Consider the following 288,358-nt stretch of genomic DNA (forward strand, 5'->3'; position numbering starts at 1 on the left):
TACATATGGTTGACCCAAGTGGTTCTTGTTACGAATTTTCCAAAAAAATTCAGCTTCAGGCAAAAATTTAATTTTACTAACTACTATTATATTCTATGTAAAAATAGTACAGTGCACTAAGCTGATCTAAACCTAGGGTAGTCTTTACCACTAGGGGTAACTGGTTCTATGGAGCAGCAGTTATTCTAAGTTCCCCCAATGAGGGGGAGCGAACAATAGAAAGGAACAACCAATTGGATGGACCCAAGGGTACATCCAAAAATAGACAACTGCGCTGAACCTATGACAAGTTAACTCAAATGTTTTATTAACGACACTTAATAATAAGCCGAGAGCTTTGAAACGTTGTAATCTACTATTATTATTCGTAGCCATTAAAAACGGTATCAACTACTGAAGACTCTCAAGTTTTTGTTTTTTTTTTTTTAATATTTCCTACCCACTGTCTAACACGGTACAAAACAAACATTTTCCTTGGATAAATAGAGAGATAGACAGATGGATATATAGATAAATACGCAGATGGATGGAGGGATAGATAGAGGATGGATGGATGGATAGATAGATAGCAGATAGATAGATAGATAGATTAGATAGATAGACTGTAAGATAAGTGATGAATAGAAAGATAGATGAGTGATGGATAGTTAGATAGAGGGATGGATAAGGGATGGATGGATAGATAGATAGATAGATAGATAGATAGATAGATAGATAGATAATGGATGGATGGATAGATAGAAATTTAGATAGATCAGTAGGTGAGAGATGGATGAATGGATAGATAGATAGATAGATAGATAGATAGATAGATAGATAGATAGACTGTAAGATAAGCAATGGATAGATAGGTAGCTATTGGACTGATGGATAGAAAGATAGATTGCAAGATAAGTGATAGATAGATAGATAGATAGATAGATAGATAGATAGATAGATAGATAGATGATAGATGATTGATGGCTATTTAGATATAAAGATAGATAAATATATATACCCTTGTATTGGATATGTTCTATTTTACTGACCAGCACAGACATCTATATGACACAAGTATTTAAGTAAATTTAACTCAATTTTCGTTTTCCTTCAAGAAGAATTATTTTCTGTGCCCGGGAACTGCATGGTGCCATATCAGTCCCAGCTTAGAGGAATAGTCTGCTCCAAGCCCTTAATCTGGTGTGTGGTGGCTGGCACTGAAGTGTTAAGATGTTCCAATTTCTTCCTTTCATGTTTTTCCCTTCTCTGCTCCAAGGGGAAATCTTTGCCTAATAAGTTAAAATCTCCCAGCATGTGCTGAGATTGTTGTGAATAGTCGCCAGAGCCCAGAGGTGGAAACAGAAATGCTACATGACAAGCGACACTTTGTATCACAAAACCACTTGCGTTCCTGACACTTCTAATGTTCCCTTCTTTGTTATTAGAATAGGCATGCACTTCATGAACAATGTATAGGGATCAAATACGCCGGTACTTCTGCCAGATCTGACAGCTCTACATTGAACAGAACCATTACAAAATGGTGACACGGGCTCTTTGTAGTCGGCTGTCATTGCCCAATATTTTCATTAAATGTGATCGGTGTGGCATAAAAAAATACAAAAAAATTTCCCAATCCCTTGTTACACTATCCATGTCCTTGCTGCTCTTTGCTTCCTGGGCACACAAGAAGTGTCCTCACTTTTCATTCCATATCTTCAGAAGCAGAATGACTGTATATACCGCTGTACATCCACGGTGGTGATCTAGGACAACCCCTGGGACTTAGTCCTCCTTCCCAAATACTCATGAGAAATTGCAGGGCACATTTTAGGACAGCAGAGGTCAGTGGCATAACTAATGTCTTGTGGGTCCCGATGCAATCTTTTGTCCGGGGCCCCCTACCTCATCCCTACAGCGAATTCTTGATTGTGATGGTTACGGATGCTAAAGAGTTTAATCCACCTTAGTGTGGTTCGGGTAATCTGAGGGTCTCCTTGGCTTATGGACCAGATGGAAGCTGCAATCTCAATACTGATGCCAGTGCTTATGGGCCCCCTAAGGCCCCGGTACGACTGCACCTCCTCAAGTTACGTCCCTGGCAGTGGTTCTGTAAGGACTGCCATTTAGTGCCTACCTGCTACTAGTTACCTGATGGAGCTCTTCTACAATCTCGCCTTCTCTTCTACAGGTATATAGACTAGACTGAAGTAACCCACTGTCCGGGGGCACCTAAACAATCCTAAACTCTTCCCGCCTTCTACAAACTCAGAGCAGAAGCCGTTCCAGCAACACAGAAATGGCTGATTAACTCCTGAGTTTCCAGCATAAAACTGGAAAGTGCAAACAGCAAGAAACAAATGGTATAAAACAATACAACATGTACAAATATGTTACACCCTAATACAGACGTAACATCCTTAGCAGAGAACCCTGGAACGCCTTGTATGGGCAGCCATCAGAGCAGAGAGCTCCCAAGTTGTATGAAAATGTGCCCCATTATAGGGAACCTGTCAGGTAGATTTGGGACACTAACCCACACACAGGTCCTTATGGACAGGGGGTTTAGTGTCTCAAATCACCAAGTTGTAAAGCCATCTATGATCGCAAAGAAATCCCCAACCTTTATACTTACCTAAAGATTAGGTCTACCATCTAGGACCTTGTGGTTAGATCTGGTGCGCCCTCCTTGGGTTGCCCCCATAAGAAGATTGAGGAGTGCTAGGTGGGTATAACCGGTGGGTTGGAGACAATGGACTATACGCATTGTTCTGCCTGTTATACTATGTTATGTTAATATATTCGATTATTTGTGATCCCATTAATGTGTCACCCCTTGGGTATTTTGCCCCATGGTCTCATTGGTCTTGAAGGCCACTACAAGTCATAGACCATGTATAGTATGGAGTAGGTAATTAATTTTAAAGTTAGCTAGGCGGGAAAACACGTCCAGTTCGGACATCAAGACAGGGAGAGAGGTAGCCGGGTCACGCAAAAAGAACAGAAGGTTGTCCGCGTAAGCCGCTATCTTCAGATGCCGTCTCCCCATCTCAATGCCCAGCAAGGCAGTGTTGGCCCTAAGCTTCCTGAGAAGGGGCTCCAAGGTGAGGACAAAAATCAAGGGGGAGAGGGGGCAGCCCTGACAAGTGCCATTACCTATCGGGAAGGGGGAGGACAAAACCCCATTGACCCTAGTGGATGCCAAAGGGCTGGAGTACAAGGATGAGATCCAAGACTTCAAAGAGGGGCCCAGGCCAATATGGTCCAAAAAATGTTTGTTTTTTTTTAATGTAGATTGTGAGCCCCACATACATTTTTCCCTATCAGTATGTCTTTGGAATATGGGATGGAAATCCATGCAAACACAGGGAGAACAAGTGATTATGAAGATAATCTTGTTTCCCTTAGTCCTAACAGCGGCACAATGTGGGGTATTTCTGCCCCTGTATGCTGGTAGGACAGGCGGATTTTTAATTAGCCAATCAAAATCCGTGGCTGGCCCTATAAGAGGGCACAAGGACCTCCCCTCTGCGTGTAAATACAAAAGTACCTCCATACACTACATACAATTTCGTACAAAGGATCTGATTCCCAGGGTGGGAAATCTTGTGCCGCTGTTAGGACTAAGGGAAACAAGATTATCTTCATAATCACTTGTTCCCTATCGTCCGTACCAGTGGCACAATGTGGGGATATAGCAAGTAGGCCCCAAGATGGGTGGGATTATTCCATGACAGAGCTTAAAATGGTCTGGGCAAAGGCAGTAGAATCTGCCACCCGGTCCTTCAGGCGGTAATGTCGAATGAAAGTTGACTCCGATGCCCAGGAGGCAGCTGCACAAATTTGGTCCAAAGACAACGCACTTTTCTCGGCCCGAGAGGTGGACACTGCCCTGGTCGAATGGGCATGAAGAAAAGATGGAGCCGATAGCCCCCGGGCGGTGTAAGCGGCCTTAATCGTTTCCGAAACCCACCGGGATATTGTAGCTTTGGCGGCCTTGGCGCCCTTGTTTTTCCCTGTGTAACTAATTAAAAGGTTTTCAGCTTGCCTGAAAGGGCGAGTACGCTGCAGGTAGATTTGCAAGCATCTGACCACATCCAGCCTGTGCCATCTTTCCTCTTCAGGTGAAGAAGGGGAAGGACAAAATACTGGAAGGGAAATTGTCTGGTTCCTGTTTGCAGCAGATGGTATCTTGGGACGAAAACCTGGGAGGAACCTAAGCTGCACATGGTCCGAAAAGAAAATAGTATATGGCTCTTCAGCAGATAAAGCCTGTAGTTCACTAACTCTTTTGGCAGTTGTGACTGCCAATAGCAGCGCCATTTTGCCAGTTAGTAACTTAAGGGAGACTTCCTCCAGGGGTTCGAATGGTTGTTCACAAAGAGCGTTCAGGACCGGAATAAGGTCCCATTGGTGGACAGGGGTGTTCACCACCGGTCTCAACCTAGTTGCCCCTTTAATAAAGGTGCTCACTAAAGGATCCTGAGACAAACGCCTCCCCAGATAGGCGGACAGGGCCGCTACGTGTACTTTGAGTGTGGCCGCAGCAAGACCTCTGTCTAGTCCGTCTTGAAGGAAGTCCAGGATCGCCACCGTCGGGGGATCAGTGGAGTCCACTTGATGCTGCAGACACCAGGCATTAAAGATGTTACCAATTCGACGGTAATTCCTATTAGTCGAATCCGCTCTGGCACTGGATAGGGTCTTCAAGACGGCTTGTGACAGTCCTCTATTCCTCAATAGGGACTGGTCAACCTCCAGGCTGTCAGGTTGAGTCTCCTCAGATCCTGGCATCTCAGCTCTCCTTGGGTTACCAGGTCTGGGAGTGGGGGAAGCCTCCAATATATGCCCTGACTCATTTGTATGAGCTGAGCAAACCAAGCCCTTTTTGGCCAGAACGGGATTATGGCTATTCCCGAGGCTTGGTCCTGTCTTATTTTGATCAATACCTTCGGTATGATTGGAATTGGAGGGAAAATGTAAAACAGCCTGAACCTCCATGGGATGGACAGGGCATCCACTGCCAAGGGATTGTCCTCCTGGTATAGGGAGCAGAAGGTCCCTACCTTGGCATCGAGTCGGGTAGCCATAAGATCGACCTCCGGGAGACCCCATCTCTGGACGATCTGTTGGAATACGTCTGGATTGAGAGACCATTCTCCTGATACGGTAATACCCCGACTCAGATGATCCGCTACTATGTTCAGGGAGCCCTTTATGTGAACAGCGGATAACTGGACCAGATTCTTCTCTGCCCAGGTGAATATGAGATTCGTCTCTCTCAGCAAGGTTGGTGACCTGGTGCCCCCCTGTTTGTTTATGTAGACTACCACCGTCATGTTGTCTGACCTGATCTTGACAGACTTGCCTTTCAATTCCGGGGCAAAGTGTACTAGGGCCAGGTACACAGCTCTGAGTTCCTTGAGATTGGAAGACCCCAGCTCCGGACATCTCCATCGTCCTTGTACAGTCTTGTCCTGGCAATGGGCTCCCCATCCCCACTGGGATGCATCTGTTGTCAACAGGGTCCACACTGTCGGGACCGTGGACCTTCCGTCTTTTAGGTGTATCCACCATCTGAGGGAAAGACGGGTAGCAGGAGAAAGGCAGATCTTCTTGTGCAGTCCCCGTGGAGACCTGTTCCAGGTTCTCAACACTTCCATCTGCAGGGGACGCAAATGCCATAAAGCCCAAGGGACTGCTCTGGCCGAGGATGACATTAGGCCGAGGACTCTCATGGCGGTGCGGATAGTTACCCGCCGGGTGTGCAATAGAAAACGTGCACTGGCCTGGATCCTTTCCTTCCTTGGGCTGGAGAGGAAGATCTGCATCGCTTCTGAATCCACTATGAACCCGAGGAATTTCCTCCGAGTGGATGGAACGATTTCGGACTTCTCCCAGTTGATGATCCATCCTAACTCTTGTAGGAAGCTGATGGCAAGGTTGAGCTGCTGGAGGAGAGCAGCAGGAGACTGAGCTTTCAGTAGCCAGTCGTCTAGGTAAGGAACGATGAAGAGGCCCTGCAGTCTGAGGGCCGCAGCGACCGGAGCGATCACCTTGGTAAACACCAGTGGGGCGGATGTGATGCCGAACGGCAGAGCTGTAAATTGAAAGTGCTCCCTGTGGCCGGCCATAGAAACGGCAATCCTGAGGAATTTCCTGTGGGAGTGAGCAATAGGAACATGAAGGTAGGCGTCCTTCAGGTCGAGGGTAACCATCACGTCTCCTGGCTGGAGAAAAGCAGTCACGGAATCCACGGTTTCCATAAAGCGATTGAGGTACCTTAGGTCTATTATCATTCTCCAGCCCCCGCTGACTTTGGGGACCAGAAAGACGGGAGAGTAAACTCCCCGACCGAGGTCTGAGGCTGGGACCTTCTCTAGGGCGCCCTTGATAACATACTCGGCGACCGAGGCCTCTAGACTGGCCTGTTGAGAAGGTGGAAGGGTTCTGGTGGCAACAAACCGATCTGGAGGTGGAAACTGAAAATCGATGAGATACCTGTGCTGTATAATTTTTAACACCCATGGATCTTGAATATGGGTGACCCATGCTCCGAAGAAAGCAGAAAGACGTCCTCCCACAGGAAGGGGGGCCACTGGGAGCTGCCCCGCGTCAAAATTCCGGCTTCCTCTTGGTGTCTTCCCTGGAAGCGCCTCGTCCAGATCCCCTAGGACGATATCTGGAACGCCTTTGCAGAGCCGGGCGTCTATAATTAGAGGAAGAACCTCTGCCTCTAGAGGGGGCAAGTCTGCCCCTGGATGCTTGAGGTAAGGACTTCCCCTTACCTTCTGCTAATCCCTCCATGATGGTATCCAAGCCTTGGCCGAACACTCTTCCTGGCTCAAAGGGGAGAGCGCAGAGAGCAGCTTTGGATGCGAAGTCTGCACGCCAAGGCTTTAGCCACAGGGGTCTACGGGCCGCAGTGGACAACGCCATCGATTTGGCTGAAATTTTCAATTGATGGCGGGAAGACTCTGCCAAAAAATCTGCAGCCCTGTGAATATTCTTCATGGAAGCCAAGATGTCATCCCTGTCCACGCCGGAATCAATATCTCGCTCCAAAGTGGCTAAGCGATTACGTAAAAAATCGCCCACAGTGGTAGAGGCTATGGCTACCGAAGCCTGGGCAGAGGAAGCTGAGTAGACCTTCTTCAATGTGGCGTCAGCCCTACGATCCAGAGGATCCTGAAGATTTGATCCATCTTCAAGGGGCACCAGGGTTCTACGGGACAACTTCGCCACGGCTAGATCCACCTTCGGGGGAGGCCCCCAGGAGTCCCATTGAGCCGAATCCATAGGGAACAAGGCCTTAAAGATTCTGGACAGTGAATATCCCTTTTCTGGCTGCTTCCACTGCTGCCCCATGAGGTCGGTCAGCGTGGCGTCCGCATGGAAGGCAATATGTCCCCCAGAGGCAGATGTGGAGGCTTCCCCGTCAACATCTCGGCCCACTGTAGACCGGATGGACTTCAGCAGCCTGCCTGTCTGTTCATAGTGGAACACAGGTCTGCTGGAAACTACTGAGTCGTCCTCGGAGGAATCATCCTCTGCCACCCGTAGATGTTCCAAGGGGGGAAGGGACGAGGAACGATGCTCAGTGCATGGTCTCTTGGTGAGCTGAGACAGGGTAGACCGAATACCTTTAAGGGACTCATCCTGCAAAAACAATAAAGGGAGAGTACAAGCAAGGGAATTATATTTACCCGAGCGATGCCCAAACTCACCATCTCCTTGACCCAGGCCATCATATCCCTGGGAGAGGGCTCCTCAGGTGGAGAGCCTCTGCAACCGCGACAACGGGCCCATTCGTAGCCTAAAAATAATAGGCAGGTTATAGGACCACATGCACCCCGGAGGGGATAACCTTTTAAGCCGCTACCTACCATCAGGGAGCGGCATGTCGCAGTCAAAACAAGAGATGTTTTCTTTTAGTAGTAGCTTTCCTCCTGAAATCCCCAGGAGGGGTAGTAGAGGATGACATATCCTAAGAGAAAGACAAATGACCATGCAACCCTGTCAATACATCATACCAAGTATAAGGGTAGATCTTACCGGGTCCAGAAGACCGGAAGCAGGGTGACAAGAGAGGAAATAGTACTTGGTTTAAGCAAAGCAGTGAGCTTTTAGGCAACCAATTCCATACACAACCTTCACCTTAGGAAAGGGAGAGGTAATCAATAACCGGCCGGCCTGACCTTTAACCCGGCCGGCCGGAAACGGGAGGAGCTATGGCCATACACAGCCATCACAAGCTCCATCCTAAACAAAAAGAAGGTTCTGAAACAGAACAAAATTCCCCCCTCCACGCAAGCCCCGATAGAAGGCACCTCCCCTTACCTCCCTGTGGCCAAACCTTGGCCCGAGAGCACAAAAGCGCAATGCCGGAGGTGAATGACGCCGGCGCCAGGAATAACAATGGCGCCGGCATACTTCCGGTCACGGCCGGAAGTGCGCGCCCGCAAATGCGGACGCTTGCCAACCAATGCGGCGAAACTTGGTCCCGGCCGCAGCCTGGAGAGGAGAAGCTCGTTAAGGGGGAAAAGCCGAGGAGCGGTGCGCTGACCGGCCAAACACACTCACCGGCAGGTAAGTAAGAGGAAAGGAGGGGAGGGAGGGAGGGAGAGAGGGGAAAGCCAAAGGCTAATTTTTTTTTTTTTTCCCTAACAGGAGAGGAACTTCAGCACTGAAGTTTAAAAGCAAGAAGAAGAAAGAATCATGCTCAGAAGGTAAGCAACCTAACTGAGCCCAATAAGAGGACACAAGTCCTCCCACCTGTCCACTGTCCACACAGGACAGAAAAAAACACGCAGAGGGGAGGTCCTTGTGCCCTCTTATAGGGCCAGCCACGGATTTTGATTGGCTAATTAAAAATCCGCCTGTCCTACCAGCACACAGGGGCAGAAATACCCCACATTGTGCCGCTGGTACGGACGATAGGGAACATACAAACTCCTTGTGGATGGTTTTAAGCCCTTGGTGGAAATTTGAACACCAGGACTCCAGCGCTGCAAGGCTACAGTGCTAACCACTGAGCCACCGTGTGGCCCCCGAGTTATTCTGTATAATGTACTGGGAAGCTGGAAAAAAAATTCAGAATGGGGTGGATTTGAAGAAAAAATGCATTTCTGCGACTTTCTTCCAGGCTTTGATTTTACGGCGTTCACTGTGCAGCCAAAATGACCTGTCCCCTGTATTCTGTGTTTCAGTACGATTCCGGGGATACCAAATTTATATGGTTTTATTTCATTTTAACCCCTTAAAAAAATCCAAAACTGTGTTACTGCGTTAAATTTTTTTTTCTCTAAAAGTCACCATATTCTGACAGCCGTAACTTTTTTATACGTCAGTGTATAGGGATGAATAGGGCGTTTTGTACTTTTTAGTTCTACCATTTTCGGGGAAATGCTATTGCTTTGATCACTTTTTATTCTAATTCTTATCAGAATCAAAACAGTGAAAAAATGGCGGTTTGGCACTTTTGACTATTTTTCCCGCTACGGCGTTTACCGTACAGGAAAAATATTTTTTATAGATTTGTAGAGCGGGCGATTTTGGACACGGGGATACCTAACATGTATGTGTTTCACAGAATTTAACTACTTTTATATGTGTTCTAGGGAAAGGGGGGTGATTTGAATTTTCAATACTTTTTAAAAAATTTTATATTTTTTTATAATTTTTTTTTTTAAATTTTTTTTGCATATATTAGACTCCCGAGGGGTCTTGAACCTCAGGGGGTCTGATCACTAATGCAATGCATCGCAATGCATAATGCTAATGCATTGCGATGCATTGCAAAAAAATCATCATTTCTTTTGCAGGCTGCATAGACCAGCCTGCAACAAAAAGAGACTGCAGACCGGCCGGGGAGTCCCGGCTGTCATGGAAATGTGATGTCGGCCCTGGAGCTTGCTCCAGGCGCTGGCGATCACTGGCAAAGTGGCAGCTCCCATGCGCCACTGGGAAAATGGCACCTCCTTTAACCAAGACGTCGGAGGGGTTAATGCCTCCGATTGGTCTGGGGACCGATCGGAGGCATTAGCGCTAGGTATCTACTGTGTAACATAGTAGACACCCGGCGGCTATGGCGGCCACCCGACTCCCGGGCGGCTGCCATAGTTAAACACCTGACATGCGCCATACTGTCGGGAAAGGGTTAAAACTCTGCACGGCACTGTTCCTCTTTAGCTGTGCGTGAAGACTTATAAATAAATTGACTACTGGGTATTAATGCATTCTCTTTGTCAAAGGTACTTTTCAGAAACTTAAAAAGTTTTGTCATCCTAGTCATCTAGAGTTTTCCATTTTTAGTGAAATAGATAGTCTTGTTGTATACGCAGTTTGTGCCTCCATGGAGGATGCTGTGATAACTTGATGGACTTTAAGTGAACCTTTAACCACCTCCAGCAATTCAAGTTCTTTTCACCTTTTAATACGCAAGACTCCATTGATTTCAGCACAGTTGGAATTTTCTTTCTAGCCTCCACCGTTCCCGAGCAACAAGTTCAGGTAGTTTTGATGCCTGATGTGCTATGTAAGCTCAGTAATGTCAGGTGCCCCTAGAGGGCGGCATACAGAGGCACTGTTCTCCTAATTACATCCCGGAGAATAGATTTGCATATTTTTTACCCAGAATCCCTAGCGGAGCAGGAATGACTTGTAAGTCTCCGTACGCGCTCCCTAATGTCAGGTGGGCAGTGTCAGGCAGGGGGCGGTGTCAGGCAGGGGATGTGATTCAGAGCTCCAAACAGAGGCAGCCAGTGTCAGAGCTCAGAATCACACCCCTCGTCTGCTCCTGCCTGACACCGCCCTCCTGACAGTACAGAGACTAAATAGTATATCAGGCACCAAAACTAACACTATAGGTTGCTCAGGAATGATGGGGACTAGAGAAAAAAATCCCAACTGTGCCGGAATCAGTGGAGCAGCGACTATTAATTGATGTAAAGAGCTGGACTTGTTGGAGGTGGTCCTCTCTGAACTGTCTGTCAAACATGTGTGAACACCTATAAAAGTCATAAGTGTCACCTTAGTGTCACCTAAGTACACAAAAAAAACCCTTCTTTGTACCATCAATACAATTGCAATAAGATAACTGAATATACATCATAACTTTGTAAAGTATTGTTATTATAGATAAAGTTTCCTCACCAAATTATCACAATTATCTGCTTTTTAATAGCACCACCTGGTGTTCAAAACGCATAACTCTGTGAATGCCAAACTAATGAGGCTCTGTGCATTCACATATATAAGTAGCATCAGTATATTTTTTGTCCCTTATATTATTCTGATATACTGATGCAAAAATGCAAACATTTTCACAAATTATTATTTATTTTTAGAGCACAATTAATTCCATGGTGCTGTACATTATTATATTAATTCCATGGTGCTGTACATTATTATATTAATTCCATGGTACTGTACATTATTATATTAATTCCATGGTGCTTTACATTATTATATTAATTCCATGTGCTGTACATTATTATATTAATTCCATGGTTCTGTACATTATTATATTAATTCCATGGTACTGTACATTATTATATTAATTCCATGGTGCTTTACATTATTATATTAATTCCATGGTGATGTACATTATATTAATTCCATGGTACTGTACATTATTATATTAATTCCATGGTGCTTTACATTATTATATTAATTCCATGGTGCTGTACATTATTATATTAATTCCATGGTTCTGTACATTATTATATTAATCCCATGGTGCTGTACATTATATTAATTCCATGGTGCTGTACATTATTATATTAATTCCATGGTGCTGTACATTATTATATTAATTCCATGGTGCTTTACATTATTATATTAATTCCATGGTGCTGTACATTATTATATTAATTCCATGGTGCTTTACATTATTATATTAATTCCATGGTGCTGTACATTATTATATTAATTCCATGGTTCTGTACATTATTATATTAATCCCATGGTGCTGTACATTATTATATTAATTCCATGGTGCTGTACATTATTATATTAATTCCATGGTGCTGTACATTATCATATTAATTCCATGGTGCTGTACATTATTATATTACGTCCATGATGTTGTACATTACTATGTTAAAGGGGTTGTCCCATCACAAGGATCCTATCTATACTGCTAGTTTATGTGGATTTAAGACTTTTCCTAAATGCACTGCTTTATCAAAACTGCTTTGTTTGGCCGCTATCTTAATTTATTCACTTCACTAGCTGGTACCCGCGACTTCGTCTGCGGTGATTGTAGCAGTGGGTATATACAGGCGCGGGTAAGGTTTTAGTCGTGTGTAAAAGGTATGGGATATGAAATGTAACTTTGTATCTTGTTTTTGCTGTAATTCATAGAATACATGAGACTTTTGTGTTGAAGTTAATTTGTATTTCAGCTGCTATACAGTGTTGTTATAAACTGTACATAGTGACTTTGGGACAGAGGTATTTCAAGTTCGGCCCCTAGGATATCGCCACGCAGGAGCAAGCCTGCAACTTTACAGGTATGGGGCCGGTGGGGCTTGGCCGCGGGGGGGAGGTAGTTTACACTTTGGGGGCAAGGGGCCGCCAATACAGACCCGGAATCCGCTGTAATAGAAAGGCGGATGGCGGGGAGGGTTAGATGGCGGCACAGGTACCGGGGCCTGCAACATGGCTACGCTCCTGCCCTTCATCTAACCCTCCCCGGCATCTGCCTTTCTATTACAGCGGATACGGGGTCTGTATTGGCAGCCACATTTGGACTATAACACGCACCCTTCTTTTCCCCCAAATATAGGGGGAAAAAAGGGCGTGTTATAGTCCGAAAAAAACGGTAAGTACTTTTTAATGTCTTCTAGAGAAAGGGGGGTGAGTTGAATTGCAAAATAGCAGCAGTGGTATTGCAGGCTAGGTGGCGGAGCGTGCAGAAGGCTGACAGGGAGGCGTGTGAGACCTGCCGGCTGCTATAGCAACCAGACGCCGGCAGGGTAGCAGAGTGCAGGTGTCGTACATGAAGAGGAGGAGAGGTATGCGCAGCGGGGGACAGACTGGAAGCGCCATAGAGGTATGTGGTAGGACAGGGTAATGTCCACAGGGCTTCCCCTCTGCTGTTCGATGACACGCCGCCGGGCGGAGCTTCCCTGGCGGGCGTCATCGCGGCGGCCGGATGTGACAAGCCGGAAGGGGTGGGGCTTCACGACGTGCCCGCCGGAGCTGCCGAGGACGCGGCTCCGGCTGTTTTTCCTCCTCCCCCTGCGGCTGCTGGCTCCCTGAGCTATGGAGCGGTGAATATTTCGGCTGAATCCCTTTCAGCCGCGCGGGTCCAAGTAAGTGATGTGGGCAGAGCGGGGCAAAGGGGCGTGGCTTCCGGGTCTGGTGGGGGGGCGGGCCCCAGTGCGGTTGCGGCGGTTAATGTGGACGGGGTAGGATGTCAGGTGGCGTCCGGGGGTCCCACAGGTCACAGGGGTCGGAAGGTCACCCGAGGGTTGCGTTCCGCCCCTCACCTTTCTTCGGAGCATTTGCGGGGGGGGGGGGGGGGACTGGGGGCAGGGTTTTCGGGGCTCGCGGCATCCCTCTTACGTTTCCTCTTTTTCTTAGTCTTCTTCATCAGAAGACGACAGGTACTGCCGCGGAAGTGGGCGGCACTTGGATTCTTCAAGGAGACACAGCAGCCGGAGAAGTTCTCGCAGTCGCAGGAGTCGGACAAGGCATCGCACCCCGCGCAGTCGTTCGTCCTCCAGGTCCAGGCGGAGCTACAGTCGTTCAGACCGAAGGCTGCGGGACGGGTCGCATCGGACCTCTTCGCATCGGGAGAGTCGTCGTCGATCTCCAGTGGAAGGCCGTCCGGAGAGGGCTACATCATCTTCGGCTAGACTGCAACATCAGGACGCACAGCCTCTACCGACCGCTCCCATTCCGGCTGCTCCTCTTCCGGCCCATCCGGGGCCGCAACCCGGTGAGTACGCCTGCCGTTCGGCTTGGGCACCTCACGCCGCACCTACACAGACACTTACACCTGGACAGGATCTTTCTTCTTTTCTTAGACAGTTGTTAGAGGTTTCGGGTAGTTCTCAGGGTAGGGCGGACGCGGTGTCCGCTGCCGCACCCGGAGGGGGTTCCCCCGCTCCGGCCGTGGATTTGGTTTCAAGTTGTATGCTCCGGGACACTATGTTCTGCGGAGTTGCTCCGCTAGGGACGCACGTCCCAGCGGACGTTAGGGACAAGATAGTCAAGGGTGAGTTCGTAGATATCTGGTCCTTATTGTCGGCAGACCACATTGCCGTCGATAAGGAGCGGACGTTTGAGAAAGGGTCAGAGCGTAAGCAGAGAGTGGCGAAGACATTTGGGAACTGGTTGCAGGCCTTCGCTACTCTTGCTTATATCACATGCCAGGCTTCCCCGATGAAAGGCTCCGAGCTTTTTGTTTATATGGACACGGTTTACAGTGCGTATAAGTTGCACGGGGGTTCAGCCTGGTGGCGGTACGACGAGGAGTATCGTCGCCGCCTGGCTTTGACCCCTGCCGTCGGTTGGGCCTCTAAGGCTACCGACGTTTGGATCCAACTGATCCTTTCCCAACGCCCTCAGCGGCCCTTTCAGCCCAGTGCCGCCGGTGCGGGGCAGCAGCCCGCAGCGACGGCACAGCGCCAGAGTGGAACCTGCTGGCTCTATAATGAGGGCCATTGCCGATTCCACTCTTCCTGCCGCTTCAAACACGAGTGCTCGATCTGTGGGGGGTCGCACTCAGCTTTGCGCTGCTTCCGCCGTAACCGGCAGGGCGGGAAGCTGGGTGCTGCCGGCACCGCAGAGAACGCTGGTGAACGTACGGCTGTTGGAGCAGTGGCTCGCCCTCTACCCCAGGAGGCGGGAGGCAAGCCTGCTTCTTGAGGGTTTCTCCTGCGGTTTTTACATTCCCCACGCCCCTTCTTCCGTTATGTTTCTTTCCCCTAATTTAAAATCTGTTAGAGAAAATGAGGAGATGGCGTGGGAAAAGGTTATGAAGGAGGTGATGTTGGGCCGGATGGCCGGCCCCTTTTCCGATCCCCCGCTGTCAAATTTGAGGGTCCCCCCTCTGGGTTTGGTACCTAAAAAGGAGGCGGGCAAATTTCGGCTCATACATCATCTCTCATACCCTCCCGGGTCATCGGTTAATGACGGCATCTCAAAGGAGGATGCGGCTGTGTCGTACACCTCTTTTGACAGGGCTGTTTTTCTGGTTGGCAGGGCTGGTCCGGGGGCGTTGTTGGCTAAGTCCGACATTGAGTCGGCTTTCCGGCTGCTTCCGGTACACCCAGACTGTTTCCACTTGTTAGGTTGTAGGGTTAGGGATAGTTTTTTCGTCGACATGTGCCTGCCCATGGGATGCTCTATTTCCTGTTATTATTTTGAGCTGTTTAGCTCCTTTTTGGAGTGGTCTTTGAGGTATGAATCGGGCATCCCATCGGTGTTGCACTATCTCGACGATTTCTTGTTTGTTGGTCCGGGAGGGTCGCCTGTTTGCGCGTACTTGTTAGCTACATTTCGGTCCTTGATGGCCCGGCTGGGCGTTCCCCTTTCAGCCGAGAAAACGGAGGGCCCGTCTACGCGGCTGTCCTTTCTCGGCATTGAGATAGACTCGGTTGAGATGGTTTTCAGGCTTCCGCCTGACAAGCTTGACCGTCTTCGGGGTACGGTTGAGGACTTCCTTCTCGCCAAAAAGGTCACGTTGCATCAGATGCAGTGTCTCCTCGGCCTGCTGACATTCGCGTGTCGGGTGCTGCCCACGGGGCGCGCCTTTTGTCGCCGGTTGTCGCTGGCTACAAAGGGCGTGCTCCACCTCGACCATTTTATCCGCATGACGCGTGCGCTGAAGGAAGATCTGCGTGTTTGGAGCGTTTTTCTTTCTCAGTTTAATGGTCGTGCGATCTGTCAGCAGGGGGAGGTTACCAACGCTGAGCTTTCCTTATTTACAGATGCTGCAGGTGGTGATGGCTTTGTGTCTGTTTTCGGGGATGATTGGTGCAGGGGGTCTTGGCCACTACTGTGGTTCGAGACGGGCCTGGTTAGGAACATGGCCTTGTTGGAATTTTTCCCGATTGTAGCCGCCATAGAGCTTTGGGGTGATAGGATGTCCAACCGTAGGATAGTGTTCTGGTGTGATAACCTTTCTGTGGTGCAGGTCATAAACAGCCAATCTTCTTCCTCGCCTCCGGTACTGGCGCTGCTTCGGCATTTAGTCTTGGTTTGCTTGCAGCGTAACATTTGGTTCAAAGCTCGCCATGTGCCTGGTGTGCGGAATAAGATTGCTGACGCTCTGTCTCGCTCACGTTTTCAGGTCTTCCGTGCCCTGCATCTGTCGGCGAGACTGGAGGGATGGAGTTGCCCCGATTCCTTGTGGAGCCTGGTAGGGAACAGCTGCTAGAGCTTATTCGGGGGTCTGTTTCTGCTACTACTTGGAAGAGTCATTACAGTGCTTGGGTCCTTTGGTTGTCCGTGTCTGGCGGTTCAGTACCCGCGGACGCTCCGAAGCTTCTAGATGTCTCTTTGGAGTTTCTAGCCAGATTGAGGAGTCAGGGGTCGTCCTATTGCGCGGTTGTTAAAAAGTTAGCTGGGGTTGCTTTTATGCTTAAGCTTTTTGGTTGTTTTGACATTACCAAACATTTTGCTATTAAACAAGTTTTGAAGGGGTGGAAGAAGGAGAAGCGGGGAGGGGATCGGGATCGGTATCCTTTAGTTTGTTGACGCGTTTGTTTGGGGTTTTGGAGGTAGTATGTCAGGATAGCTTTGAATTGGTTTTGCTGAGGGCCGCTTTCGCCTTAGCCTTTTTTGCGGCCCTCCGTATTGGGGAGTTAGTCAGTCCAAGTAAATTTAAGCCCGGGGGTTTGGGTGTGGGCGATGTGGTGGCGTCTGATAGCGAGATTAAAATCTGTCTTCGTCGCTCGAAAACGGATGTTTTCGGGCGGGGAACATGGATTACGATTGGCTGCACGGGGTCTGAGTTTTGCCCCGTGTTTTTGATACGGGAGTATATTGCTAGGCGTCCCGCAGGGGACGTCTTTTTGTTGCATGAGGCTGGTGCGCCCCTCACTCGCTTTCAATTCCTATCTGTTTTTCGTGCTTGTTTAGTTGCAGTGGGACTGGAGCCTCGGGACTTTGGCACCCATTCTTTTCGCATCGGAGCCGCTACAACGGCGGACGCTTGCGGCTTGGGAGATGAGGCGGTGAAACGCTTGAGGCGCTGGAGTTCCGACTGCTTTCGGTCTTACATTCGGCCCGACCTGATGACTCCCTGAGCCTTGGCGTCCGCTGAGTGCGATGGGGTGCTGATTTGGGCCTTTACATTGTTGTCTGGTGCATGCTATGTTTTCTGTTTTTCTCTTTGTGTTTTGTTTTTTCTATAGTTAACGTTCCAGTGGTGGTGTGGCTCATTGGCCACTCTTTCCTTTATTGGGCGGAGAGGAGAGCGGCGGTTCGGCCTGGGGGTCTGCACTTCGGCCTAGACGGAGTGGAGGTTCGTTGGAGAGGTTGCCGAGGGTTACAATGGAGGCAGGTCCTGCCGGATATAGTGGCCGCGAGCCGCTTGACAGCGGGTCCTGCAGTCGTTATCGTCCACGCTGGAGGTAATGATTTGGGCCATGTGAAGCTAGCGGAACTTATAACGATGATAAAACAGGACCTCCGCCGAGTTTATGATTTCTTCGGGACGGTTGTGCTGGTTTGGTCGGAGATCGTGCCTCGCCTTTGTTGGAGGGGCACGCGAGACGTTGCCGCGATTGATAGGGCTCGGCGTGTCTTGAATATCCGGGTTTCTAAATTCGTTAGATCTTTGGGGGGGATTGCGGTGCGGCATGTGGACTTGGAGGGTAATAACGAAAGGTTGTTGATGAGAGACGGGGTGCACCTCAATCCCATAGGTTCTGACATTTTTCTTTCTGGGTTGCAAGATGGCCTGGAGAGGGCCTTGATTCTTTTGGGTGGGGGGGCCAACAGGCAGATGTAGGGAGGTATCAGTACACTGCCTGTTGTGTGGCGGGGGTGTCCATGCCCGTTTGTTGAAGTTACGTTAACCTACATGCTCGCTGGGTCACAGCGGAGCATTCAGGGCAAGATAAGAAGAAAGGAAAGGAAGAGCCGGAAGCGGGGCATGGACGGTTCACAAGTTTGTTTACTTAACCTTTGCTATCATTTTTCTAAATAAAGCTGTGGCCTACCCCACTAATACCACACGTAAGGTTCCTGCTGGTCTTTACTGATAGCACACACATCTGAGTATAGTCACCAAGGGGTTTTATAGCATTTAGATGGGTCCAATGAGTCTAGATAGCCCTGGACTGTATAAGGAAAGGGCTTTGGACTCATTGGCTGATTTCAGTGTTTATTTTGAAAATATTGGTGACGTTCTGGCAATAGTCCATAAAAAGGGGGCACGTAGGTGGGTTACTCACCTTCTACCAGGACGTGGTGAGAGGAACACCCGCCCACCCTGCCCTTCTGTTTTTTGGTATCTATGGACTGGTTTTTTCTCTTTGTTGTCTTCGTCTCTTTTCTTTCAGGTTTCGTTGTCACAGCTGGCGGGGGTGTCCATGCCCGTTTGTTGAAGTTACGTTAACCTACATGCTCACTGGGTCGCAGCGGAGCATTCAGGGCAAGATAAGAAGAAAGGAAAGGAAGAGCCGGAAGCGGGGCATGGACGGTTCACAAGTTTGTTTACTTAACCTTTGCTATCATTTTTCTAAATAAAGCTGTGGCCTACCCCACTAATACCACACGTAAGGTTCCTGCTGGTCTTTACTGATAGCACACACATCTGAGTATAGTCACCAAGGGGTTTTATAGCATTTAGATGGGTCCAATGAGTCTAGATAGCCCTGGACTGTATAAGGAAAGGGCTTTGGACTCATTGGCTGATTTCAGTGTTTATTTTGAAAATATTGGTGACGTTCTGGCAATAGTCCATAAAAAGGGGGCACGTAGGTGGGTTACTCACCTTCTACCAGGACGTGGTGAGAGGAACACCCGCCCACCCTGCCCTTCTGTTTTTTGGTATCTATGGACTGGTTTTTTCTCTTTGTTGTCTTCGTCTCTTTTCTTTCAGGTTTCGTTGTCACAGCTGGCGGGGGTGTCCATGCCCGTTTGTTGAAGTTACGTTAACCTACATGCTCACTGGGTCGCAGCGGAGCATTCAGGGCAAGATAAGAAGAAAGGAAAGGAAGAGCCGGAAGCGGGGCATGGACGGTTCACAAGTTTGTTTACTTAACCTTTGCTATCATTTTTCTAAATAAAGCTGTGGCCTACCCCACTAATACCACACGTAAGGTTCCTGCTGGTCTTTATTGATAGCACACACATCTGAGTATAGTCACCAAGGGGTTTTATAGCATTTAGATGGGTCCAATGAGTCCTGGTGACTTCTTACCAGTGCGAATCTGATGCCAGGACTGAACCCATGGTTTACTATGCGATTGTCTCTGGCATCTGGCACATTAGTTGTAATGTCATCTGGTGTTAGACAGGAAAGAAGTTGCATGCGGAGCAACACGGTGGCTCAGTGGTTAGCAGTGCAGACTTGCAACGCTGGAGTCCTGGGTACGAATCAGACTTGAATGACCTTGTATAACATATTTCATACTAACCATCTCCATTACAGGGTCTGTGAGAAATATTGGACAAAATCCTTCAGTGCGCTATATACTACAGTGTAATAAATGATGGAACCTAAAACAAGCCTAGGATGGTCACGTGTGCCTTAAATTAAACATTGGAGAAGAAATTTCAGTCAGCGTGGTGTTATCCTATATGTACAGTGGTATCCCATATGTATAGTGGTGTCCTATAGGTACAGTGGTATGCTATATGTATAGTGGTATCCTATAGGTATAGTGGTATTCTATATGTATAGTGGTATCCCATATGTATAGTGGTATCCTATAGGTAGTGGTAGATTTCTTGCAGACATTTATGTGACTGCCCTATTGATGTTTATAAGGTTGGAGAAATCTTAGAACTGACCTCTGGCAAAGGAACCCTTGGAAGGTAAATATACTATTCCTTATCACAGCTCCATAGGTTACGTTACCAACGTTCTCAGGACCCCAAATGGCAAATCTGGCAAACTGTGGTATAGATTTAGTATCCATCATAGTGCCATTGTAGTTTCACAGCAGTTCATACCCAGCTCCTAGAGAGCAAAGACGACTAGTTATTCTACCATGTAATAGTTGGGGAATTTCTGACTACATAATTAGGTAGATCTGATGTTCTGCAGTCTGGGAAAGCTGGGTAATATCTATGACAGGGATGTGGTCACATTGCAGTTACTCATTGTGCTCATCCAATTTTGCCAGGTCTCAGACCAGGAGTCTGTATGGAGATCTATCACTACATTACTAGGGAAGTTTGGATTTCAAAAGCCTGGAAGAGCAAGGTGATAACGCTTTGGTGAAATAATGGATGCTTAGCACACACATTCTGTACACAATATTCCCCATACTGTTTAATACATACACATCTACACAGTCCAGTCATATTAATGTGACCACTGCCTATTTTTGACATCACCGTTAAATAACCAATCGCAGAAGGCACGTGTCATCAGCCATCTGGGTGCACTCATCATTGTGGAAGGCATGATGGATCAGCACAAGATTGCATCTATCCTTGCAGACCATGTTCACCCCTACATGCGAATTGTTTTTCCTCAGGATGGCGGCATCTACCAGCAGGACAATGCGACGTGTCATAAAGCTCACAGTGTAGGTGTGTGGTTCGAGGAGCAGCAGGATGAGTTTACCGTACTCCCTTGGCCAGCAAATTTCCTAGACCAATTGAGAATCTGTGGCACCACCTCGATCGGGTTGTTCGTGCCATAGATGCTTAACCACGTAACCTAGCGCAACTGACCATGGCACTGGAGTTGGCATGGCTCCATATCTTAGTGAACATCCCCTCTCTTCCTGCACGTCTCGCAGCGGTCCGCTCTGCCAAAGGTGGTTATTCTGGATTTTGACAGGTGGTCACAATGTCACTGATGTGTTGAGTATCAGCACAATATCAAGGATACTACATAACCAGTTTGGGATTGAGAATACCCAACTTTTCAATCTTCTTGAACAATAAATCTGCCTTATATTGTCATATGTGAGGTACTGTATGGAATAAATATACAGAGTCTAAACCCAACACTCCTCCTAAACTCAATGGCTACGAGTGAAGGAGAGGGTGAGGGAATTCATCACTGGCTTATAAAAGGAGTTGGGAGCAAGCTGTGGCAAAATATTGGAGTTGGTTCTACTAACCCCACAGCTCTGGTGATGAGAAAACCCCACTGACTCTTTTACTTACCAGCTTACCTGCACAGGTATGATCCGTCCATCACTACTGCTGATGATGATGACGACGACGACGACGACGTACACAATGCACAGAACGGAGGGAAAAAACAATGCTCAAATATTTATTCTGATACCATCCTGGACACAGGTTATTCCTTGACCTCTGCAATGAGAGACTCCGTTTTAGGCCAGGGCCCCATGGGACGTAAACGCCGCGATTTGACCTCAGCGGAGACGCTGCGGGAAAAATCGTGGCGTTTTACAGTGCAAGTAAAGGGGATGGGATTCATGCGATTACGGCCCGTGGGGCCTTAGCCTTAGGGGTTTTGTACTGACACGACAATAAGGCACAGTCTCTGGAATGTACATTATTCTCTGTGCCCCTAGCAGCTCACATTGTGAAATTCATAATTTAATTTAATTTCTGAGAACATAAAAATATTGTCCTTTAAAAACATCATTTACATTTTACTCAAATCCCCCCCCCGTAAACAATATAGGAAATTTGAGATCAGAAACGGCAGCACCGTAATATCAGGCTATCACAAAAAGATGCGATCTTTGCATGGGGTAACCCAATAATAACAGGCAGAGTAAATGAAAGTGACCGGCGGGTTACAGATCGCATATAAATTCGGATGATGGAAGTCTGTAGTCTGTGGATAACAATCGGTTCTTCTGAGAAAGAGGAAAGAATCTGAAAGTTTCAGGCAATTCAGTTATTATGGGGTCACAATGGAAAATATAGGGAGTGATTCTAATAATAAGATGTTATTATGAGATTACTATAGAAGCAATTCTCTAATATCATGTGAAAGTTTCACCAAAGGATAAAGGGGCTGTACAAAAAACACAACCTCCTCCCTATACAGTTAATAAAGGAAGAAATATCTGATTGTTTTTTGGCTGAAGCCGCCAGCAGGGGTCCCAAATCCTCTCCTATCTAAGAGAAGCGGATGTCGCCCAGGCGCTGCTGTTCTGGTCACATCTATGGGACTTCCAATGATGGCCGAGTACTGGATTAGGTTTTTCTCCAGCAGTCCCATACAGATCAATGGAGCAGGAATATGTATTGAATGGGGGAACTCAGATTCTCCACTCCCGTAATTGGTGAGGTCTCGGCCATCAGACCCCACTGATACAATAGCTATTCACCATCTTGTGTGTAAGTTATGCTCAAGGTACAACTCTCTTAAAGGGACCATTGCTCCTAAACCACTTGTATGCTGTACAACCAGTTAGTGACATACTGAACATTTCTTTCAGGTAAGTGCACACTTGCTGTTGAGAAATTCCATTTTTATTCCATATGCAAATAAGCTGTTTGGTGCACTCAGGGCGAGGTCACACCTGTCGGAGCACCATTCTTTGTTGCTGCATATCATCGTTCTTTAGATATATAAGCCTTCCTGCTTTAGGGCTAGTTCACACGGGGGCAAGGAGGCGGATTTTGACAGCGGATTTCACCTCAAAATCCGCCTCCATACAATGGTGGTCTATGGAGACCACTAGCGTTCTTTTTTCTGCTATCAGCATGTTGCCTTGGAAAAATGAGGCGAGCTGCCCTTTCTTCAGGCGGCAGCAACCTCCTGTGTCGGCCCATTCATTTGAGCCAACTCAGGAGGGGGAAGCTGCGACGGTCGTGACAGACGGGTTTTGACCCGAGAGTGACGCAGCTCCCCGTGTCACTCCCAGTGCCAAAATCCGCCCCACCTGCCCCCGTGTGAACTGGCCCTTAGGGAGCCACTCAGAGATAATCTCAAAAGAAAATGGCTTCTACAGCAGATCTGTCACTGCCCTGAGTACACCGAACAGCTCATAAAAGGTATGTTCACTATACCAATATACTATAAAAAATATGGCAGCACTGTAGCCTTGTAGTGCTGGAGTCCTGGGTTCGAATCCTGCCAAGGACAACATTTGCAAGGAGTTTGTATGTTCTCCCCATGTTTGCGCAGGTTTCCTCCCATACTCCAAAGACATACTGATAGGAGAAAAAAACTATAAACAGCATATACATGGTTTAAAAGATTTTGGTGTGGTAGATTCCCTTTAAAGAAACCCCATTTTCATGTACTCTGTTATACAATTCTGAATTATTACAGGAGATCCCATGTTCTGCACTCTCATCTCTTGGCAGAGTACAGACAAGGAGTGTAGCTTGTACTAGAGCACCTGTCCTGTCCTGTATAACACAGAAAAGCCATTGATTTCAATGGACACCGTGTAATGCTTAGTTTCCCCTGTGATGGCGCTGCAGGGAAACTAAACACTTATTAGGTCAGCTGATCACAGGAGATTCTAGCAGGGACCTGTCTAACAAATAGGGATTGTCTAGAACGGACTACCCCCTTGAAAAGGGAGCCTGTTGCCAGGTTTGGGTCCCCTAAACGACCAAGATATCCCTATGCTGCTGGGGTTTAGAATCCAAAACCTGTCACTGTTCTCAATTGCTGAGTGTAATAAATGTAACTTTACCAGGGATAAGTGGTCCTCCATGTTCTCTGGTAGCTCCAGACATGACTGCATTGTGTTGTTGATGTCAAGGACAGTACACATTGTTATATTGCATATGAGAAGAAACATGTGCACTCTTCGGCTTCGACAGCACAATAAACATGTGCCCAAAGCAGCCATAAATACATCTGGGGCTCATTTACGGCAAAATTAAAGTTGCACTCAAATACCGAGCAGAACAGAGACTGCCAAGTAAGGAACGCTAAACCCCACCAGCATAAGGTCATACTCGCGCTTTAGGGGCCCTAGCCCTGGCATCAGGTTCCCCGTGACCTACTAAATAGTCAACTGCAAGTCTCTGAACTATATAAAACACACAAGGAAAAAAGCCAAGTCTTCACGGCATTTGTCTTATCCTATAATGTGACATGTTATAAGAAATACACATAAGCCAAAGATCAGATATAAAATTCTTCCTCTTCGAAGGTCTCGGCCTCTGCTGGATGCTCGGTGACCTCATTGTTATTTTGGTATTGGCTTTCGATATCCTTCTGGGATTCTGTCATGGAATTACAGCCTGAACCGCAAGGAAACACTGAAGATACCAAAGAACTGGAAGATCTTTCAGACACAGAAGTGAATGACTGACATGAAAGCTCACAGAGCTTATTCCTTGAAGACGACTTCTCAGGATTAGAGTCTCCGGGTGAAGGGAGGGAAGCTTCTAAGTCACTAGAGAGTCCATCGAGGGGTGAATAAGCCGACACAACGGAAAGGTCAGAGCTGGAAAGTTTCATTCCCGTGTCCACGTCGGTCTCTTGTGCTCCTTCCAGATCATCGATGTTTATTCTTGGGCTGCTCCTCCATACAGAGGAGTGAGGATCCTGCTGAGAAGAACGAGGCGGCTCGCTGAAAGGGAAAGACTCGCACGACGGGAAAGAGTTCATGGTTGGAAGACACACCAAGGACTTGCTTCTCTGAAACCACTGCGGGATGCCCTTAGGACTCAGGGTAATGTCAGCCGGGTCTTTAGGCAGGTTCTGATCAGAGGTTTTCAGCCCTAGGAGTCTTCCGTTGCTCAGGTGCGTCGGGTTTTTGTCATATTTGCTTCTATGATTGCGAGGAATCATACTTATAAATGGCGTCGTCCCAGTTGAGTTTCTGGATAAATACCTTTGATGTTTCCAAATGGACTTCCGGGTCAAGCGATGAACCTGCTACAAGAAGAGAATACATTTTTTAGTCATTCATTCTATACAGACAACTTGCTCATAAAGCGTGCCGATCGGCGATAAAGCAAATTCACTCAATTTATAAGCTGCAATTATTGTGAGATTTCTGGTATAAAGGACTGGTCACATGCTCGCTGTTTCCATCCTATCTCATACCACTTCCATTATTATCCTCTATTTCCATGCTGGCGAGGATTATTGTTTTTCGGTCACACATTTGGGATGGGATGTACCAAATGGTAATAAATGATAACTGGGGTGACAACAATATCCAGACATTAACTAGCGGGTGTACATGTAGTACATTTCAGAAAACCACATACTTCCCTGTCCCAGTGTTTTGGTGTCCTCCCAGTGCGGTTCGGTCTTACAGCTCAGTTGTCTTCTCTTGTGGAAGTCCTCAACGGCTGTGGCGCCCGAGGTCCCTTCTGTCATGTGACCGTTGAGGCCAATCAGCAACCTAAGGAAGGGACCCGAGGACGTCACAGGAAGGGTCCCTTCCTTTAGGCCGCTGACTGGCCTCAGTGGTCACACATGGCGAGGACTTCTGCTGGAAGAAAACATTGGAACTGCAGGAATGGACTGTACTGGGAGGTATGTGGTTGGTTTTTTTTTTTCACCTCCCGTTGCATAATTAAAAATAAAATTTTGGCTTGGAAAACCCTTTTAAAAAGGTGGTCATGGTACAGTGGGGATCCATTATAAGATGTGTTATGGGGACCAAAAGGAGCAGGAGCCACATTGTGGAAAAGTAGAGCCATCGATCAGATTCAGAAGATAAACTCCAGAACCATGCTTATAAATAAATAAATAAATAAATAAATAAATAATAATAAAAAATTATTATTATGACTAGTCAAAAACATACAAAAAAAATTAAACAAAAGTCCCATCGTACACACAATGTAGTCTATGCACTAAGAGGATACCAAATACATGATAAATAAGCTTCACTCTATTTGCAGGGTGTCATTGCACCTATTTCTCAGCAGGTGGAGCTGTGCATCAAAATCAGAGCGGTTATAATAGGCCATCTATGTACTCTGTCCTCATTGTATATCCATACCTCCCAACCGTCCCGATTTCCGCGGGACAGTCACGATTTGGGTGACATGTCCCGCGGTCCCGGTTGGAGGGAGGTATGTCCCGATTTCAACTCAGATCGGCGTCCAGAGGACGCCGATCTGAGTTGAACACATACACGGCTGAAGCAAGGAGCTGACACAGGTCAGCTCCTCGCTTCGCCGCTGCCCGCCTCTCTCCCTGACACATGCGGCTGAAGCTGCTCGCTTCGCCGCTGCGTCTCTCTCTCGCTGACACATGCGGCTGAAGCGAGGAGCTGACCTGTGTCAGCTCCTCGCTTCGCCGCTGCCGCCGGCTCCTGGCTTGTAGACGCTTGTGTCAGGGAGAGAGGCGGGCAGAGAGCGGCGAGGGAGCGGAGGAGAAGGTAAGTTTAATGTGGAGGTGGAACGTGAATCTGGGGACAGATGAAGGAGAGGACGGCATGACACTGTGGGCAGAGATGGAGGGACATGAATCTGGGGGCAGAGATGGAGTGGACATGAAACTGGGGGCAGAGATGGAGGGACATGAATCTGGGGGCAGAGATGTGGGGACATGAATCTGGGGGCAGAGATGTGGGGACATGAATCTGGGGGCAGAGATGTGGGGACATGAATCTGGGGGCAGAGATGTGGGGACATGAATCTGCGGGCAGAGATGTGGGGACATGAATCTGGGGGCAGAGATGGGGGACATGAATCTGGGGGCAGAGATGGAGGGACATGAATCTGGGGGCAGAGATGTGGGGACATGAATCTGGGGGCAGAGATGTGGGGACATGAATCTGGGGGCAGAGATGGAGAGGACATGAATCTAGGGGCAGAGATGGAGAGGACATGAATCTGGGGGCAGAGATGGAGGGACATGAATCTGGGGGCAGAGATGGAAGAGGGACATGAAACTGGGGGCAGATGAAGGGTGTATATGAAACTGGGGGAGAGATAGAAGGGGGACATATAATTTACGGATGACTGTAGGAGGATTATACTGTGTGCGGGCACATTAAAAATTAACGAGTGGGCGGAGTCAACACAAAAGTGGGTGGGGCTAAATTTGCCACGGCGCGCTACGCGCACCGCACATTTTGTCCCTCTTTCAGTTCTTCAAAAGTTGGGAGGTATGGTATATCTGTAAGGGAGCGTTCACACTACCATCAGTGTCCGACAGCTAGTGTCCGATTCTAACGTCCACGCAAAATCTTGCACGGACATTAGCTGTGTTTGTGACATTTTGCATTGATTTAAATGAACGGGTATGTTCTTTTACTGTCCGTGGGTGTCCTTAACTGTCCGTTCACAAAGATGTTCTACATATCGGGTTTTGCTGTCCGCTTGAAAAATCGGACATCTTTGTGAACGGACAGTTAAGGACAGGCACTGACTGTAAAAACGCACCCGATGTCCATTTCAATCAATGCAAAATGTAACAAACACAGCTAGTATCCGATGCTAATGTCCATGCAAGATTTTGCACGGACACTAGCTGTTGGACACCGACGGTAGTGTCAACGCTCCCTAAGTCATGTAAAATCTAAGAATTAGAGCCCAAGACAGGATACAGCAGCCTCATATGCCGTCTGCGCATACCCACAGCCATAAGAAAGCTGGTGTAAGCGGCCATTTTCTTGTGACCGTTGGCATGCGCAGTTGGCTCTGCCTGAGGCCCGATGGCAGAGCCGACTGCGCAAGCCTAAAAGATTGAAACCCAGGACAGAAGAAGACACAGGGAGAGGACGTTCCAGAGGAAGATAGAGGTGTCCCTGGAGAGTTCTCTTGCAGCATTGGGGACACCCTCAGTGCTGCGAGAGAACTCATTTGCATACTGAAGAAAACCGGGATTTCTACCAAACAGAGGCGTGGAGAAGACATCTAAAGGTAGGAGAAGAGTAGCCTTTCTTATGGCTATTCCTACATGTTAGAAAAAAAGGGTATCGAATGATAGGATCCCTTTAAGGAAATGGTGCACCTATTGGACTATCTAATGGTAGGATGGCGTCAGAATGATGTCACTTTCTTTAAAGAGAATGCAAAAATAACCAAAAACATGCCTCCTGACATAGAGATTCTGCTGAGAACTGTGTAAGTGGATGCCTGGAAGAGCCCCTCGGACCACAGGGGTGAAAGAGATAAGTTAACCAAAAAACTGGAATCCATCACCGAAAAAATATATGTAATATCTCGATCTATCTATGTCATATGAGGAGCGCTCAGTGGACTCTGCTTAAGCGTTTCATATGTTTTTAATATGAAGTTTAAAGGTTCATTTTCATTACATATATTTTTTCGGTGCTGGATTCCAGTTTTTTGGTTCACTTATCTCTTTAAAGAGAACTTGTCAGTAGGAAAATGAACATGAAGCTATTGGCAGTCCCTTGTAGGGATGCCTGGACGGTTTCCAATACGCTTTTCTCATTGTGGATCACAAATCTGTTGTAGAGAAATTTGGGCTTTTGTTATTATGCAAATGACCTGAAAAAGTGTTTTTCGGGAATTTGCTTTGCGGCTCTGATTGACAACACTGCTGATTACTGACCCCCAACTGCGGCATTGCTATACTTACCCCCCCCCCCCCCCCCAATCTGACTCCCTCAGAACGGGGAAGACAATCTGTGACACCTCCAACTATAGAGTCGGGCACTTGCAGAGGATGGGGAGGGCCATGATATACTGGCCACTGGGGATTGCAGAATATATAATGTATACTACATTTAGCATTGTATCTGCAGAGGGGCTAGGGATAGCATTATACTGTAGGGATTCCACTGGATACCATTATAGTATGTATGGGGTCATTAGGGAGAACATTACACTGGGTGAGGGGGAAGAAACCATAGGAGAAAACATTATACTGTGTGTGCGGGGCCACTGGGGAGAGTATTATACTGTGTGTGTGGGGCCACTGGGGAAAGCATTATACTGTGTGTGCAGGGCCACTGGGAAGAGAGTTATACTGTGTGTGTGGGTCCACTGGGGAGAGCATTATACTGTGTGTGGGTCCACTGGGGAGAGAATTATACTATGTGTGCGCGGCCACTGGGGAGAGCATTATACTGTGTGTGCGGGGCCACTGGGGAGAGCATTATACTGTGTGTGCGGGGCCACTGGGGAGAGCATTATACTGTGTGTGCGGGGCCACTGGGGAGAGCATTATACTGTGTGTGCGGGGCCACTGGGGAGAGCATTATACTGTGTGTGCGGGGCCACTGGGGAGAGCATTATACTGTGTGTGCGGGGCCACTGGGGAGAGCATTATACCGTGTGTGGGTCCACTGGGGAGAGAGTTATACTGTGTGTGCGGGGCCACTGGGGAGAGAGTTATACTGTGTGTGCGGGGCCACTGGGGAGAGAGTTATACTGTGTGTGCGGGGCCACTGGGGAGAGAGTTATACTGTGTGTGTGGGGCCACTGGGGAGAGAGTTATACTGTGTGTGGGGCCACTGTGGAGAGCATTATACTGTGTGTGCGGGGCCACTGGGGAGAGCATTATACTGTGTGGGAATCTATATAAGGTTTCCTAAAAATCTGTTTTAGCTCCCAATTGTTTCTGTTTGTGAACCAATGGCTCCTTGGTATTTTTAATAATGATATCTGCTGTGGCACTGTAGCCTCACACCAGGCCGGGGCTGTCAGAGTTTTCACATTGGTTACCTATAGGCTTTTCCTCATTACCAGTTGTCCATTTTCGATGTTCAGTGCAAGCAGTATGGAGATCTAGCCCATAATCCATCAGTGTTTTACTTGCACGACATCACCTGGCCTGCAGTACAGCTAGTCGGTTACGGTGCCGCAGCAGACATCGTCATCTCAGCCGAATTGTGTAATTCTGTAAGCAGGCCCCACAAGGTACAAAGTCTCCCCCCAGCTCCACAAAACTACAATTTTAGGATTTGGGTGGATATATCCTTTAGCAGTCTATAAAACCTTACAAAACCCGCTCACTTACAGGATATGACTTACACGCTTACTAGGAAAAATCCTTCTTTTTCCAGGCAGTGGGCTGTCAATATATTTAGCACATTCTAGAAATCCTCAGAACCCGGAGGGTAATCTTTATACCAGGTCTCCTATAAATGTGTTCAATGGTTAACCTAGTTTCCGAATAATATTTTCAGCAGGTGGAACTATCGTATTTTTATAAAGTGGCTGGTAAGCAAGATTTACTTTCCAAAGACCCTGCACAGACTGTAGGGGTGAAAGGGATCAGAGGGAGGACTAATCTGATTGTTAGGACCATGTAATAGACATAACAGAATTACACAAACTCATCTGACTCTCAGTTGCAAGTCCGTATTGAGTTATGAAAATATAAATACACTTGTCAGAGATTTTAATTTTATGGCCGATTGATGTACTGTATATACTATATACAACATGGCCAAAAATACCTTTATCTGGTACATGTCAATACAATATGACAAGACATAGATTTAGTTATAGATAGTTCTAAATCCTATAGAGCAGGGGTGCCCAATACGTCGATCGCGATCTACCAGTCGATCACAATGGACGTATGGGTCGATCGCGGGATGCAGGGATCCCCGGTGTCTGCTTGTTCACAGTGCAGGCTGAGAGTCGACTCTCAGCCTGCACTGTGAACAAGCACTCCGGACACTTGCAGGCCAGGCAGCAGCAGCTCCTGGGGATGACGCGTTCCCCGCTCTTAGGGATGGAGGGAGGCGGGGTGCTGCTTGTTCACAGCGCAGGCTGAGAGTCATCTACTGTACGGACACTGGCAGGCGGGGCTGCTGCAACCCCAGCCTGCCAGTGTCCAGAGATAACTCTCAGCCTGCGCTGTGAACAAGCAGACAGTGGGGATCCCTGGGCGGCCACAGAATGCCGCTGTCTCCTGCTCTCACGCTCCGCCCACATGTCCGTCCCTACCCACAGACATGCCCCGCCCCACCCACAGGCCCAACCCAGCCCCGCCCACAAGAAGTGGGTAGTAAATCTTTCGACTTGGTCATATTATAAAGTAGATCACATGCTGACAAAGTGTGAGCACCCCTACTATAGAGACTTTGATAGATGGACTCTAAGCCAGCACCATGACCCCACTAACCTGTAAGAGTATCTTGTTGCCATCATGGTCTTCCGTCTGCCATCGGCCTTCGCTGATGGGACTGCACTGGTTGGGTAAGAGAGGAACGAGCTGTCCGAAATCTTTCACTCTAAACTCCAGTAAAGAGGAGTCTAGGGGCACGGGAGTCTGACCCTTAAGAAGTCTCTTTAAAGAAAACTCTATATCTATGTCCATATTGGAGTAAATTGGAAATACACAAAAATCGGCTTTTTTCTTCCACACAGATTTTTTCAGTATGAGTTCATACATTTTCATCATGTCCGTAAAGTTCTCGTAACTGCAATATATAGTAAAGCGGATGATTTCCTTCCCATAATGCACCTGCCGGATGGCCCAGAGTGGAGTTCCATTCGCCAAAGTAAAAAAGTCTTGGTTGCACGGCATATAAGGGAGGAATTTACCGTGTACACGCTCCGTGTGATGGAACTGCCAAGGAGGTTTTTGGAGGCACTCATGAACATGTAAGATCTGATCTTCCCCATATTCCTCTTGCAAGAACAAGATGACCGCCAGCGCCGGCTGAGAGGTAAAACTTTGTTTCTGCTTCTTTTTCTTGGAAGCCCTTCTTTCAGAGACGCGGAACAACTGCAGGTCGGGATGGATCCAGGCTAGGATTTTGTCAATGGCTCCTTGGAGAGACTGCGATTCTCCAGGGTCTGTGATAATATGGATGCTGACAAGGAACGGGTCCTGGACTTCATCAACGGAGAGCTCGCCTGGTGACAAAAACAACACGGATATTATTCCAGATCTGTGAAACGTATAGCCATTTATTACATAGGGGACGCTTTGATATCTTAACCCGATATCACAGGGACAATGTATAGATATATCACGTGATAAGGATTTGTGTTCCGGTATAAGATGGTGAGAGGATAGAAAACTGTCACATTACATGTTCATGGAAGGTTCGGTCCTGAATTATAGGTCATCGTGTTTACCCGTTTTCATATGAGATCAGAATGTTAATCTAGTAAAATTTCATTCTTTTAGGGTATGTTCACGTGGCGGAAAATGGATTCCGCGTGTGAACATTCAGTCTCGGCTAGTGCACCATCATTCCGCTCCAGATTAGACCCGAATGAATGGGCCTAATGGGGAGGGAGTCTCGTGCCGCGGAATTCGCGGTAAGATAGGGCATGCCGATTCTTTTTTCCGCTACTAGCTAGTGGAAAAAAAGAAGCGAGCGGCTCCCAATGAAGTCAATGGGAGCCGTTTTTGGCAGCGGACTTTGAGGCGGATTCCGCGTCAAGATCCGCTGCCAAAAAACTCTTCATTTCCCTATGCACCTTCATGGAGAAAAGTTCCCATACATACACAGTCTGTGTAATGCTGCACTCACACAACAGGGGTATGTAATGTACAGCTGAGGGTAACCCGTGAAATGTACAACCAAGGGTAAATCAGTTTTCATGGATCCTTCAAAGACCTGAGTCTACTGAGACATCCGTGAAAATGGCCTAAGAAATAGCAAGTTCTATACAGTCTCAGATTGTTCACGTGGACTGTTAAGAAGGTCTTGTGACCATTAACCCCCCCAAAAGTCACAATAAAATTCTAAATTCCCTCCTGTAAAGGTCACTTGTTTTTTTTAATGTAGATTGTGAGCCCTATATAGGGATCACAATGTATACTTTTCTTTTTTTTTTTTTTCCTATCCGTATGTCTTTGTAGAATGGGAGGAAATCTACGCAAACACGGGGAGAACATACAAACTCCTTGCAGATGTTGTTCCTAGCAGGATTCAAACCCAGGACTCCAGTGCTGTTTTGCCGGAACTATCACTTGCACAGCATGAGGAACGAGTTCAGCGGTAGGCCAGCTTGACAGGTGCCAAAACGCCGGAGCAGGTGGATCATCAACACAAACAACACGCTCATTATATGATGTTCCAGCGAGGTGCTGAGATGCCGGAACAATCACAGGCACATTGCAAGAAAAAAGTTCAGCGGCAGTCCAGCTTGAAAGCTGCCAAAACGCCGGAGCATGTGTATCATCTGTGCCAACAACACACTCATTATGCAGATCATCAGCGCCAACAACACGCTCATTATATGGCTTCCCAGCAAGCTGCTGAGATGCCGGAACAATCATGGGCACGATGCGAGGAGCAAGTTCAACGGCAGGCCAGCTTCACAGCTGTTGAAACGCCGGAGCAGGCAGATCATCAACACCAACAACACGCTCATTATATGGCATCCCAGCAAGCTGCTGACATGCCAGAACAATCACCGGCACGGTGTGAGGAACAAGTTCAGCAGCAGGATAGCTTGAGAGCTGTCGAAATGCCGGAGCAGGCAATTTGCTGAATATAGGTGGATCATCGACGCCAACAACTCGCAGACGAAGTCGTGGGCAGAGGCTAGTTTTAACTATAGACCTTACTTCCTCTCACCATGGTGAACACTTCTTTGTAGTCTCACAGCTATCTATGACTATGGTCCAAGGTCCAAGCAGTAATGTTGGCAATGTTTGCACAATACTCTCCCATTGTGTTACAGTGTATATGTGAGATCTCGGGTCACACATGCTAGACCATGCGCAGTAGTTCCCAGAAGTGCCTAGGAAGTGGCATAGTCATGTACAGTGCCCTTATTCATTGCACTAAGCGCTCTCTTCTGTCTAAGCGCCCAATCAGGAGATCTCAAGAGCCATCATTCAGAAAAATGGACAAGGGCTGGGGGTCCCAGAGCACTGCATATAACATATTGACATAGGTAAAGGCTGCGCCCACTGTCTTTCATTGAATAGAATTGGAGCACAGACAGAACCTCAAATAATGGGATGTCTGTAAAGCAGATGAAGTGACGGTCCTTCTCTTCTGGGTATAACAAAAGGGAGGTGCGCATGCGCAATACATTACACCTCTAACTTCGGAGCTCACAGACTCGGGGGAAGGCCAGGGTGTTGTCATTGTTCCTGGGAGGGGAATGAGGCAAGGGGAGGAATAGTGCCAACGCTCTAGCCAACCCCCCCTCCCCAAAAAAACAAACACCCATCCAATGCAAAATTACCTAATTTGCATTCGTATCAGAAGCGGGTTCTAGCAACTAACTACAACACTAAGCCACAAGCACTGCCAGACTCTGTGGTTTGTTTAGTAATGTTTGTGCTACTGACAGACTCCCTTTAATGTCAGGTCAGTCTGGTGTCTTCAGATGATGGAGACATCATAAGTTCATAAGACAAGGTCTGTATTTGGAGGTGGGGTATTCCCAGTTCACCATTGCACTCGCTTGTCTCTGGCTATGATCTGAGATGAACTAATTCAAAGTCAGAAGGGGGAGAGAATCAGGAGCTTTGTCAGATCTGTCACCAGCATTAGTATTCAGAGGGAACATCTGATGGTGTCATCGGGACTAGATGGTAAGACAAATAGCTTCTTAAGACCACCGGAGAACTGTACAAAGCCATCATTAGGAGCTAGAGTTACATAGACAGCAGAGAAAATCTGCTTTTGTTAAGCGGTGGAAGAGCCGAAACTTGTGCCAAGAAAAAGCGTCGGCATAGCTAATCGGCTTGTTAAGTAGAGTCCTGTACTTCACAACATCACAGAAGAGCCTCTTAGGTTTTATTTTCCCACCTGCAATTAAGTGACTTCTCTGCTTTTTGGAAGAGACGTGACAGAGGCGCAGAGCCGGGGTTGTCACGTCATAGACACGACATGCTCACAGATTCATTGTTGGGAGGAAATCTTTGAAATCTGTTCACACGTCGCTTTGGGTTGACTTCTCAACACATCTGCAGAACAAGATTAAAGACAACCGTAGACCTATAAAAGAAGACGAGGGAAATCTACCGCAATGTGATGGTGGGAGCAATAATTTTTGTGCCTATGGGTTGACATGTTTATTTCCAAGCAGCAGAAATTTTTGGACATACTTGAAAGGTTCTGCGTCTTATCTGCAACTGTAACACTTACCCGAGATCAACAAGAATTAGCTCTATAGAACGGTGACAGTTTTTGCTACATTTGGAATTACTTTCTAGGAGATGCTTTAACTATTGTGCAAAACAAATCTTGTTTTATTTTCAGGGGCCAAGTCATCTCACGTAGTATCTTTCGTCTAGGTCTATCCTCTTGGTAGAAGGCTTCAGATGAGGAGTCGATCCTGAGTTTTTGATCCCCAGCAATCACCTCCAATCTAGAAAAACTGAGTAACAAGTGTTTCATTCCTGTGTAGCACCCCCACAGGGAATATGAGGCATTACACAGTTATCAGTTCAAACTGGTAGCCTGCATGTGTCATACACACAAGTGTTGGTTCCTGCACTCTCTTTTCTTACCAAGAAGGGGTTGTGCCAAAACTAAAAATAAAAAAATGGATGGCTGCTTTCTCCCAGAAATAGAATATACCAGAATTACTTCAAACGCAGGTTAACTGCAGTACCAGACACAACCTATGGATAGGAGTGGCACTGTTCCTGGAAAACATGTCTGTCTTAACAATGTACAACCCCTTAAGGTATGAGTCCTTTAAAGGGAGTGTCACCAGCATGGTCCTTATTGACCTATAGGCAGTGTCAGTCTGGGGTCATGGGAATAATTAATGATTTCCCGATATGCTAATGAACTGTTAGGTGCCATGAGAAAGCTGCCATTGCTCTCATTGCACCAAAGAGCTAGGCTTTCAATCTCACAGCCCCGCCATTCATTCCTCTATGACTGACATGAAAGCTGCTGAACCTGACAAGTATAGTAGGGACGTCGCTCTTTAGTGCAATTGGAATGGCGATGCCCTTTCGTTGCATCAAATGGCTCATTGGCATAGGAAAAAGAGGTAATCTCAGAAACGTAAGCTGGAAAAAGACTAATGTATTCATATTATTCATATGAACCCTGGACTGTGCTTATAGTTTAATATAGGGAGAGACTCAGAGTTCCATACAATATATTTACCCTAATCAATAAACGCCAACCTCATTAATGAAATACATGATATCTATTAATCATAATTAACAATACCATTAAACAACCTCAGGATGACTCCATGAAAAACCAACACATAAGAAGATGAACAAAAATTGGTCCCACTGTGTCATCAGTTGAGGTCGATTATATCACAGTGTACGCAGCAAAAGGTCACTAACACCATTGTCAATGGTTCCATTAACCAGGGCTATGGAGTCAGTAGGTCAAACTCAGACACGTTAAAATAATCATTTTAGGAGTTGGTGATGTCTCTCCCCCACACACAGGGCAATACAATTTTACCAAGTATCCATAGTTATTCTAAGTGTTCAACCCAATTCTGTTTTTTTTTTTAATATCCATTGAGACCTATGTATGGACTAAGGAACAAATACAACATCCCAGTACACTGCTTAGAGAATGTGTTGGTATGAAGGCGACCAGTAGATTTACTTTGTCCATCTTCTAATAAGTTGGTTTTCAATAGATTGAGCCAAAGTCCATGAAATGGTATGTTTAATGATGGTTAATAAACATCATATACCGTATATACTATAAGCCGAGGCCCCTAATTTTACCACAAAAAACTGGGAAAACTTATTGACTCGAGTATAAGCCGAGGGGGAAATGCAGCAGCTACTGGAAAATTTCAAAAATTAAAATGGTCGGAGTTTTTGGGTGCAGTAGTTGCTGGGGAAGGGGAGGGGGTGTTTTGGTGTCTGTCTGTCCCTTCGCTGAGCTTGAGGACTGGGGATTTTTTTCCCCCCACTTGGAATTCAGCCTGGCTGAATATAGGGGATCTGCAGTGCTCCTATTAACCCCTTCCCGACGGAACAGGAGCACTGCAGATCCCCTATATTCAGTAGACCGGGCACTGTCAGACAGAGGGATACCTAATGTGTATGTGTTTCACAATCATTTTCTTTTGTTTGTATTCTAGGGAAAGGAGGGATCTAGAACTTTTATTTTCTAAAGCTTCTTTTTTTTCCCCACTATTTTATGGGAGACTCTATACATTGATAGTGACTGGTCATAGAACCCCCCCCCCCCCCCCTAAAAAAAAAAAAATTAGACTCGAGTATAAGCCGAGGGGGCTTTTTCAGCACAAAAACGGTGCTGAAAAATTCACCTTATACTCGAGTATACAGTACTTTTATTAAAGATCTAAAGCTCCTTGGGGTTTGGTATATTAATGTAAGATTTTCTGTGATATTGCTACATACAATAGCCAGCTGTAGACACATACAGAGACTTGTCAGATCTGGGGTACCGAATAGGAGATATAACCTAAACTTTCTCTATACTTTTTAAAGAAGGCTAACCAGACACACTGATTTAGGAAATGAAGTAGAGGACAAGAAAGCAGCAACGAGTAGCGTTTCCGTCCCTTTGATTAATACTATAGATGGGAACCGGTAAAAAGATTGATGGACGATGTCTAAGTAACATCAAAGGGTAAAGCCGCCCTCCGCTTCCTGAGGATACATTCATCCATTGCCACAGCCTTAAATGGCTTTTCAATAACGTTTCCCTAACGCCCCGACCAAAAGTATATGTCAAGTATGGGCTCTGCTGAATCCTATAGACTATAAACATCTGTTTTACAACTCCAGATCTCCGCTAGATTTTCTATGTAACACAAAAGCTGCCAAGCAGCCCGCTGGGGAATGATTTAGTGCTTCAATAGGATTTGCATGATGTAGAATGAAATAGGATTTGGTATCGATGGATCGCAGTGATGAAAGGTCTATCAGTCTAGCAGTTTATTTGGCAGCAGAGAGATTTGGTCTAATAGACATAAATGCAAACAGGGGAAAAGAAAGAAGACGCTTATGACCTTTATTAAGAGCAAATGTCAAATTGCCTTTCACCTGCAACACCCCACGTGCATCATGCGAAATACTCAAAGATATTTCAAGTATTTGTTCTTGCAGAAATTTGCCTTGGGGTAAGCCAGGAAATGTCAGTTATTAAAATAAATGGTAAAACAGCGTGTATTCCTAGCTCCAAGCGTGAATATGGACTGTCGTGTGGCCAGAACGCACATCCCCGATCAGCCATAACACTAAATCAATGGGAGAGATCTATTAAGCAAAGCGCGGCAGAATTCTGGCAGAATTTGCACAGAACTGTCGAATGTGATTTGCGCAATACTTTACAGGTGTTTGGGACTAACTTGTGCAAAAAGGGGCAGGGTATGTTGGGAAATGGGAATGGCTTCACTTACACCCGCTTCCAACTGAGCCGAGTATCAGGTGACATCACTAGTACCTGAAGGGTACTGCCAGAATATAGCATTTCTGCAGTATCCCGATACCCAGAAGAATACGCTCTCTTTTGTTTATAGACTTCAGTTATGTACTGTAAAGGGTCTGTGCACATGGAGTTTTTTGGCGCTGATTTTGACGCTGAATCCACATTAAAAAAAAAAAAAAAAAAAAAAAAATCAGCCTTCAAAAAAAGCCTCCCAATAAAGTTCTGTTGGGCACTGACCCTAAGAGGGTCAGCTTTGCTACACCAGTAATCCAACCCTGCTATACTTCTATTACTGCTCTGCTACTTTAGTGACTCAGCTCTGCTATGCCAAGTGGACCTAGCTTTGTTAAAGAGGACCTTTCACCGATTTGGGCACAGGCAGTTCTATATACTGCTGGAAAGTCGACAGTGCACTGAATTCAGCACACTGTCGGCTTTCCCGATCTGTACCCCGGGTAAAGAGCTATCGGTCCCAGTACCGTAGCGCTTTACAGTCAGAAGGGCGTTCCAGACAGTCAGTCAGGTACGTCCTTCTCCAACGCAGCAGCCTATCGCGCTGTACAGTGTGAGCGGGGAGGTACGCCCCCTCCCCTCCTGATAATACTCGTCTATGGACGAGCACTGTGAGCAGAGGAATTCAGCGCACTGTCATCTTTCCAGAAGTATATAGAACTGCCTGTGCCCAAATCGGTGAAAGGTCCTATTTAAATTAATATTAACGCAGTTCTTCTCTATCATATCAAAACCACAGTCCTGCTTTACAACCACAGCTCTGCTTTAATGGATTCTACCTAGCCAGCTCAGCTATATTGAACTTGGCAAACCAGCCCTGCTATACGGATACTGTCTGACGTTGTCCCCTCAGGCTTCAATATTATTTATCATACAGCAGCTTGGAGGATCCACCATACCACCAAGAAGGTAGTCATCCAAGTAGATTCCAAATATACTATTGTTGATGCGTTTGCCCATGTCTGGTGCCCGTACCTATGTCTAGTATCTGTAACTGCTCAACACTGCAGAGTCTACATACATTCCAGGATCTTCAACTATAAGGATGCTGTCAAGGGTCGTGAAGGATGCGCCAACTGCTGCTGCTAACTCTAGGCATGGCGACCTGCCTGTGGGGTACTAAGGGTTGTACAGGGTTAGGCAGGGAGGCATGGATGATTTTTATTTTTTTTTAAAATGTAGATTGTGAGCCCCACATAGAGCTCACAATGTACATTTTTCCCTATCGGTATGTCTTTGGAATATGGGATGGAAATCCATGCAAACACGGGGAGAACATACAAACTCCTTGCAGATGGTTTTATGCCCTTGGCGGGATTTGAACACCAGGACTCCAGCGCTGCAAGGCTGCAGTGCTAACCACTGAGCCACCGTGTGGCCCCGGAGGCATGGATGATTTGAAGTAACAGTTACGCACTCATTTTTCAACGAAACTCAAACTATTATTTTTTCAATGTGGGCCAAATATCGAGGGCTGGCTTTAACTGCTTGACGCACCCTTTCAATGTTTTCCAGGGTTCGTACCAGTCACCTCCTTGTGCAGTTCCGGGTCTCAAAGAACCTGTTCATTGAAAGTGATTCACCCACTTCATTACTGTGTCAAACTTCGGAACACGACCATGGCAGCCAAAGTTGAAATGATTCTGGAAACGTCTCTGTGTTTGAATGACAAAACGGTCCATTTCAATAAAGGTGTTGTACACGAACACACGATGCTCTATCGACCATGTTTCCATTGCTACTAAAATGGCGGCTCCTGATGAGCAGATACCCCCACTCTTTATCCATCAAGGTTATCCCCAACTTGCGTGGCGCATCATTCAAATCATCCATACCTCCCTGCCTAAGTCTGTATATGAGATACTGGGGGTTATAGAGAGGAGCATATGTGAGAGGCAGATGAGGCATTGTAACAGAGCAGGCAGGACAGAAGAGCTTGAAGGATCTGAGGTCACGTGGTAGTTCTCTATAGTATATGCTGCAGCACAGCAACCCATGCTAGAAAGAAAAGTCACACCGTGATCATGTAACATACTGAAGCAGATGAAAGCCTGACAAGGAAGACAATGTGAGTAGACAAATATAACTATTGGAGGGGCAGTGTAATGAGATACAAAAAAAGAAGAAAATCACTGGAGTGCCCCTTTAATTTTGGCTGTAATAGAAAGCTGTCAAGTCACACAGTACATCATGCTTGTGATAAAGCTGGCGTTCTTTAATATCCTAATAAGAGACATCTTTTATTTATTCAGATCAATGGTGAATAGATCTAGTAGTAATGAGAAGAGTAGTAGGAAAAAGAGCAATTGTCCCGTCTGCTACCAGTGAGAATACGCTGCCAAATGATGAAGGGAAAACATGAGCCGTTCCAGCTCTGTGGGAAAGTGACTAATTTCCTGAGGCGACAGAACAGTGTCTCTTATCTGTGCAATGTACGGCCGTTTTATAGACAAATCCATGATGAATGCCATGCTACACCCGCTGGCAAAGGGAATGCGCCTATTTACAGAACATGCCATTGTTGAAAGTCTTCGTTCAACTCACTGAAAGCCCATTCTCTTGTCTTTTTCCCATTGTGTCAGACCTGAGGAAGATCTATCTACTGCTCACCAGTCCACAATGTGGTAATTTAATGTCACATGTGACCCCTTACAGTCCTCAATTCACTTTATTTGCACAGCTAATTGAATGGGTATTGTGCGTTCCTTTGGCTGCATCTTCACAGAGTCCTTGAGCAATTCTGGAGGCAGTTGCAAAACTTTATCTTGTACAGATTTGCAGAGGAGCTTTTGTTATTAAAAAAAACAAAACAAAACAAAAAAAAAACACAACCCAAAAACTAAATCTTGAGGTACCTTCAAAAAATTGGGGAGATCTAAACTGGGTATTACTGATGCCCACTTAGAGCATGTCCACATGGACCTGAAACCCAATGTACAATAGCAGCTGCGGAATCTGACCTCCTTCAAAATCAACACCAAATTCCTCCATGCGAATTTACCCCTAGGACTAGTTCACACGGAGACAAATGGGCCGGATTTTGACGCGGAATTCACATCAGAATCCGGCTAAAATAAAACGCCTGCCATTGAAATGAACGGGAGGCGGTCATTTCCTTTTCCCGCGAGCTGTTTGTTCCCACTCACGGGAAAAAAAAATGCGCGAGCTGCCCTTTCTTCAGGCAGATTCTGCTTCTGATTCAGCCGCGGACATCTGTCTCGCGACACTCCTTCCTGACTAGGCCAATAAAGAAGACAGAGACGGCACTGTAGAGTCCCCTCGCAGCATTGAGGACGCCCCCAGTGCTGTTTGAGTGCTGAGGACCGCCCCCAGTGCTGCGAGAGAACACATCTGCATACCGATGAAAATCGGTATTTCTACCGAATGTTGGCGTGGAGAAGACATCTAAAGGTGGGAGAAGAATAGCCTTTCTTAAGGCTATTCCTACGTGTTAAAGGACTTAGGAACCGTGTTTTCTTTGCTTCCACCTTAATCAAAGTAAGCAAACTTCTCTCCTGTTCCCCGTAATAGTCATGTCTTGTGAGAGGTTATCACATTAATGGCTGCCCTGTAATACGATGAGGACTGGAGTCTGCCAACACAAGAGGGTCTTCTAAGATGTTCACGTATCAGAGGTTGTGCTCACGAGTCAAACTCCTATGAACTTCAAGAGTAGTAACGGAATATAGCATATGACCGTTGTCTAGAAGAAATTACACCTACTCCATGACTACTACAAGTCTCCACCGCTCCATCTTCTGTATACAATGCAAGGACCACAACGTGGAAACAAAATACTGTTCCGGAGGAAAAAGCAAATTCTGCTGAACTCTTTCCTCTCTTTTGAGCAAAATCTTCCACAACAGCCCAAAACAAGAAGTCCTCATATCTCCTGAGGAAGCTCTGCACGCATTTCTAAGCAAGTAAGGGTGGTGGGGAGAGGTCTAACCCAAATTTCATCATGTATCAATAATGTTCTACTGCCGCATTTGTTCTTACTTTCTACTGACATATCAACTATCATTGCTATGGGGCCTTGGTTGATCTCACTCATTTGCTACTTGGTGGTAGGAACAAACATAGGACTCCCTTTTCGTCATTTTTGGCAAACTAGGAGGCCTAGATTTACCCAAGGATTAATGCATTGGTGTGGAAGGAGGAAATAAAATCTAGAAATCATAATGTTAATGGTTATAGAAGTAGTAACATGTCTGTGTATCCTATTTTATATAGCTGTAGTCAAATTCCTAAAATTACTTTACCATGTAGAAAACCTTGAACTGCAACATATTGGCCTTAAATTTGATTATGTAGTTCTGAGACTTCATGGCTGACCCGAGACCTGAGATTTCTGCTGGAGATCAGCCATGAATAAGAAGCGCTGAAATCCTTGGCTTTTTCAAGAGTCGTGTTACTAGCATGCTACTTACTGCCATAGCACTTCTGGTGTAGTGCAAACAAAAAATAATGCACTTTTTTTTTTTTTTAATTTATTTATGTACCCAGCACCCCCACTGATCAGCTGTTCACTGAGGTATCAGTCCTTGAGTGAAGGTTGCTTCTGCTTCTTAAGCTATGTGATTATTTTTCGGACAGGTCATCAAAATTAGATTGCTGTGGATCCAATACCCAGCACCCCCACCGATCAGCTGTTCAAAAAGACAGCAGGGCTCAAGCGAGCGCCACTTCTGCGCCACAGGCTATGTGACATCACATTTATCATTCACATGGCCTGTTTGCAACTCAGTCTCATTCACATGGAGCGGACTCAGCTTCAACACCAAGCATACCTACTATGCAATGTATTGTGCTGTGTTTGGTAAGAAGTGAAAACGGACTTTGGCCAGGGCACCACGTGGCGTAAACGCTGTGATTTGCCCGCGGCGGAAATCGCAACTTTTACAGTCAGAGCAAAGTGGATGGCATTCTAGCGAATCCCATGTTCATATTGCGGTAAAAACTATGGTGTGGACACATGGCAATTTCCACGGTTTTGGAAATCGCAGCATGCCAATTATACTTGCGGAAGTGGTTTCTCCATAGGTATAATTGAAAGAAAAGGTTCACAGGGGAAACCGCTGTGAACTTTCTGTCTAAAGCCCTGCCGGAAGAACCGCAATGCAAAATAAAAACACAGGGACTGGTTCGTTATACATGCGTGTTGCAATAGGACCCCTTATTTCATGGGCACGTTGCAGTGACGGCTACTGTGCCAACATGAAGATACAGACATGGTGTTTGGCCACATAGCAGTCTTGCCTCACCTCATCTACGCTCCTGTAGATCACAATACCATGTATCACAGGCCTAATAACTCTACCAGTGTAATGGAAGGCAGCGTGTGGTGACCATATTGAGTATCCTTTTTTGGCAATTATAGTTTTATTGCACACATGCTGGAAAATCGAAAAACAGTTGAAAGGGAAAAATTACAGCATGTGCATTGTGATCCTGCTCAGAAAGCGAACATCCATTAGTGGGAAACATGTGCCAGCAGCAATAAAGGACTTGTCCAGGACTAGGAACACACTTCATCATAGACAGTACATAAACCCAGAAATGTACTCTGCCAGCTCCTTACACACTGCTGTATGGCGGCCTGTCCTCCGGTCTATGGGGCATAGTAACCAACACAGTGCAATAAGACGACTTTACAACATAAGGTTTGATGTAGCTCGGGATCTCAATGTGAATATTGTTGAGTATTATTAATATTGGATGAATTAAACCCATAGGGGTATATTTACTACTACAGATTCAGTATATGAAGGGTAGTCTATAAAGGTACTAGCAATGGAGAGCGATTGTGAGGCCAACTCTCTGCTAAAAATGGCACCCCTACGTCTTATGAGCAGTAATATTTATCTGTGAATTACATTCCTAAGTGTGTCTTAATGCCCGCATTTGGCTCCATCTCTCTAAGAAGGCTCTAAGTCTACATCTAGAGCCATGATAGCGAACCTATGGCAAGTGTGCCAGAGGGCGCCCATCTGTGGAACAGATTATACTGTGTATGGGCCACTGTGGAGCAGATTGTACTGTGTGGGGTCAATGTGGAGCAGACTGTACTGTGTATGGCCCACTGTGGAGCAAATTGTACTGTGTATGGGCCACTGTGGAGCAGATTGTACTGTGTATGGCCCACTGTGGAGCAAATTGTACTGTGTATGGGCCACTGTGGAGCAGATTGTACTGTGTATGGCCCACTGTGGAGCAAATTGTATTGTGTAGAGGTTTTTCCACTATTTTTATCACACAGTATCTGTTTTCTAGCAGACAAGTGATATTATTATAGACCGTTTATAATTGTCTACAAGTGTGTATCCGCACAGTATTAAGGTTAAGTTGTTGAGTTGTCACTTTGTGATAAAATAGTGGGCTTCAGGTTGAGGTTTGGGTACTCTGACTCTAAATGGTTCGCCATCACTGATCTAGAGTATGTCCACACAGGACTGAGAGGTTGCAGATTTTTCAATGGTAAAAATGGCAATAAATAGGGAGCACGGAGAAGGGTAACATGCTATGGATTTAGAAGCTGTAAGACTACGTTCTTCATTGGAGACCCTGTCGCAGTGACCGATTGGAAAACAATGGAAGAAAAAAATCTGCCAGTTCCAGTATGAAAAAGACAGATACTTCATGGACTCAATAATAGTCAATGTGGTCCGTCAGACTCCTGTGTAACATTTATTTTAGGGATGCGCCTCTCCGTTGTTCTGGTCCTCCAACCTCAGTCTGGCTGAACCCCTTGGTGAACTGAGACATGCCCCCTGCTCCTATTCACTTCAATGGAGATAGTCGAATGTTATACTTGGCTATCTTTGGCACTCCCATGGGATAGAGTATAAAGATGTTTGATGGCAGAACCCCATTAAAGAAGACCTTTAAGCTTTTGTGACATGAATTTTTGGAAATGTCTGTATTGTATTCAGGAAACCAATGCTGGAGAATTTTCTTGGCATGCTGTCACTATACACCCTGTCAAAGTCTGGCACTGGATGCAGTGATTGGACAGTGTTAGGCTGCACAGGGACATACCCCAACAGGCAACACCCATCTGTCAATTTATTCACAAACGTATAGCAGGAATACCAGGGAAACGGCACAACGCACAGTTCTACCTTATGTTAAGGATCCCGAATCACTACAGTAGCACAAGAGGACAACCGGTCAGCTTATCATATACAGAATGGTCAATAGATGGAGAAACAGGATTCACCATTCCAAAGGTTTTCACTGCTCCAAAATCCAGTAGTAACGCGCTTTACACCACTCCCGCCTGGCATTGTGCATGGTGATCATTGGCTTCTATGCAGCTGCTCATCCATGGAAATCCATATCATGAAGCTCCTGACGGACAGATCTTGGCCTGATGTCACTTCCAGATGTATCACAAGATAGGTGAGGTGTGTTCTGTAAGACTGCATGGTCTACTGAGCACTTGTTCCTCCTAGACACCTACTTTTCACACTGGGTCCAATGAACATGTCAGTAAGCATAGCCCACCAGTCTCCTGACAGTCTTCGTTCTGTTTCCACCGCGGCCAGTGTAGATGCGATGCAAGGATTAGTTAGTAACCTGCCTGGATAAAACTTCTTTTGTCTTGTGCTAGCAAAGCTTTTGTAGCAAAACTGCAGAGCTCTTCAGTCCTGATGAATGACTTAATGCGGAAGCCCCAAGATAATTCCTACTGTATAAAACCGAGCTGTCAGCAAGGCAGCCCACTTGCTGAATGAAGCCCGTCTGCCGTAAGCGTCATGTCCCATAATTACCCCTATTGAAGTCAAACCAGGCATAAACCATACTGCAATATATCATGATCAATGTCATCTGCTCCTCTTTCCAGTTTGCATTTCCTAATGTCATATTCAATGGATCTCACAATAGCATAAATCTGTTGTAGAGAATAGAACTGCTGCTGTGTATATACGTGAGGAATATTCGGATCAGGAGGTTCACCTCCATTACAAATCCCAGTCTCTGACAAGACCATTTGCAGACACTTAGCTGAAAGTAATTTGGTGTTGCAACACTTATTATGTGTCTTTCCATGGACAGCCACCTTTGAGGTTGTCCAGGATAATTATTTTTTTTTTTTTTTTTTTTAATTAGCCCGGGAGGTGAAAAAAAAAAAATCCCAAAAAACACACACACTCACCTATGTCCAGTGTTTCGATGTTCTCCTAGAATGTCCCCGGTCTGCGGCTCGAATGTCTTCCTATGGTAGAAGTCCTCGCCAGCTGTGACATCCCGGGTCCCTTCCTTAGGCTGCTGATTGGCCTCAGCAGTCATATGTTGTAGGCACTACCGCCAGACTAAAACAGAGCTGCAAGACCGGACAATGCTTGGAGGGCACCAGCTCACTCGGGACAGATCAGTAGTTTATTTTTTTGTTTGTTTTTTTCCTCCAGCCTAATTAAATAAAATTTTAGTCAGGGCAACCCCTTTAAGGTGCGGTTCATAAATCTGGACTACTACAGCCTGGAAACATATTATCTTTACAAACTATCCCTGGTTATGTTTGGGGTCAGACAACAGTTTGGCCTCGTTGTGACTTCTTCAATTCTGCCTTTACCCCAAGTGCCGATGTGAATCTGGGGATCCATTGCATACGATTGGTCACCTCTAGTAGTTATATCAGAGACACTAACAGGTCAGTGATATGTGCAGGACAACATGTCCGTGGTCATGTGAGATACAGTCCGTGGTCATGTGAGATACAGTTCGTGGTCATGTGAGATACAGTCCGTGGTCAGGGGGCAGACAGTCCGTGGTCATGGGGCAGATAGTCCGTGGTCATGGGGCAGACAGTCCGTGGTCATGGGGCAGACAGTCCGTGGTCATGGGGCAGACAGTCCGTGGTCATGGGGCAGACAGTCCGTGGTCATGGGACAGACATCTGCCTGGTAACGAACTGTGCACCTGTGTGTATGATTACAATGCTGTGACTATAATGAGCTGTGCACCTGTCTGTCCATCACATGACCATGGACTGATTGTTATCCATGGAATAAACAGAATGACTGACAGCAAGCAGAGATCTACAAAAGTCGTGAGGAATTGGTACGGAAAGTATATTGGAAAACTATACAACGTTTATTATACAAACTAACATTTATCTGCTAGAACTTGACAACCCCTTTAAAGGGGCTTCATCTATATTATACGGGCATACGTGAATTCCTTTTTCTTCTTCTTCCCTTGTGCTTAGTGTGTGAATGGAGATTGGTAAAAGGTGGCTGTAGGATTGGATGGTTTCTTATTAGGAAATGAGGGTGTAGATTATAATACATGTAGTTCAGGACATTAATGTGATCCCAGTGATGCTAAGTGAAGGGTAGCTGCTTGCCTTTAAGTATTGCCAAAAAGTGAGATCAACAAACAGGGATCCCCAGTACAGCTGGTTACAGAGATAGCTCATCTCTGCAAGGACATAAACCAGTCTCCCCATAAAATACATATAAAAAAACAAGTTTGAGGACAATGAGGTTAGGTGTAGCCTATCCTACTGTAAGAGCTCATGAAAGAGATAATCCCGAGAGAAGCAGGAAAAGAGCAAAGGCCGAGATAAGCGGGGTTATTTCTAACAATGCTCCTTACAGAAGATTCCCCGATCCGCTCTCAGAGACTCTTCAGGAATGAGTAAGTGAAAACAGCAAAACCTGCTTTACTACTTATAGAAAATAAGGATTATTATGTATCCTCTCCAGAATAACATCATGGAGGAGCGAGACACAGCTATCGGCCATCCAGAGGCGAGACTTCAGCTGTTACCTTGGGATTATCCATAACCCACTGGTCCATGATATCCTATTACAGCAGAAATACAGTGCAAACAGGAATTATATGCTGAAGGTGTGCTTACCAATGTGGCGACCGCGCTCCTTTATACGCTATAGAACAGGCGGGTCAATTTATACTGTGACATTTCATTATTTGGGAAGTTTGCATATACATACATGAAAAACTCTATTACAGATCTATGTTGTATGGACTCATGAACTGCTATGTGCCCATGCTAGGAGGGTTTATGCACACAATCTCAAAAATCGGACATATTACGGCCATTATAGCAACGTCCGTTTTGGCAACACATTAAATTCGATGGGTCTATTCATATGGGTGTTTTTTTAACAGACACATACTGCTGTTTTCCTTGCTGATAGACTCCCTTTAAATAAATACAGTATATAGTAACGTAATTTCCAATATGATGTATAAACAGGTCCTTTCCTTCACCACAGACCTTGACGCAGAGAGAGATTGAGAAGTATGTACCATTATACTTACTACTTGTAGAGGACATACGGCTGTAGTCTGACCTGCAAAGCAAACACAGAAGACGGTCACAATCCTACAAGCTTATGGGGGTTGTATACAGTGTTTATAACTGGTGCAGTGTGTTTAGCCAAATTTTTAAATTTGGATCAAAATACGGTACTTTCCAAAACTCACCATACAGTGTATAAATGGAGCTCAGTGTTGGCTGGTGACAAGGAGTTGAGAAATCAGGGAAAGAAAGGGAAAGGGAAAGAAAAGCTCCAGTTTAATTTTTGCTATGAGAGAAGCGTTCACCAAAGATCACAGTAAAAGGGGTTGTCACGATTTATAATAAACTAATTAGACAAAATGTTGATAAAGTTTAAAAAAAAAAAAAAAAAAAAAAAAAAAAACCTTATTCGATCCCTGCCATTCGCTATCAAAGATGTTTTCTGGGATTTGATATTGATGACCTGTGATTAGGATAGGTCATCAATATCAGAGCGGTGAGGGTTTGACACCTGGGACCCCTACCGATCAGCTGCTTTTTTAAAACTGGCATTCAGGTAAGGCCGGGTTCACATCTTCGACCCGCTCTCCACTTTTAGGTTTCCGTCTTCTGCCGCTGCGGACCCGATCGCGGGCACCCTCAGTGATCAGAACAACGGTGGACTGAAAGTCCCCCTAAGGCCTCCTGGTGAATGGAGTGCCAGTGCGCTTGTGTTTGTAGGGCTCCTTTTACTTATATGGGGCTGCGGGCACTTCTGGAGATTACAATTGTGTGGAGACATGATTATTGAATGCAACATCACTGGCTTGTGATGCATAAGCACTGCTCAAGTGCTTTGACCAGCTCATTCAGGGGAAGGACGGGGTCCTATGTATCGGGCCTGCACTGATCAGACATTGGTGACCGATCCTTAGGACAGGTCTCTAATATTTAAAATGAACAAAGAAGGGGAGAACACCCAGCATGCTTATAATGTAGAAGAGTTTGCAATGGATGTACAGAGAAATTGGACCAATTGGTCCCTCACCTTCAGGTGTTGTGATTGAGTCACAACACCAATGGAAGCATAGTGGTTGAGGTGGCTAGAGAATCTACAGACTGGTCACCGAGGACCAGATGGTAATGGAAGGAAGGAGGCCATCGGCTGGAGATGGACGTCTGCGCTCTCTGGTCCACAGATTGGAGTGTCGACAAAGTGAATAAAATATATGACCTTTATTGGACAAAAATATACTGCACAACTGACCTCACCTGGAAAGTAACTGTGCACCTGAAGAAGAGCTTGTGGAGCTCAAAACGCGTTGTAAAGTAAGTTTTTGTCCAATAAAGGTCATATATTTACTCACCTTGTTGACACTCCAATCTGTGGACCAGAGAGCACAGACGCCCTAATATTTAAAGCGAGACACAGGAAAGATTAAGTCCAATTTATAGGCAGCATGTTATAGAGGAGGAGGAGCTGAGCAGACATATATAGGTTTGTGAGAAATGATTTAGTATAACTTGTCATTTCTCCATTATAACCTCTGCTCCTTCTATAGTGAGAAGTCCAGTTATTGACAGCTATCCCTGTATGTCAGTCACTCATAGAACTACCTCATGGACTTCATAACACAGAAAGAGCAGAAAGTCAATGACCGGTTATACTCTACCCTTTACCACAAACCTATATAGGAGTCTGCTCAGTTCCTCCGTTATCCATGTGTCAGCTTCGCTTTAACTCCGGGTAAACCCCTTTGACTAGACCAATGCAAATTTCATAAGATAAATTTAATCTATATCCACATGACCACTGCAGCGATTAGTGGCCTCAGCGGTCACGTGTCATCCATGCCAGAAACACAGCCAAGCGTGTCCGGTGACCGACTGCACTGGTCATGTGCGTGTGCAAGATGTTATTGTCTTATGTAAGTAACAATGGCTGGTGGAGACCACTTTGGTGGTACATTTTTGTCTTAAATAACTTTCTTCCCCTTTGCTATTTTTTTTAAAAAAAAACAAACCCTTTAATATTTTCATAAGATTTAAGGCAAAGGTGAAAAGTTTAGTTAAATAATGGTATTCGCTACGTTTTATGTGAAGCCATCTGACCTTTCTGGACCCTGGACTGCCCTGTGGATACATAAGGGGGGATATATAAACTTGCAGATGGTGTCTTAGTTACAATCAGACCCATCCCTTTAAGATAGTAAGGCTAACTGGTGCCACCCAAAAAGGTATTATTAGTTCCCCTATTCAGAGTGGTAAACCCTGGCAGTGACGGGGCTCTCTGTGCACACAGCAGCTCTAGATACAGAATATCTAGCTTTGTTGTTGGGGCCGGACTAGTAAGCCTTAATGTATTCAGTGCGGGACCCGCCGAGCAATAATCCGGGTTTTGTACTGCTTAGCAATGACTGTACTTCACCTCGCTGGAATGTAACTTTGGTGAATGTACTTCACTCTCAATAGGAGTCTGTTGGCACATCAGTTTTAGGTTTACAATATGAACAATGGCTTGTGTGAAGAGACTTTCGAGCCTCAGTCATCTCTAGTTGAATTGTACATCATGTCCTCATGTGATAAAGCTGAGATTTCACAGAACAATGGCCGCCATTACTTACACCGCAGCCCTTCACGTATCAATAGGTTAGTCAGGTACTTTTGTATCTATAAAATAATACGTGTTGTGCGCTGCCCTTGAAAGCTGCACTGAAACCGAAGGGACCTTGATGCTGAAGTGCTGTGCTTTCAGAGGGGAATGGCTCGAAACGCTGCGTGGGCTCATATTGCGGTGTATAGATCAGTCCTAAACAGCACTATAGCCAATTGTATATGGATATATATATATTATATATATATATATATATGTCAGGGTCTGGGGTTACTAGCTGGGGTGGCATAGACACACAAGGCCAGTTTCTTTAGTCCAAAACAAAGGTAGAGTTTTATTTTCACTCAAAAAGGTAGTGTAGAAATAAAAGGAAACAATACAAAAATAAATCCCTGCCCGGCTAGGCTCTAACTAAACATAGAATAGGTTACCTCACCTAGAATAACAGAAATCCAAAAGCCAGTAGAATCATTCAGGACACAGCTCCAAAAATATGACCTCTCTGTTTGCTCTCCAGCCAAGCTCTCCCACAGTCTGTGTTAAATGTTATATATTTACAATATTCTCTAGCAGACATGGGGTTAACACTCTACTGACATCATATCTGTTGTATTTTGGGTACATGGGTGCGGTTAGAGTACACCATTTTAGAAATCTCCCTACATAGCTGTAACATGGAAGGTAACACCCACTCTCATGAATATAAATGAGTGACAGACACACACGTCGTGGTCGTCATCCATGAGGGGGATCCATGGGGAATCTATGGCAGGTCTGTCTGCCATCCCTCTCTGTCATCCTGGACAAGATGTCGTGAATATCCCAAGTCCACCAACCAGATGACAAGCATGAACCAAGCTGTAACTACAAGATATCCAGATGATTTAACTTCTCTGAAGATGTAAGCTATTGACAATTGACTGATATTTGTGTTATTTGGACATTTTCCCTGTTCCTGTGTTTTCCTTCAAGATATTAATAAACCTCTACACTGTTTTATAACAAGCTGACTTCTTCCTATCGTGGATAAGGCCTTCAACACGTGACACAAGTCTATCCCACAATTTCAAGGCTAGGTACGGATATTTAACAGTGGATACAAGTCTCACCGGCAAATACAAGATATTTAACAGTGGCGAGCCAGCCTTCCTCCGTTACTTCATGGCTATTTAACAGTGGCGAGCCAAGCACGGTCGTTTTTTTTCCTGTTTTTCTCGTTCCGTTCACTTGCAATTAAGGGGGAAGAGAGGAGTATTTTGCAAGTTGTATGAATTGCAAGATTCAGGAAGACTTCGAAAAAGAACTTATATTGGTGAGATACAGATGACTGTTGTACGTGTTATATGATACTGAAGCCTGTGTGAGGAAAGCCTGTGAGGAAATACAGAAGGACCACAAGTGCCAGACGTACTGAGACGTTCTGATGACAGGGACCAACTGTTCCAAGGACAAGCTAAAGGTGAAGCTTTCTACAGTGGTGAGTAAAGATTTTACTTTTAAAGTATGGAAAAATTAGAGTCATTGTCTAAAAAGTGTAACGTTGAGTTTAAAATTGTGTCTAGTGACAATTTAGCGAGTATATGGCAAGATTTGTATACACAATGTGAGCAGGCAAATTCTAAGATTGAAAATAGAATTTGTTCTACAAAAGAGAAGCAGGTATTTAGGAATATAGCTTCTTTGGTAAAGATTTTTAATGACATGGTAACAGAAAAGAAATTAAGTAATAGTATGCATAAATCTGTTCAGACAGATGAGAAATCTCAATATGTTGATAAAGAGCACCATGTGGCAGTAATGGCCATAGATGGTGAGGAACAAATGATACAAGAAACTAAATTGAAATTAAAATCTCAGGAATATTTGATCAATCTGAGTAAAGCCATTCCCACATATGATGTAAAGATCCATGTGTGTAGAAACTCAGAAATTTTTGAAAGCCATGCAGAGAAATTTGATCTAAATATTGAACAGAGAAATAAACTGTTTAAATTATGGCTTCCTATTGATTTTACAGAACGTTTGTCTGCAAAAATGTCTTATGATAATGAGTCAAATGAATGGTTAAAAGACAGTGATGTGGAGAGATTAAAGAAACTAATCTGGTGCACTAGAGGTGACAGCATGCCAACATCTGACATACTGAATGAGATAAAGATTGGCAGAAAAGAATGTACTTTTGCATTCATGTCTAAATTTGAAAGGACATACAAAACTGTCATTCAAAAGGTGAACTCTTCATCTATGGTGAAAAGTTTTGTTAAAAAGTTCAAATTCTTGGATGCAGTCACCCTTGCCAGTGCCTCAGATAAGAAGACTTTATTTGAAGCTGCTAGTTTATTGGACATGGCCAGAAGACATCAGAAACATATGTCAAATGCAAACCGAGTATGTCCAAAGCAAAAAGCAAAGCCTATTAAAAGGCATCTGTCAAATCCAGTTAAAGTGTCCCCTATTTATAGGAGGGAAAGTGACAAAATCTATGAGAAACGTAGGAAATTACATGTTGCATATAAACCATATGCCATGCAGGAAAGTCCACAAATTGAAATTCCAGTATTAACTGAAATTAAAGAATTGCAGCCAACCAAATCTATTGATAGTCAAAAGATTGTATCTGGGAATGTACCAGTTGTCTCCAAAATGTCAGATCTTTTCAGTAACCCAATGGCATCTGACCTGTCTTATATTCTTAGGAAAAGGGCAAGCTTGGCATTCTCTCATGACCTGGCGAGGCTATTATGGATGGACGTGTTGACAGGAAGTTCATGGGTTTAACTTAAAAATATATATCTGAAAGGAGGTCAGGGGTCGAATTTAAAAGTATCTCTGAAGGAATGACTGTCTATTGAGGTTTACTTATGTACTATTTGGCTATGTAAAGAGAAATCCCTTTTATATGAGGAGAAGTCCAATGATCAGGTATAATCCACATTATTATGTGATGATGTTCATAAATAATCCTAATTATGCTATTGTGAATAATACTATGGATCATATCATTATATATATATTTACACACAGGAGGAGAGCCTGATGTGTGGTGAAGACTTTTTGTCATAGCCCACTCTCTGGAAGCAGGGAGAGGAGGAACATGTTATGTACAATATATGAATATATGACATGTATATGAATATATGTACAATATATGAATATGATCAAATAGTATTAGGAATCCATAAAGTTATTAAACTGTCCATTGGTTAAAATCATTATTGTATTAATTAGTTTTTTTGCTAAAGTTTATCTATTTTTTTCTCTTCAGATATAGATATATGGAAAAATGGATCAGTTCAATCAGTGATGTCCATTCATTCATCATTCATTCCTTCTAGCCAAAAGAATGCATGGAGTGTCTAACTATTAATGAGTAAACAAATTAACATGATGTGACTGATAATGCATGATAAAGTGATATAAGTCCTAACTTACCTTAAGCATGTTTGTCAATAGTTTCATGTAAAGTCCATGTTTTTAGGATTTTCAAGTTATAATCCATTTTGTTTAAAGGCATGCAACTAGGCATGGAGTTCTTACAGTGAATCAATGTCCGTTCATGTGGTCAGTTGATTGACAGCAACACATTGTGACCTGTGACCCTGATGGGCTGGTCAGTATAAGTGTTAAGTGTTATGTGTCGAGTCGACTGGTGTATACAACAGATCTGTGACATCACAAATAGGCCTAAGAAAATCAGGATGCATCCAACAAGGAAAAAAGGAAAATATATCCAACAAAGAGACGTCTATTTTCTTTCTACTGTCTATTTTCTTTTTCTACTATTTTCTATTTCTTTCTATTTTTTATCTTATATGATCCTCTATATTAAATTGGGAAATCAGCAAATATATTTGAAATCCATCAAAAGGAACCTCATATGTTTATACCTACAGGAAAACCAAGTGTTTAAGTCACATGAGCTGAGGAAAGGTGACAGATGCAGTAGGGTGAAGGTTATTTTAGTTTGTGAATATTTTGTAGCAAAAGAAGAAGCTTTTGACTAAGATATAGGTAGCTCTTCAATATATTTGTTCAAACCTGACAAACAATAAAGGTTTATTGGGGTAATTGGATCATGGGATAATAAATATATTAGTTATGGTAGAAAATCTAGTTAGTTATAGCCAGTATTGATTTATTGTATTATTATTGATTATGTATTCTTACATGTACACACACACTTGCATACACTTACACACATCAACATCTACAAACATTGGGAAAACAAACATTGGGAAAACATAAGTGTCTTATATGCAAATGAGATAAGCTAATCATCTTCATGAAGGGAGAGGTATCACAATCTCATCAAAGGATGGGATATCAAGAGAGATAGTCTCTGGTTTATTCTTTACACTTCTGATTATAGGATGTGACATATTTTGAAAAGTTTATGTTTATATACTTATTTCATATATATGGTATTCACATACAGCCAGTACACAAGAATATATACAGTTAAGTTAAAGACAGTCAAGTATGTTAAGTCTTGTCTCTATTCTTGGTATTGGAGGTATCTGAAAGGTTAAAAAAGGACACAGGAGTCTGTGAAGAGACGAGGTGTTAAGAGGAAACTTTAGTCACATAAGTTTTTATGAATAAAGGGTTAATATTGTGTCTCAGATAAGGAACACAATGATAATTAATAAAGTAATGTTCAAAATAAAATTATTTCTTATTAAAAAGGATAATAAAGTGATTAAACTTTAGAAAATGTATGATAAGTATGATAACACACTCATATAGGAATATATGTTTAGTATAATTGGTGAAAAGTTCTAACTAAAGAATAAATATAGTGATTGTCTATAGAATGGTAATTAATAATCACATTATATTTCAGAGTTATGTTGCAATTTGTCATCACAAGTAAAGTACACATACATATTCATACATATAGATATAAAGATATATATATGTTGATATATGATGTTTATATAGATTATTGTATCCAAAGTACTATTATCAGATAGTTTGATAAATGTATTGAATATCAATATTTTATAAGTCAAATATAAATATTGATACAATATAAAGAGAAGTATGATATATAAATGAATGGTATGGTACACTGTGATATTATAGTTTAGTTAATTGCCTAGTTTGGCTTAGTTATTAGGGAAAGAAAACTTTTCTTCAATCAAGTCCAAGATTATGAGAAAGTTTGATATCAAATGTTAATAAAAAGACTTTGACAGTTACAAGAAGAAGATGTGCGGGAAAAGACAAAATCTGAAGGTATGATGCTATATGCTTAAGCTTATGCCAAGGACTGTGTTTAAAAATTATTACTGGAGGTTGGAACCTTTGATCAGCTGATGATTGGACAGATATAAAGACGTCCTCATCAATGTTTGGTGGAATCCTCTCTATTTCAAGACTTCAAGTTGTTTGGTGAGCAAAAGGGTTGTGAATGATAGAACCCGAACACAGAAATTGTGTATCCAAGAGACTGAGATTCCAGGACTGAACCTTACTGACAAGCAGCAGGGATGATGTCAGAATTCACACTTGCCTTGCTTTTGCAGTATTGCTCCAGAAGTGTCACATGATTGTACAGTGACAGGTGGTCAAGGGAATTACCAAAGGAAACTCCTCTACAGTCTATGTCTTGGTGAAGTGAAACATATGGACTTTGTTGTTATATCAATATCTTCTCAATATGAACTTTAATGGACAATGTTATAATATCTGCACAACACGGAGGAAATCTAAAGGACTTTAAGTCAAGAACTACATTTGTGGTAATAAGCCTTCTATTATGACGGAAGAAGAGATGACCAGAAGACCAGACGATGAAAGAAGAGCCTTCATCAGGTGTAGGTTAGATAGTGGATCAAATTGTTTCCATCTTTGATCACAGTTTACCATAACATAACATTTATTAATGTCAAAATGTATTGCAAATTGATGAAATTATTGTTACATGGACAATCAATGAAAATTAAGTTCCAGCAAAGAAGAAAGAAGATATAATCTAATTGTATGAATATTGTCGTATGGTATATCTTGAGAGTTCAAACAGATATTTCACTCTCAAAAGGGGGAAATGTTAAATATTATATATTTACAATATTCTCTAGCAGACATGGGGTTAACACTCTACTGACATCATATCTGTTGTATTTTGGGTACATGGGTGCGGTTAGAGTACACCATTTTAGAAATCTCCCTACATAGCTGTAACATGGAAGGTAACACCCACTCTCATGAATATAAATGAGTGACAGACACACACGTCGTGGTCGTCATCCATGAGGGGGATCCATGGGGAATCTATGGCAGGTCTGTCTGCCATCCCTCTCTGTCATCCTGGACAAGATGTCGTGAATATCCCAAGTCCACCAACCAGATGACAAGCATGAACCAAGCTGTAACTACAAGATATCCAGATGATTTAACTTCTCTGAAGATGTAAGCTATTGACAATTGACTGATATTTGTGTTATTTGGACATTTTCCCTGTTCCTGTGTTTTCCTTCAAGATATTAATAAACCTCTACACTGTTTTATAACAAGCTGACTTCTTCCTATCGTGGATAAGGCCTTCAACACGTGACACAAGTCTATCCCACAATTTCAAGGCTAGGTACGGATATTTAACAGTGGATACAAGTCTCACCGGCAAATACAAGATATTTAACAGTCTGCTGCTGGAGCTGACTTCTTAAGCCTCCTTGATGAGGAGACTCTCTGCAGCTGAGTCGCTGCCGGAACATCCCCAAAGTGTGGACTGGAGGGGGAGGGGGGTGGAATGACAGGTCCCACTGCCAACCTACCTGCCATTCCTAAAAATACAGCCCAGTAACTGGAACTTTGAAATAACCCTCAGCAGACAATAGTCATCTGCTGGGAAATGTTCTTTCTGGACTTTTCTCATCTCACCCACCTTAGTAGTCTGGGTGGGATGTACACCCCCTCCATTACCTGACCAGCCATCGGCTTACTCTCTCTCTCTCTCTCTCTCTCTCTATACACTCACCGGCCACTTTATTAGGTACACCTGTCCAACTACTCGTTAACACTTAATTTCTAATCAGCCAATCACATGGCGGCAACTCAGTGCATTTAGGCATGTAGACATGGTCAAGACAATCTCCTGCAGTTCAAACCGAGCATCAGTATGGGGAAGAAAGGTGATTTGAGTGCCTTTGAACGTGGCTTGGTTGTTGGTGCCAGAAGGGCTGGTCTGAGTATTTCAGAAACTGCTGATCTACTGGGATTTTCACGCACAACCATCTCTAGGGTTTGCAGAGAATGGTCCGAAAAAGAAAAAACATCCAGTGAGCGGCAGTTCTGTGGGCGGAAATGCGTTGTTGATGCCAGAGGTCAGAGGAGAATGGCCAGACTGGTTCGAGCTGATAGAAAGGCAACAGTGACTCAAATAGCCACCCGTTACAACCAAGGTAGCCAGAAGAGCATCTCTGAACGCAAGTACGTCGAACTTTGAGGCAGATGGGCTACAGCAGCAGAAGACCACACCGGGTGCCACTCCTTTCAGCTAAGAACAGGAAACTGAGGCTACAATTTGCACAAGCTCATTGAAATTGGACAATTGAAGATTGGAAAAACGTTGCCTGGTCTGATGAGTCTCGATTTCTGCTGCGACATTCGGATGGTAGGGTCAGAATTTGGCGTCAACAACATGAAAGCATGGATCCATCCTGCCTTGTATCAACGGTTCAGGCTGGTGGTGGTGGTGTCATGGTGTGGGGAATATTTTCTTGGCACTCTTTGGGCCCCTTGGTACCAATTGAGCATCGTTGCAAAGCCTACCTGAGTATTGTTGCTGACCATGTCCATCCCTTTATGACCACAATGTACCCAACATCTGATGGCTACTTTCAGCAGGATAATGCAATGCCATGTCATAAAGCTGGAATCATCTCAGACTGGTCTCTTGAACATGACAATGAGTTCACTGTACTCCAATGGCCTCCACAGTCACCAGATCTCAATCTAATAGAGTATCTTTGGGATGTGGTGGAACGGGAGATTCGCATCATGGATGTGCAGCCGACAAATCTGCGGCAACTGTGTGATGCCATCATGTCAATATGGACCAAAATCTCTGAGGAATGCTTCCAGCACCTTGTTGAATCTATGCCACGAAGAATTGAGGCAGTTCTGAAGGCAAAAGGGGGTCCAACCCGTTACTAGCATGGTGTACCTAATAAAGTGGCCGGTGAGTGTATATATAACAATTAATATACCATTGCAAAGTATTGGGAGATCTCCCCTTACCAAAGTCAGATATATTCTTTGCAGGCACTCCCTTGCCGCAAGCCAGTCAGTAATGGTTTTGTATGGGACAGAAAACTGCATCCACTGATCTAACTTCTTACTCAATTTTTTTTTTTTTTTAGGCCTCACGCACACGACTTTTGTTTTCTTCCACAATTGCAGATGAAAACACAGGCCCATTTATTTGTATCGGCCCATACATAGGGCCATAGTTTTTGCAGTCATGTGTCCATGCCACATGGCCCTGAAATCAAGCAGGTCCCCAGTATAATAATAGTGTTTGTGGGGCCGTGGCCTCACTTATCAATCCCACCTCCTGCTCACAGTGACGGCGGCTGTGAGCAGGAGCCAGGATTGGTAAGTAAACGGGGCCCGTAACGTCCACTAATGTCCCGGCCCTGTGGCAGCCGCTACAGTGGCTACCCTGGCAGTTACGCCCCTGGGTGCAAGTGTTTTAGAAATCTCATTCTCAGATTGGCATAAAAAAAACATTACTAACCTTATTCATCTGATTTTTCTCTGGCATACGTTTAGGCTAAAGCCCCACACATAAAACCCAGCAAAACACAATAAAATACGCATTATATTTCTCATTGGGCTTATGCTGTGTTTAGCTCTGCTATTTCCCTTCCCCTATTAAATCTATAGATATAACACCTTCAATTCCACAGCTAAAATTGACATGCTGCATTTTTCAAAAATGCTGATTTTATTTATTAATAATAATAATAATAATAATAATAATAATAATGATAATGTAGCTTTTCTGCGGTTCTTTTCCCCACAATGTGTGGACGCAATTAACCAGAAACTCACTGACTTTTCTGCTGCTGTGTTTTTTCTCAACGTGGGGCCTTACACAAAAAAACCAAAAAACCCTACAAGACAAAAAAGTGAATGTACTTACCCTGTTTCCCCGAAAATAAGACCCCCCCTTCACCTTCTGGATCACATACAACCAGCAATCATGCCGGCGCTCCGCTAAGGAAGCATCAGCATGACTGCCGATTGTTCCCCACTCCAGCCGCTGCATAAGACATCCCCCAAAAATAAGAAAGGTCATATATTTCGTTAGATAATTAATTATAAGAGACTGTCTTATTTTCGGGGAAACAGGGTATTACTATTGCTGCAGCTCCTATATCTGCAGCTCCAGCATTTCTGCATCTTTGTAACCTGACATAACACCATGTGATTCCGGCCACGTCATGATGGATTTAACAGGTGGTTTTTGCTTTTTTTGCAGTTTTCTGTTGTACTAGTTGCTTGGCTTTTTGCTAGGACACGACACCACATATAAGTATATATTAATAGCACACCGTACATACACTGCGTAGCGCCAAGTATACATACGAGTAATCTCGTAGCTGTCCGAAGTAAAGGAAGAAAATAAGCTGACGTCCTGGACAATAAGCAGCTCTGTCTATTTCAGAGCGGAGTGAGATCACTGGCTAGTGAATAATAAATCTAGCATGTGTTTTCCTAGAAGCTCTATGCGCTGCGCCCAGAGATGTAAACTAATTGGCTTATTTGTTCTTCTTTGTCGCCGGTCTTAGAGCGTTCCCTCATTATTCGGACACTATTTTGGTCTGGTAATCTGCCTTAGGGTTTCACCAGCTGAAGACATGTGGCAGCTTGAGAGTATTTCCTAATGAAAGCGGACGGAGGGGTTCCGCATGTAAATGAAGTATTGTCGCCAAATAATGGCTAGATTAAAAATGGCCGGTCGCATAAGATGAATGCGGTAGTGTCCGAGAAAACCAGAAACGAAGGGTCTGCTGCGATGTAAATACGAGGCCCGTAAAAAAACGCAGAATTTATGTCTATAAGATGGTGTCAATGAACGTGAAGCAGCTGGAAAACATTTAACCCCTATGCACGGCAATCCATTTATCATCCCCTGCGCATTACAGACTGGGGTATATTGTGCTAGCCAAATGTCGCAGTCCATCCATAGGAGCGGATTCGGTCTCACAAGTGAGAGGGGCTTTCTGTCCACTTTTCCAATAATTAGCAGCAGATGGCTGGGAGGTCAATGCCTCGGTAATGGCCTAAAATAACAGACGTGTAGAACAAAGAGCAGATCTGCGCTGCGTGAAATTAAGGAAAATCATCTGCGGGCTCAAGAAGTCACTCGGGAGTGAAATAATATTGTGTGTACGGGCTCGGAAACCGTCATCTGGAAACTAGTTATCCAATTAGTGTGTAAATCAGAAAGCGAAAGAAGTAAATCAGACATCTTTTTCCGATATGATGTCATATATACAGCAAAGAGATTCCAACTACAATGAAAAGCCTTGCCAAAGCATTTAAAGGGAACTCACGGCCAGCACCGGTGCTCTAAGAATAGGCTCGTCTTAGGGAACGGATAATGTTTCTGCAATTATAGAAATATAGAACATGCTTTATATACATGAATAGTAGAGGCAAATTATATATATATATATATATATATATATATATATATATATATATATATATATATCCCAGCTTCTGATAAGACCAGGTCTGTTATCTCTCTATGTAAACACTCAGCTAACCCCCAGTCCATTCTTGTACATGCATTTGCATATTATCTGATCTGCGCAAGGCAGTGCTGACACACTGGATGGGAAAACCCCTTTAATCCAAATTGGCAGTTTGCTACTATTAAACATGCTGGGGAAAAAGAAAATCTAATTTGTTGCAAAATTCTAAAACAATGACAGCTATGAACAGAGTTCTCCTCAAGCGGACCTGAGGGGGATCATCGACGCTAACAACACACTCATTATATGGTGTCACAGAGAACTGCTGAGATGCCGAAACAATCACGGGCACAGTGCGAGGAATGAGTTCAGCGGCAGGCCAGTTTGACAGCTGCCGAAACGCCGGAGCAGGCGGATCATCAACGCCAACAACACGCTCATTATATGGCGTCCCAGCGAGCTGCTGAAACAATCACAGGCACGGCGTGAGGAACAAGTTCAGCAGAAGGACAGCTTAAGAGCTGCCGAAAGGCCGGAGCAGGCAAACCATTGACGGCAGCAATTTGCGGAATATAGGCGGATCATTGACACCAACAACCCGCAGACAAAGTCACAGGCAGAGGCTAGTAAGAAGTGTATATTCCCTCCAAATTTCCAGGAGTCATCTATATCCTATAAGAACACACAAACACCCATCACCAGAAACTGCTGCCCAAAAATCATGTGTTTACCTGTCTCAGTGGTGAGGACAATTGTGATACAGTCAGTTCTCAGCTAAAAATATATACAATTTGTTGCCAATGAAATGTAAAGTAGTGACTATACATCATATATAAGACATGTGGCGAGGGGTTATTTAGGTGCTGGAGAACAGCAAGTCCCAGCAAATAGCTAATTCCCAGCAGCTGGAGGCCCCAGGGATGCTTCCCCTCTGCTCTTATATAAACACTGTCATCTACACAGAGGAATAGCAGGGTCCGCACTCTTTGAAGGAAGCAAAACAAACACTTCATGTTAATCCACAGTTGCAAAAGTAAATGGAGAGCGCAGCTGTATTAAGTGTAATATCTAAAGGGGTTGTCCAAGTACAGACAGACCTAGCGAAAATATCAGGCAAAGCGTGCGCCGGGCCAGGGTGCCATGCTGCAGTGCTCAGTTTTTATCATTTAACTTTTTCTTAATTTTGTCTTTTCTGTTGCAGAAATATTACATGACAAGGTCTTACTTTTTTTGCTATTTTTCTATATTATTATTTTTGTCTTCCCTTGGCAGTGGCAATTTGTAGGTTTATGCACAGTACTATTTTGGTATTACACAGCTAGAGATGAGCGAGTAGTGGAATATTCGATACTGGTTTTGAGTAGCCGCTAAATATTTGACCGAATATCGAATCCCATTATACTCTATGGGGGAAAAAATGCTCGTTTCAGGGGAAACCACAATTCGACTCAGGAGGGTCACCAAGTCCACAATGACACCCCAGCAAATGATGCCAACACCTCTGGAATACAACTGGGACAGCAGGGGAAGCATGTCTGGGGGCATCTAACATGCCCAAGTCCCAGGATTACCTCACTATCACACCCTATCAACTACACACTCCAAACTCAATATGGAAAATGGAAAAATACTTAGAAACCTTGGTACTATTCCGTTATCGGGCCAGCAGCAGCGCAGTTCAGCAGCAGCTTTCGGGACAGCAGTTCAGCAGCGGGAATTACAATGACATCCGAGGACTGCTGGCCCGATGCTTGTGCCCAGTAACCAGTACATCGATGACCCCCCTCCCCCATCCTTCTCCTCCTGCCAGTGCTGCCCCCCAGCTCTCCTTACATCTTCCCCGTACCCTCTCCCCGCCACACGACTAGGCCTCACCTCAGCGCTAGTACCGAGACCGAAAGGAAAGACACCGGGGCTCAATCCAGGCCCTGACAAGAAACACGCCGACTATAGGAACGGTGAGCTACAGCGAGCCGGAGGGACAAACTTTCTGCAGCGTCCGGCGGCTATCTAGTAGCATTCATTGCTCAAGATTTACGGTGAGGCCTATTACAGGGAGAGGGTACGGGGCAGATGTAAGAAGAGCTGGGGGGCAGCACTGGAAGGAAGAGGAGGATGAGGGCATCGATCGATGTACTGCCTACTACACACAAGCACGGCCTCTATCATCGGGCCAGCATCGGCTTAGTCATGTGGCGGGGAGAGGGTACGGGGTAGATGTAAGGAGAGCTGGGGGGCAGCACTGGAAGGAGGAGGAGATGGAGGGGGGGTCATTGATGTACTGGCTACTGGGCACAAGCATCGGGCCAGCAGTCCTCGGATGTCATTGTAATTCCCGCTGCTGAACTGAACTGCTGTCCCGAAAGCTGGTGCTGAAATGCGCTGCTGCTGGCCCGATAACGGAATAGTACCGAAACCTTCTTTCCTCTACATTAGTATGGACAGAAAGCAAATTTTAAGCTAAAGAAACATTAGCATGCACCCCTTTAAATCACGCTGCCAATGACAACCACAGATGGCATAGGCAATGGGAAATCCAACAGTACCCACCCTTAACTGTCATTGTGTGTGTGTGTGTGTGTGTGTGTGTGTGTGAGATGTGGTGAGACCTTCCAAAAATTACTTTTCTGGTCCTTAACGTGAGCCCTTCCAGATCAAGTTAGAGTCCCTTAAAGAGGACCTTTCACCATTTTGCCCACAGGCAGTTCTATATACTGCCAGAAAGCTGACAGTGCGCTGAGTTCAGCGCACTGTCGGCTTTCCCGATCTGGGCCCGGTGTGAAGAGCTTACGGCCCGGTACCGTAGCTCTTCTATGGTCAGAAGGGAGTTTCTGACAGTTAGCCATAGACGTCCTTCTTCACAGAACAGCCAATCGCGCTGTGCTGTGAGAGCCGGGAGGAACGCCCCCTCCCTCTGCTCGCAGTACTCGTCCATAGACGAGCATTATCAGGGAGGGAGGGGGCGTTCCTCCCGGCTCTCACAGCACAGCGCGATTGGCTGTTCTGTGAAGAAGGACGTCTCTGGCTAAACAAGGACAAGAAAGGTCATCTTTAAACATGGAATCGGGAACAATAAACTCTATTAGATCTACTCTATTAGACACCCTAGCAGGCCAAATATAAAAAATACTGCATGCCATCAATCAATATAAGGGTCATGGCCGCAAAATAACGCGGCATATACGATCCAGGCTCCCATTGAAATCAATGGGAGCATTTACGGCGTGCAAAGTCTCACACACCGTATATGTGCCACATCGCGCGGCACATTACTCCGTGTGAATGGACCCTAAATCTGAGCAGCAATCACATGACTGGCTATTATTCCATTGTATAATTATTCAACCTAAAAATGACTGCTGGCCGGCCACTCGCCCCCTTATGTAAACCGGAATCAGTAGCGGTTAGCAATGGAAACTGCAAAAGAGAAGAAACGATAAGCGAATTATAAAAAAAAAAAAAAATAACGTACAATTATTGCAACATATTAATTCCTGTATGATCAATAAAGACTTTGTGAATGGTCGGACAGCGCTTGCGTTACCAGTCCATCTGCCCACTCTTTCCGTCCTTTTAAAAGAAAACAGAATATGGCGTGTAATCCTCATCATTTAGTCAGACTTGTGCTACAACATCTGTCCTGAGAGTGTAACGCACATTATCACTCTACAATCCCCATCATGGGAATCCCCAAACACTGTCATCAGCAAGCAGGGTGGTCCTGAGCCCCTCTATATACAGTGTGTGATAGAAGAAGAATGTAACAGTGTTTATCCTCAGCACGTCCTGGAGTTTTATGTCTGATGGTCGCCTGCTATTGGGTGCCGGCAGGGCATGCTATCAATCACTGTCGCCCTGTGGTCCCTTACTAGCAATTGAGTACATTTCACTCCAATAAATAAACCATCCACTAAGTAGTATTTATGGGCTATACGCCATCCCTCAACCAGATACACATGATATATGTCACCTCCAAGCTGTATACAACAAACCACACAAAGTATTTCTAGAGTCGGCAGTGGTCACCGGCTCGGATTTATTATTGTGATTATGGCTAGACGCTGGCGTGCACATGGTGCATCTTTGGCTCATCTTGTTTGAGCTAAAATTTTTTACTTTCTCGATGTATGGGTGTGGCTTCTCTGAGAAGGGGTGTGGCTGAAAAGCACCAAAATTATGCCGTAAAATTCTGCCAAAAAATTAAAGGCAACTAAAAAGTTGTATAAACATAGTCTAAAGATACACAAGATTTATCATCCGGTATCAGTCACTGTGATAAACCTGGTGTAGTTTAGTTTGCCTTGTTTTGCTTTGTGGTGACTAACGCTATCTGATTACAGACGGATCTCTGGAGATGCCTACTACACTAGTGGTGGATACCGCTAACAACAGATGAAATTGAGGTAGGGTTCACACTACCATTGGTGCCGCTCAGAAGGTGTCCGTTTAAAAAAAACCAAAAAACGGACACCTATCATAACGGACACAAACGGACAGTAACTGATGGATCGGTTAGTCCTGCGCTACTCACCGTTTACTGCTGGATCGTACAGACTTTTAGACCATAACCCCTGTGTCCATAGGGCCATAGAAGATTATTCAGCCAAAATGTTCATACGTATGATCAGAATGCTTGAATTCTTCAATATTACATGGACAACGGGTAGGGACCCGATCCAGGCACCTGCATAACAATAGGACCGAGTGCCGCATACAAATTGTAATACTGTAATACTGTCTGACAATACACTGTGATTTTGCTGAGTGAGACGATTATCCAGGATTCACACTAACAAAAGACTACATTTCTCCCATTAGATTCAAGTGAATTTCCAGTGTTCTATACAGTACATTCACGTCACAAGTCAGGTCAGACGGTGAGATCAGGAAAAGGAGAAAAAGACACCGCAGAAGGCGGCTCAGTGGTAGCACTGTCCCCTCGCAGCCCTGGAGTCGTAGGTCAGAGCATTTTCTCCACTACCTGCTTCTCCACTGTTATATATGAAAAACTTACCACACTACTCACCATATTACACCTCGCCACATCATCCGTAATCTTACTACTATCCTGCCCCTATCCCACCGCCTCAACCCAACTCTAACCAGAGGTTTCTTCCTTTACAGCATCTTGAAGAAGTCATCTCTTGACAATTTCTTACTCCTGTACATCGATTCCCCAATCTCTAAACCTATATATCACAGAGCTCAGCTCCTCTCCCTCTATCATATAACCCTATATATCACTGAGCTCAGCTTCTCTCCTCTATCATATAACCCTATATATCACTGAGCTCAGCTTCTCTCCTCTATCATATAACCCTATATACCACAGAGCTCAGCTCCTCTCCCTCTATCATATAACCCTATATATCACTGAGCTCAGCTTCTCTCCTCTATCATATAACCCTATATATCACAGAGCTCAGCTTCTCTCCTCTATCATATAACCCTATATATCACAGAGCTCAGCTTCTCTCCTCTACCATATACCCCTATATATCACAGAGCTCAGCTTCTCTCCTCTATCATATAACCCTATATATCACAGAGCTCAGCTTCTCTCCTCTATCATATAACCCTATATATCACAGGGCTCAGCTTCTCTCCTCTATCATATAACCCTATATATCACAGAGCTCAACTTCTCTCCTCTATCATATAACCCTATATATCACTGAGCTCAGCTTCTCTCCTCTATCATATAACCCTATATACCACAGAGCTCAGCTCCTCTCCCTCTATCATATAACCCCATATACCACAGAGCTCAGCTTCTCTCCTCTACCATATACCCCTATATATCACAAAGCTCAGCTTCTCTCCTCTATCATATAACTCTATATATCACAGAGCTCAGCTTCTCTCCCTCTATCATATAACTCTATATATCACAGAGCTCAGCTTCTCTCCCTCTATCATATAACTCTATATATCACAGAGCTCAGCTTCTCTCCCTCTATCATATCCTATTAATATTATAAATGTGAAAGTTTGTGAGTTTGTGGGTTTGTATGTTTGGATGTTTGCATGTTCGGATGTTTGTTCCTCAATCACGGAAAAACCGCTCCACCGATTTGGCTGAAATTTTCCACAAACATAGTTAATACACCCGATTAAACAATAGGCTACTTTTCGTCACAATAGCGCACATACGTTTGTGCCAGGACCCCCACAAAACCCAAACTCACACCACCATCTCTTCAATCTCACACACTTTGGACCATAGCAAGTCACAAAATTCATATTGCCCTCTACAGCTTAGCCCCTAACCCCACACAATCACATTTACATATACTTTACCACTTTGCCCCTCACCTTAACGATACTCCAGGAGGCGCTCTTTAACGCTCCGGAGCAGCCATGTTTGCCGACCCCCACCGCTCTGACAATCCCCGACACCCCCCACCCATGTCAATACCCCTAGGCGGTCTAATAAATGCAAAAAAAAAAAGTTTAAAAAACAGTAAAAAAAATATAAAAAAAGAAATAAAAAGGATTAAAAATTCAAATCACCCCCCTTTCCCTAGAACACATATAAAAGTAGTTAAAAACTGTGAAACACATACATGTTAGGTATCCCTGTGTCTGAAATCGCCCGCTCTACAAAGCTATACAAATATTTTTCCTGTTCGGTAAACGCCGTAGCGGGAAAAATGGTCAAAAGTGCCAAACCGCCATTTTTTCACTGTTTTGATTCTGATAAAAATTTGAATAAAAAGTGATCAAAGCAATAACATTTCCCGAAAATGGTAGAACTACAAAGTACACCCGGTCCCGCAAAAAAAGACGCCCTATACATCCCCGTACACACACGTATAAAAAAGTTACGGCTGTCGGAATATGGCGACTTTTCAAAAAATAATTTTTTAACACAGTTTTGGATTTTTTTTTTTAAGGGGTCAAAATGTAAATAAAACCATATAAATTTGGTATCCCTGGAACTGTACCAAAACACAGAATACAGGAGACATGTCATTTTGGTTGTACAGTGCACGCCGTAAAACCAAAGCCCGTAAGAAAGTCGCAGAAATGCATTTTTTCTTCAAATCCGCCCCATTCTGAATTTTTTCCCTGCTTCCCAGTACATTATATAGAATAATTAATGGTGGCATCATGAAGAAAAATTGGTCCCAGGAAAAATTAAGACCTCATATGGCTCTGGGAGCGGAGAAATAAAAAAGTTATGGGGTTTAGAAGGAGGGGAGTCAAAAACGAAAATCAAAAAATGCCATCGGCGGGAAAGGGTTAACTTCAAATACTTCTGTCCCAAAGTCACTATGTAAAGTTTCTCACAACACCGTATATATAGCAGCTCAAATACAAAGTAACTTCAACACAAAAGTCTCACGTATTGTCTGAATTACAGCAAAAACAAGATAGAAAGTTACATTTCATATCCCATACCTTATACACAGTACGAAAACCTTACCCATGCCTACAATCACCGCAGACGAAGTCGCGGGTACCAGCTAGTAACCTATATATCACAGAGCTCAGCTTCTCTCCTCTATCATATAACCCTATATACGGTATCACAGAGCTCAGCTCCTCTCCCTCTATCATATAACCCTATATATTACAGAGCTCAGCTTCTCTCCTCTATCATATAACCCTATATATCACAGAGCTCAGCTTCTCTCCTCTATCATATAACCCTATATATCACAGAGATCAGCTCCTCTCCCTCTATCATATAACCCTATATATCACAGAGCTCAGCTCCTCTCCCTCTATCATATAAGGGTGCATGCACACTACGTAACGCCGGGCGTGTATGAGAGCCGTACACGCCGGCGTTACAGCAGGGCTGCCGAACACTTCCCATTCACTTCAATGGGAGCGCTCGTAACAGCGGCGTTTACGAGCGCTCCCATTGAAGTGAATGGGAAGTGTTCGGCAGCCCTGCTGTAACGCCGGCGTGTACGGCTCTCATACACGCCCGGCGTTACGTAGTGTGCATGCACCCTAACCCTATATATCACAGAGCTCAGCTTCTCTCCCTCTATCATATAACCCTATATATTACAGAGCTCAGCTTCTCTCCCTCTATCATATAACCTATATATCACAGAGCTCAGCTCCTCTCCCTCTATCATATAACCCTATATATCACAGAGCTCAGCTTCTCTCCTCTATCATATAACCCTATATATCACAGAGCTCAGCTTCTCTCCCTCTATCATATAACCCTATATATTACAGAGCTCAGCTTCTCTCCCTCTATCATATAACCTATATATCACAGAGCTCAGCTCCTCTCCCTCTATCATATAACCCTATATATCACAGAGCTCAGCTTCTCTCCTCTATCATATAACCCTATATATCACAGAGCTCAGCTCCTCTCCCTCTATCATATAACCCTATATATCACAGAGCTCAGCTTCTCTCCTCTATCATATAACCCTATATATTACAGAGCTCAGCTTCTCTCCTCTATCATATAACCCTATATATCACAGAGCTCAGCTCCTCTCCCGCTATCATATAACCCTATATATCACAGAGCTCAGCTTCTCTCCTCTATCATATAACCCTATATATTACAGAGCTCAGCTTCTCTCCTCTATCATATAACCCTATATATCACAGAGCTCAGCTTCTCTCCTCTATCATATAACCCTATATATCACAGAGCTCAGCTTCTCTACTCTATCATACTTTGCTCTCAGGGGAGCAGAAATCACCTGACAGGTTCATTTAAACACCTATACGCTGAGGCCCCACATCGCAAAAATTTTTGTTGTTGCAGATTTTGCTTTGTGGATTGAGCAGAAGGAAGAAGTATAAGAAATTTCTATATTTTTCCGATTCCTTTTGCAGCCACTTTTGACTGTGGGTCTAAAAACTGCAGAAAAATCTGCAATAAAAAAAAATGCTTTTCTGCAATGTGGGTCCTTAGCCTTACAGCTTGACCACACACCTATTTTGAGAAAGACAAATAAACAAAAAACTACACAGGTGCAGGTCTGTGTGTTGGCAGCGTAAAGTCCAAGAAAATCTTGCATAGCACAGTGGCATGTAGAAAGTTATCATGATCAAATAAAATGGACACCCCCTCCCCTTTCCCAGCACCTACTGCACCCAAAAACTCCGACCATTTTCATTTTTGAAATTTTCCAGTAGCTGCTGCATTCCCCCCCCCCCCCCCGGCTTATACTCGAGTCAATAAGTTTTCCCAGTTTTTTTGTGGTAAAATTAGAGGCCTCGGCTTATATTCGGGTTGGCTTATACTTGAGTATATATGGTAAATGGAAAGGCTATTCATCCCTTTAGTATATTTAGCAGGGTTCCTTAGGCTGGACGACCCTCTGACAACCCAATACAGGGGCATTAGCGTGTATTATTGCTCCCAAAGCCTCACAATGTGTATATATTATATTTAATATTAGACTAGAGATCTATATACGTAATACAGCAATGTACACTGATCCACATGGGAATATAACAATATGAGCACAATCCTCAGCCTGGTGTCAGCAGTGGTAATACCTTCCAGTTTCCCTAGTGATGCTGCACAATACAGGTGCCGAGGGATTAACATTACTGAGTTATGTTAATCTGGAAGAAAACACCACTCACCAGCACTATGTAAGAACTGTGATATAATCTCCATATTATCCGCTATCCCCTGACATACACTAAAGGCCACTCCAACAGTGGGTTCCTGCACTATAACACTATGGCGACAACTTTCCCACACTTGCCCAATTTGGATTCTGCCTCCACAAAAGGATCCGACATCATAGAGGGTTACACAGAGCCACATTCTTCTCTGCTGGCACACGGGGGCCGCACATGTCTCTGAGGATGACCCAACGTGACGGCTGACACAAATCCTACCTGACTGGTGACAGAGAAGACGCCAAAGAGCGGAATAAAAAAAATCCAAAGATCAGAGGATCATGGATTGTATGAGCAGCAGGAGCTATGTGACATGTCAGTGGTGCACGGGGTACTGCACAGTGTGCACTGGAGGGTAACACGTGAAGGAGAAACACAGAAGGTCCACATGGAAAAGGTCCCTGCAAGATACAAGAGCTATATGGCAGAGCCTCAGTATAGAGGGAGCTCTCTGTGTGATGGGGAACAGGATTTAGGAGCTGCACATCACCGAGCCCATATGTGCCAATATATTATGTGCTATATTCAATATTATTAAATAGCCTGAATATAGATGTATATATATATATATATATATTTATCGCACAGCAAACCCATATTCAATACATAGATTTTTTGCTAAACAGAGAAGTGCATCATTCCTATACCTATAACCTATTACATGTCACTATCTAGTCCATACACCTAAATAACCCTTATATGGATCTCTAGTCGATTCATTGCAGGTTTGTACACATCTATCCATCTCTAGCCACACCTACCCATATCTATCTACACTTATCTCCATCCATCCATCTTTCCAGAAATAAGATTTGTTTATTTATTTTTTTTAAAGGGGGTTTAATAGTGATTGTAAAATAAGAGTAAATAAAGAAACATCTATTTTCCCCATTACTGAACTGCTGACAACATTTCTGCATCTGGATATTTAGCTATTTCCGGCAGACATGCACCCCTGGCTGATTCCAGTGACAACCCCTTACAGAAACCTGAAGCGAACCTTTTAGAATAATATTATACTTTGTTACTGACATCAAAAAAATGAAATAAAACAAGTAACATCTACAGCTGTCTGTGCGTCATATCAGCGGGGAGGGAGACTCCGGCCGTGTACTCAGTCTTCTGTCCACAGTGCAAATGCACAACATGTACCAGCAACAATATAGATACAGAGCAAAAGATCATAATATAATACACAGCATGCCATACACCGGGATATGTTACATAGCAGCAAATCCATGTAACCATGTGTGATACATGTAAGCATGGGCATGTAGTGATGGTGTGATACATGTAAGCGTGTACATATTGCCATGTATGATGCACTTGTGATACATGGAAGCATGGGCATGTAGTGATGGTGTGATACATGGAAGCATGTACATATACTCATGTATTACAAGTGTATCAGACATGTAAGACTAGACATGTAGTTATATCTGCTGCATGTGTGATGTTACCTGTAATAGTTTGATACATGTCTAACTTCACATACTTGCTCCATGTGTTACACGATGCAGTCACATGTATGACATATGACAAAGTGTAATACAAGTCCTGCCTGTGAAGTGATACAGCCATGCAGATACTGCCATACACTCCATGTAGGTGACATGTGTCAGGTACATGTGGGTGCAGCACATCCTTGGGGACCCCGGACTATGTGCAGAGTTGCGGGCTGTCACTTTGCACCTACCCCCCGGTCTCAGCTCCCGAGTCCTCGCAGTCATCCTCTCCGGTCTTCTCCATGTCAGGAGTCAGGGAGCCATAGCCCTCCGTGCCGTGTGCCTGCACTCAGTAACCGGAGCCCTCCAGCCCCGGCTCTCCCTCCTTCCCTGCCCAGGCTATCTCCGCCTTCTGACCTCTCCTTTCTTCTCCCTTCAGGTCTCTGCTTCTCCTGGATGAAGCCGCCCCTAGCAGCCCCCAGCCCCGCCTCCCCCCATCCTTTGTATCGGCCAGTGAATGAGCTCGCTCGTCTCCATCCTCTGTCACCAGCGGCAGCTACCACTCTATGGCTGACAGGGGGGTTCTAGGGGCGGGACGGCAACCGAGGTGTTTGTGGAGAAGTGACCCTGTGAACTTCTGAGGAACTTGTGGGCTCTAGGCAGGCCCGGGGCTAGACAAGGAGGCCCCTGATAAGAGGGAAGGTGTTAGTGACTGTAGGCTGGATGTCCTGCCTTACTGCCAGGTGTCTGCAGAGCCCATCTGGGTAGTGATATAGATGTCTGCAGAATTAGGCTAGGGCTACGCGGTGACCTTGTGTCATGTGACCTAAAATTTTTGTACGATATGTCTGGGACTTACCGTATTTTAGAGTTGTGATTTACGCCAAGTTCACGTTAGTCACGGACAGAGGAAAAGAACAACGATTAGGCGGACCACTAAGACCGCCATTACACACGGTGACACCCGCACGCACCCCATTGCAAAACTGAATCCGGTAAACAAAAAAGCCATGAGTGCAGGAGTTTTTTATCCACCGATTTCAGGCGGACATGGCAACAGAGACTCCGGCCCTTAGGCTCGGTTCACATTTGCGCCTTGCTCACCTTCATTCATATCCGCCGGGGGACCCAAATGACGGAGAGCCCGTCCGCTAAAACAGTGAACCTCACAGACTACCGGCGCCCGGTCTCCGCCTTGCAGATGTCCGTTTCCTGCCCGAGAAACTGGACTTCAGCTTTCAAACCCATTCATTTGAATGGGTTTGCAAAGTGTCCGCCCGTGAGCATCTTCTGCCTCTCTGCGGCAAAACCGTTTTTTTTAACCGGACACAAAGTCGGACATGCAGGACTTTCGCTGCGGAGACCAGAAGACGCTCACCGGTGGACACTGAATGTCAGGTTTCCGTCTCCTGTCGGCAGAAGACGGAAACCCTTAAAGTGGAGATCTGGTGTGAACCCACCCTAAAACCAGCAGAGAGAAATGTCCTCTGCTGATTTTCGGCGGAATCTACCAAGGAGTCTCTGAGGGAGACTCCAACACAGATGTGAACGAAGCTCTAGCTGTAAAAAAAGTGACAATCCCAAGCCAGCAGGTTTGGTTATTTACTGACAGTCGTGTTCGGTCATATTTAGCAACATTTCAGATTATTTTTGTACAGTAGAAATTCCTGGTGAAAGGCAAAACCCAATCTGCAAATTCACCTTACATTCTGCAATGTAAAATGACCCCTTTTGATCAGGTCGCTGGCCATGACTCTTTTTTGCGGCATGACCAGAGAGTCCAGTGGTCCAGGAGGTCGCCCCTGTTTATGGGAGCCTCCGAGAAGTTGCGGGAGAGTTGGCAAGAATGTGTTAGGTCAGCCACATTAACAATAATCAGATGTGATGTCACAATGTAACACTGCAGCACAACGAAAAAGTCACTGCGCAGATTTAACCTTGAGGCTGTGGACCCATGTGGCGTGAACAGTCCCTGCAAAGTAGATTCTAGCAAATTCCATCCATACATTGGCAGAATGCGGACACACTGCGATGTCCAAAACTGTTGCAGATTTGGAAATCACAGCATGTCAATTATACCTAAGGAAATGTCAGCGGTTTCCCTATAGGTATAATTGAAGCAGAAAGTTCGCAGAGGAAAGTGCTGCGGGAAAAACCACAATGCGATTCAGCAACAGTTTTTCCCATAGTGTTTTGGGTCTTTTTTGCTGCGGCCCGTTACGTGGGGCTATAGCCTAAATGTGTAATCCAGGAGCTGAACCAGCATCCTATCCCCAGGGCTGCAGATTCAGAACCTCTGGCTTCTGGAGTGGTTTACATGTCTAGTAGGCAGCTCGGTCCTCTTTCCCTGATGCTTGGCATGACATTTACTACAGGAACTGGCAGATTCACTCATCGTAATAGCAATATCAGCCCCCTACGCTGTCACTCCCACAAGGGGCTTTGTGATTACAATGAGCAAGTCTCTCAGCCCCTGTAATATTAGGCCAAGGCCCAACATAGCAAAAAGCAACCCAAACAAATTGCCTTTTTTTGGAAATCGCAGCGAGTCCCCACTGCGGTGTTTACCGCATAGTGGGCATGGGTTTCGCATAAACATAAGTAGTTTTCCCTCAATGGGTGTATCTAATGTGAGCCACTGAATAGGCGTAAACCGAGCGTGCACGTGTATGCCTAAATCAGGAGGAATTGCTGTCACAGCTATATGAAGTGTATGGGTGATTTTAGATTGGTCCTAATAGGGAAGTTCTGATAATATAATACTATTTTAATAAATATTTTTCAGGGTGATATATTTGGGGGTATTTTTCTTTTCCGTACGCAGGATACAATATCGTCCTATATGAGTAGCAAGTACTGCGCTGAATGCGGGAAATTGGATTGTGACTGAACACAAGACCGTTCGGATTGTCCCTAGATTAGGACGCATTATTCAATTAGCTTTACCATGACACATGGACGTTCACATGAGCGGCAGGTAATCCAAAGCTTTCACCAAAGATCAGCCTGCTGCAAATACAGAAATAAGAATACAAACAAGCCAATACAATCCATATACAATCCGTATCAGGAAAGGTTCTGCTATATCCTAATAGACAGTAAGGTAACAAAGCCACAGATGAAAGCATTGTGTTTGTACCCAGAGGATCAAAATGTGGATTACTAATTTACCAAAATGTCAGAACAAGAGGTAGTAAGAGAGGATTGTCTGTCTGGATACTGTTATGTATAATCTTACATTATGTAACAAATAAAGTTTATGTTCCTAAAACCTGGAATCCTTTATACCCCCTAAGGACCCGGATTCGGAAGGCCAAGGCTCTTCCAAAGGTGGGTCCATATAGAACAGGGCCTATCCTCGGTCGTGTACATGAGGCCTAAAGGACTGGTCTTTTTTGGACCATAAAGGGACTGTACTAGGTTACGCAGTTGAGCATCCATGGCGCGAACTACCCTATCCAGATGGTCCCACAAATTCTCGATTGGGTTCAAGTCCGGGGAATTTTCTGGCCAAGGGAGTACGGTAAACTCCTCCTGGTGATCCTCGAACCACGCACGTACACTGCGAACTTTATGACACATAGCATTGTCCTGCTGGTAGACGCCATTATCCTGAGGAAAAACAATCTGCATGTAGGGGTGAACATGGTCTGCAAGGATAGAGGCATACTTGTGTTGATTCATCGTTCCTTTCACAATGATGAGTGCACCCAGATGGCTGATGACACGTGCCTTCTGCCATTGGTTATTTAACGTTGACGTCAAAAGTAGGCGGTGGTGACATTAATAGGACTGGACTGTGTATAAGGGTGATGTTAGCAGCTGTCATACAATGGCACACATCAGGGTTATATATTCAGCAGATACGTTGAGAGATTTTCCAGATGTATCACTTAAAGTTAAGTTAAAATACTGTGTGAACAGAGCCTTATTTCTTCGTTATGAAATGAGCAGACTGTGTGATGTTCAATACAGCTTCATTTTCCACTTTATTTAATGTCTGTCCCCTACATTAGCCATCTGTTGTGCTCATGAGTCTTCAAGCAAAATCCCTAAAGAGGACCTTGTAATGCATTATTTAGCAGGTAAGTTCCTAGAGGAAAGCTCCTTTATTCTTTCTCTTTTTGTCTCATTAACTTTGGTTTTCATTATTCGCCATTCGCTATTTGTATTTCTTCCCTTGATATTAAAGGAAATAGTTTTATTGGTTTTCTGTTCTTTCCTACATGGCACCATTGTATTAGAAAACCCCTGACACTTTTTCCAACTACTATGACATTTTTTCATTTGCATTGCTTCTGACTTATTTCCAAAAGGCTCTATACTATTTTTCTATTCAGTAAAGTGGTGGAGAACCGTGTCAAATTCAGTCTGGTTCACCCGCCCTGTATTCACCATGCATCACTGACCTCTGTACCTGAAGCCTTCATATCACTACTGTGCAATGGCTGAACACTTGTGCGCAAAGTTTAATGCTATATTCACTACGCCTGATTTTTTTTTTTTTTTTTTTTTTTTTTCTAAATGTAGATTGTGAGCCCCACATAGAGCTCACAATGTACATTTTTCCCTATCAGTATGTCTTTTTTGGAATATGGGATGGAAATCCATGCAAACATGGGGAGAACATACAAACTCCTTGCAGATGGTTTTTTGCCCTTGGTGGGATTTGAACACCAGGACTCCAGCGCTGCAAGGCTGCAGTGCTAACCACTGAGCCACCGTGTGGCCCCTACTACGCCTGATTTTTTAACATGGTTGCATTAATTTCACATGATCGATATTTTGATGTTACGTTATCACGGACCATAAAAAGATAGGTCATGCACTATTTTTGTCCATTTTCATGGATCCTAATGTATGAGGGATCCATGAAAATGGCTGCCCCTCGGGTGCAAAACGGATATGAAAAATTTTCTATATTTTTTTTCTTGCTTTTATTTTTAGACTCCCTAGAGGGTCTTGAACCTCATAGGGTCTGATCACTAGTACAATATACTGCATTGCATTGCAGTATACTGGAAATTCTATAGAGTTCTATTACATACAGTTTATATAACAGTAGAATTATACTAAAGACAGACCCTTCAAGGTGCTCCAGGTTGTCATAATAAGAGATCACAGTTTCCCCAATTCTTGTTCTGTCACGAATATGGTCACCGCCGGTAAATAGTTACCTCGGTTATCTTTGACCAAAGCATCTAAGGATTTAATGCCCGTGATCAGAGCGGTCATTGATGACGGCATTGTTGCCAGGTCTCCAGCTTGTAATACAGCGGAGACCCAGTGATGTTGGGAAAGGGTTGAAAGAGTGGGCTTGGAGAACGTATGGTTTATTAGGTCATGTCTCTGTATTTTAACTCTACTACCAAAGATCTTGTTGGACTCTCAAGTTTTTTGTTATTATATAACTTGATGCAGGAATTTTTGATCTTTTCACAAGTGCCTTCTACTGTAGCACTATATAGCTTCAAATAGAAGCTTAGGTCTTGGAGTCAATCTTCACGTTAAGTTACCACTCCTTCCATACAGATTTCTCTAGATCAGTGGGTCTTAACCAGAGTTTGATCGAACCCTAGACCCTATGCACGGTTCATATTGTGTACCAGTAAAAAAAACATATACCTATGTCTTGAATTTTGAAGAAAAATCATATTTGATTTATCACTAAAGAAGGGTTCAGTGAATGTGCATATGGAACTGGTGGGTTCGGTACCTCAAACAAGGTGAAGAACCACTGCTCTAGATAGATGAAGGGCATGTTTTTCTGGATGGGACATTGTACTCTGTTTAAAATGAATATATAGCCTCGTGCATTATAGCTATTTCAACTCTTCCAGCTCATGTTCCTACCTCCTTCTTCAAGATGGTTAATTCACTCCAGCTTTCCTTTGTTTGAGCAGGAAAATCAGCGAGGCTAATGCAAACTTTACTCTGTTGCTCAAAGGAAACTGGAGGACTTGCTCTTCATGAACTCAAATCTTATTATGTAGTGCTCACCTATCTTGTGTTGCCCAGTGTAGACATTATACAGTTAAGGCTGGTCTTACACAACCGTATTGAATGTATGGTCCGCAATTTGCTGATCAAGATCATAGACTCCGCAGACATCCATGTCCTGCCGCACTTGCCCATAGAGTTCTATGGGCGAGTCCGTGTAGTGCCGCAATTCACCGCCATTACGGACATGTTCTATAAATTGCGGACCACGGTTGCGGCCCGGCCACACCACGGATAAAATATCCGGTGGTGTAAGAGGCCGCATTGAATATAACGTGTCCACAATTGAAAACCCTCAATTCCGGACCATTTGCAGACTTACATTACGGCCGTGTAAGACCAGCCTTAATCCTGGTCCCAAACAGAGCAGGATTTCTCTCTTATTCCATTGGGGGGTATCCATTGGTTGGAATCTATACACTTGTGACACTTGTGTTTCTATCCCACAATAGTACCCATTCTTAAGGTTACTTGAGTTTTCATGAAAAGTTGAAATATGTGCAGGATCTTGCTGGTCAACCTGTTCTAGGACTGTATAAGCCTTCATACACTGTGTACTACCAGTTTTTCTGAGCTAATAATCACATTATGGCTGAAACACATTTTATATTTGTCTCTGAGCCAGGGGGTATGTACAATGAGTAGCAGTCCGGCCCCCTCTCCCATCCATTGCTGTTCTGCCATTGTGTCAAAAGACCCTGACCCTGGTCCATTGGGTCTTTGGAGGAAACACTAGTTACGGCACTTTTTTGCCTTACATGCTGGAGATGTGGTAGAGGTAAAGGTGCTGTTCATCGATACCTTTGGTCATGCCCGCTTCTCATGTAGATAAAGCAGCCAATGCAGATTTGAGCTTAGCCTTAATCTGCCTCTCAGTTTCTTACTTTTCAAGGTATCTTCTTGCTGTTCTTGATCAGGACATCATTGTAGAGATCAAGAGGCTCAAGTCCCATACAGACGTAAGAGGATAATGGTCTGTATGGATAATGTTTAGTTTCTATGTAATGCAGATCTCACTTTAACATGCCCTGGTAATAAGAACCCTCACTGGTGCTCTGCCAGGTCAGTACTCACTACACCGGGCTGAAGAGATGCAAACACAGCGAAACGGCCGTCCTCGGTTGAGATACTGAACCTGGTAAAATCCCAGCATCATTGCGAACACAAGGCCTCTGGAAGGTCAGGCATGATGTTAAAGGGAGCGCCCCCTATAGGGGTGCATGGCTGAGGTTCTGTCTTCCTAATTACATAATGGAGGACAGACTTGCACATCCTCAGCTAGCGCCCTCTATTGGTGTGCACACACTGAGGCTCTGTCTTCCTAATTACATCATGGAAGACAGATTTGCATATTCTTCCCATGATCCCTTGCACAGTGGAGAGCTAATGGCTTAATAAGACTCCACACACCTATATGGTGGTCTCCCCCTATGGAGTGACGATATCCCCCCGGACCTGGTGCTCTGTAGTAAATGTATTGTGGACTCTCACTTGCAATGATGAAATCAATTCCAGGATCCTTGTAGAAATATCTAAGCATATTATATTTATATTAACTTTCTCTAGTAAGTGTTCACTCATAAAACTACACAAAAAGAATCCATTCTAAAAACTGCATTTAGGGCTAAAATATTTTTCAGTTATCCAGTAGGGAAAAATAATGACTTTTCCAGAGGCAAAGAATTCCCGGAATCTAGAAAACTGGAATCTAGAGACAGTGTAAGTATATTGAGAACCAATTACATAGGAATCCACTATGGGGGAGGGGGGGGGATACAGGAAAATCTGGGCTACTGAAGAAATACCTGCAGGATGGGGACTACATCATAGGCTGAGGGCTGAGAAATGGGATAAGATGAAATTTTTTGTGCTTTTTAGTGGTGAATGTCTCATACATATAGGAAATCTATAAAGGTGACAAAAGCAACGCTGTGTGACAGATGAAAGTCACTGCTGTGAAAATGCAATGGGCAACATAAGGCGACTTTGTAGCAGTGACAGATCAAAAGCCAGCGCAATGAACAATATTATTTTCATTCAGTGTGTACCTCCAACACATAAAACACCTGTACAGCCATAAAATACACAAAAATTATAGCACAGTGACACAGTTTCACCTCCTGTCAGGTCAAAAACACTGTAGCCCCAGTCTTTATGGTGCTCATAAGATTTCAAGGCTCCTGTGAGCCGTTATATAATAGTCAACCTGTCATCGCTACCAATACTTCAATGTTCAAGTTAGACCTGGTTCATATCTGCGTTCGGGCCATTCCGTTCCCCTATCTGCATGATGTATGTGGAGAGTTCAGTCCTGCAAGTAGAACTTTTCTCTCTGCATTTTTTTGTGCAGAAATCACATGGACCCCATTAGGGGTGTTTGGAGTTTACTCTCCGCGTATTCTGTGTACACTCCGCTCATTTTGTTCATTATACACGTGTAAAAATACATGTGTAAAATGTAGTTAGCCATTGAGTATAATGCGCGTCTTTTTGCAGGGAGAACATACAAACTCCTTGCATCCGTTGTACCTGGCAAGATTCGAACCCAGGACTCCAGCGCTGCAAGGCTTCAGTGCTAACCACTGAGCCACCATGTTGCCTCCCCAAATGTGGATTTTGACCCCAGCAGAGCAGCAGTGGACTAAGGTTCTTTGGCTCCAGAAAACATGGATCTGAGGACCAATCCCCTATCTATACAGAACTCATACAGGCTCATCCTCCATCTACACAAACATACTGTATGCACATCATAATATATGACATAAAATTTCATATAACATAACATCAAAATTTGGAAATAGTGGGGAAAATTCAGCGTTCCCTTTCCTGGCATGGAGGGATGATATTGAGGCACCTTTTCTTCTGCCTTGTCCATTGCATTGTGCAAATCAAGGAGAGCCAAGACGTTCACACCTTGGCCCGACAGATTTAATATAACTCACTGGGGCTATAAATGGATCCCGAGCTTGAATATTTTGCAGAAAGTACAGGTCCTTTTTAAGAGGGGCAAAATCTTTTCCTTGGCCAAATATTGCAATCCGAATAAATACCTGGATCAATGACACATTTCCAAAAGCCAGGCACGTATATTATCACTTTCAAGAAAGACATTGCAATCCTTATTGAACTTTCTCTGAATTTCATATTCTCACTGTTCTTACAGTAAAGATCCCCCTCCATGTTGGTGCAGGAACCATCTTTCACATAGAAGTAGTGTCTTACCTCACAATCGGAACGCTTTCTCTCCCCATTCTCATGATGATTCACTTCCTATGATAATAGTTAGAACAATTCTTTGTATATTGAATAAATCCAATTCATAAATGAATATTTCATGGTAACATCTCTTTGAACCTTTGAGGAATATAACGTTTGTAGAAAGGTGTGAGGATATATACAGGGCACATGTACGATCACCTAATCCAAATCCTATTCATTAAGTTATAAGATTGAATTTAATGGGGATTAAATAGAATTAGAAAAAGACGCTTTCTCCAGAATAAATGCTAAGCAGGTCAGTCTGTATACCTGAGTTCACAAGACCCCATCACACTTTACTATTAGCCTTATATATAAATCACCCCTGTAAGTGAACGCATGGTGCGTTGTGATTGTCACTGCCACCTAATATGTCACCTATTTAAGGGTAAAGGAAGGTTAATGAGGTTCTCTTATTTCTAAGCATAATGTCGCTCAGTACTATCGTATTACGCAAATTATGACCTTGGGGTTTAGATCTTGTCTGCAGGGGTGGGCGGTGTATTTTGTCTTATATAATAATCATTAATAGAGACACATACAGGAATCATTCAATATGGATCATCATTGTAGTGCTACCTGCGCCGCAACCCAATGGAGGGAACTGGTGGATGGGAATAGTGGTCATAGTTGCCAACAGTAGTCCAGTGACACTCAACTGGCTCCTCTGACAACCTGCCAAGTTGGGTAATGTTGTGAGGGTCTGCAGTGTAGCCAATGGTGGTGGCAGTTCCTTGGGGTGCTTCCAGTTAGAGGAGGGTCCTCCCCTGAGCCAGTGATGGTGTTTGGAAGGGTCCTGATGGTAAGTGCAGGAATGACTCAGAAGGCAGTAGCGTAGTTGAACCAATGATGTAACTTTACTTAGGTAACAAGGAACCAATTCAGCTTCCTGGGTGGGAGTAATATTTCAGAGTTCCACTGGTGGTTACTGGTACTGGACTTGGTCAGAGCGATGCCTAGGAATATTTGTATGGAGGCTGAGTGTGAATAAGTCCGTCTGCACCCTGTCTACCTCCATGCTGTGAGGTTCTGGGAAACCTCCACTTCTCTTCCAAACTTGGCACTTCTCTCCCTTCAGGGATCTTGACTGCAAATATTCCTTGTCTTAGGTCTGTAACGATGAAACATAGACAGGTGACTTCAAGAGCCCAACACATCTCTCTGGGCCTACACGGTCTCTCAGCAAGGTCCACTCCACTGCCAGGACTAATCTCTACTATCTGTCTTCTGGAGACTTCCAATCCTCCTGCAATGAAGGGGATACCAGGCCACAGTGGGAAGCGCCATAAAATAGGAAAAAAAACAAAAGAGAAGCTGAAAAATATAAATATAGATAAATTGGGATGCTGCACCTATATCTGTATTACTGGATTCTAAGGGCTGGTAGACTGGCCTAACACCTAAGGGCTAGTTCACACGTGGGCAAAGGGGAGGTTTTTGACAGCGGAATTCGCTTCAAAAACCTCTCCTTTAACATGGTGGTCTATGTAGACCACTAGCTTTTTTTTTCCTCCTAGCGTTTTCCGCCTGAAGAAGCGACATGACCTTTCTTCAGGCGGAAAACGCCTGAAGAATTGCATAGAAGTGAATGGGAGGCGAAAACCGCGCGGTAAAAAACCGCGCGGTTTTTTGCACACAAAACCGCGCGGTTTTCGCCTGCAGTTTCTATAGCACATATAGGAAAAAAAAAACTAGCGAAAACCGCTAGCGAAAACCGCGTCAAAAACCTCGTCAAAAACCGCGTGGAATGCAAAAAACAGCGTCAAAAAAACTCCTCGAGGTTTTTTACCTCGCACAAATAAGCTAGGCGGTTTTCATGTGTGAACTGACCCTAAGACACCTAACTGGGGGGCAGATTATTTATACTCTGTGTGCAAGTTTTCGGGTGTAGAAGGCATGCAAAAGTTGCACAAGGAGGGTTTTTGTGCAAAAATGTATGATTTTTTTTCTTTTTATGCCGCCCTCGCCACTTTCCTCACCACAAACCCCTCCAGGTTTATGATTACTTACTGGCAAAAATGATGGCTCAAAATATGTCAGCTAGATTTCAGTACGGGCACACAGCCCCCTGGAGGGTGCACCTGATTTATGAGGAGGTCAGTCTGCATGAATCTCCCCTATTATGTGTCTACTATATATATTGCTCCTGTTGCCAAACAGCAGCACATTATTTTTTGTGCCCTTTGGCTAATAGGAGAATGCACCTTTTGGGGTACTCTGCTGTTCCTTACATATCTCAGTATATTTAGCTGACATATTCACGTTAATGGACAGAGGTCCCAATTGTACAGAGTGGTAATGTGTGTTAGCATGCTAAAGACTGTTACAAGCCACACAAAGATATATATTATAGCTCATTGTATCGGAGCAGCGTGTACCATTCTCTGAGCTGACATCAGGACTGGAATACTTAGATACAAAGCTATACTGTGTAATGTAAGTGAGACAATGCACTGCTACATAACTGGCAATGATCTACAATGTGATTGTGATGTCATTGTACTAATGTGAATTAATCAAACACATAGATGTATTGTATCAATATTCAAGCCTGTACCTCAAGGGCCAACAATACATTACTGCATTGTGGATTCAGAGCTGTGAGCGGAGCAGCTATCATGGTCATATGGATTATTTGTACTCAATTCATCATTGTATCATTTCATCATTGTGTCTTGAGCCAGTCATGAGCATTGTTGGGTTTTAAAATCTTACCACTAAAATTAGGGGCATACACCATTTTTACAAACAGGTTTTTGCTGAGCAGGAGTTCCCCTATATAGTATATTCCTCCATCAGTTGACTCCACACAGCATAATGCCCCATTATACCTCCATACAGTATAATAATGCCCCATTATGCCTCCATACAGTATAATGTCTATAGCTCCCACATAGTATAATGCACCGAGCATCAGCACAATATAATGCCCCAAGCTCCCACACAGTACTGGGCCCAGGAAGTGAGCGGTGAGTATGTTTCTCAGTACTCACCTCTCTTAAGGTCAGTTCACATGGAGTTTTTTGCAGGCGGATTTTGACGTGGAATACGCCTCAAAATCCGCGTGCAAAAAAAGGCTCCCATTCACTTCAATGGGAGCGCTCGCTTTTTTTTTCCACTAGTGAGTGCCCTATCTTGCCACAGATTCCGCTGCTGACTCAGCCCCGGCGTTCGCGGCGCAAGACTCACTCCCGATTAGACCATTCAGTCAGCCTAATCAGGAGCGGGAAGCCACAACCGATTGCCGATGCACTGCATTGACATCCCGTCGCAACTTACCAAGCTAAAAAGTCACACGGCAGGAAAGGTTTTCGCCGTGTGAACGTACCCTTAGGACTCCCCACTCCCTTCTCTGCTCCTGGCACCAATGCAGTCTACGTCAGAGCATAGCTGGCGCAGAGAAGGAGCGGGAATCCTAGAAGTGGTGGGCAATAAGAAATGTTCTCACCGCTGACTCCCCGAGTCCAGTTTGTAAACAGGAAACACTTCCAACAATACTGATAGTCGTGCTCATTGGTTAGCAGGGCCCTATAACCATCATCTTTTTTTTATGATGATGAAGATGAGCGTCATCATCATTCAGAGGGCAGTGGCTGGCTAAGATCAGCAAGGGGACACCTTTATCTGTGAAAGCAACCACTTATGTATGTGCACAGCCGAAAAGAGTCAAACACACTCACCAGGGCTTAATTCAGAAGAAGCTAGATAGCCTAGAGCTCCAATCCAATTAATGCAAAGTCTCATCAAAAGATACATTTGCAAGCAATTTGCAACAATTGCAAAGATTCTGACTATTATATTAATAGATACATTGAAAGTGCTGTCATCAGATCTGTGCAATTCAGAAATTCCATAATAGATTATCCATAACAATTTGGCTGAATATTATTTTCCATCTTTACGCAATGTTTGTAACTATCTATTCACAGCATTAGAAAATAATGGCCACTACTGTTGCTTATACCTTTTTTATCAGACCACACGCATGAAATATCATAAATCCACAATGTATGGCTGCTGGGAGAAAGGTCCTGAGACAATTCTATATGAGCGGTGTCCGCAGGGTCCCATTAGTTTGGATTCAGTGAAAGTCTTCTTTCTTATGTAAGTGGCGGCAATGACCTGTGCTGGTGAATGGTATTTGTGCTGATAAATGTCCTCTTGTAAAATAATGACCAAGCCGTGTTGCTTAGTTTATGGAGAAATAAACAGAACAGACGTAAGGAATGTTACAGCATAAGGAATTTATTGTATTAGGTGAAGAATGTAAATGAGAGGACGTGATGGTCTGGTCGGGTCTTCTTCCATGTTGTGTTCTCTACATGCTCCTTTCCTGCTACAGACACATTCCCCAGCATCAATTTGAGTTCTCTCTGACAGGGACCATTGGAAAACAGCAGGCGCCTTGTTTATTGGGCTACCTAAAGCTTGTCCATAAATGAATGAGGGTCAGGACTGTCAGTGATCTTTTTTGTGCGCCCTTTTCGAAACCTTAACAATTTTTTCCACTTTCATTGCGGTTTTCATTCCTTTACTTTCTTGCACTGGACCCCATAATAAGATAATAATAACATTTGTTCTACAAGCCTTATGAGATTCAGTATAGAAATCTGAGTTATATCAGTGAAAACACAGCAGTCACACCTAGCCCTGGTGTCTGGAAGGTCCCCCGAGACCCCTCTCCTTCATAATCGTAGGTCCGTGTCCTATTAAGTTTTTTCATTGGAGCTAAAGAATTTCTTGTAGCCATTTTATGTTTTTACCCTGTTTGGACTTTAAGGCCGGGGTCCCACATGGCGTAAAAACCACAGTCTGGCCACAGCGGAAATGCTGCAAAAAAACCTGCAGCGTTTTACAGTCACTGCAGAAAAATACGTGCGGTGGAAATGCTGAGATTTTCAATACTGTCCCGGTTTGGGAACTTGTACCATGTCAATTATACTTACCGAAACACTGGCAGGTTCCCTATAGGTAGAATGGAAGCAGAAAGTCCGCAGAGGAAAACTCAGCAAACTTCTGTAAAAAGCGCAGCTGGAAAAACAGGTGAGTTGCATATTGACACGACCCTACGAATGACTGCAACTAAAAACTGCTTGCAGTTTTTCAGCACAAAAACTCTCACAAAGCTGGAGACTTCACAGGTAAAAAAGTGGATCAGTGGTTAGCACTGCAGTGCTGGACTCCTGGGTTCAAATCCTGCCCAGGACAAAACATCTGCAAGGAGTTTGTATGTTCTCCCTGTGTTTGTGTGGATTTCCTCCCATACTCCAAAGACAAACTAATAGACAAACTAAAATGTACGGGCTCACAATCTACAACAAAAAAAGCTGGAGATTTCTGTTAAAAGTTTCCTTTTCCACATTATTGCCTTGGATTTGCGTGTTGGATGTCATGTATCTAGTAAACAGAATCCTGCGTAGAATATTTAATTTCTCTTATACTATATTTTACCTGATAAATGCCACCATAAAGCGCCGCAGCCGGAAAATGACAACGCAACATGTCTCTCTCCTTAAAGAAACACACACCTGCACTGCTTCTCCAGATGCACAGCTGCCTGATGTCATGACATCCACCACAAGTTCACACAGAAGTGCACAGACAAAGGCTGCCATAACTGCAAGGACAGATGGGCTCTATATCCCAAGTAAGCACATAGCTGCCGGAGGCAAAGGATTCTCAGTAAAGCTGACCATACACATGAGAAACTGTCAGCTAAATGCTTGGTCAGTCAACAGCTATTCCTTTCCACTAAACTTATACATATGCATGCTCAGCCACGAGACAGTCAGGCGGCTACTTATCTCCCCATGATCAAAAGGGCTGGGTAGTTGCAATTCACCTTACTGATTATGTCCCCTGATATCTGCCACTGGAGAAGAATCTGGAACCCCATACACAGAGGGTGTACCTACCATCATAGCCGCCTTAGCAACTGCAACTTTGGGGTGCCAGCAGGGGTGAACCATAGCTTTCTGCCACCTGAAGCGGACGTCAGAAAGCCGCCGGAGCGGAGGGGGCGGGGCCTAGTGGAAGGAGGTGGAGCGGGGCCGAGTGAAGGGGGGGCCGAGCGGAGCAAGCGTCTTTAGCAGGCAGAGAGCAGGCAGGGAGAAGACCTGCTCTCTGCCTGAGCGTGAGGAGCGCCAGTGGCCTCCCCAATCCACCGCTCGGTGATGGTGACCCTAAGCCAGTCCATGACAGCTTGTCCTGGACTGGCTTAGGTCAGCAAAAATGCCGCCCTCCCCGTGGCCCTGGCATAGTGCCGCCTGAAGCGCTCGCTTCAGGTCGCCTCATGGGAGGTGCGGCACCGTGCCAGTCAGCTGTTTTTTTCCCCCAATGTTCCTGCCCTCAACATACCTCCTCTGCTTCCCCTTCAGTCTCCAGTGGACCCTGTGTGTCGCACATCACTTCTCCATATAAACAGGGTCAGCAACATAATATGTGGCACCCTGGGCCCCTAAAGGCTGAAGAGAAAGCGGAAGCAGAGAAGGCCGTGTACAGGGGCCGGGATCAGTAAGTGAATAATGGCTGTTATATGCTGGAACAGGTAGCTGCCAAAATTGATTGTATGGGGCCACTAAAGGGGCCACTTACTGCATGGGGGCCAATAAATGTATACTTTTTTGGGGGGGCAATAAAGTGGTCAATTACTATGTTGAAGGCAGTAAAGGAGGCAGCATAATAAATGGGACAGTATACCATTATGGGGCAATAAGGGGGGCATCATACTATGTAGAGGCCAGGAAAGGGGATGGTATATCATGTGGTGACCAGGAAAAGGGGGCAATATACCAGGTGATAGCCAGGTAAGAGAGAGATATATTATATGGAGGCACAGAAAGGGGACATTATACAGCATTAGGGCCAGGATAGGGAGTTTATACCATATGGGGGCTAGGAAAGGAAGCTTTATACAACGTGAGGACCATTAAAGGGGTTGTTATATAGTGGAGGTGGCAGTAAAAGGGAGCCTGAGAAGCCCAGTCAAAAGTTTTGTATAGGGTCTCATCTTTCCTAGTGACGCTCCTTCCCATGCACATTAGTTGGGTGGCCACACTTGGTTTTGGCCAAGATACCTCTAATGTGTGTGACCTGTTTTAGAGGAGAGCCTGGAATGATTTTTAGCTCATAGGATTGTCCATAGATTTGCATAAGATTACTATAAGACCACCTAACTTGGATTCAACTTTGTCCGAAAGCTGCTTGAAATTCATAGGCGGATCTGCATTTAGATACTCTTGTAAATATGGTGCTCGTGACTATAGACATTTCCCATCATCGTACAGCAGAGTGTTTGCTGCCATATACATTGTACCCCTGTAAAGATTCATTGTGGATGAACCATGTCTTTATATCATGGTCCATAAGAATCACCAGTGGTGACTGCTAAGTCCGCCCTTTGTCTACACCACAATGGCACAGTAGAGGATTATGGATGAGCTCCTATACTTGTTTGGTCCCCAAGGTGCTGTAATCCTCTGAGATTACAGAGTAAGTATAGTCGTATAGTCACAACCCTCCAGAAAACAAGATCACTCCATGAATGACACTCTGTATCTGTGTGCATGAATGCATCTGTGCTCACATACTGGAGAATTTTCACTTTCCATTTTCAGTGAATGGTATGACAATGTAACTTATTGAGTAAGGGTATATGTACTATAGGAGCAGACTATACGGCTACTGTGGGGCCCTTGAAGAGTTTGCGCCAGCCCCTATTGGTTCTTATTTGAAAACTGGATGTAATAGAGGGAGAAAAGCTAAGCTTTTTGATATATAGGTTTATATGATTTAGAGCAAGATTTTTGAGTAAAGGTTTTATCCCGGAGTGCACACTGACCCATTCATTTGTATGGGCCCATGCACACGACTATGATTTCCAGAAATCCATGTTCGAGCCGATAGCCTGTGCCGCAAAATTCAGAACCGGTCCTATTTCTGTCCGGTTTAACAATCGTGCTCACTGGCCCCAATGAATGGGCCCACGGAAGCACAGGCGACGCATGGATGTAATCCATGTGCTGCCCATGCCATTCATCCACAACCAGCGGCTCGCACATGGTTATGTGCATGCCACCTAAGTCACAGGACTCCTGATAGATAATGAGAGTCCGGCTCTGTCCACTTTTCCACCTGTCTTGTGTGTGTGGGGTAATTAAGACTCTCACTTTCACTCCATACCAGAGGTGTAACTAAAGTCTTGTGGGCCCGGTGCAATCTTTTGTCCGGGGCCCACTACCTCATTCTTACAGTGAATTCTTGATAGTGACGGTTGCGGGTGCTAAGGAGTTTAATCCACCTTAGTGTGGTTCGGGTAATCTGTGGGTCTCCTTGGCTTATGGGCCAGATGGAAGCTGCAATCTCAGTACTGATGCCAGTGCTTATGGGCCCCCTAAGGCTCCTGGGCCCCGATGCGTGCTCTGCACCCCCTCGAGTTACGCCTCTGCTCCATACTAATACGGCACAGATTATGGGGCTGGCAGAAGAGCTGACACTCTGCTCTAATGGCTGGGATCGAAGATAACTCTGATGCCTAGGATCTAACAATGGTCTACAAGTGAAACACAGGACATGATACACTGCAATAATATTTATAGCCATGTATTATATGAATGAGTAAAAATGCAATTAAAGAAATGTCTATAATTGCTGGGGAGTGATAGGAGTTGGGTCCCCACTGATATGATATATTGGACTATCAATTTTGACCAAAACGGGGGAAAACAACTTTCTGCGACTCAACAGCAAAAGCTAGTTTCACAGGAATGTATTATGGTAATATCACAGTGAAAGCAGTATAGACATGTACAATGTCATCCATTTAGATCATTACACATGTGGTCAGACTGGGACGCTCCTCCATAATACAGGCATAAATATATGACATACACTCACCGGCCACTTTATTAGGTACACCATGCTAGTAACGGGTTGGACCCCCTTTTGCCTTCAGAACTGCCTTAATTCTTCGTGGCATAGATTCAACAAGGTGCTGGAAGCTTTCCTCAGAGATTTTGGTCCATATTGACATGATGGCATCACACAGTTGCCGCAGATTTGTCGGCTGCACATCCATGATGCGAATCTCCCGTTCCACCACATCCCAAAGATGCTCTATTGGATTGAGATCTGGTGACTGTGGAGGCCATTGGAGTACAGTGAACTCATTGTCATGTTCAAGAAACCAGTCTGAGATGATTCCAGCTTTATGACATGGCATTGCATTATCCTGCTGAAAGTAGCCATCAGATGTTGGGTACATTGTGGTCATAAAGGGATGGACATGGTCAGCAACAATACTCAGGTAGGCTTCGGCGTTGCAACGATGCTCAATTGGTACCAAGGGGCCCAAAGAGTGCCAAGAAAATATTCCCCACACCATGACACCACCACCACCAGCCTGAACCGTTGATACAAGGCAGGATGGATCCATGCTTTCATGTTGTTGACGCCAAATTCTGACCCTACCATCCGAATGTCGCAGCAGAAATCGAGACTCATCAGACCAGGCAACGTTTTTCCAATCTTCAATTGTCCAATTTCGATGAGCTTGTGCAAATTGTAGCCTCAGTTTCCTGTTCTTAGCTGAAAGGAGTGGCACCTGGTGTGGTCTTCTGCTGCTGTAGCCCATCTGCCTCAAAGTTCGACGTACTGTGCGTTCAGAGATGCTCTTCTGGCTACCTTGGTTGTAACGGGTGGCTACTTGAGTCACTGTTGCCTTTCTATCAGCTCGAACCAGTCTGGCTATTCTCCTCTGACCTCTGGCATCAACAACGCATTTCCGCCCACAGAACTGCCGCTCACTGGATGTTTTTTCTTTTTTGGACCATTCTCTGTAAACCCTAGAGATGGTTGTACGTGAAAATCCCAGTAGATCAGCAGTTTCTGAAATACTCAAACCAGCCCTTCTGGCACCAACAACCATGCCACGTTCAAAGGCACTCAAATCACCTTTCTTCCCCATACTGATGCTCGGTTTGAACTGCAGGAGATTGTCTTGACCATGTCTACATGCCTAAATGCACTGAGTTGCCGCCATGTGATTGGCTGATTAGAAATTAAGTGTTAACGAGCAGTTGGACAGGTGTACCTAATAAAGTGGCCGGTGAGTGTAGATACGCCAGTGAGGGAAACTTCTATTTCTGTCATCTCTCATCATTCTCTTGTGAGAACCTGTTTGTGATGATGAATTAATATCATACAGATTATATCACCATCTAGTGGAAATCCCCATGAAATTCAGGAACAACATTTAGAAGAATCTGTCATTATTTTATGACATGCAGAAATATCTAAGGCCTCGTTCACATCTGCGTCGATAATCCACTTGGGGAGTCCGCATGGAGACCCCCAAACGGACTACTGAACGCACTGGCAAGCCATATACAGTGAAAGCACACGGACCCCATAGACTATAATGGGGTCCGTGTGCTTTCCGTATGGTCTCTGCACGAGTCATGCAGACAGGAAAGTAGATCGTGAACTGCTTTCCTGTCCACATGTTCCAAGTGGAACCAGACTCTAGATTGATCAAAAGAAATTGGAGACATAAAGGAAAAACTTTTTCCACCTGCAGGATCCACTTTTGGCTTTGATTCATATGGGACTGCTATGGGTGTCATCATTAACCCCTTATTCGTCCTTTATAGCCATGAATGTTATTACATATTAATTTCACGCACCCTTAATATTTGATCCATGGGGGGGCTTAAGCGTAGGACTCATTCCCATGTTGTACAGTACAGCATTTATTGTACCCACCCATATATCTAAGAGGGTCTTTAACTCAAGGACTTAAAGGGGTTCTCCCATCTCAGCCTTTCAGCCAGGCTGCCTGCAGTGTTTGCTTCTCGCTTCATGTATTTCTCTCCCTCCCCTCCCTCCTGCTGAACAGAAAACACAACACTATTGCAGATCAGATAATATGTAGATTATAGGACAGAATGGACTCAGTGTTATCTGTATGTTTACAAAGAGAGATAACAGACCAGGCTTTATCAGTAAACTGCAATTAGCTGAAGCCGGCAAGAGCCAGTGAATGACGTCACTTGTCCTATAGGTCCTATAGCAACGCTGTTTAAACAATGGGAGTCATAAATTCACATACATGGCAAACAAAGCAGAATTTCTAAAGCAATATACAGTATTTAGGAAGAGTCTTCAATTTACATAAGCTATCAGTATAGATAGGATCCTTGAGATGGGTCAACCCCTTTAATCTATCACAGAACAAATAGGGGTGTTACATGAAGCATCTGGGCCCCAAAGCAAAATCTGTACCAGGCATCTCAAGTATCCTATCCTACTAATATTATAAATGTGAAAGTTTGGATTTTGGATGTTTGTTAGTCAATCACGCAAAAAACGCTGAACGGATTTGAATGAAATTTGGCACATAGATAGATTATAACCATCGATTAAAACATAGGCTACTTTTTATTCTGGTAAATGACATAGCATCGCGATTGTTATGAATTTATGTTCACATACTATATTACACTGCTCTTGGCTGCAGCTTATCTCAGAGAGATAACAGACCTGGCTTTATCATAAGTATATGTAAACACTCATCTAATCCTCAGTGGATTCTGTACATGCATTTCCATATTATCTGATCAGCTCCAGGAAACATGTTGACACACTGAATGGGAAAACGCCTTTAATCCAAATTGCCAGTTTGCTACTTATAAACATGTTGGGAAAAAGAAAATCTAATTTGTTGCAAAATTCTAAAACAACAACAGCTATGAATGTAGCCAGAAGTCAACAGAGTTCTCCTCAAGCGGAGCTGACGGGGATCATCGGCGCCAAAAACACGCTCATTATATGGTGTCCCACCGAGCTGCTGAGATGCTGGAATAATCACAGGCACAGCGCGAGGAATGAGTTCAGCGGCAGGACAGCTTGACAGCTGCTGAAACACCGGAGCATGCGGATCATCAATGCCAACAACACGCTCATTATATGGCGTATCAGCGAGCTACTGAGATGCTAGAACAATCACAGGCACGGTGTGAGGAACAGGAAAGCTTAAGAGTTGCCAAAACATTGGAGCAGGCAAACTATTGACGGCAGCATTTTTGCTGCATATTGGCAGATCATCGACACAGATGAAGTCACGGGCAGAGACACACACACAAACGACATACAAAATACACGTGTGCAAAACTGGGCAATACTTATAGGGCCACTACACAAACAAAAAATGAAATATACCCATGTGATCCTCCTGTTAGTAATGTATACTTTATAGTACAGGTCTCTTCATGTTAGATAGTGACACCTAATGAGCCCCTAAGACTCCATGCATACGTCCGGGTGTGCGCATATGTCCACAGATTTCCTATGGTAACTACTTTTTTATGCGGATTAGGTTACCGTTTGGGGGGACCCCAAGCGGACTCCCCAAATGGAAACCCACGCACACATGTGAATCGGGCTTTAGCTGTAAATAGAAGTTAGTTTAGCAGAAAGGATCATGACTTAAGGCTAAAGCCCCACGTTGCGAAAACACAGCATTTTACATGACCTGCAAAGTGAATGGGATTCTGGCAAATCCCATCCACACATTGCTGAAAAAATTTGGCAGCCTATACCTGTATAGAATAGCATGGTAGAATACACAATTCCTTGCACAGATAAATTTTTCTGAAGATAAGACTTTTGATACAATTGCAACCTGAAGACTTATTTCTTACAAGTGATCCTGGTATATATGTATAATAAGTTAACTGTTGCAGGTCAGGCTCCTTCATACAGTATACATTGCATCTGGTTATCCGACTCTTCCCTTTCCAAACAATAAGCAGACACCAGATACCCCTGTGCTTTCCTGTTACCATGGAGAAAACACATGAGATCCTCTGCTACAGACTGTATCAGTGATGAGGCTTTGTGTCTGTACCCGCGGCGGTGCCTCGAGGATGAGGATGAAGCCTGGTTGTAAAACACTTTTACCTTGAGACATTTACAGGTTTGGTTTAAAAAAAAACATTCCTTCCGAGAGAAGAAGAAATCCACAACCCAAGGTCAACCTGATCTGCAAAAGTCACAAGCCAAACCCAAGTTCCTAAGTTTTTGTCTACAAGGATTTTGGTCTTTGGAGACGACGGTTCACATGTATATTGATATTGTTACACATATTTCTACAACAGAAAAAATCATGTTAAGAAAAATCCAGACGGCTCTTCACCCGAATTCTTGCAGTCGCGACCTGACAGAAGACAGCACCGCTTACAATGGCACCCTGTCCCCCGTTCGCCTTGTGCGCAGTACCTCTATGTATGTGGTCGGAGAAGGGAAACAAATTTCTGGTGAGTCTTTAAAAAAGTATAAAAGCACCACAAATATTGAGATGTCCGGATGCTGCTACTACAAAGATGAGGACTCTGCGTGGTTGTTTGCCAAGACTCAAGATTTCCTCCAGTACCTTCAGGATCTGTTAGCACTCAGGAAAAAATATTTGGCAAGTCTTCATAACTTAAGGTGCATGACCGGTGCATCGGACTATTCACCAATATCAACCAAGTCTTCCAAAGCTGGAAAGAAGTCATCACCACAAGAGACTGGTCATGTGAAGGTAAGGGGACGCTTAGATGAGCCCTAGTGATGCCCAATTCTAACGCCATAGACTATAATGGGGCCTGTTGTATTTCCGTCCGAAAAGTGCTGCATTTTTCAAGTGCAATGGAGGTATTCCCAAACCAGGGGTGACCATAGTCTTAGTTATATCATTTCCAAAGCTATATGCACACAACCATATCGACATAGATGATAGGCAAAAATAGATTCATATTCTTCAAAAAACATGTCCGTATTGTATGTTATCTGTCATTAAAAAACTACAAATGACTTGCATGATCCCATACACTTGTATGGGCAAGTTCGTACCGCAAATAAGGGCAGGAATATGGCCCAGACACTGATTAGTAAAAAAAAATATGGAGTGTGTATGGGGACATAGACATGAATGGGTCTGTACACTATCTGGAATCACATATCCGTAATCGTAGATGATAGACTGAAAACAACTATGGTTGTGTGTATGGGGTCTGAGCTGAGTGACTATTACTAAAACTAAATCTGACGGGGGTTGACGGCCCTGTCCACACCATGCCCAAGCTATGTCCTCTTTTCAGAAAGTATCAAGAGCAGTGTAAAAATACCATTTGAGCTAAATTTTACGGGGTTTTAGACTTTTTATTGCAGTTTTTCTTCCCATTCATTATGCTATCTTTCCATTACAATGAACACAACTGTGGTTATCTAACTTTTCAAGGCTTCTAAGGCCCAGTTCACATCTGTGTTTGGTAGTCCACTTGGGGACCCCCTGAACAGAATACCGAACGCATTAAAAAACGGTTATGTAAGGAACCACATGGACCCCATAGACTATAATGGGTTCCGAGTGTTTCCCGCGCGCTGTCTGCAAGAATCATGTGAAAAGAATAGGGCTGCTTGCAGGCAGGCAATTGTGAACCGGGCCTAAATGGCAACTCTACCTTATTACATATCACTATCCCAAGAGGATATTTCAGTGGAGATCCCTGCAGAGATCTCACCCCCTACTAATACACCTATTAACCTAGGCCTCTGTCTTTAGAAGGCCCATAATAGTTGCGGGGTATGCCTCTATAATGTGCACAGTTTTATGTATAAGTAGTAACCCCATACATTGCCCTGCTGGACCCCATTATTATTGGTGACGTTGCACATGCATTTTTGGTATGAGGGTTAGGTTACTTAAAACCTGGTTCTTCCACTTGTATATTAGTACCATTACATGTACACGCCATACTATATACAGCCGAAACATGCGATAAATAAAATGTACATTCCATATGTCCAGACTCATTGACTCAAGGTATATTACCAGTAATAGAAAGATTATGGCGGCAGAAAGGAAGTATGAAGTGACGATACTGGGGAGACTTCTGGTCTTCTGGCTTCTTGTTGCTACCTGGAAATCTCATTACAAGCGTTTGTGACTGTGCTCATTGTGTATATACAGGTTTCGAAGACTAATGAAAAGCAGAATCCCAACTCGGATATCATGGATGCTATAGCTTACTTTGATTCCGTCATTGCAGAACTGGACACGGAGAAGAGAATAAGGACGGCGCCAAGTGATTTCAAGCACGCGGACGTGGACTTTGATGGTTTGTGTATAAACAATATTCATTCAATCAAAGTGAAATATTCACATCATAGTTATTAGAAGGAACTGTCTATACTTATGTATTGCCTACTGTTTTATGTCTGCAGCTTTCATGGTTCTAGGGTGACGGATCCTGTGTGTAGTCAGATTCTCCAGGGTTACAGATGTAGCAGAGTTATCCTGAACTTCTGCCATTGGTTAAACTGGGATCTTATCACAGAACACCACAAAAACCAAGATGAGGTTTCATTGGACTTCTGTGATAAGATATCATGCTCCAGAAGATTAACTAATGGCAATGCTTCTTTTCTGATCCAATGTTGTCCAATCTCGATGTTGAGATTCTGTCCGATCTCAGGTCGCACCTTGGCCAGCCATTAGCCGCAGGGGACACTTGTCCAAGTTGGGCGTCATCACTATAGCAGTAAGTACTGAGGTTGGCAGGGGGCCAGAAGGCATGGGAACAGGATCAATGGGGATCAATAAGGTATGATTTCTTTTATTATCTTGTAGCATATTATTTAGATAAGTACCTATCTGTGAATCGTGCGGGTCCTGTAAGAATTTGACAATAGTACAAAAAGTACAGATTGAAATTTTGGGCTCGTAAGGTTGTAAGACAAAGAGATGACTATCTAGCCCCGTACGATCCATGTGTAATTCTATTTCATGTTATTGAGATCATCTGATCCAAACTTCATAATTTATGTATACTACAACCTTACCCTACTTGTTTCTTATCATATACGCAGATCTGTACCCATTACTCACTACGTCCCTCAGTATTATTCATGTTCTCCTTCCCTCCAGTGGCCACCAGTAGCCGAGAACATAGTTTACATTCAAACTGGATTCTACGGGCACCAAGAAGGACCACGGAGGAAGTCTTAAGAACCTCCATATACAGCCAGTCTTTGAGAAGCAGCATGGGGAATACAAGTATTAAAAGGATAGAACGATACCCAATCTACCTGCCGAAAGCTGTAGAAGGAGCATTTAACACACTGAAATTTAAACCTCGGCCAAAAGTAAAGTAATGGAGAACACCACTGGTTGTGGACGACGTATCTTGGTGCTAATGGCCTACATACAATGTGGAGAGCAGGGCTCCAGTCATAGAGTTGGACAAATAGACGGACAAATATGAGGACAACTGAAGAACTGAATCCAGTTTCAGACCCATTCTATGGAGGCAATGCTCTGCAGATGTTTTCTAAACAATCCACTGTATATGAAGATCTAGAAGACAAGCTATTAAAAAGCCAAAATTCTGAGACCGGATACTACAGATATGGAATATAAAAGTCCTGGTGGAGTAATATTCTATGCAGAAAGAAAAGTGGTGTCCATATCTGACACAAAGAGCGGAAGATGACGCATTATCCAGATTATCAGCACAAAACCACTTTGGTGAACCATCCCAGGCTGGATGACAATGAAATAGTATCTAACCCTATTATTTCCTTTCATAAAATTGCTTATGAAGACAAGGTGAACAGAGAGTGATCTGGGCCCTCAGCAGGCCCATTACAACTAGTATGGCCATGATAGACTTGGTCTGGGTAAATCAATGGCTTTTGAGGAGCTCTTGACCTTAAAGGGATTCTATCATTAATAAAAGCATGTAAGAATAGCCTTTATAAAGGCTATTCATCTCTTATCTTTATCTTGAAGGTCCATACCGCTTTTTTTGAATTTTTCATTATTCTTCATTGTGGTCAGAGAGCACAGGAGGCATTCCAGCCTATGCTCTGAGCACAGCATTGTCATCCATTCCAGCGTCGCCATTCTTCTTCTTCTCTTCTTGCAGGAGACTACCACAAAATGGCTGATGGACATGCACAGTTGGCTGTTCTATCGGCCCTTTTGTGGTAGTCTCCTGTAAGAAGAGTAGGAGCATGGCCAACAGAGCAGTAGAAAGGCAGCACTGAAACACCTGTGCTCTGAGCACAGCATTGTCATCCATTCCAGCATCGCCATTCTTCTTCTTCTCTTCTTACAGGAGACTACCACAAAATGGCTGATGGACATGCACAGTTGGCTGTTCTATCGGCCCTTTTGTGGTAGTCTCCTGTAAGAAGAGTAGGAGCATGGCCAACAGAGCAGAAGAAAGGCAGCACTGAAACACCTGTGCTCTGAGCACAGCATTGTCATCCATTCCAGCACCACCTTTCTTCAGCTCTGTTGGCCAGTCTCCTCCTTGACACAGGTGTCGCTGCCTTTCTTCTTCTCTGTTAGCCATTCTCCTTCTCTTCTTACAGGAGACTACCACAAAATGGCCGACAGAACAGCCAACTGCGCATGTCCATCAACCATTTTGTGGTAGTCTCCTGTAAGAAGAGAAGAAGAAGAATGGTGATGCAGGCATGGATGACATCGCTGTGCTCAGAGCATAGGCTGGAATGGATGACAACGCTGTGCTCAGAGTAAAGGTAAGAGATGTATAGACTTTATAAAAGCTATTCCTATGCGCTTTTAGTTTAATGATATTAGTTTGAATGATAGAATCTCTTTAAAAGGTTAGTCCCTTATGTAGATAATTAGAAGTTGTTGCCAATATAAATAATTAAAAATTTTCCAGAGTTTTAAAGATTTTCACTTTCTATAAACTGACACTTGTGAGAAACCCAGTCATGATTTCCTTATGTGGAATATACTACCTATATGAGAAAATAATCCGGCTACAATAAGAAAATCATATCCCATAGAAAGTTTCTGCAGTGATTGAGACAACAGATTGTCACTACTGAGAGGAATAGACAAAATGTTTAAAATTCTACAAAATTTAATTATTTATATTTCCAAAAATTATTACGTTGTAATTGTCTACATATTTAACTATGGATATGTTTTTGGGAATATCCCTATAAACCTTAATCTGTTGTAACTAACCAAGGGCTGAGGACGATGGGCCCTCGTGTACGGTTGGTGGGCCCTCGTGTATTGTGCTCAATGGGAGACGTTAGACCACCCTTGTGGGGATGCTACTGTCTTATATATACTTATATATATATCTTATGTGCCACGTTAATGTACGGACATGACTGATGATGACATTTATACATCTATAACTTGGTGTATACTACTGAAGAAGAGGAGGAAATGGAACCGTATATAATGTTTATCAGAATGAATATTCTTAGAAATTTGGTCTTCCAAACAGCCTTCTTAATGTAAAATAATACGTTAATAAAATATGTTTTTTATTAAAAGTATACAGATTCTGCTTTGTGTTTATATCTTTTGGACTTAACATGGTTATATCAAAGAATCCATCTCCAAATACCTTATTAAATAGAACCTGTCAAGTACATTGAAGATATTAAACCACCAGCAGGTCCGTATGGAGCCGTGGTAAAGTGTCCCAAATATCAAAGTTTATCCAATGTTATAGGTGATACTTACGTCTCGATGCCGGTTCCCAGAGCATGTACAGTACATGGCTTCAGAGCATGTACATGGGGCTTCATTGTGCATGCGCATCCTTTCGTGTACGGCTTGTGCAAGTTGAAGTTTTACTGGATTACTCTCAAGCCAGGACTTTTTGTATGAGAGGCAGGAACCCTAAGGACCCCATACACAAAACTGAGTGTGAATCCAATGTGGGGCTGCAAATCGGTTATATATTCATGTCTTTGGGGGCTTCGAGTTCATTCCATTCTGATCCTGCTTTGTGTCATCGGGTTGATCCAAATCCACCTTAGACGTGAATACATAACAGAATGCACTCAGATGTCACTCCAGGCCTACATTGGATGCACACTCGGTCATGTACACGGGGCCTATGAGCTGAGTCTCAAACTCAACTCTTCTCAATGAGATGATTTTTCCGACCAAAGCCTTCAATAGCATTTTTCTTTACATGGATAATGTATTGGTATATAAAGATACATCTATATCTCAGGTCAGTTTTTACAATATTTCAGAAGTTCTACGTGCAATTTCATTCGGACGTGTTTGGCTGAACTGAAACTGCTATTATTAAGTATAATTCTATATGATTATTATAAGTATAATAACACGGTGTTACTCACCTCTCCTGGGCTCTGACAAGACTTCGGATCTTCTGCCTGCAGCATGACCCAGCTACACCGGAGCCCAGGAGAGGTGAGTAAGACAGTTTTTAATGTTTGGTTATCTGCACCACCGCTTATTATAAACTGGGGCAGTTTTGGTTCTGCTGTGTTCAGTCCGGATGAAACCACAAGGTGCTGAATCATGAGCTGAATCTCGTGAGGTTCGCCGTCACATACTGTAAAAGGGATTTTTGAAGGTGGGAAAAGAAGCCTATTAGTTAGCCTGCGCTTCATATAATTGCCTTAAATGGCAACCACTGATAGGACCAAACATAAAACATCTTAAACTTACCCTCTTGGGGTCCTTTCCCAAGACCATGTTTGGGTCAAGAGATATGGTCTGTCATAGTGATTTATGAGCTTGAGAACTACTGCACGTCTACTGCCCTGTATTCACAGCATATGGATTATATAATACATTTCTGGGAAAGGACCCTACAGAGATTTGTCTGGTAAATAAATGTAGCATGTGAGATTGTATATTCTCCAGCAGATGGCAGTATAGCCACACAACTGCCACCAAACCCTCATCTCTGAGCTATATACAGGGCTATAAGAAGCCTTTGTATAGAATGACACATACCTGTCATTATAAGATGCTCAGGAATATTGAGCGTATATTACAATAACACATGCACAGCTGCAGCCTTCACTTCTATGGGACGGCTTAAGATGGCGAGTGCAGCGGATAAGGAACAACTTGAAATGTCTGGAATAACGCTTAACTAGTAGACAGAGACTAGCTGAATTCTGTGGGCGCACAAACAGATCAGTAAGTGTTTCATTCTCCTACAGCGCCACCACAGGTTAAACGAAGCATTACTTAGCACCCATTAAAAACAATGGACATGCTGGGTCCTCCAGGGACAGAGATGCTCTTTGTAGGTAGTCCCAGATCTGGCTATTGGAGGTGATAAATGAGGGCACCCATAGAAGAGCTCCTAAAGACGACCCCACTGTTAATAGCAGAATACTGTTAAATGAACGGCTGTTCGCTGCAGGTCTGTCTTCTTAAAGGAATCATGTCACTCTGAACATGTCTGATCTCCCAGGATTGTGCAATGATGAAGTAATATATAGCGTTGCGGTAGAGCTTGTAATTTGATTACTCTGGGTTTAGGCATCAAGTCGGTGGTCTTATCCACAGCTGTGAATGCACACTTCATAGGATTTACTGTCGATCACTGATAAATCAGACCACTGGGCTCCTCGTGGGCGGGACTTAAATGGATAACTTACAAGTTATACAGAATCCTTTTCACCAATACTATACACCAATCTGCTCGGCACCTCCTGTTGCTTGCTTGACAGATTCGTCATGGCAGGTTCACACTAAACCCCAATCTATCAGCTATTATTGCTGAGGGAAATTATATTTTCCAGTGCAGCAGCTGCAGCTCCCCCCTCCCCCTATGACATCCATATACCATAATCGTAGTTTATCGTAGTGTCTCTTTCTAGAATATTACTATTTTAATTCAGGTATTGCCAGGTCTCCATCCTCCCTGCTACATGTAGGTGTGTTCTCTGGGTAGGTGTCTACATATAATCTGTTGTCTTGTCATTGTAAGACTAATACCACCAGAGACGACTGTAACAGGAACCTCTAACAAGCTATCCAGAGAGTGGTCATTATACTAAGAACCATGGTAGGTACTACAATTACTCAGTGCTGCCTTATATCATGTGTGCTATCAATATTATCTTGCTATTACTATTACTGACTCTATACTTTATATTTTTATTGTTATTTTTTAAACAATTATTTTTCATTGTCTTTTAATTATATTATTTACAGTACTATTAAGCTCTCACTCTCTCTCTCTATATATATATACTGTATATATACATAATATAGTATTATTAGTATATATATATATATATATATATATATATATATATATATATGTTATGATATTATTAAACATTAAAGTAACCTATAAATTATTATTATAATATAAATGATCACAACTCATGCTACCAGTCAGCACAACTTTGCCATCAGTATATAATTCTATGTTTTCTGCAGTATGGATTCATTAATACCTGTTTAAAATCACTTGTGGTAGAAAATTTTGGGGATGACACCTGGCAAAAATTAAAGTAAGTGCCAAAATATTTGTGCACGTTTCTTAGTCACATTATATTATGATACAATTTGATTTATTAATATATGCACTGTATATATCTATTTATCTATTGTAGTTAAGGGTTGGGGAGGTTTCTGTTGGGAGGAACTGGAATCTTTTTTGTGAACCTGTTTTATATGCGATACAAGTGGTTGTCTTAGGTATCTATCTCCTATCTATCTATCTATCTATCTATCTATCTATCAATCAATCATCTATCTATCTATCTATCTATCTATCTCCTATCTATCTATCTATCTATCTATCTATCTATCTATCAATCAATCATCTATCTATCTATCTATCATCTGTCCATCTATCTATCAATCAATCAATCATCTGTCTATCTATCATCTGTCCGTCTGTCTATCTATCTGCCTATCATCTATCTATCTATCTATCTATCTATCTATCTATCTATCTATCTCCTATCTATCTATCTAATCTATCTATCATCTATCTATCTATCTACTATATCTATCATCTGTCCGTCTATCTATCTATCTATCTATCTATCTATCTATCTATCTATCTATCCAACTACCCAACTATCATCTGTCCATCTATCTGTCTGTCCATCCATCCATCTCCGTATCTATCTGTGCAGTGAGTTTAAGCTATTATCTTTACTTTCCAGAGACTTCGCTGAGGTCCAGGATACCTTTATGACTTATGAAGTCTATGATGATATTATTACAATGAGAATGGTCCAGGAAGCGTGCAGGATGCTCAGTAAGTGTCACCAGACAAAAAGCTGTAAAGGAATATATTAACAATTTTTTTTAATTAAAGCCAGATGTGAAATCTATCACTTTTTCTATTCTGTTCTTATTTTCTGACTGTAGCTTTTGTTATACTATTATCTGTGTATAATTATAGGAGCGGCCATGTGGCCAGGGCTTCACCTCTGCTCTGAGCTTCACTTTTGCGCTATGTAGTGATTTGCTTTACAGTATAGTTACATCCATAGGCAGAAATAGTATGTAATATAAAGAGATAGCAGAACATTCACAAGTATGAAGCTTTTACTACACTCCTGAGTGCTGTGGGATCTCTTTACATTAAATTTGGGGTACAACCTGACCACGAGAACCAACAAAACCAGAGTGTGGTACCATTTATCTAACCTCATCTATTGTCATTAGTGAATGCAATGATGGGTGTTATGTGGTGTTATTTATAGAAGTGTTATCAACTATTGTAATACTTACCATGGGCGACAGTGTCTCAGTGGTCCTTCCGTTATTCATGGTAAGAATAGAATAAATCCAGTGAATGCTGGGATTCATAACATCTTATTTGCTGCAGTATTTTGAGCCAAAGACAGGAATGGATTGGATATTTCCCATTCCTTTTGTAGCCATTCTTGGCTTTGGCTCAAGAAACTGCAGCAAAATCTGCAACAAAAAAAACTGCGTTTCTACAACGTGGGGCCTCAGCCTAAGGCCATTCTGTTAATGAAGCTGATATTTTCAGTGCTAAGCTGTGCAATGTGTCCCCTTGAGCCCAGTAGACCCACACTGCCCCTGATGCTTATACAAATGGTATCTTCTGATGTAATGCTGTCTTGCTTTTCTGTGATGTAAATGAGGTGCTGCTGCTGCAAAGAAAATCACTACCGAATTGGCAAATATCTGTCTAGTATTAGGCTTAGTGGCTAGAATGAAATCTGAAAGATATAATGCTTTAATACTTTTTCAAATTATATAATAAAAAAAAAGATTATATATATATATATATATATATATATATATATATATATATATATATATATATATATATTAACCCAGATCACCATGGCCCCCAAGCCCAGTGAACCCCGACATCTGCCTAGGTTCTTACTGCATCACAAAAAGGTAGAATGCTGCACTCATCTAGTCATATTTATGAGCATACAGATAATCGGAAGAGCTCTCTATATAGATGTTAGGTAAATATTAATCCCATGGTGATATACATTATTATATTAATTCCATGGTACTGTACATTATTATATTAATTCCATAGTGCTGTACATTATTATATTAATTCCATGGTGCTGTACATTATTATATTAATCCCATGGTGCTGTACATTATTATGTTAATTCCATAGTGCTGTATATTATCATATTAAACCCATGGTACTGTACATTATTATATTAATTCCATGGTGCTGTACATTATTATATTAATCCCATGGTAATCTACATTATTATGTTAATTCCATGGTGCTGTACATTATTATATTAATTCCATGGTTCTGTGCATTATTATATTAAAACAATGGTACTATACATTATCATATTAATTCCATGGTGCTGTACATTATTATATTAAACTAATGGTTCTGTACATTATCATATTAATTCCATGGTTCTGTACATTATTATATTAAACCAATGGTACTGTACATTATTATATTAATTCCATGGTGCTGTACATTATTATATTAATTCCATGGTGCTGTGCATTATTATATTAATTCCATGGTGCTGTGCATTATTATATTAATTCCATGGTGCTGTACATTATTATATTAATTCCATGGTACTGTGCATTATTATATTAATTCCATGGTGCTGTACATTATTATATTAATTCCATGGTACTGTGCATTATTATATTAATTCCATGGTGCTGTACATTATTATATTAAACCAATGGTTCTGTACATTATCATATTAATTCCATGGTTCTGTACATTTTTATATTAAACCAATGGTACTGTACATTATTATATTAATTCCATGGTGCTGTGCATTATTATATTAATTCCATGGTACTGTACATTATTATATTAATTCCATGGTGCTGTACATTATTATGTTAATTCCATGGTGCTGTACATTATTATATTAATTCCATGGATCTGTGCATCATTATTTTAATTCCATGATGTTCTACATTATTTTATTAATTCCATGGTGTTCTACATTGTGCATAGAAAATGCTGAGAAAACAAGAGAACATGCTGCTTTTTTTGTAGTGTTTTTATTGAATTTTTCCTGCTTTTTTCTCTACGTTTTTTGCAAACTCAGCTTTTTTCCACTGTGTTTCAGCATCAGCCAGAATTGCATTGTTTCCACACCGTTGGGCCTTAGCCTACACAGTTTTTCCTATATTTAATAACATGTAGAGTAAAATCAGATATGACAATAAATTGGTGAGAGCCCCATTATTTACCTGATACATCTCCGCCATTCCACGCCATCACTTTAGGGCTCGGGGGTTTGTTTTCTTGTCTGCAGCCATAACATGTCCATCTATAATCACTGGCCTCGGCCGTCTTATGCCATATATCACTGGTTAGGTTTTGTCCGGTCTTAGAAGACCCATGTAATTGTCCTGTATCCCAATCCTCCTGTGTGTCCTTTTCCAGGCATTTACATGTAATACTCATATTTGGTTCACAGATGTATCAGAAGAAGAAGTTCTGAAGCTATTTGGGGCTTATTTCTTTTCCTTCTGTAAGCAGTCTGGGTACGATAGGATGTTACGGACTTTAGGAGGTAACCTGACCGAATTTATTGAGAACCTGGATGCTCTTCACAGCTATCTGACGCTTTCCTATAAGGTGATTCCTTAATATCTTTATTTATATAGCACCAATATATTCCGCAGCACCATACAAATCAGAGGGGACAAGAACAGACAGTATTTTATATTACAATGTGACAAAAATTAACAAATCAAACAATAGGATTGGGGGCCCTGGCCACAAGAGCTTACAATCTATGAGGAAATAGGGGGCACAAGAGGTAAGAGGGCTCATTCAGTACAATGGTCCAGCCATCTTTTAATAAATAAGGACAAGTAACTGAAGCTGTATGAGCCGTCACCAGCCGGTATCTGTAAGTGTAAGTGTACGGCGTGCAGGGTGACTTCTAGATGGAGGGATCTGATTCTGAGCAATAAAGTAGGAAGGATAACGTAAGAGAAGAAATGGAAGCTTACTGTCAGGAGATGTAGGACAAGGTGATCACACCATGTGATAAGCCAGCCTAAACAGATGTGATTTTAGGGCAGTTTTGAAGCTGCGTAGATGGGTATTAACCTGATTGTCCAGGGTAAAGCATTCTACAGCACTGGTGTAGCTCAAGAAAAGTCTTGGAGAAATGATTGGGATGTTCGGATAATTGAGAATACAGAACATAGAGGACAGATAGGGCGGTAGCCAGTGAGATATAGAGGAGATATAGGAGGAGATCAGCGCTATGGATGGATTTGTGGGTCAGAGTGATAATTTTATATTGTATTCTATGATGGATGGGCAACCAATACATCGACTGACACAAGGTAGATGTGTCTGTGTACCGGTTTGGCAGAAAGATGAGTCTGGAGGCTGCATTCAGGACAGATTGTAGAGGGGAGAGTTTAGTAAAAGGAAGCCCAAGTAAAAGTGAATTGCAATAGTGAAGACAGGAATGAGATCAACAATGGGAGGTTTCTAAATGTCCAGGTGACAAGAATGTGCAAGTGTCTGAATATGTGGGGGGAAGGTGACTTCCAGATCACATACAATCCCAAGACAATGGACATACTGCCTCCGTGTAACAGGAAGACCACAGACAGAAATGGAGATATCAGGGTTTAGGCCGGTTAGAAGATGGAGGGAACACAAGAAGTTCAGTTTTAGAAAGATTTAATTTCAGAAAAAGAGAAGACATGATGTTAGAGACAGTCACTGGTGTTCTGTATTAGTGCAGGGGTGATGTCACGGGATGAGGTTGCTGATGGTTTATAGAGAGAGGAGAGGATGGGGCCCAAGTCTCAGCCCTGAGTAACCCCGAAGGCAAGGGAAAGAGGGGAAGAAATAGCATTAGTGAATGACACACTTAGGGTGCATGCACACTACGTAACGCCGGGCGTGTATGAGAGCCGTACACGCCGGCATTACAGCAGACTGCCGAACACTTCCCATTCACTTCAATGGGAGCGCTCGTAACAGCGGCGTTTACGAGCGCTCCCATTGAAGTGAATGGGAAGTGTTCGGCAGCCCTGCTGTAACGCCGGCGTGTACGGCTCTCATACACGCCCGGCGTTACGTAGTGTGCATGCACCCTTACATGATATTCTCCTTTGTTAAATGACAACATTGTATATATTGTTCATCTTTTAATGAACTTAAAGAATCCTCCTTCCATAACTAGCGCAGTATGACTTATCTTATCAATCACACAAAGGTTGGCTTATAGAACAAGTATAAGAGGGAGCTGCATGACTTTATCCATGTACTTTACTGCCTACAGGAAATGAATGCTCCTTCCTTTCGAGTGGAAAAGACAAGTGATGGGTCCATGCTTCTTCATTACTACTCAGACAGGACAGGCTTTTGTCACATAGTCCCAGGTAGGGGCTCAGTTGGAATACCCTGACATATCTGACACCAACATAGATTTGGTTTGCATCACTATTCTTCCACAATGGCACCATCCCCCCATGGCAAATGCTCAGTATTAAGGCTGGGTTCACACTACCACCACTGTTTGCCCCGGGGTTTCTGTCCTAAACCCCAGGGAAACTGGACAGGGGATGGCTTACCGGCAGTCAGTTTAAAAAGATTTTTCCAGTAGCGGCTGCATTTCCCCCCCCCCCCCTCGACTTATACTCGAGTCAATAAGTTTTCCCAGTTTTTTGTGGTAAAATTAGGGGCCTCGGCTTATATACGGGTCGGCTTATACTCGAGTATATACGGTATGTCTCCATGCATAGCCCCTTACATGAGACTATTTATTTAACCAATATTGAATATGCCATAATGTCTCCAATTTAAATATCATTGAATATAATAGTCGGATGGGGTCACAGTGTAAAGGGCATCCGAATATTAACTTCTCGCTTGTTTATACAGGGATTATAGAATCTGTGGCAAAAGATTTCTTCAACAGTGAGGTAACCATGAGAATCGTCTATCAAACGGAGGAGAGGGAACGCACCGGGAAGAGAGAGCATGTCATATTTGAAGTTCTCCAAAAGATGGAAGGTCAAAAAAAATCAATCAAACCAAAAGAAAATATAGAAGATAAAGATCAGCTCTACAAAGATCAGGTAGAGGCGGCAAGGGCAGGCAATAGATATGCATAGTTGGATCCAAAAGAGTATTATTGGTGGTGATATTATATGACGATAGTGGGAAGAGTAGAATGGCTTCCACTCAGTTGTGATTGCAGCTCTGACGTATAATACCGGTAGTAAGTTCTTCTGTGTCCGGATCTCACGAATCACATAAAATGATATATGTAGGGCTGGATTCAGACTGCGGGTGGTGAGTTTGGCACGTGGCTCTAGTGTTTCACCACCAGTCCATATATATCGTTCCCTATTCCTTACTTAAGAATTGACCTCAGCAAAAAATAAAATCTGATTAAAGTTTCATGTTTTTTCTTCCCATCCTTAAGTAAATTACATTGCAACATTTTGTTAAGAAAATAGCAAATTAAAAAAAAAATTCAGATTTTTTTTTTCAAGAAAATTGCATTGCAACATGTACGGCCTTTTTCTACTCAAGAACAAATACTATTCCTTTGGTGTGAAGAAGGCCCGGAGTGGCCGAAACGTTGCAGTGCATTTACTGTATTTTTGAAATTAATTAACACAACTTTTTTGGAATCTTTGTTGCCTTGGATTTAGCTTTGGGTTTGCTTGAAGGCAGGTGGAAGACCATACTGACAAGCACAAGGGACTGGGGGCCATGGCATTGAACTGTATTGGCTGCAGTGGTCGGGGTGTACAGTATGTGACCACTGTAGCTTGGGATTAAGATAGACCCACACACCATCAATGATCATGACAATGTAGGCGAGAATGTAAATGCTGAATATGGACTTTTTGGTCTTCTGTTTTTGGCTTTTTTTTCAGTTGTAATCTGTAATATTGACTTATTTTTTTGCTATTAAACCAGGCTCAGAATCAGAGAGAAGCAAAGAAACCAGATGGTATAAGTTGTACATCCTCAAAGAAATCTCGCTGGGATATTATCAGGAATGTTGTCCTGTTTGGAAGAGGTGACGTGCAAATACAAACTTTAGTCCGATCCTGAAACGCGTTATTTTATTACTTCTGTTATCAGGTCCGCAGTGGCACCAGTATGGGTGGGAGAGCTGATAGGGCCAACAAGACACTCAGGGGTAGGACAGCTACAGTAGAGGCCTAGTTCTGACTTTCATGAAAGACCTCATGCAAAGGTATAGCTACAGAGGGTACATGCTTAGGTAGCAGTGATACCTGAACCCTGGTACTCGAAACAGCTCAAAGGCCTGTCCGCCACCACTATTATAAATAGGACCCAGAAGATTAAAGTGACATCTCTGCCCTTAGGTATAACAAGCATTACAGTGAAAAAGAGGAAGAGTTAGGCTGGCCATGCCGATGAGATATCTATTGGCTCTCCTAATGCTGCACATACTTATGTGTATATATAATAAATGAAAGACACAGGCCTATCTCCCCCAAGAACAAAAACATTGGCTTTGCTGGGATCCCACGTATTCGACTATTCTCTGTCCTGACAGGGTGTTGGAAGTCCAGCGGCTCGGGTCACACTTTATTATCTTTGGTAAGCAAATACCATTACAATTGCAATAATAAAAATGTCTTTGCTATTCTATTATCTGTGTTCCAGGGAGTTTGCTCAATACCTTCCAGCCAGTTTATCCCGGCAGACTGTGGATGGATGAAAAGGCGTTCTGCAATGAGTTCCCCTTCCATATTGTGTTCGACAAACAAGTAAGAACGCCACTATGATACTATTACAGGGGATGTAACGTGGGCTCCATCTTAGGCTGAGGCTCCACGTTATGGAAACGCAGCTTTCTTTGTTGCAGATTATGCTGTGGGTTTTTTGAGCCAAAGCCAAGAATGGCTACAGAGGGAATGTGAAATATAGAGGAACTTCTTATACTTCTATCTTCTGCTCAATCTACTCCTGGCTTTGGCTCAAAAAATGCAACAAAATCTGCAACAAAAAAAAAGCTGCGTTTTCACAACATGGGGCCTCAGCCTTGAATGGGTTTTCTGGCCTAACCTTGGCATATTCCTCAGATGGAGCAGATGACAAATCGAAATGCCTAAAGAGTCAGCTCCTCTCGTAAACTATATTTATTACTTTTATTTAATTCATATTTTTTATGTTTTTTTTCTCTCTTTTCTACTGTGACCAGCTAAAGGTTATGCAGGCGGGAGTGAATATACAGAAATATGTACCTGGCATCCAAACTATGGACATCAGATTAGATGACTATTTCACTATAGTCCATCCTCAAGTTACCTTCACCATTTCCAACATTCAGATGTTCACGAATAGTCAATTTGTGCTGAAGACGAAGCGAGACATGATGCCAGAGTCCTGGAAGAAGCAGCCCATGCTAAAGCTCAGAGGTGACCCTGCATTTTACTATCCCTGTCTATACTTGTATGGATCTCCATTGTTCTCCATTCACACACCAGTGGTACAGATTGATATTGTATCCACCATAGTGACTCTGCAAATTCTAAGAAACACATGTCAATCTGAGCACACTCATTGTGTATGTGGCTTGTACATGAAATTGTGCTATTCGTGTCTATGAAAACACTCAAGTGTGTATTCGGTTCAGTGCAGACTAGGACATATGCAATCCGGCTTATGTCACATTGATTATTTAATGCATTTCTGTAGCTTTATGTACTATTTATTTCTAGGACATATGATATGGATGGATTCCATACAATGCATGCTGTACATGTGTTCTCCCAAGCTGCGCAGTTTGCAGGAACTAGAAGAGAGGAACATGCATATATCTGATATCGCCAAACACGATGTAACAAGAGACCTGATTCTACTGAACCATCAGAGACTGGCTGAAATCGAGCTGTCCAACCAGCTGGAGCGGAAGAAGGAGGAGCTGCGTATATTGTCTAAAAACCTGGAGATAGAGAAGAAAAAAACGGAGACTTTGCTGTACGCTATGCTCCCTCAGCACGTGGCCAATCAGCTAAAGGAAGGCAAAAAAGTCCAAGCAGGTACCAATTTTTTTTTTATATTTTTTTTTAAGGAAAAGTGTTGCCAGGAAATCACATTTTTGAATTAAACATATTTTTAAAGAATTTTTGTTAATGTTTTTAATTTTCCACATTATCTATGAAAAATCCTAAGAATCTTTCAGTTCCAACTCTTGCCACTAAACCTAAAATAGTTTGTGACTTCCTGTCTCCTGGAGATGGACTAATAGCAATAAACACAATAGTCTGGAGACTTCTTGACTTCTAATGGGAGAGTTTTGTAGGTATGCTATGTGCAGGGAGGAGAGTAGATCAGAGCAATCAGTAGCAGAATAGTATATAGAAATATAGAGCGATCAATAACAGAATAGTATATAGAAATATAAAGCGATCAATAACAGAATAGTATACAGAAATACAGAGCGATCAGTAACAGAATAGTATACAGAAATACAGAGCGATCAGTAACAGAATAGTATACAGAAATACAGGGCGATCAGTAACAGAATAGTATACAGAAATACAGAGCGATCAATAACAGAATAGTATACAGAAATACAGTGATCAATAACAGAATAGTATACAGGAATACAGAGCGATCAGTAACAGAATAGTATATAGAAATACAGAGCGATCAGTGACAGAATAGTATACAGAAATACAGAGCGATCAGTAACAGAATAGTATACAGGAATATAGAGCGATCAGTAACAGAATAGTATACAGAAATACAGAGCGATCAATGACAGAATAGTATACAGAAATACAGAGCGATCAGTAACAGAATAGTATATAGAAATACAGAGTGATCAGTAACAGAATAGTATATAGAAATACAGAGTGATCAGTAACAGAATAGTATACAGAAATACAGAGTGATCAGTAACAGAATAGTATACAGAAATACAGAGCGATCAATAACAGAATAGTATACAGAAATACAGTGATCAGTACCAGAATAGTATACAGTAATACAGAGCGATCGATGACAGAATAGTATACCGAAATACAGAGTGGTCAGTAACAGAATAGTATACAGAAATACAGAGCGATCAGTGACAGAATAGTATACAGAAATACAGAGCGATCAGTAACAGAATAGTATACAGAAATACAGTGATCAATAACAGAATAGTATACAGAAATACAGAGCGATCAGTGACAGAATAGTATACAGAAATACAGAGCGATCAGTAACAGAATAGTATACAGAAATACAGAGCGATCAGTGACAGAATAGTATACAGAAATACAGAGCGATCAGTGACAGAATAGTATACAGAAATACAGAGAGATCAGTAACAGAATAGTATACAGAAATAGAGCAATCAGTAACAGAATAGTATACAGAAATACAGAGCGATCAATAACAGAATAGTATACAGAAATACAGAGCGATCAATAACAGAATAGTATACAGAAATACAGAGCGATCAGTAACAGAATAGTATACAGAAATAGAGCAATCAGTAACAGAATAGTATACAGAAATACAGAGAGATCAGTAACAGAATAGTATACAGAAATACAGAGAGATCAGTAACAGAATAGTATACAGAAATACAGTGATCAATAACAGAATAGTATACAGAAATATATAGTGATCAATAACAGAATAGTATACAGGAATACAGAGTAATCAGTTATAGAATAGTATACAGAAATACAGTGATCAATAACAGAATAGTATACAGAAATACAGAGCGATCAATAACAGAATAGTATACAGAAATACAGAGCGATCAGTAACAGAATAGTATACAGAAATACAGAGTGATCAGTAACAGAATAGTATACAGAAATACAGAGCGATCAGTAACAGAATAGTATACAGAAATACAGAGCGATCAGTAACAGAATAGTATACAGAAATACAGAGCGATCAGTAACAGAATAGTATACAGAAATACAGAGCGATCAATAACAGAATAGTATACAGAAATACAGAGGGATCAGTAACAGAATAGTATACAGAATACAGAGCGATCAGTAACAGAATAGTATACAGGAATATAGAGCGATCAATAACAGAATAGTATACAGAAATACAGAGCGATCAATAACAGAATAGTATACAGAAATATATAGTGCTCAATAACAGAATAGTATACAGAAATACAGAGTGATCAATAACATCCTATAGATGTAGAACAAGCAATGCACATAGACTGATCAGCACATCACATCATTGAGACACTATGATTTTGTGGGAAATGAACATGTCCTGTTACAGCAGAGAGATAGGTTGGGGGTCACCTGAATCAAATAGTATTTTGACTTTGTGAATCGGTGTTTCCATTCTATTCTGAGATAACACCATTTTCTGCCTCTATGCAAATAAGCTCTTTGGAGGTAAGCATTAAATCCCTCACTGCTGCATTATATTGGCATCCCATTGTAATCTACAGTAGTTATCTATAATTAACCCTCTCCAGCTATGCCATAGTTTCTTTACAGCATAGAGTCAATCCCATATGCACAGTGTGGTCCAACAAAGGGTTTAGAGAGGGGTAATATTACATTGGGATCACAGTTTTAGTATCTCTCTCATGTATTATAAAATCATGTTTGCTTTGCAGCAGCTGCTTGACATTGCTACAGTTCCCATGTTATTCTCTTGCTCTGTTACCCACTGTTTTATGTAATATCCATACTCACAGAATGTTTGTATCTTTACAGGAGATTTTCAATCGTGTACAATTCTCTTCAGTGATGTAGTCACATTTACCAACATATGCTCTGAGTGTGAGCCTATCCAGATAGTCAACATGCTTAATGCAATGTATTCCAGATTTGATCGCCTGACAAGTGTTCATGATGTGTACAAGGTAATAGACAAGACTATTCTTCTGTACTAATATCCGTATAGGCAGCACATTGGTACACAGATGAGATATAGACCTTTACCTCTAAATATCCCCAACAAACTACATAGACCAGAATCGCTTACGCGTTTCGGGGGAGATAATCCCCTTAGTCATAGCAGAATGTCAACAATCCCTATAAACAATGTAAAACCCTGTAAATTGGCGGAAACCACCTGTGTTGTACTTAATTAGCTCATTAAAAAGACGTAGGAAAGAAAAAACAAACAGAGACCAAATGGCAACAAAGAAAGGGCCTCTCGCTACAGAGAGATAAGCAGGGTTCATAACGGATATCTTTTATAACAGACATTAACGGACACTAAGAGCGGGTTCACATCTGGGCCTGGTCTCCAGTTTAGCCAATCCTGCCTGTTTCCATCTTCTGTACCACGAAACTGGACAGGAGACGGAAACCCGGCAGACAGTTTTCAAAACCATTCACTTGAATGGGTTTGTAAAGGTGACTGCTCGTGTGCGTCTTCTGCCTGTCTACGGGGAAACCGTTTTTTTTCAGCCAGACACAAAATCGGACATGAAGTTTCGCAGGGCAGAAGACGGAAACAGGCCGGATTGGCTAAACCGGAGAATGAGTGCAGGTGTGAACCCGCCCTCAGTGGAATAATTCCACCAACTGCAACCACTTTGTATAAACAAAAATAATAGTGAATAAAAATAAGATAAGTCTGTCCTGAAATTCATGTCGGCAGGATGTCGCGAGGCTAAATTATAGATCCAGAAGGCCCCTATGTGGGGCTTGCCAGTGCTATATATATATATATATATATATATATATATATATATATATATATATATATATATATATACACTAACCGGCCACTTTAATAGGTACACCATGCTAGTAACGGGTTGGACCCCCTTTTTCCTTCAGAACTGCCTCAATTCTTTGTGGCATAGATTCAACAAGGTGCTGGAAGCATTCCTCAGAGATTTTGGTCCATATTGACATGATGGCATCACACAGTTGCCGCAGATTTGTCGGCTGCACATCCATGATGCGAATCTCCCGTTCCACCACATCCCAAAGATGCTCTATTGGATTGAGATCTGGTGACTGTGGAGGCCATTGGAGTACAGTGAACTCATTGTCATGTTCAAGAAACCAGTCTGAGATGATTCCAGCTTTATGACATGGCATTGCATTATCCTGCTGAAAGTAGCCATCAGATGTTGGGTACATTGTGGTCATAAAGGGATGGACATGGTCAGCAACAATACTCAGGTAGGCTTTGGCGTTGCAACGATGCTCAATTGGTACCAAGGGGCCCAAAGAGTGCCAAGAAAATATTCCCCACACCATGACACCACCACCACCAGCCTGAACCGTTGATACAAGGCAGGATGGATCCATGCTTTCATGTTGTTGACGCCAAATTCTGACCCTACCATCCGAATGTCGCAGCAGAAATCGAGACTCATCAGACCAGGCAACGTTTTTCCAATCTTCAATTGTCCAATTTCGATGAGCTTGTGCAAATTGTAGCCTCAGTTTCCTGTTCTTAGCTGAAAGGAGTGGCACCCGGTGTGGTCTTCTGCTGCTGTAGCCCATCTGCCTCAAAGTTCGACGTACTGTGCGTTCAGAGATGCTCTTCTGGCTACCTTGGTTGTAACGGGTGGCTATTTGAGTCACTGTTGCCTTTCTATCAGCTCGAACCAGTCTGGCCATTCTCCTCTGACCTCTGGCATCAACAACGCATTTCCGCCCACAGAACTGCCGCTCACTGGATGTTTTTTCTTTTTCGGACCATTCTCTGTAAACCCTAGAGATGGTTGTGCGTGAAAATCCCAGTAGATCAGCAGTTTCTGAAATACTCAGACCAGCCCTTCTGGCACCAACAACCATGCCACGTTCAAAGGCACTCAAATCACCTTTCTTCCCCATACTGATGCTCGGTTTGAACTGCAGGAGATTGTCTTGACCATGTCTACATGCCTAAATGCACTGAGTTGCCGCCATGTGATTGGCTGATTAGAAATTAAGTGTTAACGAGCAGTTGTACAGGTGTACCTAATAAAGTAGCCGGTGAGTGTATATATAGTATATATGTATATTGTTCCTCCCACCAGATTGGCGAGGGAGGGAGAGAACCGGGTCCCCATAAGGACACCACAAATTTGTAGGTAAATTTTTTTATTGAACATGAAAAAATGAGGCGTCAACAAATAACTGAACACGTCAATAATAATGTCACAAAGTTCTTCAGTGACATCTACATACTTGTATAAGCGGTGGGCTGATCCTGGTTTTGTTATATGATGTGGTATGCTGCAATACAGTGAACAAACGTCAGACGTTAATCAGACATATCCATCACTCCATTAAAAGTGTCAAAAATTCTAAGCATTTCCTTGGTGTCCCTTATATAGCCTGTAATGTCTTCAAGCTTATCCTCTCTTTAACTGTAAGATTACTGGAATGTCAACTATGCGAGGATATGTCAAATAGTTTCACCAGATCCCTTTACATTGCTGTCTGAAAGAACATCTAACACAGGATCCCTAAATTGGGTAAAAAAGGGATTATTCACATTAGAAACTGCAGTATGTTTGATACGGTTTCTATTCACTTTAGTTTGTAAGTCCCTAAGACTGATCAGGCGGCATTGCTCTTATAGATATTCTAAATATTCTCTGAATATTCTAACTCTATATTATCCTGAATGTCTTTTACCAGTGCGGTTTGTAAACATGCCAAGAGATCTAGAGATTTTTATGACGCTACTGGTCACCAAAGACCATCGAAAAACAAATATTTCCGATGGTCCTAGGAAGTAAGACATCACTCCTTTATGAGTCTTCAGGCAGGTCTGCTCACATGCAGATAAGCACACATATGATGATGATGTCATTGCGCCAACCTCATCACATACACCCCATACAAATACAGGTATTTAAGGTACATTAAGGTTGGCGCCATAATGTACTTATGCGGACCAGTCACGTGTAAAGAGCAGCTACTGTGCTGAAAGCAGTGGTATCGGAGGTAAAAAAAAAAAAAAAATGTTATGGTTGGGAGTCACAACATGAAGAACTGTATTAAAGGGTCACAACATTAGTAAGATTGAAAACCACTGCTCTAAATCAGTGCTCCTCAAATTACGGCCCGCGGGCCACATGCAACCTTTTTCTGCCCGCCACACGTGGCCCACACGCCGTCGCCCGGATCGCTCACTAATGGGGAATCTGGCTCAAATAAATATACAGCTGAAAGCAGTCAGTGTAGGCCGCGGTCCATGTGACCTACACTGACTGCAGAGCGTGATCTCTTCCCCGACGCAGGCGCCTTAACGTAAGTCATCAGCACCTGCCGTCTGAAGAAGGAGGAGGACGCTGGGAGGCTCTTTATGGGTAAATATAGTACTGTGTGTGTGTGTTTGGGGGTATACTGAGGAGCATATAATACAGTGGGGTGGGGAGATTGGGGCATACTGAGGAGCATATAATACTGTGTGTGGGGCTTATTGAGGAGCATGTAATACAGTGTGTTTGGGGGGTATACTGAGGAGCATATAATACAGCGGGGTGGGGGGATTGGGGCATACTGAGGAGCATATAGTACTGTATGTGGGGCGTATTGAGGAGCATGTAATACAGTGTGTTTGGGGGGTATACTGAGGAGCATATAATACAGTGGGGTGGGGGGATTGGGGCATACTGAGGAGCATATAGTACTGTATGTGGGGCGTATTGAGGAGCATGTAATACAGTGTGTTTGGGGGGTATACTGAGGAGCATATAATACAGCGGGGTGGGGGGATTGGGGCATACTGAGGAGCATATAGTACTGTATGTGGGGCGTATTGAGGAGCATGTAATACAGTGTGTTTGGGGGGTATACTGAGGAGCATATAATACAGCGGGGTGGGGGGATTGGGGCATACTGAGGAGCATGTAGTACTGTATGTGGGGCGTATTGAGGACCATGTAATACAGTGTGTTTGGGGGATATACTGAGGAGCATATAATACTGTGGGGGGAGCTACTGTGGAATGTATGATCTTAAACTATATTTTGGCCCTCCAATAGTCTGAGGGACAGTGAACCGGCTCTCTGTTTAAAAAGATTGAGGACCCCTGATCAGGGGCATCAAAACATTTTTTTTTTTAACTACACATGAGGGAAACTTTTCATCTATTTTAAAGTTTATAGACACCTTTCAGGTAGGATATATTATCAATTATGTATTGCTTTGCCTGTGACTTTAGATCTTTTATGAGTTCTGTTTGTTTATAGCTTTATTTTTTGGGGGATATTTTTGTGATTTTTTTGGATTGATACATTTACCAGTTTATTATTGTCTATATATATATATATATATATATATATATATATATATATATATATATTTTTTTTTTTTCTGATATTTGTTGTCTTTTGGTTTATGTTTTTTCTTTCCTACGTCTTTTTAATGAGCTGATTAAGTACAACCCAGGTGGCTTCCGCTCATTTACAGGGTTTTACATTGTTTGTAGGGATTGTTGACATTCTGCTATGACAAAGGGAATTATTTTTATTCATTTATGTTTAAGAATTAAAAGCTAGATTTTATAGCTATTACGGCTTATACAAATGTTACTATGGATCCAGTATTCACCTCGAGCCGAAGACTTACTATGTCTGTGAATCAGGAGCCCTGAAAAGGACTGTATGGCTCACAATCTAAATTCCCTATCACTATGTCTTTGAAATGTGGGAAGAAACCAGAGGACCAGGAAAAAATCCACGCAAACATGAAAAGATCTTCCATTTAGACAATGTCCTTAGTTGGATTCGAATACAGGACTCCAACGCTGAAAGGCCACAGTACTACTTTTCATGAAACCTTGATTTTTTTTTTTATGTATAGAAAATGATCATCTTATCTTTCCTAGGTAGAGACCATTGGTGATGCTTACATGGTGGTTGGTGGAGTACCAGTCCCCGTAGAAACCCATGCACAAAGAGTAGCAAACTTTGCTTTGGGCATGAGAATTGCAGCAAAAGAAGTTCTAAACCCGATATCTGGAGACCCTATTCAGGTAAATGTAACTAGTCACATGGCCTAGCACTTACCCATGCCTATTACTATATTCAGAATCAAACAACTATCCATTAATTTAGATCAGAGTTGGGATTCACACTGGACCTGTGCTAGCTGGAGTTGTTGGAGATAAGATGCCAAGATACTGCTTGTTTGGAGACACTGTGAACACTGCTTCAAGGATGGAAAGTCACGGGGTGCCGGATAAAGTTCACCTGAGTCCAACAACTTTCAAGTAAGAATAATAAAGTGGTTAAAGGGATTCTACTATTAAAACCTTTCTTTTGTCGTTGACACGGAATAGCCTTAAGAAAGGCTATTCTTCTCCTACCTTTAGATGTCTTCTTGCCCCGCCGTTCGCTTAAAATTCAATTTTCCATCGGTATGCAAATGAGTTCTCTCGCAGCACTGGGGGTGTCCTCAATGCTGCGAAAGAACTCTCCAGCGCCGCCTCGACTTCTTCTGGAACGTCCTCTTCATGCGTCTTCTACCGGCGCAGGCGGTGAAACTTCTAGGCCTTGCAGTGAATCAGTGTTCCATCACGGCATCCTGCTGCTGATTAGGCCCTGATTAGAGATGAGTGAACAGCACGCTCCCATAGAAATGAATGGATGTAGCCGGCACACGGGGGTTAAGCGACCGGCTGCCAGCAAAGTGTACGTGCCAGCTGCTTCCATTCATTTCTATGGGTGCGTGCTGTTCGGAATGGCTGATCCGAACAGTGTTCGCTCATCTCTAGCCCTGATGAACGAGCCTAGGAGGGAGTCTTGAGCCACAGACTCCACGACTGATCGAGCAGGACGCTCCTTTTTTCAGCGTCCTGCTGTGATCGCTGCCTTCCATTGAAAACAATAGGAGGCGGATTCCGGGAGGAATCTTTCCCAGATTCGGGGGCGAAATTTGCAGCAAATTCTTCTGTTAGAACACAGCCTAAAGATGCTGCCATTAGGGGTCTCCCTTCTGTTAAATTTGCAGCTCATGCCCTGTTACAACCATCTAATATGAAAGCAAATACACTCCAAAAGACCACCTCTTTGAGAAGACCACCCCCATATCCAAACCACAATTCTGGTGATAGATTAGGGTTCCTCATATATTATGCATGCTTGTAATCTTCTTTCGGACAATGAGCCCAATGCAATTTTGGCTGCTTCTCTGTATCCTGCCATATAGTTCAATTAACCCCTTCAGACTAGCGGACATTACTTCTGCATTTTCCAGGGTGGCTCTGTTATTACTGGAGGTGTTATTACAATATGAATAGGATTTCTATAATTGTAAATGTTGACAGTAGTTCCTACTTTTTCAGCTCCTTAGCACATCAAGACTTTGATATAGTGGAAAGAGGAGTCATTGAAGTAAAAGGCAAAGGAAAGATGAGGACGTATTTTTTGTTAAAGAATCTACACTTATCGGAAGAGGAGATTATGGGAAGGCAAAGTCAGCAAGACTCCGAGCCAAATCCTAACAGCGCTGCAGGTATGTGGATATTCTGACACTACAGCTTTCTACACTACCAATAAGTATTTGGACACCCATGTAAATGAAGATATCTGCGGTCGTGATGTACGTCACGCCTTCTGCCGTTATATAGGAAACAGCATTGGCATTAGTCGCATGCAATATGCCACGAAGTGCAGAGTTGTCTGATTTCGAGAAAGGAGTAATTGTGGGGTACCACAGAAATGGTCGATCCTTAAGGTACATAGCAAGCAAACTGAATTACCCAAAATTGACTGTGGCCTATGGGATTGCGAAGTGGAATGTGCCCTGAGTCGGCAGACCCTCGAAACTGGGAGTAGAGACCGACGAGTGCTGGCCAGAGAAACCGCACCTAACTGATGGCTCACATACACCAGGAGGGTCACCAGGCATCTGGGAGTATTGTGTCCATCAATACCATCTGTAAGGAAGCATCTGCTGGGTCTACCAACTATTGGATAGGAATAGAGATGTAGCAGACCTGGCCGTGCGCTAAGCTCTGCTACACCCGAGATGTAGCAGAGCTGGCCGTGCGCTGAGCTCTGCTACACCAGAGATGCATCTCTGGTGTAGCAGAGCTCAGTGCACAATCAGCTCTGCTACATCTCGGGTGTAGCAGAGCTCAGCGCACACTCAGCTCTGCTACATTTCTGGTGTAGCAGAAATCAGCACACACTCAGCTCTGCTACATCTTGGGTGTAGCAGAACTCAGCGCACACTCAGCTCTGCTACATTTCTGGTGTAGCAGAAATCAGCGCACTCAGCTCTGCTACATCTCGGGTGTAGCAGAGCTCAGCGCACGGTCAAGTCTGCTACATCTCAGGTGTAGCAGAGCTGTGCACTCAACACTGCTACATCTGAGATCGGACCAGAATGGAGACTGCTGTGGACGGATCTTAGACTCCTCCTCCTCCAGCAGAACCAGTGTTGATTGGCCGAATGCTGTACTCTGTATGGCATTCGGCCAATCAACACTGGTCAATGCATTCCTATGGGAAAGTCAGCTCCCACATATCGCAAGCTGATAGGGATCCCGATGAGATAGTGGCGTAATACAGGTACTTGGGCATGTTAGATGCCCCCAGACATGCTTCCCCTACTGTCCCAGTTGCATTCCAGGGTGTTGGCATCATTTCCTGGGGTGTCATAGTGACTCTCCTGAGTCGAATTGTGGCTTCCCCTGAAACGAAGCATTTTTCCCCATAGACTATAATGGGGTTCGATATTTGTTCAAATAGTTGAATATTGAGGGGCTATTTGAAACGAATCTCGAATATTTCACTGTTCACTCATCTTTAGATAAGAATAAATGTTATTTTTCTATTCTACCACAGGTAACCAAATACTTCTTGGTAGACAGTGTATAAGAGGTGACCAGCTATATGCAGTTAAGGGCAGCCGATATAGTCACACATGGCAGATTTATTGCTGGAATTTCTTTGGACTAATCTCAGTCCCATTGATCAGACAAGGATTATTTCTTCCCATTAAGATGTATAAGACAGTCACAGACATGTATAAAACAAATCTGCCATGTGTGAGCACACCAATGGGTAGCTGTTGTGTTACGGGCCAGTACAGATGTATACAGTATACCAAACCACAATTTTGGGATGGAACTTCCTGGAGCCCTACCCCCTTTGCCTGCTGTATCCAAAAACTACTGTATAGCAATAAAAAAAATCCCTAGAGAAAAGTTTTGTTTCAGCAATATCCAATAATACAACAATTTTCAAGGAAAGCACAGGCTCGTCATACATTCCAATGCCTCATCTCTTCTGCTCCGGACGTCTCTCCTCTTCTTCTTACACAAGACCATTGCAAAATGGACAATGGAACAGCCATCTGCACATGTTCCGTCGCCATTTTGTGGTGGTCTCTTGTAAGAAAAGGAAGAGATACGTCATGAGCAGAAGCGAGAGGCGGCATCACAAATTGTTGCAGATTATAGGTTTACGTGCACGCAACCGTAGTAGTTTTGCTGTCCGTAAATACTGATCAGGGCTCGTTCACATCTGCGGCCCGGCACTCCGTATTTAGGTTTCCGTTTCCTGCCTAAAACACAGGCAGGAGACGGAAACCTGCAGGAGACTTTCTCACCCATTCATTTGAATGGGTGAGAAAGCTGTCCGGCCGTGCGCGGCAGTGAGCGTTTTGCGCTCTCCGCCGCGAAACCGGGTTTTATAATCCGGACACAGAGTCGGACATGCAGTACTCTGTGTCCGGATAAAAAAATCCGGTTTCGCGGCGGAGAGCCTAAAACGCTTACCGCCGCGCACGGCCGGACCCGGTCTATGGTTTCCGTCTTCTGCCATGCAGAAGACGGAAACCATAGAACGGAGACCCCAAACGCAGGTGTGAACCCAGCGTTAGCAATCCAATCCATGGCATAAGTGTGTCATTCTTAATCACAGGTCTTGTAGGATTCTCTACACTGATCTGTACCATAAATGTGGACACATATAGGATATAATTCATAATTTACGGACCCATTCTACAGCCTGGACACACCTCTGCAATTGCTGTTGTGTGCATGGGGCCTTACACAAATATGTTTTGCCTCTAACTGTATTTCAGCAGGATACATGAATGATGTGTACAGACTACGTAATTCAGCAAGTCACTTTCTTCCAGACTCAAATGACTCAAGGAATCCTGATGCTTCTGCTAATGAGGACCCAACAGACAAAGGGGAAACAGATGAGAAGAATGGTGACCTGTGCCAGACTGTCTACAAGTCCAAGACTTGCCGTTTGCTGTAGAAAGTCCAAGCAACTTTACCAACAACATGGCCATAAGAATGTGGACACTATATAAACTCACACAGCCACAGTTGTCTCCATAACTTTCACCATAGGGCTAACATAAGTTTCAAAAACCGTGGCGCTTACGCTTCATGGGCTCTTGGCCTAAAAGTCTTTTCTAGGTATATATGTCATGGTCTCTTCTCTGTACGGATCATCAATATCAGATCAACAGGGTTCCAATAAAGACTGATAAGCATGGAGGCCAGACCCCCAGAGACCTGATATTGATGAAGCTATCCAAGCATAGATAGTTCAACAAATCCATTCCACAAACTCATGAAAAAAAAATCCCTCGGCACAAATTGGTTGTAAAACATATCATGTCAATTACAAGCACATACTGGGCCATAGATTTCGATGCAATACAATGGCTGAAACCTAGGCCTACCACAAAGGAAACTACCTGCAAAACCTGCAGCGCAAGTTACCCCTATTCATAGGATAAATGTTGGATTAGTGGGGAGACTGCCAAAACAGTGAATGGAGCACTCAGGTCACTGTAATGGGGACACATCCCATATTCTGTGGACAGGGGCTTAATTTGAGGGGGTACAGTCGTACCTTGGCCCTTCTTAGGGTGTGTTCACATGTAGGAATTTGCCACGTATTTGGGGGCAGAAATCACCGAAGGACATGGTAAAAAAAATAATAAAAAAATAAGCATCCTATTTGATCTTGCCATAGAGTTTGTGACTCGACTACCCACAGCAGAAAGTGCCAACAGAATGCTGATAAACTGAGGAGGACGCCTGCCTCAAATTCCTCTTCATTTTCTGCAATGTGAACAGTCCTCTTAAGAAAATGTTCACACAGCAGAAAATGAAGAGAAAAGAGAAATTCATTTCATTTTCCATCACTGTATTATTGCAACTAAATGCGGGTGAAGGCACTGGCATCCATTGCGACTTTCCGCTGCCGATTAGGCCCAGATGAATGGGCCTTAGCAGAGTATCGACCTGCACAAACCATGGCAAAATCGTGCAGGATGTTAATTTATTTTTTTCAGTGTCCTGCTGCAATGTCTGCATGACACCTCCCTCCCGACTAGGCCCATTCATTTGGGCGTAATCCAGACTGGATGCCGGTGGCTAGCCGTTTTTTGGACCAGATTCTGAGACGGTCTCCGCTTCAAAATCCGGTCCAAAAATCCCCATGTGAACCCAGTCTAAGGGTTCCATGAAGGGACTCAGCCCAGTATAGTTGGTTCCTGGCACAGATTTTGTAGGCCTTCATGTTACACCTCTGACTGTGGACAGGAAGTTTCTAGTTTATAGTGTCTATAGGGAATATCCTGTCTGAAATATTCTCTATCTCAACATGTTTCCAATGTTATCTGATTAAAAAAAAAAAAAAATCCATATATCTAAAAGGTAAGAGTATTGCAAATCTTATAAAATTGCAATGTAGATAATGCATGGGGAAAAAATGCCCAATATACACATTTGCTGCATCATTGGAGTCCAACTTGCAATATCAGACACAAGCAATGTACACGTGTGGCACTTTTTTTTTTTTTTTTTTTTAAAGAAGAAAGCTTCCATGGTTTTATAATACTAGATAATTCCTTAAGGGTGCATGCAGACAGGATTTTGTGTGGATTGTGGGTCAGGAGGGGAGCTACGTCTTCTCGTGGAGACTTCCTTTGCAGCTATAAAGAGTCTTAAGGGCCATGCATGCTCCGCTAGGAATTCTGAGAAAGATATGGATTGGTCCAAGGGATGAAATCTGCTGAAATCTTTAGAAATCTGCACCACAGGTCAATTTCCTTCCAAAGAAGTTTTTGGAACTCTCATTGACATCAGTGGTAATGTTATCAGATCTGCACATAATATGTAATACGTAGCAACTAGAGATGAGCGAACACTAAAATGTTCGAGGTTCGAAATTCGATTCGAACAGCCGCTCAATGTTCGTGTGTTCGAATGGGTTTCGAACCCCATTATAGTCTATGGGGAACAGATACTCGTTAAGGGGGAAACCCAAATCCGTGTCTGGAGGGTCACCAAGTCCACTATGACACCCCAGGAAATGATGCCAACACCTCTGGAATGACACTGGGACAGCAGGGGAAGCATGTCTGGGGGCATCTAACACACCAAAGACCCTCTATTACCCCAACATCACAGCCTAACAACTACACACTTTACACACTCAATACCACATCTCTGACAGTAGGAAAACACCTTGAAACATGTGTATTTGGCACTTGCAGTGAGGAGAGCTTGTCACCAGCAGTGAATTTGGCCCTTGTAGTAAGTTGAGGTTAGCACCAACATTTGTTTTGAAAATCAGGGTGGATTGAGCCTCTAACCAGCAGAGTTTGGGCAAATTCATGGTGGAGGGAGCCTCTAAACACCCCAGTTTGGGCAAATTCATGGTGGAGGGAGCCTCTAAAAACCCCAGTTTGGACCAATTCATGGTGGAGGGAGCCTCTAACCAGCCCAGTGTGGGCAAATTCATGGTGGAGGGAGCCTCTAAAAAACCCAGTTTGGACCAATTCATGGTGGAGGGAGCCTCTAACCAGCCCAGTTTGGGCAAATTCATGGTGGAGGGAGCCTCTAACCAGCCCAGTTTGGGCAAATTCATGGTGGAGGGAGCCTCTAAAAAACCCAGTTTGGACCAATTCATGGTGGAGGGAGCCTCTAACCAGCCCAGTTTGGGCAAATTCATGGTGGAGGGAGCCTCTAACCAGCCCAGTTTGGACCAATTAATGGTGGAGGGAGCCTCTAACCAGCCCAGTTTGGACCAATTAATGGTGGAGGGAGCCTCTAACCAGCCCAGTTTGGACCAATTAATGGTGGAGGGAGCCTCTAACCAGCCCAGTTTGGACCAATTAATGGTGGAGGGAGCCTCTAACCACCCCAGTTTGGACCAATTCATGGTGGAGGGAGCCTCTAAACAGCCAAGTTTGGACCAATTCATGGTGGAGGGAGCCTCTAAAAACCCCAGTTTGGACCAATTCATGGTGGAGGGAGCCTCTAACCAGCCCAGTTTGGGCAAATTCATGGTGGAGGGAGCCTCTAAACAGCCCAGTTTGGGCAAATTCATGGTGGAGGGAGCCTCTAACCAGCCCAGTTTGGACCAATTAATGGTGGAGGGAGCCGCTAAACAGCCCAGTTTGGGCAAATTCATGGTGGAGGGAGCCTCTAAACAGCCCAGTTTGGACCAATTCATGGTGGAGGGAGCCTCTAAAAAACCCAGTTTGGACCAATTCATGGTGGAGGGAGCCTCTAAACAGCCCAGTTTGGGCAAATTCATGGTGGAGGGAGCCTCTAGCCAGCCCAGTTTGGACCAATTAATGGTGGAGGGAGCCTCTAACCAGCCCAGTTTGGACCAATTAATGGTGGAGGGAGCCTCTAACCAGCCCAGTTTGGACCAATTAATGGTGGAGGGAGCCTCTAACCACCCCAGTTTGGGCAAATTCATGGTGGAGGGAGCCTCTAAACAGCCCAGTTTGGGCAAATTCATGGTGGAGGGAGCCTCTAACCAGCCCAGTTTGGACCAATTAATGGTGGAGGGAGCCGCTAAACAGCCCAGTTTGGGCAAATTCATGGTGGAGGGAGCCTCTAAACAGCCCAGTTTGGACCAATTCATGGTGGAGGGAGCCTCTAAAAAAACCAGTTTGGACCAATTCATGGTGGAGGGAGCCTCTAAACAGCCCAGTTTGGGCAAATTCATGGTGGAGGGAGCCTCTAACCAGCCCAGTTTGGACCAATTAATGGTGGAGGGAGCCTCTAAACAGCCAAGTTTTGGGAAATTCATGGTGGAGGGAGCCTCTAACCAGCCCAGTTTGGACCAATTAATGGTGGAGGGAGCCTCTAAACAGCCCAGTTTGGACCAATTCATGGTGGAGGGAGCCTCTAACCAGCCCAGTTTGGGCAAATTCATGGTGGAGGGAGCCTCTAAACAGCCCAGTTTGGGCAAATTCATGGTGGAGGGAGCCTCTAACCAGCCCAGTTTGGACCAATTAATGGTGGAGGGAGCCGCTAAACAGCCCAGTTTGGACCAATTCATGGTGGAGGGAGCCTCTAAAAACCCCAGTTTGGACCAATTCATGGTGGAGGGAGCCTCTAAAAAACCCAGTTTGGACCAATTCATGGTGGAGGGAGCCTCTAACCAGCCCAGTTTGGGCAAATTCATGGTGGAGGGAGCCTCTAACCAGCAGAGTTGTGGGAAAGCAGGGTGGAGGGAGCCTCTAACCAGCAGAGTTGGTGGAAATCAGGGTGGAGGGAGCCTCTAACCAGCAGAGTTGGGGGAAATCATGTTGGAGGGAGCCTAGTATTAGCAGAATTGTGCAACGCTTATGGTGGATGAGTATGAGGATGCGGAGGAATTGGAGAGGTTGAGTACAGACATGGAGTTTCATGTTGGGGTGCTTTACACAGGTGGGCACAAAAATGAAGGCTCTATCCAGTGGTGGTTCATTTTTATCAAAGTGAGCCGGTCGGCACTCTCAGCTGACAGACGGGTGCGCTTGTCAGTGATGATGCCACCGGCTGCACTGAACACCCTCTCAGATAGGACGCTGGCGGCAGGACAGGACAGCACCTCCAAGGCATATAGGGCAAGTTCAAGCCACAGGTCCAACTTCGACACCCAATACGTGTAGGGCGCAGAGGGGTCGGAGAGGACAGGGCTGTGGTCGGAAAGGTATTCCCGCAACATGCGCCTATACTTCTCACGCCTGGTGACACTAGGACCCTCCGTGGCGGCACTTTGGCGAGGGGGTGCCATCAAGGTGTCCCAGACCTTAGACAGTGTGCCCCTCGTTTGTGTGGACCGGTGAGAACTTGGTTGCCTACTGGAGGAACTGCCCTCCCTGCCGCCAACGTCACATGCTGGAAACATCTCCATCATATTCTGCACCAATTGCCTGTGGCAAGCATTGATGCGATTGGCCCTCCCCTCTACCGGAATAAAAGACGAGATGTTGTTTTTATACCGGGGGTCAAGGATAGCAAAGATCCAGTACTGGTTGTCCTCCATGATTTTGACAATACGCTTGTCGGTTGTAAAGCACCCCAACATGAACTCAGCCATGTCTGCCACAGTGTTAGTTGGCATGACTCCTCTGGCCCCACCGGAAAGTTCAATCTCCATTTCCTCCTCATCCTCCATGTCTACCCATCCGCGCTGCAACAATGGGACGATTCGAAGTTGCCCGGAAGCCTCCTGTATCACCATCACATCATCGGACAACTCTTCTTCCTCCTCCTCCTCCATTAAACGCAGTGAAGCGGACAGATGTGTGGACCTACTCTCCAGCTGTGACGGATCGGATGCTATCCCTAACTCCTCTGTGTGATCTGAGTTATCCCTGATGTCAATCAGGGATTCTCTCAGAACACACAAGAGCGGGATTGTAAGGCTCACCATCGCATCCTCAGAGCTCACCCTCCTTGTGGACTCCTCAAAGACCCGTAGGATGTCACAAAGGTCTCTCATCCATGGCCACTCATGGATGTGAAACTGAGGCAGCTGACTTTGTGGCACCCTAGGGTTTTGTAGCTGGTATTCCATCAAAGGTCTCTGCTGCTCAACCACTCTATTCAACATCTGAAACGTTGAGTTCCAGCGTGTGGGGACGTCGCACAAAAGCCGGTGTTGTGGCACATGCAGGCGTTGCTGGAGAGATTTTAAGCTAGCAGCGGCTACTGTCGACTTGCGAAAGTGGGCGCACATGCGCCGCACTTTCACCAGTAGCTCTGGAACATTGGGGTAGCTCTTTAGGAAACGTTGCACCACTAGGTTGAAGACGTGGGCCAGGCATGGAACATGTTGGAGTCCGGCAAGCTCCAGAGCTGCTACCAGGTTCCGGCCGTTATCACAAACGACCATGCCTGGGCCCAGGTGCAGCGGCTCAAACCATATTGCCGTCTCATCGAGGAGGGCATCCCTCACCTCGGAGGCAGTGTGCTGTCTGTCCCCCAAGCTGATCAGCTTCAGCACAGCCTGCTGACGTCTACCAACGCCAGTGCTGCAACGTTTCCAACTCGTAGCTGGGGTCAATCTAACAGCGGAGGAGGAGGCGGTGGCAGAGGAGGAGGCGGTGGCGGAGGAGGAGGCGGTAGAGGAGGAGGAGGGGGGTGTTCTTCTCGTGTCCCTGCCAGGAATGTTAGGCGGGGAGACGAGGTACACCGGGCCAGTTTGGGAAGCAGTCCCAGCCTCAACTACATTCACCCAGTGTGCCGTCAGTGAAATGTAGCGTCCCTGTCCGCATGCACTTGTCCACGCGTCGGTGGTCAAGTGGACCTTTGTGCAAAGCGCGGAACTAAGGGCCCGCCTGATGTTGAGTGACACGTGCTGGTGCAAGGCGGGGACGGCACACCGGGAGAAGTAGTGACGGCTAGGGACGGCATAGCGAGGTGCCGCAGTTGCCATCAGGTCCAGGAAGGCGGGAGTTTCAACAAGCTGGAACGCCAACATCTCCTGGGCCAGCAGTTTAGCGATGTTGGCGTTCAAGGCTTGCGCGTGTGGGTGGTTAGCAGTGTATTTCTTCCGCCGCTCCAATGTCTGAGAGATGGTGGGTTGTTGTAAAGAAACGCCTGATGGTGCCTTTGATGGTGCAGGAGAAGGAGATAAGACAGGACCAGGGGAGGATGAGGTAGAAGTCAACAAAGTGGCGGAGGCAGATGAAGTGGTGTCCTGGCTCGTCCTCTGGAGTGCATCGCCAGCACAGTCAGCAGTGGCAGTGGCAGAGGCAGAGGCAGTGGCAGAGGCAGTGGCAGTGGCGTGAACGGCAGGCGGCCTTTGTCCTGCCGTTGCTGCCTGCCACTGATTCCAGTGCTTGGATTCCAAATGACGGCGCATTGAAGTGGTGGACAGGTTGCTCTTCTCAGAGCCCCTAATCAATTTCGAGAGGCAAATTGTGCAGACAACACTATATCTGTCCTCGGCGCATTCCTTGAAAAAACTCCACACCTTCGAGAAACGTGCCCTCGAGGTGGGAGTTTTTCGGGGCTGGGTACGAACTGGAACATCTTGGGAGATTCCGGGTGTGGCCTGGCTTCGCCTAAGCTGCTGACCTCTGCCTCTGCCTCTAGCTACCCTTTTTGGTGCTGCACCTGCCTCAACATCCACACTACTTTCCCCGCTTGACATCCCCCCTGTCCAGGTCGGGTCAGTGTCCTCATCATCCACCACTTCCTCTTCCAACTCCTGTCTCATCTCCTCCTCCCGCACAATGCGCCGGTCAACTGGATGCCCTGACGGCAACTGCGTCACATCATCGTCGATGAGGGTGGGTTGCTGGTCATCCACCACCAAATCGAACGGAGATGGAGGAGACTCTAGTGTTTGAGCATCTGGACACAGATGCTCCTCTGTTAGGTTCGTGGAATCGTGACGTGGAGAGGCAGGTTGAGGGACAATGAAAGGAGCGGAGAACAGCTCTGGGGAGCAGGGACAGTTTGGGTTATTGTTCTGTAAAGCTTCGGAATTTTGGGAGGAAGGAAGACAAGACTGTTGGGTAATAGGAGGAGAGGAGGCAGAGTCTGACTGGCTGCTGGACAATGTGCTGTAAGCGTTCTCTGACAGCCATTGCAAGACCTGTTCCTGGTTCTCGGGCCTACTAAGGTTTGTACCCTGCAGTTTAGTTAATGTGGCAAGCAACCCTGGCACTGTGGAGTGGCGCAATGCTTGCTGCCCCACAGGAGTAGGCACGGGACGCCCTGTGGCTTCACTGCTACCTTGCTCCCCAGAACCATTCCCCCGACCTCGCCCACGGCCTCGTCCACGTCCCTTTCCGGGAGCCTTGCGCATTTTGAATTCCTAGTTAGAAATTGGCACTGTATACCAGTAGTAAAAATTGTGGGTGCACGTAACCCCAATATATTCTTTGAATTACCAGTCAGAAACTGGCACTATATGGCAGTAGCAAGAAATGAGGGTATTTATAACCCCAATATATTCTTTGAATTCCCAGTCAGACAATGGCACTGTATACCAGTAGTAAAAATTGTGGGTGCACGTAACCCCAATATATTCTTTGAATTCCCAGTCAGACACTGGCACTATATGGCAGTAGCAAGAAATGAGGGTATTTGTATTCCCAATATATTCTTTGAATTCCCAGTCAGACAATGGCACTGTATACCAGTAGTAAAAATTGTGGGTGCACGTAACCCCAATATATTCTTTGAATTCCCAGTCAGACACTGGCACTATATGGCAGTAGCAAGAAATGAGGGTATTTGTATTCCCAATATATTCTTTGAATTCCCAGTCAGACAATGGCACTGTATACCAGTAGTAAAAATTGTGGGTGCACGTAACCCCAATATATTCTTTGAATTCCCAGTCAGACACTGGCACTATATGGCAGTAGCAAGAAATGAGGGTATTTGTATTCCCAATATATTCTTTGAATTCCCAGTCAGACAATGGCACTGTATACCAGTAGTAAAAATTGTGGGTGCACGTAACCCCAATATATTCTTTGAATTCCCAGTCAGACACTGGCACTATATGGCAGTAGCAAGAAATGAGGGTATTTGTATTCCCAATATATTCTTTGAATTCCCAGTCAGACAATGGCACTGTATACCAGTAGTAAAAATTGTGGGTGCACGTAACCCCAATATATTCTTTGAATTCCCAGTCAGACACTGGCACTATATGGCAGTAGCAAGAAATGAGGGTATTTGTATTCCCAATATATTCTTTGAATTCCCAGTCAGACAATGGCACTGTATACCAGTAGTAAAAATTGTGGGTGCACGTAACCCCAATATATTCTTTGAATTACCAGTCAGACACTGGCACTATATGGCAGTAGCAAGAAATGAGGGTATTTGTATTCCCAATATATTCTTTGAATTCCCAGTCAGACAATGGCACTGTATACCAGTAGTAAAAATTGTGGGTGCACGTAACCCCAATATATTCTTTGAATTCCCAGTCAGACACTGGCACTATATGGCAGTAGCAAGAAATGAGGGTATTTGTATTCCCAATATATTCTTTGAATTCCCAGTCAGACAATGGCACTGTATACCAGTAGTAAAAATTGTGGGTGCACGTAACCCCAATATATTCTTTGAATTACCAGTCAGAAACTGGCACTATATGGCAGTAGCAAGAAATGAGGGTATTTATAACCCCAATATATTCTTTGAATTCCCAGTCAGACAATGGCACTGTATACCAGTAGTAAAAATTGTGGGTGCACGTAACCCCAATATATTCTTTGAATTCCCAGTCAGACACTGGCACTATATGGCAGTAGCAAGAAATGAGGGTATTTGTATTCCCAATATACTCTTTGAATTCCCAGTCAGACAATGGCACTGTATACCAGTAGTAAAAATTGTGGGTGTATATAGCCCCAATTCTATTGCTAGGGGACTTGCAGGGTATTTCTGGGGTGAAGGTGGGGGGGCACACCGTTGGAACGGGTATCGGGGTATATATCGGGTATACGGGAATACACTGACAGTGTATTCCATTCAGGATCCTGGGAAAGCTGGGTTGCGGCGATTGAGCCCGTCAGTGCCACGTTACACTGACAAGCTTCTCCCTGGAATTTAGCTCTTACAAGAGCTGTTGTGGTTGTCTTCTCCTTCCTATCCTAGCCTGTCCCTGCCTACCCAGAATCTAAGCCCTAGCTAGCTGGACGGAAACCTCCGTCCTCGGTGAATTGCAAGCTCAGAATGACGCGAACCTGGGCGGCGCTGTTCTTTTAAATTAGAGGTCACATGTTTTCGGCAGCCAATGGGTTTTGCCTACTTTTCTCAACGTCACCGGTGTCGTAGTTCCTGTCCCACCTACCCTGCGCTGTTATTGGAGCAAAAAAGGCGCCAGGGAAGGTGGGAGGGGAATCGAGTAATGGCGCACTTTACCACGCGGTGTTCGATTCGATTCGAACATGCCGAACAGCCTAATATCCGATCGAACATGAGTTCGATAGAACACTGTTCGCTCATCTCTAGTAGCAACCTCAAGCATTCAGACCTGTGAGCTGCAAAGTGTATAAGTATATCACAATGCATTACCATATATTATTTTTGTTATAGTTTTTTTTTTTTTAAAGAATCCAAAAACACTGACCATGCCATTTGTCCATTAACAACTTAGCTGGACCATCCATATATCTCATTATTTTTGTGAACGGTCACTCAAAACTTAGATTCTAAACTCAAATTTATGATATTGCAGTGTCTAATATTTGGTAAACCTTTCCCATTATTTAGGTGTCCCTTTGGTCGGACTTAATCTCTAGTGTCTCATTGGTGCTTGGTAATAAATATAATCCATGACTGCCTGGTCACATTGCAGCCATCACTGCAAAAAGTGATAATTGGTTATGATGTACTAAGGGGAATACAATAACCCCGATGGAAGATCCTCCAGGATTCACACATTGTGATAAACAGAACTGAGCTGTGAATTCTCTTAATTGTAAGTCCTGCTTGTGGTAGTAAACAATTACCAGCACAACGGTGTCCACTGAAGGTACCATGGATAGATCAAAAGGGTTATTGAATTATTAAAGAGGTCTTCCAACCCCCAGTTGGCTTTTCATACTGAAGATCAATTCACAGGATAGGTCACCTACACTCACCGGCCACTTTATTAGGTACACCTGTCCAACTGCTCGTTAACACTTAATTTCTAATCAGCCAATCACATGGCGGCAACTCAGTGCATTTAGGCATGTAGACATGGTCAAGACAATCTCCTGCAGTTCAAACCGAGCATCAGTATGGGGAAGAAAGGTGATTTGAGTGCCTTTGAACGTGGCATGGTTGTTGGTGCCAGAAGGGCTGGTCTGAGTATTTCAGAAACTGCTGATCTACTGGGATTTTCACGCACAACCATCTCTAGGGTTTACAGAGAATGGTCCGAAAAAGAAAAAACATCTAGTGAGCGGCAGTTCTGTGGGCGGAAATGCGTTGTTGATGCCAGAGGTCAGAGGAGAATGGCCAGACTGGTTCGAGCTGATAGAAAGGCAACAGTGACTCAAATAGCCACCCGTTACAACCAAGGTAGCCAGAAGAGCATCTCTGAACGCACAGTACGTCGAACTTTGAGGCAGATGGGCTACAGCAGCAGAAGACCACACCGGGTGCCACTCCTTTCAGCTAAGAACAGGAAACTGAGGCTACAATTTGCACAAGCTCATCGAAATTGGACAATTGAAGATTGGAAAAACGTTGCCTGGTCTGATGAGTCTCGATTTCTGCTGCGACATTCGGATGGTAGGGTCAGAATTTGGCGTCAACAACATGAAAGCATGGATCCATCCTGCCTTGTATCAACGGTTCAGGCTGGTGGTGGTGGTGTCATGGTGTGGGGAATATTTTCTTGGCACTCTTTGGGCCCCTTGGTACCAATTGAGCATCGTTGCAACGCCAAAGCCTACCTGAGTATTGTTGCTGACCATGTCCATCCCTTTATGACCACAATGTACCCAACATCTGATGGCTACTTTCAGCAGGATAATGCAATGCCATGTCATAAAGCTGGAATCATCTCAGACTGGTCTCTTGAACATGACAATGAGTTCACTGTACTCCAATGGCCTCCACAGTCACCAGATCTCAATCCAATAGAGCATCTTTGGGATGTGGTGGAACGGGAGATTCGCATCATGGATGTGCAGCCGACAAATCTGCGGCAACTGTGTGATGCCATCATGTCAATATGGACCAAAATCTCTGAGGAATGCTTCCAGCACCTTGTTGTATCTATGCCACGAAGAATTGAGGCAGTTCTGAAGGCAAAAGGGGGTCCAACCCGTTACTAGCATGGTGTACCTAATAAAGTGGCCGGTGAGTGTATATCTGACTGATGAGGGTCGGACTCTGCACGGATGTGTTGACCCAGCTGTTGGAAGTAAAGCTGCAGAGCCGTTCTGCCCCGCTGCCACCGAAACATAGAGAATAGATATACTGCTATGCATCTTTTACTGCTTCTGATGCCTGGATCGCAGTGATCAGACCCTCGCCAATCACATATTGACAGCTTATCTTGTGGATAGATCATCAGTATCAAAATGGCGCAAAGGAAGTAACATTCACCTCTCACTCACCACTACTGTGTTTCCCCGAAAATAAGACAGTGTCTTATATTAAATTGTCGTCCTAAATATAGGACCTGTCTTATTTTCGGGGGATGTCTTATTACAACCGGCAGTCATGCCGGCACTTCCTTAGCGGAGTTTCAGTATAACTGCCGGTTGTAGGTAGTGCAGGGGAGGGGGAAGGTATCCTACTTACCTTTCCCATCTTCCTAGGAGCACTGGTGCTGCTGTTAGTCCCAGCAGTGGTGGGCGGGGCTTAGTGGGGCTTCATGGCCGGGCTTAGCAGAGCTTTCATGGGTGGGGCTTAGTGATCCCCACTACATTGGCACAACAGCCGGCTGGATGCCATGCTCTGTGTGCACAGCAACAGAACCCCCCCCCCCTTACTTTCAGGGGCGTCCTACTTTCGGGGAAAGACGGTAGCGATGAGCGAGTAGTATTCGATCGAATACCTCCCCTGCATAGTTATTGGTGTAAAAAGTGCCAGGGAAGGTGGGAGGGGCATCAAATTTTTACTGCATTTACCGCATGATATTCGACCGATTACACTAATAACTACGCAGGGGAGGTATTCTATCAAATACTACTCGCTCATCTCTACTCACCACTACTTACTGGTCCGGTCGCTCTGACAGTCTTTGGCTGAACAGTCATGTCCCAAATGTAAAGATGGAACCAGAAAGCAGAGATCAGTGGGGAAATGATAAGCGTTGGAATAGTCGTGGCAAGGGATTGATAGGCCGGTATGGTTTCTCTTCATTTTTACCCCCTTTAAGAGCCTTGATAAATAGAAAATATGACCCTAGTGTGAACAGAGCCTCGCTATCAACAGATTCCTAGAACATGTAAACCCGTATGCATCCTCATCCAAACTTATACACTACATCTAACAAAACAAGATTTTTATTAAATAAAATATTGAACTTTCACATCACATTCTCATCCATATTATTTGGTGGCTTTGGGTTTTGGACTGAAAAAAGACGATATGTTTTTCATTCCGCTCTTGTCCACTTTAGCCAGGGATTTCTGAGCCGCGGTCATCTTGCTGTTGGTCTGTGAACAAAATCAACACAATTCACTTGAATGCTAAAACACGTTAGACATTGTCACATCCACAGAATATACCAGATCTATCTGTTAGGGGATAGTTGTCAGGTCGGTCAATCAACAATTCAGAGAGCCATAGAAATGTGCATCCATCTCTCCATCTGGTCTGCTACTTACATGGCAGAGTCTTGTTTACTGGAAAAATAGGTTAGGGAACCGTTTTCTTGATGTATGGAGGTCCAAGAGAGACCAAATTATGTCCACAGATGCCATGACAATAACAATGATTGCACTAGTCTTAACTATGGGGGATATGTGGCTCTATATTATCGAAGACTTTACATTATGCATGTGGTAAACACTCTTGTTCCCTATATGCTCCTTTCAACCAACTAGTTAATACAATACTGGGGAAAAGAGAAAAACCCAGGTTTTGGCTAAAGTAGAGAACCTGACGTGTTTACCATGTTGCATTTGCAACCAGATCCTCATTGATCTCCAAGTCAACAGGATCTGTTATGTAATTATTGGTGAATAATAATAAATGTCATATGGAAATTATTTGTGAATTTTGGTGAATTTTATTTAATTCCCCTAGACGATGCTAACCTTGGCTATTTACTTCACTCTGATCCCCGGTGCCAGCGAGGTTATTATCAAAGGCTAACGGGAACAAGGGAATCTGTTATGACTTTTATCATCAGGTTTAGCAAAAATATAACTCTTTATAGTGACCACAGCCAAGGGAAAGGGCCTTCTAATTCACGTTATGTTAGCAGACCTTGCTCCCCAGCCAGGACCATCATCCTTCACCCCCTAGATCTGCTCACATGGACTAGGGGTTCAGAAAATAAGCCATGTGGAATATAAGGCCATATAAAACCTAATTTTTAGAAAATTTTAATACATTTAAGTGCAATAATACATATATAAAAAAAGTTTGTTTCAGGTAAAAGAAGCAAAATGCAATTTTATTTTTTTTTACCATTGTTTTGGTGAAAAAAAAATACAACAAATAAGGCTACTTAATTGAAACCTTTTGTGTCCTGAAAAAACAGGGTAAAAATAGTTGAGAAATGCAAAACCATTAAAAAGATATTGCTCTGTACAGCAATATGCTAAGATTGGCCTGCGTTAAAAAAAAACAAAACAAAAAAAAAAACAATAAAAAAAAACAAACTGCATTTGAAAATTTGGATAAGAACATTGAGTAACATGCAAAGGAAGACTTCCCAGCCTACCTCGCCCGGCGCCTATGTATGTAACTGCATTTGTCCCTTATTAAAGGAAAACTGATGTTTGTGTCTCCTTGTCTTCTTTTTTCCTTTTTTAAATATAGATTGTTGGCTCCATATAGGGCTCACAATGTACATTTTTTCCCTATCAGTATGTCTTTGTACAATGGGAGGAAATCCACACACTCATGGGGAGAACATACAAACTCTGTGCAGATGTTGTTCCTGGCGGGATTTGAACCCAGCGCTGCAAGGTGTTGCCCCATGTTTCTCCTTGTCTTCTATACGACAGCCAGTGTCACTTTTGGACAGCCCCTTCTTACATAACTTTGTGCTATTAAGTGGGCCAGTCAATAAATATTAGAGCGCTAGCAGTGACGACCAGGCAAAGGAGCAGGAATCCATCTTATTATGGTTTCCATAATCCAACAATAAAGTTGAAGCTTTTGGTACGTCTCTCCCACCTATTACGTTTTCCTGACATTTCAGCAGTCTTCTATGACCAGAGGTACACTAATAGTAGAAGGTCCAGTCCTTTAAGTCTGTATAGTTGTCAGCTCATTTCTTAGGGCTGGGTCACACTGCGCTTTCTGCAAAATACTTATTAGAAAAAAATCCAACACATAGTATGCCTGAGGAAGTCGCTGAAGAAAACCCGAGACCCTTTCTCCACCAGCTTCTGTTCTGGGTTTGTGCAGCCTCTTCCATGGGGCTGATCAGTGTTTGGTCATGTGTCGGGGCTTCGGTAGAGATTAGAATGCAGAAACTACTACAAAATAGGGCTGAACACCACAGGCTAAAAACATTAATAAAAGAAGCATCGCATAGGTTACTTCCTTTCACTGAAAACAATGGGTGGTAGAGTGGGCGGGGGGGTTTGGACCAAATCTTGGGGGTAGAAAATGTGTTAAATCAACTCTAAAATACAGTGTAAACTTGCCCTTATTTTTAGCTCTCCACACTGCTTATTAAAAATCACAATTTAGTGTAAAATAACGTCAGAATTGAGTTTGTGCACTTACCTTACCTTCTTATACATAATATACTTTAGATACATGACATGCATAAGACAGGTGGCAAGAAGCTCAAGACAATCACAGATAGAAAAGAGCCATCACTGTGTAATGGACGGATCTATTGTACGGCGACCTGATCTGAAACCTTCTCTACGTCATGCAAGTGACAATAACCACAAGATTTACAGAAAAAAAAAACAAAAACAAATTGCCCACCTTTTTGCCTTTGTCATTTGAGTTATATTTTGTGTAGTCCTCTTCTGCCTCCACAGACTTGTCAGACACCTTCCTTTTCTGTAAATTTAGATGGGGGAATGTGCTCAGTCATACAACACCTGAAGATTATTTTATCACATCAAGGTCCACTACGGAGAGGAATCCATGTCGTCAATTGGAAAAATTATTACACCAAGAAATTGGTTCATATGTGGGGGATAACAGAGCACGTCTAACTAGTAGAAGAACTTGCCATTGCCCAGACAGATTTCCGGCGAGTGACCTCAATGTGTTCAGGTGCTTTTAACACCAAAAATTTCACAAAAACAGAAGACACCACTGGCCACAAAGGCTGGCGAGATCTCTTACTGTTTTAGTTCCCTCATCTACTACCATAAAAATGAACAAGCCGCCTGATCTGCTAACATAGTATTAGTATCCTAGAGGAATGACCCTGCTGCGGAGATATTACTTACTGCACTTTATAAGAAAGGGTTAGTCTGATGATTGGAAATGCTAGAAGCAGCAAAGCAGGCCAACGCTGTGCACAAGAATACAGGACGCACATTACCTTTGTAGGAGGCTCGGGGGTTGGAGCGGAGACATCACGGAGACTAGAATAGAATGAGGGAAAGATACTTATTAATAACTAAAGAAAATTATAGTAATTTTAGAGTATAGTAATTTGCACAGAGATATGAGCAATTCTAATATTGCACTGTGACAACCTCTTAGGCCTTATTCACACCTATGGGGAACAACCAATAGCAACATAGCTTTCTTTTTTTATAGTGTTTTTGAAACCATGCAATGCAGCTTTTTTTGTTGCAGATTTTGTTGTGGTTTTATGAGCCAAAGCCAGGAGCGGATTGAGCAGTAGATAGAAGTATACGAACTTCTTATATATCCCCATTCCATTTGTAGTCATTCTTGACTTTGACTCAAAAAACTGCAGCAAAATCTGCAAAAAAAAAGCTGAGTTTCCGCAATGTGGAGCCTTAGCCTAAGGCAGTTTTCATAAATCTGCCGGACTGATTTCTATGTGGCTTTATGTCCAGTTAATGTGGGAATCGAGGGGTGTAACTCATGTTAAACAATGGGTGTATATACATTAGAAAACTTTAAATACATTTTATATATAATCTTTACATAGAAGGGGTCAGATTTAAGAACAGCGGCGTTATTAACACCACTCTCACACACCAACCCTGAACTGGCGAAGGCTACGCACCCTCTGCTTGGCCATGCGCCTTCAGAGAATGTATGTCACCTCATAGCTGGCCTATATATCCTGCATTATTTACATCACATTTATGGAATAAATGATAATAAATCTAGCAGGGGTGAAGGTCCTGAGCCCTTTTTGGGAAAGTGGAGAGTGCAGTGCAGAAAACACCACTTTTTTTTTTTTTTTGGAAAACACACATTTGCACAAAAAAAGTGACCTTTTTATGCCTGCTACACCAGAAAACTGATGTACAAGGTATAATAAATCTGCCCTATTGATTGCACTGTAGAAGCTTAGTCTTATGCTTGGTTCACATCTGCATTCAGGGAGTCCGCATGGGGACCGCCCAAACAGATTACCGAACGCAACTGCAACCTCTGTGCAGAGAAAGCACACGGACCCCATAGACTATAATGGGGTCCGTGTGCTTGCTGTGTGCTACCTGCACCAATCATGCGGACAGGAAAGTAGATTGTGAACTTTATGCGGACTCCCCCAGACGGAATACAAATGCTGATGTGAACAAGACCTTAGGCCTGCTTTACAAGATGTATTCAGTCTACATTTCCTCAACTGAATATGATCTGGAGAAGCGGTCTTATATCATTAAAATCATCTAAGATTCTGTGAGTCTCTGCAGGACTACTGTTCCATATTGCAAACATGATTACCGAATGGGACAGTAATCCCACAGTCACTCTCATTATCATAGATGACTATAATGCCATTGGATCCCCAGACAAACTTTCACTGTAGGAAATACAGCCAACATATGTTCCCTACTTCACAGACTGAATATGCCCTTGTTAGGCAGGCCTAGAAGGATGGCCCTGTATTTAACAAAACAGACTTTGGGGTAAGAGCGACCAGTCTGGTGTTTGATGCAAGGGGAGGAAATATCGGAAAGGGCGAGTTCACATCAGCACCCGATCTCTGTTTCGCAGGTTTCTGTTTCCTGCTCGAGAAACTGGACAGGAGACGGAAACCTGCAGTCAGTTTTCAAACCCATTCATTTCAATAGGTTTGGAAAGTGTCCGTCCATGAGCGCTTTATGGTTTCCGCGGCGAAACTGTTTTTTTTTTTAACCCGGCACAAAGTCGAGCATGCAGGACTTTGTGTCCGGTTTTAAAAAAAAAAAAAACGGTTTCGCCGCAGGGAGCACAAAACACTAACAGGCGCTCACGGCCGGACACGGTCTGCCAGGTTTCCGTCTTCTGTCGACAGAAGACGGAAACCTGAAAGCGGAGGCCGAGGCATAAATGTGAACCCGGCCTAAGCTTTGCTATATTCTTCCACTAGCTGGTACCCGCGACTTGGTCTGCGGTGATTGTAGAAGTGGGTATATACAGGCGCGGGTAAGGTTTTCGTACTGTGTATAAGGTATGGGATATGAAATGTAACTTTGTATCTTGTTGTTTCTGTAATTCAGAGAATACGTGAGACTTTTGTGTTGAAGTTACTTTGTATTTGAGCTGCTATATATACGGTGTTGTGAGAAACTTTACATAGTGACTTTGGGACAGAAGTATTTGAAGTTAACCCCTTCCCGCCGATGGCATTTTTGTGATTGTGGTTTTTAGTTTTTGACTTCCCTCCTTCTAAACCCCATAACTTTTTTATTTCTCCGCTCTCAGAGCCATATGAAGTCTTAATTTTTCTGGGACAAATTTTTCTTCATGATGCCACCATTAATTATTCTATATAATGTACTGGGAAGCAGGGAAAAAATTCTGAATGGGGTGGATTTGAAGAAAAAATGCATTTCTGCGACTTTCTTACGGGCTTTGGTTTTACGGCGTTCACTGTGCAGCCAAAATGACAAGTCCCCTGTATTCTGTGTTTCGTTATGATTCCGGGGATACCAAATTTATATGGTTTTATTTACATTTTGACCCCTTAAAAAAATCCAAAACTATGTTAAAAATTTTTTTTTTGAAAAGTCGCCATATTTCGACACCCGTAACTTTTTTATACGTCCGTGTACGGGGATGCATAGGGCGTCTTTTTTTGCGGGAACGGGTGTACTTTGTAGTTCTAACATTTTTGGGAAATGTTATTGCTTTGATCACTTTTTATTCTAATTTTTATCAGAATCAAAACAGTGAAAAAACGGCAGTTTGGCACTTTTGACCATTTTTCCCGCTACGGCGTTTACCGAACAGGAAAAATATTTTTATAGCTTTGTAGAGCGGGCGATTTCGGACGTGGGGATACCTAACATGTATGTGTTTCACAGTTTTTAACTACTTTTATATGTGTTCTAGGGAAAGGGGGGTGATTTGAATTTTTAATCCTTTTTATTTGTTTTTATATTTTTTTTACTTTTTTTTTAAACTTTTTTTTTGCATTTATTAGACCGCCTAGGGGTATTGACATGGGTGGGCGGTGTCGCAGATTGTCAGAGCGGTGGGGGTCGGCAAACATGGCTGCTCTGGAGCGTTATAGAGAGCCTCCTGGAGTATCGTTAAGGTGAGGGGCAGAGTGGTAAAGTATATGTATATGAGATTGTGTGGGGTTAGGGGCGAGGCTGGAGAGGGCAATATGAATTTTGTGGCTTGCTATGTGTTAGATTGCAGAGATGGTGGTGTGAGTTTGGGTTTTGTGGGGGTCCTGGCACAAACGTATGTGCGCTATTGTGATGAAAAGCAGCCTATTGCGCAATCGGGTGTATTAACTATGTTTGTGGAAAATTTCAGCCAAATCGGTCGAGCAGGTTTTGCGTGATTGAGGAACAAACATCCGAACACACAAACCCACAAACTTTCACATTTATAATATTAATAGGATTAGCAATGTTTTACCCGTACTTTAAATACGCAGACAGCTCATTCCGCAGATCTTCAGGAATGTATTCTGAAATGAGTCCATGAGCATAGCGCACGTAGTCCTCTGTGAGAATGGAAATAAGTGTTAAAAGCAAAGCTAGGACAATATACACAATATCTATGAGAACCTCCTATTTGTAACTGAACAGAAGGGGCCAGGGGAGTATTATTTGTTTTTGTTTTTTTTTTAAAAACCCAAAAAACATCCCAAAACCAACATGCAATAGCCCACTGGTAAAACCCTTTATTCACATGCACAGTCCTGAGCACTAAAATGTATATATATATATATATATATATATATATATATATATATATATATATCCTACTAATATTATAAATGTGAAAGTTTGTGTGTTTGGATGTTTGGATGTTTGTTCCTCGATCACGCTAAAACGCCTGGACGGATTTGCGTGCAATTTTCCACAAACATAGTTTTCCCTCAGGATTGAGTCACAGGCTACTTTTGGTGCCACTAAACAACATGGCTTCCTAGCAGGAGACTCACAAAAGCAGGACTCCTAGCCCCAGCTATAGACTCATACACACTGCCTGGCATTTCCTGCCTCAACCTGCCTGCACACTCCTTACTGTCACCTCAGGAGTAGCCCTCACTCTACTCACTCACATTTACATATAGCTTTCCACTATACATACACAATACAACACATCACATTGTAATTACATGTATCTCCTATCACTGCTATATACAGTACCTGATACATATATACTCCTGTACACAGGCTGTATATACTATATAATTACATATATTACCTATCACTGCTATATACAGTGCCTGATACATATATACTCCTGTACACAGGCTGTATATACTATATAATTACATGTATCTCCTATCACTGCTATATACAGTACCTGATACATATATACACCTGTACACAGACTGTATATACTATATATTACATGTATCTCCTATCACTGCTATATACAGTACCTGATACATATATACTCCTGTACACAGGCTGTATATACTATATATTACATGTATCTCCTATCACTGCTATATACAGTACCTGATACATATATACTCCTGTACACAGGCTGTATATACTATATAATTACATGTATCTCCTATCACTGCTATATACAGTACCTGATACATATATACTCCTGTACACAGGCTGTATATACTATATAATTACATGTATCTCCTATCACTGCTATATACAGTACCTGATACATATATACTCCTGTACACAGGCTGTATATACTATATAATTACATGTATCTCCTATCACTGCTATATACAGTACCTGATACATATATACCGCTGTACACAGGCTGTATATACTATATAATTACATGTATCTCCTATCACTGCTATATACAGTACCTGATACATATATACTCCTGTACACAGGCTGTATACACTCACCGGCCACTTTATTAGTTACACCTGTCCAACTGCTCGTTAACACTTAATTTCTAATCAGCCAATCACATGGCGGCAACTCAGTGCATTTAGGCATGTAGACATGGTCAAGACAATCTCCTGCAGTTCAAACCGAGCGTCAGCATGGGGAAGAAAGGTGATTTGAGTGCCTTTGAACGTGGCATGGTTGTTGGTGCCAGAAGGGCTGGTCTGAGTATTTCAGAAACTGCTGATCTACTGGGATTTTCACGCACAACCATCTCTAGGGTTTACAGAGAATGGTCCGAAAAAGAAAAAACATCCAGTGAGCGGCAGTTCTGTGGGCGGAAATGCGTTGTTGATGCCAGAGGTCAGAGGAGAATGGCCAGACTGGTTCGAGCTGATAGAAAGGCAACAGTGACTCAAATAGCCACCCGTTACAACCAAGGTAGCCAGAAGAGCATCTCTGAACGCACAGTACGTCCAACTCTGAGGCAGATGGGCTACAGCAGCAGAAGACCACACCGGGTGCCACTCCTTTCAGCTAAGAACAGGAAACTGAGGCTACAATTTGCACAAGCTCATCGAAATTGGACAATTGAAGATTGGAAAAACGTTGCCTGTCTGATGAGTCTCGATTTCTGCTGCGACATTCGGATGGTAGGGTCAGAATTTGGCGTCAACAACATGAAAGCATGGATCCATCCTGCCTTGTATCAACGGTTCAGGCTGGTGGTGGTGGTGTCATGGTGTGGGGAATATTTTCTTTGCACTCTTTGGGCCCCTTGGTACCAATTGAGCATCGTTGCAACGCCAAAGCCTACCTGAGTATTGTTGCTGACCATGTCCATCCCTTTATGACCACAATGTACCCAACATCTGATGGCTACTTTCAGCAGGATAATGCAATGCCATGTCATAAAGCTGGAATCATCTCAGACTGGTTTCTTGAACATGACAATGAGTTCACTGTACTCCAATGGCCTCCACAGTCACCAGATCTCAATCCAATAGAGCATCTTTGGGATGTGGTGGAACGGGAGATTCGCATCATGGATGTGCAGCCGACAAATCTGCGGCAACTGTGTGATGCCATCATGTCAATATGGACCAAAATCTCTGAGGAATGCTTCCAGCACCTTGTTGTATCTATGCCACGAAGAATTGAGGCAGTTCTGAAGGCAAAAGGGGGTCCAACCCGTTACTAGCATGGTGTACCTAATAAAGTGGCCGGTGAGTGTATACTATATATTACATGTATTACCTATCACTGCTATATACAGTGCCTGATACATATATACTCCTGTACACAGGCTGTATATACTATATAATTACATGTATCTCCTATCACTGCTATATACAGTACCTTATACATATATACTCCTGTACACAGGCTGTATATACTATATAATTACATGTATCTCCTATCACTGCTATATACAGTACCTGATACATATATACTCCCGTGCACAGGCTGTATATACTATATAATTACATGTATCTCCTATCACTGCTATATACAGTACCTGATACATATATACTCCTGTACATAGGCTGTATATACTATATAATTACATGTATCTCCTATCACTGCTATATACAGTACCTGATACATATATACCCCTGTACACAGACTGTATATACTATATAATTACATGTATCTCCTATCACTGCTATATACAGTGCCTGATACATATATACTCCTGTACACAGGCTGTATATACTATATATTACATGTATTACCTATCACTGCTATATACAGTGCCTGATACATATATACTCCTGTACACAGGCTGTATATACTATATAATTACATGTATCTCCTATCACTGCTATATACAGTACCTGATACATATATACTCCTGTACACAGGCTGTATATACTATATAATTACATGTATCTCCTATCACTGCTATATACAGTACCTGATACATATATACCCCTGTACACAGGCTGTATATACTATATATTACATGTATTACCTATCACTGCTATATACAGTACCTGATACATATATACTCCTGTACACAGGCTGTATATACTATATAATTACATGTGTCTCCTATCACTGCTATATACAGTACCTGATACATATATACCCCTGTACACAGACTGTATATACTATATAATTACATGTATCTCCTATCACTGCTATATACAGTGCCTGATACATATATACTCCTGTACACAGGCTGTATATAGACTAAAAAACATAGACATTCAAATCCTCCTAGAGACATGGACCCGGGCAGATGACGAGTCCCTAACGCCCATGGGCTACAAGGAATTCTCAGTGCCCGCCCAGAAAAATAAGACAACCAAACATGGCTGCCACTCAGGAGGCATACTAATATGGTACAAGGAGGAGCTCAAAGAACACGTAAAAGCTACCAAACGTGGAACCAATCACATATGGATAAAAATAAGCAGCTCCATCCTCAGCGGCCAGCAGGACATCTATCTCTGTGCAGTATATATGCCCCCACCAGGGTCCCCCTACCACGACCCCGACACTTACGAGGTCCTACAAAGGGAAGCCGTCCATTTCCAACCCAAAGGCAGAGTACTAATATGCGGAGACCTGAATGCAAGGACAGGCACAGAGATAGACTACCTGCCCTCTGACGACAACCCACATATGCACGGTAGTGAGATCCACCACCCAGAACCCACACAGACAAGAAGAAACAGCCAAGACAGAATTGTCAACAAGAGTGGGAGACAACTGCTGAACATGTGCCGAAGCCTAGGACTGTACATAATAAACGGACGTACCACAGGCGATCCCAGAGGACGCTTCACACTAAACTCTCAAGTGGGCAACAGCGTGGTGGACTATGCCATTACAGACGCAGACCTGTCAGACATTGAAGACTTCACAATCGCACCTGATTCCCATCTATCAGACCACAACCAGATCCTACTATACATGAGAACCATGAACAAAACACCCACACATGAGCCCCAACAGTCCGGCCTCTACAACCTATCAAGACATTTCAAATGGGCCAACCACCAGGCCATAGAATATAGCAATGCAACCAACCGACCCGAAATCAAGACTGCTCACAAACTTCCATACAAACACCTATCAGCCAGACCAACAGGGAGTCACCAGAGCTGTGAAGGATCTCAAGTACATCCTACAGACCACAGCAGAACTAGCAGGCCTGAAACCAACCAAACCAATAAGACAAACCAACAAACAGTCCCACAAATGGTTCGACAGCGACTGCAGAGCACTACTCCATACCCTAAGAACAGCCTCCAACCAAAAACACAGGGACCCCAACAACAAGGAGGTGAGGGAAGCCTACAACAATCTATGCAAGCAATACAAGGGCACCCTCAGAGAGAAGAAACAGAGGTACCTCTCCCACAAAATTGAGCAACTAGAGGACTCCCTCCAGGACAGCTCATTCTGGGAGACCTGGCACCACATGGGCACAAAGCCCAAGAAAAACTCTCTCCACATCCAAAATGGCAATATCTGGCTCAACTACTTCAGAGGTCTCTACAAAAACATCCCAGAAGAAGACCTAACTCCAGAACAGCAACAGATATTCACCAAACTGAGGGACATGGAGAAAGTCATCAAAGACTTCCAGAACCCTCTGGACTCGCCAATCACCATAAAAGATATACAGGAAAGAATTGCCCTGCTGAAAGGCAAAAAGGCCAGTGGCCCTGACGGCATCCTACCAGAGATGATCAAATACAGCCCTCCAGCAATACACGCGGCACTGGCAAAGCTATTCACCCTCGTGCTCAATGCTGGACACTTCCCCGAAGACTGGAACAAAGGGCTCATAACCCCCATCTACAAGAATGGGGACCAATATGACCCCAACAACTACAGAGGGATCTGCGTCAGCAGAACGCTGGGGAAACTGTTCAACAGCATCATTAATAACAGAATCCTCACCTTCCTCACACAACACGGGGTCCTCAGCAAGAGCCAAGCAGGGTTCATGCCAAACCACCGCACCACAGACCATATCTACACCCTGCACAGCCTCATCAAGACGCACGTCCACACCAGAACAGGCAAGATATTCGCCTGCTTCGTGGACTTTAAGAAGGCGTTCGACTCAGTATGGCACCCAGGCCTACTCCTAAAACTCCTAGAGAGTGGAATAGGAGGAAGAACGTACGACGTCATCAAGAGCTCCTACACCGGAAACCATTGCAGTGTGAAGGTGAATGGGAAAAGGACAGCATACTTCCAACAGGCCCGAGGGGTCAGACAAGGCTGTAGCCTGAGCCCAACGCTCTTCAACATCTATATCAATGAACTGGCTACAGCCCTGGAGGCCTCACCAGCCCCAGGCCTCACCCTGAACAATCGAGAGGTGAAGTTCCTGCTGTATGCCGATGACCTCCTACTCCTGGCCCCCACCGAGAAAGACCTCCAAGAAAGCCTGTCAGTGCTGGAAAAATTCAGCACCACATGGGCCCTACCCATCAACCAGAAGAAGACCAAAGTCATGGTATTTCAGAAGAAGGGCCACAATAAAGCCTCCACCCCACAATTCACACTGAACGGCTCCACACTGGAGAAAACCAACAGCTACACCTACCTGGGGCTGGAGCTCAGCCAATCAGGAAGCTTCAAAGCAGCAATAGAAACCCTGAAAGCAAAAGCCTGCAGAACCTTCTACGCCATCAGAAGACAACTGTACCACCTCAAACCACCGGTGAGGGTCTGGATGAAGATATTTGACGCTGTCATCTCCCCGATCCTTCTCTATGGCAGTGAGGTTTGGGGCCCAGCCACCTACCCAGACCAGTCAAAGTGGGATTCCAGCCCAACAGAGAACTTCCACCTGGAGTTCTGCAAATACCTGCTCCATGTCCATCGCAACACCACCAACATGGCCTGCAGGGCAGAGCTAGGCAGACTCCCCCTATGGCTCACCATACAGAAGAGGGCCCTAGCTTTCCAGGCACACATCCAGGTGAGCAAGCCCGACTCCTACCACCACCAAGCCTGGCTAAGCCACCCGAGCAAACCAGACATTCACCAACCAAACAACAGCCAACCACCAAACCAAAAACACCAACAGATGATAACCAAGGCCGAAATAAAGGCGACCACAGAGGCAAACAAAGAGCGGTACATTGAAGAATGGAGAAACGAAATAAATAACTCCAAGAAACTCACCGTGTACCAATCCCTACAAAGGGACTACACCATGGCCACCTACCTGGAGAGAATACGCCACCCCAAGCACAGACAGACCCTGAGCCGGTACAGACTGAGCGCCCACAACCTAGAGATAGAGACGGGGCGATACAGGCAGACGTACAAGCCACGGGAGAACAGACTGTGCCAGCACTGTGACCAGGGGGTCCTAGAAGACGAGACCTACTTCCTGCTACACTGCACCAAATACTCAGCTGTGAGGGCCGTCTACTACCAAAGACTGTCTGCCCACATCCCAGACTTCATATCTGCAGACGAGAAGAGGAAACTCTACATCCTACTGGGAGAAGAAGAGGCCACTGTGGAGATCGCTGCCCAATACGTGTCCAGCTGTCACCAAACCAGAGGAAGATGAGACTCCACGGACTGTTATATTTATCCCAACACACCCGCCCCACCCCACCCCCCCATATAGCAGTCACCAACGAAGAGGAAGATGAGACTCCATGGACTGTTATATTTATCCCAATACACCCGCCCCACCCCACCTTCAATCCCACCCCCCCATATAGCGGTCACCAACGAAGAGGAAGATGAGACTCCATGGACTGTTATAACCCAAACCACCCCCCCATACCCACCACCCACCCAACCCAACTCCCCCCCCCCCCCCCCGCCCACTTTACTAGCTTTGGCAATGCCAAATACCTATTCGGACGTGCCAATAAAGCATTTTTTGATTTGATTTGATACTATATATTACATGTATTACCTATCACTGCTATATACAGTACCTGATACATATATACTCCTGTACACAAACTGTATATACTATATATTACATGTATCTCCTATCACTGCTATATACAGTACCTGATACATATATACTCCTGTACACAAACTGTATATACTATATAATTACATGTATTACCTATCACTGCTATATACAGTACCTGATACATATATACTCCTGTACACAGGCTGTATATACTATATAATTACATGTATTACCTATCACTGCTATATACAGTACCTGATACATATATACTCCTGTACACAGGCTGTATAACACATCACATTGTCTGTATCACAACATACACAATATAACACATCAAATAACATTTGCTAGCCCACCAAACTTTTTAAAGCACTTTTACAGTTTCACACGTCTGTGTCCGCCCAATTCTCAAATCACCGCAGACGAAGTCGCGGGTAAAAGCTAGGTTTTTTTATATATACAGATAGTAACAACCCCTGCCAAAAAAAAACTAAAAAAAATGCAATTTTTATAATTAAACCCAGATTGAAATAATATGTAATTTTCTGATAATACCGTAGAGGCTTTTGCACATGTTTTTTTTTCACACCAAGTATTATTCTCAGGTTAGAAGAAGAAATCTGTTCAACCCAAGCATGACCTGGCATTCTTACAGAGGGTGTGCAGATATAACGGGATCCAGTTTATGAAGCTCTGGGGAATTTCATTTTATTAAAGAAGAGCGTTCGTCCATATACGCAGAAATAACACAGCTAAATGTCTAATAGTGCAGATAATATGGCTGATCTTATGGCTCTTATTAAGCAAAAAGAAAAGGACACTTTAGCAACTTGTTATTTATTACATCTACATCAAGCATTACCTAGGTGAATACAGGGTTAAGGGGATATGGTCACTCCTTAGGGAGAGACCACCATTTAGGTGTGTGGAGTCTTATTAAGCCATTAGCGCTCCACTGAGCAAAGGAACATGGGAAGAATATGCAAATCAGACTTCCATGATGTAATTAGGATGTCAGTGCCTCAGTCATGCAGCCCAATAGAGGGCGCTCCCTGAGGATGTGCAAATCCGTCTTCCATGATGTAATTAGGAAGACAGAACCTCACTGAGTCTTGGGCCTATGACTTTTCAACTGCTATGTATAACCTTCCATTGGATCTATTCTACCTGATCACAGTCTGATCTACATAAAACCCTTCCCCATCTGATAGTATGTAAGTAACATAACTATAACTCGTGTTAATTCACCCTTCCGAGCAGAAACTTGTGACTCATATTGTTGGGATGGGAGCGATAACTGCTTGCGCTAGAAGAGGAAGTATCTATAAACTATCTGGGCATCGGTCCAGACCATTTACAGGATCTGGATGTCATCTGACAGAAAACATAAGTCAATTTGCAGCAAGGAGAAAAAAAATGAGAATGCAAAAGGTGGTGCATAGGAATAATACACCCACACTGTGACCAATGCTCATCTGAAGGGCCTGCAGAAATCCTTGCACATGCTACAGAATCATGAACAGGGTCGCTGCAAAATGTCCTGCAGGGTCTGACTCTACACAAGTAAAATTGTGAGCGACCACTTGTAAGACACAATGCAGACAATATACACACTGACCTCTAATGGAAAAGTGGTCATAGGTCAGTCTTCACACTATGGGGCCCTTTCATTCGTACACACTCCCTTCACAGATACCATATATACTCGAGTATAAGCCGACCTTTTCAGCACAGTTTTTATGGACCTGCATAAATTAAGTGAAGTGGGGGGGTCCTTTAGTGCTACAGTAATGATATAGGACAATCCCCCTTCCCTATAGAGATGAAAGCCCGGGAGGCCCCTGCTGATGCCCTGCATCTAGGAGAGGAAGCTAGACTAAAGTGACAGTAAAACACACAGGGACCTGCTGGGGTTACTATTTCTAGTAATGTCAGGCATTTGGGGTTATTAATTTAGTTTCAGTAACTCCATGTGCCTCACATTAATAACAGTTAACCCCATCATGTCCCTCATATTAACCCCTGTGTGCCCCAATAAGGGTTACTAATATGTGAGACACGTGGGGGTACTAATAAAGGACCTTAATTATGAAGATACCTAATTAACTGCTATTACTATGAGGCACATGGAGTTACTAAGCTGCAATGCACATGACCAGACTTTTTATCTGCAATGGTGGATTTCTCCTCTCGGCTTATACTCGAGTCAATGAGTTTTCCGAGGTAAAATTAGGGGCCTCGGCTTATACTCGAGTATATATATGGTATGTTTATTTTGTATAGTTTTCAGACTATATACTCTGGTATTTCTAATTTCAGGAGCAGAAATTTCTATAACGAATCTGATGTATGTGGAGGAGCTGAGCTGGTTTATATTGTTTTCTGCAAAATGATTCTAATTCATTCATTTAAAGCCCCATTCATTCTGGATATAGGAGCTCAATGAGTGGTCTTGCTAGTGATTGACAGACTTTATTATATAACTATAAGGTACAGCTGTCAATCAGTAAGTAGGATTGCCCACTGGACTCCTAAACTCAGAATGAATTTTTTTTTTCCAAAACAACCTCCCTTCCCAAACCATGAAATACTAAATATTCTGCCTACATTCTCCTTCTCTATACCATTCTGACCACAAAGCAGACCGCAAGTAAAATGCCGCCAGTTTCCTAGAATGACAGCTGCCATCCTCATGAGATATGGCTTCACACTACTAGATTGGCTATCCCTATAACACGAAAGCTATGGGGGCTGACATAGCTGTGAACTGTCGTCATAAATACTTGACATGAGGGAAAAAAACCCAAAACTTTAAAACTTAGGTTACAAGGAATCTATTAGGGCAGATCGATGTAAACTAGGACATTGGCCAGATGTGAAGAGAAGAACAGTCCCACATGTGTTAGCTAGGGGGCTGAAGTCTAGTTAAGCAATATACCGTCTGAAAATATCGCATACTGTCATTGTCTGAGCTGTAGGTCTATCAACAAAACGAATAGGACTCCTGTCTTGTGTCATTCACAAAAGCTCAATAAAGATACTGCTATTTACCCTCTTTTGTGTCAGATTCTTGTTTAATCCGAATAAAGCTGGCAGACTGCGTGCTCCCCCCCACACATACGTCACTGTCCTTCAGGACTTTAACAGTTTGATCCACCTACAGAAACAGAATCACATGAATACACAGAATACACTTACAATACAATCCTCTGGTGCTTTCTAAAGTAAGGGAATGTGGCTTTGCATATCAGATCATGCGTTTGCAACATGTTTTCTAGGAAATGTGCCCGGAGACTTTATAATAGTTCTCAATGGAACAGAAAAGAAGTTACAAAATTCCAGTTCATGTCTTAGGCAACGTTATTAAAAGACATTGTAAACTAAAAATCCAAATTTGTCAGCAGGGCTGTGGATTCAGAAAGCAAAACCACAGACTCCAACTGAGGCTCCCAATGACTGCGAGAACTCACAATGGTCTCTCCCTCTGTCACAAGAGTCCAACAAAAGTCAATAGGGCACTAGGGATTCTTCATACAGGAGATATCCAAATTGCACCAGTACTATCCTATTGCAGTGGGGAATAAATGTATTTAGTCAGCGACCAATTGTGCAAGTTTTCCCACTTAAAAAGATGAGAGGCGTCTGTAATTTACATCATAGGTAGACCTCAACTATGAGATTAAATGAGAAAACAAATCCTGAAAATCACATTGTCTGATTTTGTAAGAATTTATTTGCAAATTATGGTGGAAAATAAGTATTTGGTCAGTAACAAAGTTTCATCTCAATACTTTGTTATACAGTCCTATGAAAAAGTTTGGGCACCCCTATTAATCTTAATCATTTTTAGTTCTAAATATTTTGGTATTTGCAACAGCCATTTCAGTTTGATATATCTAATAACTGATGGACACAGTAATATTTCAGGATTGAAATGAGGTTTATTGTACTAACAAAAAATGCGCAATATGCATTAAACCAAAATTTGACCGGTGCAAAAGTATGGGCACCTCAACAGAAAAGTGACATTAATATTTAGTAGATCCTCCTTTTGCAAAGATAACAGCCTCTAGTCGCTTCCTGTAGCTTTTAATCAGTTCCTGGATCCTGGATAAAGGTATTTTGGACAAACAATTCAAGTTCAGTTAAGTTAGATGGTCGCCGAGCATGGACAGCCCGCTTCAAATCATCCCACAGATGTTCAATGATATTCAGGTCTGGGGACTGGGATGGCCATTCCAGAACATTGTAATTGTTCCTCTGCATGAATGCCTGAGTTGATTTGGAGCAGTGTTTTGGATCATTGTCTTGCTGAAATCTCCATCCCCGGCGTAACTTCAACTTCGTCACTGATTCTTGAACATTATTCTCAAGAATCTGCTGATACTGAGTGGAATCCATGCGACCCTCAACTTTAACAAGATTCCCGATGCCGGCATTGGCCACACAGCCCCAAAGCATGATGGAACCTCCACCAAATTTTACAGTGGGTAGCATGTGTTTTTCTTGGAATGCTGTTTCTTTTTGGACGCCATGCATAACGCCTTTTTTTATAACCAAACAACTCAATTTTTGTTTCCAAAATGAAGCTGCCTTGTCCAAATGTGCTTTTTCTTACCTCAGGCAACTCTATTTGTGGCGTGCGTGCAGAAACGGCTTCTTTCTCATCACTCTCCCATACAGCTTCTATTTGTGCAAAGTGCGCTGTATAGTTGACCGATGCACAGTGACACCATCTGCAGCAAGATGATGCTGCAGCTCTTTGGAGGTGGTCTGTGGATTGTCCTTGACTGTTCTCACCATTCTTCTTCTCTGCCTTTCTGATATTTTTCTTGGCCTGCCACTTCTGGGCTTATCAAGAACTGTCCCTGTGGTCTTCCATTTCCTTACTATGTTCCTGACAGTGGAAACTGACAGGTTAAATCTCTGAGACAACGTTTTGTATCCTTCCCCTGAACAACTATGTTGAACAATCTTTGTTTTCAGATCATTTGAGAGCGGGCTGTCCATGTTCGGCGACCATCAAACTTAACTGAACTTGAATTGTTTTGTAGAAAGAAATGGTCCAAAATACCTTCATCCAGGATCCAGGAACTGATTAAAAGCTACAGGAAGCGACTAGAGGCTGTTATCTTTGCAAAAGGAGGATGTACTAAATATTAATGTCACTTTTCTGTTGAGGTGCCCATATTTTTGCACCGGTCAAATTTTGGTTTAATGCATATTGCGCATTTTCTGTTAGTACAATAAACCTCATTTCAATCCTGAAATATTACTGTGTCCATCAGTTATTAGATATATCAAACTGAAATGGCTGTTGCAAACACCAAAATATTTAGAACTAAAAATGATTAAGATTAATAGGGGTGCCCAAACTTTTTCATAGGACTGTATATCCTTTGTTGGCAATGACAGAGGTCAAACGTTTTCTGTAAGTCTTCACAAGGTTGGCACACACTGTTGTTGGTATGTTGGCCCATTCCTCCATGCAGATCTCCTCTAGAGCAGTGATGTTTTGGGGCTGTCTCTTGGCAACACGGACTTTCAATTCCCTCCAAAGGTTTTCTATAGGGTTGAGATCTGGAGACTGGCTAGGCCACACCAGGACCTTGAAATGCTTCTTACAAAGCCACTCCTTTATTGCCCTGGCGGTGTGCTTTGGATCATTGTCATGTTGAAAGACCCAGCCACGTTTCACCTTCAATGCCCTTGCTGATGGAAGGAGGTTTGTACTCAAAAATCTCACGATACATGGCCCCATTCATGCTTTCATATACACGGATCAGTCGTCCTGGTCCCTCTGCAGAGAAACAGCCCCAAAGCATGATGTTTCCACCCCCATGCTTTACAGTAGGTATGGTGTTTGATGGATGCAACTCAGTATTCTTTCTCCTGCAAACACGATGAGTTGTGTTTCCACCAAACAGATCTACTTTGGTTTCATCAGACCATAGGACATTCTCCCAATACTCTTCTGGATCATCCAAATGCTCTCTAGCAAACTTCAGACGGGCCCGGACATGTACTGGCTTAAGCAGTGGGACACGTCTGGCACTGCAGGATCTGAGTCCCTGGCGGCGTAGTGTGTTACTGATGGTAGGCTTTGTTACGTTGATCCCAACTCTCAGCAGGTCATTCATTTGGTCTCCTCGTGTGATTCTGGGATTTTTGCTCACCGTTCTTCTGATTATTTTGACCCCATGGGGTGGGATCTTGCGTGGAGTGCCGGATTGAGGGAGATTATCAGTGGACTTGTACGTTTTCCATTTTCCAGTTGATTTCTTCACACCAAGCTACTTGCCTATTGCAGATTCAGTCTTCCCAGCCTGGTGCAGGGCTACAATTTTGTTTCTGGTGTCCTTGACCGCTCTTTGGGCTTCACCATAGTGGAGTTTGGAGTCTGACTGTTCCAGGTTGTGGACAGGGGTCTTTTATAAACAGGTACCATTACTACAGGTAATGAGTGGAGGAAAGAGGAGCCTCTTAAAGGAGAAGTTACAGGTCTGTGAGAGCCAGAAATCTTGATTGTTTGTAGGTGACCAAATACTTATTTTTCTCCATAATTTGCAAATAAATTCTTTCCAAATCAGACAATGTGATTTTTAGCGATTTGTTTTCTCATTTTGTCTCTCATAGTTGAGGTCTACCTATGATGTCAATTACAGGCCGACCTCATCTTTTTAAGTGGGAGAACTTGCACAATTGGTGGCTGGCTAAATACTTTTTTCCCCCATTGTACGTCTATAAAACATGTCTTTGGTTATGTAGGATAACCTAAGCCGAGCCAAGAGCTTTTTAAAAAACAAAAATGTAAACTCACCTTTTTCTTTAGCCATGCAAGCGTCTTTTCTTTACTGTACTTGTAAAATTTCTTGCTGCCAATTTCTAGCAAAAACAATGAAATACATGTGAATAACCTGTGGATGAAACAGCTACAAAGGGTGAGGAGTTAAATGGAAGGAAGAACATACAGAATAGGTTGAATTAGGGCTGCGCAATTAATTGCAAAATAATGGAAAGTCATCTCAATTAAAGAGGACCTTTCATGAGTTGGGGCACAGGCAGTTCTATATACTGCTGGAAAGCCGGCAGTGCGCTGAATTCAGTGCACTGTCTGCTTTCCCGATCCGATCAGGACTTTATCCTCTATCAATTTTCAGTAGAGACCTCTGTGTAGATGTGAGAGTAGCCTGAGGCAGACTGAGCCCTGAATCTGCCTCCTGTTGTTTTTAATGGGCGGCAGAGATCAAAGGCAGGATAATGAAAAAACATGGGAGTCCTGCTCAATTTTGCTATTTTGCCAATTAGGCTCATTTATTTCATCCTAAGTGTGTGAAAGCAGTCTTCTTCCGGAGCTGGGTTCAAACTTCTAGGCCTCGGGCAGTGTCGACTGCGCATGCTCACAGGCCACAAGAAAATGGCCGCTTACTTACTGTGTAAGCGGCCATTTTTCTTGTGGCCGCGGGCATGCGCAGTCGGCTCTGCCCGAGGCCTAGAAGTTTGAATCTATCTCCTGAAGAAGATGCGCAGAGAGGCCGTTCCTGAAGAAGATGGAGGCGGCGCTGGAGATTTCTCTCGCAGCAATGAGGACGCCCCCAGTGCTGCGAGAGAACTCATTTGTATACAGACGAAAACTGGGATTTCTACCGAACGGCAGTGCGGAGAAGACATCTAAAGGTAGAAGAATAGCCTTTCTTAAGGCTATTCCTACATGTGAGCGACAAAAAATGTGATTTTAATGGTAAAATCCCTTTCAGTTAGAATGAACTAGTTACAAGCATATTTCAGTGACTTCATGCACAAGCTTTATTTGCTATGGATTGTTACCTTTTTCTTCGGTGACATGATGGAGTGATTTGGCTACTTGTGTGCACTGCAGTAACAAGTGACATGATGGAAATTCTTCATCTACCACAATCTGTTCCACTGGCTGAAACTTCCCTTGCTTAAAAAGAAAAATTAAATTAATGGTAATGAGAAATATAACCAATAAGTGGAAAATCTGAAAATGCAAATGACAATATAGTTTAGTATAGCTCAAAGTTAGAACATTTTCCTTTTTATACAAAGATCTCCTGCACAACACAGACTGCTGTTAGCAATACTGGCCTACATACTAGCTCGCCCACCCTCCGACCACTATTACAAAAAGTGGCAAGCAAGACAGAACAGGGAACGTAGTACAATTTGAGAGCAAGGATTCTCTTGCACCAAAGATGCGCCACAAAAATGGATTTTTTTGTACTCACCGTAAGATCCTTTTCTTTGTTTCACTTGGGTGTACACCCGGCCACTAGGAGGCGGACATTAGGAAAACGAGGGCTGTCGCCTACACAGTCAGTACCTTCTTAAAGATAGTGCACTAAGGCCCCATGGGACGATACGCAGTGCTAAAGCGCTGCGGGAAAAACCGCAGCGGGAAAGAATCGCAGTTCTTCCCACAGCGCTTTGAACAGAAAGTTCACAGAGTTTTCCTCCGCGGACTTTCTCTTTACAATTATATCTACAGGAAAGCCGCTGGCGTTTCCATAGATATAATTGATATGCTGCGATTTCCAAAACCGTGCTGGTTTTGGAAATCGCAGCGTGTCCGTGCTGCGGTTTTAAACGCAAAGTGGGCATGGTATTCGCATGAATCCCATCCACTTTGCAGTTACTGTATAACGCTGCGATTTTTCCCTTGGCGTTTCCGGCCCATGGGTATAGACAGTGTTTATGTGGAGCTGACAGCTTTGTGAGTCCGTGCTGAGTCCCTCAGTCAAACATGCGGGAAAAAAATCACCCATCCAGTAGATGGGAAAATAAATTCCTCCCATTTTGTACACACCCAGCCCTGGCAGCACTAGGGTTGAGCAATTGGGATCGGGAAAGATCGGATATCGATCGAGCAAATTTCACGATTGGCTGGAAAATGATCGAAAATTGGATTTTGAAATCTCAAGATCGGCTTAACCCCACTGTACATACAATATACAATTAGGGTTGAGCGATCGGGAAAAGATCGGATCCTGATCGGCGATCGAGCACATTTCACGATCAGGATCGGCTGATCAGAAATTGGATTTTAAAATTGATCTTGAAATCTAAAGATCGGCTCAACCCTAATCTGCACATAAAACTGAAAATTCAAAACAGATAAGCTCTTTGTGATATCTTACAAAACCATCTCAGGCCCGCTTCACATCTGCGTTCAGGTCATTCCGTTCCCCTGTCCACATGAAATATGTGGAGAGACAAGTCCAGCAAGCAGCACTTTTCTCTTTGAATTTTTTGTGTGGAAACCACACAGACCCCATTATAGTATATGGGTCTGTGGGTTTCCTTACGTAACCGCGTTTTTATGCAGATAGGTTCCTTTCTAGGGTCCACAAGAGGACTCTCCTCGAGCAGAAACCCAAATGCAAGTGTGAATCAGACCTAATTCAGTCAGTATAACAGTCACATAGCTGCGTAACACATTGTGCAAATTTACTATATCCAACTCCGTAGTGCAATACATGGACTCCACAGACTCTTAAGTAAACAGCGCTAAACTAATATATGTACAAACAGTAATAAACAGATTTAGGGTGTGCAAACAGCGCAATATGTTGCAGATTTTCAGGATTTCAACTCAAGAGCAGTGTCAAAATTCTGTCCTGAGTCTAGAAAACTTAAACTATAAAGACAAGTTACTGAGACTGACGCTGGGTTCACATTAGCGTCCGGTCTCCGTTCTCAGGTCTCCGTCTTCTGCAGACAGAAACCTGTCAGACTGTATCCGTCCGTAAGTGCCGGTGAGCGTTTTATGTTCTCCGTGGCTAAACAGTTTTTTTTTGTTTTTTTTAACCGGACACAAAGTAATGCATGTCTGACTCTGTGTCCAGTTTTTTGTTTTTAAAAAAACTGTTACGCCGCAGAGAGCACAAAACGCTCACCAGCGCTCACGGCCATTTGAATGCGTTTGAAAAATGCCTGCAGGTTTCCGTTTCCTGCCCAGAGACCCAGGCGCAGATGTGAACGAGCCTTAAAGGGATTCTACCATTAAAACATTTTTTTTTTTGTGTATAAGACGTCGGAATAGCCTTTAGAAAGGCTATTCGTCTCTTACCTTTAGACGTGGTCTCCGCCGCGCTGTTCCTTAGAAATACTGTTTTTTACCGGTATGCAAATGAGTTCTCCCGCAGCAATGGGGGCGGGCCCCAGCGCTCAAACAGCGATGATGCGTCCCCACCACTGCCAGAGAAGTGTCTCCAAGCGCCGCCTCCTTCTTCGTCCGCGGCGTCATCTTCAATGTCTTCCGGCGCAGGCTCGTAACTTCTAGCAGAGCAGAGCAGAGTGGAGAATGGCCGCTTGCACAGTATTATTAGCGGCCATTTTCCCGTGGCCTGTGCAGTCTGCTCTGCTCGGTTACGAACCTGCGCCGGAAGAAAACATTGAACATGACACGGCGGACGAAGAAGGAGGCGGCGCTTGGAGACACTTCTCTGGCAGCGGTGGAGATGCCCTCATCACTGTTTGAGCGCTGAGGCCCACCCCCATCGCTGTGGGAGAACTCATTTGCATACCGGTAAAAAACGGTATTTCTGAGGAACGGCGCGGTGAAGACCAAGTCTAAGGCTGTATTCAAACTAAGTAACGCTGGCGTTTTTTGTGCATATTTTTGCACATAGCGCTGCGTTAACGCCGTGTAGCGCCACGCTATTTTACTGTGGCGTTGCCCGGCGTTAATGCGGCACTATGTGCAAAAATAAGCACAAAAAAACGCCAGCGTTACTCAGTGTGAAGCCAGGTAAGAGACGAATAGCTTTCTAAAGGCTATTCTAACATCTTATCCACAAAAAAAAAAAAAAAAGTTTTAATGGTAGAATCCCTTTAACAGGAATTTCATAAGATGCATCAAAACTTCCACATCTCATTTTTAGAGGTCCATTAAGAAATGAAAGCCGCAAATGGATTGGCTGCCATTTTAAAGGATTTCAATTTTACACCGCATTCAGAAATCTCTCCCAATGTGTCTATAATTTTGGTAATAAAGATCAAGCCTTGACAAATATCTGTCCTGTACCCCATACCTCTTTGTCAGCTTTCATCATATAGTACAGCACCAAAAACAGAGGATCCACGGGCGTCACATACAGTAATCGACCATCTAAAAATAAACATATTATCTAGTTACAGTTTATCAATAAACAAATTCTTATTGGCCCGTTCTTCTGCATCTACGATGGGCCGGAAGAATGGACTGCGCAATGTGGATATGAACATACTCCTAAATGTTATATATAATGCAAAATAAAACTATTCGGATGAACGTCACTGACATTTTTTAACAGGATTGTCCTGTTATGCACTGGTGCCCCATTCACAGGAGGCCTTAGGGTGACTTTCGGTCCCCCCCATCTTCCAGATCAGTGAGGACCCATAGGGAACAACCTCTTTGATAGAATAGAAGTACAGTACATAAATAATCTATTTTTCTTTTATCTCACCTTCTTGAACTGTCTGACCAATAAACCATGATCGAAATTCTTCCTGGAAAGCTTTCACTTCACAGACCTGCTGTCCAGAGTTGATAAATAAGAACATGGCCCCTTTACCTGTCAATACACCATTATTATTATTATTATTGTTTATTTATATAGCACCATTAATTCCATGGTGCTTTACATTTGGGGGTTACATACAATACACAAAATATACAGGTACATATCATACTAACAGTGATCGGCTGGCACAGTGGGGAAGAGGGCCCTGCCCGCGAGGGCTTACAATCTATGAGGGAAGGGGATAGAGACAGAAGGAGAGGGGGAGACTGTACAGATGGCAGTGCGGTGATAGTGTTATTGGAGGTTGTAGGCCTTCCCGAATAGGTGAGTCTTCAGGGCCTTCTTGAAGCCTGTGATTGTGGGGATCAGTCTTATGTGTCGTGGTAAGGAGTTCCAGAGTATGGGGGATGCACAGGAGAAATCTTGGAGACGGTTGTGTGAGGAGTGGATGAGGGCAGAGCGGAGTAAGAGGTCGTTGGAGGATCTGAGGTTACGTGTGGGCAGGTAGTGGGAGATGAGGTCAGAGATATATGGAGGGGACAGGTTGTGGATGGCTTTGTATGTTAGCGTTAGTAGCTTGAACTCAATTCGCTGGGCTATGGGTAACCAGTGGAGGGACTGGCAGAGGGGAGCAGCCGATGAAGATCGGGGGGTGAGGTGGATTAAGCGAGCAGCGCAGTTTAAGGTGGACTGGAGGGGGGCGAGAGTGTTTGCTGGGAGTCCATGGAGAAAGGTGTTACAGTAGTCTAGGCGGGAGATTATGAGGGCCTGGACGAGCATCTTGGTAGTTTCAGGGGTGAGGAAGGAGCGGATTCGGTGGATGTTCTTGAGCTGGAGGCGGCAGCAGGTGTTGAGGGCTTGAATATGTGGTTTGAAGGATAAGTCGGAGTCCAGGGTTACCCCAAGGCATTGGGCCTGTGGGACAGGGGTAATTGTGGTTCCATTAACTTTGATAGATGGGTCAGGTGGAGGGGCCATACAGGATGGGCTGAAGATGATAAACTCTGTTTTCTCCATGTTGAGTTTGAGAAAGCGGGAGGAGAGAAAGGAGGCTACGGCCGCTAGACAATCTGGAACTCTGGTCAGCAGGGAGGTAATGTCTGGTCCAGAGATGTATATTTGGGTGTCGTCGGCATAGCAGTGGTACTGAAAGCCATGAGATTCTATGAGTTGGCCCAGGCCAAGGGTGTAGATGGAGAACAGGAGGGGTCCTAGGACGGAGCCTTAGGGGACACCTACAGAGAGAGGGCGAGGTGAGGAGGTGGTGTGCGAGTGGGAGACGCTTAATGTGCAGTCGGTGAGGTATGAGGAGATCCAGAATTTTAACAATCTAATACAAGGTTATAGACAAAAGATAGGTAATGACCAATATTATGAGACAACTTAGTCTCATTTCATAGAGCATGCAATTCTGGGACAAAACATACAGCACTTTAGTTATAAAGTTTAGTTTTCTGTTTGAAAAACCTCTCTAAAGTTCCTGTCTCCCTTCTAGCTAATTTGCAGTTCACTATCTGTTGCTAGATAAGTTCTGTCCATAGATATATTAGATAAGCAAGAAGGAATCAAACATCTGCAAACTGAATTCTCTGAACATTCTGCAAATCTCACATCTTTTAATGTATTATATATACACTTCTGGATGCCTGTGTGATTACAGATGGGAAATTATTCTAAGACAACCAGCAGCACTCCTAACTGTGCTAATAGTTGGTTTATTCTCATGTCTTTTAGCTGCTCGCCTGCACGTATTTGTAGTCTGGTGTTCCTGGATCTCCTAGATCATGGACACTTGAGCTTTTCTCAGCTATTTGTTTCCTATTGTACAGTTATTCCTGGCAGAATAGTTGCAGTAACCTATAGGGGAAAGGGACAGACTGCTCTTTACTGTACATGCCCGCGGCCTCAGAGACAAATGCAAAATGAGCTGCAGCCATAATGGGGTTATTAGCAGCAGAAAAACTGAAAGGACATCATGTATGAAGACTTATACAGTCATAGAACAGACTACCTAGCAAGACCCCGCACATATTTCATTTTTTTCATGAAAACTCAGCTACCCTTTAAAGGGATACCCTGTGGGGAGGTCATCAATATGAAAAATCTATTAAAGTGGAAAACCCCTTTAACTACCCACATGGGCTCGATGTGTCTATGAAGAGGACGAGATGCCAGACACCCTCATTGTAGACCATCTTGACACATCAGAAATGGGTGGGTTTACAACTATCCTGTCTGATCACAATTTCCTTTGACTTTCAAATTCCTTAATTTTGGGCCAAGGGAAGACGTAGATGTTTGTGTTGAGAGAATTACAGTTCAAGGAAACACAAAGTGTTTAATGTACATGCAATATTCATGATATTTCTATGCACTGTGTTTCTATGACCCTTGGGATTATCTGCTCATTTCCCAAGTGACATAGCTGCCTGCTCTCAGGGGGGAGGGGCTAACTGCACAGGAGCGAGCCTGTGTCTGTAGCTGTTCCTGTGTCTGCACCACACATGTGACCTAGCTTCCTGCTCTCAGATAAAGGAGGAGGGAAAGGAGTGCTGCTTTCTTATATAAAACAGTCTAAATCCTAGTGGGCTAAAGGACCTGGTCCCTGTGCTCACTAGGATTTAGCTTTCTTATAAAAAGCAGGCTAAAAGCTAGTGGATAGAAGGACCTGGTCCCTTAGCCCACTAGGATTTAGGCGACTCTATGTAGAACAAACTAAATCCAAGTGTTACAGGACCTTTGATGACATCATAGGCCCTTCAGTCGTCCTATAGGATCACGCTATGTGGTGGGCGGAGCTACACGCTAATTTGGGGGCAGAGCTAAACTGGAGGTAGTCAGACAGTATGGCTTTGCATATGAAACTCCGCCCACCAATTGACGTCGAAAACCAGGAAGACAGAAGTCTTCACAGCAGCGAAGACTGGTGAGCAAGGGACATGGGAATACCCCTTCAACCACTGACGTGTACATCAGGTGCCATCACGTCAGCCAGGTGTAATTGTAGATATGGGGGTTCTAATGCGCATCTGAGCCAACATATACAGCTACCAACAAGTGGAAGGACAAGTCAGAATCACTTAAAATACCAACAAACACTGTAGAATTGTACATTTTGTGAAACCCCTTAAAGGCACTGGGTGTAAAGCAAGATACACAGAATGCAGCAATTTCCTCATTTTTTTTCTGCTTAAATCCAGGTGTTGCGCAACTATCTGTTATGGGACTATTACTACGAGACTTTTATATAAGCAAATATGCAGAGTCAAAGTCAAAATGGCATTGTAATGAAATGTCAAAAATGAAAACCTAAATTGATGGCTCATGCATACAGTTGTGTGTACTTTCAGTGTGTTGTGTTTTTCATGCTTTGCACACTGATCCATTCATTTCTATAGCCCTATGCAACAACTGTGTATTTTCATGGGCCTATTCCTGTCTGTTTTGCAGCGTGGGCTCACTAAAAATCAGTAAATGGGGCCCTGGAATCACAGGCCATCCAATCACAGACCAGCTAAAGGTGCACAGTCGTGTATATGTAACCGTATACCTTAGTATGCCCTCTGTTACAGTAATGTAATGTTATTGCAGAGCTGAATTCCACCGAAATCCAGTATGCAACAGACCAAGGCATTGTCCACTCAAGCGTGCAACACTTTATAATGGAGAACAAAAGCAATGATGGCATATCAATAAAATATACTATCAATGTTCATTTGGCTGAACTTATAGCTTTTGGACTTTCTACAATCTCCAGACTGAAGTGGCAGCAAACTCTCGCTCTAGTTTTCCAATCAGCCTATTATAGTCGATGATCAACCTTATAGCCTGACCAAAAAAGACAGCAAAGTCACACAGAGATCAGTACGATATGTCACCAATGACAGGACTGAGACAACTCCTAAATCAAGAAGAGAGAACAAGAACCAGAAAATAAGGCGGCCATATTCACCTGTCAGGGGACTGCGTAACTTTGCAAACAAGGTTTTATCACTTGGCTTCTTTGCATCATCTTTAAGGGAATCTGAAATGAGAAGAAAAGAAATTATATAGAACAAGTGATAAAGAGATATTCCAAGATTGGCCAAGGAAGGAGAATGGTTTAAATTAAAGCCAAGAAGCTACCTGTTAAATAACCTGCAAGTCTTTGCTTTCATGGCTGCAGTGATGACATGTCACCTACCCAAATGGGGTCACTACACCCCTTCTCTGGTCTTAGCCGTGTACACTGAGGCTAGTAGTTGTCTGTACTAGTTACGTGTAAAGTCATTGCTGCAGCCATATGAAGAAAGACTGTGCGGGAGCAGCAGAGAGGTAAGTGGTGCAAGATCAGCAACAGGTTTTAACTAGGGTTGAGCCGATCTTGACTTTTCAGGATTGATTTTAAAATCCGATTTCCGATCATTTTTCATTCGAACCCGATCTCGATCCCAATTCCGGTCCCAATGCAAGTCAATGGGATTTTTTTATTAATCGGAGATCGGATTTTAAAAGCAATCCTATTCACTATACAGCATGGAATCTAACAATTGAACGCCAGGTTAGGAGGGTGTGGGCGGGTACTCGGAGGGGAGACATCACGTCTCTCCACCCTGTACCCGCCCACACTCTCCTAAGCCACAAGCCCTTCCTAGCTCTTTAAACACTAACCTGGGAGGCGGGAAGACTGCAGCATGGAGTGGCGAAGAAGAACACCGGAGCAGCCATCTCTGGAGGTAAGTAGCTACCATGTTTCCCCGAAAATAAGACAGTGTCTTATATTAAATTGTCGCCCTAAATATAGGACCTGTCATTTTCGGGGGATGTCTTATTACAACCGGCAGTCATGCCGGAACTTCCTTAGTGGAGCGTCAGCATGACTGCCAATTGTAGGTAGTGTAGGGGAGGGGAAGAAGATATCATATTTACCTATCCCATCTTCCTAGCAGCACTGGTGCTGCTGTTCGTCCCGGCAGTGGTGGGCGGGGCTTAGCGGAGCTTTCGTGGCCGGGGCTTAGCAATCCCCACTTCACTGACACAGCAGCCGTGCTCTGTGCTCCATGTGCACAGGAAAGGCGGCTGCTGCCTCTGGGATGAGCTGGGAGAGCTCATCCTACAGCAGCACGGACAGCAAAGGCAGCAGCTGGCTTTGCTGTGCACACGGAGCACGGCTGCTGTGTCAGTGAAGTGGGGATCACTAAGCCCCGCCCACGAAAGCTCTGCTAAGCCCCACCCCTGAATCCCACTCTAAGCCCCGCCCACCACTGCCAGGCATGCCTTATATTAGGCAATTCAACAGAACCCCCCCCCCCCCATGCCTTACTTTCTGGGGTGTCCTACTTTCGGGGAATCACGGTACTAGAGATGTTAGTTTAGTGTCCTATTAAAATTAATGGACGCAGCCGGCGCACAGGGGGTAAAGGCTGTGTGCCGGCTGCTTCCATTCATTCCTATGGAACCGCAGCGGAGCCTTCACACTGACTATACACTCCGCTCAGAATGAGCGGAGTGTATACTCAGTGTGAAGGCTAAGCAAATCATTGTGGGAAATAGTACCGAACTCGATCCCACCTAAAAAGATCGTGTTCGGAATTCCGATCGCACAACCCTAGTTTTAAAGGGGCTCTATCAGCAAAATCATGCTGATAGAGCCCCACATATGCGTGCATAGCCTTTAAAAAGGCTATTCAGGCACTGTAAAAGTTAAATTAAACTACCCCCCCGTTTTAAAATAATAACTTAAAAAAGAATGTTCTCTACTTACGGAACGTGCACGCTGGGCGGGCATTCAGGGTGCGCCGTCTTCTTCTTCCCCGCCTCTTCTCCTTCTGACGTCTTCGGGTCCCGTCCTCCTCCGGCGCTTGCTCGCGGACACTGATAAAAAAAAAATAGCCCGGGCGCATGCGCAGTAGCACGCGGCTTCTACTACGGCTACTGCGCATGCGCCCGGGCTATTTTTTTTTTTTATCAGTGTCCGCGAGCAAGCGCCGGAGGAGGACGGCACCCGAAGACGTCAGAGGAAGAAGAGGCGTGGAAGAAGATGAAGACGCACCCAGAATGCCCGCCCAGGGTGCACGTTCCGTAAGTAGAGCACATTATTTTTTAAGTTATTATTTTAAAACAGGAGGGTAGTTTAATTTAACTTTTACAGTGCCTGAATAGCCTTTTTAAAGGCTATGCACGCATATGTGGGGCTCTATCAGCATGATTTTGCTGATAGAGTCCCTTTAACAGGTGAGTACATGGTCTTTAAGGTTGGGTGTCACAAAGCAACTTTGACCACAACTCTTGTCCACAACTAATGTTAGTGAACAGGGTTGCACTTCTAGTCACAAAAACGCGAATCCATACATAAATATTAGTGAAGGAGTTACAGGGAAACACAGAGATCTTTGGCTGAACAAGGGGAGTCGTGGCTGAAGTCGGCATGTAGCTCCGAGCATTATGGTGCATCCACAGGCTGCAGTTGGCCATATTAAAAGTCAAATTGGTTAAAAATTAAATAAATAAATGCTGTTTTTTATCTGGTTTTGCGGCATTTAATTTTACAAGTGAAACCTTTATGTACAGTGTTTCACCCGTGAAATAAAAAAACTACACCATAAAACTTTACAGCATGCATATTTTCCTTTGCAGTTTGACTGTTTAAACTGGATCTTTGCAAATTTTGCCCAATCCAAGGAAAATGAATTTTGGATAAGGCCGCATGGTGCATACTTACAGAGGGATAGCCGCTACAAAATTTTGGTGGCTCACACTGCGAACTAATATAACAGTGTAGTAAAGCAGTTTTAATGAAACCCTATCCACACTGCGCAGAAACCAACATCATAGCATAAACTGTTGTGTGCTGTGGGTTTCAAACACGCAGCATGTCAATTATTGCTGCAGGTTCATCCACAGGTTTCCACCTTTAGGCTGGGTTCACACGGGGGGTTTTGGATTGGATTTTGAGGCGGAGGCCACCTCAGAATCTGGTCCAAAAAACGGCTAGCCGCGACTGGATACTCTGGATTAGGCCCGAATGAATGGGCCTAGTCGGGATGGAGTGTCGCGCAGCAGACTGACAGATGGAACCATCGGATGGAATCCGCCTGAAGAAAGGACCTGTCGCTTCTTTTTTTCCACGAGCAGGAACAACCAACTCGCGGAAAAAGGAACCCATTGAATACAAGGGGAGGCAGTTTTTTGAGCCGGATTTTGATGCAGAATCCGCATCAAAATCCTGACCAAAAAACTCTGTGTGAACCCAGCCTCAGGCTGAAGCCTCACGTTGTGAAAATGCAGCTTTTTTGTTGGAGATTTTGCAATCTTTATTTGCAGTTTTTTGTTTTTTAGCCAAAGCCAAGAGTTTATTGAGCAGAATATAGAAGTATAAGAACTTCCTATAGTTTTCTATTCCTTTTGTAGCCATTCTTGGCTTTGGTTCAAAAAAATCGCATCAAAATCTGCATTTCTACAATGTGGGGACTCAGCCTAAGGCTGGTTGCAGACGACCATGGCCATGTTCAGTGTGTGTGTGGGTATTTAATGGATAACATACTGACCCATTCATTTCTATGGGGCCATACACATGACTATGAATTACAGCATCATCGCTAAGGTCTCCCCCTGATGGTGCATTCTTCTATAGCCTTGTACTGTCAAGGGGGCGTTCCTCTCAGTCCAGTAATGACATCGGGCAGTAAGGACTCACTGACAGTGCATATCGGTGCTGGAACTAACAACACCGATATCTCTGCAACCGGGGAACTTATATGTAAAACGACAGTGCATTGAATTCAGTGTACGGTCAGCTTTCTAGTGGTATCTGTATCCACTAATGTCAGGGTTCCAGTCAGTGAGGTCAATAGATTTTTGCAAGGCTTCCTTTCATTGTTATAAATTAGCATGTAAAATTTTTTGATCCCTAGCAATAGGTTATTGTTAATGTGGGTGACTTCAATGGATGTTTAGACTGCTCAGGGGCCACTTCTTCTGTACATCTGTTCTTGGAAGGGGGGTGAGAAAGCTGTGCATGCAGGACCTCTTCCTCAATCTAAAAAATGTGATTCACAATGGAAAGTGACAGATTTGTTTCTTTTTATCATTGAAGTCAACGGCAGATGGATACAAATGAAAGGTATTTGCTTGCATGCATTTCCCTTTTGATAGAGCTGTCAAAAACAGAACCACAACACAGGTGTGAACACGGCCTAAGCAAAAGAAACCTGACCCTAAGAACGTGTGCACACAGATATAACGCAGTTATCAATAGAAGAGTATGGTGACAACTTTGCACTCAGTATGTATGGCGGGATCCTCCTTTATATGTGGTGCTTCTAGGTAAAAAGACCGCCATACAGAGTCTGACAGCCTACATGGTGCTGAAACTGTACGAAGAAGCCAAAGGAATCCATGCACAGGGCTCAACCAGCAATGTGAACGGTGTCTAAGGTAATATTAAAATAATAGAACAATCGCTACAACCAATCAGCTCCCAGCTCTCATTATTCTAAGGTCCTTACTGAAATGAAAGCTGCAATCTGATTGGTTGCTTCACTTTTTCAGTCATGTAGGTTTCTTACTCTGTTGCATATCTGTGTCCTCCATGTAATTGTACAAGGAACAAGACACACTGCAGATAGTAAATACAGATGCACATGTCCTGCCACTCACTGCACTCCTATATCCGTGTGCAGCCACCAAGCGGTAAGCTAGCCGCACTATATGAACTAACATGTAATGCCAGGCCTGTGTACCTGGAGCTATGAGCACCCACTGATCACTGGGCTCATCCCCGGACTTCTTCCTCCTGGGCGCCATGGTCCAAGAGCAGCTCACCGGCCCGCAGAAAGTTGGCGCTCTCCAGGGTCGGACAACTAAGTGGACGGGGGGGGGGGGTCTTCTTTATACTTTGTTTGACTATATACACGTCTACATGCCAGGAGCTGCAGGAAGTATGCCCAGTTATATGTATAATACATGTTTATTAGCTTCAGGAGGTGAACATAACTTCATATTGTGATACCACACATCATAATTCAAGTGCTCCCCTCTCAAGGAATGAGATAATGGTAGCTTCCGAGCGCGGCTAGATAGTACGCAGCTCACAGGTTTCCTGTCACAGTGTAGAGGCGGCAGTGCTGAGGGGATGGCGGGAAGGAGAGGGGGCTGCTTTTACCTCATGTATAGGAGCTCAGGCTGTGGGAACAGTAGACATGAAGATACGTGAATAGAGTTTATTTCTGTCATGGAGGAGGCTCAACAAGTGTGCAGATAGTGGACCAAACCATGTAGTGGGATGCAGCCATGAGGGAAAAACCATGGCGGCTATGCATTGTGGTTCCCATAGCACTTGTTACAGAAAGTTCATAGAGTTTTCTGCTGCGGATTCTGACTTCCATTACCCTCACTGTTAATGTCTGCATTTGGGATTCCGATCAGGGAGTCTGTTTTTTTAGCAGCCACGTTTACGCTCTCAGGACTTTTCTCTGTGTTTTTGGGCGGAAACCTTGCGGACCCCATTATAAGTCTATGTGCTCTACAGGTAGCCGCTTTTTAAGCAGATTGGGTTTATGTTTTTTGGGTCCCCAAATTGAGATGAAGAACAAAAAGCAAAGTGCTAGTCTGAACCTAGAATTAAAAAAAAAAAGCCTAAAAAATGTTTGTTAAAAATTGGGTGAAACTATATCATGTAGGGCATTTTTTTTTTTTTTTCTTCATAAGCCCGACCTCTCCATAAAAAGTAAGATGGAGTTTCTTCAGGCCGAAGAATGAACACCTCGCTTCTTTTTTCCGGGAGCCAGAAGAAACGGCTCCTGGAAAAAGTTCCTGAGCGGCTCCCATTGATTTAAATGGGAGCCATATTTTTGGTCAGGGTTTTGAGGCGGATATGGTCTCAAAACCCTGACCAAAAAACTATGTGTGAACTTACCCTTACACATGCAGCTAATCCATGGCAAACACAGATGTGTTAATGTTACTGCCAAATAAAGGATTATCTTATCTTAAATACAATGCTCTGTACAATCCTTGAAGCATGCCAGCTAGCAGTGATCAGCATGGGGTTGGCCAAATTGAACCACAATCTAAAAATAGTACCTTTTTTTTTTTTTTGCCTGTTATATCTACATGCTGTGATCCCTCCTCATGTCCTCCAACCACGGTCGGGCCGTATTATTAACATCACTCCGCACAGAGAACTAAATGATCCTGCCGTGTGTACGTGTTTCTTTCTTTTTTAGTTGCTATGATTCCTAGGATTTCTCTATCTGCCATGAGCTTCTATGTGTTTCTTGTTATATACTACTGTACCATCTATGAAACTGTATCACTGAAATTTCCCCATTGTGGGACTATTAAAGGATTATCTTATCTCTAATAAAATCTTTCGTCATATTAATAAGGTTTTCTCATGAATCCATATGCACACATCACTTCATGTCTAGAAAATACAATATTTTAAGAGAAGATGTATAATGTGCCACATTTATTAATCCAAGGACTAAGCTATTTTTGGATTTCAGGACCCCAGAAATTTTGTGTCATTAGTTTTTATTCTGTAAGTTGTAACTGCGATACCAAACATCTCTGTGTATTTATAGAGGGTTGTCTAAGAAATCCAGATCCTGCGGCTGGGGAAGGTGAGTGAAAAAAGACATACCTATCCATGGCGCTTTGGAGTTCCCTGTATTGACCGTTCCAGCAGCACTCGGGGACATGTTCTGGTAGACATAATTGCTTCAGGACACGGGATCAGTGACTTATGCGAGTGACATCCTATGTCCTTTCTTGTGGTCACAGCAGTAGGGGACACCAGGGACAGGTGAATATGTTTATTATATTTTACCTTCCCTAGCCTCCTGCTCAATAGAGGGCGCTCCCTTTAACATCATGCCGACCTTCCCAGAGGCCTTTGTTTGCAATGATGTGGGATTTTACCAGGGACAGTCTCAGCCGAGGACAGCTGTTTTGATGTTATTGCATGACTGAGGCATGAATATTTTGCGCCTTTCCGCGTGGTATTCGACCAAGTACACCAATAACTATGCAAATGGAGGTATTCCATTGAATACTACTATTGCATCGAATACTATTCGCTCATCTCTATTGCAGAGTAGTGAAGACAGAGATGATAGCATGGTCTTTAGCTTGTATTGATTATGGAAATATCTCCATATTTTTTGGAGATTTAATCCTACTTTCATTGTCCAGATAGTGTAGCAATCCTCTACCTTGGATTCCAGATTGGTCCACAGGGCTGAATCTCTCTTTACAAGATAAACATGTGTTGGAATGTGGAAGTGTTCAACGCGTGACCTCAGTTTGTATTTTCTTATGAAATAGATTCCTGTGTCATCATTCTCATACTTTGTGAACACACCCTGGGTGTTGTCGTATAGTGTTCATCATTATTATATACATCTTGTTTTTGTTATTACAGCTATTTATATGTGTATGCAAATCAGTATATTAATCATAATGAAATTATCTATATTATCATTAACACTATAATTATACCTATGGCATAATCTAATAACTAACAAGTATGAAGTGACTGCATATTATAAAATGTGGAGTACTGCTTAGGGCTCGTTCACATCTGCGCCCGGTCTCCCTCCCCAAAACCGATTTTTTAAAATCAGACACAGTCGGACATGCAGTACTCTTTGTCTGATGTAAAAAAAAAACGGTTTTGCGGCGGAGAGCATAAAACGCTCACCGGCGCTCACAGCTGGACCCAGTCTGCATGCAGAAGACGGAAAGCTGAGAACGGACTCCGGGCGCTAGTGTGAACCTAGCGTTACAGAGGCTGCAGTAGTAATGATATGGAACAAATGTATATAGTCATGGCCGTAACTGTTGGCACCCCTGAAATGTTTCCAGAAAACTAAATATTTGTCCCAGAAAAATTGTTGCAATTACAGAATTGCATATTTATTTTCCTTGTATTTATTGGAACATTAAAAAAAACAAAAAAAACAAACAATTTATATAATTTCACACAAAACTCCAAAAATGGGTCAGACAAAATTATTGACACCTGCAAATTAAAGAGGTTGTCCGAAATGAAATAAAAATTAACCCCCAAACTAAACCCCCTCCCCTCGCCTAACATTTAATTTATTCTAGCTTCTGCCCACGACTTTGTCTGCATGTTGTTGGCGTTGATGATCCGCCTATATTCAGCAAATTCCTGCTGTCGATGGTTTGCCTGCTCTGGCTTTTCAGCAGCTCTCAAGCTGTCCTGTGATTGTTCCGGCATCTCAGCAGCTTGCTGGAACAGCCATATAGTGAGTTTGTTGTTGGCGTTGATGATCCACCTTCTCTGGCGTTTCGGCAGCTCTAAGAGTCACATGACGCCTAGCTTGTTCAATCCTCCTCAGCTCCGCTTGAGAAGTCTGTTGACTTCTGGCTACCTTCATAGCACTCTTTTTTTGAGACTCTTGCGACAAATTAGATTTTCTTTTTCATGTTTAAGGGGGCTCTATCAGCAAAATTATGCTGATAGAGCCCCACATATGCGTGAATAGCCTTTAACCCCTTCCCGCCGAAGGCATTTTTTGATTTTCGTTTTTGACTCCCCTCTTTCTAAACCCCATAACTTTTTTATTTCTCCGCTCTCAGAGCCATATGAGGTCTTAATCTTTGCGGGATAAATTTTTCTTCATGATGCCACCATTCTGTATAATGTACTGGGAAGCAGGAAAAAAATTCAGAATGGGGGGGATTTGAAGAAAAAATGCATTTCTGCGACTTTCTTACGGGCTTCGGTTTTACGGCGTTCACTGTGTAGCCAAAATGACATGTCCCCTGTATTCTGTGTTTTGGTACGATTCTGGGGATACCAAATTTATATGGTTTTATTTACATTGTATCCCCTTAAAAAAAATCCAAAACTGTATTAAAATTATTTTTTTCTAAAAGTCGCCATATTCTGACAGCCGTAACTTTTTATACGTCAGTGTAATGGATGCATAGGGCGTCTTTTTAGCTTTGATCACTTTTTATTATAATTTTTATCAGAACCAAAACAGTGAAAAAACGTCGGTTTGGCACTTTTAACTATATTTCCCGCTACGGCATTTACCGTACAGGAAAAATATTTTTATAGATTTGTAGAGCGGGCGATTTTGGACACAGGGATACCTAACATGTAGGTGTTTCACAGTATTTAACTACTTTTATATGTGTTGTGGGGAAAGGGGGGTGATTTGAATCTTTAATACTTTTTAAAAAATGTTATATTTTTTAACTTTTTTTTTTTGCATTTATTAGACCCCCTAGGGGTCTTGAACTCCAGGGGGTCTGATCACTAAAGCAACGCATCACAATGCTAATGCATTGCAAAATACCGCCACTTCTATTTCAGGCTATGTAGCATAGCCTGCAATAGAAGCAATGTACTAACAAGCCGGGGAGCCTTCACAAGGCTCCCGGCTGTCATAGTAATGTGACGTCTGCCCCGGAGCTTACTCCGGGTGCCGGCGATCACCAGGAAAATGGCGGCATCCACGTGCCGCCGGGAAAATGGCACCTCGGTCAACTTTGACCGGGGACCGATCAGAGACATTAGTGCTGGTTGTCTACTAAAGCAGTAGACACCCGGCGGCTATGGCGGCCACTCGGCTCCCAGGTGGCCGCCATAGTTACACACCCGGCATGCGCCGTACTAGTATGCTATTCAGGCATTGCTAATGTTATATCAAACTACCTCCTCCCCCCCGTTTTAAAATAATACCCTAAAAAAGAATATGATAATCATACCTTATCGTGCACCCTGGGTGGGCATGCACGGTCCGACATAATCTTTAGCCACGCCTACATCTTCTTTCTTCTTGCGGCGATGTCCTCGGGTTCCGTCTTCCTCGTCTTCTTTTTCCTGCATCATTGCTTGTAATCTCGTGCCGGCGCAGTAGCAGGGGAACTGAGCATACGCACAGGCCACGGGAAAATGGCCACTAACAATACTGTGCAAGTAGCCATTTTCCCGTGGCCTACGCAGTCTGCTCTGACCAAGGGCTAGAAGTTACAAGCCTGCGCCGGAAGAAAACGCATAAGATGACGCTGCAGATGAAGGAGGAGGCGTCGCTGGATACACTTCTCTGGCAGCGGTGAGGGATGCCCCCATCGCTGTTTGAGTACTGGAGCTCGCCCCATCACTGCGAGAGAACTCATTTGCCTAAGGAACAGCGCCGCGGAGACCACGTCCAAAGGTAAGAGATGAATAGCCTTTCTAAAAAAAAAAAAGGTTTTAATGGTAGAATCACTTTAAGTCTAAGGCTCCACATATCAAAATGCAGAAAAAAACACTGAAACACATCACATCTTTTTCCTCAGTGTCTTTCATTGCGTTTTTGCAGAATTTTCCTCTGTGGACTTTCTGCTTTTGTTATACCTACAGGGAAAACTCCACCATTTCCGCAGGTATAATTGACATGCTTCGATGCATGTATTTTCCAGCAATATGTGGATAGGATTTGCTAGATACACGTTGCAGGGATTGTAAAACGCTGCTTTTTTTCTGTGGCATTTCCTCTGCAGCCAAATATTGCAGTGTTGCATTGTAATATCACATCTAATTATTGTCAATGTGACTGACCTGTGGTCACATCACAAAAAAAAGAGACATGGCCAGTGGTCTTTTACATTGTGGTCTTTTACATTGCAATATGTAGGGTGGCTTTGCAGATTGGATCGTGGCTTTCCCCTGAAACTTCCGCTGTACAAAAACATTCCTAAAAGTTGCCATGTATGAACTAATGTGACTGCAATATGACTCTCAGTAAATAACCAAACCTGCTGGCCTAGTATTGTCACTTGCTTGTAACTTGTCCATGACTTATTTATTTTTTTACAGCTAGGGCTTCGTTCACATCACCGTCGGAGTCTTTCTTAGTAGATTCTGCCAAAAATCGCTGGAGAGGAAAATCCTGCCCGGAGGATGAGAAAGACGAGTGTATGGGCCATCCTTGTAAGATCAGCCATGGACAGGATCATTGGTGTGAGCAGTGGTAAGGTCAGCCTATGACATGGTTTAGTAATGTTATGTAGGCCTTGTATTACTAATAATGTGGGAAGAAACCTCATCTCATCTGATGGTTACTGCCCTACTTACCCTCCCTTCACGTCCCTGTGATGAATCTTTTGGAGCGCTGGTTTACTCCCCTAACCAGTTGTGTTACCTTGTTATATTTACACTACACCTTCATGATAAAACAGAATATAATTATCTGGGTGAGTAACAGTCATACGCTAACCCTGTGTCATTCACATGTAGAGAGACCAGAGAGCAGCACTTGGATTCTTGGGATGAGCGTCCCCCTCCAACTATGGTAATATACGGTAAGAGAATATTCTTGTAAGTTTCTGCCCTTCTTTAGCTGTTGCAAAACTATTAGTCCTACCATTCAATGGTGAAACTACTAAGAAGCTTCTGGTATCTGTGGCTGCTTAGTCTGCAGTGTTTGCTTATACCTTCATTTCCATGATATTGGGGTTCTTATATGTGTGCAGTCCTACCGAATAAAGTCTTTATAAAAGGTTTTTTGTTTAATTCTCATGCAAAGGGTTTCATGGTTTCACTTGTGCGACCCTCTCAGACTGGTCACAGTATACCACACAGTGCAAACTTTTTTCTTTTTTTTTTTTACTATATCACTTTTTATATTCTATTTTCTGTGTGTGACCGGGATGTTATCTTGTCTGTGCTTTTTCTCTGCTCTTTTAAAGTGAATGTGTCACCAGAAATTTACTGTTTTTTAAATCAGGTGTTATGTTGATTATTTTTAAGAATGTTGGGTGTTTTTTTTTTTTTTTTTTTTAATGTCATATTACCTATATTTTAAGAAAACATGCAGTTCTGACTCTGGCTGCTAAGTCAAATAATATCCAAGCACTTCCTGTTTTTGTAGGGGATTGCTTTGTAAGGCCCAGGTTCACATCTACGCATGGGTCTCCATTCGGGGAGGACACTTGAGGACCCCCGAATGGAAACCTATCCCGCATAAAAAAGCCTTAGGAAACTTGTAAACCCCATAAACTATAATGGGATCCGTGTAGTTTCCACACGAAAAATGAAAGCAGCACTTTTCTCTCTGTATTTTTCTTGTGGAGAGGGGAATGGATTCACCTAAACGCAGATGTGAAATGGGCCTAAGCTGTCATTTCACTTAAAGAGGACCTTTCATGGTTTGGGGCACAGGCAGTTCTATATACTGCTGGAAAGCTGACAGTGCGCTGAATTCAGCGTACTGTCGGCTTTCCCAATCTGTGCCCCGGGTAAAGCGCTATCGGTCCTGGTACCGTAGCTCTTTCCAGTCAGAAGGGCGTTCCTGACAGTCAGTCATTTACGTCCTTCTCCATAGCAGCGCCTATCGCGCTGTACAGTGTGAGCGGGAGGAACGCCCCCTCCCCTCCTGATAATACTCGTCTATGGACGAGCACTGTGAGCAGAGGGAGGGGGCGTTCCTCCCCGCTCACACTGTACTGCGCGATAAGCGATGCTGTGGAGGACGTATCTGACTGTCAGGAACGCCCTTCTGACTGTAAAGAACTACGGCACCGACAGCTCTTCACCCGGGGCACAGATCGGGAAAGCTGACAGTGCGCTGAATTCAGCGCAATGTCGGCTTTCCAGCAGTATATAGAACTGCATGTGCCCCGGATCATGAAAGGTCCTCTTTAACATCACACTGATGATCATGACTGACATGTATATAAGGCAGAGAATCTACCAGTCACTATATTAATCCATTTTATTGATATAGCACCAACATAGTCCGCACCACTTTACAAATCGTAGGGTTAAAGTAAAGACAAAATGAGAGAGACAGAGTAATAAATCTGAGAAAGGTCTGGATAAGATGTGGCCTCTCTCTAATCTATTATTATCTGTGGATTTCACTATGTTATTGCATCAACTGGTGGATGATCAACCAACGTATATTCCTAAGATGTTCTGCAGTCAATAAACTTTGTTAATTTTTCTACGCTAACACACATATTTTTTAAAATATAAAAAAATCACCAGAAATTGTTTTAAAAAGTTTAACATAAAAACATGATTTGCACAACAGGTAGCTACATATTCCCACCATATAAGGATATAACTTAATGATAGGCAGATTGCGGTCCCTGGGAGGGTTTTCTAGACATGCCCCATGCAGGAGAGTCTAGAAGCTGTGATGTCATCTATTTGTCAGTATTGGATGGGTCAGTGGTGTTATCTATAGCAGTCTTATCTTCCATTGTGACTCTGTCTGTAATGTAAATGAGACTATTATTTGGTTTAGTGGCCATAGAGACAATTGCAGGATTTAATACTTTGTTTAGAATATTGATGGTGACATGGAAAATTAAAAACACATACAAATGATTAAAACATATTTAACATAAAAATGTATATGATCCATATCCAGAATATAACATTGCGCTGTAGTGACAAGGACACGTGGCCATAGAATAAACCCTGGTGTGTGGATCATGTGAAGAAGAATCTGCTGTCTTCAGATTAATGACTTCTGCAAAGTGCAACAACTTCCCTGTGAATGTGCAGAGTCAGATAAGATAACTCCTGGAACATAATCCTATGCCAGACACAAATGATAGAACAATGCACTTTGTTCTCTCCCTTCTCAAAGCAGTAGCCTATCCTTACTGTGTGAACAAAGGTTACCCCGGTCTCCGGTTACACAGTGTAAGTGTGGACCACATGCTGAGATGTTGGAATAAAGACAGGCTCCACTCACTTCTCTTATCCTTCCCATTCTGCAGCTGAGGAGAAGACACTCTGAATATGCCTCGACCAGCACTAGTGAAAGATGTGCTCAGCTACCAGACCAAGGCTTTCACCACACTCAAAACTATTCTGGAGGAGAAGGGCATAAGTTACGATGATGTATGCCTTCTGGAGGGGGCATCAGACAGCCCTGCCAGACCACCTGCCACCACAACGCATCTGGAGCTGGATTCAGGGGATTCGGATACTGCCTCCATCTCTTCTACAAGAACACTTACACTAGCACAAAAGGCATCGAGGAATCGGCTTTCCAGAGTTGCAAGGACAGCTCTGTCACTTCTACTGGTGGGAAAATCTATTCTGGACCACTCGCCTTTGGATCATCAATTTTCTATGCACCTCAAAGTGAGTGTTTAGGGCGAAAAGGGAGGGGATGACGTTATTCGTGCACAGGTAGAATCCAAGGAGTATTTATATGGCTCCTATTTTAGGATGACACAGAAAAATGGCCTTCGATGTAAAACTGGCCGTACCCATGAGCTGTTTATCTGCAGATCATTAACTTATTTTACCAATGTCTGCTGTATTGACCAATACAGACGTAAGATTATCGGCAGATTTCACTAAATTTAACTGATCTGCCAAAGGTCTGTAAAGAAATATGGCGAATTCCAACTACATTTGGTGAAATCTTGTTCTGTCAGTGATCTGCGGATAAATATCCGCCTATGTATGGCCTATGCCCTTCTTAAACAACCCCTTTGAAAGTCTGGTTTACAGATTTGCTGTAGATGTAAGGTTATCAATATATGATCGGGAAGTATGCAGGAGAAAGCTGGAAGATGCTGCAATACTCTGCGCCTTCCTTGCTACCTACTAGCAGGCACTAGATTAATACTGTATATATATGTTGCAACACAACAATCATAATCCGACTCCTGCCGCCTCTTAGTGGACACAGAGGGATGTTATCAGGGAACTGGATAGACATTTTTGAAAAATGTGCACCAGAATGGGCATGGTTCAAAAGTGTCTAACTTTATTACGCATGAAATAGGACAAAACAAATATGGCGCAGAATTTCTTGTGCAAAGTAGACCTAGTTTTAAAATGGAGGAAACTATGAATTTATACCAATTTACTTTCTGCACCATAAATTCCTGCCATGCATCACATAAGTAAGAAATAATTTGTGACTTATTTTGGTTGCATTTGAGTAGAATTTTGGTGCTTTTTGAAACATTGAAGGTCTATACGGAAGATTCATAAATCCGTCTAAAACAATGAATGGGATTCGTAGTTTGACAAAGTTTGACAGCATTGGTAAAATTTTGACTCAAATACCATCCCACTAAAAGTATCGAGTTTTACCATGAAACATATATTTGGTGCACGCAAAAAATATACATTTTAGGTGCATGTCATATAGACAAAAAACCCTAACGCACGTGTTGTAAGAACCAAATATTTGGCACATTCACCAAAAACTCTCCAACTTTTGATGCAGTGACAAATCATCACTCACTTACTGAGGAGTAAATTGTCGTCAATTCAGAAATTTTCACCATTTTAAACTTTGGTCATATTTTTCTGTTCTCTGTTCCCTGCGCTGTTCATAAATATGTCATAAATACTGTGCACCAAAAATGTTACCGTAAATGTAGACAGAGAAGTATTGATTTCTATTGATAAATATGCCCCAGAGAGCTTATTAACACAATCTAAAATTTTTGGTTAGATCATAATAAGAAACACTGTAAACGGTGGTGAAGACTGAAACCCTCAAATCATATTTATATCACACTAAAAATATGTTACCAGAACCCAACATCGGAGGCAGAACTTTAAGCTTCTAGGCCCCAAAGCAAAATTTGTAATGGGGGGCCCTACCTACCATTTAGAATAGTAATGTGTTTTATGGGGCAAAGGGACCTTTGGGGCCTCCTCAATGTGTAATGTAAAGCCCGGTAGAGACTGCTACTGCAGCGCCCCCTATAGCTATATCCCTTCCCAGCATATCATTGCAGCCCCATAGATACCGTATATACTCGAGTATAAGCCGAGTTTTTCAGCACATTTTTTGTAATGAAAAAGCCCCCCCTCGGCTTATACTCGAGTCAAATATATACGGTAGATAAGTTACAGTCATTGTGAAGGAGAGCCCCCATTATCACTGCTTTTTTCACAATCTGTAAATGTGATCTTTTGGAGAAGGAGGGCAAAGTCATTTATCTATTTGAAGGAAATGCAAGAACCTCAAGGCTCCAAGGAGCTAATTTACACAAAAACAGAGATATATTGACAATTCACTGTTAGATTCAGATGACCCTATCTAATCTATTTGCAGGGCTGGGTTGATATCCTGAGTTCTTATGTCAGACTCCCTTTATGTTTTTATTTACTTTTTTTTACTACAATAATGAAATTTGTATTGTACTAGTCCTAAGCAGATAAATACGTTTGTATACAGAGAGCACAGACATGTATGTGACTTAAAGGGGTTATCCAGGATTAATCAACAATTAACTAAGTCCCTCCTGCCCCCTCTACAACCTTCTAATATATCTTTTTTTCTCTATATTCTATAGTTTTATATATATTCTATAGTTTTTCTATATTCTATAGTCATTAATATATGTAGGTCATGGGGCCTATATATATATATATATATATATATATATATATATATATATATATATATATATTACATTTTTTACATGCTAGACATGTGGGTGTGGCTTGTCAGAAGGAAAGGCGTGGTTTAAATGGGCCAAAATTGTGTCATAAAATTCTTACTCAGCGTTAGTCAACTAATAGGTGATATAAACTGAGACCAGACTGTCTAAAGATACATGTGAAGAGGTAAACTATTTTGTGTTATGTTTCCATGTGATTTCTTCTTTGTAACCTTAGTGGTGGTACATAAGTCCCCAGATCTGGTAATATCTCTGTGTGAATGTTCTATTACTGCTTCTTATTTCTTTCTTTCCTCATTAGGCTGGCCACCTAATGCTCTATTTTCCAACTATTTCTTGTCTTACCATCTGGGAACCATATACTAACACTAAGGAACTGTTCACATTAACATGGATTTATAAAGTGTTTTTTGTATATTTACCTGCAGTAGTGGAGTTGCACTGGGTGTGTCTCCCCTGATCTTATAAGAGGCAAGTCTGCAGCAACTCCAGGGTTTTATAGGGAAAACTGCAGAGTATTATGGGAAATGTCTAAGGTATAAAATGATTCCAATTCCCAGAAAGCTGGGGGTGTGTTGGTGAAGTTCACATGATGAATTGTTTGTGAGACTACAGCAGCCTGAGGTACAAGGTGTTTGTTGTATGCATTATGGAAATTTTCTGAAGAATTATTTTTTTTTTTGTTAAAACTGGACTTCCTGAAATAAACTCCTTGGATTCTTTTCATCAATCAAGGTCCGATTGTTTTTTTGAAAAATCCCATGCTTCACATATGGTGTCAGAAGTGGGATGATTTTTGGAGTATTGCTGTAAGTACTCAAGCCTAAAGAAACAAGGGAGTTATGTACAAGACACGTTCCTGGCGTATTAATGCAAAGCCGCCAACTAAGTCTGCAAAGCGAACTGTTGCAAGGAAACTAGTGAATATGGAAAGTCAAGGTGTCAGACAGAGAGCACTGCTAGAGGAGGATGCAGAAGTGCAAGGAGCCACAGCTGCTCCATTAACTCCAAGTGTTGCTGAGCCTTCTGAAAAGACTTTACCAGAGAGCATTGCTGACCTTATGAAATGGTTAACTGTGCAGCAGATCAATGCAGAAAAAAGGCAAATGGAGGAAGCCAGGAGAAATTGCGAGGAATTGCGACGTCAGGATGAACGCTGGAGGGAGCTGTTTCAAACCCTGAGACCGCCTGTTGCTTGGAAAGACCCTCGCATGACTAAACTTTCTCCAGAAGATGATATTGAAGCCTATTTATCCACATTTGAAAGAATTGCACATACCTGTCAGTGGCCTAAGGAACAGTGGGTGGTAAGACTGGCGCCATATCTTACTGGACAAGCCCAACTGGCATATAGCCACATGAACATGAATGATGCAAATAACTATGACTTGGTTAAAGAGACTATTCTAAGGCGATATGACATCAGTGAGGAAACCTATAGACAGAGGTTCAGAGAACTCAAGTACAGCTACACTGATGGTCCAAGGGAAGTCTTTACTCGCCTGCAAGACTTATACATGAAATGGATGAAACCAGACAACAAGACGACTGAGCAGATTAGTGAAGCGATCATACTTGAACAGTTTCTACAAATTCTTCCAGCTGATGTTCTTGCTTGGGTTAAAAAACATCGGCCCAAAAATGCTGACAAAGCTATTTCTTTGGCAGAGGACTTTATCCTAGCAAAAAGAGACCTAAGCAGGTCTGCAACTGGCCCAGCCAAATCATTCAGAACTTTCTCTGGAGGGAGAGGTCAAGAAGCCAGAAGTCCATTACAAACTGTCACCAGTGAAAAAATGTGCTATATTTGCCAAGAAAAGGGACACATAGCTAAATTTTGCCCCAGGAAAAGCACTAAAGGCACAAAGTCTGGATTGTTTTTTGCTAGCAGTGACTTCATGCTGCCAATCCAAGTTAATGGACAGAACGTGGATGCTTTGCTTGATTCTGGCAGTAAACTAAGCTTGGTAAAGGAGAACCTAATAACTCAGAAGATGGACTCTCCCAAAGTGCCAATTACTTGTGTTCATGGAGATACAAAAAAATACTCCACATCAAATATTGACCTGCAGTTGGATGAAAAATGTTTTACTATGCCAGTAGTTGTTGTTCCAGAACTACAAGTCCCAGTGATCCTTGGAAGAACCACACCCGGATTCAAAGATTTGCTAATGGGGAAAAGCCAGCTGTCTGCTGTGACTACCAGAGCTAAAGCAAAGGCACACAAGAGAGGTGAGACTTTGGAGGACATTTTCCCATTCCATGAGGACATCATGGAGCCGCCATCATCAAAGCCTCTGAGAGTTCCAGGACAGCAGGATGTCTCTAGGAGAAGAGTTTCCCTGGATGGCAAGTATAAAAATGCTGACTTGTGGGACACTGATATTGCATTTGAACAAAAACAGGACATTGACTTATATGCATTGTATGAACAAGGTTTAACTAACAGTAAAGTGGTTGCAGAAAGTGGTAAGCAGCTTGTTACACCCTATTATCTGGTTGAAAACAATATTTTATATAGAGTGTGTAGTCACCCAAAAACAGGAGAACGAGTGCAACAGTTAGTTGTGCCAAAGAGGTTTAAATCAGAAATTTTAAAATTAGCGCATGATGTTCCTGTTGCTGGACATTTGGGTTATAAAAGAACTTTGGCCAGAGTACTCTATCGGTTCTATTGGCCTGGAGTTTATGATGAGATCACTACTTACTGTCGTAGTTGCCCAATATGTCAGTACACTGCTTCAGCTCCTCCCAAAGCAGAGCTTATACCCTTACCAATAATTGATGAACCATTTAATACTGTGGATATGGATATTATCGGTCCACTAGAAAGAAGTTCCAAAGGTAACCGTTTCATTCTTACAATTGTTGATTACTGTACCAAGTATCCTGAAGCCATACCTATGCGCACAGTTACTGCTAAAAGAGTTGCAGAGGAAATTTTGAAGGTGTTTAGCAGGGTTGGATTACCTAAGCAAATCCTTACTGATCAGGGGAGTAACTTTACATCTTCCTTTCTGTTAGAAGTTTATAAGCTTCTTGGTATACAGCCTCTCAGGACTACCCCTTATCATCCACAAACTGATGGGGTGACTGAACGGTATAACCAAACCTTGAAAAACATGCTTAGGAAATTTGCACATAATGATCCAAAACTGTGGGACAAATGGTTGCCCTTTCTGTTATTTGCCTATCGTGAGGTTCCACAAGAGTCTACAGGGTTTAGCCCTTTTGAATTATTATATGGGAGACGACCCAGGGGACTCTTGGATGTTATTAAAGAGGTATGGGAAGGTAAAGATGGTCATCAGAAGAATGTGGTGGAACATGTATTGGAAATGAGAGAAAGATTAATGAAATTGATTAAGGTAGCTCATGATAATGTCCACAAGGCAAAAGTTTACCAAAAGAAATGGTATGATCAACATGCCAAAAATAAATCGATTAAAGTTGGGGATAAGGTTCTTCTCTTGCTTCCCAGCAGTGAGAATAAGTTGTTGGCCAGATGGCAAGGGCCATATAAAGTGGTTAGACAAACAGGTCCTGTTGACTTTGAAATTGAAACCCCAGATAAAAAACAAAAAAATAAGGTTTACCATGTAAATTTATTAAAACGTTGGATTGAACCAGAGGTTGGTCCTAAAGATAACACTACGTGTACTATTGTAGCAGAGTCTTCACAAGATGTGTCTGAAGAAATTTATGATTTGTTGAAACATTGTGCTCACTGGTCAGAGGTAACATGGAATCCAAAGTTATCTAAAGAGCAACATTGTGACTTGAGGAAGATTATAGGGTCCAGTTCACATATTTTTGGAAGTAAGCCTGGCCGTGTATCATTAGTTTCTCATACAATAAATACTGGAGATCATCCACCTATTAGACAGAGACCTTATCGTATACCTGAAAAATTAAAGGGTAAGGCTGAAAATGAGGTTCAAGAAATGCTTAAATTGGGAGTTATTGAACCCTCTAAAAGTCCTTGGTCATCACCTGTAGTGATGGTTGGGAAAAAAGATGGGACAATAAGATTTTGCATAGATTTTCGTAAAATTAATGCTATATCTAGTTTTGACAATTACCCAATGCCGCGTATTGATGAGCTCATAGATAGATTGGGGTGTGCAGAATATATTTCTACCCTAGATTTATGTAAGGGGTACTGGCAAATTCCGCTTGATGAGAAATCAAAAGAAAAAACTGCTTTTGTGATGCCTAATGGTCTGTATCAGTTCAGAAACATGCCATTTGGTCTTCATGGTGCTCCAGCCACGTTTCAAAGAGCCATGGACTTACTCTTGAAGAATCATACGGAGTACAGTGCTGCTTATTTAGATGATGTGGTAATCTTTAGCAAATCATGGGAAGAGCACTTGTATCACTTGGAAAAGGTGATAACTGAAATTGGGAAAGCAGGATTTACAATTAATCCACGTAAATGTGCTTTGGGATTCCAAGAAACAAAGTACCTTGGGTTTATTGTGGGTAGTGGTAAAGTAAGGCCAGAGATATCCAAAGTACAAGCCATTCAATCTGCGACTATTCCAGCCACAAAGAAAGAGGTCAGATCCTTTTTAGGTCTTGTTGGCTATTATAGACGTTTTATTCCAAACTTTGCTACTATCGTTGCTCCCTTAACCGACCTAACTAAAAAAAACAGTAGAGAGGACGTGATATGGACAAGAGAATGTGATTTAGCTTTTGAACAAATAAAAGAAATTTTGTGTAAAGAACCAGTCTTACAAAGCCCAAACTATGACAAACCATTTATTGTACAGACGGATGCATCTGAGGTGGGACTTGGGGCAGTCCTGAGTCAAGAGATTAATGGTGAGGAACACCCTATTCTTTATTTAAGTAGGAAACTTTTTCCCCGTGAACAAAAGTATTCTACAATCGAGAAGGAAGGGCTGGCGATAAAGTGGGCATTGGAGGCATTACGCTATTATTTATTAGGAAGAGAGTTTACTTTAGTGACGGATCATCATCCCCTCACTTGGATTCATACCATGAAGGACAAAAATGCCAGAATAACTAGATGGTATTTAGCATTACAGCCATTTAAATTTGAGATACAACATCGGTCAGGGTCCAAGCACCAAAATGCCGATCATTTGTCTAGGTATGGTGCTGAAGTGAAAGCTGTCTGAAGAAGGACAAGCTTCTTCTTAAGGGGGGAGGAATGTGAAGAGGTAAACTATTTTGTGTTATGTTTCCATGTGATTTCTTCTTTGTAACCTTAGTGGTGGTACATAAGTCCCCAGATCTGGTAATATCTCTGTGTGAATGTTCTATTACTGCTTCTTATTTCTTTCTTTCCTCATTAGGCTGGCCACCTAATGCTCTATTTTCCAACTATTTCTTGTCTTACCATCTGGGAACCATATACTAACACTAAGGAACTGTTCACATTAACATGGATTTATAAAGTGTTTTTTGTATATTTACCTGCAGTAGTGGAGTTGCACTGGGTGTGTCTCCCCTGATCTTATAAGAGGCAAGTCTGCAGCAACTCCAGGGTTTTATAGGGAAAACTGCAGAGTATTATGGGAAATGTCTAAGGTATAAAATGATTCCAATTCCCAGAAAGCTGGGGGTGTGTTGGTGAAGTTCACATGATGAATTGTTTGTGAGACTACAGCAGCCTGAGGTACAAGGTGTTTGTTGTATGCATTATGGAAATTTTCTGAAGAATTATTTTTTTTTTTGTTAAAACTGGACTTCCTGAAATAAACTCCTTGGATTCTTTTCATCAATCAAGGTCCGATTGTTTTTTTGAAAAATCCCATGCTTCACAATACACCAGATTTATTATTCAGGATCAGTCACTGTGATAAACCTGACGTGTTTTCAGACTAAGTTTAGCCTGTCAAACTATTAGTAAATGTGTGCCAATGTGATTTGTGTGACTGTGAAGAATCTGCGATTACTTCTGCATTTATATAATATTTATATTTTTATTTGTTTTTTTCTCCTAGGACAGCGTAGAGTTCACAAACATCTGCACACACATGGCTCTGCAGACAGACGACCGGAGGTTTGATCAGGATCTGAATTTAGCTCAGCAATGCCTGGCCGCGATAATCACCAATATGACCTGGGACACCGACAATAAGACCTGTGACTTCTGTGAAACTGTCCGGGAGCGACTAAAACACATCCTACAGAAACTGAATGAGGACTGACAACAGGAGCCAGCGTACTAAGGAGAATGTTAGACTTTTATTTATTGACTGTCATAGTATTACAGCACTGGAAGACTTTTACCTCCGCCGCTTTCAGTTTAATAATGGCGGACAGTCAACGGACACCATTATAGTCAGTGGGGCCCACTGAGCTGTGTGTGTAACTGCTGTTTTAGCGGTCTGTCTCGCCACTGTTTGGTTTCTCCGATGAACCTGAACAATGCAGAGCTAGCGCTAGTGTGAACTTAGCTTATCAAAACTGTGACATTGTTATATGCTTTGTTGAAAACTGTTCAAATGGATTTTGCCTGGTATTGGTCTTGGGTGGTGCAAGGGGGACATGTGGATGTCACCCATGTGCCATCCGTGTTGGGCTGCAAAATCAGACAGGAATAGGACTTGTTCCATATTTTGCAGCCCGGACTGTCGGCCCGCACATGGAACTGTGTTATTCAAGTTCATGTGTACAGTAGAGATAAGCGAACACTATTCGAAACAGCCGTTTCGAATAGCATGCTCCCATAGAAATAAATGGACGTAGTCGGCACGTGGGGGGTTGAGCGGCCGGCCGCTGGCAAAGTCGGCGTGCCGGCCGCTTCCATTCATTTCTATGGGAGTGTGCTATTCGAAACGGCTGTTTCGAATAGTGTTCGCTCATCTCCAGTGTACAGGCCCATAGAAAAGAATGGGTTAGTGTGCTATCTAGGAGAAACACGGATAGCACACTGATCTCAGCCACGGTCGTCTGCAACTGGCCTAAGTTTTAGATTTGCTGCACACTCGTGAATATGGCGTATTGGACGTATTCCCTGGATTGAAGCTTGTCCAGAGACCCAGACTCCCAGTATCATAGTCATCTACGATGCTAGAAGCCCCTGTCTCCCTACAGGACAACTACCCCATACTGAACACAATTATAGTACAGGACAGGAGATCTGTGGGTAGGTAACATATGATACTGCCCACAGACACGATCCAATCTGGGAATTATGACCGGTATATGGTCCATGTTTTTGAGACAGTATTAGTCCATGTGCAGTTGGCCATATATGGAATCGGTATCAAACTACAAGTAATCTACCAATATCAAATGGTTATCATTTCCCAGGCTGATTTAGGTGGGTCATTGTCTGTGATGTTTATACAGTGTATTATATAATGCTGCATACAATTTTTTATAATAAATGTTTATTTTGCAATTTATTTTATCAGATTACAGAGCCGATATATATAATTAAGGTTTGCTTGTATGTTAAGGAGCTTTATCTGAAGCCATATGTTTTTATCTGGAGCCATATGATCGTGGCATCTAAGGGGTTCCATGATGTCTGTGCCCCTACCAACACTCCCCGTGGTGAGATTGGGGGGTGCCGGTATCTGTAGTATGCAGCCTGGGGTTTGGCCAGTGACCCCAGGCTGCAAAGTGCCCCCGTTAACAGGTTGATCTTGTCCAGTAATGAGGAAGTCAGCCTAGGTGTCTCCATCTTGCAGCCTATAATGCTATATCAGCAATCAAAGTATTGCTGGTTCAAATGTCCTAAAGGGATACATGAAAAAGTAAAAAAAAAAAAAAGTGAAAAATTAATAATAAAATGTATGAAATTTTGTTATAAAGTTCTAAAGCCCCCAAAATTCCCTTTTTTTCTATAGCAAATGAATTCTATAAAAACCCCTAAAAATTAATAAAAACCATATATATTTTGGTATCGTTGTGTCCATAACAACCTGTACAATAAAATTGAAACAATATTTAATGTACATCGTGAACATCGTAAAAAAAAAAAACAACAACAGTGAAGGTAATGATTGTTCACAATCTTACAAAATATGCTATAAAAAGTGGTCAAAAAGTCACATGTATGCCAAAACAGTACCAATAAAAAGCACACATTGTCCCGCAAAAAATACAGTAAGTCCTCAACCAACTCTGTCAACTGAAAAAAAAAATGTTACGCCTCTCATAAGAGGGCGATGCAAAAATCATTCACTTATCTCCCCAAATAGGTTTTTCCTCTGCTGAAATAGTAACGCATAAAAAAATACTATAAATGAGGTATCACCGTAATCGTACCGACCTGAAGAATAAAGGTCACATGTTACTTATACTGTACGCTGCATGGGACCGCCCCCAGTGCTGCAAGAGAACTCATTTGCATACAGAAGAAAACCGGGATTTCTACCAAATGGCGGCATGGAGAAGACCTCTAAAGGTAGGAGAAGAATAGTCTTTATTAGGCTAAGGCCCCACGGGCCGTAATTGCAGCGCTAAAGCGCTGCGGAAAAAAACGCTGCGTGATCGCATCACGGTTCTTTCCGCAACGCTTTTAAGAGAAAGCTCACTGAGTTTTCCTCTACGGACTTTCTCTTACCATTATACCTACGGGAAAGCCGCTGGCGTTTCCGTAGATATAATTGAAATGCTGTGATTTGCAAACCCGCAACGGCTTTGCAAATCACAGCGTGTCTGCGCTGTGATTTCTTCCGCAAAGTGGGCCTGGGATTCACATGAATCCCATCCCCTTTGCTTGCACTGTTAAACGCCGCAATTTTTCCCGCGTCTCCGCTGAGGGCAAATTGCAGCGTTTACGGTGGGGCCCCAGCCTTCAGATTATTCCTACGTGTTAGGGTGCATGCACACTACGTAACGCCGGCCGTGTATGAGAGCCGTACACGCCGGCGTTACAGCAGGGCTGCCGAACACTTCCCATTCACTTCAATGGGAGCGCTCGTAAACGCCGCTGTTACGAGCGCTCCCATTGAAGTGAATGGGAAGTGTTCGGCAGCCCTGCTGTAACGCCGGCGTGTACGGCTCTCATACACGCCCGGCGTTACGTAGTGTGCATGCACCCTTAGGGAGAAAAAAATGTGATTCCAATGATTGGATCTCTTTTAGGTACTTTTAGACCTTAACTGGTTAAAATCAATAGATATTTCCCATTCCTTTGGTAATCATTTTTGGCTTTGGTTAAAAATCTGCAGCAAAATCTGTAACAAAGGAAAGCTGCTTTTCTGCAACGTGGGGCCTCAACCTAATAGAGTCTTTTTAATAATAGTAATAAAAATGGAAGACAGATTTGCATATTCTTCCCATGATCCCTCACAGTGGAGAGTCTATGGCTTAAGACTCCACACACTTACATGGTGGTCTCTCCCTAAGGAGTGACGATATCCCCTTAACCACATCTTCAAAACAGAAAGCTATTTTACCAAACTCTGACCATTCTTAGGTTTACATCGCCACCCAGTGGTTGATTTAACTATTGCACACGCAACTTTTGTATTGCAGCTTATTCACTGAACTCTGATACAAATGGATGAAACGTTTTATTTTTCCTGGCTGATCTGCATCCGTGCGGCTCCTGTTTCGTTGGATCTGTTACAGACTGGAGCCTATCAGTGATCTGTGAAAAGCAGCCACAAATAGGACATGTCCATAAAACTTGTTAAAAAGAATTGGGGGAATTTGTCCAGCTCTCAGTTTTGTGGTGTCAAACTATGGCAGACTTTGTGGCCTAATCATTTTTGTATGAACATTGCAGCTTTTTGCTACTTTCTGCCTCTGCTGCACAGACTGCTGGGAATTGGCTGAGACTTCTTTATAAATCTTTCGGGTATCGCGGTACCAGAATGGAAAACTGGAGAGTGGAAAATGTGGCGGGTGAGGCGCGGATTTTTTGTGGAACATGTTTGGCACCTCAAGCTCAGTAGTGATCATTTGTCCCCAGTGTCCTCTAGTAAAGCAGTGTCACCACGGCCTGGCTGTAGTTGTCACACGCCTGTGTCAGGATCAGTAGATACCAGCACATGACCAGATGGAATCGGAGTGATAGGAAGATCAGAAAGGTGGGAATGGCTTCTTTTTTATAACACTCTATGCAATTTTTTTTTAATTCAATGACTGGGCAGTCCCTTTAATTGTGCACCGCCTCATCATACATGTGTTTTAGCTTTGTCTGTAGTTTTTTTTTTTTAAAGGGGTTCTCCTGGGACTCTTTTTAGACTTACTTGCTGTGAGTTTCTTTAAAGGGGTTGTCCCATCACAAGGATCCTATCTATACTGCTAGTTTATGTGGATTATTATTATCAAAACTTTGTTTGGCCGCTATCTTAATTTATTCACTTCATTGTTTACACTCTGTTTCTATGGCCCTTTGGATTATCTGCTCATTTGTCAAGTGATGTAGCTGCCTGCTCTCAGGGGGGATGGAGGGGCTGGGAGCAGCTCTGAGCTGTTTGTGTCTGATAAGTAGCGGAGCTTCTCAGATAGGGGAGGTGAGAGCTCCGGGATTTCTGAGCTCTTATCAGTCGGTTTAATTGAATTTGGCTGATAAGGGCTGAGATAAGGAGTCCGTTACCTCTGTTTGTAATGCAAGCTGACTCAAATCTAGCTCTGCTACATCAGCTTCACACTGTGGTAATTAATTTACAATCAATCCTGTGCAAGTGAAACCCCGCCCACCAGTGTGCCGAGAGAAGCAGGAAGTGAAGAGAGCACAACAGCCTGCAGGTTAGTGAACAAGTGTCATGGGAATACCCCTTTAAATGCTGTAGTAGCTAAGGGGTACCAAGCCCATGTCACATGAGCAGATCCAGCCCGCTGCCCCCTGGGTTTCTCCTGCCTCCCCCTCCACTCCTTTTTTCACAGGTAGCTTACTATAGTTGAGCTGAACATAGTAAAGTCAGCCCCCATAGCACAAGTAACTTGTGAACAGGGGAGAGACAGGTGGCGCGACTTGGGGGTCAGGTACTGGTTCTAATCATGTGAACCAGGGTCAGAGTCAGCTCAGAACTGCTAGCTGGAACGATTAATGCTAAATAGACTCTATGGAACACCCCTTTAAAGTTTACCTCCGATTATAAAACAGGAATGAATAGTGCAAGTAATATTAGAAACGTTCTAGTATATCTTATTATGGAATGATCTTCTTCTCCCAGCATGCTCCATTCACTTCTATGGGAATTCCAAGAACAGCAGAGCAAGTATGCATGCTGGGAGTTGTAGTTTTGCAACAGCTGGAGAGCCAAGGTTCCCCACCCCTGCTATAGACAGACTCTTATCTCTAATAGCACCTGTATCCATATCCAGCCTCATACATAGAAGTCTATAAAGAGGGGAGAGGGAGGTAAACATCGACCGTTATTTATTGATCTAATACTAGGTTCACACTAGTGTTCAGCTCTACGTTGTCCAGAGGGTGTCCTTTATAAGCCTGACCGCTTATGAAGGACACCGCATGTCCCACTATAATGGGTCCATCAGGAGGCCATCAGGTTTCTGCAACTGGCGAATACAAACGTCCTCTTTACAGGAATTTTCTCTCTGCCGATTTTAGGCGGAACCTGCGGCAGAATCTCCAACACAGATGTGAATTTAGCCTTAGTAAATGTAAGAGCGATTAGAAGCTGCAGTGTGTGTGTCTATCCCAGCAGCTCCTCCTCCCTCTCCCCTCTCCATACACTTCTATGTTAGGCTTAGTTCACATGTGAAAAAAAGCCTAGCTGATTTTGTCGCTAATTTTGTCACTGATTTTTCAGCGTCGTTTTTTTTGGATACTGTTTTTTGCATTGGATGCTGTTTTTGACGCTTTTTCAATCGCTGTTTTTTTGAAGCTTTTTTTTTTTTGCATTACAAAAAAGTACATGATAAAAAACCGCTAGCGGTTTCAGTCGCTGTTTTTGCCAAAACAGCTGCAAAAATAAGCGACCAAAAACCGCTAGCGGTTTTTTCAGGGCCCCATAGACTCCTATTCATTTTTTCAGGCGTTAGACGCCTGAAGAAAGGTCATGTTGCTTCTTTTTCTGCTAGCAAAAAAAGCTAGCAATAAAAAAAGCTAGCAGAAAAAAAAGCTAGCAATTCACATAGGGCTACATTTTATGGAGGCTGATTTGGCCGCGAAATCAGCTGTCAAAATCAGCGTCCATGTCCCCGTGTGAACTAGCGAAGTAAGTCAGCCCAATAAATGGAGAACACAGCATTTATCAATAATAAGATATATTACAAAGTTTCTTATATTCACCTGCACTATTCATTTGTGAAAAGTTGTTTTAGGTGTAATCAATTTTTATTGTGAACTAGCTGTTACCCGCGACTTGGTCTGCGGTGATTGTAGCAATGGGTATATACAGGCGCGGGTAAGGTTTTCGTACTGTGTATAAGGTATGGGATATGAAATGTAACTTTGTATCTTGTTTTTGCTGTAATTCAGAGAATACGTGAGACTTTTGTGTTGCAGTTACTTTGTATTTGAGCTGCTATATATACGGTGTTGTGAGAAACTTTACATAGTGACTTTGGGACAGAAGTATTTGAAGTTAACCCTTTCCCGCTGGTGGCATTTTTTGATTTTCGTTTTTGACTCCCCTCCTTCTAAACCCCATAACTTTTTTATTTCTCCGCTCCCAGAGCCATATGAGGTTTTAATTTTTCCTGGGACAAATTTTTCTTCATGATGCCACCATTATTTATTCTATATAATGTATTGGGAAGCAGGGAAAAAAATCAGAATGGGGTGGATTTGAAGAAAAAATGCATTTCTGCGACTTTCTTACGGGCTTTGGTTTTACGGCGTCCACTGTACAACCAAAATGACATGTCCCCTGTATTCTGTGTTTCGTTACGATTCCGGGGATACCAAATTTATATGGTTTTAGTTACATTTTGACGCCTTAAAAAAAATCCAAAACTGTTTAAAAAATTATTTTTTGAAAAGTCGCCATATTCCGACAGCCGTAACTTTTGTATACGTCAGTGTACGGGGATGTATAGGGCGTCTTTTTTTCCGGGACCGGGTGTACTTTGTACTTCTACCATTTTTGGGAAATGTTATTGCTTTGATCACTTTTTATTCAAATTTTTATCAGAATCAAAACAGTGAAAAAATTGCGGTTTGGCACTTTTGACCATTTTTCCCGCTACAGCGTTTACCGAACAGGAAAAATATTTGTATAGCTTTGTAGAGCGGGCGATTTCGGACGTGGGGATACCTAACATGTATGTGTTTCACAGTATTTAACTACTTTTATATGTGTTCTAGGGAAAGGGGGGTGATTTGAATTTTTAATCCTTTTTATTTATTTTTTTATATTTTTTTTTAACTTTTTTTAAACTTTTTTTTTGCATTTATTAGACCGCCTAGGGGTATTGACATGGGTGGGCGGTGTCGCGGATTGTCAGAGCGGTGGGGGTCGGCAAACATGGCTGCTCTGGAGCGTTATAGAGCGCCTCCTGGAGTATCGTTAAGGTGAGGGGCAAAGTGGTAAAGTATATGTATATGAGATTGTGTGGGGTTAGGGGCGAGGCTGGAGAGGGCAATATGAATTTTGTGGCTTGCTATGGTCCAAAGTGTGTGAGATTGAAGAGATGGTGGTGTGAGTTTGGGTTTTGTGGGGGTCCTGGCACAAACGTATGTGCGCTATTGTAACGAAAAGTAGCCTATTGTGCAATGAGGTGTATTAACTATGTTTGTGGAAAATTTCAGCCAAATCGGTGGAGCGGTTTTTCCGTGATTGAGGAACAAACATCCGAACATCCAAAACTCACAAACCCACAAACTTTCACATTTATAATATTAATAGGATTTTTCAAACAAGAAAAAACAAACATAGAAAATATAAGAAAGGAAGAAGAATCATGAAATGCAACAAATACCTATTCATGACCTCTGAGGGATGTAACAGGGCATTGGGTACTAGATGGGGGTAGTGTAAAATAAACTGGGATTAGGGGCCATACAATATGATGTTTCATGATCATTATTACTTCTTGATTTGAGACAGTGTTACAAATATCTCAGTAAATATATAGAAACATTTTGTAGCAGAATAAAATCTGGATTTATTTTTCTATCTTTGTAGGGCTGAATAACAAAGGGCCGGTCAGTTTTTCCCTTCTCAGAATCCTAGCGTGGTTGTTACCTCTGTAATGTAAGTGGTTTCACCTAAGACTCTGCAGCGAGACAAGGGGGTTAAACCCATTAACTAAGATTAGATTAACCAGTGGAGAGGGGGGGAATGGAGGAACCCATTGTACAAAGAGGAAACTGGCCCCAAAATTGCTGCAGTCAGCCTTGGGGTAATTGTTAGCTCTCTGTTAAGTTATCTTAATGAGGAAAATTGGGAAAGGAGGATGGAAGCGATTATTTCTAAACTATCAGAAACCCAAGTAAAATCTTATACACACCATAAATCTTTCAGTAACTTCGCCTCTCCAGCACTGTCGTGTCTAATACCCTGGGAACGCAATCTCTGACTCCACTTAGGCATTGTCTGGTCAGCGCACGGCTTCTGGTTTTCTATTGTTAAGCTTTATTCTCATGGTCATGTCCATTCTCGGTACTGTTGTCACGTATGCTGTCCATGTGGCCATGATTTCTATCGGGATGTTATTCATTTTCCATGCCCATTAAAACACAATGGTAAAAGGCCCGCTTTGACCCATCCCGTTGAAAAAGGGTGACGACTGCAAAAATATAATTTTCAGCAAGGGTCTATGCCAACCATGATTTACTTGACCTATAACATGCAAAAGCTCAGACAGAAATCACTGACGTGTGAATGACGACGGAGCGGAAAGATCTACTACGTCATTTCTAACCTAGAGATGAAGGTGCAGGGAGTACGGCACAATACTTGCAATACTGCCACAATACATTCAATACATTTCAGTTCATTCAGTTATGGGGGGCTGCAATGTAGGATCGGTAGGTTATAGTGCAGTGGGTGGATTGTCCTGGAACGACCGCACTGGGTAAAGGGGAGATGATTTCCTTCCATGTGTGGTTCATCCCTTGAAACTTACCCGTCGGCTGGCCTCCAGTTGAGAAATGGTGGTGATATGTGGCAGGTTCCAACTTTCATTTATATCTGCATCCTCAGGGTGCAGATATAGTTGCATACAATGGTGGAGAGCCATCAGCTCCTTGCTCTGCCATTAACCCTGTAATCTACAGTGTCTGCAGTTTAGCACAGGCAGGCACAATGAAATAACATCATCACCCCTGCCACTCCAAGCCTGAGGCTGTGCAGACTGGAGATCTGCAAACAGTCCCATCAGGACCAGGTTCAGTATTAACCTTTTTTTTAAACTTGTATGTGAAGGTTTCTGTGTGGAGACATCATACTGTGCGAGGGCCTTAAAGGGACATTATACTGTAAGGTGCCATTAATCTGCATGAGAGCCAGAAAGAGGACAGGTCCCTGCCATCTCACCATTAGGGGACCAAGGGGGTTAAAGAAAGGACTCCTCTCTTTGCTATTGATCACAAGAGGTTAATCTGCTGGAGTTGGAATATTTTCCAACTTTGGCAGATAGCCCTGTGTTCTCGCCAAGGTGAATGGGCCTAATCAGCAAGTAGTCCTGAGACTCAGAATCCGCGGCAAGATTGTGCAGGACGCTTATTTTTTCAGCATCCTGTTGCGATCCCAGTTTCCCATTGAAAACAATGGGAGGCAGATTTGGGACTGAATCCTCCAAATCTGCAACAAATTTTTACATGTCAATGTACCCTTACATTGCTGAGTGAACACTAACTATAAACTTAGTGCAACATAATAGTATGGGGAGAGTGGGAAGGGGTTCATGGGTGTGTGGGGGTCTCCTGGTTCTGTGATCAAATCTCCGTACACAAAGACCAGCAAAACATCTGAAGACTGGAGCGGCTCTGGTTGAAAGTTATAAAGTTTATGAACAGAAATATAAAGTACTTGTCAGAGAGAAAAGGAGCCTTGTGGCTGATGGCGAGTGTATCAGGAAGAGTTATGCCTGACTGTGAAAAATAAGGGCGTTCTAGATATTTTGTCCTACCCCTGTATTCCCCCTGTACATCTTTCTCTTCTGCTGGTCATGTGATCTCCTTCGGACCTGATAAAACCTATAGGCAAAAATGGACAACCCCTTTAACTATTAAAGTTCCGCTGAAGCCGGTGATTAACCTCAGGGGTCACATGGCTGCTGAGTCCAATCAGTGGCCTCAGAAAGAGACCCGTGATGTCACAGGTCGTGACAGTGCATACCATTCGCTGATTGGCCTCAGCAGTCATATGACCGCTGAGGTCAATCAGCGGCTTCAACGGAACTCAAGAAGTGACCCCGTTCAGTAGAAGGGAGGACATTGGAGCATCGGGGACCGGTGAATATGAATTTTTTGCATTATTTTCAATGCTCATGACTGATTTAAAAGTTAAAGGAGTTGTCCATTTTTACCTGGACAACTCATTTAATGTTTTATCCTGGCTCTCGGCTGTGTAACACAGCCAGGTTCCGGGAGTAATGTCGCGGGCACAGCTTCTGGTCAGTAACAGTCCTGAGCTGAGCGTGAACGACATATATATTAAATAAATATATATATATATATATATATAGATTAAAAGTTGTATGTACACCAGTGTGAGACCACTGAAAAGTACGGCTTGTACGCAAAAAACAAGCCCTCCACCAGTGTCATCACCAGACCCTTCTGAACTCTTCTAGGATAAGTGGTTATCCAGCCTTATATAATTTTATATAATTGATAGAGGAGTGAGTGAGCACCCCTGTTCCTTCCAACTGTTGATGAGCGGGGTGTATGTGGAGAATATTGTATTATTGCCATAGTGGTAGTGGACGATAACGTTCTCACCAGTCTATGGTCCTGTACAGACTCGGCTCCGCTGCCACCAACACTGAAATATGCCAGGATGCTGAATGTAACCTTCTCACGTTCTTCAGCATCATGACGTAAGTGCAGCAGCAGAGACCGACCTGGACAGGAGTGTGGACAGGTAAGTTAAAGGGCACGGCTGTTGCAGTAATACAAATAATGCCACCCCCAGTATAGTCTATGAGGCACCGCTTTAGGTCATTGCCTCAGGTCGCCTCTTGGAAGAGGTGTCTCTGCCCATTTTACGGTGCAGGTACTCTTTCTGCAGTGTGTGGATGGCTAGCACACTGACCCATTCATTTCTATCGCCTCATATACATGACCGTGTGTATACAGGCCTGTGTATGGGGCTGTGAGCACTGGGCAACACTCAGAACAGGTCCTATTCCTGGTGCTGAGAGCAGTAAATGACAACGTGGAGGCGCGGATATTATTCATGTATCATTCAACCTAGGACCCAACTCAAATATATGAGGCCTTAAAGGGATTCTATTACTACAATCCCTTTTTTAACTCATACCACATAGGAATAGCCTTAAGAAAGGCTATTCTTCCTCTACCTTTAGAAGTCTTCTCTGCGCCGCAGATATCCCACTTTATCTCAGTATGCTAATGAGTCTCCAGACCTGAAAACTCTCCAGCACCGTCTCCATCTTCTACAGCTGCGTCCTCTGCACTGTCTTCTTCTGGTGACCCTGTATTCGGGATGTAAATCCGGCGCATGCGCAGTCAGCTCTGCCATCGGGCTTCGTGCAGAGGCGACTGCTCATGTCTGTTTGACCAATTTACTGTGGCTGCTTACAGGAACAGTACACTCGGCCACAGTAAAATGGCCGAACAAACATGCGCAGTCGGCTCTGCCCGAATCCTGATGGTAGAGCTGACTGTGCATGTACCGGATCCCGAAGACATGTTTGCCGGAAAAAGACAATGCAGAGGAGGCAGCAGAGAGGTGCGCTCTAGAAGATGGAGGCGGTGCTGGAGAGTTTTCAAGCAGCACAGAGGACGTTCCCTGTTCGGTTTGAACACAGGGTAACGCCCCCTGTGCTGTCTGGAGACTCATTAGCATACCAGGAAAAACCGTGATCTCTACGGAATGGCGGCGTGGAGCAAAATTATAAAGGTAAGAGAAGAATAATAGTATTCCTACATAGCATTAGTAAAAAAGGTATTGTAATGATAGAACTCCTTTAAGTGGATCATGAAGAATACTGATAACTATTGGATCGAGATGACCCGATTCCCCGCAATCTAGTAAATGTACCGCTTACTTATTTCTATTGTACATGTATAGCAGCAACATATTCTGCAGCGCGTAACAGACATTGTCACCATCCCATATAGGGCTCACAATATAAATTCCCTATTACTATGTCTTGGGAGTGTGGGAGGAAACCCATGCAAACACAGAGAGAACATACAAACTCCTTGCAGATGTTGTCCTCGGTCAGATTCAAACCTAAAATTCCAACAGTACAAGGCGCGGATGCTAACCACTGAGCCACCATGCTGCAGAGGGAGCTGTTATATGGCAGGGGTTGTCAGCACTATGGACACATGTTACAGGGCCACCATTCTATTATACCTAGATTTTGTTCTGGTAATTGTATATACAGATCTTCTTTTCATTTCTCTTTCAAAAACTAAGAAAACCAATAAAATTTATGACTGCATTACCCTATTAAAACACTAGAGGACAGCGCTTAGTAATGAATTGTATCGCTCAAACTTTAGTGCAGGAGTTCAGTAACACTGTGCGGGGGATTTGGAGTTCTGTATAAGAGATGGAGCCCCAGACAATATCAATATATGTAAATGAATCATTAATGCATTTTGCACCTACTTAAATTAAAATAAAGTTTATTAAGGCGGACATTCAGTTTCAGTATATTGGCTGGCCGACAAATGGTTAAGGTGCAGATTCTGACAGCTATCAATGGAATGGGGAATGTAGGATGTCTTACCTAAGACCTATTACTAAGATACTGTGAATTATTGGGCTCTATAGGACTTGTCAGAAACCAGCCATGATTTCCTTAGGCCTCATGCAAATGACCGTAGTTTTTATCCGCAACTGCATATCCAAAATTGAGGTTAAAGGTACGGTCTCATTCATTACTATGGGTACAGGCACACGACTGTAATTTCTGCAGCCGTTTGTCTATTCCATATTCAAGGATCACAAATTATGGAGCATGTCTTATTTTTGGCTGCATTTGCGGTACAGACCAGTGAAGGTAGGGATGTAGGTAGGTAGGTAGGTACAATAGGGATGTGGGTTTTTTGCAGATTGTGGATCAGTATTTACGGACAGTAAATCGAGTATGGCCATGTGCAGGAGACCTTATGTAGGGACACTATATGTATGAGAAGATAACCCAACCACAATAAGGACATCATGGCTGGTTATCAGGAGGGGACACTACATGTATGAGAAGACAACCTGACCACAATAAGGACATCATGGCTGGTTATCAGGAGGGGACACTACATGTATGAGAAGACAACCTGACCACAATAAGGACATCATGGCTGGTTATCAGGAGGACACTACATGTATGAGAAGATAACCCAACCACAATAAGGACATCATGGCTGGTTATCAGGAGGGGACACTACATGTATGAGAAGACAACCTGACCACAATAAGGACATCATGGCTGGTTATCAGGAGGACACTACATGTATGAGAAGATATTCCGACCACAATAAGGACATCATGGCTGGTTATCAGGAGGACACTACATGTATGAGAAGATAACCCAACCACAATAAGGACATCATGGCTGGTTATCAGGAGGGGACACTACATGTATGAGAAGACAACCTGACCACAATAAGGACATCATGGCTGGTTATCAGGAGGACACTACATGTATGAGAAGACAACCTGACCACAATAAGGACATCATGGCTGGTTATCAGGAGGACACTACATGTATGAGAAGATAACCCAACCACAATAAGGACATCATGGCTGGTTATCAGGAGGGGACACTACATGTATGAGAAGACAACCTGACCACAATAAGGACATCATGGCTGGTTATCAGGAGGACACTACATGTATGAGAAGACAACCTGACCACAATAAGGACATCATGGCTGGTTATCAGGAGGACACTACATGTATGAGAAGATATTCCGACCACAATAAGGACATCATGGTTGGGTTTCTGGCAAGTCCCAGACAATAGAAAGTGCATTCATAGTCATATTCAGACACAAAATTGGAAATACAGGACTTTGTGTCCGGCCAAAAAATTGTTTTCTTCGCGGAGAGGCCGCATATGGAAACCGGCGGTTTGCTTTTAAAACCCATTCAAATGAATGGGTTTTTAAACTGACCGCTGGGAAGCCGCCCCCTATCCAGTTTCTCTGGGGAATAGGACAGAAACCTGGCGGGCGGACATGGGCGCAAGTGTGAACACCTCCTTAGCCACTAGGTCCTCACCATCAGGAAACCCACTGTAATGTATCATCCACATGCTGCAGCAGAGACATCTGCAGGAGAGCTACAGCACATTGAAAAATGTTCTTCTTGGAGCAGGTTCACAGTGAGCGATTACAACCAAATTCTCCTGAGGTTTAAGAAGGCTGAAATGATTAGTTTCTTGAGGGCTAAGGTCCTATGTTGTGTTTTACAGTATCAGGAAAGTGAATAGGATTCTCCCTAATCTCATCCACACTTTTGTGGGAGGAAAAAGGTTGAAAAAACTGCATTTTTATAAAATACAGCATGTCAATTTTACCTGCGGAAATGCTTGCGTTTTCCCTATAGATTTCATAATAGAAGAAAACCATAGAAAAAAATCTCAGCAAAAAGGCCATGGAAAATGCTGTGGAAAAAAACAACGATGCGATTCTGCTGCATTTTTTCTCTGCGATCTTTCTGATACAATTCTACCTATCGAGAAAATCTAATCTATTCTATATGTATATGTGACACACACAGCACCACACCTCCTATGAGGCGACCTGAAGCGACCGCTTCAGGTGGCACTATGCCAGGGCCCCAGGGAGGTTGGCATTTTTCCTCCTAAGCCAGTCCAGGACAAGCTGTCCTGGACTGGTTTAGTGTCGCCGAGCGGTGGATTGGGGAGGCCGCTGGAGCAGCGCTGCTCCAGCAGACTCCCCTCACGCTCAGGCAGAGAGCAGGTCCTCTCCCTGCCTGTTCTCTGCCTGCAAACGGCGCTAAGCCCCGCCCCTTCATGCTGCCCCGCCCCTTCACACCGCCCCCTCCTCCCAGGGGGGGGGGGGGGCGAGACAGGCAGGTTCACCCCTGGACACACAGTCCCTGTGGAACAAGGAAATAATAAAATAGTGAATCCCATCCACACCTTGCACAAAAATACGCGCAATGGAGACACCGCAATCTCCAAAACCGTTGCGTTTTTGTAAATCGCAGTATGTCAGTTATACCCACGAAAACGTTTTCACTGCGGCCGCTCTGTGGGGCTTTAGCCTTTTAGCCACCCTGGGACAAAACGTTTTCTGGATCCTACAGAATGGGAAAGCATATTTTTGGCAAATAAAAATACAGAATACAATGGTGCAATAAAAGTTAATAAAATTTAATAAAAGTTAACCAATAATTATTATCCACGCCAAAATGGTTGTGTTAAAAAACTGAAGTTAATTAAAAAAAATAAATACACTAAATACAGCTACATTGACAGAAATATAAAAAGCTGTATTCTTGGAATGTGGCAATTAAAATTAAAAAATTAATTAAAATGATTTTTTGTATGAAATATTCTGCAGAAGTCATAAAACCTTCATAAAACTATATGTATTTAGCATCATGATACATAATAAAGGCAATATTTATGCCATAAACTAAAAACAAAAAAAAACTGAACACAATAATTGAATTGTTCTATTTTTTGTCATCCCACCAAAAATGTAACACCAAAATAAGACAAAATAATTGTGAGGAGTGGGCACAGAACGGTGCAGAGGTCTTTGTTATGGCCTTGTCACCTATGGAGATTGGCCCTGAGATGTTCAATAAATTGCCGGAAAAAAAGTCTTCAAATCGGTGAATGCGTTGGGTTTGAGAATTATTTCCTCATGTCCTTTTCGGCGGTCCCCATTATAATCTATAGTTTCCTGGGGTAATTGCTTTTTAAAGGGGTAGTCCCATCACAAGGATCCTATCTATACTGCTTGTTAATGTGGATTTAAGACTTTTCCTAAATACACTGCTTCAGCAGTGCTACTGCTTTGTTTGTCCACTATCTTAATTTATTCACTTCATTGTTGAGACTTCATTTCTAGGGCCCTTGGGAATATCTGCTCATTTCCCAAGTGACGTTAGCTGCCTGCTCTCAGGAGGGAGGAGGGAGGGGCTAAGTGCACGGGAGCGAGCCTGTATCTGTAGCTGTTCCTGTGTCTGCACCACACATGTGACCTAGCTTCCTGCTCTCAGATAAAGGAGGGGAGAAATGAGTGCTGCTTTCTTATATAAAACAGTCTAAATCCTAGTGGGCTAAAGGACCTGGTCCCTCTGCTCACTAGGATTTAGCTTTCTTATATAGAGCAGGCTAAAAGCTAGTAGGCAGAAGGACCTGGTCCCTTAGCCCACTAGGATTTAGCCGACTCTATATAGAACAAGCTAAATCCAAGTGTTATAAGATATAACACTTGGATTTATAGGACCTTTGATGACATCACAGGTAGGATCACACTATGTGGTGGGCGGAGCTACACACTAATTTGGGGGCGGAGCTAAACTGGAGGTAATCAAACAGTATGGCTTTGCATATGAAACCCCGCCCACCAATTGACGTCGAAAACCAGGAAGAAAGAAATCTTTGCAGCAGCGAAGACTGGTGAGCAAGGGACATGGGAATACCCCTTTAAGAGTAACCTGAACGCCAGTGTGACCCTAGCATAACTCACGCTGTGATTCTTGGCTTTAAGCAATGGCCCCATGTACACAATGGCCTCCACCACATGAAACCCCACAAAGAAAAACCATAGAAAAAAATCTCAGCAAAAAGGCCATGGAAAATGCTGTGGAAAAAAACAACGATGCGATTCTGCTGCATTTTTTCTCTGCGATCTTTCTGATACAATTCTACCTATCGAGAAAATCTAATCTATTCTATATGTATATGTGACACACACAGCACCACACCTCCTATGAGGCGACCTGAAGCGACCGCTTCAGGTGGCACTATGCCAGGGCCCCAGGGAGGTTGGCATTTTTCCTCCTAAGCCAGTCCAGGACAAGCTGTCCTGGACTGGTTTAGTGTCGCCGAGCGGTGGATTGGGGAGGCCGCTGGAGCAGCGCTGCTCCAGCAGACTCCCCTCACGCTCAGGCAGAGAGCAGGTCCTCTCCCTGCCTGTTCTCTGCCTGCAAACGGCGCTAAGCCCCGCCCCTTCATGCTGCCCCGCCCCTTCACACCGCCCCCTCCTCCCAGGGGGGGGGGGGGGGCGAGACAGGCAGGTTCACCCCTGGACACACAGTCCCTGTGGAACAAGGAAATAATAAAATAGTGAATCCCATCCACACCTTGCACAAAAATACGCGCAATGGAGACACCGCAATCTCCAAAACCGTTGCGTTTTTGTAAATCGCAGTATGTCAGTTATACCCACGAAAACGTTTTCACTGCGGCCGCTCTGTGGGGCTTTAGCCTTTTAGCCACCCTGGGACAAAACGTTTTCTGGATCCTACAGAATGGGAAAGCATATTTTTGGCAGACAGCGAATGATGCTTATATAAATAAAAATACAGAATACAATGGTGCAATAAAAGTTAATAAAATTTAATAAAAGTTAACCAATAATTATTATCCACGCCAAAATGGTTGTGTTAAAAAACTGAAGTTAATTAAAAAAATAAATACACTAAATACAGCTACATTGACAGAAATATAAAAAGCTGTATTCTTGGAATGTGGCAATTAAAATTAAAAAATTAATTAAAATGATTTTTTGTATGAAATATTCTGCAGAAGTCATAAAACCTTCATAAAACTATATGTATTTAGCATCATGATACATAATAAAGGCAATATTTATGCCATAAACTAAAAACAAAAAAAAACTGAACACAATAATTGAATTGTTCTATTTTTTGTCATCCCACCAAAAATGTAACACCAAAATAAGACAAAATAATTGTGAGGAGTGGGCACAGAACGGTGCAGAGGTCTTTGTTATGGCCTTGTCACCTATGGAGATTGGCCCTGAGATGTTCAATAAATTGCCGGAAAAAAAGTCTTCAAATCGGTGAATGCGTTGGGTTTGAGAATTATTTCCTCATGTCCTTTTCGGCGGTCCCCATTATAATCTATAGTTTCCTGGGGTAATTGCTTTTTAAAGGGGTAGTCCCATCACAAGGATCCTATCTATACTGCTTGTTAATGTGGATTTAAGACTTTTCCTAAATACACTGCTTCAGCAGTGCTACTGCTTTGTTTGTCCACTATCTTAATTTATTCACTTCATTGTTGAGACTTCATTTCTAGGGCCCTTGGGAATATCTGCTCATTTCCCAAGTGACGTTAGCTGCCTGCTCTCAGGAGGGAGGAGGGAGGGGCTAAGTGCACGGGAGCGAGCCTGTATCTGTAGCTGTTCCTGTGTCTGCACCACACATGTGACCTAGCTTCCTGCTCTCAGATAAAGGAGGGGAGAAATGAGTGCTGCTTTCTTATATAAAACAGTCTAAATCCTAGTGGGCTAAAGGACCTGGTCCCTCTGCTCACTAGGATTTAGCTTTCTTATATAGAGCAGGCTAAAAGCTAGTAGGCAGAAGGACCTGGTCCCTTAGCCCACTAGGATTTAGCCGACTCTATATAGAACAAGCTAAATCCAAGTGTTATAAGATATAACACTTGGATTTATAGGACCTTTGATGACATCACAGGTAGGATCACACTATGTGGTGGGCGGAGCTACACACTAATTTGGGGGCGGAGCTAAACTGGAGGTAATCAAACAGTATGGCTTTGCATATGAAACCCCGCCCACCAATTGACGTCGAAAACCAGGAAGAAAGAAATCTTTGCAGCAGCGAAGACTGGTGAGCAAGGGACATGGGAATACCCCTTTAAGAGTAACCTGAACGCCAGTGTGACCCTAGCATAACTCACGCTGTGATTCTTGGCTTTAAGCAATGGCCCCATGTACACAATGGCCTCCACCACATGAAACCCCACACTGGGTTCAGGCCTGTGTTTGGGTCTCCCTTCTGACTGACCCTTCTGCCATTCCCTACTTTCACTAAAGTTTGAACCATTTGGTAATGGTGACGTGACGCATTGGTCATGTGGCTGGTGTTTATATTCGGTATCTCCATGGCAGTAATAATTCAAACAATAAAATCATTGTATTATTTAGGGCCAATGGTGTAAAAATAACACAGGAAAGCAAAATTATTCAATCCCAGAGGCTGTCAGATATCTATGGCACCTCTATACATGTGTGTGATGGGTTATTCCACACTGGATATTATTTGCACCAGATAATACCCCTTACATATGGACCATGGAATATGAGACAAAATCTCCCAAAAAATGTTGTAGTTTTAAAATCTGCACCGCAGGCCAATTTCCACTTCAGACGATTTCTTGCATTGTGTGGATGAGGTTTATTAAAATTCCACCGATTCTGCTGCTCCTCTAATACGATGCACATCTGGACATGGTCTTAGTGGAGCTGCACATGGGGAGGATTTTCCTTCTGTAAATCTGCAGCAGAATCCTCTTGTATCACATGTACAGTAGTTTACACCCCTCTGTCTTAAGTGAAAATCCACAGTAGAGACTGATAGGACAAAATCTGCACACCAGGTCAATGTCTGCTGTGTGTAGACAGGCTCAGAGTGGCCCATAGGGGAGCAGGTGAATTCCCCGATGGCCCCTTGATCCAAGGGTGCTAATGTACCCCCTAAACCCCCAACCCTTGCAAGACTAGTGTATGGCACAGAATACTCAGTGTACTACATACAGACAGGCGGGATGAAATGCTGTACGCTACCTTTGTGCTATTATATAAATTACCCCATGGCTGAGATGATATCTAAGTTAGTTTTGGTGCCTGATGTGCTATGTAAGCTCTGTAATGCCCGGTGGGCAGGGGGTGTGACTCAGAGCTCTAATCAGAGGCAGCCACTGTCAGAGCTCAGAATCACGCCCCCTTACCTGACACCGCCCACCTGATAGTTCAGGCACCAAAACTAACAGCACTGATTGCCCAGGAATGGTGAGGGCTAGAGAAAAAATTCCAACTGTGCTGGAATCAGTGGAGCAGCAGCTATTACATGATGTATAGATCTGGACTTGTTGGAGGTGGTGAAAGGTCCTCTTTAACGGCCATCAGAATGGATCAGCATCTTGTTAAAATTGGATCAGTAATAAAAAACAACCAATGAAATTCATCCATTTTTGTTAATAGTCCGATGCCAAAATGGATGATACCTGGCCTTCAAAAATGGATAAATAAATATGAAATGGATGCGACCATTAAAAATGGCTATCATATTAAACCAAGTCATGTAAAGAACTGGGGGGGTTCATAGTTGTCGGACCTTTGTCCAGCAAATATTGTTGGCTCTGGTGACAAATCCAAGCAATATGTCTTTACCTATTCGTACAATATGTCTATACTATGTCTACCCTTGAAGATACGGAAGACTTTTTAACACTTTATGATAGGATTGTGGGTCAATGTATTAAACTTTTCCGTTTTTGTCCTCTTGCAATATTAAAACAACTGGTGTCAGGGAAGAAAGGAGTTAATCCATGTTATACTGCATCCAGATTTTCACAATATCTTATAAAAGAACTGTATTTGAATAAAACTTGGCAGGATCGCTACTATTCTTTGTCCAATTTTCCATTCAGCCCAGTGTGATCCAAAAACATGAATAAGCAAAATTCAAGACAAAAAGATATTTTAACACATAAGGATTGTGGAAAGTAATGTAGAAATTGATAATAAAACAAGTCAACAACCCAAACGAAGCAGGACAATAAGCAGGGACGTCTTGAGGGGCCCCTGCACTCTCCTTTACCTGAACAATCGCTTCAGGACATTTCCCAAGTCCCCCACACTTCCAGGGCCTAGCACCAGATTTGCTGCGATGTGGGAGCCAAGCATAACATATAGCGTAATGGAATCATTCTGACTCCGGTGCCTGATGATGAATATGAGCCCCTGAGCTAGCTGGAACCGCTGAAACAGCCGCTTATCATGCTTCAGCGTCATCAATAAAACCCAGCATGTGGACATGGTGTGATAATGATACGGGACGGAGGAAGCATCGCAGTCTGCGAGTGGAAAGGGCGATTTAACCCCTTCCCGACCATGCTCCTATAGGCCCATACAGAGTATCAATAGCCGCAATATTTTACCTCCTGCTCTGGATTTACTCACTGAATTCATCGAATTGTGACCAAATCCAGCACCAATCACTGTACGTAAATGAGCTAAACCCAACAACCATTACTCTGACCTGTATGGCAAGCTACGTTGTGATTGTAGACATGTAAATAAGTATGTGAACCTTCCAAATATACAAAAGAAAAGGGTGACAACATTGTAAGAAAAGTCTACACTGGCCCTCTAGGCAAAAGTCAAACTTCCAGCTTTTGCTCAGAGCGGAGGCAAGCAGCGAATCCCAAAAGATGACACTACTCTCATCTACAATGATGTGAAGGCCATGGGGGTTCAGTGGAAATCCATACTTGCCAAGTCAACCGGAAGTTATGGGAGGTTCTCAAAAAAAGGGGTGACCTTCCAGACCACAAGAAGAGAAGCCAAATCTCCCAAGCCTAGTGTGCGAAGGGCTAAGAGTATCCTTATATGCGATTTGGGTGCTTTATGTGCTTGTCACATTCTGAAAAAGGGGCACGACGATGGCCAAAAGTTATAAGAATGAAGAGGAGTGTTTTGTGCATTATTCTCACCGATGGCCTTTGTCAAATCTGGGCCTTTACCCAATAGGCCCAATAGGTCACTATAAATTGTGGGTGCCAAGGGCCACATGCAAACCATATTAGATAAACCCGGCACACAGGTCATGAGCAGGTAAGTACTAATGGTGCACTAGGATGGATGATAACTTATATACATTCAGTAGGGGCCTGGGTGACATTCTTGTAAGTAAAAACATGGCAAGTTATGGGAACTAGAATTTTTGTATGGAACTCGGGTACAGGGATTTATTCTGATATTTCTATAGTTGGAGTCATGTAACCATGTTATTAGGAGGCCATCTTTGGGATCCCCAGTATGGTACCCCAGAAAGAAATGGTACGCCATATTCATTGTGGCTTATGGGAATAGTGAACAACTCAGCTGTAGCAACTCCTATAAACTACAATGAAGCTGCCTGCGTGGTCTCTTTGTGGATTGTGAATGTGGGAGTCCCCATTTTTCTAATAGGTAGAAGTTTTGAAAGTGAAATGCCATAAGTATGTCAGATGGTAATAGCCCTAAAGTTGTACTGTGTCCCATGGGATTGGTTCAGTCTGTCATTGTGACCCACCCTATGTGTAATAGGGAACCGTTGTTTGGCCTGCTGGCAGCCACGGCCCCCCTTGGACCCTGCACTCACCGTTCTCGCTCCCTAGACACCCAGATGCCATGTTGCTATTGATAACGTCATCTGAGGGGTTATACTGCAGGAGTTTGAGGATTTCCCTACTCTTGCAGGTAGTCCGGGACCCAAAAGCCATATAGTAGACACAACTCCTGTGCCTGATACAGAACAGCTCTGTATTGTTCCGTGCAGCTCTGTGGTGAGCATTAACCAAATGTATTACCATGACACTGAGCAGGAAGGGGTTAAGGAAGTTTTTCCACAAGAAAAAGATTTTTTACTAATCCACAGGATGGGTGATAAATTTATGATCACAGGGGATCAGTAGGACCACCACCAATCACTAGAATGGAAATTTGAGCCCTATGTTCCTGCAATCTATTGCAGTGGGTGCAATTGCACTGGGGCCCGGGAGCCTTAGGGGGGCCCATAAGCACTGGCATCAGTACTGAGATTGTAGCTTCCATCTGGCCAATAAACCAAGGAGACCCACAGATTCCCCTAACCTCACTAAGGTGGATTAAACTCCTTAGCAACCGTAATGATCACTGTCAAGAATTCGCTATAGGGATGAGGTAGGGGCCCCGGACAAAAGATTGCAGCGGGGCCAACAAGACTTTAGTTACGCCACTGTGTTGTGGTCATGCCTCTGCCCTCCCACTCCATTCAATGTCTATGGGGCTGATAAGGGTTACAGTTGTATGTATGATGTTCACATTACAATTCTTTCACTGAATTTTTATGCATTTCCAATGAGTCACTAAAGATTTTTTTAAACATATGTAAATTTAGAATGAAATAAAGAAATCCTAAAGAATCCAATGCAAACCTGACCTAAGAGAAACATTATGGTAATACCAGCCTAGCAATATGGATGAATGATATATCATAGATATGGAGAACAAATTGCGTCAATTGAACTAAAGGAGGGAAAACAACATAATGTATGTGACAGATAACAAATGGCAGCGTGCGTCACTTTCCATATTTCACATCTGCTGATCCGCTGACTTTATTCCGCAGTGATCAGATGACACGTAACGACAATGTAGGTTATTCCAAATGATCTAGAAAAATGAATCACAAACATTTCTGTATCAGTTCTGATCCTTTCCTAAAGCGAAACAGAACGCCGTCTCCAGAGCACACAAAGCCAAAGGGGCTCGACAGCCACCCACGTATCTGAGAACGTCTTCTCTCCAAACTTCCACCCACTAAGACTCCTTGAATTATTTCACCTTACAATACAAAATCCTCTTTTTTCTAGTCACTAGACGTGTTTTATTAGTACATTTGCCTTTAAAGATACTTTTGATCCACCCAACTAATCCGTCATTAGATCTTTTGCATTATTTGGATGTTTATAGTAATGTGCAAGTTGTAAACTGGGTGTATCTACTCACTGAGGCCCAAAAAATGGAGCAGTGGACCCCGGCAACCAGTCACATCATGGAAATGTACGATTAGTGTGACATCCCAATGCACGCGGCGACACTGGACCTCCCGTGTTTGTGTTACAAATGTATTGATTCTGTGTAATTGTATATATGATTTATATGTAACATCTACTTTTCCCCTTAGGCTAATGTCCCATATAGCAGAAACGCTGTCTGTAAGACCAAGGCTCCATGTGGCGTCCCGCAGCAAAAAAGCGCTGCAGAAGAAATGTGGCGGCAATGCGTCGTGGTTATCACAAAAAGTTTGCAGGGGTTTCCTATGCAGACTTTCTGCTTCCATTATATCCATCAGTTATTCTATAGGTATAACATACAGCGATTTCCAAAATGGCGACGGTTTTGGAAATCGCAGCGTATCCACTGTGCATATTTTCCCACAAAGTAGGGATGGGATTTGCATTGATCCAGCCTGAGTCACAGGACAGACAGAATACCCTGGTGTATGTGCTAAGACATCGGCAGCTGTTTTAATAAGACAGATATAAGCACAGGCTTTTCTGGAACAACCAGCTCACCCCATTCCCAAAGTGGTCCTCTATTGCTAGAAGTGTACCTCCATTTTCTTGAAGATGTTGGTTGCCTTACTGCTTTGTCTTTCAAGTAAAGTAGTGATCTGATTTCCTACAACCATGGTTCTCCTGACTCTCATGTGATGCTTCTCTAATTTGTGTAATTAACAGCACCTGTTACTTACCTGAGGCACCTAACAGGTGGTGGCAATAACTAAATCACACAGCTGAACGTTGTGTTATGAGAAGAGATAAGATGTCTCCAGAGGTCTGGCCAGCTGTAGTATACAGAAGTGCCCTGAGCTGGCAGTACCCAGTGCGATGGGCTAGGAAGAAGGACATACAGTGTTGGCCAAAAGTATTGGCACCCCAGCAATTTTGTCAGATAATACTCATTTTCTTCCAGAAAATGATTGCAAGCACAAACTCTTTGGTATTAATATCTTCATTTATTTTGCTTGCAATGAAAAAACACAAAAGAGAATGAAAAAAAAGTCAAATCATTGATCATTTTACAGAAAACTGAACTCATGTATAAAGCTATTGTAACAAAATGTGTTACACAGAGTACAGATTTCATTATTTAAGAGTATACAGATACACCTGAGCTTGCGGATTGTTGGATTTTCCCAGTATGGAACAGCTCTGAGCAGCAGGAACCTCCGCTTCCACTCAAAGAGTATGAGTAGACCAGGGATATAAGGACCCAGACAAGGTATCTCTTCTGTGACAAGTCGTCCAGTTGGGATAAGGTCACTCTGGGTTCTCGGCACGTGTTTCTTTATTAATAAACAGCAACAAGCCATCACAGGGCGCTGATCTGCATTTCAGGACTTTCTATTCCTTTTTCAAGTGGGTTTAGGGTATAGAAGTGGAGTCACTTTTTCTGAGCGCATTTAAAACTTCTATTATTTTCATGAGATCTTATTTCAGTTTTTCTTTATGTAGAGTTTTTTCTTGGTTTGCTTGGTGCGATTAGGTTTTTTAGCAGTTTTGCTCTTCTGAATGTGATTCCTGGATTTTTCGGTAGAATTGTTTTCAAGTATTGGCTGTTAAGTAGAATATGGGGCCTGCGGGAGTCCACTGGTAACCGCTGTCTTTAGCAGACAGGATCTCCGTCAATCATGTTCCCCCGCGAACCCAAACGACAGAGAGCCCGGCACAAGTGCCAACCTATTCTTAGACTGCCACAACTCTTGTGCGGTGTAGGGCTCTGTGAAACGGCACAGATGACACACGGATTGGTATACATGATTTTCACTGACCCAGACATTGAAATTAGACTAAGCCGTGAATAGAGAGGTGCAGAACCTGCTCAATATTTGGTGGCTCTTTTCTACAGCCCAGATGCACATCCATAAAAACTACAGATGGGGCCATAGAAATATATGGGTCCATAGTCTCATCCGCAATTGTGCACCCACAATTTCGGTCATGTTCATGAGGCCTTAGAGTTAGGCTCCATGTACCCTAAACCCTGTAGACATACACTGTACAGCAGCACCAAGTCCTAGTGCAGACATAGGGTGATGTGTGACGGAATATTCTACCCAAGAACTGATATACTAAGATTAGGGTATCAAACTCATTTTCACTGGGGGCCACATCAGGATTGTGGTCGCCTTCCAAGGGCAGTTTATATTTGTAAGACTGTATGGATATAACTACTCCTTAGCACGTTGCTGACGTATACGGTACTCCTTTGCCACCTATACCGGGTTCTCTCTTTGAAGCACAAACCTATTCACCTTCTCATCTTTCATTTAACTTCCTTCAATCTGCATCAATTTTTCTCTGGCTGAACTTTTTAAGGTTATTTCTTAACTCCATTTGTTGGAAAATCGCCTTACGCTGATGTGGAAATACTACAATCTGCGTTCTTCTACACGCCAAGATGGCCACCTCTGCCAGGCGCTGCGTCCTAATGGGAAAACGAGAGACTTCATTGGCTGATGTGGAAATTCTGCAATCTGAAGCATACCGTGCACCAAGATGGCCCCCACTCCCTGTGCTAGCACCACACCTTTGACAAGCGCTGTGTGCTACTCGGAAAGCGAGCGAGATACCGCCACATAACATGACACAAATGGCCACATTCGGTCTACGGGCCTTTTGTTGGACCCCTGCGTTCTAGGATGTCACAGTAATATGACATGTATTAGAACAGACAACGGCACTGGAGCGCTGCTCTTGACTATGAATCGGAAGGACAATGAGGTCGGCCGAAAGTTTTGTTGAGCCACAGAAGACATGAAAACAGCCATCTCTATAGAGCACTGAAACACCTTTGACACTGCTCAGAGATTTCTGGAAATCTGACACAACCTTCTAAGCAAATGGCCATTCATATCAATGACTGGAATATTGTGTAAGATTATCAGAAATCATGATCATGATGAAGGAATTTTCGCTGTATTCGATCCATATCCTATGTACATGATAAGTTACATTGACAGCATTTCCCTGAATGTATCTGATTCCAGCGATTGGAAACTTGGACTAAGGGAATATCCTGGACCAGTGGGGGTCCCATGACGAACTTTTGACCAGAGACTTTCAGACCTCAGAGTATAATAATCAGAGACCTAGGGGAGGATACAAACATAAAAAACACTGTTACTTACCTCTCCTTGGCTCCAGAGCACTCCCGGCTAATGTCAGCCATCTTGAATGATGGAAGAGACGTCACTTGAGCCAGGGGCTTGCGTTGCAATGCATAAGGACACAAGCCCAGCCCATATGACGTCTGTGATGTCACCAAGTAGGCCCGAAGCCTGCCGGAGCCCTGGAGAGGTAAGCAACAGCTTTTTATGTTCCCTCACCTCTCCTGGGCACTAAATTATACTTGGGGGTCTGAAAGAAGCCCCGGGTATAATGATTAGGCCCGAATGAATAAGCCTAAACAGGAGCGTGTCTCGAGCCGCAGACGCTCAGGTCGCTTCTTTATTCCCATTAGTAGCTAGCTGGAAACAAAAGCGAGCGGCTCCCATTGAAGTCAATGAGAGCCATTCTTGCAGGCGGATTTTAAGGTGGATTCCTGCAAAAAAAACTATGTGTGAACATGCCCTTAATAAATACAGCACATATATTATAAATATATATCATTTTGTTATTAAAGCTACAAATACCACCAAATTATGGATTTTTGTAGAAGTGACACCGCCCGAGTTGTGCTTGTTTTATTAATGAATTTGGACTCACTGAGCTTGGTTGGCCGTCACTGGTTTAAGCTGACTGTATTTATTTATGGGCCTGTATTTGATCAAGGGGGAGGGAGCTCGCCGGGGGGGGGGGGGGCTCGGTATATAGGCTATATGCTGTGAGAGTGTCCTATAGAAATATGCAAAAAGTGTAATCTCCCCAAAAGTCCCCACTCAAAAATACAGCATGTATGCACCGCACAATAAAAAGCAGGTGGAGAAGTGAATGGGAAATGTATCCCGTCCTGTAGTGGCGTGCCCACCTAGCCTGGCTGTATTCAGACTGAACTCACTATGGGGGTAAAATAAGCCCCAGCTCTTAGGATTCGTTGGGTTTGTTGTGGTCATGGCTATTTTATCCTCTATCTTATGGATAAATATGCTTCATGGCATAACCCCTCTAAATCTTGGATCCTGGTGATCCCCTCAGGTACTCTCATGATGTTTTTGGGGGGCTGCCTTGTAATGCTGTTCAAATTGATCTGCAAAATTGGATCCAGCAGAGGACATGACAGTCTGACCCTGCAGTAGTGGGCACATATGCCAGTCTGACCCTGCAGTAGTGGGCACATATGCCAGTCTGACCCTGCAGTACTGGGCACATATGCCAGTCTGACCCTGCAGTAGTGGGCACATATGACAGTCTGACCCTGCAGTAGTGGGCACATATGACAGTCTGACCCTGCAGTACTGGGCACATATGCCAGTCTGACCCTGCAGTACTGGGCACATATGACAGTCTGACCCTGCAGTAGTGGGCACATATGACAGTCTGACACCTCAGGTCACCACACCAGCCTGGATCAGGGATGCGCCTGCTGCCGCTGTGAGGCGTCGTTGTGCACTTGGTCACATGGCACTGGCGCCATGACAGCGGGCGGGGCGGGGCGGATCTCCTGACAGGCCGGGCACTCCAGTCACCCCGCTGAAGGGCTGGCACACCCGCCAGTCACAGCATCTACAAGGGAGGAGGCTCCGGCGTCAGGGATGGCTCTCTCCGCCCGCTTCTCTCGTCCTTAGCTGCCCGGTGAGGAGAGCAGCCGGATCAGCCAGCCATGCCAGGTAGCCGCGGAGCCCGGGGCTTGTGCTCACAGCCGCTATAGGGTAAGGGAGCGGGGCCTGGGTGCGGGGTGACCGGGGAGCCCCCGGCGGTGCTGCCCCTACACTCACAGGGGTATTTGCTGCATTGTCTGCGCCCGTACAGGACAGACAGAAGTTTCCGTGTGTTTTCTATAGAGCGCCCCCTCATTGTCTGGTCACAGTGTGAATGAGCGTGTCAGTGGTGCAGAGGACGCTGCCGGCACACGGGGCCTCATCCAGCAAGGGGCTTTATTACCCCGAGCAACCAATCACAGCACAGCTTTCATTTTCCTTTAGCAGGTTTTGGACTAAAAGCTGTGCTGGCTGCTATGGGCAACAACACCAGGTCTATAAGCGACCTCCCCATATACAGTACATGCATGCTCTGCTGCAACCAACACCTCCCCATATACAGTACATGCATGCTCTGCTGTGCAGAACACCTCCCCATATACAGTACATGCATGCTCTGCTGTGCAGAACACCTCCCCATATACAGTACATGCATGCTCTGCTGTGCAGAACACCTCCCCATATACAGTACATGCATGCTCTGCTGCAACCAACACCTCCCCATATACAGTACATGCATGCTCTGCTGTGCAGAACACCTCCCCATATACAGTACATGCATGCTCTGCTGTGCAGAACACCTCCCCATATACAGTACATGCATGCTCTGCTGTGCAGAACACCTCCCCATATACAGTACATGCATGCTCTGCTGTGCAGAACACCTCCCCCATATACAGTACATGCATGCTCTGCTGTGCAGAACACCTCCCCATATACAGTACATGCATGCTCTGCTGTGCAGAACACCTCCCCCATATACAGTACATGCATGCTCTGCTGTGCAGAACACCTCCCCCATATACAGTACATGCATGCTCTGCTGTGCAGAACACCTCCCCATATACAGTACATGCATGCTCTGCTGTGCAGAACACCTCCCCCATATACAGTACATGCATGCTCTGCTGTGCAGAACACCTCCCCCATATACAGTACATGCATGCTCTGCTGTGCAGAACACCTCCCCATATACAGTACATGCATGCTCTGCTGTGCAGAACACCTCCCCATATACAGTACATGCATGCTCTGCTGTGCAGAACACCTCCCCCATATACAGTACATGCATGCTCTGCTGTGCAGAACACCTCCCCATATACAGTACATGCATGCTCTGCTGTGCAGAACACCTCCCCCATATACAGTACATGCATGCTCTGCTGTGCAGAACACCTCCCCCATATACAGTACATGCATGCTCTGCTGTGCAGAACACCTCCCCATATACAGTACGTGCATGCTCTGCGGTGCAGAACACCTCCCCATATACAGTACATGCATGCTCTGCTGTGCAGAACACCTCCCCATATACAGTACATGCATGCTCTGCTGTGCAGAACACCTCCCCCATATACAGTACGTGCATGCTCTGCGGTGCAGAACACCTCCCCCATATACAGTACGTGCATGCTCTGCTGTGCAGAACACCTCCCCATATACAGTACATGCATGCTCTGCTGTGCAGAACACCTCCTCCATATACAGTACATGCATGCTCTGCTGTGCAGAACACCTCCCCATATACAGTACGTGCATGCTCTGCTGTGCAGAACACCTCCCCATATACAGTACATGCATGCTCTGCTGTGCAGAACACCTCCCCATATACAGTACATGCATGCTCTGCTGTGCAGAACACCTCCCCATATACAGTACATGCATGCTCTGCTGTGCAGAACACCTCCCCATATACAGTACATGCATGCTCTGCTGCAACCAACACCTCCCCATATACAGTACATGCATGCTCTGCTGCGGCCAACACCTCCCCATATACAGTACATGCATGCTCTGCTGCGGCCAACACCTCCCCATATACAGTACATGCATGCTCTGCTGTGCAGAACACCTCCCCATATACAGTACATGCATGCTCTGCTGCAACCAACACCTCCCCATATACAGTACATGCATGCTCTGCTGCAACCAAAACCTCCCCATATACAGTACATGCATGCTCTGCTGTGCAGAACACCTCCCCATATACAGTACATGCATGCTCTGCTGTGCAGAACACCTCCCCCATATACAGTACATGCATGCTCTGCTGTGCAGAACACCTCCCCATATACAGTACATGCATGCTCTGCTGTGCAGAACACCTCCCCATATACAGTACATGCATGCTCTGCTGTGCAGAACACCTCCCCCATATACAGTACATGCATGCTCTGCGGTGCAGAACACCTCCCCATATACAGTACGTGCATGCTCTGCGGTGCAGAACACCTCCCCATATACAGTACATGCATGCTCTGCGGTGCAGAACACCTCCCCATATACAGTACATGCATGCTCTGCTGTGCGAACACCTCCCCATATACAGTACATGCATGCTCTGCTGCAACCAACACCTCCCCATATACAGTACATGCATGCTCTGCTGCGGCCAACACCTCCCCATATACAGTACATGCATGCTCTGCTGTGCAGAACACCTCCCCATATACAGTACATGCATGCTCTGCTGCAACCAACACCTCCCCATATACAGTACATGCATGCTCTGCTGCAACCAACACCTCCCCATATACAGTACATGCATGCTCTGCAGTGGCCAACACCTCCCCATATACAGTACATGCATGCTCTGCTGCAACCAACACCTCCCCATATACAGTACATGCATGCTCTGCAGTGGCCAACACCTCCCCATATACAGTACATGCATGCTCTGTGGTGCTGGCCAACACCTCCCACAGGATGGAGCATGTTGAAATCCAGCATGTCCTAACCTGCCTTCTCCACATCTTACTTGTCAGACGCCCCCATACACGTGAGATCTATAAAGCACTGTTCACACTGCTTTTGGACTCCAAGTCACCATCTGCAGAAGCGCGTCAGTAATGTCAGTGGATAGTGTTGGGATCTAAGCGGAGCAGTCTGGAAAGGAAAGAGTTAATGCCACATGCCAACGAGACTAATTACAGATTGAGGGTTGTGCACACCTGGAGGATTTACCTGCAGAAAATCTGCACAGACTGGCCTGGGTTATTGCAATAGGGCCAGAAATAAAAATCTGCACCATGTGAATGAGACATAGAGGGCTTCAATGACTTTAATGCTAATGGATTGCAGTATGGTGAAGGTGTGCATGTACCAGTACCTGGCCGCGGGGAATACCTAACCCTATTGTTATAGAGGGCACAGCTCAGGTCATGGGCTGAAAGGGGTTAACTACTTTTGTAATGGGATAGGCCATCAATGTGAGATCTGCAGTGGTCTGACAGCTGTTACTCCTACAGATCAGCTGTGCCAGGACATCGCGGCATGTCAACATTACCAGAAGACTGTCATTGGAACAGCTGATCTGCGGGGTTCAGGCTGTCAGACTCTGTAAGATTTTTTTTTAATTGATGGCCATTAATATCTCAATGGTGGACAATCCTTTAGTCAAAGTATGTTCATACTAGTGTTACTAGTTAGTGTTGCTGGTTTTCGGGTTACCCTCTTCCTGTAACATAGGGGATTACATGCTGATCAGTGGTGGTGCCCTTTTTTGTGATCCATGGGAATTCCAGCCATCAGATCCTCAGCATTCAGTAAATGATGCTGTTGTGTGGATGCATTGGTAGTAGCTGGAATATTCCTTTAGGTGTATTTTACAGATGGCACCCTGACCCATTCTTTTCTATGGGCCTGTACACACGAGCATGATTTTTACGATCTGGGCCGCATCAGATACGACATGACCTATTCCTCTCCTATTTTGCGGCCCGTGGCTCCTATTCATTTAATGAAAGGAGCCGCAGGAGCACAGCACATGTACGGGCGGCACATGGGGGCATCTCCTAGTGCAGTCCTTGCTTTTAATTCATGGCAGGCCAGTTACAGCACAGTCGTCTGCAACCGGCCTAATGCTTGGTTCACATCTGCGTTGGTATTCTCTCCAGGGGAGATCGCATGGGTAGCGCCGAACGGAATACCAAATGCAATTGCAAGCGGTGTGCCAGTGAAAGCACACGGACCCAATAGACTATAATGGGGTCCATGTGCTGGCCGCGCGCTGCCTGCATGAATCGTGCAGACAGAGAAGTAGATTGTGCAGTACTTTCTTGTCCACATGATCCCTGGCGGCAAGCATGCAGACCCCATTATAGTCTATGTGGATCCGTGTGCTTTCACTGCGCTTGCAGTTGCGTTCGGTATTCCATTCGGTGGGTCCTCTTGCGGCCTCCCCCGGACAGAATACCAATGCAGATGTGAACGAGGCCTTAGTCTGAATTTCCACATTACGAAAATGCACTTGTTTTCCTGCTGCAGAAACACAGTGGCAAGAAATCCTGCGTTTCTCAGTCCCTGCAAAGAGATTGTGTTTCTGGCTGATCCCATCCACACATTGCAGGAAAAAAACTACAGCAGAGAAGCTGCGTTTACAAAAATCCCCACATTTTTAAAAATCGCAACATGTTAATTATACTACGGAGACGCTGGCGGTTTCTGTATAGGTATTATAGGGGTAGAAAGTCTGCAAAGGAAAACTGTGAAAACCACTGCAGGAAAAATGCAATTTTTTTTTTTTCACAGCGTTTTTTTTTTTTTTTTTTTTTTAATCTTACTGTGAAATTATGTCGAATTTACCAGGGGAATAAAAGCACCGCTGAACTCGCACCTTGAGCAGTTGTTGTTACGTTTTATTAGATATTTTGTATATTTCTGACGTTTTCTATCCTTTTTTCTTAAGATGTGATGGAGGTTCTGGAAGAAGAGCTGACATGCCCCATCTGCTGCAGCCTGTATGATGACCCCCGGGTGTTACCTTGTGCACATAATTTCTGCCGAAAATGCCTAGAAGGTGTGCTTGAGGGGAATTCCAGACAGATATGGCGACCATCTTTCAAGTGTCCAACTTGCCGTAAAGAAATCTCCACCATGGGTGTGAATAGTCCTCAAGTGAATTATCTACTGAAAGGAATTGTGGAAAAGTACAATAAGACAAAGACGACTCCAAAGACTCTGGTGTGTAAGGTGCACGCCGACCAACCTCTCAACATCTTCTGCTCCACAGACCTGAAGCTGATTTGTGGTTTTTGTGCCACCAATGGCAGTCACAAAGACCACGTCTTCTCCTCCATCGATGATGCCTACAAGCAGGAGAAAAGTTCCTTTGATGTTCTTTTTCAGAGTTTTGAGGAAATCCAGTGCAAAGACGTGACCGCCCGCCTGGAAACCCTGGAGACCAACAAGAGGAACTCTCTGCATCTGCTGACGACAGACTCGGACAGAGTCAAAGATTATTTTAAAAAGTTGCAGGGATTACTGGAACAGAAGAAAAACGAGATCCTCTCTGACTTTGAGACCATGCGGCTTGAAGTCTTGCAGGCTTATGACCCCGAAATCAATAAGCTCAACACCATCATCAATGAGCAGAAGAGGGCTTGCGTCATTGCCAGAAACTTTAAGGATATCTCCGACCCCATTCTATTCCTCCAGCAGATAGAGGAGTTTAGAGAAAAAGTTGACGTCCTTAAGGCTCCTTTGCCCTCAGTTTCTGATGTGACTGTCTTGTCTTATATGAAAAATTTTGATACTCACACGTGGGACAGTATAAAACTAGGGGATGTGGATAAACTGTGTTTGCCGCAGGAAGCCCCCGCTAGGTTGGAAAAACCTCAACCAAAATTCTTCTCCTATCGCGTAGTCGCTGCTATCTGTCTCCTCCTGGTTGGACTACTGGTGGCGTTTTTTTCGTGGCCTCCTACTGATCTTCTTCAGGCATGTGGGATCCATCTTCACCATATGTATACTTACTCCTCAGACGTTGCCCTACAGATGGCACAGGAACTTACCATTTATTGGGGTCTATGCGTTGAACATTTCTTTCTCTTTTTGAAAGTGTTAAAATATCACGCCATGATTTTTCTGGAGTATGTGGCAAATTTTGCATGTGAATATAAATTGTAACATTTATAGAAATGCTTATGGAAAAGTGAAGCCGGCGCCAGTGTTTATAATGTATATAGCTGTGTTGGTATTCAGCGTACACGTACAGTGTTACAAGACTCCAGTTTAGGTAAATCTGGTGAAGTTCACAGAACATTGAGGCCAAGGCCACATGCGGCCTAGTTACTGCCGTGCGGGGTTTGAACCTGCAGCTAGTTACGCTCTTGTTGCAGGTTCAGCGCTGTTTCCTATCCAATGGTTGAAAACCAGTTCATCCATGGGAGTAAGGGGGGTTGATGATGCCCTCAGCAGACTGGCTACATGTCATCTTAGCCTGACGCTAAGGCCCCCCATAGCGAGCCACAGCCAAAAAAAACACTGTGGAAGAGACTGTGGCGAAAACACGTTGTGTTTTTTTCCAGGGCGTTTTTCAGTTTCCTTTTGTGGACTTTCTGTCCCTATACGGAAAACACCAGCGTTTCCGTACGTATAATTGACATGCGAATATGTTGAGCCAGAGTCCCATCCACTTTGCAGGTAATGCAAAACGCTGCATTTTTTGCAGCCCAAGTTGAAAGGAGTTTTCAAACAACAGACCTTTATAGCATATCCATCATTTCTGGGACCAAGGGTGAGTTCACACGGGTTTTTGGACCGGAACCTGAAGCAGAGGCCGCCTCAGGTTCCGGTCCAAAAGCCGGGTAGCCGCGACTGAAATTGGTGCACTGCACCAGCATCCAGCCACGCACTCCACTCCGGATTAGGCCCAATGAATGGGCCCAGTCCGGAGGAGGGAGTGTCTTCAGGCCGAGTTGTCTCGCGATGAGCCCCTCTCTTCTTTTTTCCTGGAGCCGGAGGAAATGGCTCCCACAAAAAACTCCTGAGTGGCTCCCATTGATTTCAATGGGAGCCGTCTTTTTGGTCAGGATTTTGAGGAGGATACGGCCTCAAAATCCTGACCAAAAAACTCCGTGTGAACTTACCCTAAGCTGTCCTTTTCAGGATGGGAAGTGGTGTCGTGTGCACACACTATCTCCATTAAAGTCTATGGAAACCCGAGCAGGTATTATGTTAGACTGATGTAATAAGGATGTTTTGTACCTTGTGAGGATTCTTTCCTCTATGTAACTATCACTGCCAACCTCCTGAATTACAGGGATTTACAAATATACACACCATTTATTAGCAGTGTTTTTTCTCTCAAGTTTGTCCTACATTCTTTTGCTCCCCTATTAAATCTGTAGGGAAAGCATTCACGATTGCGCATCTTTATTTCTCCCATGGATGAGACTAAATGAAATTCACGTTGCTGGTCACTGAAACTCCCAATGTAATATAATGGCTGTACAGTGGTTTGTTTATTATAAGCTATTCTCTCCTTAAAGAGCCGATCCCTCTGATAAACTTTTAAAAAACAGGCTCAGAAAGCTGTAAAAGGAAAAAAATAGTCGCGCTCAGTGGACCGAGCTCTGATTCTGGCTCTTCTTGGTCCCTATTGACACAACGATGACTGCTTGGCCAGTTACTGGCTGAGATGGATCACTGGCGGGGCCTAAGATCAGAAGGAAACAGAGACCAGAACAGCACCTGATAGCACTGCCATGGGAGCATTACCATATTTTGAGCCTTTTTTCTTAATATTGCCAGGACCGCCCTTTTTAAGCAGAGATAAAGTTGAGGACAGCCTGATATATCGCACTCGGTGCATGCTATCATTAGTTTATGTAGATTCTCCATACATTAAGCGGTATGTGAAAGATATGGTGGTTTACATGCTTTCATAGGAATGCATAATGGTGGTATGAATGAGGCTTAGGGCGGGATCACATCTGCGCCAGGTCTCCGCTTTAGCCAATCCCATGCGGTTTCCGTCTTCTTCCCCACAAAACTGGACAGGAGATGGAAACCCGGCGGTCAGCTTTCAAACCCATTGATTTGAATGGGTTTTCAAAGGTAACCACCCGTGTGCGTCTTCTGCCTGTCCGCGGGGAAACTGTTTTTTTTTTTTTTTAGCTGGACACAAAGTCGGACATGCAGGACTTTGTGTCCAGTTAAAAAACAAAAAACACCCATCTATCTATCTATCTACAGTCCTATGAAAAAGTTTGGGCACCCCTATTAATCTTAATCATTTTTTGTTCTAAATATTTTGGTGTTTGCAACAGCCATTTCAGTTTGATATATCTAATAACTGATGGACACAGTAATATTTCAGGATTGAAATGAGGTTTATTGTACTAACAGAAAATGTGCAATATGCATTAAACCAAAATTTGACCGGTGCAAAAGTATGGGCACCCTTATCATTTTATTGATTTGAATTCCCCTAACTACTTTTTACTGACTTACTGAAGCACAAAATTGGTTTTGTAACCTCAGTGAGCTTTGAACTTCATAGCCAGGTGTATCCAATCATAAGAAAAGGTATTTAAGGTGGCCAATTGCAAGTTGTTCTCCTATTTGAATCTCCTCTGAAGAGTGGCATCATGGGCTACTCAAAACAACTCTCAAATGATCTGAAAACAAAGATTGTTCAACATAGTTGTTCAGGGGAAGGATACAAAAAGTTGTCTCAGAGATTTAACCTGTCAGTTTCCACTGTGAGGAACATAGTAAGGAAATGGTAGACCACAGGGACAGTTCTTGTTAAGCCCAGAAGTGGCAGGCCAAGAAAAATATCAGAAAGGTAGAGAAGAAGAATGGTGAGAACAGTCAAGGACAATCCACAGACCACCTCCAAAGAGCTGCAGCATCATCTTGCTGCAGATGGTGTCACTGTGCATCGGTCAACTATACAGCGCACTTTGCACAAGGAGAAGCTGTATGGGAGAGTGATGAGAAAGAAGCCGTTTCTGCACGTACGCCACAAATAGAGTTGCCTGAGGTATGAAAAAGCACATTTGGACAAGGCAGCTTCATTTTGGAAACAAAAATTGAGTTGTTTGGTTATAAAAAAAGGCGTTATGCATGGCGTCCAAAAAGAAACAGCATTCCAAGAAAAACACATGCTACCCACTGTAAAATTTGGTGGAGGTTCCATCATGCTTTGGGGCTGTGTGGCCAATGCCGGCACCGGGAATCTTGTTAAAGTTGAGGGTCACATGGATTCCACTCAGTATCAGCAGATTCTTGAGAATAATGTTCAAGAATCAGTGACGAAGTTGAAGTTACGCCGGGGATGGATATTTCAGCAAGACAATGATCCAAAACACCGCTCCAAATCCTCAGGCATTCATGCAGAGAAACAATTACAATGTTCTGGAATGGCCATCCCAGTCCCCAGACCTGAATATCATTGAACATCTGTGGGATGATTTGAAGCGGGCTGTCCATGCTCGGCGACCATCTAACTTAACTGAACTTGAATTGTTTGTCCAAAATACCTTTATCCAGGATCCAGGAACTGATTAAAAGCTACAGGAAGCGACTAGAGGCTGTTATCTTTGCAAAAGGAGGATCTACTAAATATTAATGTCACTTTTCTGTTGAGGTGCCCATACTTTTGCACCGGTCAAATTTTGGTTTAATGCATATTGCACATTTTCTGTTAGTACAATAAACCTCATTTCAATCCTGAAATATTACTGTGTCCATCAGTTATTAGATATATCAAACTGAAATGGCTGTTGCAAATACCAAAATATTTAGAACAAAAAATGATTAAGATTAATAGGGGTGCCCAAACTTTTTCATAGGACTCTATCTATCTATCTATCTATCTATCTATCTATATACAGTGTTGGCCAAAAGTATTGGCACCCCTGCAATTCTGTCAGATAATACTCATGTTCTTCCAGAAAATGATTGCAAGCACAAACTCTTTGGTATTAATATCTTCATTTATTTTGCTTGCAATGAAAAAACACAAAAGAGAATGAAAAAAAAGTCAAATCATTGATCATTTTACACAAAACTCCAAAAATGGTCCGGACAAAAGTATTGGCCCCCTCAGCCTAATACTTGGTAGCACAACCTTTAGACACAATAACTGCGCACAACCGCTTCCGGTAACCATCACTGAGTTTCTTACAAGGCTCTGCTGGAATTTTAGACCATTCTTCTTTGGCAAACTGCTCCAGGTCCCCCCTGAGATGTGAAGGGGGCCTTCTCCAAACTGCCATCAAGAGATCTCTCCTCCCCCACAGGTGTTCTATGGGATTCAGGTCTGGACTCATTGCTGCCACTTTACAAGTCTCCAGGGCTTTCTCTCAAACCATTTTCTAGTGCTGACCTGAAGTGTGTTTTGGGTCATTGTCCTGCTGGAAGACCCCTGACCTCTGAGGGAGACCCAGCTTTCTCACACTGGGCCCTACATTATGCTGCACAATGTGTTGGTAGTCTTCAGACTTCACAATGCCATGCACACGGCCAAGCAGTCCAGTGCCAGAGGCAGCAGAGCAACCCCAAAACATCAGGGAACCTCCGCCATGTCTGACTGTAGGGACCGTGTTCTTTTCTTTGAAGGCCTCTTTTTTTTCCTGTAAACTCTATGTTGATGCCTTTTCCTACTTTTGTCTCATCTGACCAGAGAACATTCTTCCAAAACATTTTTGGCTTTCTCAGGTAAGTTTTGGCAAACTCCAGCCTGGCTTTTTTATGTCTCTGGGTAAGAAGTGGGGTCTTCCTGGGTCTCCTACCATACAGTCCCTTTTCATTCAGACGCCGACGAATAGTACAGGGTGACACTGTTGTACCCTCGGACTGCAGGGCAGCTTGAACTTGTTTGGATGTTAGTCGAGGTTCTTTATCCACCATCCGCACAATCTTGAGTTGAAATCTCTTGTCAATTTTTCTTTTCCGTCCACATCTAGGGAGGTTAGCCACAGTGCCATGGCCTTTAATCTTCTTGATGACACTGCGCACGGTAGACACAGGAACATTCAGGTCTTTGGAGATGGACTTGTAGCCTTGAGATTGCTCATGCTTCCTCACAATTTTGCTTCTCAAGTCCTCAGTTCTTTGGTCTTCTTTCTTTTCTCCATGCTCAATGTGGTACACACAAGGACACAGGACAGAGGTTGAGTCAACATTAATCCATTTCAACTGGCTACAAGTGTGATTTAGTTATTGCCACCACCTGTTAGGTGCCTCAGGTAAGTAACAGGTGCTGTTAACTACACAAATTAGAGAAGCATCACATGATTTTTCAAACAGTGCCAATACTTTTGTCCACCCCCTTTTTTATGTTTGGTGTGGAATTATATCCAATTTGGCTTTTTGACAATTCTTTTTGTGGTTTTCCATTGAAGACAAATTAAATGAAGATAATAATACCAAAGAATTTGTGATTGCAATCATGTTCTGGAAGAAAATGAGGATTATCTGACAGAATTGCAGGGGTGCCAATACTTTTGGCCAACACTGTATAACTAAGTCAAAAAATAGCAGGATAAAAAGTGAATCCGAAGCCTAATTTCTGGGGCTCCATAGTTGTACTGCTTTTTTTTTTTTCTCTACTTGCACTTGACACCCTTTATGCTATAGGCAACCAAGCTTTATGTTGACGAATGGACTCAAACACAATATGACTAGATCTTGCTATAAGTTGGAGCTCAGTCACTTTCCACCATTATTTGGTGAACTTTGTTGTTGCTACCAGGGCTGTGTAAGCCAAACCACCAACTCTGACTCTATAAATGGCCGGTCTGCCTAGGCGGATGTGTATATGATGATTATATAACATAGGCCGCATAGGCCTTACCTAAGATGACATAATTTGCAATACATATATCCCATATAGGATCTAAACAGTCCCGGTTGTCCATCACAGTGGCCTCAATGGTTTCTCAAAGCCATTATTAAAGAGGTTATTCCACAATTAATGCATATCCCTTGGTTACAGGATATGGGTTAACTGTTTGACAGCGGAGACCCCAGAAATCATGGGACACGGGTCTGTAAGTGCCCCATGAGCACTGCTCTATTCACTGCTGCGGGAGTTGCCATTTTGGAAGCCCCATAGAAAATGATGGAGCTGCAGTCATTCATGTATGCATCATGGGGCCATTACAGACCCCTCATCGCATGTATGAAGAGGACCCAAGTAAGACGCTATAGGTCTGTGGATCACCTCTAGACAGAAGTGCTCTCCTCAGTGGGGTCTTCCATAAATGAGTACGTTTTTATGTATTCAGTATACTTGTCTTACTCCACAGAGATGTTTTTTGTCTGTGATCTCTTTATGGACATATTTTTTTACATCGACCAAATTGATGTGTCCTAATAAGTATGTTATTAAAGTGAGACTTGATCTGTACACTGCTGGTTTCTCTACTGTCTGCCATCTTGAGTATAATATTAAGACCTGACATTACGGACAGTGAGTTCGCCAGGGCCCCAGGGGTTGGGAACAAGGGGGGGGGGGGGGTGTCGGGGTTGTGGTCGTTGGGGGGGGAGTGTGTACGCTGGGGTTGTGGGGGTGGGGTGGTGGTGGAGGCCAGGGTTGTGGGGGTAGGTGCAGGCCGGGGTCGCAGGGGGGTGTTGGCCGGGGGTGAAGGGGGGGGGGATGGGCGGAGAAGGGAGGCCAGGGTCCCTTTGGAGGGGCCTGTCGGGGTCATGCGTGGAGGGAGAGGGGAGCCCGGTGTCGCTGCAGCCACAGGGCAATGGGGGAGAGGAGGGCTGGGACTGCGCTGCAGGTGTGTTGCGCACAAGGGGAAGGGAGCCGCGGGTATTGCTAGTAGATACATAATGAATGAAAAAGCTTCTGGCACCTCAATAGCTCATCTGTGCGAGGTCTGTGTGTGCATGACTCTGACAGATGACATACTGTGTTTAGGTCATCAGTAATGAAAACCAATTGGGGGCCGCATATGGCGCTTTCATATTGAAGACCTATCCACATGATAGGTCATCAGGATGTCATCTCTGAGGGTTCCTGCACAGATCAGACTTTACACACTATTTATCCACTACAGTAGCTTCTGGGACCCGGAGGGTGCTGGAATAGCTGATCTGTATAATGTTCAGGTGTTTCACTTCCACAGATCACATACTGATAACCTGCACAGTATTAGAGCTGGAAAACCCCTTTAAGGCTAGGGCCTCACGTTGAAGAAAAGTAGCTTTTTTGTTACAGATTTTTTGGTGTTAAGAGTGGCTTAGAAAGGAATAGGAAATAAATATAAAATAAGTTCTTCTACTTCTCTCTTCTGCTCAATCCACTCCTGGCTTTGGCTCAAAAAATTGAAGCAAAATCTGCAACAAAAAAAGCTGTCTTTCCGCAACGTGGCTTAAACCAAGTTGAGTTTATCATCCATGTTATGGCAGTAACACTGCACCTCCCATAGCTCTCCTGGTGATGCTAGGAGAATTATAGTAATACTATACAGATTCTTTATTGCTGCGTATCTCACAGCGGGTGTTTGGTGAAGAGAGAATAGCAGCAGTTTCAGTGCCATCAGAATGAAACCAATAAAGCAGTGTGTATTAGGGACAAGTCAGTGATGAGATTTCTCATTACTGAGACTGAAAGTTAACAAATGAGTAACTGTGGTTAAATCAATAGCACTTTATTACCTCCAGCAGTATACGAAGCGTACATAGCATTATAGGAGAGATCAGTAATGGTGCACGCATACACCAGTCCTGTGCACAGAGGTTGTACTGCACCTGTATATGGAGCTGGACGGACTGTATTATACCTCTGAAAGGATCCGAAGGTCAAATAGCATTATGGAAGAAATCAGGATGTATGTATACAGTAGTCCTGGGCACGGAGCTTGTACTGAATCTATATATAGGGATATTCTTTATGAGAAGCACTGTGTCTAGGGTGAATATCTTATACACGGGGCGCATTATAAAATGTGTAAAATGTGGAGTTGTCCAGGCATGACGCAGTAAGGGGGCCCAGCGGCAAGTAGCTGCACATTTCCCCATTATAATCTGGCCTTGTAATCCACTGTATTGGCTGAGGCCAATCACAGCGCTCAGTGGTCCCCTGTGCCATTCAAGAGGCAAAAGAAGCCCAAAGAGGACGTGCCAGAGCCCTGCTTGGTATGTTTGCTCACCTCCTCTTGGCCTCTATGCTCTGGGGTCTGTAATAGTAGTTTGTGGGTGAAACTCGAAAATTTTGTCTTCAGCCAAACCCAAAATTTTTGTAATACTTGTAAAGAGAGTCTGTTCGGTCAATTGTATATATGTGCCATTATGGCACATTATACTGTTTGGAGGGGCCACTGTGGGACTTTATACTGTGTGGAGGGGACACTATAAATATTATACTCTGTAGAGGGGCGACTATGCGATAACATATTGTCACAGGGATTATTGGTATGAAAAGGGGGGGGGGGAGACAAATTTTCTGAATAGTCCTGGGCCCCATTGTATCCTTAACCACTTCAGTACCGGGCCAATTTGTGGTCCAGGGCCAGACACATTTTAGGTTTATTTTGTATGTGCGGTTTTGAGGGCTGTAACATTTTTCCCGAATGTCTCAGTCAACTAATTTTTGCGTCTTTTTTCGGGGACACATAGGGCTTTATTTTTATGTTGTTTTTATTTTCAAATGTGTTTTAATTTTTTTTATATCTGGGAAAATATAAACATAATAGGAGGGAAATGGTGTCTGGTTTTCAATTTATTTTTTATTTATTTAATAACACAAAGTGTCACTGAAAAACTTTATAATATAGTTTCTCCTCTCTGTTACGGTAATTTTTATTTTGTGTGGTGTCGTTGGGGGTGGGGATATAACCTTTAATAACGGCGTATTATTTATTTTTTTATTTACATTTTTTAAAAACTTTTTTATTATATTTTTATTTTATTTTTTTCAGATTGTGTCCCCATAAGGTGATGAGACCTTTGGGGACATCTGATCACTTTTTTTTGTACTGGAGGCTGATTTCCCCTATAACTGGGGCTGTTACATTTAGCCTCAGTTGCAGGAGAAATCCAGCCTCCTGCACGCTGTATACACAGTATACAGAGCTGATCTGGGTCCTGTAGGACCCAGCAGCTCTTGCAAGACTCTGCTCCCCGCGGATCACGTGACCGCCGGGTCAGAGGGCGGCTGAATTATGGCTGCGTCCATAGCTGTGTATACAGCGCTCATTGAGTGCTGTATACACAGCGATCGAGACGGCAGGGGAGGTAATAAATCTTCCTTGTCTTCTCTGTGGGAGCTCCGGCTGAAGTTACAGCCGACTCCCAGCTTCAGTAGCTGCACGATCTCCGTGCAGCTGCTGTGTTCTGACTGGACGTACAGGTACGTCCTGTCAGAACAAGGCAACCACTTCCCGAACGTATATAGTCTATGCGCGGTCCAGAAGTGGTTAATCTTCCCCTGTGTATACATACAGCACCTGATGGGGCATGCCATAAAATCAAAGGCATACAGTACTAGCCAAGGCTTCTTTGACCTCTATAGTAGCCACATGGCAACTGATGCAGCATGTCAGAAAAGTAGAGGCAAACAGATGGTCAACAGATGCCTTATGGACCTTTAGGCCACTGCAGCTACATAATCCTAAGAGATATAGTAAGGCTTTAGGGATCAGTTTGGCAGCCCTATTACAATTGTGCACAAAACACAGCGAATACATGAAACTTTTTAATTTCAATATTTAATACCAGAAACAATTGGATGGCAATGTGTAGTGTATACTGTGAGTTATATCTGCTAGGACTATGATACACATATGTACTGCGGAAGTCAATGTAAATGACACATTCATGCTCAAGAACCACACTCCATTGTCAGGGGAATAGACACTTTATCTGTATAAAGAAGGAAAATTCCACCAGTGTATATACCAGTCTCTTCTAGTGCCATAGCTGGCTTTCTGTTCTGTGGGTTACACATTGGCACTTTAATAAGGAATCTACAATGAGAAATTAGTTCCCCAAACTGCCCCAACCTGTTATCCAGGATACTAACCGGTGCCCAATGATGCTTTACTTGCCAGTTTGGCATCATACAGAAATACAACTCTGAATGTGGCAATCTCCTGCCTCAGTAGTCACGTGGGTGGAGCTGGGTGGCACATGTACAGTGCACTGGAGGCGCCTTGTAATAATGTAGGTAAAAAGATCTATAACCTATAAAGAAATTGATTTGGTTATAACCTCGCATCATGCAGTGAAGGCTTCTGGGAAGTCGGGCATGTTGTTCAGGGTGCTTGCTATAGAGGACAGCATAACAGAGGCACTGTCTCCCTGTTTACATCTTGGGAGACAGATTTGCATATTCTTCCTATAAAGGGATTGGCAAGGATTTGTTTATTTAAGGCCTATCCTTAGAATAACTTATAAATATCTGATCCGTGGGGGCCAACAGCCAGCCCTGGCATAGGTTCAGAGATACGTCCAGTCCTCATACTATTTACTGTATTGTGGCCCTGGCTTTGGTTACTGCAGTTCACCTTGCATTGACTTGGATGGGGGCTGAGCTGCAGTACTAGCGACTCTATAAGGCACTGAACCAACTCCATCCTGCTCCATGCTATGTGTACTGCTGGGACTAGATGTACCCCCAAACAGCAGATCCGTGTCATAGGATAGGCCATAAATCATAAAAAAAAAATCCTGGGCATCCATCTTTGGAGAATTACATCAAACTATATATATATATATTTTTTTAAAAAAGCAAATCCGCACATTCTTTAATGATTTTGCTACATTTCAGTCCCCAGTTACATAGTGTGAACTGAGGGTGACATTTGGCATCAGGAAATCTTTACCATTGTGAGAAAATAATGGAAGAAATAAAACTTCATTCTCACTGGTCTGATGCACTAGAAAATGTCACAGCTTTCAACCAGTTTTGTGCTTGTAGCAGGCAAATGTAGCAGACAAAATCCCTTTAATTCAGTATATTATATCTCACAGCCACATTCTGGTTGGAAACAGTGACAAGCTTGTGGTCGGTCTCATCCCTTATACCTCAGATGAACTTTTCCCACAAAACTATGGGGGGAGACTCACGAAAACTGTAAAAGGAAAATGGACTCCATTGTCCATTGCAATCCTTCATAGCACGGCTTTAAAACTTAAAGGGGTTGTCCACGAATTGTATGGAAAAAAAAAAAATTGGTCTCGTGTTACCTGCTCCTCTCTAGTGCAAGACCAAATGGACAGCAGCGGCGGGCTTACAAGTATGTGTATGTTGTGGTCTGTCTCATCCCTGGACAACCCCTTTAACTATACATATCACTTTATTTGCAAGGTGCAGGTGAAGATAAACTTTGCAATATACATTATTAAAGTGCCTGGTTCTTTGCTTATTTACCTCTTTCTGCTACTGATCAAATCTGTAGAAGACAAGTCTATGAAGAGGGGAGGAAGAGGAGAGCAAAAAAATCAAGCAGAGACATTGGCGCTACAGAGACAGATCGCTTTTACAACATAGCTGGGTTATCAGGAATTACTATCCAGCCTTCTCCTAACAAGTGTCACTCATTTAGAGTAAGTTCACATGGGGTATTTTGGACCGGAACCTGAGGCGGAGGTTAGAAGAGTGCAGATCAGTGCCTGATATCTCTGTATGTAAATCCAGAGATAATGGTGCAGAGGCCGCCCCTGTTCTGATCCAAAATACGGGTAGCTGCGACTGAATGCCGGTGTACTGCACTGGCATCCAGTCGCGCACTCCGCTTCAAATTAGGCCCAATGAATGGACCTAGTCGGAGGAGGGAGTGTCTTCAGGCCAAATCACGAAACAGCCTGAAGAATGAGCAACTCGCTTCTTTTTCCGGGAGCCAGAACAAACTGACTCCTGAGGTTTTCTCATCTCAGGGTTTCTCCTGCTCTCCTGTCTCCTCTCCCTTCCAGTTCCTGTTTTTAGCTCAGTCCAGATATATACTTCCTGCTTGTTGTAATCTGCACTATTATCTCTGGATTTACATACAGAGATATCAGGCACTGATCTGCACTCTTCTAACCCTTATCAAGACTCACCAGCTGAAAGAAATTTGCAAAAAGTAGAGAATATGGGTGGCCAGAAACAGGAACTGGGTTATGAGTTCAGCCAGAGAGGTGGTCTGTAGCCGAGGCAACCAGCGGTAAAAGCTGAAGATATATATTTAGCTGTAGTTGGTAAACAGAGCGAGATAGATAAAGCAGTGTATTAGTTAGTTTAAGCAACAAATCTGAATATGATTCTGGAGATAGGAATACCCCTTTAATACTGTAGTAATATCTGTCTGTCCTTCTCCATAGACTTCATTGTAAATTGACAATAATTGCATACAGAATATGGACAAAAATCATTTAGATAAGAAGTAAACAATAGTTTAATATATAAGTGGAACTTATTATAAAGCATCTTCACTACTTATGTATGAAAAAAATAAAAGTTTAATAACATTTTCACTTATACAGTGCAGGAGACTATTCTGTCATTGGTTCTTATGGGTAACCAAGTCTCATTTCCTATTATGATGTCTTTCTAAATTTCCCCTTTCTATATCAACCTACTCAGCAAGTTCTGCTCAGAACCATGCAGCTCAGGCAGGTTCCATTTAATGGGATATGAGGCCATAATACGGTTGAGAAAATCCGGACAGATTATCACTGTGTGCAGGAGGCCTCAGTGTGAGCGGTCACAGGAGTTGGTGCTGGATGCTAAATCTGGTATAGCTTTACAGTGTCTAGTCTAAATATCTACCATCTATTAGTTGACTTACTTTGGGCCAGAGTTTCACATCATTATTTTGGAGAAAAGGGGAGAAATGACTAAGACTAGTGTTTTCTTACGTCTTAAAGAGTACATGTCATTTCATATATATATATATATATATATATATATATATATATATATATATATATATATATATATATATATATTTTCTTCTTGTAAATGAACAGTTCAGGTGAATATAAGAAACTTTGTAATATATCATATTAGAGGAAACTGCTCCTATCTGCGGTTATCAGATCCTCTCCTGCCTGGCAAACTGCCCGTTCATACAGCTCTATGAGAGGATGGATTATGGGAGCAGGAAGAGGGGAAATAGAAATCCTGGAGCAAACTACTGAATGATCTCCCTCTCTCTCACCATCCGTACAACTCAGTCCTGCTAAGGCTAGGTTCACACCTGAGCCTGATCTCCACTCGGGGATTCCCGTTCCCACTTCTGCTTTACAAACACAGAGAGAAAAATCCTTCAAGCGGGACGTTTCTCCTCACATTTTTCCGCCCTTTTATATATACGCCCTACAGTGTATTTAGGTAACCGCTTTTTTAAGCAAATTTGATATCCATTCATGGGGTCCCCAAGCAGACCCCATGAAGAGAAACCCAAATGCAGGTGTGAACCTAGCGTTAGACCTGTTAAAAATCTGTTGTTGCAGCTTGTTCCTCTCTGCTAGCTTCTGCCTCATTGGATTCCTCCTTCTGATCCCCCTCCCATAGATTTCAATGTAACCTGAGCTAAACTGTGTTCCCAGACCAGTGAAATGAGCAGTTTGCCAGGCAGGAGAGGAGCTGATAACAATAGATAGGAGCATTTGTCTCTGATAAGATATATTACAAAGGTTCCTATACTCACCTGGATGGCTGGTATCTTTAAAGGGGCTCTATCAGCAAAATCATGCTACTAGAGCCCCACATATGCGTGAATAGCCTTTAAAAAGGCTATTTAGGCACCGTAAATGTTATATTAAACTACCCCCCCCCCCGTTTTAAAATAAAACCCTAACAAAGAATGTTATCTACTTATGGATCGTGCACGCTGGGCGGGCATTCAGGGTGTGTCTTCTTCTTCATCCACGCCTCTTCTTCCTCCAGTCCCATCCTCCTCCGGCGCTCGCGAACTGACACCGATATAAAAAAATGGCCTGGGCGCTTGCGCAGTAGCATGCTGCTTCTACTACGGCTACTGCGCAGGCGCCCAGGCCATTTTTTTTTATCAGTTTCAGTCTGCGAGCACTGGAGGAGGACGCGACCGGAGGACATCGCTGGAAGAGGAGGCGTGGAGAAAGAAGACACACCCTGAATGCCTGCCCAGCATGCACAATGCGTAAGTAGATCACATTCTTTTTTAGGGTTTTATTTTAAAACTGGGGGGTAGTTTAATATAACATTTACGGTGCCGGAATAGCCTTTTTAAAGGCTATTCACGCATATGCGGGACTCTATCAGCATGATTTTGCTGATAGAGCCCCTTTAATAAAAGGCCCCGATTGGAACGAAGTCCTCCTGAAGTATCAAGAAGCTCAACTGTGCTCCAAAATGTAAATCTACGTCAAGAACTGGCACAGGCTTCCTACGTAACTCATGCCAGTTTGTTATTATCTAAATCCATGCTTAGTTATTGAGTATGTCAGAAATATTTGACCTCAAACTAAATGCACAACATTTTACATCAGGGTCAACACGGTAACCACAATAGTCAATCTGCCCCATGATGTACATTGATAATCCTTTGCCCTGTTTGTTCTGATCTGTTCTTACAGGCTGGGATAGCAGTACATAGACTCCGACTTTCTAAACTGCTCCATAGCCAAACACAAATAGTGACAATGTATAGCAATGGCTGCAGAGTCACAAAAATCAGTGTTAAAAATATATTATGGCCCCCATAGCAGTTGTTTACTGGGAAAAGGGATGGTCGGAGGATTCCCCACCCTACACCCAAGCTCGCAGGGATGATTAGGCTAATAGACATTTAGCATGGCGATGTGATCTGTCATGAGAGGGCACAAACACTATGCAGCGAGTAACCAGAAGTAGCAGATCCAGTTAGACAGGTCGCCTCCTGGCAGCTGTAATTACAACGCAGTCATGGTTTTAATTAACTATAAATAGATCTACTAAAACTACTTAAAGGAGCGCTAACCCTAAAGTCACATCTCATAAAAACCTATAAACAGTCACTTACGACATTTACACAAATGTATGTAAAAGGTTACCAGAACTGGAGCTGTGAGATAAAGAAGTAATCATGTGGGCTCAATTTTCCTAGACTTTATGTCTCCATTCTCATTGAATAAAACTGGTCTTTATACAGCAATATACTGTATATACACGCACGTATATAAATGTACTTTACTGTTCAGGATAAGCTCCTACGTGTGTATACATGAGGAGTAACACTATGTTTGGTCATTATGTAGCAGTTTTCTATTCTACGTGCTATAGATCTCTAGTTTTCATTACTCTCTGAGCTGGTGGGTGAAGCTACCAAACAATGCACACAGTAAGTACAGGAGAATCTGCTCCATAACTGTCTCTTTCTCCCCATCTAACATTTCTTCCCTCATCTCTGTCTACCGCCCAACCCGTGTTCTCCATTCACTCAATGACCTAACACTTACATCCTCTATTATCAGAACCTCCCACACTCGTATACAAGACTTCTCCCGAGCTGCACCACTTCTCTGGAATGCTCTACCCCGGACAATCAGATTAACTCCCAATTTCTACAGCTTCAAGTGCAAACTAAAGAAACATCTTATCAGACAGGCCTATCACAATTCCTAATGTAAACCCTTCCACAGTTAGAATCCCTAAAATGAACCCTCCTCTTTTCATGCTCCCACATTACCCCACAGGATATGATGCTGCATCAGACTGCAACTTACTATATCCAGGAACCATATGCACATTAAGAACACTGACTGGTGACAGCTCATACAGCTTTATTATGTGTAATGACGGTAACCTCTATCACAAAAATGTCTGGAAACTGTATAAGCGATGCTACATTCGATAGCGCCCCTGCTACCTCTTGTGTCACCCCCTCTACCTCGTAGATTGTTTTTGTTTTAATGTAGATTGTGAGTCCCATATATTTTTTTTCTATCAGTATGTCTTTGTAGAATGGGAGGAAATCCACACAAACACTGGGAGAACATACAAACTTCTTGCAGATGTTGTTCCTGGCGGGATTCGAACCCAGGACTCCAGCTTTGCTCACGTTTCCTTGAGTAGGTGTATAGATGCTTAAAGTTGTATAAATCTTCCGATGTCAGGAGGCAACTGAATCACCGTATTAGTTCAGAGTCCAGGTGTCTGATCCCCACCAGATACTGATAACTTATCCCTGGATCACTTTAGATCAGTAAGTGATCTGGTTGACCAAGTACAGCACTATACATCTAAAGGTAAAATATAAAAACAAACATGACAACAGCACTGAGACCTCTCAGTGATTTTACCCGAAACTGGTAGTGATAAGAAGGGGTTAATGACATAGGTCTCATCTCTTAGCGATAGAACTCCATTTTCTGCTTTGCAACCCAGATACTAAATATCCACTTGCAGTTTTTCTTTAATAATAAAAAAAAGTCTAATAAAACATTCCAAAAATACAAGCAAATATGAAACTGCACAATTCTAATGTATCCAAGTCCCAGTCCTCTTATCATAGTGGAAATATTTGGCACTTGCACTACTCAGGAATGGTGTTAGCTGCATTCAATGGATTATGAAATGCTGGCCAAGGAACAGCCGCTCTGGTCACAAGATATTATTTACATGTAAAATGCAGTCTCAGAGAAACTCATGTCTAACAAGCGACTGGACTTTATGAGCTCTGGGAAGATGTCATCTGAATGTGGGTTATGTATGTATTCTACGGCGGAGACTGTCTCATGTCTCAGTGTGCTGCACTTAAGGTTTTGCTATGAAACATCGACCTTCGTGATTTAAAATTAGGGCTAGAGAGTTCCCAAGATCTTACTGGTGTGTGCTGCACCAGTACGTGACCTTTCCAGCCAAAGACATTGGCATGTATGTGTATCATCCATGCAGAGAGCGGAAGGCAACCATCAACACTAAAGCAGCAACATCAAGTATGGATAGTTCTTATAAAACGACACATCGGTAAATAAATTTGAAAGTTCACGGGATCATTTGCTTTGGTTGGGTCGTGATCTCATGGTAATTCCTGGGGGTCACGTGTCTTTCCATTCTGTCCAGGGGTCATCAGAACTTCCTGCAGGATGAACCAGCATGGATTGTTCCTCTAAAGCGCTTTACGGAGGAAACACAAACTCATAACATAGTTGCTGCTGATGAAGACAGTCACTGCAGTTTACTGTGAACGACTGCAACAGTGACCAGCCCTCAAACATGAGAAGATATCACTGGAATGGCAACAGAACTTACCCAACAGTGGGCGCCAGAACGAAGGGGTGTTGTTTTTTTTTTCTTTTAACTAGAGATGAGCGAGTAGTATTCAATAGAATACTACGGTATTTGAAATACTCGTACTCATTCGAATACTACTCCTATTCGTAGTAAAGATTTGATTCAGAATCAGCATTGATTGGCCGAATACTATACAGTGTATAGATCTAGAAATCCCAGAGAAATCTATAAAGTTCTTGAAAACTGTACAGACTACTTGCTGGCTAAATGGTTGTGCATTAGAATACACCCAAAATGTCTATGACCGATTAAAGGGACGACAAAATTATAATTTCAAAGGGTTTACCGTATAAAGCATATTTATCCTATGTCCACAGCATAGAGGTGTCTGGTTGGGTCTGACTGCTGGGCCCTCCCTTTCCGATCCTGAAAACGTGTGCTTTTTAAAATCCTGTTGCGTATGCAGTCCGATTAAATGTAGGCATGCCCCTGCTGGATGGGACGCATCCCCTCTCCCATTCACTGTAAAGGGAGTACCAGAGATGGCCTAAGTACAGCACTTGGCTCTCTATGATGCCTCCACTGAACTGAATAGGAGCAGAGAGGTGACCTGTCCAGCAGGGGTCTGACTGCATACACATCGGAGCTAAAACACACTCCATTATCACTGGGGGTCTCAGTGGTCAGACCCCACTGATCAGGTATTTATCATCTATCCTGATATTCATGGCATAATCCCTTTAACATCCCTTAAAGGGGGTTATCCAGTGCTTTATTTCTAAGCAAGGCCCATGGAGCTTGTTCTGTTACCTTTGCAGAGCACAGCAGGGGAGGCTGGAAGTCTTGTTGCTCTTCCTGCCCTGCTGACACTATGACTATTGGTCACATGGTTGACTCCTCTTTAGAGCTAGTTCACACGGGGCTCTGCATGAACACATTCCGTCGCGGCTTTCCGCTCTGGATTAGGCCCAAATGAATAGGCCTAGTCCGGAGGGAGGTGTCGCAAAGCAGATGTCTCAGCTGAATCAGCCACAGAATCTGCCTGAAGAAAGGACAGCTCACTTCTTTTTTCCACGAGTGGTTTGTTCCTGAGAAGAAGCGAGCTGGCCGGCTCCTATTCATTTCAAAAAGGAGGCGGCAGGATTTTGATGACCATTTTGCCCCGTGTGAACTACCCCTTACTCTATGGACCTTAGGCAGGAGTAGAGCAGAACTAGTGATGCCACCATACAACCAGGGAGGCAGTGGAAATCCAGCAACCAAATGCATTCTGTATAGGTAATAATCCGGACACCAGAACAGAGACACATACTATTTGTTACAAATATAGCAGGGATTACAATGAACAGCTTTATATATATATATATATATATATATATATATATATATATATATATATAATCTGTGTATATCTCTATTAAACTCCTACAAAAACTCAATATTTATTTATTGATCAGAAGCCAAAACTGAAATAAAATGCTTATAGCTCCATGCCACTTGCTGACTCCCATGAGGTATATAGTGACACTATCTTCCAGTGTTGTATTAGAAGGTGTTCCCAGGCAACTCGAGCACACCCAGTTTAGTTTATGGTTGCCATGCACAGGGCCTTTGCTTTGTGCAGCTTGCAGGAATCTCTCAGTGAGAACTTCCTAAAGTCCTGGAAGGTGGTCCAGAATGAGCAACCCAGAAGTGATAACCCTCAACGTGGGCGGCACCAAGTTCAGCACGCTGGCATCAACCCTTCTCAGATTTTCAGACTCAAAATTTGCACATATGCTGGATGGCAGTGATCGGGACTTTAGGGTCGTTAATGGCCAATATTTTGTGGACCGGGATGGAACGTTATTCAACTACATTTTAGATTATCTCAGGACATCGCATTTGACTTTGCCTTCGGACTTCTCAGATTATGAAAGACTTCAGAGGGAAGCCGAGTTCTACCAGATCTCATCCTTGGCTGAACAGTTGGGTCAGGAGAATTTCTATCGCCCCAGAATGGAGATCTTAGAGGTGCGCTTTCTACTGCAGGAAACCCATGCGTTTTTCCGCGTCTTCTGTTCGTGCAGCAGCACCATCGAAGCTCTCGCTGATCGTATTGTAATGTATATAGAGCAGCCAATAGGAGTTCAAAGCTGGAACTTTCCATATGCCTCACAGAAACCTGTGGCTCCAGTTCCTCTGCAAAGACCATCCCATCATGACCTGGTGTTTCAGTGTGGAACAGACTACTCAACAGGAGACCAGTTTGGGGCCAGGTAAGTTACATATTTATTATATACTTACTAGGTAATGCGTACCAGTAGGTTTATGAGCTGATGTCATCTCATGAAGAATCTGTAAGTCCTGTCACATAGGACTCTAGTTGTGCTTTATGGCTGTCCTGCTGTTATTCCTCCTGGCAAGACAGACATTGACGACAGACAGTGGAGCGAGTCGTGTAGAATTTGTAATAAATTTTATTTATATAACACCAAAACAGACATTGACAAGTAATAAATCAATTCACAAAATAGGAGGGCGAGCCTTGTTTGCAAGAGCTTACGATCTATGAGGTCAATGGGGTGACTAGGAGGTGCTTATATGGTGGACCAATTTTATGCAAAAGGTTACTATAAATATACAAATATATAAAGCCGTGTGAGCCATTCACCAGCCTGTATACTTTTATGAACAGATCCAAGTGTAGGGGCACAGAAGGTTAGGCCTCAGGCACGCACGGATGCTAGGGTGAAACCTAAGGTGGGGTCCAGTCTTTGGGTCCGTTTGGGGACCTGAAAAATAGAAATCCAATCTGCTTAAATGCAGTTACCTGAAAACTATAGAGGGGTCTACGGGTTTCCACGTGGAGGCCTTGGTCACAATTCAGGACACATCCCACTTGTCTGTTTTGCAAACCATGCTCACCGCTCCCCAACGAATGGGGCCACGGAAACACGGCCGGCACACATATGTCATCCAGACCAAGCCCATACCATTCAATCAGAGCTCAGTAACATACACACGGCCATGTGCAGGTCACCTTACACACAGATAAAGACATCTCCTGTAGGATTACTAGTGTCATGAACAGATGAGGGTCAGTTTTAGGGAGCGTATCTGCAGAAGTGTTTAGATTCGGGAAATAAAATTTGTCTGAATCTGGACAACCCCTTTAAGAGTTCAGGGTCCTCCATGGCGGCATACAGAGCAGTCCGTAACATTAGCACCATCCACTGGACTGCAAAGCTCAGAATAAGTTGAAATTAAGTGAATGACATATTAGAGATGAGAGCATACTATTCAAAACACCCATTTCAAATAGCACGCACCCATAGGAATGAATGGACGCAGACAGCACGCAGAGGGTTAAGCGGCTGACCACCGGAAAAGTCTGCATGCCAGCCGCTTCCATTCATTCCTATGGGTGCGTGCTATTCTAAACGGCCTTTTCGAATAATACTCACTCATCTCTTATAATTATAAAACCCTATAATCTGCTCTTGCGCTATAACATACTGCTGCCACATTCGCCTATATTTTCAACAGGATGGGCTCTTATAACGTAATTTTGTTTCAGGTAATAGATTTCACGTAATAAAGGGTAGAATATATTTTGTAACTTCTTTCAATGAATGTAGAACCCCAATCTATAAACTATAAACTATTGATACAAACTCATTATTTAACCACAAACCTATTCCAGCAGAAAATACCAATACTATCTTGGAAATGCAGTATAAGACCTGTATAGTAGTGCTCTTGAGAATACACACTTAGGCAGAGGCCCCACGTTGCAGAAACTCAGCTTTTTTTGTTGCAGTTTTTTGAGCCAAAGCCAAGAATGACTACAAAAGGAATGGGGTATTCTATAAAAAGTTCTTATACTTTTCCCTTCTGCTCAATCCACTCCTGACTTTAGCTCAAAAAACTGCAAACCCCCCCCCCCCCCCCAAGAAAAAAAAACCCCAAAAAACAAAAAAACACACCACAACAGCTGCATTTCAGCAATGTGAGACCTTAGCCTTAAGGCTGGGTTTGCTGAAAATTGTTGGCTATAAAAGGTGCTGCATATCTGACTTTTGTCCAGCAGTTTCACCTGACCGCTCCCACTATAGTCCCACAATATCGGTTCTATTGGTGCCTGCTACTTTAGCAGTCCATTGTTAGGCTGAGTTCACACAGAGTTTTTTTTGGTCAGGAATTTGCCTCAAAATCAGCCTCCTAATACAAAAAAAAAAAAACAACAAAAAACTGTGTGAACTCAGCCTTAGGGTCCCCTGACAGACCAGAACAATGGCCACACAGGCACAGATGTGAACCTAGAATAAGAATGTACTAGGTCTATGAATACACTGACATCAGCTCCATACTGTTTGGACAGGTACGTCTCCATAAAACCAGACCAGAGGAAGTTACTGAATGGCACCAATGTGCTGGGGCTACTGCTGGATATTCTGCTCAAAGAAGGCTTCAGTCTGGTGAGCACCAGAGCCGTGTCCACAGAAGAGAAAGTGGAGTGCTATACGTTTGAGAGGAAGAAAAAACCAGAAGTCCTGACCATCACCGAGAACCCCAAACCAGAAAGAACCATAATCCAAACCAAACAGGCCAAATCTAACAAAAAGAGATGAGTGGACAGCACTTCAAGTCTGATCAGCGATTTTACATTCCAGGGGCCCAAACAAATGAAATAAGGATTTTCTGAAGGATTTCAGTAAATTTACCAAAATACTAAACTATGAGACTGTTCAATATATGGAAGGCGTCTTCATTAGAGATCAGCGAGTACTATTAGAAATGGCCATTTCAAATAGCACGCACTCTCAGGAATGAATGGAAGCGGCCGGTCGCTTAACCCCCTGCGTGCCGGCTGCGTCCATTCATTCCTATGGGTGTGTGCTATTTGAAATGGGAGTTTCGTATAGTACTCGCTCATCTCTAGTCTTCATGCATCTAGGCAAAGCTTGGTTATTTGCAACCACATGTGGACCAACGTCAGATACGGTTTATTCCGACATAACAGCTGGGAGATCCAAACCTAACACCCAATAGTCCTCAGAGGGAATAGACCATAAAAAAAAAAAAAAAAAAAAAAAAGGGACCGCTCAGTATTGTTCACATACAGAGACGTGCCAATTACATTCTGCACCAACTAGCAGGGATTGTAGATATTACAGAACGGTCCCATAGAGTTCATGGGGACAGTGCTGCAGAAACCAGATGACCCTGTTAATTCCACATTTGATGCAGGATTATAGGGGAGCTGCCATCTTGCAAGAGCGACTTCTCTGCTTTAACAGCATTTAGACAGGATTCCAGTGAAATAACCCAATAATGGCTGCTCCCTTTAGCCTCATGCCCGACCTTCCAAGAGGCCTTTGTTTAGCAATGACGCTGGGATTAATACCAGGTATAGTCTCTCAATCGAGGACATCTGTTTCGATCTGGTTGGATCTCTTCAGCCCGATGTAGAGAGGACTATAACCTGGTAGAGGTGAGAGGCTTAGACAGGGTTCGGGGGATATTGTCACTCCTTAGGGAGAGACCACCATATAGGTGTGTGGAGACTTGTTAAGCCTTTAGCACTCCACTTTCCAAGGAACTATGGGAAGAATATGCAATTCTGCTTTCCATGATGTAATTAGGAAGACAGTTGCTGCCTCATTGTTGCAAACCAATAGAGGGCGCTCACTGGAATGTGCAAGCCTGTCTTGGTGGTCTCTCCCTAAGGAGTGACAATATCCCCCGAACCCTGTCTAAGCCTCTCACCTCTACCAGGTTATAGTCCTCTCTACATCAGGCTGAAGAGATCCAACCAGATCGAAACAGCTGTCCTCGATTGAGAGACTATACCTGGTATTAATCCCAGCGTCATTGCTAAACAAAGGCCTCTTGGAAGGTCGGGCATGAGGCTAAAGGGAGCAGCCATTATTGGGTTATTTCACTGGAATCCTGTCTTAAGACAGGCTTGCACATTCCAGTGAGCGCCCTCTATTGGTTTGCAACAATGAGGCAGCAACTGTCTTCCTAATTACATCATGGAAGGCAGATTTGCATATTCTTCCCATAGTTAACAGCATTTAGTCATTTAAGGTTCACACTAGCATCGGCCTATCCTTTGCTCTGGTCCATCGGATAGGCCAACAGACATACAGCGCTGGACCGACCCCATTAACTATAACAGGATTTGTTGGGAGTCTGTTCTTTTACACTGAAACAGCCAAAAACACTTTTTCTGGCAATTTGGAGCACAGTGCGACAGTCTCCAAACTACAATGCAGATGTGAATGTAGTCAGAAATACTTTACATGGTCGTAGGTAGCAATAAGCTGGAGCCAACTCATTGGCGTAGATCATGCCCCTATGCCAGAAAAGTGGTTGTGATAATAAGTCACAAATGGTATGGAGGCAATTTTCTGCCATATATGACAACTAATCTCTATAGCAGCCATGAACAAGTAATAGGATGTTGTTGATAAATCACTCAAGAGGACTATAGGAGAGCGTTCTAGGCAGGTACTGTGTCCTGTACTGTAAGTAATTATATATATATATATATATATATATATATATATATATATATATATATATATATATATATTTATACTCCTAATAGCAATGGTAATCTTGTGTGTGACGTAAACAGAATTGGCAAGTGTCAGCCCATTATCAGACTCCCCCACCCCCAAGCAGTACACCACAGTAAAACATTTTGAATTCTATGATTTTTATGTATCGGGACACAAACATCTGGTTCCTTTAGAAGGTTTTAAAATTTGATAAATGCAACCTCAGAACAGATTTCAATACCTATTTTTAACAAAACAAAAAAGTTACCCAAGAAAACCTATGTACCCCATAGACTATAATGGGGTCCGTGTGGTTTGTGCATGAAAAATGCAGAGAAAAGTGCTGCTTACAGGACTTCTCTTTGCATATTTCATGTGACTAGGAGAATGGAATAGCCCGAACGTAGATGTGAAGTGGGCCTTAGGTGACTAGATCCAGTAGTGGAGGGGGATTTTCCCTCACCCCTGCTCCCTATTTTCACAATACATGTGAAGACAAGACAGGAGGCAGACTGACTCTGCTGGTACTGATCATAATACCTTGAGTCTAAACCAACCCAGAAACCAAAAAAAAGAAAAAAAACCCTCCCATAGACTTCAATGGGTTCCTTCTGCTAGCAAAATAAGAACCCATTGAAGTCAATAGGAGGCTTTTTTTTTTTCTTTTGCAGCACTGTATCTGACATGGATTCCACACCAAATTCTGCGCCATTTTCCTCCCTGTGAATGCACCCTTTAAACAGCTATCAATTGAAGCTGGTGTACATTTTCCCCCTATAATCACCCTAAAGTGATGCAATTTAAAACTATGTATAAAAATCTATTACTTTCAGACAGAATGAAAAAATGGTTGGCATTGTAGCCCTGGAGTCCTAGGTTCAATCCTGACTGCAGATACCATATGCATTGAGTTTATATGTCTTCCCTGCGTTTTCCTTGCACATTCCAAAGACACACTTGATAGGGAATGTAGATTGTGAGCTCTATATGGGACAGTGACCAGATCTCTGACAAGCGCTGCGGAATATATTGGTGCTATACAAAATAGTTGGACCCATGAAACCAAAACTGGCCATGTCCTTAGGAGGATTTAGAAGAAATAAAAAGTTAGTCGTTTGATAAATCTCCAGTCCTGTTCTTAGTTTACGTATATAGTGGTCATTAACACCTCGTAATAATATGTAAGCCTTAACACGGAGTCATGTGGGAACCCAACACTGATCATGGAAGTAAACGCTGACATTTAGAGATTTCCGAGACTGGTAAGAAACTAAACTAAATCCAAAATATATTCTGGAATTTTTTATTTTATTAGCAAACAGAAACAAACAATAGTAATGTTATATGGATATTCTATGGAAGGAAGAGGGGGGGGGGGGGGACCAAAAAAACAAAACACTCTACTACACATATTAACAGTCACCACCACTTTATTACTTTTATACACGGAGCCAAAATTTCCTTGTTCACAATCCTTTTATTTCAGAAATGTTATGGCGGGGCTCATGTTACATCATTTATTCTTCTGCCTCATGACATGACATCAAGTTCAGGTTGAGATTTTTATTTAATTTTTTTAAAATAGGCGATCCATCACAAATATTCACTTGTTCAAAAGTTTTGCTGGAGTCTCCTTTTTACTGTTTCAACATTTCAGACAGACCTCGTTGAGTAGAAGCTGTTTTGGTTTCAGATTTTGCTGTTTTTTTTTTTTTGTTTTTTTTTAAGCCAAGGGTGGCCTAACCTCTTGCTGTTTTGGTGGACAGTAAGGGTATGTTCACATAGAGGAGTTTTTTTGCAGGCGGACTTTGACGCAGAATCCACCTCAAAAAATGACTCCCATTGATTTCAATGGGAGTCCCTTGCTTTTTTCCCTGCTAGCGGGAAAAAGTAGTGTCTTGCCCATGTCATTCCACGGCTGAGTCCGCCACCGCGTCCACAGCTCGAGACTCCCTAGCCACGCCGTGAAGTCACATGGTGAAAAAGGTTTCCGCTGAGTGAACGTACCCTAATTATGCCAATTTGTCCTGCAAACATAAAAAAGATTGTCCAGGTTTTTATTTTAATATTAAGCCAAGGAAGGTTGGTAGTCCTTGGCACACTGCAACATCTTGGATTCCTTTCCTTAGGCTGCTGATTGGCCTCAGTGGTCACGTGACCACTGAGGCCAATCAGCAGTCTCCTCTCCATAAGGAAAAGACCAGAATAGCAAAGGTACCCTGTTTCCCCGAAAATAAGACCCCCCCTTTCTGGATCACATACAACCGGCAGTCATGCCGGCACTCTTGCTAATTGTTCCCCACGCCAGCCTCTGCATAAAACATCCCCTGAAAATAAGAAAGGTCATATATTTCATTAGCTAACTAATTATAAGAACATGTCTTATTTTCGGGGAAACAGGGTAGTGATTGGCTTCTTTGGCTACTTGTGTTGGGGACTTCCGCTGGAAGATCACACCACAGCAGCAGGATCGGACCATGCTAGAAGACACTGGTGCAATGGGGACAGACAAGCATGTTTTAATATTTTTTCCCACATTCCCCTAATTTTTTCTAAAATCCTGGACAATCCCTTTAAGCCCTCAAATGGCTCTGTAAATAGAGGGGGGGGGGGGGGGGGAAGAAAAAAAAAAGTTATGGTGTTTGGAAGGCAGGTAAAGAAAAAAGTGTGAAGGGGTTAAACAGGAAATTTATTGGAAGCTTTTCTACTTTGTCCCTTCTGTAAAATTCTCTTGGGTTTGATAAAAAAAAAAAGCAGCAAAATCTGCAAAAAAATTAATAATGCAATGTGGGGCCTTAGCCTTAAAGAGACTTACCTTAGTTGCCTGTATTAGAAGTGCTGGACAAAACGAAAAACAAACACACATTTTACAGCCATGTCCATGTATGCAGTGGTCTCCATAGAAAACATGGAGGCAGCACTGCAGTTATTACATGAATACAGGATGACATCTGTTATGTTAACGGAAAATCTTAGAAGCCCCGAGACACGCGGGTTTGCATTAGTCCACTTGATGGCACCCTTCTTTAAACAGCATGGTAATGGTTAGCCTTACTCTAGCAGCACTGTTAATATTGGAAAGATATGATGAGTGAACTCCAATATTTACGTGCTGCTAAGGCACTGCTGACATTTTCAGTGAAGCTCTGGTGACTTCTTTTTGGAAGGACGCAACCCTTGTGTTTTGGCGGCAGCACAATATGGCCTGCACCTCTGTGTAATCCACAAACCATTATGTGCTGCTACTGTAAGCCAAGGTACCAATCCTCAAAGTGCCACATATTCTGGTCATTCTTAATGAGTCATACACGTAATGATGGCATGGCCCATATCCCAACCCCAAACACACCTAGCTGTAGGCAGGCTGGAGATTGTGGGGTCACCGTCTGCAAAAGAGAAGAAAATATTTAAAATTTTTAAAAGAAGGAAAAGAGTTGGTCTGAGGTGCTTTCATTTATTTAAAACAAGAAAAAGAAAAAAAAAAAAAACCCCACACTTTTTCTAATAAGTTTTATTAGGGCAGAGATGATCTATAGCGCTGTAGCTCCAAGCTGGGAACAGCTCTACATATTGCCATAAAGCAGGCACTGTATATTCTACAGATAGGAGCAGACAGTATTCACCAATACAGTAGTGAGCATGTGCAGAGAGAAGTGGGAGGAGCCTGTCACACTGCGCCTGGCATCACATCTCATACTGAAGACATACAGTCCTGTGTATTGCTCTGCCAATGGTATACATTCAGTGTCAGGGGCACCGAGGTTTGAGTGACCTCCCAATACTTCGTAGTATATCCAGGTATTTGGAAGCAGCAGGTCCACACTTCCAAAGCGGTGCCATTGGTAAACATCACTATAGGTCAGTGCTGCTCTATAAATGTCCTGCACAGTCCTAGGGCAGTTTCTGAATGAAAGAACAGTAAGCTCACATTCTCCACTATCTAGGGTGTACAGTGTATGGCAACTAGTTTCTGCCCACCATCTCGTCACTGTCCAGATACAACATGTAGAAGGGGAAACTGCAGAAAATAAGTCATAATGTGAATAGATATGGAACCATTGCTCATGTACACAGCAGCTTATCTTGAAACGAAATGACAAAACACTAAGTAAATTAAGAAAGAGGGTGCGCTCGCATTTGCCCGCTCTGCCATTCCGCTGGGTTTCCGTCCTAAACGCTGAAAAACTGGACAAGGAACGGCTTCCCAGCGGTCTTCTTTAAAACACATTTATTAGAATGGATTTTAAAAGCCTGCAGCCTCTCTGCGGGAAAACAGGTTTTTTTGGCCGGACAGTGTCTGACATGAAGGACTTTGTGTCCAGCCCCCCCCCCAAAAAAAAATAAAAAAAATACGGTTTTCTCACAGAGAGGCTGCAGGCGGACACAGGCAGTTTGCTTTTAAAATCCTCTTAAATGAATGGGTTTTAAAACTGACCACCAGGAAGCCGTCCGCTGTCCAGATTTTTCGGGGGTGAGGACAGAAACCTGTCAGAATGGCAGAGCGCACAAGTGTGAACGCCCCCTAACCCCCCACCCCATATGACTACAGAAGCCAGTGAGTGGAAACTGCTCCATACAAACTCCACCTGACTATGGTTGTGCAGGTAGGGGTCCCCTTTATCGTAAAACTTTTCTACCCCAAAGGTTTACTTACTCCATCAACAGTGGTCACATTGTCCCTGTAGTGTTCGGGCCTGTAGAGACATAATATTTAAAAACATAAGACTAATTCAATGTATTAATAAACAAACTAAAAATGAGTCCGATCAGAACCTACTCAGAAAATAAAAGGTCACCCACTTGGAGGAGGGAAAAAAAACAACAAAAAACCCAAGATGTTACTGCCCACTTGGAGAATACGTTAATTTACATATAACCCTTTTTGAATGGGTGGCCCTATTTGGGGGTGGGAATTGTTCAGTGATGTACATCTTCGCATTTTATACATTGTAACAGAGTGGGTATCCCCCCACAGGACAGGCCATCATTACTACATGTACACGCTTTACATTTCACCGCCCCTTCAGATCAGGAGTCCTATTCACTGGAAGGGGAAGAATACAGTTTGTTTGGAGACTGTCAGGTTTGTTTCAAACTCTTTGACCCCTTTACAGTTTTTTCTGCTGAAAACCATATACGCATATATACTTTTTTTTTTACATTTTTTCTTCTGCACTCATGCGGACCTGCCGTCTTTGTGTAAACAAGTGAGCTTGGTGTCGTAGATCAGCCCAATTGTTTTGCAGTGACTGGCCCGAGAAGAGAACGTGAAGCCCAAAATAGCCCAAATGTTACCGAGAAAACTAAACTCAGAAGTATTCATGCTTTGCATACAAAGCTGCGTGAAGGTGCTTGACAGTGAAGAGGAACGCAGTGTTTTAACAACATGCAATGTTTCATACAGTGAGAGAATATGGGAGCTCTCGGGTTCCACTCAACTGGCAGGGCGTTAGTCATGGCCTGGGCCCTGCTGTGCTCACCTATGTATCACGTGTGGGTCTATATACTGCCAGCCTTAGTATACGTCAGTGTGCTGTATGGTAGTGTGTATAGCGCTTTTCTGCTGTGCAATTTCATAAAGGCAGACATTTATTAAAGGAAAAAAAAAACCAAACAACAAGACAGTGGCAGGTCACCATATCCTCCTGACATACTGCCAATGGACAGAATGAAAGCTACAGGTCACGTGACAGAGCTTGCATTTGGTCTCACCGCATAGAGGAAGGCTGAAAGAGGAGGTGTGGAGTATATACATAACACAATATGGCTGCTAGAATAGTTACACCCCTCAGAGTTTATAAAGAACCCCCCACCCCTGCTGACAAGGCTGTGTGTATGGTGTATGAAATAATTCTGGCACATCATCTTATAACGTCTTGTGCTGTTCCTCTGTTCTTCCTTCTTGCTGCTACTATTTGGGTGTGTACCCCTGCAACCTCCCCGTTCATTGCTGACAGTCCCAGACTCTGTAGGGACACACCACTTTGCCAACCAATATGACCATTCCCCTTGTCAATGTACTTATAAACTTCCAGAGGAACAGCATAAGAGGGATTCACCAGTGAAGATGCTGCAGAATTATTTCATGGCACACGCAAGTATTTACCACAACTACCAAGTCTGGACGGGTGCCGATCATTGTCAGGAACACGATTGTAAGCTCTGGTGGACAGGGCCCTTTATCTCACTGTATCAGCTGCTCACTGAGTACTTGTGTGTAAACCCTGAAATTTACAGCACCATGGAAATATAATGTACAGCACCACGGAACAGAATATAATGTACAGCAGAATGAAAAATATTGTACAGCACCACGGAACATAATGTACAGCAGAATGAAATATAATGTACAGGACCATTGAACTAATATAATGTAGAGAACCATGGAATATAATACTATAGAAGTATAATAGTGCTCTAAAAAAAAAAAAAAAAAAAAACTGTCTACCAAAATTATATTGCCATTACAGTTTAGGGCACTATACACACAGTGACATGTGCACAGACAACACCTAGTCAAAGCACTGGACTATCCAAGAGCAGTATGACCCAAGTAATGCAACGGAAGCACAAGAAATCCTCTTGTCAGCACCCGTATTACATAGTCACCTATAAGAAGCCATACTTGTCTCCGATGGCACTGTACACAGCCACATCTGTCTCATGGCCATGTGCAGATCTACAGGTGAGGTAACAGAGGTATCTGCTTACATGTAATACCAATGTTAGAAGTCGCCTGAAAACATTTAATACCTTTAAATTTATGAAAATTTGAGGATTATTGTTTGGAGAACACAAAGATTAGCCAAAGGAATGTCAGAATACTTTTGCAAAAATTTTGTGTGCGTGAAGAAAATTTTAATAAAGTCACAAAACATGCTAGGAGTTCAAAGGTGTTTTTTTTTTTAAAAAAAAATAAAATAAAAAATAAATAAATAAAAATGCATCATGTAATATATTACACTACACTTTGGTTCATTTTTAAACATTTTTGCCAGTCAATAAGTTAGATTGCAAAATGCTACAGAATACAGTTTTAACCCATCCTAAGGCCGCCAAGGACTGGTCTGCACAGTTTCCACAGCAGACATCCTAGAGGAGATGTCAAGCTTTGCATTGCAAAAGATGAAAGAACCAGCAGCAATACCTGACATGCTTAGGTCAAAACCCACAATGCAAGATGCTTGGCCCGGCTTTAATCTCATGCACGTCCCCTGTACTATACATCTTAGCAGGATGCTCACCAATGATTTTGCAGCAGCTAACCTGATGCAAGTATGGCCTGTGTGCGCTTCCAAACTCCCATCCCCCGTCCATCTAACATACAGGCTAGTAACACCCCCCCCCTGCCCCCAGTGAACAGATGCAACTGATGCCAGCCCCGGTCACTGCGACTATCCCACTTAGAAGTCTTGGTCAATTGTGTCTACAGCAGCTACACATGGGCAGCACAATATTGGACCCAATGCAAAATTCATAAATTCATCTCCTTCCCCCCCAAAATTGAAATAAGTCAAAATCGCATATTTCCAAAATAGTAATTAACTAAAATTCAACATGATTTGCATAAAAAAGACCCTTACATGGAACCACATACATGGAAATCTAACAAAAAAAATAAAAAAATTCAAGTGACAAAACGGTAAAGTAAATTTTGAGTTCCTAAAGCAGAACAGGCAACACGCCATTTTTACCACCTAGTGAAGGTCGGTTTAAGAAATGACCCGGTTGCATCCCTCCCCCAAACGCCATAAAAAGTAAGAAATGACCCAATTGCGTACCTACCCTCACCCACCACTTCCACCCGCTCATATTTCCAGTAGGATTGGATGGAATATTAAATGGTGTCATTATGAAGGAAATTTGTCCCACAAAATAGAACCACAATACACAAATAGAAAAAAATTGCTGTGTCCTTAAAGGAAGTCTACCACCTCCCTAATGGTGTATATAAAAAAAACAAAAACAAAACCCAACAGCATGTAGGCCTGTCTGATAACATTAGAGAGGTAACTGTTACTGCAGCCAAATCTGTGTTTTTGACTGACAAAGTGGATTTAATATAAGAAATATGCAAATGTGCGTCTTGGTGCATCGGGGGGTTGGTTTTGTTCTTTGGTGCACCTTCTTGAAGTCTTTCATTGGTTCATTGCCAGATTTGCACCGTTTTTTTTTTTTTTAATGGTCCGAGCCCCTTGTTTCAAATAATTCATCCACCAGAAGGTGAGGACACAACCCAGTGCAACAAGATCCTCACTGTCTACAGTTGTCATATAGGCTTCTTATTTGGTTCAGAAGGCCTATCTGCATATAAAGATCAGTTTTATTTAAAATTCTATCTAGCTCTTATCTATCCATCCTATCTATTATCTCTCTAGCTATCTCCTATCCATCTATCTCTCCTATCTATCTATCTATCTATCTATCTCTCGAGTGTAAAAATAAAAGGAACTTGCTACAAAGAAGACAGCATTTTGACTTTTTAGTAAAAAAATAAAAAAAATCTAAACTGAAAATGAATGTACTGTAACTAGATGCAAACATACTGGATCGGTCATAATATATTTGCATCTGTGTTTTAAAAACTGACCCAGATTTTTTTTTTTTTTTTATTAAAGACAGATTCTCTGCCCGATTTAGAACAACAATGTGAGAGCGGCGTTGTCCGCAGATCTGTACAGATCACTGTGTATACTGCCATCATCCTTACACATGGGCTGATCTGGTGATAGCCCACAATATGAAAGGCTTGCTGATCCTTGCCTTGTGTATACAGCAGCCTATAACCAGACACATGCTGCTGACAACAATGTAACTGTATGAGAAGAGTGAAAATAAAAACTAAAAAAACTAGCAGTAGTCGAAAAGAGCAGTCATCTGTTATTTAGTCCCCAGCCTCAAATGATCGAGAGTTACACATCCAACCCAACCGTATACACCAAAACCACAATGAATAAATACATGCACATTTTTCCAATGACTTTTTATTGGTTTTGCCGTCTTCTGTGATAAGATATCGCCGCAGCAGTTGTACAAGTTCTGTTTCTCTCTGCAGTGATACAATTCAGCCGTTACATAGAAGAGTAGCAGTTTGCTCCCATTCAAGTGAGCTGATCTGCAGTGACCTGGTCTGGCCACTACACAGAGCAGAGCACCAGCTGATCAGTGGGCTGCCAAGTGTTAGACCCCCGCCTATGCAATACTGATGAGCTATCCTCGAGATGGCAAAAACTTTAACAAGAACCCTTCACCACCTCCAGCAAGTTCAGCTCCTTACATCATTTAATAGACGACACAGATTCTGACATAGTTGGAATTTTTTTCTCTCTCGTCCCCACCATTCCTGAGCAATCAGGGCTATTAGTCTAAATAGCATATCAGGGACCAAAACCGTCAGGTGGGCGGTGTCAGGCAGGAGCAGACAAGGGGGTGTGACTGACCTCTGACACTGGCTGCCTCTGATTGGTGCTCTGAATCACACCCCCTTCCCACCCACCTGACATTACAGAGCTCAAAAGCATATTAGGCACCAAAACTAGACACTTGTCATACAGCAACACGGGGGCGTTTTTTAACATAGAACCAAGCCCAGTCCAGTAGTGTGTACTGTAACACTCCACACATCTGCGCCATGTTGGACAATACCTACATCTCACATGTCTGAATGGTTTGCAATCTTCTGGCCTTTTTAGATAACTGGTGTTGCAATTTTTCTACAGTACTTTGCTGTAAGTGGCAGCAATGGTTAGATATCTTTGCCTACAGTAAAAATGGCAAAAGCCATTTTAGTTAAGATAACCGGCTTTTTAAAGTGAGAAAAGCAAAATGCAACCACAGTGAAGCATGCTGTGCCATCGTGACATTCAGATAAGTAAATGGGGGGAGGGGGGCAAAGACAAAAAACAAACATGAAAGTCCGGCAATCTCATTTTGCCAGACATCTGCTGCCCATAAAATGACTTCTTCACATGGAAAGCTTATTGTCCGACAACATCTTAATGGGAACGCTCACATGCTACAGATCTCTAGCAGAAATTGTTGCAAAAACCCCAACCTCTGAATGAGACGGTTTCTGCTGTACAGATTTCTGACAGCCCCATGCAGGTGAATGAGAACTCCAGAGAAACTTTTGCAAAAAAATTTGCCGTCAAAGAACTTTCCTTTACTGTCTAAGAAGAAGTACAGACCTGAGAGGGACACAACCAATCTAAAGTCACAGTCCTCTGCTTTCTATTGCTCACTATCACTTGATGTTTTACAGATCAGAGAGACCAAGAAAATTAGTTACATTTTTAGATATTTGTTTAGTTTAAAGGGGTTCTCCGGTTTCTAATATGATAGCCCATCCTTAGGATAGATCTGCAGGAACTCCACAGGTCACCGGTATAGTTTACATACCTCACACCCCATATGTACAACCATTAGCAGAGACTAGAGGTAATGCAGCGCTGTCCCATTGAAATCTATGCAGCAGTGGGTGTCTGACCCCCACAGACCCAATATTGATGACATATCCTAAACATAGGCCATCAATGTTAGAAGCTGGATAACTCCTTTACATCAAATTCCAGATAAAAAGATGATAGGAGAGAACCAGCCATTCCAAAGACATAAGCCCTTTTAGTGTTGATGCACATTAGGGAATAGTAGCAAAGTGGGCAGGAACACTGCGGCTTCTCTGGGTGTGGGGTCTCTATACTGTATGACATGTAGTGTTACCGCCCACTTGCCTAATAGACCCTATTTATCATCCAAACTAACAAGACTTGTATCTTGGAACGCCTGAACAGATCTGGATACAAAAATCACCTAACTCTTTAGGATGACGGATCTATCAGATATAAGGCCTAGTGACCGCTCCTCTGTAAGGGATACATCAAACACGGGGGAATGGCACTGTGTCTTGTATTAACACCTATACATTCACACACTTCCAGAAGGAACAAAGTAACGCTTTCAATCACTTCAGGCCTGCTTTTTCTCCTGGTTTAGAACCAAACACACTTTCAGGTTTTACTTACTTGTTTTAGAGGCTATATTAAATAAAATAAATACATTCCATTGGGATTATTCAAATAAAGTTTTTGTGTTTCCGGTTATAAACTGGACTTTGTTATATGCTTCTTTTTTTCTTCACTATTTTACAAACAAAACAAAAAGGGAAAGATTTTTTATTTTTATGTGACCACCACATGGCATTGTGGCAAATAAAATAAAATCTATCAAAATGTTAACTAGTGGGCATATCAAAATGTTCATTAACAAAGTAAAATTTTAGGTGAATGAGGACCCAACGGCTCACAGACTAGAAAGCCAGCTTATAGGAATACACATACATATATATATATATATATATATATATATATATATATTACACACTCCTTTAAGAGTGTCATGTGTACACTTATACATGAAGGCAATGACCAGTCATTAACTAGTGCGCACATGAGAGCTTGCAGAGACATCTAGTAAATGATAACCATCCATGGTGAGCAGGTACAGATCAAGTGAAGACAATAACCCTAAAATGGCATGCAACCTGTCCTAACATTAGAAGATCAGAAATAAAGCCGCACAACAAATAACTACTGATATTACGTGGAGATGACACAAACTACATGATGTGAAGCCACAGGATATGAAACCTGACTAGAGAAGCAGAATGCGCTCTTGTTTACTCATCATACTGGAACACAAGACGGGTGACAGGCGACTACACAGAGGGCTATGCCCTGCACCCTACTCCTCCCTGCAGCAGAGAAGCTTAAACACAAGCAGCCCCCAAAACAGATTTCCTCCATTTAACCCGGTAGTAATTTGCCTAATGGACTAATGACTATAAACTTGACCATCAACTCCAAAGAACCCAATTCCCTCAGGCTGGGACACGACTTTTTTTTTTTTTTTTTTTTTTAAACAAGGCAGGCCTTGCATCCCCCCCCCCCCCCCCCCGAGATAAACTTTTTAATACAGTTGCAAACTTTGCAACAAAACCCCCAAGCGCAAATTTTTTTTTAAAAAAAACAAACCAATATGTAATGACCATTACTCTGAGAAGCCCCAAATTGACATGCTAACAGTTGTAAACCCTTGTATGCCACTATTCATGCAGCAGCCATGTAAAGTAAAAATATAAAATTAGAAAATACAGGGGCAACACGGTGACTCAGTGGTTAGCACTGTAGTCTTGCAGCGCTGGAGTCCTGGGTTCAAATCCTGACAGGAACAACATCTGCAAGGAGCCTGTGTTTGTGTGGATCTCCTCCCATTCTACAAAGACATACTGATAGAAAAAAAAAATGTATATGGGGCTCACAATCAACATAGAAAAAAAAAAAAAAATTAAATACCCTAAATTAAACTGATTAAAGCAAATTTCTAACATAACATACAGTTAATATTCAAAAGACAAAAAATATACAAAAAAAAAAAAAAGTGGTAAATGATGATCACTGCAATTCTGAAAAATTATTCTGGTCCTCAATGGCCAAAATTTGTTGGGTTTAAAAGATATTGTTGGAGCTACGCGACTACTTTATAGGGATAGGTTTTACACTACAATGTGAGACTGTGTGCACCAAGCTTATACACGATGCCGGGAGACATTACAGTTCTCTTTGATGCCTTTCAGCTACATACTGTCTAGTACTATAACCACTACAGGACAGTATATAGTGGACACACACGGACTCCTGGCATCATAGATTACATACTAGAAGTCCTTCTCCAGACATATAGTACAGGCTAGAAAATCCAGCACACATGGACCGAGTCTCACATCCCGAGACACTGTGAAATCAGCCAAACAAATCAAAAATTCATTAGTGTTCTTGCACAAGATGGGGCCATAAAGTTGGCAGAGATAGGTAACAGCTGAGGTTAGAGAGAACCCCCAATCAGATTCTAAATTCAAAGATCTGTGTTGTCCACAGCATCAAAGTGGGAAAAATTGTCCCATAGCAGAGACCCATCAGTGGCCTTGAGGCCGTCATATACAGATATGCATTAAGCCCAGCCACACAGGACCTAGTAGGCATCTGCTATAATGTACAGAACATTGTACTGGGGAGCTAAATTAAAAAAAAAAAAAAAAGTCAAAAAGTCTGGTACCAATACAAAAAAGGGTTTGAGGTGTTAGAATGTGGGTTTCTCTTCCATTAAACAAGGGGTACCAACAATTTTGTCCAAGTGTGTGGGTATACAATTATCTTGCATACTGGTAAAACACAATATATAAAATGTGGTATATTTTAAAGGTGAAACAAAAAAAAAAAAAAAAGTTACGATGTAATGTAAAAAAAAACAAAAAATAAAAATCCCCCCAACCATATACAAATCTGAAGATCATGAAAAGCAAAAAAATTTACGTTTTGAAGATTTTCTCTAACCATCTTAGCGCAGGAACGTTCTATGGTCTGATATCAGCCATGATTTCATTATTGGAGCCGGGTTATCTTCTCATACATGTAGCATCTCTCCTTGATAACCTGTCCACAATAAGGACATCATAGCTGGGTTCCTGACAAGTCCCAGACCATAGACAGTTCCTGCACTCATGGTCATATCCATTGGTCACTGATCAAGAAGACAACAGATGTCACCCCTAAGATAGTTAGAGGAAATCTTTAAAACTCCGTAAAATGTTTCATTCTATTTTTGCAAAAAAATAAAATAAAAAAATGTAACTGTTTACAGTAGTATATATACACACTGTCTATCTATCGTCCAGTTCATGTGAATACCACTTTAAGGCTATACTCACAATGTCACAGTGATAAACAGGCATTGTTTTTTAATGGACAGTAAAAATATTTTTTAAAAAAAGATGAATTTTATTTATCTTTTAGATCCAACCTACTAAAAGATTGCAATCTGAGTTATATCTGTTAAAAATATGTCCATTAAGAAAACACACACTACTTGATTATTATTGTTATTATATAAGCATTATTTAATTCATTTAATTTTTGTTCCCACTGCCCTCTGTCTGCATCACATTCATGTATTATAAAACATTTCCCAACAGAAATCTCAGCTGGCTGCCTGTGAGTGATCCCCAGCATGGTCCTGCAGATAGCAGCCATAAACCAAGTACCGTATATACTCGAGTATAAGCCGAGTTAAATTAAATTAAAATGGCCGGAGTTTTTGGGTGCAGTAGTTGCTGGGGAAGGGGAGGGGGTGTTTGGATGTCTGTCTGCCCCTTCCCTGAGCTTGAGGGCTGTTTTTTCTTCCCCCACTTGAAATTCAGCCTGGCTGACTATAGGGGATCTGCAGTGCTCCTATTAACCCCTTCCCGATGGAACAGGAGCACTGCAGATCCCCTATATTCAGTAGACCGGGCACTGTCAGACACAGGGATACCTAATGTGTTTGTGTTTCACAGTAATTGACTACTTTTATATGTATTCTAGGGAAAGGAGGGATTTAGAAAATTTTTTTTGCACCATTTTATGGGAGATTCTATATATTAATATTGTGGCTGGTCATAGACCCCCCTCCTAAAAAAAAAAATATTTTTTTTTTTTTTTTGCTGACTCAAGTATAAGCTGAGGGGGGCTTTTTTAAGCACAAAAGCTGGGCTGAAAAATTCAGCTTATACTCGAGTATATACGGTATATCTGTCACTCCGAAAAATCTCCCGCAGCTACTTACACCTACAAGTCACAATTCTATAGACATAAAGCAGATCCTAGCACCATGGAGGCAGTATGGCATGGATACACGGGACCCCTGTCCTCATGATCAATGGAATCTTTGCTATCAAACACCTATCCTGTGGGTGGGCGAGGACGCTGGTGTTCTACCCTGACCGCACGCTCACAAGATGCCCATGCTTCAATGCATTTAGATTTGGTGCACTTGCCAGAAATTAGACCACCTCCTCTTTTTAAGACAACTCATAGTGAGCATAATTCAGGCCATTACTTTGCAATGAAAAAAAAAAACACACACACACACACAAAAAAAAAAAAAAAACTGCATCTGTAATACTCTGGTTCATTCTAAGAGATGACAAGTTTCCTTGTGTAGACAACAGAGAGAAGTGGACTTTCAGTTCAGTCAACTATGTAGGTCCAGCATCAACTATGGGGGCACCGGTTGTCACACCCCAAATAATCTGATATCGATTTCCTATGAGCATAGGTTGGCAATATCTAAAAGCTGGACAACCCCTTTAAAAATTCATGGCCTATCTAGTGAGCGCTGCCTCCTCTTCGTTGTTACCAAGCATAGCCAATTCCTGGTATTACAATTCATAAGGGCTCAGTCCCATTAACATACTGAGGGACTGAGTTGTACCAGTAGGCAAAGCCACTGCTATAAGCACATCAATATACTATCCTAAGGAAAACCCATTAATAACTCTTTAAAGTGTTCCTGAGAAGTTTTAAAGGGGCTCTATCACCCAATTTCCAGCACTATTTTTGTGTAGTTCTCAGGGGATTTCACTGGAAACCACCAGAAGAAAGGAAGCTTGAGGCCGAAGATTGCAAAAGAAGGAGGACGTCTCACCGAGAAGAAACCAGAGGAGGGGGCAAATGATGGGTGACGTGGAGGGGTGCACGAAACGCCCGCCGTGCATGGCAAGTATGATTTACATACAGGTTATTTTAGGTTAAACTTAATGGGCTGCTCTTTTATAAAATTATTAGCAGAGCCGGAATAACCTTTTTAAAGGCCATTCAGCAATATGTCTATGTCGAGCGCCCCTTTAAAAGGAAAGTGTTGCCAGGATATGACCTATAACCTCAACATACATTCACATAGTAAATATATTTAAGAATTTTTGGTTACATTTTCCATGAATTTTTTTTTTTTTTTAACAAAGTTACGGTTTTAAAAATACAAGCACAAAAAGATAAGCATAACAAAAATCTTCCAACTCTTACCACTAAGCCTAAAATAGTTTGTGCTTCCTGTCTCCATCGAGATGGACCATAAGTATTTGAAGTAAACCCTACTAACCTCCATTGGAGAGTTTTTAAGGTAAGCTATGTAAAGACATTGTGTGAAGGGGGAAGTAGATGCGCTGTGAAAGAGACAGAACTAAAAAAAATTCTTATTTTGTTTTGTGATGTGCAAATGTTTAAAAAAACCTCACTAAATTCTTTAAAAATAAGTAACCTATAAATGTCAAAAAAATAATAATATCTATATCTCTGTCTATAAACACACACATATGTATCTGTACAGTGAACATTGGTAGGGGCATAAGGAGTATATTATTAAGATCATTTCTTATACCTGCAATAGCCTTTTGGAAACCTTTTATCCAGAATGACATGCTGCCGATCATATGACAAGTCTTCATATATACACACTGTGTATATATATTATATATATATATAATTTAAGGGGGAAGGGGGGGGGGAGTTCTCGTAGTGACGTCACTAAAGAAAGGCATATCTGTGCCATAAGAGTGAACTTGGCTTGTTTTCAGAGATCACACACACTAGTATTCCAATTGAGACAAATGACAAACTCTGAAGAGAAGGTTAGACAACTCCGTAATATCCATTTGCAGTATTATACAACCCAGAAGAAATATCTGCCAGTGTGTGGTGAGGGCTCATACAACCTGGTCATTTCTACCTAGTAAATTAGAAACCACTCTGATTGAAACATAGAAGACAACAAAATCTAAACAAGTATTGTATTCATGTAACGAGGAAGATCTTCAGCTTCTGAGTCCCCAAGAATAACATCTTTAGTTCTGTTCACATTTCCCCCCACCCTCGCCCATCAGCATGCAGCAACACAACTACCACAAGTATAAGAGATGAAGGATAATAATCTGTCATTGCTCCTTTATGATCTAAAGCAGTGACACTTGTCTGACCTGGCCATAAAGAGTTAATGTGCACACTTGGACACTTAGCACGGACCTGACATGAAATCCCAAGTCCCCATTGCACAATACACAATCCATTGCTCCCCCAAATCTGTGCATACTAGTCACAGAGCATGGCCTGACATCTTCCCCATAGCCAGCTTTCATCTTTTTCTAGAAGCCTGGTGTAGGTCTTTATAGCCGCACCAAGACCTACACCTTAATATGGCTGCTAAAAAAAACCAAGCAGATAGGGAAAAAAAAAAAATAAATAAATTTATATATATATATATATATATATATATATATATATATATATATATATAAATTAGGTATTCAGAAACTTTCAAATAAATTGTATAATATATATGCCATATTATATATACACACACACACACACACACACACACTATATATACATACATACACACACGTACACTGTGTGCTTATACTTTTGCTTGTAGAGCACTCCTTGTGTGGCAAAGTGAGCGCTCTACATATACATACACAGCCGCCGACATTGTGTCAAACCTGGATACAGAAGCATGGAGCGGCTTCCCATGGAGGGCGATGGAAAGCAGATTACTCAGGGCTTTCATATGATCAGGAAGGAATAGCCATCAAACTCTAAGTTTTAAACCAGCTGTGTGAACATGCCCTTACTGTCTACAAACAGGAATGCCTTATGCAAAGCATATAAAGCCCACCATACACACACACTGTGCTATAACATGACACACCACATGTCAATGATACAGCACACAAGACAACTCTGATCTATACAATTGGATGAAATGAGTCATTTACTGAAAGCCCACATCAGATTGCTGGCCGGTTTTGGTGGAAAGTAAAAGGCTTGTAGTTCTGAAATGATTGGTTTTATAATATCTCGTGTCTTGTGATTAGTGTATGAAACTGGGGAGGAAAAAAACAAAACAAAAAAAAACACACAACCCACCATTGCCATTTTCTTATAAAAATAAATAAATAAATAAAATCAAAATTGTATTTGCCCCATACTGAAATTACCTGTCTCCCTGTAGGAAATCTGCACGTTCAGGTAAGAAAATTCCCATAATGTCCTTACAAAAGTCCTAGACCACCTCTATAGGCCATCTTTAGGATATGTCATAAATACATGCCAGCACATGGATCTGCTGTTTGTTGGTACATCTGGCCCCTATACTAATACAGTGTACAGAGCCAGAAGCAGATAACTTTCTGCCCTGTTTACAGACCGGGCACGGTGAGGGCAGCTCTGTCCCATTAACATTAATGGACCATTAAAAAAAAAATAATCTCAGACAACCCCCATTAATACCTTCCAATAAAACGTTAAAACTCTGTTCGTCTAAGCTCCAAGAGGGTCACATCTACAGCTTTAGGCCACATTTCCACATAGTCAGAATACAAGTGGAAAACCAGATCTGGGCACCAGTATACTCATCAGCGGACCGCACACCTTAACTTGTTCCATGGCGACATTTCACAAGCTATATTATATGTCCTTTACAAACGGAAGAGCTCACAGCTACACTCATTGGAAAATCCACACATCCACATAAGTGACGTCCCGGCTGTGGTGCGACCGCTACACGGACTCCAGATCTGTATGGTAACTGGGAGAGTCTCCTTACCTAAAACTACTGTCCCAACTACAGTACATAATACACGTACCATAAAAAACAATCCCCCCCCCTAAAAAAAACCCAGACCAAACCATTCCAAAATAAAAAGGGGGGGGGGGGGGGGGGAAAGTAAATTCCATACTATACCTGACTTTGTTGACTTCATTTGCTGAAATCCACAAGAACATCAAGACCTCTTTGTTTTCCTATGTTCAGGGAATCTAAAGAGATTAGAAATTGGATTAAAATTTGTGTTTAAATATATATATATATATATATATATATATATATATATATATATATAATTTTTTTAGACTCTTGTGGTAAGGTTTTAAATTGATAGCTAATGAAAAAAAATAAATAAATAAAAATACTGGTACATGCCGCCCCTGCTACCTCTTTTGTAACCCCCTCTACCTCATAGATGGTAAGCTCTTTTGAGCGGTGCCCTCAGTCCCATTGTGTGAAGTGACTATTTCTTTGTAATGTATCTCTGTCTGTACTCGAACCCTACAAATTGTACAGCGCTGCAGAATATGTTGGCGCTATATAAAGTGCATTATTATTACACAATGTGAATATTAGCCCTGTACCCCACAGCAGTAACATCTACCCCCCCACCCATCGCATTTTAAAGATCGAAAGGTGAAAACCTGTAATAAAAACCGCCATGTACACAACAAGATGACACTCAACAGGTTTCCGAGGCTAAGATTCATTAGTGATCCGCCAACATACAAAAACCTCATGATGTAGGTGACCACAAGATAAAGGAAAAAATTAATATTTTTGTTAAATATTAAATAATCAACATGCAAAGTCAATAACTTACATATAATCCCCCCTTAAAAAAATAAAAATAATTCCAACACTACTACAATATGAGCTGAAAATAAAAAAAATATTTTTTGGTATTTATAGTTGCCAATTACAAAAGAAAAGGGGGGGGGGGGAGAATGTTGGGCATGTACAGTAAGTGGAAAAACACAAGCCGTGGACATCCAGTATCCGACATGTGAAATAAGTATTAACCACACTGACCTCTTATACTGTATAAAAAAAAATAAAAATAATAATCCAGGTAAAATATAACAAAATTAGATGCAAATATGCAGAGTGCCGGACAGGCCCAAATCTCGGCTGCAGCTCGGCTCTTACAAGGTCACTGTGCTGAGAAGTCGGCCCAGACATTGCAATTTCCAGCAAATGTTAACCCCTTTGCTACTGAGAGGCAACAAGCTTAACCCATAGCTGCTCTCTAATAGGAAATAAAAGGCCCTGTTCACACTATACTCCTTGACGTAGCCCCGGGCAGATTCCCCTGGATGTAAGTGACTATACGCTCCCCCACGCTGGGGCTGGGTTTGATGGGGAGAACAACTACTTGCAGCCTGTGCCATCCCTACCACCAAAAATCTAACAGAATGAGAAAAAACATCTACAAGATCAGTAAATAAAAGTCATTAAGGAGCTGGGAAAGAGTTTATAACCGGCAATATATAGACACACCTATACACTAGTATATACTGTCAGAGACATACATTTCTAACTATATACACATATTCATTGTGACACGTACACACCCATACACTATACAAATATCATTACAATGTGCAATTTATAATATATTTGTGTATATCCAATCATACAGTGTGCATGTCCGTACATATATGTATATAGTTTATGTACATACATTCACTGCGTACACATTTTATACCTACAGATGTACATATGGTCTGTACAGAAAAATTGTAGTTCAACAGGAATGAGCATATGCTAATATGTGAGATATACACACAATATATGTGAATATATATATGCACACCCCATATAACATATTGTGTAGCTGCATATATACACCTTGTGTGCACATATAAATATATACATAGTGTGTGCACAATATAGAATATATATATATATATATATTGTATGCTATGTAACTAGAACATATAACTTGTTTTGTATATTATAACCCTAATCCATAGGATATATACACACACGCCATATTTATAGTATATACACTACATACATATTATGCACACTTATACATACACCAGGCCACTCTCCAGATGGACTCACTGCTGCTATCATAGAAGACATCCCTGCACAGACTGAAACAAACCTCTCTATTACAACAGTGAGGCCAGTGTCATAGAAAGGGGAGGATTTATGTGCAGAAAAAAATAATTTTTTTTTGTAAAGACTGAAACCTTAGTGGGAAAAAAATAAAATGACATTAGAAAAAAAAAAAAATAGAAACCCTCTATATATACAAATATTACAGCAGACACATACAATAGTAACACAGGGCTCCCTCCAGACCTACCCACACACCAGCCTGTCCATGTGTAGTACTTGCACATAAAGTGTCATCAAGAAGGAGAAAGCCCAGAGAGCCCGGGAAGTGGAGAGAGAGAGAGAGAGAGAGCAGCACAGAGGATGTGGAGCATGTGCATCAGTAACCACACCCAGGAGCAGTACACGGCCGGGGAGTGAGGAGGGCACTGAGCACCTGCTCCATGTACCCGGCCACACACACCGGGGACACCCGGCTCACCGATACCGCCGGGCCCCTGCTCGCTATTACCGCACAGACCTGTGTACAGTATAGAGCCCTGGATACACCTGGCGGCAGTGCGTATAGCCGGCACCTCACACTGCACGGAGGATCGTAGTGCCCGGATAAGACACGTGTGCACAGCAGCCAATACATCAGACACCGTATAGAGGTCATTACATGTATCTAGTGCCCGACTACCTGTACACATAGATGGTGGACAGTATGGTGTCACTATACAGACAGTAAGGGAACGTATACGTAGTGCATGCACGGCTAGATAAAGTACTATATACATATATACAAGTGTACACACCTTGTATGATATCGATCTATATCATCACACACATGCACCCCAGAAATCGCACATATACATACAGTCTACAATTCCCATTATTAAAAAAAAAGTAGTAACGTACATATAACTTAGTGTCATATACAGTAATATACTTTGTCCAACTAGCAGTATAAACACACTAAAAAATAAATAAATAAAAATAAATTAGAGATATATATATATATATATTCTATCTCTCACTAGTATAAGTATATACACACATAATCCGTCAGCTAGTAGTATATATACACATACTTCGGCCACTACTATATAGTATCTGTCTGGCACTGTATACAGTAGTATACGGACATATTACACCAGGACAGTGTAATATAACTTTGCAGTAATTGCAAATCTGAAAGTATCTACTAGGAGCAGATGCATATATTTAACTACTCTATTAGATGCTAGTATATATTATATAGGGTCCATTAACTAACTGCTAATTACCAGTAATATATACTTACACACTACATGGCACCTATATAATCATATATGGGAAATTAATATGCAAATAACTTTTCCTGGATGGAAAAGAAAAACTTGCTCTTGCAACTATCATATATGGTTATTTTACATATTATATACGGTGCCCAAAAATATATACACCTGAATATGTACATACTGCTGATTAACTAGGTATATATTTACTGACATATTATAAAGGGTCCGCAACTAGCAAGTATACATATTATACAGTGCCTACCGAACTTCGTTGCATTACAGTGTCAGCCAGTACTCTACACGTATATACTGTATCCAATAAAATGCATGTTATTTAATATCCACTTTTCCAACAGTATATATTGTTCAAACAGTATACATGTTATACAGTATCCATGCACAGATATACATTCCACACATACGTATTTTAGTGTCTATTTTACATGTTCTGTGGCGTGCACTAAATAGTGTATCATATAGAGATACATATACACTGGGAGCTGCGGAGACATGATGACAGCTATATCCTCCATATATAGCCGAGCATGTGCTCACCTACACGAGCAGTATCGTGTCCATCCTCATACCACATATACAACACACTGCATATCTGTCACATGCAGGTGTGCAACCAAACCGCACCGGTACCGCCTCCCCGATTATAAGCACTACATCAAATAGACCATAACCCAAATGCAGGATACATATATACACACGTATTATTCGTACATGAGCCGGAGCAGGTTATCACATAATAGCTGGACTTATAGCATGGCACGGATGCCTGCCACTCGCAGGATGCTCCCCACGTGTTGTCTGCCAAACCCACATGAGGACACATCAGTCATATGGAGAGATCTATATGAGCTGCCAGAAAACCCAATATCATGTTATAGTATCTCAGGTGTTATATACCACACTGCACGGATATCCCTTCAGACAATATACTACAAGTGCCGAAATAGTTATCTACACAGAGACCGAGACATATCCAAGTATGTGTAACATCTAGCGATCACAACCATTTATAGAGAGATATTATATTACATACACAGGGATAATGACAGATTATTATATATATATATATATATATATATATATATATATATATATATATATACACACACACATAATATAGTTATTTCCACAAGCACATCTACAACATAGGTGCAAATCTAACAAAGTGCAAGAGCCACAAGTACAGTGTATACATATATTCCACATCTCCTCGTACGTGCACCGAAACTAATATACAATACAAGACATATTACACAGGCAGTAACCACGTGTCTCATATACAAGATAGCCAGAGGAAAATAATCTGTAAGGTGCTAATGAAGTGAATATTATCTGTATATCGTGTGTAGAGCCATATCTGATGTATAACACGGGTTATCTACTACGTTATCACTTATTACACGTTTATGGCTTCCATTCCCACAGCACTCCTTTATACATAGACATTGCTGTGCAGACGAGATTATAGGATTACACAGGAATGTATAGAACACCTATACATGGACACACAATAACTATATATGTATTTATATATAGCACATGTATGTATGCGTGCACATTATTTGTGTAATATCTACAAATATTATATCAGGTATTATACATTATAGGGAGGATGTGTGTAATATACAAAAAAAATACAGAATTTATAAGTATGTATGTGTGTATACTACAGAGTATAGATTATAGGCAGGGTGTGTAGAATATATACACACACACACACATCATATAGAAAGTGAATGTATTAAACACCTGCCCTCGACCCATATCCACAGCTATATATTACACTTCTTTACATGTATGCTTTGATGTGTACACATATAGTACATGCATATATTACACACCTCCCCTCTACATATAGCCACTATACAGTTACACACCCCCTCTACATGCATGCACTATGTAGAATATCACACCTCCCTTTTATCGTGCACATACATATCATTGTATAGAATATGAGACATGCTCTACAATGTGCACACGTACATATAACATCTATATAATATATACGTGATTGTTAGGCATACCTCCCCTCTACATATAGGTTCTATAATGTGCACATATATAAAATATCACACACACACACACCCTCTATAGTGCACACAGTACATATATCGTGCACATACAGCTATACAATGGTTTAGATGACATACATGCTCTATAATGTGCCCACATCACCATTAACCCCTTCGCTACCACCATTTCTCATGCAGTTTATGGAAGGTGTCTGTAAGTTGCAGTCAGCAGATCCATCCCCCGCAGTCCTACCCCGATGTGCCCCGTGACAGGCAGCCTATAAGCCCCGAGGCGATGTCTGACCCCCTATAGAAGTAGCAGACAAGGGTCACACCAATGTGGGGGGTGTCCTGTCAGTTACAGGTACGGGGACCCATAGAAGAGATGACAGCGCCACTGGCCTCCCCCCCCCCATAATGACAGATGCACCCGCCCAGCCCCCCCTCATAGTCCCGCTCAAACTGAAAATTTCAAACCTGAGCCCCCCAGGAGGCGCTGTGTGCCCGGGGGCTCTCCGGGGGCGTCAGGGGATTTTTTTTCAGATTTTTCCGCCCCTCCTGACAGGTGTTATTAGGTGAGGCGGAGGGGTGAGCGCTGCCCCCCGAGCTGTCAGCACCCCCGGGGGAGGACTCCGGGCTCAGCACCTCACGTACACGGTGTTAGCGGCGAGCCCCGCTCCTGACACGTCTCCTACACCGACACTCCGTAGTGCTGGCGTCCTCCCTTACCTCCCGGAGAATGACAGCCGCGGGTACCAGAGACAGCGGCGCGGCATCCTGACAGCGGCATCCCCGCTCCGTGCCGGTCACGTCACACACAGCAGCCGGCACCGCCATACATGTCCCGTCCTGCCACACCGCTATTCCTGCACACAGTCCCGGTCCAGTCATGACTCGAAAATGGCGCCGAAAGCGCAGAGCTGCTCATTCAAATTCGTTAGTACCAGCCCCACCAGCCCTAGGGCATGCCGGGAACTACTCCGGCTGTCACGGGAGCCACGCCCCTAACCTGCCCACTGACACGCCCCCCGGAGCACGCCCACCACAGCCCAGCGCCTCATCTGCGCACATCCTGGCACTGTCCGGTACGCGGCCGGTGGCGGCTCTGGTGTGACCCGTGCCCGGGGAGGCTTCCTATGGGCTGACTGCTAGCTGCAGCCACTGCTGTGTGTACGGGTCCTCCTGCAGCCCGCTGGGATATGGCACCATTATAACTCCTCTACTTTCGTGCATTAAAGGGGCATACACCTAAAGGGGGCACTAGTCACTGGCACAGGGGTTACCCTGCAAGGCCATACAGTGCCACACTGGGCAGACCATGGGCTAGAGAGACCCCTATACCCTGCACATAGGGAAATACCTATGGGGGTGCTGCAAAATCCATTACTGCTAGGCCCTGGACCCCCACAGAGCTTGTAAGAGCCTTACACCTACATTCATCATGGGAACATAGTAGGATTTATTTATTTATTTTAAATAATTTTTTGGGGCCACGGTCACTGTATACAGACACATTGCTATTGTGGGCAGGGCTGGGCCATAACACCTGTCACGTGACCAAAGATGTCACCATCACTAATATTAGTGAACTGAGCCGCCCTGTGACTGAAGGTGCTACAACATAGATTTGTACCTTAGGGTCATAATACACTTACATTAGTAATGAAGTTATAGAGCGACGTGGCGATTGTTGGTCATATATCCAGACACGATTTTGAAGGTAACTATAGGTATGAAGGCAGTAACCGGATGGAATCAATGGGAGCTAGATGAGATGTTGGTATAGAGCAGCGGTTCTCAACCTGTGGGTCACGTCCCCAGCGGGGGTCGAACAACCAAAACACAGGGGTCGCCTAAAGCCATCGGAAAATACATATTTCCGATGGCTTTAGTTGCTGAGAAGCCACGCTACGGTTTCAGTAGCACTGTTCAGCTGGAACGCACACAGTTATGGACGTGCATTCCGAACTGAATGCCTGCGTGGACGTAATAGCATCATCCGTCCGATGACTGCGGAGAGCGCGGCGAGGGAACGTTGGAAGGAGAGTATAAGTGGTGTGTTTTTTTTTTTTTTTGTCGGAAGTCGGAACATAATGAATGGGGCCCATGAAACTGAGGGGAGAACGGCATGACACTGTGGGCAGAGATGGGGGAACATGAAACTGGGGAAGAGATGGAGGGGGGACATAATTTACAAGTGACTGTAGGAGGATTATACTGTGTGGGAGCACATGAAAAATGAATGAGAATGGGTGGAGTTAACAAAAGTGGGTGGAGCTAAATTCTGTCCCTCTTTCTGGTCTTCAAAAGTTGGGAGGTATGCCTATGTTTAAATTATGTTTGATTTGTAGCAATGAGAATACATAATGCATATCAGGTATTTACATTCTGGATCATAACTGTAGCTAAATTACAGTTATGAAGTAGCCACCAAAATTATTTTTTGGTTTGGGGTCACCGCAACATGAGAAACTGTATTGCGGAGTCACAGCATTAGAAAGGTTGACAACCACTGGTATAGAGGGTAGTGTGGTTAAAGTGAGATGGCAGTAGTATTTGGGTATTAAAGGGGTTGTCCCATCACAAGGATCCTATCTATACTGCTTGTTAATGTGGATGTAAGACTGTTCCTAAATACACTGCTTCAGCAAAACTGCTTTGTTTGTCCACTATCTTACTTTATTCAATTCTTTGTGGCCACAGCCCTGACTTATCTGCTCATGAGTCAAGTGATGCATCAGCTGCTCTCAGGGGGAGCGAGGAGGGGCTAAGTGCAGGGAGCGAGCCTGTGTATCTAGCTATTCCTGTGTCTATACCATCTGACCTAGTTTCCTGCTATCAGATAGGGGAGAGGAGCTGCTTTTATTACTTCTGTTCTCCCAGTTATCAGGCTAGCTAATACAATTGTGTTCATTATGGCAGAGACAGGCAGTCTCTGTATGTAACACAGAATGGAGTTGCTGCTGCCTGTACTTCATAGTCCAATATGGGTGGGCAGAGCTAAACGGCAGGATGCATGTGAAACCCCGCCCACCAAATGATGCAAGAAACCAGGAAGAAAGAAGATTTTACAGCAGTAAAGACTGGTGAGTATGCGACGTGGGAATACCCCTTTAAATTCTGTAGTTAGATTTGGGTAAGTGTTCAGCAAGATCTCAGATGAAGAACAGAAAGCGACAAAACATCCCCGCTGTAACAGTGGACTTAGCTGTACTGCAAGCACCTTGGTCCTTGTGTAGTTGTACTACATGAGCACTATGTGACTGTATTATACAGTACAGCGGACTGTTAGCTAGGGAATGTCACTACATCTGTCCCAAAACACCAGCAGTCAAATCCTCTACTGTAATTACAATATTACTATTAATTCTACATTAATGGAACCTATAGACACTCCCCTCTTCACTCAAGTTAAAGCCCCTGCATGTGACAAAGTCTGGTTTATACATCACCCGGCCTTCCCAGGCCAATCACAACCCAGTAGTGATCTCGGATGCTGACAGTTAGTGAAGCCGCGAGCTGTCAACGACTGAGCTCATACTCCATACAGGAGAGAGAAGAGCCATGAGCAGGAAGGGACAGGACAACACAGATGTGTCTCCTACTTGCATCAGGAAAAAAAAAAAAATGCATGCAGTTTTGATTTTTTTTTTTTTTTTTAATTTGCTAGTGAATAAGATTTAATGTTCCGTTGTAAATTCAAACAGCACAAAAAAAAAAAAAAACTACAGTTTTTGTAATTTGGTAAGAGGGCCCTAAGGAATATTTATTTATTTAATACAGGGTTGCCCAGAGTCTAAAAGGTTGAGAAATATTGGCCTAGTGGACCAAGTTTTCTAAACAGGAGTATTTTTTTTCAGGACAGGGGCAAATGAGGTATGGTATTTAGCATTTAACTCAATTGAAAAAGTGAAGCCCATATATTATATGGAGTCATTACAAACAGAACGAACTTTTCCAAGTGTTTCTTTCAGTTAATGTTGAGGACTATGGCTTACAGCCAGAGAAAACCCTAAAGTCATTATCTCAGAAAATTACAATATTATATAAGACCAAGTGTAAAAAAAAATAAAAAATAAAAAATAAACACAGAAATGTTGGCCAAATGAAAAGTCAGTCCAGTAAATGCCGTCACTATTTGGTTGGGCTCCTTTTACATGAATAACGGCATCAATGTGGCCTGGAGGGATCAGCCTGTGGCACTGTGGATGAGTTATGGAAGCCCAGGGTGCTTTGATGGCAGCCTTCAGCTCCTTGGCATTGTTGGGTCTGGGGTCTCATCTTCCTCTTGACAATACCTCAGAGAATCTATGAGGGTAAGATTAGGAGAGTTTGCTGACCAATCCAGCACAGTGATACTGTGGTTATTACACCAGGTCTTGGTACTTTTGGCAGTGTGGACAGGTGCTAAGTCCTGTTGAAAAATGAAAATTCCCTCTCCAAAAAGCTTGTGGGCAGAGGAAGCTTGAAGTGCTCTAGAATATCCTGGTAGGCAGCTGTGCTGACTTTGGTCTTGATAAAACACAGTGGAGCCTGCACCAGCAGATGACATGGCTCCCCAAACCATCAGTGATTGTGGAAACTTCACACTAGACCTCCAGCAGCTTGGATTGTGTACAGCGACCTCTCTGCTCTTCCTCCAGATTCTGGGACCTTTATTTCCAAATGAAATGCAAAATTTCCCTTCATCCGAGCACACCATTGACCACTGAGCAACAGTCCAGTTCTTTCTCTCCTTGGCCCAGATAAGACGCTTCTGTGTTGTCTATTGGTCATGAGTGGCTTGATACATGGAGGTGACACTTGTAGCCCATGTCCTGGATATGTCTGTGTGGTGGCTCTTGAAGCACTGACTTCAGCAACAGTCCACTCCTTGTGAACCTCTCCAAAATTTTTGAATGACCTTTTAACAATGCCATCAAGGCTGTGATGATTCCAGTAGCTTGTGCACCTTTTTCTACCACACTTTCCTTCCACTCACCTTTCCATTAATATGCTGTAATACAGCACTATGAACAGCCAGCTTCTTTAGCAATGACCTCTTGTGGAGTGTGCCAATGACTGCCTTCTCGATATCTGTCAAGTCAGCAGTCTTCCCCATGATTGTGTGGCCTACTGAACCAGACTAAGGCCTTGTTCACATTTGCGTTGGTATTCCGTCTGGGGTAGTCTGCATGAGGATTCCCCCCCGACCAGAATACCGAACGCAACTGCAAGCGCTGTGCAGTAAGAGCACATGGATCCCCATAAACTATAATAGGGTCCGTGTGCTTGCCACCAGATCTCCGCAGGTATCACGCTGACAGGAAAGTAGTTCACCTACTTTCCTGTCCGCATGATTCGTGCAGGCAGCGCACTGCATATGGACCCCATTATAGTCTATGGTGATCCGTGTGCTTTCACTGCACAGCGCTTGCAGTTGTGTTTGATATTCCTTTCAGGGGAGCCCTATGTGGACTCCCCTGGATGGAATACCAACGCAGATGTGAACCAAGCATTACGGACTTTTTATACTGCTTAGGAAACCTTTGCAGCAGTTTTGGGTTATGTCAGGGTCTGGGGTTGCTAGGTGGGGTGGCATAAACACACAAGTCCAGAGTTTCTTTTAGTCCAAAATAAAGGTGGAGTTTTATTTTCACTCAAAAATATAGTGCAGCAAAAAAAGGAAACAATACAAAAATAAATCCCTGCCCGGCTAGGCTCTAACTAAACATAGAATAGGTTACCTCAGCTAGAATAACAGAAATCCAAAAGCCAGTAGAATCATTCAGGACAGTTCCAAAAATATGACCTCTCTGTCAGTTCTCTTTCACTCTCCAGCCAAGCTCTGCCAAAGTGTTGCTGCTGGAGCTGACTTCTTAAGCCTTCTTGACTAGGAGACTCTCTGGGGATGTTCCGGCAGTGACTCAGCTGCAAAGTGTGGACTGGAGGGTGGGTGGAATGACAGGTCCCACTACCAACCTACCTGCCATTCCTAAAAATCCAGCCCAGTACTGAACATTTACCAAAATGCTCAACAGACGAAAGTTGTCTGCTGAGAACAAACACTCCTGGAGTTTTCTCATCTCACCCACTTGAGTAGTCTGGGCGAGATGTACACCCCCTCCATTACCTGACCAGCCATCAGCTTACAGTTATTCTAATTTTCTGAAATAATGACTTTTGGATTTTCCTTGGCTGTAAGCCGTAATCAACACAAACAGAAAAAAAAAAACGCTTGAAAAAGTTCACTCTGCTTGTAATTACTCAATATATGGGTTTCACTTTTTCTATTGACTTAAAAAAAAAACAAAAAAAAAAAAACAAACACACAAGCTGATCTTCTAATTTGAGATGCACTTGTATAAATAAAGGGGAACTATTATTTATAATGAGGGGGCTGATAAAAATGGGGACTATTTAACAAAGGATGAACTATTTATAAGGGAGAAGTATTCCTGAAAAAGGAGGGACCATTATTTATAGTGAGGGACAATTACTGAGAAGGGCACTATATATAAGCAGAGGTCATTAATATCTAAGCAGAATTATTTATAAAGCAGGCATGGTTATTATTTCTAAACAAGGAATCTTAGCTCCCCTTATAAATAATGTTCCCTTTTAGATAATAGCCCCGCTTATATATGGGGAATGGCTGTTTATATGATCTGGGGCCTCTAAGAAGGCATACTAGGTGGGCCACTATAATTTGGGTAGGTCCGTATGTCTAAGTGGTGGTGATCAGGGAAGGGGGGACCCACTTATGAAATCTTTGCACTAGGCCCAGCAAAGTGTTAAAACATCCCTGGAGACAGGTCCACTGTAAGTGCAGAACAGTTTCCCCACATTGGCTGTAATTGGAGTGGCAGTACATTTGTTTGACTCTAGCAAAGTTAAACCTCTTTAGTGAGAAAGGACTTGAGCTCCATTCATCCAATGTTTTAGATACGGCTTTAATGAGGACCATTCATGTCCTCGGAGATCGGCAGTACTATAGAGCGCCAGAAAGTTACTATTGCCCTGAATTCAGTGCACTGTCAGCTTTTCAGCACTAATATCCCTTCACTGTCAGCATTATCATTGGGCTATGAGGATCACCCCCTGTGACTGCGCTCTTCCATAGCCTTGTACTGTTGGGAGGGGAGGGTGTTCCTTACAGCCCTAGAAATGATACTAAGTCGTAAGGCCTTTCCCTTCGGACAGTGGAGGAATATCAGCGTGAAAATAACGGCAATCCCATCTCTGGCCCTTGGGCAGATACAGGTAAAGCTACAAAGAAGGGTGGAAAGGATATCAATACTATATGAAAAGCCTAAGGATTTAGAATGAGATATCAGAGTTCATGTAGGTGTAATGTGTAATTGTCCCAATACAGTTTTCTAAATAGTGCAGAAGCTCTTGAAGGGGACCATAGTTATTAGCACTTGCCTTTGTCAATTGCTGTCCCATATAGGTGCATTATTGAGAAGGTCTATAAAGCACTGGAGAGAGATCTCTCCACATCTACGTTCTTGTCACAGTTCCCCATTTAGACAACTTACAAAAATACTTTTATTCCCCCCCCCCCCCCCCTTTATACAGGAAACTCCGACATACAGTGGCAGATGGGGGTCCCTGGTACACGGGACTGTTATAGTGTGCATGAGGTGTAACTACAACCTCTAATGTTGCCAAATCATTACATTACCGTATATATACACTCGAGTATAAGCTGAGTTTTTCAGCACAGTTTTTGTGCTGAAAAAGCTCCCCCTTGGCTTATACTCAAGTCAGGCAAAAAAAAAATAAAAAAAATTGGGGGTGGGGGTTCTAATAGTAAGGTATAGAATCTCCCATAAAATAGTGGAAATAAAAGTAAAATAAATAAAAAAGTTCTAGTGAAAGGAGGGATTTAGAACACATAAAAGTATAAAATGACTGTGAAACACAAACACATTAGGTATCCCTGTGTCTGACAGTGCCCGGTCTACTGAATATAGGGGATCTGCAGGGCTCCTGTTCCGTCGGGAAGGGGTTAATAGGAGCACTGCAGATCCCCTATATTCAGCCAGGCTGAATTCCAAGTGGGGGGAAAAAACCCAGTCCTGAAGCTCAGGGAAGGGGCAGACAGACAACCAATACACCCCCTCCCCTTCCCCAGCAACTACTGCACCCAAAAACTCCGACCATTTTAATTTTTTAAATTTTCCAGTAGCTGCTGCTGGATTCCCCCTAGGCTTATACTCGAGTCAATAAGTTTTCCCAGTTTTTTGTAGTAAAATTAGGGGCCTCGGCTTATATTCGAGTATATACGGTACTTCTCTTCAGCTTATTCTCAAGAGATAACAAGCTGCAATGTGGGGATATGTTAAATAACACTATGCCAAATATAGGACTTAGATATAAAAAAAAAATAAATAAATTTCAGACTGAGTTGGAACGGAGATACCCTAGCAGAAAAAAATTGACCTGCTGCGATTTACAAGCGCACAACGGTTTTTGATGTCGCAGCATGTCCGCTGCAGATAGGTTTCTGCAATGTGTGGATGGGATTAGCCAGAATCTCATGCACTTTACGGGTACAGTAAAATGCTGCGATTTCTGCCGCAGCAACATTGTGGCATTTACGCGAGGTGGGGCCTTGGCCTTAAAGAGAACCATTCACTCAAGAATGTGCCCCAGTTCCAGAGAGATAGATATTGGTGCAGATAATGATTCATTGTGGGATGAGGAGGAACTCTCACCTTCAGTACAAGACTGCAGAAGTTTACTGCAAGGGGGAGCTCTTCACCGTCCACCATGATGCTGAGCCCCACTGACAATACAGAGATATTAGTAGCCGAAACTAACAGCACCAATATCTCTGGCACCAGGGCAGATATCTGCAAAACTGACAGTACGCTGAAGTCAGCATTATATATCATGCCAGAGATGACATGAAAGGTTCTCTTTACAAATGCTGTGACGCTATGGCAGGAGGGATGGAAATGTGGCAGCCAGATCAGACTACACAGGGCTTGTAGTCTGTCACCATGGAGTCACATAGATTATGTGCATTTTCTGCTTCCATTATACCTATAAACCATCGGCATTTCCTTAGGTATAATTGACATGCTGCAATTTCCAAAACTGCAATGGTTTTGTAGACTGCAGTGTGTCCACTGTGCGCATTGTATGTGACTGTATAACGTTGTGGCTTTGTCTGTCGTGGGCAAACTGCGGTGTTTACGCCACGTGGGGCCCCAGACTAGACAGCAGTTACCTGTGGAAACCACAGACTATAATGGGGTCCGCTGGGTTTCCATCCCAAAAAAAAAAAAAAATGCTGAGAGAAGAGTCTTGCTTGCAGGACTTCTCTCCACATTTTTCAAGCAGATTTAGGGATGGAAACCAAATGGTGTGAATACGCCAGATTTATCACAGTTGCTGGATGGTACAGCTGGTTCATTCTTAGGCTTCGTAGTCCAAGTTAATATCACCTATTCGTTGCTATGCTTCAAGAATTTTAAACCAAAATATTGTCACATATAAGCCAGTCTGAAAATTTTGAGTTGAGCCACAGAATACAAAATCCACCGATGCCAATACACAGTGTTAATGCCTTGACAAGACGACACTTGGTGGCATTTAGGGTTTTTTCCCTTTGGAAAGAAGCCAAAGATGTTTAAAAGGGATCCTATCATTCAGACGACATTTTTTCTAAGTACCACGTCGGAATAGCCTTAAGAAAGGCTATTCATCTCCCACCTTTCATTGTCTTCTCCGCGCCGCCGTTCGCCTACAATCCCGGTTCGTCAGTATGTAAATTAGCTCTCTTGCAGCACTGTGGGTGGGCCCCAGCGCTCAGACAGCACTGGGGGCGTCCCCAATGCTGCTCTCCAGCGCCACCTCCTCTTCTTCATCATCATCATCAGCCGCCTCTTTTTCCGGCGGTGGCTTGTAACTTCTAAGGCCTCCAGCCTTGGGCAGAGCAGACTGCGCATGCCCACAGGCCACGAGAAAATGGCTGCTTGCATAGTATTGTAAGTGGCAATTTTCTCGGGGCCTGTGGGTATGCGCAGTCTGCCCCAGGCCTAGAAGTAAGAAGACACTGCCGGAAGAAGAGGCCATTCCTGACAAAGATGGAGGCAGTGCTGGAGAGAGTTCTCTCGCAGCATTGGGGACGCCCCCAGTGCTGTCTGAGCGCTGGGACTCACCCCCAGTGCTGCGAGAGAGCCAATTTACATACCTACAAGAACCAGGATTGTAGGCGAACAGCAGCACGGAGAAGACAACGAAAAGTAGGAGAAGAATAGCCTTTAAGGCTATTCTGATGTGGTACTTAGAAAATGTCGTCTGAATGATAGGATCCCTTTAAGTTCTATCCACACAAGTAGTACAAAAACACATTGCATAAATGTCTAAGATAATCTTGCACTTCACAGCAATAATGGCGGTATACACACTAATGCATGATTAGTATTTCATGATGTGCAGTTTAAGGCTTTTCCAAAAATCCACAATAAGATACAGTATGTAAGCCATGGCCAAGTGGAGAGCAAACCATAGGTAGGAAGAGGACTATTAAACGGGTTATCCAAGCAGACTCCCAGATTTGCCAGGAGTCCGAGACACAACAAAACACTGCGTAGTCAGATATAGACAACGTCCAACGCCCAGCAAGTTTTGTGCCTGGGTCCTATTCTAATTAACGGGAGTCATGCTTGATATTTGCTGCCGGCCCAGCACACAGGGGTATCTCTTCGCACCAGATGTCGGATCAGGTCAGATCGATACCTGGAAAGTCTCAAATTGGTAGGTAGATTGGAAATATTTAACCAACAAACTGGAAGCAAGTTTACAGAAAACCCTAAGGATGGAAATATAGGAATATGTGTAAGAATGCAGACACTGACAGGTCTTTTATGATGTACATGAGACGGCTTTTGAGTGACCAACTACCACTAGGGGGCAGAGCTGCAAGATACATCCATCTAACTGTTACAGAAGTGAAGGCAAAAAAATGTAAATATATATATCCTATTAATATTATAAATGTGAAAGTTTGTGAGTTTGTGGGTTTGTGTGTTTGGATGTTTGCATGTTCGGATGTTTGTTCCTCAATCACGGAAAAACCGCTCCACCGATTTGGCTGAAATTTTCCACAAACATAGTTAATACACCCGATTAAACAATAGGCTACTTTTCGTCACAATAGCGCACATACATTTGTGCCAGGACCCCCACAAAACCCAAACTCACACCACCATCTCTGCAATCTCACACACTTTGGACCATAGCAAGCCACAAAATTCATATTGCCCTCTACAGCCTCGCCCCTAACCCCACACAATCTCATATACATATACTTTACCACTTTGCCCCTCCCCTTAACGATACTCCAGGAGGCGCTCTTTAACGCCCCGGAGCAGCCATATTTCCCGACCCCACCGCTCTGACAATCCGCGACACCGCCCACCCATGTCAATACCCCTAGGCGGTCTAATAAATGCAAAAAAAAAAAAAAAAAAAGTTTAAAAAAAAGTAAAAAAAAAAAATAAATAAAAAATAAATAAAATGGATTGAAAATTCAAATCACCCCCCTTTCCCTAGAACACATATAAAAGTAGTTAAAAACTGTGAAACACATACATGTTAGGTATCCCCGCGTCCAAAATCGCCCGGTCTACAAAGCTACACAAATATTTTTCCTGTTCGGTAAACGCCGTAGCGGGAAAAATGGTCAAAAGTGCCAAACCGCCGTTTTTTCACTGTTTTGATTCTGATAAAAATTTGAATAAAAAGTGATCAAAGCAATAACATTTCCCGAAAATGGTAGAACTACAAAGTACAACCGGTCCTGCAAAAAAAGATGCCCTATACATCCCCGTACATGCACGTATAAAAAAAAAGTTACGGCTGTCGGAATATGGCGACTTTTCAAAAAATAATTTTTTAACACAGTTTTGGATTTTTTTTTAAGGGGTCAAAATGTTAATAAAACCATATAAATTTGGTATCCCCGGAATCCTAACCAAACACAGAATACAGGGGACATGTCATTTTGGCTGCACAGTGAACGCCGTAAAACCAAAGCCCGTAAGAAAGTCGCAGAAATGCATTTTTTCTTCAAATCCACCCCATTCTGAATTTTTTCCCTGCTTCCCAGTACATTATATAGAATAAATAATGGTGGCATCATGAAGAAAAATTTGTCCCAGGAAAAATTAAGACCTCACATGGCTCTGGGAGCGGAGAAATAAAAAAGTTATGGGGTTTAGAAGGAGGGGAGTCAAAAACGAAAATCCAAAAATGCCATCAGCGGGAAAGGGTTAACTTCAAATAATTCTGTCCCAAAGTCACTATGTAAAGTTTCTCACAACACCGTATAGCAGCTCAAATACAAAGTAACTTCAACACAAAAGTCTCATGTATTGTCTGAATTACAGCAAAAACAAGATACAAAGTTACATTTCATATCCCATACCTTATACACACTACGAAAACCTTACCCGCGCCTGTATATACACACTTCTACAATCACCGCAGACGAAGTCGTGGGTACCAGCTATAATTTATATATATATATATATATATATATATATATATATATATATATATATATATATATATATATATATATATATATATAGAGAGAGAGAGAGAGAGAGAGAGAGAGAGAGAGAGAGAGAGAGAGAGAGAGAGAGAGAGAGAGAGAGAGAGAGAGAGACGTGTAACCCTTTCATGTTACAGCTGCAGTCTATGGCTTACAATGGTGTGCCACTACAAGATACATACATGTGGATTCACATGTTTAGGATTCTTGTGTATAAATTTAAAGGGAATGTTTAACCAGAGAATGACCTATTTATTTTTTTTATGTTAAATGTGTTTGAGAATTTTTTTTTTTATTTTTTTTTTTTTTAATTCCATGCCACTATATTTGCAAAAATTACTACATCCTGCAATTTTAACTCTGACCACTAAGCGCAATGTCCAATTCTTTGCAGTAGTCACCTCATTTACATGAGACCGACAATAACTCCTCTACAGATAACACCACTGACCCATCTTTACAACTAGTACTGACAATAGATGAGAGTTTGAGCACATAAAAAAAAAACAAAAAAAAAAAAACCCACAACTTTTAGCAGAATTACGCTATGTTCACACCTGCGTTTGGGATTTCATTCTTCAGGCCCTCTTGTGGACCTGAAAAATGGAAATCCAATCCACGTAAGAAGCGGTTACCTGGAGATCTCATAGACCTCCTATAGTGGGGTCCACTAGGTTTCCGTCCAAAAAATTCAGAGAAAAGTCCTGGATCCAGTTACTATTAACATCATTTAGGGATATGTGTTACATCAGCAACAAACTCTGGCAAGTTGGCAGCCGCCATACTCATTTACAGAAAATAGAATACACACACACCTTAATTTTTTTGCCCCTTGCTGTACAAGTTGGATGCAGAAATCCCCACCATTATGTAATGCAGCCCTGCTATAGCTATGTAGGTACATTCTGCAAGCCCCGTTCACTAGCATTGTTGCAGAGTATTACACCATGTGTGAACCTCGCCTAGATACTTGTATCCTCTATGAGACAGGACTGTTTCTTGGGTTGGAAGCCTAGATGCTGTTCCTTGCAGATCAGTAAGATTTCTTTTCGAGACGTCTGCTGTATTTTTCCAGATGTTGCTAATAGCTGTGGGAATGACCAGTAATGTCATTAGGACAAGGATGGGTAAGCCTAGTCTATAAATATGTTGTCAAATGGGTGATAAAACCAAATTAAAGAACAGGAAACTCTACAACAAGCCGACACAGGAAAAAGCAGAAGTGGTGAGCGAGTGGCATCCAAACAACTCAGAGAAATAGCTATTAAGTCATTGTCATGTCTGCTATAGGCAGTCATGGTACACATGTATGACGTCCTATACATATAAGCAGTGGTGCAGTACCGGCCCATACATTCCTACAGGTGCCATATTATGGTTTCAGAATGCTGAGGCAGGTACGAGCTCCCACACCCAAGTCTTCAATGGCGATGATATCTCCAGTTGTATCACATCTAAAACATTAATCCTGCTAGCATGGTAAAGCTGAGAATCCTGGTGGTATACAACCTGAGATACAGCCATTTCAGGCGGCGGATGTGTGCCTCGCTCCTTACTGAAGTGCATGTTAGGCAGAGGAGTACTCTAAACACCAAGTCTCATTTTAATGTAACCTATGGGGTTACATTAGTTCCACTATTACCGGGTCCAGCGGTGTACCAGGGCTTGTTCTTGCAGGAGTCCTCGCCACATGTGTCACATTACTTTCTTAGGCCACAGATTGGCCTCAGCGGTCAAGTACGGTGAAGACTTCCACCAGAACAAGCCCAGGGTGCCGTGGAAATGGACACAGGCATGGGACACCGGAGCACTGGGGAAAGGTAGGGGTTTTTTTTTCCACCTTCCTGGCCTCAAGGAGGGAAGGGGGGGGGCACACATTTCCTGGGCAACCCCTTTAAATGCCTTTCCTGGCCTAAGACCATTTATATATCTGGACTGTGGCACCAGACACAGATATAAGTGAAGTTTACATTTTACACCGTCCCCATCCTGTCCATATCGGAAATGGACATTGTTAAAAAAAACAGCAGTGCAGTAAACTACGTGCAGCAGATATGCTGCAATTTCTACAGCCGTTGCAGTTTTGGAAATCACAGCATGTCCGTTATACCACAGAAATGCCGGCTGAAGCAGAAAGTCCACAGGGGAATGTCCTCTACAAACTTTCTGTGAAAAGTGCTGTGGGACAAGTTACAATGCACTGCCGCTATGGTTTTTCTCGCAGAGCTTTTTTACTGCAGGACGCTACGTGGGGCCTTAGCCTTTGATGTATCCTTAGCGTGCTGCCACACAATCCACACACAACATTATGTTCAGGATGGAGACTCAGACCCCGTAGACTATAATGGGGTCCTCCTTGCAGAACTTCTCTCTGCTGACTTTGGACGGAGACTCCGACACAGATGTGAATGGAGCCTGACTGGTAATGAAGAAATGTGACTCATTACTGCAATTAAAAACTGCATGCAGTAAGTGCCATGTAAACACGGCCTCACTTATAGCGTAACTAAACTTTGACAACTTTTCGTTTTTTTGGCAGTATTTGTGTCAAATAGATCTTGTAATAGACTTTATTAACACATTTTGTCTCCTTTCTATGAAATCCTGCATTTTTTCACTCTTTCCCTTGCTTCTGCATTGAGACCTGTTCCTGCCTCTCACCGAATGTTACTGTATATGGTAGAGGTGGAGAAATTGAGGGTAGAGGGAGGGTCATCTCAAACAATTACCCCTCGTTCACATCTACGTTTGGTAATCCGTTCTGGGTAGTCCTCATGGGGACCCCCGAACACATTTACAAGCAGTGTGCAGTGAAAGCACACAGACCTCTTAGACTATAATGGGGTCCGTGTGCTTGCCACAAGCTGCCCACATGAATCATGTGGGCAAGAAAGTAGATTGTGAAATCCTGTCTGCATATTCCCTGCGGAGATCTCACGGCAAGCACACGGACCCCATTATAGTCTATGGGGATCCATGTGCTTTCACTGCACACAGCTTGCAAATGCGTTTGGTGTTCACTAGAGATGAGCGAACACTAAAATGTTCGAGGTTCGAAATTCGAATCGAACAGCCGCTCACTGTTCGTGTGTTCGAACGGGTTTCGAACCCCATTATAGTCTATGGGGAACATATACTCGTTAAGGGGGAAACCCAAATCCGTGTCTGGAGGGTCACCAAGTCCACTATGACACCACAGGAAATGATGCCAACACCTCTGGAATGACACTGGGACAGCAGGGGAAGCATGTCTGGGGGCATCTAACACACCAAAGACCCTCTATTACCCCAACATCACAGCCTAACAACTACACACTTTACACACTCAATACCACATCCTCTGACAGTAGGAAAACACCTTGAAACATGTGTATTTGGCACTTGCAGTGAGGAGAGCTTGTCACCAGCAGTGAATTTGGCCCTTGTAGTAAGTTGAGGTTGGCACCAACATTTGTTTTGAAAATCAGGGTGGATTGAGCCTCTAACCAGCAGAGTTTGGGCAAATTCATGGTGGAGGGAGCCTCTAAACACCCCAGTTTGGGCAAATTCATGGTGGAGGGAGCCTCTAAAAACCCCAGTTTGGACCAATTCATGGTGGAGGGAGCCTCTAACCAGCCCAGTGTGGGCAAATTCATGGTGGAGGGAGCCTCTAAAAAACCCAGTTTGGACCAATTCATGGTGGAGGGAGCCTCTAACCAGCCCAGTTTGGGCAAATTCATGGTGGAGGGAGCCTCTAAAAACCCCAGTTTGGACCAATTCATGGTGGAGGGAGCCTCTAAACACCCCAGTTTGGACCAATTCATGGTGGAGGGAGCCTCTAAAAACCCCAGTTTGGACCAATTCATGGTGGAGGGAGCCTCTAAACAGCCCAGTTTGGACCAATTCATGGTGGAGGGAGCCTCTAAACAGCCCAGTTTGGGCAAATTCATGGTGGAGGGAGCCTCTAAAAACCCCCGTTTGGACCAATTCATGGTGGAGGGAGCCTCTAACCAGCCCAGTTTGGGCAAATTCATGGTGGAGGGAGCCTCTAAAAACCCCCGTTTGGACCAATTCATGGTGGAGGGAGCCTCTAACCAGCCCAGTTTGGACCAATTCATGGTGGAGGGAGCCTCTAAAAACCCCAGTTTGGACCAATTCATGGTGGAGGGAGCCTCTAAAAACCCCAGTTTGGACCAATTCATGGTCGAGGGAGCCTCTAAAAACCCCAGTTTGGACCAATTCATGGTGGAGGGAGCCTCTAAAAACCCCAGTTTGGGCAAATTCATGGTGGAGGGAGCCTCTAAA

The 288,358-nt window shown here is 43.3% G+C and overlaps 7 protein-coding genes across 10 annotated transcripts; 5 read left to right on the forward strand and 2 right to left on the reverse strand.

Moving 5' to 3' along the window:
* Positions 1-24,193: 24,193 nt before the first annotated feature.
* Positions 24,194-82,250, reverse strand: FAM124A (family with sequence similarity 124 member A). 3 transcript variants are annotated; one of them, XM_075262959.1, is made up of 4 exons: positions 82,158-82,250; positions 48,582-48,613; positions 31,091-31,827; positions 24,194-24,955 (listed from the first exon to the last, which is right to left on the reverse strand). In XM_075262959.1, the coding sequence occupies exons 1-4, from the start codon at positions 82,190-82,192 to the stop codon at positions 24,197-24,199; spliced, it is 1,563 nt and encodes a 520-aa protein (XP_075119060.1). In that variant the 5' UTR covers positions 82,193-82,250; the 3' UTR covers positions 24,194-24,196. The 3 variants fall into 3 exon arrangements, with proteins under 3 accessions (XP_075119060.1, XP_075119059.1, XP_075119061.1); XM_075262958.1 differs by lacking the exon at positions 82,158-82,250 and adding an exon at positions 73,187-73,281; XM_075262960.1 differs by lacking the exons at positions 48,582-48,613; positions 82,158-82,250 and adding an exon at positions 73,187-73,287.
* Positions 82,251-95,355: 13,105 nt separating this feature from the next.
* On the forward strand, positions 95,356-98,387 carry C2H13orf42 (chromosome 2 C13orf42 homolog). Its single transcript, XM_075262961.1, has 3 exons — positions 95,356-95,772; positions 97,204-97,351; positions 98,161-98,387. Exons 1-3 carry the CDS (start codon positions 95,356-95,358, stop codon positions 98,385-98,387), a joined length of 792 nt encoding a protein of 263 aa, XP_075119062.1.
* Positions 98,388-98,721: 334 nt separating this feature from the next.
* Positions 98,722-124,664, forward strand: LOC142194131 (guanylate cyclase soluble subunit beta-2-like). Its single transcript, XM_075263149.1, has 15 exons — positions 98,722-98,841; positions 103,456-103,529; positions 104,193-104,287; positions 106,950-107,110; positions 108,786-108,885; positions 109,388-109,584; positions 110,462-110,540; positions 111,158-111,261; positions 111,696-111,912; positions 112,216-112,536; positions 115,195-115,343; positions 120,272-120,418; positions 120,501-120,655; positions 121,730-121,899; positions 124,483-124,664. Exons 1-15 carry the CDS (start codon positions 98,722-98,724, stop codon positions 124,662-124,664), a joined length of 2,271 nt encoding a protein of 756 aa, XP_075119250.1.
* A 12,971-nt stretch (positions 124,665-137,635) lies between these two features.
* Positions 137,636-171,950, reverse strand: RNASEH2B (ribonuclease H2 subunit B). Its single transcript, XM_075266022.1, has 11 exons — positions 171,846-171,950; positions 167,078-167,149; positions 163,069-163,176; positions 162,652-162,728; positions 159,425-159,542; positions 158,418-158,482; positions 154,649-154,754; positions 144,284-144,365; positions 140,820-140,862; positions 140,249-140,326; positions 137,636-137,787 (listed from the first exon to the last, which is right to left on the reverse strand). Exons 1-11 carry the CDS (start codon positions 171,907-171,909, stop codon positions 137,680-137,682), a joined length of 921 nt encoding a protein of 306 aa, XP_075122123.1. The 5' UTR covers positions 171,910-171,950; the 3' UTR covers positions 137,636-137,679.
* Positions 171,951-178,272: 6,322 nt separating this feature from the next.
* DLEU7 (deleted in lymphocytic leukemia 7) lies at positions 178,273-189,720 on the forward strand. Its single transcript, XM_075262962.1, has 3 exons — positions 178,273-178,431; positions 180,862-181,231; positions 189,501-189,720. Exons 2-3 carry the CDS (start codon positions 180,884-180,886, stop codon positions 189,705-189,707), a joined length of 555 nt encoding a protein of 184 aa, XP_075119063.1. The 5' UTR covers positions 178,273-178,431; positions 180,862-180,883; the 3' UTR covers positions 189,708-189,720.
* A 28,250-nt stretch (positions 189,721-217,970) lies between these two features.
* On the forward strand, positions 217,971-224,967 carry TRIM13 (tripartite motif containing 13). Of its 2 annotated transcripts, none has more exons than XM_075266017.1 (2): positions 217,971-218,129; positions 222,907-224,967. In XM_075266017.1, the coding sequence occupies exons 1-2, from the start codon at positions 218,123-218,125 to the stop codon at positions 224,124-224,126; spliced, it is 1,227 nt and encodes a 408-aa protein (XP_075122118.1). In that variant the 5' UTR covers positions 217,971-218,122; the 3' UTR covers positions 224,127-224,967. The 2 variants fall into 2 exon arrangements, with proteins under 2 accessions (XP_075122118.1, XP_075122119.1); XM_075266018.1 differs by having other exon boundaries at positions 217,971-218,171; positions 222,907-224,966.
* A 17,784-nt stretch (positions 224,968-242,751) lies between these two features.
* On the forward strand, positions 242,752-245,753 carry KCNRG (potassium channel regulator). The gene is made up of 2 exons (XM_075262963.1): positions 242,752-243,398; positions 245,504-245,753. Exons 1-2 carry the CDS (start codon positions 242,818-242,820, stop codon positions 245,751-245,753), a joined length of 831 nt encoding a protein of 276 aa, XP_075119064.1. The 5' UTR covers positions 242,752-242,817.
* Positions 245,754-288,358: the final 42,605 nt, after the last annotated feature.

Source organism: Leptodactylus fuscus, chromosome 2 (genome assembly GCF_031893055.1).
Source record: "Leptodactylus fuscus isolate aLepFus1 chromosome 2, aLepFus1.hap2, whole genome shotgun sequence".
NCBI lineage: Eukaryota > Metazoa > Chordata > Amphibia > Anura > Leptodactylidae > Leptodactylus > Leptodactylus fuscus.

Excerpts from the sequence above, each read along its gene's own strand:
- FAM124A (XM_075262958.1), bottom strand. The coding sequence starts at position 73,239 with ATGGAGAAGACCGGAGAGGATGACTGCGAGGACTCGGGAGCTGAGACC. Across the intron at positions 31,828-48,581 it reads CCGTATGTCCTCTACAAGTA|GCGAGCTCTCCGTTGATGAA; the intron begins GTAAGTATAATG and ends TTTTGTCACCAG. Across the intron at positions 24,956-31,090 it reads GCAACAAGATACTCTTACAG|CAGGTTCATCGCTTGACCCG; the intron begins GTTAGTGGGGTC and ends CTCTTCTTGTAG.
- C2H13orf42 (XM_075262961.1), top strand. The coding sequence starts at position 95,356 with ATGTTAAGAAAAATCCAGACGGCTCTTCACCCGAATTCTTGCAGTCGC. Across the intron at positions 95,773-97,203 it reads AAGAGACTGGTCATGTGAAG|GTTTCGAAGACTAATGAAAA; the intron begins GTAAGGGGACGC and ends GTGTATATACAG. Across the intron at positions 97,352-98,160 it reads CGCGGACGTGGACTTTGATG|TGGCCACCAGTAGCCGAGAA; the intron begins GTTTGTGTATAA and ends CCTTCCCTCCAG.
- LOC142194131 (XM_075263149.1), top strand. The coding sequence starts at position 98,722 with ATGACGCATTATCCAGATTATCAGCACAAAACCACTTTGGTGAACCAT. Across the intron at positions 108,886-109,387 it reads CTTTTGTCACATAGTCCCAG|GGATTATAGAATCTGTGGCA; the intron begins GTAGGGGCTCAG and ends TTGTTTATACAG. Across the intron at positions 120,419-120,500 it reads TATCTGGAGACCCTATTCAG|ATCAGAGTTGGGATTCACAC; the intron begins GTAAATGTAACT and ends CCATTAATTTAG.
- RNASEH2B (XM_075266022.1), bottom strand. The coding sequence starts at position 171,909 with ATGGCGCCCAGGAGGAAGAAGTCCGGGGATGAGCCCAGTGATCAGTGG. Across the intron at positions 158,483-159,424 it reads TCATGTCACCGAAGAAAAAG|AAATTGGCAGCAAGAAATTT; the intron begins GTAACAATCCAT and ends TGTTTTTGCTAG. Across the intron at positions 144,366-154,648 it reads AGAATCTGACACAAAAGAGG|AGGACTACGTGCGCTATGCT; the intron begins GTAAATAGCAGT and ends CCATTCTCACAG.
- DLEU7 (XM_075262962.1), top strand. The coding sequence starts at position 180,884 with ATGCCTCGACCAGCACTAGTGAAAGATGTGCTCAGCTACCAGACCAAG. Across the intron at positions 181,232-189,500 it reads AATTTTCTATGCACCTCAAA|GACAGCGTAGAGTTCACAAA; the intron begins GTGAGTGTTTAG and ends TTTTTCTCCTAG.
- KCNRG (XM_075262963.1), top strand. The coding sequence starts at position 242,818 with ATGAGCAACCCAGAAGTGATAACCCTCAACGTGGGCGGCACCAAGTTC. Across the intron at positions 243,399-245,503 it reads GGAGACCAGTTTGGGGCCAG|GTACGTCTCCATAAAACCAG; the intron begins GTAAGTTACATA and ends CTGTTTGGACAG.